The 288358-nt window shown below is 40.4% G+C and overlaps 1 protein-coding gene and 1 long non-coding RNA gene across 2 annotated transcripts; one reads left to right on the top strand and one right to left on the bottom strand.

The window, feature by feature from the left end:
• Positions 1–7806: 7806 nt before the first annotated feature.
• Positions 7807–12001, bottom strand: LOC130144614 (uncharacterized). The gene is made up of 3 exons (XR_008820196.1): positions 10101–12001; positions 9668–9748; positions 7807–8484 (listed from the first exon to the last, which is right to left on the bottom strand). It is a non-coding gene; the product is annotated as an uncharacterized LOC130144614 (long non-coding RNA).
• A 62-nt stretch (positions 12002–12063) lies between these two features.
• DDX10 (DEAD-box helicase 10) lies at positions 12064–204266 on the top strand. The gene is made up of 18 exons (XM_056328581.1): positions 12064–12313; positions 20270–20330; positions 20564–20694; positions 22326–22484; positions 22940–23060; positions 24179–24370; positions 26582–26706; positions 27961–28123; positions 29693–29777; positions 44646–44747; positions 52246–52333; positions 58997–59085; positions 67194–67644; positions 123098–123211; positions 125446–125607; positions 142698–142754; positions 189581–189714; positions 203568–204266. The coding sequence occupies exons 1-18, from the start codon at positions 12101–12103 to the stop codon at positions 203767–203769; spliced, it is 2649 nt and encodes an 882-aa protein (XP_056184556.1). The 5' UTR covers positions 12064–12100; the 3' UTR covers positions 203770–204266.
• The last annotated feature ends 84092 nt before the right edge of the window (positions 204267–288358 follow it).

Genomic DNA, 288358 nt, shown 5'->3' on the forward strand with positions numbered 1-288358 from the left:
TGGGTTTTGTTCCTCTCTTGTCATAATCTGTTCTCCCCCCCCCCCCCCCCTTTTTTTTTTTCTTAATATTATTTTATTGTTTCTGTATTTACATGCTGCAGAGGCAAAATGATGTGGTTAAGTGATCAGGGTAATAAACTGTGAGCTTATGTTCAGATAATGGTCTCCTACTGCTGAAGAAAATCATGAAGTAAATCCAAGCCATTTATTTTTAAGTAAATTTAAATCATTATTGGAGCAAAGTTTGCACCCTGTTAATGTTGATCCTAGACGAGAGAATGTGCAGTAAAATTAAGCTTCAAAGTTTCCAGGGAAGCTTCTCTCTTAGAAAGAGTAAAAAGTTAATCCAACACAGGAATGTCAACTGAGACCATTTGAGATATTTCAAAAGTAATACACTGTGAACGCTACTTGCACATTTAGGCTGCTGAAGACAACAGAAATGCTGATAAATTTACAATGGGGACTCTTAAAAATCTGCAGCTCATAGTAAACTTATCTGTTCACAAGAGTTTTAGTACTCTGAGTACAGCCTCTTCCTGGCAGCTGTAAGACCTGCAGAAAAGCCGCTGTGAATCCCTGCTCCCCACACTCCCCTACAGTGCCGCGCCAACCTGCTGAAGTCAGGGAAATGCACTGAATTTAAGCATCCCATCACTACAGTGGCAAGCAGGGTTGAGGCCAGGTACTGCAAGGAAACATTTGCCTGAACATTTTAGATAAAGGCTTTGTAAGTAGAGAGATGATTTGATCTTTCATAACATGGTTACCCTGTAATTCCTTTTAACAATCAACTGTGTCTATCACAACATTTACAAAGCCTTTTCTGTCTTTCTGGAAAGAGCATGTTTTTCAACAGCTTATTTTTCACTACATTTTTTTTGAAATTTGAATTGATGCTCATGTCTTTCATGAATTACAGTGTATCTCCAAAGCGTCTATTTGGCAAAGCATATTTTCCCAGTCCATGCTGGCCAAGAACTGACACAGAATCTGTTCACCTTGTACAAGGATTTTGGAGGGGCCTAAGAAAATGCAATTACTCATTCCAACCTGCAGCAGCTGAGAACTGTGAACAGCTTTCAAAAAACCTATCTATGACACCAGTCCCTCCTGTTGCATTTGTTGCCCATCAAACCCCTCCCTGGAGCCGCAGTAATTGGATTCATTGCAGAAAGTCATCCACGAACAGGAAGTTTCTCGTTAATGTTACTGCAAGGAATGGGGTGGAGTGATTAGAAAGAAGATGCAAAATAGCTGCTATCAAGAGTGAGGATCAAAGAGAAGGAGATGAATGAGTGGTTTGGGTTGTTATTGCTTTTGAAAGGTGACTGAAGGGAAAACAAAGCCAAACACACACAAAAAATGTTGTAGTAAGTTAAAGCTATTGGTCTGGATTTCCAGTCCACCACGTTCACTCATGCTGCACTGTTAAAAACAATTCCACATTAAGATAAAGAAATCTTTTTATTCTCTTCTGTGAGAACATAAATACCAACTCAAATGCCTCTTCCTTATTCCTAAATTTAAACTGAAAGCTCTCACTGTGTACCCTGGCTTTTTTCCCTTTATTCTTTAGATTCTTTTCAAGAATGTGGTTTTTTAAGCAAGACTTGTCTTTTTTGTTATCCCTGTGTCTCATTCAATAGCGTAATATGGCATTATCCTGATATGTAATATGCCAATTTTTATGGCAAAACAAACAGTAAGCACAGATTTACCATGAAACACAGTAACAATAATGAATGGTAGGAAGAACAGAAGCTTTTTGTCACTCCAAATTTAAATTCTTTTTTTTTTTTTTCTCTGAACCTGCCGATACTATCCCAAGCACAGAGGCAACCCTAGATGAAAGGACACATTCATGCCATGGTGTGTGTCTGTGAACACTCTGTGTGATGTGCCTCTTACAGTTTTATTCATCCCTAAAAGGAGCTACCTTCTTTACACGTCTGAAGTATTGCAATCAGAGTGAAGCCTAAGCCTCATGGACATCGACAGCAAAACTCCAGTGAGGACTGGATTTCAAGTTTTAACAGTATTCGAGCTGCTGTGTTTAAAAGGAAGCAAGTGTTCTGGGTCTTCTTCTAAGAGAAGCTAAGTTACTTGGATGTTCTCTGCTTTATTTACCCTTTCTGTGGTGAAGGTGCTATTTTTCCTGATGTCACAAGACTGTGGAGGGACAGGATGGTATGGAAAACCCAAACTGACCGATAGGTATTGATGTGAATGAATGAATGCATGCAGTTTTCTTCTGTGCTAGACGAGGAAAGCCAGAGCACAGCATATTCTCTTTGGACTTCATGGAATGACACAGCAGCATAAATTCTTCACAGACTGTTTACAGTCTGGGTGTAGAAAGCTGAGTACTGTTGCTATTAAAGCTCTACAGATAGCTGTCCAGCTGGACAACACACACATATACAACATAATGATATACAGCAATAGTACTGGGGCTTTTGTCACTTCTGCTTTCAGTTGCTCCTATTTGTGCCTCACAGATAATTTTTAGCAGACAGTGAATGCCTAAATAAGAATCTTATAACAGAAACAGTTTCTTCATAACACCCAGATTTTACAGGTTGTACAAATCAACTCAGAACCATCATTGGTACATATCAAGTTGGAATGCTTTTTCCCCAGGTACATTATTTCACCTTTATTTATGTTGAATTTCAACTGCCATTATACTACCTAGCCAGTTACCCTACAGTCTTAACAGAAAGTCTTTTGTCACACTAGATAACATACCGTCAGGAAGAGCAAGGCTGCTCTGCAAGGAAAGGTGAGCCAGGAGAGCAGGGTGACAGTGAGAGGCAGGCAGGGACAGTGTCCTCCTATTGACAAGGCACGATCCCACAGTGCCTGAGCAGGGTGAGCGGAGCAGGTCCTGTGGTGGTCATCTAGTTCAGCCACATGCCATTGATTGCCAGACACACAAGTCTGTGGTGATCCAAGGTCCAAGGTCAAGCTAGGGAGTCAACTCAGTGCATCAGAGTCCATGCCCAGATCAGCGAGGTGCATAGCCAGGCACAGGCAGACTCACAATATAGCTCCAAGACCAGTACTAAGGTGTTGCGACGGAGGGAAGACACAGTCACTCAATATGAGTGATCAGCAGACTTCGTTTATTGTACCTTACAGTCACCTTTTATGCCTTGTTATAATTAGCTCATACATATTACAAAAGTTAAGCTCATTATTGGTTAGTTGCCTAAATACCAAGCCCGCCCCTAGTTTCTCTTCTGTAGTTATCTGTTCCCACCTGCAACATTCTTTTCCCACCAAAATCTTCCTATTATTGTGTAACAAGAACAGCCAAAGAGCGATGTGCATTTTTGTCCAGCCAGCTGGACTATGTCTATGTGACCCTTTTCAGCTAGCCAGTTATCCCCACTAAGGCTTTGCCTCCTCATCCTAATTCCATTTTCAGATAATTTCTGAATATGTTGGAAGTCATGGGCCAGGGATTACTAGCAGTGCTTTCCCTTTACTCTTCAAAATATTTATTTGTGCAAGTATGCAAGAGGCATACATGTGAGCAAGATAGGAGACTGCCAAGCAACATCTGCATAGATGAGTGCTGACAGTTCCACAGTTATCCATGTCCCCCCCGGAAGCCATGAACCTGAGCTCTGTGGCAGGAAGTTTATGCTGCCAAACTCGACTGAGCGGCAGAGTCTGTTAGCTTAGACTGAGCGGCTGCAGCTGTCAGGCTCCTGAATTTGGCAGAAACCAATCTTCTGTAGAGCTGTCTAGAGCTCTTATGGGTTTTTTGTTTATTTGTTTGTTTTTATGAGCTGTTAAACCTGTATAATTTAAATCTGAAATAGAGATGCTAATTTCATTAAAGAACACTGAACATTTTGTGAACCAGATCCAAAAAATAGCCAGTGAAAGACTTGTTTAGGCTTTAACTTTGCCCGTGAATCAACCACATCTGCTGAAGTAACCTGTTTCCTGGTTGTGTTACTGTTGACACTAAAATGATTTAAAGGATTGCTAAATGAAGTGAAACTGGAACACTAATCTGCTGAGAGGCTCAGCAAAGCTTTTTAGGTCCATGTTTTCACATGCCTTTTATTGAGTCTTTACATTAGATGAACATTAAACTCTTTGGGGAGGAATGTGGGACAGTCATTCCAGCTTGTAGGAGCTTAAATGTCATGTCTACATGTCATACTGCCATTATAGTGAGTGGAGATCTAGTCAATACAGCTAATGGAGTCTAGAGGGGAATTCAGATGACTAAATGAGATGTCTCTTTCAAAATGAGCCAAATAGCTCTACAGTTTCCAGTGGGATTAAATATAAGCATCTAGTGCCCTAGGGTATAGAAGCATCTGCACAAGGCTGGCAGATATGACATGGGGCATATGGGACATCTGTGCCCTTCTGGAGAAGCAGCTGAAGCTTAGGCAGGATGCCTTACAGCATCTCAGATGGCAACAGAGCAACTGAACCAAGCCCCTTCGTTTAGATGCCGCTATGTATGTATCTACAATCTGGAGCTGAATTCCACCCCCGGGAATCTGATTGTCAAGAAATGTTAAATGGTTATGTTGGCTTGTCTAACAAAAGTATACAGAATCTCCCATAAAAACCCACTGTTTTCCTTAACAATGTTTCTGGTTTTGCTTTCTCCTGAGTTCTTACGATCAGCAGTAGTACAGAAATGTTACTGTTAGATTCAGAAATCCAGCTGTTCAGGCTCATGGCTGTACACCATCCATTGTGAACTGACCTTCAGTAGGAAACTGTAGACAAACCTGCACAACCTGAAAGAAAATCTCTTGCCGTTGCCTTGTATTTGCAAGTGGGCAGATCTGGGCATTTAGCGCAGCAGCTTTCCTGTCTCAATTTTTTAGAATGCTGCAATCACTCTGGTTTTCGGAGGTCACCTGTGGCTACTCATGCTGTCACGACAGCACTCTTTTCACCTGAGTCTTGACAACACCTTCTACTTGAAAAATGTAGTGCAACTGAAATAATAAAGCATGAAGATAAATATATTTTTGATGTGACTTTGCAGTTATATATGGGATTAATTTGGTTTGACAGCTTTACAGTTCATGCAGCTGTTACCCATATGGGCACACACTGCATTCCTATAGGGAATTGGCAGCAGGAATGGTTGAGTGGTATGGACATGGTCATGGTCATGGGTCTGGCCTCATCTGTCAGCATAAACTACCAAGGTTGTTTACCTTCAATTCCCTTTTGCCTTCCCACATTGCCTTTCTGTGACTGACTCCCAGCCCACGTCTCTTCTCTAAAATTGGTGTCATGACCCATTACTATCAAATATAGATCTAATGAGTATCAACATTTAAACCAAATGTGATTTCTACAACCAGAAGTATGCACATAGATAGGTCAGGCTGGGTGGATTACACTTCACAGCCATACAAAGAGGTGTTATTAAGTCATTGTAAACAGGAGAGAAATGTGCACCTCAGAATTGAGCAATACACCTAGTGAATAAACTACAGAATCAAAAATAACATACTATGACTCTTTCTCCAAATGCAAGAATAATCAAGCATATAAAACCAAGGATAATAAAGTATAAATGCCTGCCACATAAAAGTGCAGTGCCATTTTTTACATATCTGACAAACTAAATATATTGTACTATGCTAATAGGCTGTGAAAAATAATACATTAACTGCCTCCTGAAATGAATCTGAAGTACAAAGAGCCCAAGAACTGTGCTAAATACAAGTATTTTTTTCCATAAAGTTATTTTCTAATTAAAGGACAGCATTTCAGTACGTCATTTTTATACTAAGCCTCAGTAGCACTGCGGTGTATACCATTCTGTTTCAGAAATGGCATTCTTTCAAACGGTGTGCTCATCTGAAAAGTTAACTAATCTTTCGTAATTGGATTTATCAACTCCATCTGAGTTAGGAAATTAGCTCAGTTTGCGAAGGAACTGTAAAATTTGTTCAAAATCAAACACATATTTATGGAGTTCCCTGAGCTGGAATAACAGCCTGTGCCTTGGGACTGTACACAGATCCTGACCATCACAAAAAGAGCAGGCTTGATTATTTAATGGTTCTTTCCGTTGTGTATCTATTACGATCACAGTTTATTACTCATTTTTATTTCTACAGGTCTGTTACGGCCCCTAGTGGCTTATATACACCTAAACATCCTCATGGTCCCGTCACCGAAAGCTCAGAAATGCAGAAAGTGCTACAGGGCAAACTGTAGGAAGCAGTGAAGTGATAGGGCCTGCAGAGCCTGGGTGTGTTTGACAGTTCTGTGAGGGAAAACAAGTTTCAGCAAACCCCATCACATATTCTTGCAAGATTTGTCATGCTTATAATTTTCAATCCAAACACTTCTGTTGACTTAAAGGAAAAACGTTTTGATTTTGTATTTGCTTTAACCTTCCTCCCGCATCTTCATAACAAAAAAATCTACATATCATAACATTTTGAAGAGACGGATGGTATTATTTAAAGACTGAAAGAATGACACAGTACGTCATTCATTTTTTTAAATTACTTTCCATTTTATAGGCGGTCACCTTGTCTGACAACCTGAGTGAAAGCTTCTTCCTTGACTGTGGAAGTGTTTTCTTTGGTTAGGGCTTTCAGTACAACTTTCCCAATGGTCAGGTGGGCCTTCCCTAGCAAAAAGTTAATTTTGAGGGTCCTGCAGACCAAATCATGAATATTATAATCACCACCAGCAGTCCATAGAACACAAAAAGTCCTTTGTTATTCCAGAAGAAATGTGTTTATGCCATCTTATTAAAAAGTTCTTCAGCTCTTTTCCTAAAGCATTCTGTTGTATCACACAATATCATCCAACACTTCCTGACCAACAGTATCAAGATTTTTTGGCATTTCTAGAGACTTGACAAGCTGGTTTTGCTTCTGTATTTGAAGAAACTTGTTTAATTTTCCCCCTTTGCTGTTTTTCACACACATAAAGTGTTTTTGAGGCATCATGGCACAAAGTTTAATTTTATCGTGTAAACTTAAATCTGTACTGAGTGTGGTTTTCACTTAAACATTTAGTAAGTTGGTTGCTGTCATTCTGATCAATATAATTGGCATGGCATTTAGCCAAAATTCTGGTAATCAAGAGAACAGCAAAGCATAAGTCCTCTTTCCCCGCGCCCCCCCCCCCCCCCCCCCGACCTTTTCCTGGTCTGTTTCACCCCAGATTTTAAGAGGATAACGGACTTATAACCTGCATCTTCTGAAAGAATTCCAATTTGCAAACTTCTTGAAGGACAATTTTAACAACTGAGGCCTATTTCCATAGTGGTGGCTGTTAAATTGTCCATGGCCAAAGAAAATGAGTGAAGGACTGGAGGGCCATATTTCTCTCCATGAAGTCACTGTTTGTCATCTGGCAGGCTCAGGCTTGAAAAAGCAGCAGCTACTTTCTAAAATTATTTTATACATGACAGTTGGCTTTTTCAAACTATAAAACTATTTACCAATGTGGAAGGAAAAGACTTAATTCTAAAATTAACATTCAAATCCAGATACCTGTAAGATATCGTTCAGAATTAACTCTAGGTTGCTTATATATGTCTGTATTACTGAGGTTGCAACCACTAGTTTACTCCAAGAGTTTTTAAGCTGCACCATGCATTCATGTTTAGAGTAATAGTACGACTACTTTTTTTCCCAGAGCAGAATACATTTTGGAGTGTCTACTGAAAACCACATTCCTGCAATTTATATATTTGGTAAAAGTGTTTTCATTTTATTACTTCCACAAGAAGAGCACATAATGTCATCTACAAAATCATATTTATTTCATTTTGGGGAAACAGCAGCTCATTACTAAGAGGAAAGTACAAGGTCTCAATTATACCCCACAATATTCTTGGTCATAACTCACAATATTTATTCATCACAACTTACCCATTTGCTCAGGCCAGGAATTACTGAAACGGTGTTTCTACTGAGTTTTTGAAAATCTAGTTGAAGTTTTGCCTTTTAAAATTTAATTTCTTGGGTGATAGCCTTTTTACTATAGGGCTACCCAACATAGGAAAACCCATGGGCTTTCTTAATTTTTTTTTTCTGTACTCCTTTAGACAGATAAAAATTCATAATTACTTATGGGAACATTCTTTCTATTAAAAATAACATTCATAAATCTGACTGCCATTTGCATATTGTTTTTAAAAAAGCCTGAAGTTACATCATAGTACTGCAAATATTACACTGAAGATCCATCCTTTCACTGTGGGTTTTTTCAAGCTTGCATGTCTCATTCACAGACACTCAAGCACAATCCTCAGATGCAAAATGTTACATATCTCCTGAAGCATAGCAAGTTAAGCCTTGGAAGATAAGGAGAGGAGTGTTGAGAGACTCTTGGCCTCAGACAGCCTCTCAAGTAAATTCTCCTAGCACATGGCTGTTTCATTGAGAAGGGGTTTAGTGGTATTTCATTGATATCTTGTACTTCTGGGGTCCCTTCCTCTGGTTTGCTGATTACTTCCTTAGGTGATGAAGATTATGTGGAAAAAAGGAAAGAAAACAGGTCAGTACAAAACAATCAAAGATTTAATGGAAACACCAAAGTTTAACTTAAGTACACACAGTGTTATTATTTTTTTCTTAAATAAAATCAGCTTCTAGTTATCTTAAATTCCTGTAGAGATTTGTAAAGGGAATATTTAAGTGGGGTATGTGGTATGTGAATGAGAGTCTGAGCAGCAGCATGAGGTACCAGAAGAAATGGCACAGCAGGAGCGCAGGGAACGATGCACATGTAGCAAATGAAGAGATTAAGACCAACCATGAAATGCAAGAAAGAATATAGGTAAGAATGGGGAATTGGCAGGATGGGGGTGTAGGGCCAGCTGTACTACGGCCATGCCATGAAGAAAGCTCCACAACACAGATACAGAGCAACAGCTGTGCGATACAACTCAAATGAGGCTTTTGTCAAGAAAGAATATAAAGGATTTCAAAGATTGTGCACCATTGTCACCATTCAGGACGAACCCAGAAAAAGTGATTAGAGCTTGACTGTCAGGGCACAGCAAGGGCTTACTGCTTCCTAAGAGTCAGGGGCTAAGGCTGCTAGCACAGTGCAAGGGAGCAGGGTGTGCTCGTGGGTGGCAACCAGGGTCAGTCAAGAGTCCCGCTCATCAGACGAGTCTGTGGTGATGAGGCAGGTCCAAGGTCAAGCTGGGAAATCAACTCCCTGATCAGGGTCAGGATGAGGATCGGGTCTGGTGGCCACAGCCATTGACAACTGATAACCAGGCAGGTCCACACTGACAAAGCAGGTCCTAGGTCAAGCCAGGATAGTCAGTCTGCAGCTCAGAGGCCCAACGGGTGGGGTCTGCGGCCAAGAACAGGCATGGCTGTGGCTGAGCTGGGGACCAACATGACATAAGACAACTCCGGCAGGGCCTGAAGCTGCAGGGTGGAGCTGGGCCAGGGTGTAGGGGGAGGACTCAAGTGTGGCTGGTCAGGGCCATTAAGGTCTACAAGTGCCCTCAGGGCCCTGACCTTGATACTTGGTGCCCCTTGTCCTCCTTGTCACCATAAATAACCCTGCCCAAACACATGCATGTTTGTGCATTTGAGTAGGAAAGACTGAATCTGCGTGAGAGTGAAATTATGAAGAATGACTGTTACTGAAACAGGTTTTTTTAGAAATCAAATATTACCTTCTTCTTCTCTGTGGTCTTGTATAGAGAGCCTTGTTACATTTATTGTTATAGCATACTCCCTTCCTTCGCTTCTCCAAACTGCAAGTAAACAACCATGCTTGAATCATTTATTTGTTAACTTGTAAAAAATAATTTTTTCTTCCCTTTCTCTTTATTAAAGTGAAAACCAGAAGGATCTCTGGTTTTGCCACAGTTTTAGGGTAGTACTATTACAAGACAGCTGAAGTAGTCTTCCACATCATAAATAAACGGATTTTAATACAGTAGAATTTGTTCCTGTATAAAAGGGAAACTTTTACAAACCATTGACTGTTTCTCAGACAAGCCCCTCAGGGTGAGAGGACAGCAGAGAAAATAGAACGGTGGCTCCTTTTTTTTTGCAGGCTCCCAGACTTCCAATACAGGGCCGCGAGGCTCTTCAGCATCTTACCTTCTACTGCGGGAAACAGGACAGGCTGCTTTTGACTTTCTGGTTTTCCGTTCCTGGTATATGGATCCCTTGGCTAATGAGCAAACAAATCATTAAAAAGCATCGGAAACATATAAGCATAATTAACAGTGTTTTTCATGACAGCAGCAGAAAAAGTTGTTTTAGAAATAGGACAGCAAGATATTGTTTTTAATGTAACTTTTTTCATTGTGGATTTATGTCTGTGGTTACTCATGGACCACTGCTGCTGTTCTGCTATGAGTGAGATGAACCTGTAGGCAAAACATAGGCCAGGTGAGCAAAGACAGCATGTTCAAACTCAAACCTTTCACCTGTACATTTACTTACAAAAAGGTTAAACTTACTCCATCAGGGCAACAGCAGGAATTCTACACAGGAGGGTTTCTGGTTTTTCTTTTTCTATTACAGGCGGACAGAACCACTTAAAGTGGCAGCTGAGCCCTGCACCAGTCTGATCATGTCAGGTTGGGACCTTCTTTTGTATGTCAAGTTAATGTGCTGTAATCATGGGAAAGATGTTCCATCCCCCCTCCCCAAGCACATCCTTCGGGGTGGAACTGCACCTCCTGCAAACAGTTTTTAATCAGGTACTTCTGGAAAAAAACATTTCTGTTTCAAGAATAAAACCTTCAGTATCCTTCCTTATTCATCTTAACAGCAAATAAACACCTAGAGAAAACCACTGAATTCAAAGCTGTACCTAGGAGGAGAGAACCCACTGGGACATATTTAATGGAGATATTTCCAGCCTGTCCTGAAATTAGGAACTTAATGTATTTTAAAGAGGAAACAAACATTTCTATGATCACGGGTTTGCCTGATCTTTGGGAGGAGGGAAAACATCTTCAGTGACACACTCAACGTATGTACGGCAAAAGTGGAGCTAATTAAGACACTCCCTTTTCCCTCAGCTTTCTGGAATTCCAAACCCTCATCAGAGACAGTCATTATTTTGGGAGTCTTTCACTGTTCCCCTCATCAGCGTGTTTACTTCCTTCTTCTGACATTGCATAAATATGTTTGTCATTTTCTCTTCCTGATGTGGCACAATAACTCTGCAGCCTGGTTTTGGGTTTTAATTCTGCATGCCCATGTGGTACTAAAACTGACTCAGCGGATCGTTTCTGACCGAGCGACTGCAGAGCGATGCAGACCTTCCCCCCAGAGAGAGGTTAAGAATTGGCCCATGCAAAGATAGTGTAATACACATTTGCAGGTGTATTAAATCTGATTACTTGTAGAGATACGTACCTCTTATAGAGACCACCCCAGGTAAACATGTTGGCCCCCCTGTGAGGCCCAGCCAAGCCATGGCGCAGCGCAGGGCTCTCAGCCAAGGCCACCGGCTGCAGCTGTATTACCAAGGCTCAAACACACATCCAACTGCGCTTAAATCCAGCACCTTACACGCAAGGCCCACCGTATGTCTGACAAGTCCCTTCTGATTTTTTAAAAATGTGGCAGTTTTCCCCTGTAATAAATTAGCAAATAAAGCATTAACAGAGCTTTCATAGAACTCTGCCTCCTCATCCCTCGCCCCACTGCGCTGCAGAGGACTGAATTTATGTCAGTACTAAGCACATATTCCTTTTCTATTATGGCATCATTTCTTTACGGTTTTTCATTTCAATTTTGTCATCTCTGTCACAGAACATATTTTACAAGCTGCGCCAAGAGCCCATTTTTTGGGTTATACTAGACGAAGTGTGATTTCTCTTCAACTCTCGCGCAACCTCTCCACCTTTCCACAGGTGAGGGAAGGCCCAGAGCGCGGGCTCTCTCGGAGCGGAGCCGCGCCGAGCGCGTCCGAGCCCAGCCGAACCCGTCCCAGCCCGTCCGAAACGAGCCGAGCCGAGCCGAGCCGAGCCCGTCCGAAACGAGCCGAGCCGTCCGAGCCCAGCCGAGCCCTCCCCGGCGGCGCGCCCGGCTGACGCACTCCGCGCGCGCCCAGCCCCGCCCCCGGCGGCCGTGTGGGTCCCATGCGGGGCGGCGGGGGCAGCATGGGCCGGGCCGGCAGCGATGGCGGCGGCGGCGGGGCGGCGGCGATGGACCCCGTGCGCAGCTTCGAGCGCTGGAAGAAGAAGTACACTCGGCGGACGAGGAGGCTGCGGCTGCAGCGCAAGGAGAGGAAGCGGCCCGAGTGGCAGGTGGAGCGGGAGGTCATCGGCCGCCTGGTGCAGCGCTACCCCGAGGTACGCGTGGTGCTGCCGGGCCGGGGGGGAGCGGGGCGGGGGGACGCCCGGCGGGCGGGCATGGCGGGCGGGCAAGCGGCTCCTCTCCTCGTGCGGGGTGTGTGTGGGTAGGGCTGCGAGGGGGAAGCTGTGAGGGGGAGAGGTGTCCTGGTGCGCACCCCGCGTTGGCAGGGCTGTGCCTCTGGCTGTTGGCGGTGCCTGTAGGTAGCTGGTTTGTTGGGCGACGCTGGACGGTGGCAGGCAGAGGGGCTTTCACCCCCTTGAGGCAGGGATGCGCCTCCATTCCTTGCCTTTCGCCCCCCGGGCAGAGGAGGAGCGGGCGGTACCCGCAGTGCCCGCGGCTCTGGTGGCGTGGCCGGGCAGGCAGCGGCCCCCGAGGGGCGCGGGTGGGCGGGGGCGCGGTGAGGAGGCGGCTGTGGCCGATCGTCACCAGTGGCGCTTGGCCCTTCTGACCAGGCGGCCAGCGCGTCTCGGCTGCTGGAGGTGGGACACCAGGAGATGGGACACCTTTCTCTCCGTAGAAGCTGCCCTACAGGCAGACATCACCCTAGAAGAGCACGTTGTTTAACCTCAAGTCAGGACATAGGTATCTGAGTGTAGAGCCAGGGTTGGTGGCCTTGGTTTTGTCACCCAGATTGTCTTGCATCCCTCTGGGGGATGCTGGCTTTTGAGCCATGCTGCTTAGCAGGAGGTACCGAGATTGTGAATAATTCTGAATAACGGCTTAGGTGTGCTCTGCCTGTGCAGTTGCTCTGCATCCTGCCAACTTTTGCTGAAGTTGCAGCTACTCCTGGAGAGAAGCGTGGCAGTTGTACGTGGCTATGCTGCACTCAGCGTAGCTGGTAGTAGAGGCTTCTTGGTGGTTGTAATTTGATTGAGCAGAAAGTAATGACAGGTCTGGAAGAAACATGTCTGTCGCCATGAAGAGATCATATTAGCTGCTTTGGTTAAGATTTAGCAAGGTAATATTCTGATGCTTCACACAATCGTGGACTTTACTGGTTTGCAAGCAAACGATGTGCTTCTGAAGATGGTCAAATTATTGTTTTGAATCACATGTTATTTCTCAGGGGGAAAAATGGACTTACTCATAAATGATAAAAATTAAAGATGGTAGCTACATAATTAATTAATATATTTTGTTGTGGATAAATCTTGAGTTAGCTTGATTTGGCAATGTCTTTCTACTCATGGTAGAAATAGAGGATTTACATGCTGACTGAAAGCAGACTACTGGAATTGTTAGAAGCTTGCATTTTTCTGAGTGGGATAACACTGGTGGTATGTACCTTTCGTTGTGGAATGAAAAACTTACATTGCTACAGTACAGTTGGACTGCTTGTTATAACCTAGAATGAGATTGCTGCCTCTGCAGGCTCTCTGGAGGGGGCACATCTGAACAAGAGAGAGAAAATGAATTAAAGCAGCTTGGCAAAGGCGGCGTACGGAGTTTGTGAACTGTCTGCACAGAACCCAGGGTGGTGGGCTTATTGTTTGTATACCAAACTGCAGTGCATACACAATAGATTGCTTTGTATTTCCATGTATTTGAACACAGGGAGGTGTATAGTGAAACTAATTTTGCATGTTGTCAGGCCCTAATCGTTTCTACATTTCATTATAGCTTGCATTTACTGGATAATGCCATATGCAGATTAGGCTGCAGTGTTACCTTAGGGTACTATGGCAATATCTGGTTATTCTTTCTTCTCTATCTCTTGTTTTGGAGTCTCATCACTGGTCGCTTAGTAATCTGTGCAGTAGTGTCATAGATAAAGTGATTGAGTTCAGGGGGTAGCTTTTCTTCTAATGTAGTAGACACATGTGCAGAAGCTGAAGCAGTATGTTGCTCCTGTGTACTGAAATTATATGTGTGTGGCATGGATGTATTGAGAGGCAGGAGCAGGATTATGAGAATCATCAGCTGGAGGAGATACTGACTTTTTGGAGTACATACAGCCTCTGTGAGACTGAATGGCCAAACATGACCCCTATTCACGTGTCCTTTGCCCTTAGTTGGATTCATTTGAGGAAGATGATGACAATGAAAAAAAATCTAATTGGTTAAAAGGAGGCAGCAAGAATGCTTGAAGAAAAGGTGTATCTTGGGCATTTGGTCTCAGAGATGAAATGGCAGAAATATTTTGAAAAATGATCTGTGGGAAGCCAACATTCCCCCCATTTGATGCTGCATTTGCCTCTTTGTTCTCCCCCCACACAGTGTATATGTTCTCCATATACAGTTCTGCTGTATTTATGCTGTATGCATGTAATAAATGCCAACATACATACATTCCTTTATATTATTACATTAGTTCTTAGAGGGAAAAATTGCTATCTGTCATACCATTCCACTTTACAGGAATGCATCCATGATAGGTAGTGGGGTATGACTCTGTTGCTCACAGATGTTTGTAAGCAGGAGAGGGGTCTAAAAGGAACACACAAACAGTGAGTTAATGAAACTACATTCTTTAAGGGAATAATGTAACTCTTGCTTTTCTGTAGTGTGGTCAGTATTCCTTTCTTACTTTAATAGGGTGGTATATCTGGGTTGTGGTGGGTAGATGTACAGATCTCAGACATTTTAGTTTGAATAGTCCCCATTCTGATTTTCTGCAGCAGTCTGTTCCTCTACTCCTAGCCTGAAATGTTTTGTGTAGTATTTAAATGCAGTCACTTTTCCCTGAAACACATCCTATACATTTGATGCTTGCATTTAATTTCCACTCATTCTACATAGATTTCTGCTTTTACCGGCCTTATAGTCACCTCTGTCAATTACTTCCATAGATACTTGTGTTTATTTGTTGTGTATATGGCTATGTGAATATGTATATATGCTTCTGTGCCACCTATGTGCATTTCTGGGATACAGGTGATAATTCTGTGTCTCTGTGGAGCTTGGGGCAGCATAGGTAAGTGTTGGGTGTTGGGAGGTTGTGTCTGTGTGTATTTATAGAGGTTGAAGAGAGGCTGGTAGTGGTCATGCATGTATCCATCAGAATGAAGACAGGGTAAACATATGTTTGTCTTTGGATAGTTTTGAGGGCTCCTGGTCTCAACTCTTCTGGGGTTTTGCTGTCCTCTAGCTCCAGGAGTCTCCTGTCTGTGAACATACAGGTGGATGCCCACCTAGCTTTCTGTCTTCAGTCCTTCGTATCTCCTTCTCTGGTCCCTGACAAGGTTTTCCACTTGGTCTCCTGCATTTCTTCCCTATTACTCTGGACCTGGTTATAGTGGGGGTGAGGACTATGAGGAAGTGCCATGTACTTGGATCTTCAGGAGTCTCCAGTGGGTTCTGCACGAGGCAGATACCTTCTTAAAGATGAGGGAATCTGAAAGCTCTTCAGTAAGCACCTCTCTCTGAGGAGCACTGGCTGGGGTCTCTGACGTGAAGGCTGTGGGTGGGTTGGGTCTTCATGTGCTTTTGTCATCTTACATGTGGCATGGAATAGGGGTAGCACGGCTTCTGGATGCAAGAGGATCCACCTTGCACCCCCTCTTAAGAGTACATTGTTTATAATTTCCAGTGTGAGAATGACTGCAATGGATAAAGAGGACAAAATTAAACAAGAATGAAGAGATAACCAAGATACTTTGTTACTGGATTTTTTTTGTCCTTTGTTGACATGATTGTGAATGTGTGGCATCATAAACGGAAAATGTGAAATTTAGTTTCCATTTTCCAAATTTAGTGTGTCCAAATCTTGGGATTATTTTCTGTGTTATGTGTTCATAGCTGATCTGTTGTCTGTTGATCCAGTGACTTTGTTGCCTACCTGTGAGGCTGTTGATGGACATAGTCTTCTTCACAGAGTTGTGCTCATGAAAAGCATTAACAGCTTACCTGATGTGCTGGGAAGCTGTATGTGTAAACTCTTCCGTCAAGTTAGATCAGAATAGCATTTGAAGTATTGGAAACAAGGTGGCTGCTCTCTCCTAGAGCAGATTAGAGAGAGCTCACAAGTACAGATTTCCACTGGTTGGTGGTGTTTTGCACTGGTGTGTGTAGGTATGGAATAGATCTACAAGACCACCTACCTCTAACACCAGTTCTTCTCACTCCTGCCATTTAGACTTCATTTAAAAATAACCCAGTATCTTTGGACTTTTAAGGGTGCTGCAACAGAGAATTCTTGTGCTCCTCTAAGTTTGTAGGGCAGAGAGATAATACAGGAAGCTTTGTGACATGGCCTTTCCTAACATTCCTGTGCCTCACTCTTTTAATACTGTTTTCACTTTTTCCTTCTTGGACATCTCTAAAACCGCTAGGCTTATGCACGTAATGATTTTTTAAATTGATTTAGAGGAGTTAAAGGTAGAAGAGTGGAACAATATTTGTCTCCTTTGAGATTGATACATCTGTTCCTGCTGGGTCATCTAGATTTTTAAAAAAGCTGACCAGTGAAATACTTCAAGCAGCCTTAATTATTTAGACAGATTTCATATTGCTGCAATAGCCTGTTCCATGTGTCACAAACCTGTTAAAATCCATCCCTTTAGTTTCACATAATGAATTGTTTGAATTTTTGTTTTCCCTCTCATAGGCATACTGTTTTCCTGTGCAGACAGTCTCTTGGTTGAAATTAAAATGAACCTGTACATATCACTGACTTATCCTTTAACATGCAAAATAAGAACACTGGGAATTAGCCTAATATGCAGTATTGTTTGTGATAGATAATATCTTCGAAATTATCAATGGAATTCAGAAGTATTTGTCAGAAATTGCAATTTCTGAAAGTCAACCCCCCCACTTGTTTATAGTGATTTCTGATAGGAATTTCCCCCCCCCTCCCAGAAATGTAGGAGCTTAAAGTACATGCTTCTCAGCACAAGTAGGTTTTATAAAAATAACTCGCCTTTAAGATTTTTAAGTAACACTTGGCAGAAGTTTAATTGCTCTGCTAGGACACAGTGAAAGTTTGAAATTACTTTGCAAGAGCTTTGTCTTGAACTATGTCAAAACCTGGTTTTAATAAGGATGTTATTTTTTTTATATACCTTTTATTTAGAGATGAAATTCATGCACTAAATTACTTTTCTTGCTTTTACCAGAGAGAACTAGACTGAAAAGAGTAGTGCTGTGACCTAGGTGCTTTAAACAGGTATAAATCCTCAGTTTTTTCTAATAGGCAGAGCCTGTATGAGGTGTGGTACTTGAAGTAGATAGAAGTCTGATCTGACAGGTCAGTAGCTCTTCATTTGAGGCTGTCTCTGGAATTGTTACTGTGGCTTGTCAGGAACATCTCAGGACCATTTTGCTTGGTCCCTGTGTTGGGAGATTTCTGTTCAGCAATCTGTTAGAAATAAACGATACCTATTAGAAATGTACAAATCGTGTAAGCTCAGAGTTTGACAGTTGGAAATTTCAGTTTATGGATGCTAGTCAGTATACATGCAAAGCTGTTGTAGTCTCTCTTCCTCTTCATTTGCTCAGGCTTTATAGATACGGTAGTCGCCCTCCCCGCCTCGGGAGCAAATGGACAGTGTGGGTGGCAGGTGCTGTTCTTCTCTTGTCTATCAGATTCATGTCCATTAGTGAAATACGGACCCACACGTGGAAAATGGATCTCTCCATTTGCTGGCATTAGCTACTCCGTCTGTCCCAGAGCCGCCCCAGGCCCCGGTTTCCCCAGGTGCTGGCACCGGCACCTCCAGCCTCTGAGGGTCGTGGTCCCACTCCAGTTGCCGACACTCAGCGCTCGTGCTGCTGCCCACCAGCCTGGCTGGAGGGTTGGGTGGTGGGCGCCCACCCGGGCTCCGAATAGGGACTGTGCCCGCACAGAAAGTCGATGGAAAGGACAGAAGAGCTGTTTTTAATAGTAGCAGCAGTAATAAATATTCTTACAGAAGAATATTTATTTAGTAAGACTGTAGGGCAGGCTGTGGTGATGAGGTGCAGGGCTCGGTCAGACGAGCGTACGGACCAGCCAGCTGTTACCCCGACCAGCCCCTTTTATCCCCTTTTCCCGCTATTTTCTCACACCGGTTCCTCCCCAGTCCACCATGATCCCTCCCTTTCCCTGCCATTGATCGTCCCCTAAATGTCCCATAACAAGTCTTGCACATTCCCACAGACCCCTTACAACACCTCATATATTGTACAACATCCCCAAATGTTTTTCCTCCACAGCTCCCTGTGAGTCCCCACGCCCCTGCAGGCGCTACCCCCTGCCAGCCTTGGGGGATGGGGGGTGGCCCCGCTAACGCCTCGGTGGGGTTCACCCAGGGACCATGAGTGGAGTGCTCCCCTCTGGTGCTCTCGAGGAGCAGCTGAGTCAGGGTGGTTTAACTTGGTGTGCAGTGATGATGTTATTGGGGCTCCTTCCCTGGCGTTGTTCTGCTGGTTCTTGTGGGGGTCTTTGAGTTCAGTCATGAGTCTTCAATCACATAACCTAATGCTAAGTTTATGCAAAAAAAATCTTGAAGCTCGCACTGTAGAGTCAAAATGGAAAAGTGGTGCAGGGGAGAAATGTGTTTGTTATCTGGAGATATTTCCTGAAGCGTTTGTTTACCAGGCCTTTACCATGCGGAACTGTTTACCTACTTTTGTGATACCTGACCTTATACAGCAGCTGGAATGCACTTCATACTCATTGATTCCAGGGATATGAAAATATAGATGGGAGAAGGACAGCTAAGATCTAATAAGGTTGTAGGCTGTAAGGAGGCTGCCAGCAATGTTTGCATGTGGGAGCCGTAAGGGTTAAGTTGTTGTGGGTGCAGGTGAGCTGCTCTCTTTTTCAGGAAGGTAAGGGCTGTGTACTTTGCAGCATAGTAATGTTTTTTTCATAGGTTGGAATGGTTAAAAAAGAAACGAGGTAAGAGCTCCGAGTTGCGTCTTATGGGGTATGACAATCATTACTCCATTTGCAGTACCCTCTAAAAACAAACTGCTCCCCTGTGGATATTACCAGGAAAATGAATGTATGCTTAGTGTGTGTGGATCATAAACTTGGTGCTCGTTGCAGCCACACAGAAATATGAAATAATTGGCTAGTTACGTGTTTTGCTGTAGATACTTTATTATAATCTCTACTGGCAGTTAGTCTGACTGGGACACTTTTGGAGAAAAAGGCTACAGAATTTCTGTATTGCTTAGCATGAGGCTTAATTGCAAGTTACGTGTGAGGCTTGTGGCATGCTGCGTTGTAGAAAATTTAGACCTTGCTTGCATACTGCAGTATCTTTTTAAAATATGATTTGAGAAAAAAAACCCCACTTTTTTTTCCCTGAATAATACTACATCTAGTTTTGGACCCCTCGATAAGAAAAAGATGCCAATAAAATGGATCCAGTTCAGTGGAGGGCTGTTGAAATGGTGGGGGCTGGAGCACTTGTGCTGTGAGGAGAGACTGGGGGAGCTGGGCTTGTCAGTCTGTAGCAGAGATGGCTTTGCGGTTGAGATGGAGACTTCACAGGAGCCCTAAGAGTCCCTGGGGAAATTGTTAAGGAGATGGCACAGGGCATAAGAATGAGAGATGAGGTATAAGCTGGCAGGAGAGAGGCTTGGTCTGAATTGCTTTTTCCCTTTGACGAGGACAGTCAGGCGGAGTGAGGGACAGGTTGCCTGGAGAAGCTGTCCAGTCTTTATCCTTGAGCGTTTTCAAGGCTGGAGTGGCTGGAGCCCTGAGCAGCCTGACGTGACCTCAGAGCTCACTTGCTATGAGCAGGAGGTTAGACCAGGGGCCTCCTGAGCTCCCTTTCAGCCTGTTTGTTCTGTGATTTCATGATGATCTGAGCTTCAATGTGTATCTTACTACTTACTAAACAGTTTATGGTAGAAGGGTGGTTTGGCTTAGCTCAAACTAGTATAGGTTGCCTGACCAGCTAACTTGGCTCAGGTCATACTGAACTACTACATCTTTATGTTAACAGCAACTTAAAGAACACTGTTTAATTTCTGTTATGCTTGGATTGTAAGCACTGATTAAACTTACCTTGTTTCAGATAAATGCAAGTGAAATTCAGAGATTTTCAGATTTTCCGTTGTCAAAGAAAACCCTAAAAGGTAAGTATGAAAGTTTCCTTTGGAAAGTAACTTAAGTAAAAACTAATATATTATTTATCCACATCTGAACATTTCTTTGCTTTAAATTAAATTTTAGATAACTGTTGCCATGTACAGCATTTTCTAAATGGAGGAATATAGCTCTGGGAGAGACAAAAATAAAGATATTTTTTTCTCCCCCTACTTGTTCCTGTCCTACACTCTGTCTTCTCTTCCTATACTGCAAATACTAGGATTGCAGGAAGCTCAGTATCGTGTGGTAACAGAGATACAGAGGCAAACCATAGGTTTGGCTTTACAAGGTAAAGATGTACTTGGAGCTGCAAAGACTGGATCAGGCAAAACCTTGGCTTTTATTGTCCCGGTAAGTAATTTATATCCTTCCATTTGTACTCAAACTAAGTTATCTGTGAAGTATTGTATGTCGAAGAGCTTAGATTAATAGATCCTAGGAGAAAAGTTGTAATTCAGCTGATCTAAATGTTTCACGAAAGCCAAGATACTAATTTAATAAAGCTGCTTGAGGTTCTGAAAGAAGTATATTTTGGCCATAGGAATATTCTGACAGAAGTTCCATTTTGATGCTTACATTGGTAGACATGTGTGATTTAGGAAGCGCTTTGTTTTCCTCTCAGGAATCTGGTGCAACTCTAGCAGTCCAATTCTTTGAAAGCTAAGTGTATGAAATATAATGGTGAAATTTCTTCAGTTCCTTGGATGTTTTTAGATGAGTGGTTTTCACCCCTCTGAAATTTTAGGATTTGGACCTTACATAGCAAACTTAAGCTTAGTGATTGTGGACTTCCATTTCCTTACTGTCTTTTGTCAACACCTTAGAAATCACTTCAGGCGCAAGTGGGAAAAAGGGCTGAAAAACCCCTGTTGTGGGCAATACAGGTTGGACTTTTACTTAGAACATCATACTCTCCATTTAATTTCTTCAAGTTGAAGCTGTAATTGAGACATTTGCTTAAAGCGCACATATAAGTGGATACAAACCTCGTGTTTGTATTAATGTTTTGATTATGGAGGTTTTTTTGATTTAAACATTCCTTGCATTTTTGTGAGTGTGCAGTTCTTTGAAGCCTGTTCTGTCAGTAACTGTGGGAACAGTAGTAGATTGTTTTGAATACCCTCTCTAGTTGAGAGAGGATTTATGCTTTATGCTGGTTTTTTTAGTAAAGAATAAAAAAAAGGTGGCTTCAAAAAGTAGTCTTGTGAACTTGAGAAACAAAAATGAGATGACTCAGTTAATCTAGGAGTAGAAGTACCTTGTTTTACAAACTTTGTTTTAAAACAGTTTTAGGGGAGAAAAGTGATGAGAGGAGCTGGAGAGATGGAGTGAAATAAAAATTAATTGTATAAGGATACTTGACAGCCTTCAGTATTTCAGAATACCTCAGGTATTCATACATAGGAAATTTTTGTGTTAGGATTAGCTGACTAAAACAGTGTTTTTGCAGTGTGAATTTATAAGAGGAGGAGTAATCCTGGTCTGACGTGTATGGCAGCTTTAGTTGAAATGCTCTGTGTGTGGTGTGTGTGGATAGTAGTGCTTCAACTCTGTAACCAGAATTAAACCTGCAATAATGGACTTTCTTCTAGTTGCTCATTCTGTTTCTGGTTCCCACAAAACCTTATGAACATGGAAGTTTCTCATGATTTTCTACACTGATTCTCATGCAAACTATTAAGGCTCAATTTCCAAAATTAAGCACAGTAGGATTAATTATGCAGAAAAATGTTTACAATTCACCACCCATTACTGTCTGTCATAGATTGTTACTAGGGAACTTTGCTACATCAAGTATCATTACCATCAATTAGAACTGATATATAATCAAACTATGTGAAATGTATACTGATGTTTCTTCAAGTCATTATTTTAATTAGTATGGCTTTATCTTTTTTATGATGCTTTTTGTTACAAATTTGTTGTTGTTACATATTTTCCTTCTGAGATTTTTATAATGAGAATATGGTAATTTTTTTCAGGCTTTGGAACTCCTGTATCGCCATCAGTGGACTTCAGCTGATGGACTGGGAGTTTTAATAATATCGCCTACCCGGGAACTGGCATACCAAACCTTCAAGGTTCTGCGTAAAGTGGGAAAAAATCATGAGTTCTCAGCTGGCCTTATAATTGGAGGAAAGGTGTGTTCTCTTTTGAAGTTTGCTGTATAGAAGCATAAATGAGTGCTATATTAAGTGCAAGTTTAGGAAGGAAACCCTGGAAATAACAAGTTGGGGAACAGAGTAGTTAATGGCAACCTATTAGTGACATTAGGTTCCCATTACACTCGTTTTCCTGCCTGTGTGTTCTGTGTCTTTTGAAGCTTTTGCATATTTATGGTCTTCCCAGGTTACATGACTGGATGGACCTTTCTGCCAAGCCTTCCAGGACTATTCTCTTAATTTAGATTATTCTTAAATGCTTTTTGCTCAAGCCGCAAGTGTGAGCATGCTGAAGAAATTGTGATATCTCTGTAGAAGGAGGAAAGGCTGATCCTTGACTAAAAACTATCAATAGGTTAAGCTGACCTGACTGTCTCTGGTACTGGGCTTCTGGTGTGAACAGCTAGAGCTAAGCTGGTTTAACTCCTTTTCAGGATCTGAAAGAAGAGTCTGAAAGAATCCACCACATAAATATGCTAATTTGCACTCCAGGACGGCTTCTACAGCACATGGATGAAACTTCATATTTCTATGCATCTGATCTGCAAATGTTGAGTAAGTTTTTTTTGAAGTACTTGACAGTACTCAGAAATATTTTGTAACAGTTCATAACTGTGTGGAGTACTTTCCTGGGTAAAAAGTTTATCCTAATTACGGTAGGCAGGTGGAATGGCATTTAAGTTCACAGGTGTACAAATTAAAATAGAAAACAGCAAAACGCCTTTCTTGTGTGTACTGTCTTTGAAACAGTTGCTGAGCATGCCTTCCTTAGGATGCTAAGAACAAGTAGGTGAGTTAGTAAGGAACCCAAACCTGATTGTAGTATTCTGTATAATCCTTTAGATCTTGGCTATGGCTCTCCAATTTTCCCTGACATGATAATTAACCATAGAGAATATCCATTACAGTGTGTGTATTTTGGGCCAGGTCTAGAAAACACTTTGAATGTTAAGACAGATTGCTGCTCCTTTCATTGTTTTGTTAGCATTCTTAACATTGTTTCTTTTCATCCTTCCAACCTGAATAAAAATTTCAGTGTAATGAAAAGGTTTGCCTGCCACTAAGTAGTGCATAATCTTTAGCATAGCTTGAGGAACTCAGAAGCAATTAAGACGCTAATGAAGCTGATAAAATGTCAAATTATGCTTGCTACACTTAGTACAATTCATGGCAGTTAGACAGGGATTGTGTTAAACATAGGCCCTTTTCTTAAAGCTCTGTCTCTGTGCTATTCTGTTTATACCATGAGTTTTAATGGTAGATTCAGCTTAGGTACAGGAGAGTCTGTTTTGCTGTCATGAGTAGTACAGCACTGTTTTATATTCCTTGCTTTTGTTTCATTAGTAGGACAGGGAGTTTGTAATTTGCAGTCTGTGTGCAAATTGCCAAACTGTTCACTTGAAATGCTGATTTTTTATGCTTCATCATGTGAAACTGAGAGCTGTATTGCATAGATTATGGGAAATGCTAGGATTTCTGTTGCAGTTCTTTAAAAATACGTATTGTATGGAGTACATGAATATCTAAGGAGAATCCTGTCATAGACAGTAATTAAGTTAATCTCTGCAGTTTAAATAGGAATGACATTTTGTACTATATGGATTTAATGTATGATTTTTTTCCTTATAAATAAAGCTAAACCTGCTTTTTCTCAAATCTGTCTCTCAATTCAGTTCTTGATGAAGCCGATAGAATTCTAGACATGGGGTTTGCTGATACAATGAATGCAATCATAGAAAATCTACCTAAGAAACGCCAGACCTTGCTTTTTTCTGCCACACAAACAAAGTCAGTGAAGGATCTTGCACGGCTGAGTCTCAAAGATCCAGAATATGTTTGGGTTCATGAGAAAGCCAAATTCAGGTATGTTGGGATAATTTTTTTTTCCTGGGGTAGTTAAACAGACAGTGATCCCACTTAACTGCTTCTCTGACTGTCAGTTCCTTGAATCAGAAGTTATGTTGTGTATCCTCCTCCTTCCTGTAGTGTCTGATCCTGTTGTGTGCCTTCCTGAAAGCAAGGAATTTCCAGATAAGAGGGTACTAGTTTTGACTGAATCATTACAGGGAGGCTGAACTTGCACTTCTCTTGTGGCTCCTCAGGCAGCTTCTCAGACTGGAAGTTTTTCTCCTCAGGAGCAAGCCCCCAGAGTGGCTTATAGCCTGAATGGAGTAGTGTCCTGGCTCCAGCAGCACTCATTTCTGAATTGCTCCTTTTTTTGTTGTTTGGCTTCCTTGCCTCCTGCATATGCATGCTTAACTGTGCAGAACCACCAGATGTGTTGCACAAATACAGTTATTTTGTGTGCCCTTGATAAATCTGGCTTTCCAAGGAAATGCTACCCTATTGGGAAGGTGCAGAATGACAGTCTTGTTTGTGTGTTCACTGTTAGATGCCCAGAGGAAAGCATGTGGCATTAGGCCACATGCAGTTAAGTCTTGTGGCTTTCTGATGTGCTGAGTTTACTGTGTGCATTCAGGACTCCAGCCCTCTGCACATGAAATAAATTTGTCATGCCATAGGTTTGGATCAGAATAGGAGACCCTTGCTAGGAGTGAAGTATGTGGTCTGCCAAGCTCAAACAATTTAATGTGTCACTCATTGAAAAAATGTACATGTTGCTTTTAGGCACATTTTGTGGTTTTTTTTTGAAATTTAAATGAAGAATGTTATTTAATATTTTGCATTTCTGTGGGCTCAGTCATCTAAGTGTCAAATCGCTTATGAACATGTATGATTCTTCTTCTGCTCTTCTATGAAATATGCATATATTTCCATATGTAAGATGCAGCAGAAAGGTGAAGCATAGTGCTAAAAATAGCTTTCCCAAGAGCAAATGAGAAATCATCAGCAAAATGAAGAGCAGAACCAGGTTGAGTCTTGAGGTGGTTTTCACTATTTGATTTGATTATCTCTGCATTGTACTGCAAATACCTTTTTTAAAAATCAGTAATACTGTCAAATGCATCTTAATTAAGCATGGTGGCTAGAAAAAATTGTGTCGTTAATATCCTCTTAGCAGAAAAGGATGTACAAGCATAGTATGTAGCTTTCATTTTAAGGACTGACTGTACCTCGGTTTCACAGATCTTGCATTTTTTTGTGAAGTCTATTTTAAAGTACACTTAATTTTTTAAAATATTTGGGAGAGTGCAATTTGATAATAAACTGGATTAAAAAAAAGGGAAATATTAATTTGTTTTAGAATTTAACTACCTTAGTATGTAATAGGTTATTGCCTTATGAGAAGTTTCCTCTGAAAGACTCGGAAAGGAAAAGGTGTTGTGGCATAATTCAAATTGAATAGCAGAATAAAAATTGGAACAGTGTCTTGTGATTTCATCCTCCCAAGTGGCCACCTTTTAACAAAGTAATTTTGAAAACCCTTGGTGTGTTTAGGGTGAAGCAGAGAGACTGTAAGAGGTGGGTATTTAGATGTATTTCAAGGGTAAATATGCCAAAGAATTCTTAAAAATTTTATTTTATTTCTTAAAGAAAAGAAAGGTGAGTTAAGATGACAGTTCAGAGCTTTACAAAGTCACCCTGCCTGTCAGTATAATCAACAGAAGTACATCAGTGCTCTTTTTTTGGTGTATGATTAGACTGTGCTTTGATGTTGCTTTAAGCACAAATGATGCTTTAATAGGACTAATAGACAAAATTGCACTTGAAGTTAAGGCAATTTGAATGTCTTGGATTCTATGGATTCTTCATTGGCTGCTTAAACATAGAAACGGTTTGGCTTGCCAGTAGTAAATAAATTTAGAAGTAACGTTGAAAGTCATCCATCCCTCTCCATTGGCTTTTAGTAGGGAAATTGATTTGTCTTTCAAGAGAGCTTTCTAGTGGGGTTGCTAAGACTTGTTCCTCAAAGTAGGAGAACTTTCCATCCTGACTCTTTTCTTTTTCTGGGCATTTGTCAGACTCTCTTTACTTTGAAAGGTCAGGCAGCTCTGTAGATATTGCGTGCTTGTATATTCTCTCTCTTCTCTTTTCTTTCTCATTTTAATGTTATGGGAACTGATGGTATCTAAATGTACTTTTTAGATCATTTATTTAATTTTTTTTCTTAGTACCCCCGGCAACTTTGGATCAGAACTATGTTGTTTGTGAGCTTCAGCAAAAAGTAAACATGTTATACTCTTTCCTGAGAAGTCACTTGAAGAAGAAGAGTATTGTGTTTTTTGCAAGCTGTAAAGAGGTATGGCTGTTCCCCTCCTTCCCCTGTAGCATTTTAAAACTATTAAAATGAAGATATTGATGTAGATGTCAAGGCACCAGAGCACCAGAGGGGTGAGATTCTGGATTAATTTGCAATAGGAAATTGGCAGAGAAACCAAACATCACCTATTCCTGTAGGCATGTCATGCAGGGCCTCGCTGACAGAAAGCTCAGTGACCCAGGCTCGATGCAGGAAGGTCCTGGAAACCTCGGTGTACTCAGCCATTTTTGTGCTGTGCTGTTAAAGAAAGAAGGCTAAAAGTTTTGTCACTAAGGGCCAGTTATTTCAGTTTTGTCTCATGGCACGTTCCATAGTTGGGTTACAGAGTATTTTAATAGTTGTACCTACTTTCTTTACGAGCTTTTCAATCTGCCTATATAAGAAATCATAATTATGAAATAGTACAGGGAAAAAATTTTCTTATGGTTATATAGGCAGTAATCCTTCAAATATCTACTTGTATATATGTCCTGGGACTGTTCTGTTGAAGTTATTTGTATGTGTTTGTATGGCATCAGTATTCCTATAACATACAGTGTGTATCAAATATTTTACCATATACAATAGTTTAGTAAATATTCGTTGCAGTTCTTCCACTTGTGCAAGAGGTTACACTATTTTTTGTTGTTCTGCAGGTTGGCTGGTGAGTACAGCGAGGTGGTAGACTTAGTTGTACAGAAATTCTCTGAGCTGCAGCTTGTTCCTGCAGTATACGCAGTTTCTTTAGCTATTTCCTTAAACATTAGATAGCTGCCTGCTATAAAATAATGCTACATCATGGTATTGTATGTATGGGTAAACAGATAGCTTTTGTAAGAGAAGCTGTTGAAGCTTGAAATAGTAAACTAAGACCATGTAGACTGCTTTGAGTTGCAAGTTTATGCTTGCAAAATACACTGTATACTTCTAGTGTTGTCTAAAAGCAGTGCTTCTGATGGACTTCGGATATTTTGGTCCCTTGCATACACCTTACTAGTCATGTCCCAAGTCATTCTTGTTGTTACCTACTCCGGTTCCTTTTAGGAAACGTCATCAAAAGGCAGGTCAATATTTTTCCACAGTTTGTTTCTTCTTTAAGTACCTGGGTGTGTGACAAAGTCTCAAAATAGTGTCTCTTGTCTCTGATACGGAGAAAAGTGTACATTATTTGATGTGCTAAGGCAGTAGCTGGATATGAACTTGACGAGTTAACTTTGCATGGTATTTTTTTTTCCCCTCTGATTTGTTGGGTAGGTCCAGTATCTATTCAGAGTGTTCTGTAAGCTTCAGCCTGGTCTTCCTGTACTGGCACTCCATGGCAAGCAGCAACAGATGAAGAGAATGGAAGTTTACACTTGTTTTGTTCGGAAAAAGGCAGCAGTACTTTTTGCTACAGATATTGCAGCTCGTGGCCTGGGTATGTTCCCACAGAAGCAATAGTTATTCACAAAGTGATGATCTAACCCTGTTGAAACTTTTATCAGCCTTTATGCTCTGAAGACTGACCTGATTTGTAAGAAATGAGGTTGTAGTTAGCTTAAGAGCTCATTAGCGTATCTCAGATGGGATATGCTGCTTAGACTTCTGCTGAAGGCCCACTTCATTTGTGCTTATTTTTTCTTTTTGTCCCAGAAAGACCTGTGTTGCCACTAGTTTTGTAATGGTATTTGTTATCAGCAGAAGCTGCCATTTATTATTTATTTATTAAAGTCTGTGGACAATGTATTTTTCCAGCCATGTACTGTGACATATCTGGTACGAGAGAAAATGGAAATAGTGATGTATTTGCTTACCACATGCCGTAAGGCAAGATTTCAGCAGTTTTGAGTATTTCTGATGAACCTGTATCCTGTGGTTTATTCCAAAGCAAATGAAAAATCACTAACCTAGCAGTATGTGGAAATGAAAACCTGAAAAAATTGTAATGTCTGAACTATAATTAGTAATATGCACTTATACGTATAATACATTATATGACTGTATTCTTAAGGAGGCAGAAAAATAGATGAGGCAAAAGGCAAGAGTATTTATAGAACCTGTTGTCATTACCTGCTGAATTATGATTTATTTCTTTATATTTTCAGTGGATACTTTGGATTATTTTATTTTTTAAGTACTTGGAGGCATTTAGGTATGACACAAGACTTTTCAGGAGTCTACTTGTTCTTTCAGATAGCAAACTCTGTTGTCCAAAATGTAAGGTTTTGTCAGTATGCTACAAAAGGAAGGAAGGTGCTCTAAAAACTGAAGGTAGAAATGAAAACTGTTTACCATACCTTCTACACTGTCAAAATCTCACCAGTGAGGTTCTAATGTGGGTGTGATTGTTTGGGTTTAGAGTGTGAGTATGTTTGTGGAATACAGCATAGCTACAGACTTGGTCAGGAAGGAACAGGAACTTAGTCCAATGCAAAGCATGCTGCTGCTGGCTGACATGCAGCAGTTAGAAAATGTTTATTAATAATATCATTCACATTCAGTGTCGACTTCTTTGTCAGGCATGGTTATCCCTCCCATCTTTGAGAAGGACTATGATATTTTTGTATGTGGACAGCTGACGTAGTGCTGTCTCACCACAGCTAGCTTCGAACCCTGATGGTGCAGGATATTGATGCTGTATGTGAAAAGTGGGTCATATGTTGTTATTTAATTATTAAATGTAGTGGTGTTTTATCATCTGTGTGACACAAAGCATGTCTGTTCTTGTCAAGTGTGAAATTATGTTCCATTCAGCGCACTGCCATAATTTAGGAAATGAAGGCACCATTAATTTTAGCTTTCTTTGATGAAGAGAATGATTGTTTATAATATGATAATAAGTGCAATAAACTTTATTTTTATTTCAGAGGTTGCGCTCAATGTATGCAAATTGGTCTAAGTGATGGTTCTTACAGGAATTAATGCTCCAAAATAATATGTTGCTCTTGGATAGGAGGATTTTGAATACATTGAGCTTAAATTTTGACATATTTTTTTCTTTACACAGATTTTCCAGCAGTGAACTGGGTCATTCAGTTTGATTGTCCAGAAGATGCAAACACATACATCCACAGAGTGGGAAGAACAGCCAGGTTTGTTTTAAATTTTCATTAATATTTTAATGTTGTAAACTAGGTCATTATAGGAATAAATTGGCTAAAGACTCACTTGAAAAAGCTCAAGATAGAAATTGAAAAAAATCAAGATATTAATTGGAAAGAAAGAAGGGCTGTTACCACACAAAGACCCTTTTGATTACTGAAGAGTAATGGTTTGACTTAATCATTTCTTAGTGAGCTTCAGAGATTCCTTACAGCAGATGGGGAAAAAATATCCCCAGTTGTTTAATCTGATCAGGGAAGATTAATAGTGAGGAAGCAAAAATCTTCTTCTGCACTTGGCAGGATTACCTTAAAGGCTGAGTTGTTCGTGGGTGGAAAAGCTTGTTTTGCTACTGCCATTTGTACATGAATAAGGCTTTAGGTTGTGGATCCAATTTCTTTGTGTCATTGAAGACTCTTCAAAAGCATGGAAACATTTCTTCCTTATTTTATTTTGGGGAGGAAGGAATCAACTAATGTTAATTACAGGTTAAATTTTTAATTTTCAAAGTCTTTGTAAAATGACATTCTTAGGAATAGCTTTAGTTAAGGTATTTGTGGCTAAGCCTTTATGATGGGAGGGAGTTACCCAGATACACTGTTGAAAACCCAGTCCTTGATCTCTGAAGTAGATTTTTGAGAAAACAAGAGCTGTCATTGCATATAATTCTGTAGATCAAAACCTTTATGCAATTATGTGAAGGATGAAATGCAAGACCTGGCATTATATCTTGTACATAATTTAATTTGTTTGTAGTGGGATTTGTAATATAGGTGGTTGTCAAATGTAATGACAGAGCAGTTACTTAGAATAGGACTTCAGCACTCTACACTATAGGAATTTGAAATCTGCCTTCCTGGATCAGATGGCATTACATTTTGGTGACCGGAGTAGAAGTGTGTGCTTCCAGCCCTCTTTCGGAATGTGGAAGTTCTAGCCATGCTTTCATTGTAATTGGGAACATTTCTGCCCAGTTATGTTCTGTGTTCTGTGCTCTCCATTTTTCTATCTACCTGTTAGAACGGAATGGACTAATAAATTTTTAAGTGCTTTTTGGAAAAAAACCTGTCAATGAACAAAATCAGTGAATGTTATATATAATTAGGTAAAACATGTAGCTATTTGACTAAATTCAGATCTAGGTGTAATCTCATGCATACCAATTTAGAGAAAAACATGTAGTCAGAATTCTGGGGTTTCGTTTTTGGTGTGTTTCCCCCCTCCGCGCCCCCCCCCCCCCCCCCCTTTTTTTTTTTAATCCTTGTGTGTCTTCCACAGAAGGCTTGTAATTTTGTCTTTATGGCATAATGTCATAGTGAAAGGGAAAATAATATATTTGTTACTGTTTGATTGGCAGTTTCTAGGAGGCTTCTTGAGCTCTTCCTGAGCTGTGTCACCAACCTAAAGCACCTCCTAGGAGTTATAATTCTCAGGCCTTTGCCCGATTCTCATTCAGTGCTGAGAAGAGTGATTGTAAGTAGGCTTAGAGAGGGGAAGCAGCTACATGAGGACAAGTAGCGCCCCTTTTCCTTAATGCTTTTAATAAGACGTCACTCCGATGAGGACGTTAGCTTTGCAACCTTAAGGGTATATCTTCAGTGGCCTCTTAAATACAACCTTCTGTGATTGCTTGAGGGACAGATGTAGAAAATTGGGGTAGAGAGTCTGTTCCGTAGGCCATGGGCTGTGCTGGGTGCCTGCCCTTTGCCTCACTGGGCTGTTGTTTACATGTGTCATTACGTGAATTTTTCAGTAGCCAGACCTTACAGAAACTGGGACTACATTTGAGCAGGTTGTTTGAGCTGGCATGGTAGTGACTGATACTGAAAGCAAATTCCTTCTGTAGGAAATGTTTTATGGGTATGTTCTGTTTCTTAATCTGTTACAAAGATCAAGGAAGGCTTAGCTAGGCTGAGCTTTCATTTTGGAGAAACATATATGTGCTGTCTTCTCAGAATAAGGCAGTCCTGGAAATAAATTTGTTTAGTGACCTTAATGGCATGGAATAAATTTTTGAAAATAAAACAAGGGAGATGTCTAATAGTTTGAAGTGAATACTGTGCACTAAGTAAATATGCTAATGCAGTTTTAGATGTGGATAATTGAGAATGTACTTCTCAGTGAACTCTTAAGTGTTGAGTAGGAAACCACTTGTTTTCAATAGCTACAGTTATTGTGTTCTAGAAACTTGATAAAAATGAACTGTAGTTTAGTAGTCCTCATTAATGAGGTTAGAGATAATTACAAATTTTCATGGTTTATGAGTATATAATTGCATAGAATGGAAGCTAAATTAAATAGCTCAACTAATTAAGGGACTATGTTAAACTGTAATTAAAACTGGGATGCCAAATACTGTTTACTTCTGAAATCAAATTATTTTGTGATGCAAAAGTAAAGATGAAAGTTGAGAGAATTTATTTTGGGGATAAGGCTGAAAAACCTTTTACTAACAATCATGGATGTGTTCCCACATCTGTTTTACAGTTTTGCAAAGCCTTATCTAAGTTGGAAGATAACGATTGATTTTTAGGTAGATAAGACCACCGTGTTCCCTAAATAGCGTTTCACTTGCATTTTATCCTGCTGAAGAACATAAATTGCAACTCCTGCACTTCTGATTTATGGTAAAGTAAGATCAAGAAAATCTGGATGTTGCCCAGTAATGCTTTTACTTTATAGTAGAATTGGCATATCTTGAGTGTGTGAGGTAGTTTTTTGGTTTTTGTTTTTTTTTTTTGTCTTTTAAACTTGAAAGTTGTGCTGCGACTGGAGTAATTGGAAGCTATTTCTTCCAACTGCTTTTAAAGTATTTATTTAAAGTCTTAACTAGTTCAGTAACAGAATTTCTAAAATACTGACAGTAATGTGGCCAGGCCCATAAATATTTTTCGCTATATTTTTGTCACACAATCTCTGGGAAAAGTCTGTAATTTAAACTACTTAATCACAGTCTTTTCCTGGGGGCTTTAGTTTCAAAAATTCTAATTAAATAAGAGCTGCTTGTAGCAATTGTATGCAAAGCTAATTTCTTCAGGCTTTTAATTTATATTGATGCCTTCTATTCTGTAGCCTATGAAGCCTACAGTTGAAAATGTTCTTTGATTGATTTTGTGAAACAAGTTACAGTGCCACTAGGGGGCAGCAGAAGGTAATAGTTTCTGAAGCACGCTGGTACTGTTTCTTCCCTGTTTTTCCAAACATAATTTGTAAGTTGTATGGCATGAAAAAAACATATCTAGGAATGCTTTTATTTCAGTCTTGATTTCATTAATGAGTTGAAGACACTGAAAAGTCTATTAATCTTTCTATTCACATGTAAATATCTTGTATTTTGGATGTACCTGCATCCTGGCACATTTTTACAGTTAATTTCTTTCTTTCCTAACATTACATTTCTCCTTCTACTCTGTTTTTTTTTTTTTCTTTTTATTTTTTTTTCCTTTAGAGGAAACTTAGAAAAACTGTTAACTTGAGTGATTTTTCTGTTGGGACTCTCTTTTTTAAAGACACTGACAGTGGAATGTTACGCAGAATAAATCTTCTTTTGCTCTGGAGTTTTTATCTGTGGTATGTCCAGAACCTTAAGTAGGATTTAGGTCTGACTCCAGGCTCAGACTTCTGACGGCATTCAATCCAGGGTAGTTGGTTACGTTTCTTAGGTGCTTAAACTGATATAGGAAAATCAGCATAATTTTGTTGTCATTAAATATAGTGTGCATACAGGCATTGCATGCTCTGTCTAGCTCTACATTGAGAGGCTGTGGAGTCTCATTTCTGGAGACGTTCAAAACTCGGATGGGTGCGACTGTGCAGCCAGCTCTAGGTGACCCTGCTTTAGCAGGGGGCTGGACTAGATGATCTCCAGAGGTCCCTTCCAACCCTGACCATTCTGTGATTCTGTGATAGGCTTTTTGCCTTCTAGTGAATTAAATTCTGAAAACAAATGGAACAATAAAAGTCCATCTTTGCAAACCAGTACACTTTGTTGCCTACTATCTTTGTACTGGCTGGTATGATGATTAGAGCCAAGTATGAATAAGGACTTCAAAGATCTATAGGTTTTTTGATACCTTGTGAATACTGAAGAATATACACACATCAAATTGTGGAAGGGTGAAAGGACCAGATCATATAATGATCTTATTCTGTCATGAAGTAAAATGCTTTGAAGTATGCTCATTGGGCTCTCCTTAAGTAATTGCACATTATATGTGTGAAAGTGAGACTAATAATCCTTTAGAGTAATCCTTACAAATGGCAGTAAAACATGTGAAAATGTGAATGATTTAATGGAACTTTTTAAGGTTTGTTTTTTTTTTTTTTTCCTTGGGAAATATATCCCAGGCATTCATATTCTGAATAAACAGTACAGTCAAGGTGGCAGCTCTTTGAGTATTGTTTTTATATTTAAGAACCATTGAAGCACTTTTGCTGATGTTTCTTTAAAAAAAATAATGCATTATTTAGACCATTTCATCGTATATTGCAGTCAAGTCATGATCCTAACTCAAGGTAAGTAAAATAGCTGCTAGTGGAGGTTACAAGAAATTGTTGACATGACATACTTGCAATCATATTATTAAATTCTCTAAAATTAACCACTGTATCCTATGTTCCTGACAGTGGCCTGCGGTGCTGCAGTCATACTGACTGGCACTGTGTTATCCATTAGAATTCTTTTCATAATGGCGTGGTATGAATGTTCCAATACACTGAAATATTAAGTGGCTAAGGTTATTACCTGCTGACATGAAGCTATACTCTAAGCTGTAATAAAAATAAATAAGCACATGTATTTTAATGCAGTAGAGGGGACACAGATGCTGTGGAAAATTATTTGCTTACAGCCTAGGCTGGAGGACCCAATGACCTCCCAAGACCTTTTGAGTTCAGTTTATTCTGAGATAGCGTGGTAAGGCTGGTGAGGCACTGCCTATTCTTGTCCATTATTTTTTATGACTAGGTCTGTCTGGCAAACAAGGACCACCTATCCAGTATGACTGACTGAAGGGGATTAACGTTTTGTGGTATGAGTGAAACCTGGTTGGATGACCTTGGCAATAGATATAAATGGGCTACTGTCCAGACAGGAAAAGGACATGAAGTGATCGGAGGAAAACCAAACCAAAGAAACACTAAAATAAACCCCAAAGCAATCTCTGACTCTATAGCAATGTTTAGTGATAATTTTCTTGAGGTACTGAACTAAGGTCTATGCAATGGAGAAATAGGAGTGAACAAAGCACCAGAAGTGAGCTAAAGCAAAGCCAAAAAATTAAGCTAGTTCACTTTTTGTTGTTTAAATGCTCTGTGGGACGTTGGACGGTTCACAACCGTTCTTCTCCCTGGCTGAATTGAGGACCCAGCAGTCAACACACGATGTCTGAAGGGTTTGCCCAGCTGTGAATTAGCATGCATGCTTTCTGGTCTCTTGTAATTTTTGTTGGGCTGATTTCGTAGGACTTGCTGTAGATGGTACAGCGTGGTTTCAGTTAGCAGTGCACACAGATCTCTTGTTAAAGATGTGTTGTTTTAAAGAAAAGTATCTATTACAGAAAGAGACCATTGAACATGTAGATGGGATAGAAATTTAAAATTCATGCATTTGTTTTCTGTGCTTGTTTATCACTTAAAAAACCAGAATAACAAATTACTGCATTACAGAAGAAACTCAGCAGTGTACAAGATGTGATAAACAGTAGATAAAACTCTTCATGCTCCTGGGCTTGGAGAAATAATGTTTTCTTGATCTGAGGCTTAGATTTCACCAGTCCTCATCATGTCAGAAGACCCATAAGGTAGTATAATTGGAAACAAAGTTTGGCTGATTTGAGCCCAATCTGAAAGACCTAAAGCAGTTAGTTTGTTTAAGAATTATGTTTAAAATTGGAGCTTATATAATCAGATTTAATAGTTGATTTTTAAAACAAAACTATTAATTATTGAATTTCTGTGGAAAGCCTTAGGGGTAGATATGGATATTAGTTTCTCTTTGTTGAAGGATAGTGTGTGGGTGAACAGATTTATTTGTATGTGTATCAGATTGAAATGGGTCTTCTCAGAATAAACCTGTCCATTTTGATATGTTTGGAATATATTTTTATAGATTTCTTATGTTGTTACTTTACATAAAAAGAGTTGAACAGACAAACATCTGCATCGATGAAGTGCTTTTTCTTTCACTGCCATAGTTATTTTATGAAGGAATTGAAAAGAATTTTAAAATAAAATATGAACTGCATGATAGAAATAATAGAACTTGACTCGATCTAACTTTTTTCTAGTCTGTATTACATTAAGCATGATTGTTCGTTTTTTGCTAACCTGTAGAGTGGGAAACCGCTGTTTGTAACCTACCTTCCCAAAACTAGATGTGTATTTGCATACTCAGGTGGTGATTCTTTCTTTTTAGGTACTTAAAACTGATGAAGAACTGTACTGTGCTAGGTGGTTTTTTTTTTTGTTTTTTTTTTTTCCTCTTCATCCTTAAATCTCAATTGCAATAGTGTTTACATTAACATATACCTCTATACTTTCACTGGCATATTCTTTCAGTCTTTACAAGGCTAAATCTTTGCTCTAGAAGCAGGGGTCTATGCTGCTTTTTGAGTTCTGATTATCAGTGTTTCCATGGGATGAAATTGTCTTGTTCTGGATTCTTGATGGAAACTAAAATTGTATGCAAAGGTTTAAAGAATATTATTGTCGCAAACTCAAGTGCTCCAGAATATTTATGTTCTGCAAAGGGTGAATGTTGTTCACTGTGAATGGTGCACAGTGAATAAATAACCGCTTTAACATGGTGAATAATTTGGCTTCACAGGGGAAGTAACTAGAAAACAGTTTGTATTAAGTTTGGCAATCATGTGTGATGAGCAAAGCGGAAGAACAGTACAAATCCTTAATTAGAAGGTGTATTATAATGCACAAACATACAAAACCAGATGAATTTATGGACTTGGTTTTGATGCTGTTCCAAATGCTTAACTTACTGACCTTAATGTTTTAAGAAAAGCAGTCCTTTGCCTTACTTCTGATAAGTCTCAGATTTGATCTGGGTGAGAAAGGGACAGTTGAGAAGCTGGTTTGGCTTCCTTGATGCCTGATTTCCTTTCTCTGAAGGGATCTGCTGTGGAGAGTTTCTGCAGTTCAAATGTATCTGAAGATGGCTTGTTGGCTTGGAATGCAAACCTTTTTAGGAATGGGCTTTGATTTAAGCTCACAAGTTTTGCAGTGATACCTTACTTCCATCTGTGTCTTTTGACAGATGAGATGACAGCATATGTTGATGCTATCCATCCTGGCCCATTTCGACTGAAATTAGATCCTTAGTCAAGTCAACTTGGTAATGTCTGATTTAAGTTACAGATTAAAAAAACCCATGGGTGTTTTTTGAGTATGATGGTAGATGTGTGACTTCTAAAGCGTAAAAATCATATACTTATGGTTCCTTACATGTTCGTGTGTGGTAAATATCTTCAAAAACATTATCACCTCCTTTATATTGAGTTTTCTGTAATGAGAAATATTCCAGTTCAGGGAACTGTGGTGCAAGTATTTTTATATCTGCAATCCTCCTCCCCCAAATTTTATGATTATGTCATCAGTTCCATTTTGTCCTGTGCCAGTTTTGAAAATAGATTATTTTTTTCTTGCCAAACAAAGCAGAAATACTGCCTTTAACTGTCTTGAAATTTGGCATCAACTTATATCTTCTGAAATACAAATGTTAGGGAAACATGTTGCAATACATCTGTTCAAGGCAACCTGTGTAATATTTCTTTTAAGGTCTGCATATCCATGCAGAGTATCCTTACAGATCTCTTTCCATTGCTTTCCCATAATTTTTTTTTCCTGTTGGATGTTTGCCCTACAGCAGAACACTGGTGCCCGATGACCATCAATTAGATGGTTCCCATTCCTATTTTATTCTGGTATCACTGTGACTCATATGTCTTTGACAGTTAAAATACGGTGCATTTGACTGAACTATATGTTACGATGGTCGTGGCAGGGATGTAAAATTACTCTAAATGTAGTTAGAACAAACTCAACTCTAGCTGCGTGGAAAGGTGGAATTTATTAATAACCATGATATGTTTTCACCTGTTGCCTTTGTGATAATTGTACTATTCTTTCCTTTAACAGTGTTGGCTAGGGATATACGCAGCCTTTGACTGGGTCTGATCAAGGATACATTAAGATACGTTAAGATTAGCAAAAACTGAGTGTCTGTTTGGCCTGCGTGAAAAGCATTTTTTCTCATCCTGTCCTCGCTGAATCGTCGCCATGTTATTAGTTTCTTCATGCTTGATACCAGCTGTGAGCTCAGGATGATACTCGGCCAAAGTTTAATATAGATTCTGTCATGATGAATAAACCATCCTCTTGATTTTAGTGTTTTAGTTTGTTTATTTTTGGTACAAAATGGAACTATTTGGCAACTCTTTGTTTTTCATTGCTAAGGAAATGGTGTTCCTGACATTTTAAACCATTTTTCTACTTCTAATTAGTCAGTATCACATTGTCCTAAATAATTTATCCCAGTTCCTTCTTGTCCAGCCCTTGATGCTTGCCCTTGATTGCAGACATCCTTTTTCTCATCTGCAGTCAGTGTGAATATATCATGCCTACCCTTTGCTTTATAATGCTAATGATGATTTGTCACAGCTTGCTTGTAAGTCAAGATTGAGTTGCAGAGAATTTACTTGCCTTTTGATAAGAATTGAAGCCAATAGATGCTAGAAAAAAAGGCAGATATGAACTAGAAGTACATGAATTTTATTTTTTTTCCTCCAAAGGCTTTCTGTAGGTAAGATGCAATTTTCCATAGAATTGGAATGAATTGTCTGGTATCCTAAGAGACTTTTAAAACCACAGCGTAAAGATGAGTCCGTGCTCTGGTTTCTTGATAGCTTGAGGAGATGACAGGATAAGTAATATCACCAATTACTACACAGTCCAAGAAAGTTTGATTATGTTGAGGTTGTTAATTTACTTGTCTTCAGCATAGCAGAGGTGCTTTTAGGCCAGCTGTTTGGTTTTGGTGATGATGGAAAACTTGAAGGCTGCAGTCAGCAAGAATGGGGAGAACTTCTAATGTCTTCTCACCTGCAGAAGAAGTCATCCTTCTGCTAAAGAGTTTCAGCAGCTGAGGTTGACTCTGCTGCCTTAGTGTATATAAAGGTTTAAAGGTTTTATCTGTCTACTGAAAATAATTAGGGAAGTGTTCTTTTGTTGGCTGTAGTGGAGAACTTTACTCCCCTAGGATACTAAGAGATGTTCTTTTCTCCTGTTTTAGGCATTGTAATGGAAACACATTTTGAGGAGAACATCTAAGTGTTCTTTTCTTTTTTGTTCATGCTAGTTTTTACTAGCTTGTGCTTTCATAAGTATGCAATATAGAAGCTTTTAGTATAAAAGAAAATTTTTGAGAACTTAATTTTCCACTTCAGCCTATCTTTTTGAGGTTATCTTTCGGACCATAATTTTATTATTAGAATATTACCAAGTTGTTCTTTTTTGAGAAATAAGATAATATTTTACCCAAGTAAAACTCCTTTTTTATAGGCTTGCATTTTGCTTTCTTTAGCTAAACACCCACTGGGGACTCTGAACAGATACAAACCTTCCCAGATGGTACTTAAGATTGTTTGATTTTTGGCTTTCTCGATTCTGTAATGATTTCATTTTTGTGTTTAGCTCTGAAGAACAGCATTAATATTAAACAGTCTGTTTTAATTAATTATATCACACAATATAAAAATGGGCAAAACCTATTCCTCCTTAACTTCAAGTACATTTAAAATACTGGCATTTAAGAGTGAATATTTCCACAATAGCTAAAGAAAAAAAATTGCATCAGTAGTTACCAGATGTCTTTCTGTCCTTTTGAATTTCTGAAGACATCAGCTCTGAGAAATATTTGCAATGTTGCTTTTTTTTTTTTTTTTTTTTCCTTAGTTGTTGCCAAAAGGTGAGAAAGTGTAGGTGTTTGGAAACATCCGTCTTTTCTTTGTCTATTCTCATGTGATTGTTTCATTACTTAGCTATTTTCTCTATATAAAGGCTTTGCAAGACTTAGTGTAAACCTTGTGTCCATAGATGCCGGATTTAATGCTTGTTTTCTTCTCGAGGATCTATGGAATGTGCCTTTAGAATTAAAATCTCCTGAATTCGTACTTTCTGAAAAGATAACTGACCTAACATATAACATGTTTAGCACTAGGAGCACCTTTCAGGGGTCAGATTGAAGGTTTATCTGGTCCTGCATCCTGGTTTGAGAGTGATCTTCTGGATGCTGAGCAAAATCTATAAAAGCAGAACTAATGTAGAATGATACTTCCTGTACTGTATCATTCCAGTTTGGGTTTGTGGCTTGCAGGGTGGCTATCGGCACTCTCTGACCCTTGATGGGTATTTCTTCCATGATTTGTATGGCACTGTCCTTACATAGCGTGTTGCACGCTGAATAAAATAAATAAAGCAACAATTCAAGAATGCCAAGTCAGGCACTCCAGCATAAATGCCAGAAACAACAGAACTACACAAATTGCTTCATGCCTTTGACTAAATTTAAGGAATCTACAGAAATCCTAGAATCATAGAATGATTTAAGTTGGAAGGGAACTTCAATATCATCTAGTCCCAACCCCCTGCCACGGGCAGGGACACCTCCCACCAGACCAGGCTGCTCACAGCCCCATCCAGCCTGGCCTTGAGCACTGCCAGGGATGGGGCAGCCACAGCTGCTCTGGGCAACCTGTGCCAGGGCCTCACCGCCCTCACAGGAAATAATTTATTCCTTGTATTTAATCTAAATCTACCCTGTCTCAGTTTAAAGCCATTCCCCCTTGTCCTATCACTGCATGTCCTTGTAAAAAGTCCCCCTCCAGCTTTCCTGTAGGCCCCTTTAGGCACTGGCAGGCTGCTCTAAGGTCTCCCTGGAGCCTTCTTTGTTCCAGGCTGAACCACCCCAACTCTCTCAGCCTGTCTTCACAGGAGAGGTGCTCCAGCCCTCTGAGCATCTTTGTGGCCTTCCTCTGGAGCCACTCCAACAGGTCCATGTCCTTCTTGTGCTGGGGTCCCCAGAGCTGAACATGGTATTCCAGGTGGGGTCTCAGGAGAGCAGAGTAGAGGGGGAGAATCACATTCTGTTCATGCTTCTTTTGATGCAGCCCAGGATACAGTTGGCTTCCTGGACTGCAGGAGTACATTGCTGGGTCACATTGAGATTCTTGTCCACCAGTGCTCCCAAATCTTTTTCCTTAGGGCTGCGCTCAATGCATTCTCTGCCCAGACTGTATTTGTGCTTGGGATTGCCCTGACCCACATGCAGGACCTTTAACCTGGTCTTTTTGAACTTAATGAGGTTCACACAGGCCCATCTCTCAAGCCTGTCAGGGTCCCTCTGGATGGCATCCCTTCGCCCCAGTGTGTTGACCCCACCACAGAGCTTGGTGTCATCAGCAAACTTGCTGAGGGTGTACTCTATCCCAAGTGTCTGTGTCACCGACAAAGATGTTCAACAGTGCTGGTCCTGGTATGGACCCCCGAGGAATGCTACTCGTCACTGGTCTGCACCTGGACATTGAGCCATTGACCACTGCTCTTTGAGTGTGGCCATACAGCCAATTCCTTACCCACCAAGTGGTCCATCCATCAAATCATGATTCGTAGGTGTTTATATAGTGTGATCAAGACTTTTTTGCCTTACTGACAAATGAGGGAGTTCTTGCTAAGAGACTAAACAGACATTCTTCCCAGATATTGAATCATTCACATAGCTCTTCTCAGAATCCTTTCCTTTCATAGCATCTGTTTTGAGGAGAAGAGCAGAACAGTGTGTAATTCTGTACTCTAAATCGGTGAGAGACTGGTATTGGCAGTGATATGATGTCTGTTTTCCTGTCTGATACAAGCCTTGGGTAGAAAAGAGAATATTTTCATCCTTCTTTCCAACAGTGCTCTGAGAGCTTAGGTTCTTTTGATGAATAATTAGCTGCCTTGGAACTGTGATCATCAGTTTTTGCCATAAAATGCAAAGTCCTCTAAGGTTTAGTGGCTTTCCAGGATTTCATTGCTTGTTCAAGCAGTGGCGGTGTCTGACATGCACCCACTTTCTGGAGATATTATCTGGAATTTGGCTGGGTTAAAATACATAGAGCTTTCTTAGAAGGTGCACTTGGTCTATGTACGAAGTAATTCCCAACCCTAATTATTATATAAAGGGTGCGAATATTCATGAGGTGTTTGGTTAGCAGTGGGTTAGGTCCTCCCATGCTGCTGGTAAAGATGATAAATTGCCTTAAACCAAGCATATGGGTTGCTTTAGAACTTTGTTTTAGAAAGGTTATACAAGCTCATGTTTCTGCATTAAGAATGTTTTAGGTCTACTGATTAAATGGATTAAAATCAAGTTAGTATAGTTTTTGTACAGTATGTCTTCCTCACCCACAAGCTTAAAGCAGTATTTTTTAGGACAAAGTCCAAATGTCTTACCATTTCTTTTGGTACTTTTACCAAACTATATATAACCAGTAAATTTACAGTGCTGGTATGTGGCAAAGACTGTCCTCTTACATCAATTTGACTTCCATGTAAAATTTCAAAACCTAGAATGTAAGAGTTAAAATCTCATGATAAAAAACATTTATTGAACGTTTTAAAATTACCTGTAAAAGTCAGTCCCCAAACCCATCATGTATAGCATTGGGGAAAAAAAAAACAACCCCAAACCAAAAAACCTACATCTGAGAGTGTTTTGTTGTGCTCTTTCAGATTCACCAAATGAAAGCAGAGAGCTGTAATAAAAGCTGTCAGAATGTTTTAACTGCAGATTTTGTTGCTACTTGCATTGCTTACTATGCTGTGACAGATAGTGTTTGTAGTTTTCAAACAGTTCTGCAGTACTGTTTTTGGCAAGTGATGACTGTTTATACTTGGAGAAATGTGGGCTCCCTGTAGTCTATCTGAAATGATTTTTATCCGTTAATGGTATGATTCTTATTTGGTGTGCCTGAGAACATCAGTCTGCGCTCTCTGGCCTCCAACTTAAAAGCTCTTTTCTTAAGGCAAGGAGCGTTGACTGAATACTTCCTTAAACAGCACTTGTCTCCCCTTTTCTGTGCAGGAGGACTGAACTGGCATTTTCTTCTGTCATTGATGAGCTTTTATTGGAAAGATGTGTGACTTACTCTGGCATTGTCTGTAGTCTCTGACCCAAGGACAAACTAATAACATCTCTCAGCCTTCTGCTGACAGTTTATACCTTTTGTAGAATATCCTTTCGTTGATGGTTCTCTTGATGGAGATGAGTGAATGCAGTTAAAGACCCAACTGGAGAACGTGTGCTGGAGTAACAGAAGCTGAAGATTTGTGGAATTGCAGCAGACTGACTGAAATAAAGACAGAGGAAACAGTTAACGTTCCTTATAGAAAACAGAAAGGACAAACCAGATATGCTTAAGATAGAGAAACATTTTACTAGTGTAAGACAGATGAGAGTGGAGTAGAAACAAAGCCAAAGGCCTGTTAATGTAGTAAATAATTTGATATAAAACGGCACTTTAAAGATAACACAGTGAGTATTTTCTGTTTCAGATAAATGGAATACTGGTAGTCATAGCAGTTTATGTATAGGCTTATAATCTGCTGCTGACTAGGGGCCTTCCTGTGAGTAGCTCTTGTCAGTTTAGAGCTGCTCTACATAGTAACTTACTACTCTCTTATTTTGCTTTGTCCCATGCATTGCTCTGATCAGTTAGTTGTCATTTGGATTCTGTCCAATTTTGGCATATTTCTGAAATCTAGTTGGATTGCTGTTTTTTATATAATGGAAGACTCATTGCAATATTTTCCTATCAATCTGTACTCTTAAGAACTATTTGTGAATGTAAATGAAGAAACAAGATATGTGTTAGGATAGATAAGAACTTAGATAATGTGCTAACTCCTTACTACTTCTTCAGTAGGACTTAAACCCATTGTTTTGTTTGTTTACTAGTGCTCTTGGGTGTTTCTTTCTCCATGAACATCGTCAAGTTACTACATTCACCAAAAGTAGGAACTTTTTCTTACACAACATAGAAAGTCAACAGAAGGTGCTTTAAGAATAAAATAGAAGAATTTTTATGTCTGTGCCAACCACCTATCTTGAGAAATTACTAACTCAGCTATATTTGATACAGCTGTTAAGTGTGCTGAAGAGTGAACACTAGGTATGTTCTTAGGGGATCAGTCTGAGGTAGTTTTTCTTCTGCACCTAAAAACTGCTTCTATAAATGGAAGAACTCCCTGATTTTATGCTTTTCTTTCAGATGTCTCTGTCACCTGTTAGAAGAATAGCCTTTATTGGATGTGCCAGTAGCTGTTGTTGTTGTTAGGGATCAAAGCACTTACCCTTTTCTAGCCTTTGCCTTCTTTCACTTGCAGGATATGCAAAGGAGAATCAGTTGTAACCAAGTGTTAAGACTTGCCTATTGGTAAAGGATGAATTCAAGCACCTAGACCTTCTAATATTGTAAGGTTTGATCAAGTGCCACTTGATTATCACTAATGTTTCTAATCCAGGGAAGAAAAGATCCGCTGATCTCAATCCATGTCTTAGCTCTTGACGTTTAGGGCTCTAGATACAGTTTTGAAATCAGCTCAGGTGGAAATATTAGCAAGTCACTTAACTGGTTTGCCTCTTCTTTTCCCTTTGTAAAGTGAGGATTTTTGTCTGCTCTTTGGGCTGCTTACAAGGAAGCAAATGTAAATTCTTGTCAATTATTGAAAACATCAACAAAATCTGTGTTTTTTGCGTGTTTGCTTGAGGTCTCTCTTTTGGTTTGTTTTGTTTTTTCCCCAAACAGATACAAAGAAGGTGGTGAAGCTTTGTTAGTATTGCTTCCCTCAGAAGAAAAAGGCATGGTGGAACAGCTGGCACAAAGGAAAGTACCAGTCAGTGAAATCAAGTAAGTGACTAATGGCCTGTCCATTTTTCAGCCTTCTTTCGACAGAAATAATGTGTGATGAGCTATGACAGTCCATTAAAGTGCTTGAATTGCCTAGAGCTGACAAACAAGGGAGATCATTTTGTTTCGATAGTGTTGTAGAAGGTAAAGACCTTGAGAGGTTACCTATTGCATCCCCTTTTCCAAAGGTAGGATCAGCTGAACAAATCATTCCTATCAGATACTTGTCCAACTTGCCAATTAATATCTTTACAATTTCCAAAATGATCTTGTCTATACTCAGCAGTTCCTATCATTAACGTTTTTTCTTCAAATACCTGATAAGCCTTCTAAGTAGTTTTAAGTGAGAGATTTCTGTTGTTCTGTGCCAAGAATGTATGGAAAATTATGTATGCTCTTACTCTTTGCAACTACTTTTTATGTAATTGAACATTATCATGCTATCTCTTTTATCTTCTTTTCTTCTGCAGATTAAACAACTACAGTTTCTTTAATCTGTCCTTGTAATTTTTTTTTATACCTGTCATTCTTGTTTCTCTTACCTGTCTTTTCTTTAGTTCTAGACTGTATTTCTCTAATTTTGTTGAATCAACTGAAGAACAGGAAATAAAAGATGTGACTAAATGGTCATTTTACATACTAGGAAGAGTGTAATGGTGAAAATCCATACAGATCTATGCTATCTGCACAAAAGAGAACTGACTTTCTGAGAAAGTTGCAGAAGCAGATAATGATACCATGTAAAAATAAAAAAAACCACTTATCTTTCCAATTTCTATTAAATGCAGAGTAATGGACATGTAGGAAAGACAAAAACACTAACTGAAAAAATAATAAAAAACCCCTGCCACTAAAAAGATTCGGTGGTAACTCCTTAATTAGCAGCTATAGGTAGGAAGGAGCTAATTGTGCTTTAAGCCTGTCAGCCAAATACTAGATCAGAAGAGGAAGTAGAATGTGAAGGAAATATGGAAGAAGAATTGAAAGCAAGCCAGAAAATGTGCTATGAGCCTGACTCCATTTTGAATACTTACTTAGTTCAGGTTACACCATGCCAAAAATCATAGAGTGGACCTAGAAGAAATCAGAGAAGGATAACAAGGTACAAAATTAAGTTTCTGTACCAGTGGGTATGAGCAAGGCTAGAACTGTTTTACTTTGAAAAGCTGTAGTTTCAAAGGGAGGACATGAATATGTGAGCAAAGAAGATAATTAACTGTATGCAGAAAGTGTTTGTGGAGCAACTGTTTTTGAGAAGAAATCAAAATAGGGTGAAACATTAAGTGGCTATTATTACCTCGTCGCTTAAACCTTCAGGTCTGCTCAAAATTAACTGGTTGTCATTTCTGTAGAGAATAGGAATACGCATGTAGCACTTTCCAGTCTTAAGGTTTAATTTTATTTTTTTAAAGTATTTTTGATGTATAGGACGTGCCATTTTGAAGGCACTTGTAAGCTGCACTTGTGAATGCTGTTTCTATATAAAAAACTGAGTACACAGCAGCCAGTGAAGTAAATACACTTTTTCTGGTCAAACATGTGTATTGATTCTGTGTAGCATGTGCATTAACTTCAAACATAAGACGACCTTTGCTAAACCAGTGAAAATAAGGACTAGAATGGAGTCAAACGCTACTAAAAGTCTAATTGTGCTTGAAGCTTTCTTTTGACATGGCTGTTAAAAAATAAAAAAAGAAAAAAAAACAAAGAAAAAAACCCCTAACACACAGCAACAACAGAAGAACGAAATAAAACCACTCAACTGAGTATGGATAATGTCAGTAAAGAAACTGAGTTAGTCTAATACTTTCTTTTTAAGAATCGTAGTGCTTTAAAAGGATCTGTTGTATAACTACCACAGCCTAAGCAAATTGTCTCATTTTCGAAACTATCTTTTTCATAGCTATTCAGCTAATTTATCTTATTTTGATATTCACTAAATGTCTGATCTCATGCACATTATAAATATTTCACCTTTCTTTGACAGCTAAGCTTTTAACTTTTTGAGCAATGCATTTAATTATTTGAACAGCTTATGATAGAAAATAGTAAAAAGGCTCTTTAGCCTATATTTAGCCTTGTAAATACAAATTGGTATTTTTGTACCAGAATAACAATTAAATTTTAATAAGGCAAATATATAATATCCCCCCTACCCCCCCCCAATGCATTTTCTATATATAAATCCAAGTTAGATATGTCTCTGGAGAGACATCCATGCCTGCATATTTTTGACATTCATGCTAATCTGATGTTGCATCAATTGAAAACTCTGCTTTTGCTTATTAATTTTTTTTTAAAACTTCATCCTAAAAAATCATTCTTTTTCCAAGACACTAGGGCATATGTATAATTAATGCATTTAAGTAACATTCTTAACTGGAATCATTATAAGCACAGTCAGGGCTTTTGATTGATAATGCATTTTAACAGCCTGCCCCAAAATCCAGTTTTGCAATCTACAAAACCTGCCTTATTAGTATTTGTAACATAATGAAGGGGAATAGTTTTACTTAGAATTGTCTGTCTAGTGTGGTTAAGGCTTAAATGGTTTAGCCTTGTGCTTGTAAGAGGCTACAAGAAATTTTTTTTTAAGGACTTTAGTTAATTGCTTGTAGGTTGCAAACTAGTTTCATCCCACACGTTTTTAAGTACAAATTTTCCTACGTTGTTTACTTCTAGCCAGTTTCCCAATTAATGTAACCCTGGTGTGTTTTGTCAGTTGATAAATTGTTGAAGAAGTTGCATCAACCCATGGATCATGGCCCAGGTCTTCTGCTGAAGAATTCTGGTGGTGTTTGTGCATACTCACTCAATTACAGATTTTCAAGAACTGAGAGTTAGGAAGTAATGACCATTGCTCACTGCCAATAGAGTTTAGCTCTTTGAACTTCTGAAATTAATTCTGAAAGTTTTTTGTTTCTAAAACATCACTGTCAAAGTGTTTGTTTTGCTGATCTTGTTAACCTGTTGTTTTGCGTAGGGACCACAAGAACCCGTTTTCTGTTACAAAACAAAAAATTCCTTGTTTTGTATTTTCTGACTTGCAAACAGCTCTCAACATTTCTTTATTTCATTTAGCCAGAGCTTTTAAAATAATTCCACAACTTGAAAGGAGAGGGGGGAAGCACTTTTTTTGTTTCTTGAATACCTATTCAAAATGCTAGGGTTGGGCTGTTTTCTTAATTTCTAATTTTAAATCTAAACTCCTGGTAGATGCTGTTGGTATAGCATTCCTTTCTAATAAGCACAAGCTGCCAATTTACAGGTAGTGCTTTTAAAAATACTCTATTTTTTGTCATTTAAACAGAGCAAGAGAAAATGCTAATTATGTAATAATAAAGACCATATTTTTGAGCATTCAAATATGGCAAAAAGATATTCTGAAGTATTAAGTATTATGTACACATTTATAAGGAGTTTATGATTTCAAGTTTAAGATGCGCATTATAAACTGAAATTATTTTTGATAATACATTGAGACTACTTCATCGCATCCAATTTTGTTGGGTAACAAGATAAGAGCTGCTTCCTAAGGGGGTATCATAACAAATTTTGTGTCTAAAAATTTTTAACAAAGGAAGTGCAAAGATGTAGATACCCATAATGTAATACTATGACAAAAATGTGGTTCTTGAAGAAAACAACAATAACGACAAAACACCTTCTTTTTTTCTGACAGTGGAGAATACTTGGATATGTATTCCACATGACAGTAATAGTAATATTGAGGAATTGTTTGACTGTTAAAAATTTGCTGCCTCCCAGTTACCATGATTACTGTAGGACAATCCATTGATGTCACTAACCAGTGTGATTATGCACCTGTATGTGACCTGCTGGTGTGAGGCTGGCAACTCTGAGCAGCCCTCCACAGATCCCAGCTCTTTGTCCTCTCTCCAGTGATCCAGGTTGCCCAGTGTCATCATAGGGAGCCACGTTCCAGGCCAAAAGCACAGAGCAAAGCTTGCTGCTGGGTGGAATATGGAAACTGTTTTGGTACAGCATGGCGATACGGCCTTTTTGGTGTTTGTTGAGCTTTTTTTGTTTAAGTTTTGCTTTGGAGGGCGTGGGGAAGAGAGAGTATCTAGTTAAAGCAGTGCTTGTATGCTGGTGTTAAAAATGGGGGAAGTGAGAGGGAAGCAAGAGTGCATATTGACTAGGAGATAGAGTGCTGTCTGATCGGTTCGTAAGACCAAGCAAGCTGAGTTCATATTTACATCATGACACAATCAAGTGTGGCCGTTAACGCAACTGCTAGGCAAAACAACAGTTCCAAAAGTTTATACTACTCTTTAAAGGGAAGGCTTGTGCCCACAGAGTAAGAAAAGAAAAACAGCATAGTTAAAATGACAATGTCATAAAATCCCCTTCTAGTCTTTGCATAGTTGGTTCTTGCTCACTGGTTCTTAGCTGTTTAGTCAAACTTATAAATTATGATAATTCATTTAAGTGTTTAGATTTTAGGTTTGTCTCTCCGAATAGTCACGTGTATATAATTATTATTAAAAATGTATTTGTTCAGAAGGAAATAACATGGAAACTCATTAACAATAACCAGCTTTCTTATTTTTGGAGTCCCGGCATGAGGCGGCATCTCGCCAGTGAGTGGCTGTCATGGTACAGTATTGGAGGGGAGAGAATCCAGTATAATGAACCTTTTTTTTTTTTTTTCCCCTTTAATATTCAGTGTTGCAAACTTAATCGTTAACAATTGCATAACCTCAAAGTGTGCTTAGGGCACCATATTCTTGGTTGACATTGCTTAAATTTGTACCACATTATCTTGCCATGCTTTTAACTGTAAAGTATCTTGTATTTTCTGTCTTTCAAACACTTTTCTTGCAAATTTCTAAATTACTAAAATTTATGTGCAATCAACAAAACCGTCTAAGATTATTTTCCATTATGCTTGGAGCCCCAATGACATATTGTCTCCTGTAAATAATGAATCTTATTCCTACAATAATCAAGTCATAGAAAATAAAGACTAAGAGTGGGCCCAGGTGAGAATTGGAACTCAGTATGCATTTTGAGTTTGACAGTGACAACAGTGAGTAGTTGACAGTCCCAGCTACCCTTTGAGTACAGCTCCAAGGACAATTTTGCTTTTATTTAAAGATTTCATGGAGACCATGTTTTCCTAGCCTGTGAGAATGTGCAATGGCCAGATGCTTTGCTGACACCGAATATGACACCTGCTATTTCTTTCCTGTTCTTAAAGCCTGCTATGCTGCTATGGAGGATAACCAAGCTGATTAGTCATGTTTTGCTTCTGACTAAACTATGTTGGCCATTGTGTGTTTTCTTATTTTCTTTACACACTTACAAGTTGTTTTTTGGTGTCAAGAAAAAAAGTTACATTATTAACTTCTTTTTTTGTCTCTTTTGAAGATGAGCACTATGTTTACCTGCCCTGTCTCATAGATTTTTATCTTTCTCTGATGAGTTATCAAGAATAGATACAACTATGTCTCATTGTGCTTTGACTTTTTCTGTAGTTGCTATGCAGCAAATTTCTTTTGACCTAGCTGATTTATCAAGGTACCTGTTGTCCTGCAATTCTGATGTGAGCTTGGACTGTGATGTGGCTGCTATTAGCTGTTTGATTGCAGCTACCACATTGAGTGAAGACAAGGGGGAAAAAGACACTGGCTAATTTAAGTGTCTTGAGGTCATCTCTTAGTAGCTTTCCCATAACTTAACAGCAATCTAACACTTCTGTGGGCTGTCTCACTACTGGTGTTCATGCTTTTTTATTATTTGTTTGCTTTTATTTTGTTATTCATGCTATCCCTTCTTTACTCTTTTTATCTCATTGTGTGCTTGCAATTCTTATTTTATCTCAGTGTGTTTGTATTGTTTTTATACTTGTCCTCAGTTCTACTTCAAGCTTTTTTTTTCAGGTCATTGTAAACATGTTGACTTCATCTATCCAGTTTTTTTACTCTTCCTCCTGTCTTTCCTCTGTAGTGAGGTAGCATGCTTTGTGTTTGTACTTTCTACAATTTTGTATTAAGCTAGCCATTGCTTTTATTTTGCTATTCTACCATTTTTCCTTTATTAGGATCATAAATATTATTATTGTTACCTTCTCAATCTTGCTTTATAGAATAAAATCTAGAAGAGCCTTCTGTTTATTTACTTTTTCTGTCTTTGGTGTCTTGTGTGCATTCCATCCTGCATTGCATTTCAAAGACTTGTTGGTCAGTTTGGCCCCCACATGAATTTTTCATTCCTCTTCTTTTATTTCTTATGTCTTTACACTTTCAGAGCAAATTGTGTGCTGGCTTGAAACTGGAACTCAGCTTTTTGATCTTTCACTAAAACTGTAGCTAAATAGCTCTTGTGTGCAAACTGGAGTTTTCTACTGGCTGTATCTGACAGCAATAAGAAATTGAAATGATGAGGGAATAAAGCTTGATGTCTGTAAATGAAAGTATTCTTTGGTAATACTCTCCAAACCCTTGCTTAATTGCTGCTTTCATATTTAGTAAGAATAATAGAAGATCATAATGGCTTATGTTACAAAAAATGACTGTAAAATGTTTCTTGCCTAGTATTTTAATCAGAGCTGTTTTTTACACAAACTTACTGCAATGTTAAAGAAGCATGACTGTGGTTCGTTTTTTTTTTTTTTTCTTGACTCTAGCAAAGGCTGTGTTTTGTTGTACAGTGTGGGATGACATGGCACACAGCAGCAAGAAACAGACTAAGAAATCTGCTAGTTGTGCATCTCTTTTGACCTCTGCTTGTGGTGTAACCTCCTACCATGTTTGGTAGGTTGTATGATACACTTAAGTGGTATTAGCAGATCAAACCCAGAAGTAGGTAAGAAAAGATCTGGGCAAATAAACCTGGAATAGTATGGGGGTCACTGGAATAAGTGTAAAAATCCAGAGTCTGGGATAGAAGTTACTAGGATTCTTACTAGGTTTAATGGTATTTTCTCTAATACAGTCATGGTTCTTTATTCACCTGATCAATATCTTGAGGAGCTCTTAAATCTTTTTGATCTCAGTGTCCTGTGTTTTTGCTCATCTGGCTGTAAGAAAGAAGTACTTAAACGTCAGTATTCCCAGGGCAATGGATCTTATTTAAACTTTCAAAAATGCTGAGAATTTCCTTATGAAGACTGCTATCTCAGTGAGTACTAGGATACATTATGCTTCCGGGTTTTTTTTTAGCATTTTTATAAATTCAGGAAGTTTTTCACTGCCAATTTTTGGCTTTTCTTTGGAAGAAGTTTCACCACCTTCACTGAAAACTCTTCTCTAGATAAAAAGTCGGAGCTCCCATTTGTCTTTTCTGTATTGTTTGAGGAGTGTAGAATTCATCCTTAATATGGTTCCATTCTAAGTTGTTTCACAGTGGTAATAACTTTATGCATATTAAAGCAAGGCAAAAGACATTAAGATACTCTTGAGAACTTTTTAGGTGCTTATTTTTGTATGTTCTAATAATTAAAACTAACTTCTTTTTTTTTTTTTTTAATTAGAATTAATCCTGAAAAACTTACAGACATCCAAAAGAGGATGCAAGCTTTCTTAGCTCAAGATCAGGAGTTAAAAGACAAAGCGCAAAGGGTAAGTCATCTGCTGCAGTATAGTCCTTTGAGGCATGCTAGTTGAATAGAACTGCTACTGGAATAACTGACCTGCTCGTGTATGCCCTAGCAGCAGTGTTTGGAACTGCTAAATTATTCTGAGTTTTAAGCTTTAAAACACAGCATCAGTAGAAACAATAGTTATGTATTAGCAGTTGGTGGTAAGTATGCCTGTTATAACCTGTGTGAGTTCATATAGGCTCAGCACTGGCTCTGATGAGCACATGACGCTGGTAGCTGAAGAGCCACCTGTCTGGCTGTGGCTGTGCTGCCAAAGTTAAGACATAGGTGAGCGTGTATTTTCTTCAGAGTCTTGGGTATGAAAGTAATTTTTGCTTTAGTAGTTACTGCTTCTCAGCTGTTTGAGGGTTTTTACTGTTTTGTTTGAGTCTTTCCCAGCTGTTTGAGATCTGAACCTGGGGAGGAGGAGCTCCATACACCAGTACAGGCTGGGATCAAATGGCTGGAAAGCAACTTTGATTGCCCCAAGTCCTTTTCTGCAATTGGCATAGTGAACGTGACTGAACATGAGCCAATGACATGTCTTTGCAGCAAAGAAGGCCAATGTGTTCTGAGTGTCATCAGGTAGAGTGTTGCTGGCAGGTCAAGGGAGGTGGTCCTTCCCTTCCCCTCTGCTCAGCCCTGGTGAGACACTTCTGGAGCACAAAGCTTGATTCTGGGCTTCCAGTACAAGAAAGACATGGACATACAGGAGGCAAGACCAATGAAGAACCACAGAGATGATTGAGCACTTATAATATCTTGTCTATTAGGAGAGAAGTATGTGTTAGACTGAGTTAGAGTCTTCTGAGTGGTGCCCTGTGACAGGAGAGGAGGCGATGGGCAAAAACTTATATACAAAAAACCTCCATTTAAACCCAAGAAAAAAATAATAAATTGTGAGCATGATTGAATACTGGAACAGGCTGCACAATCTCCATCGTTGGTTATTAAAAACTGGGTGTGTTCCTGAGCAGCATGCTCTAGCTGACCTTGCTTCGAGCAGGGGTTTAGACTGCACGATCTCTGGAGGTTCCTTTCAACTTCAACTATTCTGTGATTCTGTAAAGCATAAAGCTGTTAAATTAGTACAAATACATCTTTGTTTTTGTCATGTATCCTTGGTTCATGATGAAGAATAGGACTACGTACCCTTTTCAGTTCAGTAACCCTTTTGGCTGGAGGGGATAGGTAAGTTGGTAGTTCTTCCTGAGGGGACTTTTCCTGGGGAGCTGGTACAGAACATTTTGAAATAATGATAATGATGATAATAATAAGTTACTGAAAAGTAGCAGATCTCATTCCATGGCTTAAGAAGTTAAAAACAGGAAACCGTGAAGGCCTCGCGTATCCACTTTCTTTATCAATTTTTATTGTTGTATCTCCTGAATATATACAACAGTTTGTACTTTCTCAGTGGTAAAATCCAATGCATGGAATAAAGTGTTTTAACTTTCACGTGGATTTAAATGAGAGGCAAAATAGCTTAGAATAGCTCTTCCAGGTAAGATGGAAATGTGTGTATGGGACTATGAATGGGATTTCTTTGCTGTGCTGATCAGTGTTGGGAGACTCCATGAACTATATGTGAATTTCACCAAGATTTTTAGCAGGTTTGGGGAAGGTAGGAAAACTTAAAATAGCTGAGAAGGTTCCTGGACTAGAATGAGCTGGTTGTAAAAGACAGTTTGTATGCAAGATGGCCTGTGAAACATTTCTGGGCATTGCATTGCCTCTTAACACCACTAGATACGTTTTCTGACCTTTCCCTGGTTTTACAATATTTTTAGGCCATGAACTCTTTGAGATAGAGCTGACTACTTGTGTTATTGAAGTGCTGCGATGTGTTGGTTTTCTGAGGTTGGTTGGTTGGTTTGTTTTTGAACCGTGTGAATAATCATGAGCCTGTGAATTCTGTAGTTGTACCAAGTGTCTTTCAAACTATGCAAGATCAGGAGTTCAAATTGAGATGAAAGTAAACAAGATGATTGGAAGAATAATAAGATGTTTAGATTATTTTTTGTTATACGTATAGGTCAGATCTAAAGAGCACTTCCAAAGGCCAAATAGTCAGAAATCCAGAAATACCAAAGCCTGAGAAATACAAGATTGCAGAAGTTCTGGATTAGTGTAAATACCTTTCTATTTGTCTGAGCTGTTTTGGGGATTGGTGGTGCCTGGAGATATTCTGGTAAACTTGCATGGTAGGTTAAAATGAAAAGGAGATCATGAATGCTTAAAGAGACTAAGAGTTGTAGCCTTTCTGTTGAACTGGGATCTAAAATGAGGCAAGTTGCAATATTTAAAACTCTTTGAGATTCATCTCACCTAACTTCAGATGTCCTATGTGCACTAGTCTTCCCGAGCTTTTATTTATAGCTGAGAGAGAGGAACGAGCACTTGTAGGAGGCATCCTGATATAGACACCTTAAACTGCCGTTCATCCATCCCAAAGGGTTTTTATTTGCACTGCAAAGGTAGCCTGTGAGGTGATCTAGCTTGGATACCTGCAGTAGAGACACTTTACTGCGTCAGAGGAATGTCATTCTTAATTTCCTAACAGGGAGTCTTAAATCAAAGTGCCTGAGGAAGTCAGTGGGAGCTTTGTGAATAAAATGTCTTAAGGCAATGTTCGAGGAACTACTTTTTGAAACTATTCCTTGCGTTTAGGTATCCCAGGTTTTTGTAGAGCACAAAGTATTACTTGTAGTGCATGGAATGGCAGCGTAAGCTTCATCCTGACACTGCACAGGCCAGATGTACTGGTGCCATATTCATACTGGTGACATGATCATCTGCAACTGCCACAGGAAGTTGCAGTTACACCAGTTTGTACCAGAAGTGACAGAGCAGCTGGTTGCGGGAAGATGAGAGTAGGAGGAAGCTGGCATCATCTTACTTAAAATGAAAATACTAATAAACCTCTGTGTTTCTGGCTTTGATTTTTTTAAGATCTCTTAAAAGTCAGAGAAAGATCATTCTGAATTGGGCAAAAGAAAATAATGATAAAGTTTCAAAATAGCACAAGAATAAAATCAAACATAGTCTGGCTGTCGGTGTTACAGATGAAAAATGAAATTAATTTGGAAGATTTAATTGCCATTTAATTACCCTTACAGGCCATTTTTTTTGCAATTTTTCCTTTATGGGTAGCAGTGCAGTGTTGTCTTGCAGACAGTCTGTGTGTGTGTGTGTGTATATATATATGTATGTTGTGCTTTAAAATCTTGAGGTATGGGCAAGTGGTTTATCATAGAAGTTCTCAGTCTTAATAAGATTTAAGTATGGGTGTTCAGATATGCTATGCAAATGTGCCCCAGTAGTCTTACATATCGATGTGAATAAAATGACAAAAGCAATGCAGATGAAATCCTGACCTTGGATATTATCTGAAATGCTGGGTTTCTCAAAGGCACGAGTGTTGTGCTGTCTAGTCTGTCTGTTGCGAGCTGCCAAATTCTTGACATTTGTAAGAAATAAATTCCCTACCTGAATGGTTCAGATAGCAGTGAAACAGCACAGCTATGCACAGTTCAGCTGGGATGCAGTTTACTGTGTTGAAGGCATAAGGTTTAAGTGATTGTGTCCTCTAGGCTTGTTGATTTACTTCAAGATGCTTTTACTTTTTTTAACAAAAAGAAAATTCTTGATTATTAATTGCTTCAAGAAACGCCATGGTTCATTTGATAGGACATGGTTCCTCTGCTGTTGCTTGGCAAGAGAGGGTGAATCAGATTGGGGCTCCTTTGAAACCTCTGCAGTTCTTCTCAGGGACTGATGCTGCCTTTTGGCATTTCTTGTAATTTTAATATTTAATACGTGTTCATCCAGTTCTGAAAAACAGTTTAAGAAAGAATGTGGTTTTCTCGCTAATTTGAATGTTACTGTGTAGGGGGTGCTGGGACACTGAAGTGGTGCCTGTCCATTAAATTCTTTGTTGCACCCAGAGGGACGTGCAGTGTGTTACAGCCTGGGATTCTAGTCATGCCCTGCTACTCTGAATTCTGTCAAAACAGCATGTAAATTGAATTTGGTGTGTTTTAACTTTTAAAACCATTATCCAAGAAATACATCAGTAAATCAAAATTTAAATGTAGCAAATTAGTAGAGCATAGTACTTCTTGCCTTGCATATTTCTAGTACTTGTACAATAATCTCAGGTGGTTTTGGGGGCCTTTAGCTACTATTGTAATTGAGCTGTAATATATTTCTGATGCCCAACCATAACATTTTTCCATTATAAGTTAATTCATATAGTATTTTTGTAATGTTCAGTTATTAAAAAAACCCCAACATTGCAAGTGATATCAAAACAGCAAAAGTAGCAGTAGACAACAGCAATTCATAAAAAAGTAGGAAAAAAGTTCAGACTGAATTTGCTCTCCCTCAGCTGTCCAGTGTGTGTGCACAGAATGAACAAGTCTTAGGAGAATTAAGTAAAATCCAAGAGAGATGACAGTATTTTAGCATGAGGTTGTAGTGGAGGTAGTGAAACCAAATCAAAATCAAAGTAGTACTTTGCTGTTTCTGTACTTCATTTCTCTTCTTGTAAAGTATCTATGCTGTAAGCCAGTTTACCTCGTGTAAGCTCTTGGAGCAGGGAATATCTTTTGCTGGAAGTGTTCACAATGCCTGAAATAACAGAGAGTGAGATCAGCTGAAGAGTTTAATCATCAAAATATTACTATTGAAAGATCTTTGGAGCCTCTTACCTTAATTAGATGTCCATTTCTTTGAACACAGAGCAATACCATTCTGCATACAGTCCATGACAAACTTGAAAATTTTTTTTGAGTCTCAGTGGCCTGAACCCTGTTGACAGCTGATAGGTGTGAGTTAGAACATCTGGCATTTGTCTGGTGGTTCATTCTTAGTTATTGTAGAGCTTGATGCATGTGCAAAAGGTGTGTTCTGTCTGCCCCTTATCTATCACTTACTAATTTCTAGACCATATGTACAAAAGATATACTAGTAAAGTAAATGGATGACTGTAGATTATCCAGCAGGTTGTTGGCATGCAGTGACTCATACAGATCTTCATATCTGCAGCTCTCATTCACAGAAAAAAAAAGATATTTCTTGTGCTAACTTGCTTTTTTTGATCTGTCACAACAGACAAGAGGTTCTGTTATTTATTTTCATCACTGCTTGCTAGACAGCAATAGATTAATGAGATCTGTCAAATTTGAAGTCTTTTCCTAAAGGGGACTAGTTATCTTCGTTAAAGTATTAATAATTTAATGTGAGCAAGCAAGGGTTTTATTCCACATGTCATTCTTTGTAGCAGCTGAATAGATTGTGCTAGCACCTTCCCCTGCTGAAATTAATTGAAGACATAATCTGGACAGGAAACTTTACTGAAAAATTTAACATTTGGAAAAATGAGGAAGTGAAAATTTACCTCTGTAACGCAGCGTTGGGCAGCTTGGGAAATGTAACTCCCAGCTCAACATATCTTACAATTAATAGTTTTTATTTCAGTTTGCCAAGGGGCAAAGTCTGACTATGACATTGAAAAGAAATATGAGACAGTATATTAAGCACCTTTGGAAATTTTTTTTTCTTATAAGCATTTACAGAATCCCCATGAGATTGATGCTTCTAACTGTTGGGTCTTTTCCTCCCCTGTCTCAGGTTAACAAGAAGTAGATTTATTATTATTTTTTTTAATTCCAGATGAATTATTAATAAAATAATTTTCTCTGACAGGTGCCTGTATATAGCGGAACAAGGGTGTGATTATAGTATGCTTAAATATAACCCTGTGAGCCTGATTTGCTGTTGTTTCTTGTGTTTGCTGATTTAAGCCTTGTAGATAGGAGTTTTGGCATATGTTAGAAATTAGGTTACAAGCAACAGAAATCCGAGCATCTTTTCTGATACTTAGACTATTCCAGTACTTATGCTGCTGCTGATAGGCAAAAGTAAACTATGTAAGAGAAACATGAGGAAAATAAGACTATTTCCTTTTGGGAAGAATGGATTGAAAATGCAACACAAGATAAAGCTATTCTGTTACTCAGTGCTTCCAGTTTTCTTGATGAAAGTCTAGGATTAATTGAAACTTCGACCTTGAACTGGTCTTAATAAATGCTGTATAGTGAATTTATGTTGGTCACCTGAGTTGCATTCATTGACTCATAGTTGTGTACGTGATAAGCTGGTGGCAGGTGCAAGGTAATATGAATTATTTTGGGCCACGGTGAAAGGCAACTACATTGAGTTGAATCACTTTCTGTTAGTAGCTAAGGTTAAGTCAAGACATCTCAGACTGATAGCAACAGTCTGTCCACCCGATTCAGGTATCAGAATAGCATAACAACACTGAGAAGAGCTGGGAGAAATAAAACATTAAATCTGTGATGTTTCCTTCTCACAAATTTGAACATGGCACTGTTGAGAAATTCAGCCAATTAATGTGCATTTAATGAAATATTTCAATACTTAAAGTTGCATCACTTCTGTAGTACTGATAAATTTTGGCTGGTGGGTATTGTGTAAAAGAATTTCAGTCTGAAATCGGTGTTAGACCACTTAATAGTGAAATTTTGTTTTGTATTTAGAGCAAAAGTATAATGTTAGTTTCATATGTTGGTAATTGCATGGTTTCTTTTTTAGTTAAACACTTTTATTTTTCTTTCAGTGTTTTGTATCCTACTTGCGCTCAGTTTACTTAATGAAGAATAAGGAAGTATTTGATGTTTTCAAATTGCCTCTAGCAGAATATGCCCTGTAAGTATGATCAACTTGGAAAGTGAAAATTATGATAGCTTTAAATAGCCATTTTGATGACGTTAACACACAAAATTGGACTATATTGTAATGTATTTAGACTTTCATATTTATGCTGTGCTTTTTGCATACTTTCCAGGACTTTCTAACTAGAATTTAAGTGTAAAACCAATACATGTCTACAGAGAGAAATAACTTTTACAGCAGAAGGTACATTTGCTATATATGGTGGAAGACAAAACTTGTGAAATAAAAGGATAGAGAACAATAGGTATGGTTTCTTTCCGTGTCGTCCCTGCACACCCCCCCCCCCCCCCCCCCCGATTCACCCTTCAGACTCATAGCTAAATGTCAGCCTCTTAAACTGTAATATTTAAAAATAAATTGGGGTATCTAAAGACGATATATTGCAGTCTCATTTTGAGTGTGATTGGGACATTGCTCCTTGGAGGTAAATTACTTTTCAGAAGGTTCAGTGTGGTTGGTACAGATCTGCACTGAACTGAATAGCATCTATTTTACTATGTCTTTTTTGTACATATGTGAACCATTCCACATTTTGTATGGGAGGGAAATTAATTTTGACAGGTTGACTTTATAGATGACAACCACCTGAGATTGTTTTAAGATGTGAAGTTTTCAAATAGTCTCATGGGACAATAGGGTAGTCAGAAGGGAGCAGAAAGGTGCTCAGAGGTGCATGGTAAATTAATTTTATGTCTCTGGGATTTCATACAGAGAATACTTAATTCTTCAAACTTGTCAGCACATGGCATAATGAACTGAAATGTGACAAATTGCTAGACTGTGGAACACCTGGTCTTCCTGTGCTGTGCTGCAATTAACACAATTGTTTTTTAAGGTACATCAGCCTATTATAAAAGATGCCTTCTTACTTTATGGACTGAGAAATTTTTAAAAAGGAGAACTAGCAGAAACTTGAAAAAAATTCACTACATGCATTGCCTGACCCTTCACCTGTGTGATTTGTCAACATCATTAAATCCTTATTATAGGCCTTACTATGATAATTTTAAGTGGCAGAAGATTAGGGCTAAGAGGGATGACCACACAAATGTAACCAGTGTTTAAGAAAGCAACTGAAAGATGGTGGTAATGCTGAATTTTCAGAATCCCAGTGCCTCTTTTTGGATTTCAGCATGGTGTATCATCTAGTATCTGATACTGATGTGGACAGAGTAGTCTACAGTTCTGTTCTTCTCAGGCCTCTGTGCCAGGATTTGGTCCTTCATCAAAATAAATTCTAATCACAGCATTGCAAAGTTACCAATAAGTCATTGCTGTATTAAAATGGAAGAAACCAGACAGTTGTTTGGAGAGAGTAGGAGGGTTTAGTCAAGACTCTGAAATATATGGAAGCGTAATCAAAGAGTCAGAAGATAATAAATCTGGGAGGTAATTTGGAGATTCTGCTCTAAATGAACAGTTTGTTGGCACTCTTCTTCCCTGCTCTCCAGACTGATAGTCTACATAAATACACCTCACAGTCCTCTGGCTTTCAATTCAGTGCACATCCACTGATACAGTGGATCAGTCAGCTAAATTTATCTGAAAGGACCTCAGAGTCTGTTATGTTTGAATTCTGCATTCAGAAGCAACCTTGGTTTAGGTTCTGTGCACAAAGCTCATAGCAAAACCTAGAATGAGAATCCTTTCTTCCCTTCAGTGTCTGCATGTATGCTCTGAAAAGTATTTCAGCCTTTCTGTGGAGATTTACTGCTAGCTTGATAGATGTTACTCCGCTAAAAATCCTGCAGAGAAAATAGGCTGCTTGATGCCCCTGTCAGGTTTGCATTTCAGTCTGTCAGGCTGTTTGCCCACTTTCTCTGTTGCTCTCTCTTCTGGTACATCTGTGCACTGAGATTCTCTTAAGCTCTGTTTGATTGCGTCTGCAGAAAAACAGTAGTCTTTCAGATTTTTCTATATTATATAAAATTATTCTTACATTATATAAAAGTCTTAGATCTAGAAAACTATATATAAAACAAAGTATGTGTGCGTTTATACACACATGTATTCTAGAGATTGGTCACCTTTCAGCTATGGTACATTACTATTCTCTCCAGTATCCTGTCATTACAAATTGCTATCAAGAATAATTTGCTGGGGGAGGACTTGCACAGGCCTTGTGTTAACATAGGCAGCATTTAAGTTTGGTGAGGGAGAACCTTGATGTTTGCATAAAAGAGAAATTTGTCTTTTCATTGCAAAGGACAGCTTTGAAAGCATAAGAGAATGTAAACAAACAACAGGGTGGAAAGGAATAACTAATTAGTCTGGCCTTCTGAATAGGAGACAAGGTGAAGAGGAGGCAGGGATTTAAAGTGCCTGAGAAGTAAGATATTTCATTTTGTTAGATCTGAAAATATATATATATATATCAGTCTCCAGGAGCAGATCTTAACAGGTGAGTGTGCTGAATGGACAGGTTAGTCACAGCTTGAAGGGACTGCCAAGGAAGGCAATTTCCTTTGTGAATTTTGTCATGTCTTCCAGGAGGAACGCAGCATAGTTTTCTCTGTCTATTCATGTATTGGTACATAGAAGAATAAATAAAGCAGGCTGAAGCCAAGTTCTGAGAAGTACCTGATAGACACAATATAGTATCTAGCTAATTTTGCAAGTATGGCTTACAGATCAGTGTTACAAAGCAACAGTCTGAAATGGGTGATACCAGGATACATGATTTATCTGTCTTCTCACTGACCAGAGAAAGCACTCAATGCACTCACCCGGGTCCCCCTGGCTATGGTTGTTGGCGTGACCCTTACTGCATGGTCAGGGCAGAGGTTATCTTGTTCTTGCTGCCATGAGTAAGTACAGGGCTGCCCATCATGTCCCCCAGGCAGCGCCCATCACAGGGTTTGCACATCTCATCATTCATTTGCAAGTTCTTGGCTCTCCTTCTTGCTGCCCTTGCACTTCTACACCCTAGTTTCCTTCCAACTAAAAAACCTGCCCCAGTTGCTTTTTCTCAGTTGTTTCCTGTCGCAGACTCTCCAAACTATCAAGCTGCAACAAGGTCTTTTACCATCTCATACCAGCATACTCTTCATGCCAGTCCCTCTGCTGCCTTCTCCTCGTTTCACCTCATCCAGGGCCCACTCTCTCATCTCTTGCTTCTTCCTGGGCTGCTCTCCCTTCATTGGCTCTCAACCCCTTAACAGAACCAGCCACAGCTGCACCTTATCTACATCAGCCAACCCGCCGCCCCTGAAGCCAGCCCACAGCTGTATATTATCAATGATAATTAACCCAGCTTCATTTTTCTACGGTTTCCAGTCTTCTAACAGAAAGTATTTCTCATGCTGTTACCTGGTTAATCTCAGTCTCACACAGACCTCAATATTCCCTCCAGCGACGTGTAGAGTTCAGGCATTTCTCATGCAACTCCCTCTCATCCACTTGGAGATCCAGCCATCCCTTTCCAAGTTTTCTGTAACTATTTCTGTGAGCTCCTGAGCTTTCTTATCCTGCTATACAGATCTCTGAATAAGCTGCAGTCTCCTCTCTCAAGGTCCAGGGTCATTATGCTTTTAGTCATCATCCTAGTTTCTTCTAGGATCTTGAACTACCTTTTCTCATTTTGCAGCCAAGCCTGCTATTGACCTTCACTCACCTTAGACGTAAATGTACTTGCATATGCATGAGTAGCAGTTCCAATAGAGTGCCTCTTGGAGTTGATGTTCCAGCTAACTTGGAGAAACGGTCTTTAATGCACTCTGGAAATCTCTGTTGTTTGTGCTCTGCTGTGTTGCCCTTTGAGCAGGTGTCGGGGTGGCTCAGGTACCAAGAGCACCACCAGGGTCTGTAACTGCAACGTGGGGGCTTCCGTTATTTTTGTAAAGGTGGCTACACCTTGGTCTTCTAAGTGATTGGATTCCAAAACCATGACATTCTCTTTGTTGGGCTTCTCTTTGATCCTGACCCATAAACCCTTGATTAGCTTGTCCCTCCTTATTATTAGTAGAGTACCGTGCATTTGAGCTCTTTACCGTGGAAGGGATAAAACTGGCTAGTAAAGTAAACAACACAGCAAAAGCAAATTCTCTGTTCATTTTTGGTTATTAATCAGACCATTTGGAAAGCCTGTTGATTCAGATTTGTGTCACTTCAGTTGATTTGCTCTCTGCTGTTTTCAAATGGTTGCTCATCCTGTCTTCTGCAAACATTTTAAATGTTAAATGTAGATGTAGCATATATTGCAAGGCAAGTAATACCACATTTCTTCTCTTGATACAGCTTCTGGGATTATTTAACCTTTTTCAGGCTATTTTAAATCTTTGTCTGTACCTGTTCTATAGTAAAAGAAATCACTGTGCTTTTTATATGTTCAAATCATTCTGGAGAAGTTCACTAATGGAATATGTCTAATCTATTTAGTAAATGTAGTAGCTTTAGTATTAGAGTGAAGCACTAACTTGTACAAAATTGTTGTACAGCAGTTCTGCAGAAGTGACCTTCACATTCTTTAGAATGGGCTTATATTTCAAAAAGGACTGGAAATCTTGTAGGTGCATATTAGGAACTTCTGTGACACTTAAAAATTAAAAGATTATACTGGTCTTAAATTTTCTGTTACTTGTTTTGTGCAAGGACAGATTTTGCACTGAGTGTCTAAGATTCTGTCTTTTTAAAGAGTTGAGAGATGCCCAGCTTTTTACCCAAACCAAATAGAGGCATAGTGAGGTTACTGTATTAATGTAAACATACTCAAGATATTTGTATAAGCATAATTAACAAACCTCAGAAAAGGCAGTGTTTTAAGTCTGTTACACCATTCATTTGAATGAATTTTAAAAAACATTTGCTAAGTTTGATTTTCCTTATTAAATAGCAAACAAAAGTGGTATTGTTTTTGAAGCCATACAATGTTCTTTCTTTGGAGTTTTACTCTTTTACCTTATTTCCTGAAAATCTTTGTCAACTTGCTTTGAATTGAAGGGGAGGTATCTGAGCATTGTAGGGGTTTTGTTCAGTTACTTCTATGAATTCCCTGACCGTTGTTAGGGAATGATGATATATGGCCATCTTAGTTTCTGTTGATGAATAGAACAGTCGGCTGTACTTCCATTTATAGCAGCAAAAGAATCCTTTGGTTTTAGTATTGCTTTTAGAAGCTGATTTAAAATGTCTTTCTGTAAGAGCTTTCTTCCAAGAAATCATTGTATTTCACACCAAAATATGAAACAGGATTGTTTCTTGGTTTGTCAGCTGAGGACTGCAGTGTGCTGTTAGCATGTTTTTACTGTTCTGCCTTAGAATTTATGAAATCTCACTAAATAGCTTACCTGCTTTTTTTTGTCTGTCTTTATGAGAAAACCTTGCATACTTTTATTCCAGAAGAGTGTATGAAATGCCAGGACTAAAATCAAAGAATAGCTGTAACTCAGTTGGAATAGGATTGTGATCTGAGTAGCATCTAATGGAATCAATGAAAACAAGTCTTGTCCTTTCTAGTTGATGGAAAGAAAAGCTGGTTCGTGTATTCTGTTTTGTTTTGTGGTTTTTTTTTTTTAGTATGACTGAACTTTAGATCTGGCAAATGGTTAAGAAATGAATTCTAAAGAAACTGTCAAATCTTACAATATGAAGAAATTTTAGCAGTAGTGGAATGTGTTTGTCCCAGATTTTTCGCTGGTTGGAATATACTCTGGAAAAGAGGCAGAATGCTGACATTTCTTTGAGAAGATAGGTAATCAAGAGTATTTGGGGTTGGTTTGTACGCAGCTTCCTTTAAGCTTATCTACTATTACTTTCTCGGCAAATTTGATCTTAACATCTTCCCTCCCCAAGTCTGCAGGTGGTATTCTTCTGGTTCATATGTCATTTGAATTCTGATAGCACTGGTCTTGGTAGGTTTGCTAAGGCAGTGTAGAAAAATTGGCCAACACTTAACTGGTAATTAATTTTACGCTGTTATTAAAATAAGATGACAGTGCAGAACAGCAGTCTGGCAGGTGGGATTTTGTATTTGCAACCCTGTGTACATTGTGTCTGTCTGCATGAGAAAGAGAAGTGAGCACAGATTGTGTAGTTGCCATACAGTACTACTGCTGCTTGCAGTACTTTGTCAACAGCTGTCAGCAATACTTTGTGTAGAATAATGTTGTGAAATCTCGAAAAGCAATAAAGTGTTTCTCTTGCAAAGTATTTTTTCTGCTACTTCGATCGCCTTGCTGAAGAGATTGCACATTCATTGACATCACAGCAATCTCTTTATATGTGTTTTACTGTGTCTGGTGCTAAGGCCCAATTCCAGGTTTGAATCTCCTCCAGCTGCTGCAGTGAAGCATGACATCTGCTTTGTTTGACTGTTTTTGTTCCAGTTAGTCAATAGGCCAAACTTTAACGCTTAGTTTCATTGCAAAGGTAATTACTGTTAGTTGTTGAACACTGAAACAAGTTTAAGATTGCTGGTTGCTCTAATTCCAGTTCCCAAATGCATTGTGTTATCCTCTCAATAGTGCGCTGTCAGTAACTGTGCAAAATACACTGGATAAAACCTTCCTTTGATATAAAAATCTATTTGCTTTATTATTGCTGTTAATTGCTTGTCAGAAATACTTGAACAAATTAACTTTACGTTAAAATTAAGACTTTAGTAATTGAAAAACTTGTTCCTCATCCTAACAGTGTGGGCTGCTTTTTGGTGCATGTCCACTTTTCAGTGTTTTAACCTGTGGCCAGTACCAAAACTGCCCTGTTTAATCACAGGTGTGGTTGCCTTTGAGTTGTTTGTTTGTTTGTTATTTAAGCAGGGTGCCTTTCCTGCTGATTGCTCAGTTCCACTGGCTACCATTAACAGTTCAAGGCTTTCTGGGGCCTAGAGTCCACTTTTGCTGCTCTGCCATACTGTTTGGATGCTTGATGGATTGTTTCTAATGACATTTCCACCAGGAAGCATAGATTTTATTTTTCCTCTGTGACATAACTCACGTTTCTTTATTCAGAGCAGTGTTGTAAAGGTAAGACATAATGCTGTCTATATGAGCAGCATTGAGAGGAGAGGTGGTGTATAACTGTGCATAATCTGCATCGAAAGAGACTAGTCTTTTCTACGTGTGTGAGCATGTGTGTATATGTAGCCATTTTAGTTGGTTAAATACTCCTTTGTTAAGTATATGTACAGCCTTTGAGTATTACAAACACCATCAGTTCTGTATTGTGTATTTTTAAATATAGCTGTGGTCTCTGTGTGTTCCTTGCACAGTACCTGTGTCCCCCCACATTTTTTATTCACCTAATGAGAAGGCTCATGAACTCTGAAAGAGACTTAAGTGTTGCTTTTTTAAATTTGGATTTGGTCAGGTGTAATAATAGTGGGCAATTACAACGTTTACTGAAACCAAATGATCTGTTGGAGACAGAGTATCTGCATCCAGTATTGTTGCTATACATTTTTGCTTTTTGGCTAATTTTTGGCCCTTCATGTATAAAGTATTAATATAACTGAATTGTCATGAATAAATGGGTGAAATAATAGTGTTGTTCGCGCTGCTAGTTCCATATGCCATGAAGGTAAAGCCTTGCTGTAGAGGGATGTAGACAGGTGAGATTTCCTTTAAGGGAGAAACATCTTTTCCTTAGCTTTTTCTGCATTTAGTCACTCCATCACTGTGAGATGGTGAGGGTCATGTTCTGGGTGCACTTCTAGCAGTGAAGGGCTCTCTGAAAGAGATGAGTGCTCTCTCGGTCCTTGACATGACACCTGTGTATCTGCAATACCAAATTACATTGGTGTTTCTTCCACCATATATTACTGTGTATCATAGATAATTTGCTCTTCTCGAGAGCTTTTTCAGGTTCTTTGTTTGCTTTCTTTCCTGGGAGAATTTGTAACTCTTCTTGAGAGTTCTCAGTTATTTCATCTTCCTTCCTCTCCCAGTGTTTGCTTGTATTTTTCAAGCTAGATTGTCCTGTTTTAGCCCAAATACTGTTTTGTAAATATGTTGGTCAAAATGTATCAATATGAATTACCATAATTAAAATTGAATCACTTGAGCCATCAATGAGGGCTTCTAATGTAGTCAAATTTTGTGTATCTACCTTTCAGATTAATTAATTTGTTTAATTCCATGCTTTAGATCACTGGGTCTTGCAATGGCACCTCGTGTGAGATTTCTTCAAAAAGTTCAGAAACAGCTATGTGCAAGTGAGGCAGCTGATGGGACAGATCACTTGAAGGAGACAGAGCAAAATAAAAATGCCCTCTCGATAAATGAGGAAGGAGTGGAGAAATGCAGAACTAATTTCAGTGGAAGGTTGTCTGTTAACAGAACAAAGGAAAAGGAGAGAAGGAAAGAAACTGAAGAATGTTCTGCTGCCAGTGAAGGTGCTGAAGAGAGTGAGTCTGAGGATGAATCAAAAGAAGTATCTAAGGAGGAAGAAAAAGAAGTTCCTGTACCAAGTAGGGTACTAAACCCAGCCTCTGTGCAGTCCTTTGAAGATGATGACGATGACGCTGAAGATATTGATTTGCTGACAGTGAAACAACGGAATGTTTTTGGTGTGGAAGCTAAAGATAATCCAGAACAGGTAAGTGCACTTTACAGTAAGGCTTGTGAATCTTAATGATTTTGTATTGGACATGCTCCAAGTAAGGAGGAGGAGAAAAGAGAACATTCTGCTCCTAGCAGAATACTCGCTTGAAGTCAGATGTGTTGTCCATATGTATCAGAGGTCAGAATTGCTCCCAAAAGATAAGTGGTGTGACTTAGGCTTTTATCATTTTGTATTTGCATAAAAAATATCCTTGTAGTCACTTTAGTTTTTCAATAACATGATTTGGATACCTGGGAAATGTTGATGGTTTTAATTCTTATCACTTACTAATTTGCTTGTATCTCTTTAAATAGCTGCCATGTTCAGTCATAATTTTGATGCTGTGCCACAGTTCATAGCACAGTTCATGGGAACCAAACTGCAATATATGATGAGCCACTTCCCGATACAAATCATTAAATGATCTTTACAATAATGTAACCTTCAAACCGTGATTTTTACTGTCAACAGGATCTTTACTATTAGGAATTGAGCCAGTATCAAAGAGAGCCAGCATGCACTTCTTGTAAGCATGGTTCTAAAGGCTTATTAAAAGTATTTATGTAGATCTTTCATTTCCTTGGCGAGTAGCTTTATAATTCAAGTTTTCTATGTCCTTGGTGTTCTGAGAAATATTGCTTTCATTTAATCTTTAAATACAGTGTTACAGTAAGGATGGTTTTGGGTTTGTTTTCTTTTTCTTTTTTTTTTGCGTTGTTATTTCTATAAAACAGATTTGGTAATGTGCATATTGTGAATTTTTTGTGTATCCTTTACTATCTAGCATTACATATCATGTATTTCTGTAGTAAAGGGATCCAAGTGAAATAGCCATCTGGTTCAGCAAGATGTTTTTCTGATCTTATATGCATGCAAGGGGAGCCTCCTGTTAAGCAAAATATTTATTTTTCCAACTGGTATTTTAAATCTTTTTTTTTCTGTGCTGTTATTTAACAGCACAGGGCACTTGTCATGAACTTGGGCTATTCAGCCCACTAACTGCATTTATAAGCAGCATCTTTCCTTGAGTATTTAGTGAAGCATATAAACTAGCTTTATCAGGTAACTTTGTCGAAGATGTGCAGTTGAAGAGTAACTGTCTGCACTCTTTCCTCTACTATGAGGAGGCTGCCACAAGTGCCATCTTGTCTGAGAACAGGGAGGAGGATGCTCCTGGAATTACCTTTCTGTTCCTGTTATTCTAAGCCTGAGCTGCCCTGCCCTGGCACAGCCACTGCCTGGCTGCGGCTTATACTTGTTAATAAATTTCAATTTCATGTAGAAAAGAAATTGCTCCTTTGAAAGCAAAGTGGAGCGAAAGATTTCTGCCTTAGTTAAAAGAATGGTGTTCTCACAGCTGTCATATTGCTCCCACAATTTTTCATTCTGAAATAGACAGGCAATTTCATGTTGCTTTTGTTTGTTGGAAAGTGAACTGGGAAGTTTTGTTCAGGAAATGGTAAAAGGAGAAACTTGATGTAAAAGAATGAACAAAAGAAATTTTATTGAAAGTACTAGTGATTTAGAAAATAATTTGGAACCTTGCTGGGTAACCTTTTAACATTTTTCCAGCATTAAACGTTTATAAGTTAGTGTATGCTCAGGCAAGTCAGACATTATTTTTTGTGTTTCAGTGTTAATAAAACTGCAGTGAGGGTTAGTGGTTTGTACTAGTGGTTTGTACTTGGCGTGCAAGTGTGGAAGGCCTTGCATCACCTGAAACCTCTTGTACATGGGGGCATAATAATGGAATAGCTATTTTTCTAAGTAGCTGTGAACAAAAAATCAAAAGTTTCAAGATACGTATTATGATGTACTTAAAATATAATCTAAATAATCTCCTTCAGAAATGCCTATGAGCATACTCTGCCTAACTGCGGGAACTATTCTTGGTTGATGCATATGATAGTGTGGTGTTTATTATTCTATGCCGCTTCTATATGAAAATTCAACAATTTTCACAGTAAAATAAGGCAATAGAGGAATGTTTCAAATGTAATGATTTTTTTCTTTGTTTTAGTAGGAATAAGAGAATAAAGGTTCCTATCACTAATCATATATTGTCTTTTAATGTTTCGGTATGCAAATTCACATAATAGAAATTACATAGAAAGGTGCAGGCATTGTGCATCCTTTTTTATGTGTATGCCTCAGCACCACATTTTGTGGGTGTTAAAACCAAATTGGTAACTTCCAACAGTTCCTATGTGTTTTCACGTGTGTTTATTTTCTGGATAAAGGTTTTGAAGTGGTTATTCAGTTTCTATCTGTTCTGCATCAGTTCATATCTAAAGAATTATAAAGAACTGATTCCTCTGGTATGTGAGAAGCACTGTGCAGTGTGAGTGCAGTTTTCCTGTTGCTGTGTGTTGCAGTGTCCTTCTAGGGAGGTCTTGGGAACCAGTTTAACTATAGCGTACTGAATTGTTGCTGCATTTCTAGGATGACACAGGCATTGATAGTATCAAATGCTGCAGAGTCTGGAAGTATGAACATAGAGTGTATACTTGACTAGATCAGTTAGGAGGTTTTTTAATATCTATTCTGTGTGTTAAATAAGATGTGTTTCCACAGGACTCCTTAGTATGTGATCATCTAATTGGGAAATTATGAGCGTACCCACAAAGGTTGAACTGAGTTTGCATTTATGCTTTTAATGTGTGTGATTGATTTTGCAATTTCACTGTTCTTAGATTATGCTTCTTGTTGACAGCAAAACAGTCCCACTGCAATTGTTGAGCTTCAGGATGTTTTTGTAAATGGAAACATTACATCCAGTTTCAATGTTTTAATAGCTGGTTTTGGAGACAGCATAGCTTCCTCATCCTTGTGTCTTCCCTAGCTCCAGTGGAAGAAAGGAGCAAGAGGAGGTGTTAGGCTGGCTCCGAGTATCCTGTGTGGTGGTGTAGTGCCCAGACTTTTGATTCCAGGTGGTGTGGGCTCATCCATCTTTGTAACAAGGGGAAGGAACTAGGCAAAAGGAGCAGGCGTTATTTAAACTGATGATGGAGTAGAAGGGGATTTGTGTGACTGACTTAGAATATTTTGGTTTTGTTGACTGTCCACGGTACCCAACCTAACGGTGAAAGGTAGGTCATGGTGTAAAGTGAGACATCCAATGTTAGTTCTTCTAATAGCATGACTTGTGGCTCGATTCCTCTCTTTTCTCTTTCCCTTTCTTAATGAGGCCCTTGGCTGCGTGCATACTTTGTCTCCATCATTTTGTGACAACAGAGAGAAAGAAAAATCTATTCTCTGCCGTGCTGTGTAAAAGAAGCCTTGGATAAGATGAAAGCTATTGGCAGATATTACAATTTTGTTATGAGCTTCTGAGCTCATTTTTTAAGTTACTCACTAGTCGCCCTATTTATGGATTTTACTTAAATATGTTGGGATTTTTTGCTGGTGATATAACTCATGGGACTTATGCATAAGAACATTGTACTTCTAAATAAAAAGGTCAGCTATATGCATAGAGGCATTAGCACATATGCAATATTTAGCTGTTGTGTTAACATTATGGAAATCATTAGTTTAAAGTGCATTTAATGGTATTAGCAGTATTTATGTAAAGACTGTAAGTACTCCCTGGTTACAAACTTTGTTTTTAATGCTATTTTTATGAAACTTGTTTTTGCATTTTGAAATGCAAATGCTATACTTCTTAAGCTTCAAGCATTATTTTGAGAACTAAGATTAAGCCTATAGTAGTTTCTTCTTGGATTTGTTCATACTTTGACAGCATGTGATGTCTCACAAGATGACTTAGACTTATCTTCTGCTATTGAATTTTCTGGTGTTGGGTGCAGAATATTGAACTCCTGAGTTCTTAAGATTGCTGTGACTCCCTCCCTGCTTCCCCATCTCTTGTTTTATGGACCCCTAAGACTTCTCAAGTGGGGTATTTACTGGCTGCTTGGAACACTCTAGTAAGCAGAAGAATACAGAGGGCTGCCTTAAATCTAATTGCAGATTCCTTGGAGTTAGTCTGAACTCTTGAAGAGCCCACTGTTTGAATGCTGTAACTATGAATTTTATATGCTACAATTCTGTCTCAGCTAGCTGGCTTGCCTTGTAATCCAGTAACATTACGTATTGTGGAATTTTCTTACACTTCTCAGACACATAAACACTGTAAACTGACATATTATGACCTGGGTATGTATGTGTTTATAAAACCAGGAAAGAACAGACAAGGGTAAATCTCCCTAACTAGAGGTCATGGGTGAGTCTAAACCAAGAAACAGAGTGATAGCTAGTTGTACTGTGGACTTTGCACAGAAAAGGATCAAGAAAACATCATTTAACGTGCACCAAAGTGAGGACATAGTCCTCTAGAATTTTCTTCTGTGATGTTGAGAAGAAAGCCTGTTACACTCCACAGAAATCAAAATTAATTTTCAGAGATGTGACTCATCTTGATTGCTTCTTTTACATTGGCTTTTCCTTATCAATGGGATTTATCCTGTTCCATGTTATGAGATTTTCACCAATCTTGTGTTTATATACTGCTTTTTCTGTGTGAAGCATCATCTCATTCCTTTTACCAGCTCTTACTAGCTCTTATTCTTACGCTTTTGTATTAATTAATTTTAAATTTGTGACTTTGTCTCCTTGATGCTTTTCAGGGGTTGGCAAGATAGAAACTATCCAAAGGAGAGAAGAAGCAAGGGAGCAAGCTGGCTGACTCTTGTAGTGGCATTTTTTCCCTTAGGGATAGCCTTCTTTGCTCCTGCAGTAGCAGTGTGTTGTGTCCGAGAGAAGAAAGCTGCTTCGGGCATCCTGCTAGCTATAAAAAAGAACAATTCCTTGGAGACAGGTTGCAAAGCTAGCATTCTGGCAGAGAAAAATATAGAAGTTATTTATTTGTAAGTTAAATAAAAGTCAATACTGTGATACATTATGTACCATAAATTCTCCTTCCTAGAGAATGCAAGTGCCTTAGGTTCTCAGCCTAGTAACAGTGTGCTTGTGTCTTTCTAGTTGAATTACAGCAAGTAATGATTTATACGAAGTACAAAATATTTGCATACAAGTGAAGCAGGCTTATCTTTGGATATTAGCCCAAGTGATTAAAGGATCCAGTGTTATGAAAAAATACCTTTTATCAGCCTTGAGTGGGAATGAAACCTGCTGACGGTACCTCAAGCATCTTTATGCACAGCAGCCAACACAGAATGCATTCCACAAAGTAGATGGAAAATTTTAAAGAAATCACATTTTCTTTCCATGCAATTTCAGTAACTTAAATACAACCAAAACTTGTTTTTTTAAGAGTGTCTATGATGTGCAGTTATATATTCTATCTAATTTTTAAAAGCCTAGTAATTTAGGAGTGCTTCTGTAAGCTACACAAAGGACAGAGCAAGAACATTTTGTGTTCTTGGACTTCTCCTCCTCAGATTTGCAGGGATATTCATTCCCCTGGCTTTATTATTTTAAATTAGAACATTCATGACTTGCTAGATTAAACTGCGTAACAGAGGCTTTTCAGACAGTCCTTTGTAAAAAACCACAATCCACGTTAAACTCCAGATCCATAGATCACTTATTGTTTTAATCTTTTTTCATTGCTCTTTCAGGTTACCTGCTTTAGCACCCTTCTGTCTGCTCCACGTCCATCTTCCAATTTCTCTAGTGATTTCTATTTCAGATAATTTTCTAGCAACTTACTAAGAACTTCCATAGTTTATGAAAAATTCACTTCAAATATTTAGATTTCTTGCATCTTTAAGGCAGCATTCCAGATATTTGTGCCAATCCCTGTGATGTGTAGGAAAATTTTAAAATATATAAGATTTGAAGTGTCTGAGTTACTGGTAAGCTATATATTTCACATAAATATCTGCTATATATCTCTTAAAGTATGTGTGCAGCACAAAATTGTCATTTTAAGTATTTTTAATCATGTTTAAAATCTGGGTAGAAAGTATAATTTATGAATTGTATTTGAATGTCTGTCCTTATTACAGATGTTAGCTTTCTATACCATAATCTATGGAGTACATAATTCTGATGTGCTGGGCTTTGCTTCTGTGGTAAATTTTACATTTCAAGGTACTTTTGAACCATTGTGAACTGTGGTATTTTTGAAGCCCACAGTCCATGTTGTGGACCTTTGTTGTTTTTGTAAATAAGCATCTGATGCAAAAAGATGCTAGATGTGTAAGGGACTTGCTTTGAATATTTTTGTTAAAGCTTTTTGAAAAGTACCTTATCCTTTGAGCCAGGAAAGGCTTCCCCAGATCTGATAGGAGTTGTTCACAGGTCAGTGGCTTTTGCAGCTGGCTGCAACATGCAGCTTGTCTTCTAGAACAAGGGATGTTCACAAGTTAGTAGCAACTCTAGCACACTTCTGCACTAAGCAATGCCACCTTTTTATTTTAGTTAGTGAAGCTGTGGGTTAAAAAAAAAATCCTTAATTCCATATGCCATCTGAATCAGCCTCACAAGTTGTCTTCACTGTGCTGAAGTATCAGATCGTTTGCTGTCCTAATGAATGGAAGCTATTTTGCAAAGTGTTTCTGTGACTAACTTCACTGAAGGACTTTGAGCTCATGTTGAACAGTGTAAGTTTTGTACCTGTTCTTTAGTGAAGATCTTTCTGCAGGATTGATGGTTTGTCCAGTGCAGAGTGATGTGAGCAGGCTAGACTATTACGTGCTCAGGTTTCAGCATCTGGTGCAAATTCAGCTTGCAATGAGGTATGCTTTGTCTTGTGATTGAATAGACCCAAAATGACTGTGAGATGCATGATCTTGTATCTCAAGAAGTATTAGGGTACTGTATGATTTAAAATGGTTCACTAAAATTTCATTTGTTAAATACTTCTAGTAGGTTACTCAGGCCTGCAGTAATAACCTCAGTTTTAATTATGCTTAATCACTGATGTATAGCCATGTTTAATATATCGCAGCAGTTTCATAGATGGGGGTGAGCCAGATACTCTGCATTAAAACTGCCTAGTTTTAATCAATATTCTCCAGAACCATAGGATTTTTAAAATCTAAATTGCCACGGTTTCCTTTAAAATCATTAGTGCCTGAATGGTTGCTGAGTGATGGCATTGGAAGTATTTGTAAGTGACACAGTTTTTGGATAAGTGATTTTCTGTAAGTTGAATGCTAAAATTGGGAAATGCTACTAGAAATCATATACAGCACTAATTTTTAAAGGCAATGCTGCTTCCTGAAATAGTAATAAAGCAGACTGGCTAACAAATAGATCTGGCTACTGTCAGCAAGATGTGTAGTTAAAATTATGAGAATTATTCTTTCCTGTATATGTGAGTATCTTCTCCAATACAGACATCTGCTACTGCAAGCACTGCTTATTAAACTGCCCATACTAATTTTAAACTATTTTGGGGCAGATTTCTGAATTTGTGTCTGAGCTGTGTAATTTTTGGCTGGAATAATTTGATAATTATCGAAAAAAATGATCGTGGTTTTGGTGGTGATTCATCAGCTGTTAGCCAAAATGAGTCCCTGGGTAATTCATGACAGTATCACTAACATGCACATTGTAATTTTATGACTATTTTAAAAAGGAGAAAGTCTGTGCAGTACACTTTTTCCAAACAGTGACCTCCTGACTGGCCAGGAGCTAGGTCAGTGATCACAGAAAATCCGTTTGGTCATGTGGAGCTGATGCTCCTTGTTTCCATAAGACTTTTGATTTGTCCCACCTCTGAAAAATTGTAGTGTTGGCAGGAGCAGCTGGGAGAGAGTGTCTTACCTTCTGAAGGATGGGCTCTCTGCTCTCTGTTTTGGGTGTAAGGAAACAGCTACTGCCTCTGGGGATAAAAAAATCTCTTAAGGGAGCTTTACTTTGAATGAGTGAAAGGAAATTAAAACAATTAAGGCCACAGCCACTGGCTTTATTTCAGTCAAAAATAAATGAAATGTAAATCTCTTTGGGCCAGCCTGGTGGTGAAGTCTTAGCGATCTTTCCATCCTTCATTACCTACACCATGCTGTTCCTGTGGTAGCTTTCAGCTTATTTCAGTGCAGGGTTTTTCCTCTCCTTTGCCCAAGCTGCGCCTGTGTGTGTTCCTCCTGTGGGAAATCTTGATCTAGCTGATGCTCACTGGATCAAGATAGACTGCTTTGTCTGCTCCTTATGGCCCTGTATGCTCTGTATGGACCCCTGTGAAGTAATAGGGTTGTGCCTGAGAAGTGAGATGTCTGGCAAACATGCCCGAGGAAGATGTGGCTGTGTTAGTAAATCCCTCAGAAAAAGCACACAGACAGGAGGTAGTGTTGATGTCCTCGAGCAAGGGAAACCCACTGGAAAACAAAATGGCAAATGTAACTTTTTGATAAGCTAAATGGCAGTATAATTTCTCTCAGATCCGTCACCTGCATGGCCAAGATCACAAAGCATTATTTAAAACTGTGTTTAATAATATTTTCCTGTGTTAATGTTGACTATGCTTCTTGCAAAGAGACTGTGCAGGTAGGCACCTGGAAAAGAAAAGCCAGCATTGCTAGTATTGAGATTTTAAGATCAGCTTTTCCTGTTCATTTTAAACTGGATCTGCTGACAGTGCTATCCTTGTTTCCATAATCTCTGCATTGAGCAAAACTAGTGTTAGTTGATGTTTTATTTCCATTGATGCTTTCTGAATCAGAGTGCTAGATAGAGGCCTCAAAACACCAGCTCTGCAGTGGCAGTTTTCTATCAGGTTCTGAACAGAAGGACTGGGTCTTGCAGAGCATAAAATGACAGCATGTATTTCTGTGTCTGTAGGTCTCTTGCTGCCTTGGTGGAGAAATAATGCGTATACCTCATAATTTTTGGGAAACAGTATTTTTGGAGTCATCACTTCCCCCTGTAAATACAGTACTAGTCTTGAGTCTGACTGGTCTGTACTTTTGGGTGGTGGTCTTGCATTTGGCTTCCTTATATCTCATTAGTGCAGGGCAGGGGCTTCTGGTGAGGTGGCAGATCCCAGTGTCACTCCCAAACTTTTTTTTTTTTAAAAAAAAAACCAAAAAAACAAGCCACAAAGGGCAATAAAGAACAAGCTGATAATACCAAAATGCATATTAACAGCTGCATTAAGCCTTTCTGTCTGAGGCTTGTTTACATTAAGATACACTGAAAGCCAAAATGTACTTCAGCCATAGCTGTTCACAGACTTGGGCTGCAGCAGGCACATGTTCTGCAGGATGCTGTTATATTCCAGCCAAAGGAAGTCATGGGTTTGGGCTTGCAGAAATGGGTAATTCCTCAGTTTGCTCATGTATTTTGGGAATTGCATGCTGATCTAGTATTACATTCTCTCTGCTAAAGAATAAATCTCTGTGAACTGTTGTTACTTCCTGTGATGTCTAGCTGTTGTGAGATTGAGCATGGGAAGAGAGCAACTTTTAAGGACTTCTGTGAAAGTTTACACGTCCCAGCCCATGGATGAGTTCTGTATTTGCAAGACAGGTCTTCACTGTGTTTTCTAATGGCCTGTTTCTTGATGTTTTCACTTCAGGTTGAAATTTGACTCACTTGAATTGGAAATGGAAGTATATTTGCAGAATGAAGTTAAAATTTTGAATTGTTGTTTTCATGGTGTTTTCATTGCTATTTGTGGAGCAATTTTAGGGTCTCAGATAAAATGCTAGTTGTTTTATTTATCTTTTTTTGTTTAACAGCTGTGGGTTATTGTAATTTGTTGCTTTCTCTAGCTTTTGTGCTAATAGCTTCCCAACAGTGTTGTCTGAAAAGTATAAATAAGTTCTTATCTATCAATTTTTATGGTGGTCACAAAAAGCTGGAGCTTTATAAGAATAAGTATGCCATCTGAAATATATGTATGTGTGTGTGTGTGTGTATATGTTTATGTTTGTATGTTACATGTCAGAATGATGTGGTAATAAGAAAATAATGACCAGTAGAGGAAATCAGGAGGTGCTGTCAGTGAGAGACTGGTAGGTCTGTGGGTGTTGATGCAAAGTGTATTTTGAGCAGTAGATTGAATAGAAATATTCTTCTGATTTCCAGCTTTAGGACACAGATTTTGAATAGGAGTTTCTAGTGTGTGGCTCTTAGACCAATTTAGAAGCAGTGTTGGGAGAAGTAGGTGCATTGTAAAAGAAAGCTTTTTAAGTAGCTGTGACAGAAGCAATTGGGACTGATGCCAAGAGGGGATTGAAGGGAGAAGGGAAGGTAAGGTGAGAGACCAGAGCTGAAAGGCAATAGTTTTGTGTGGGAATGACAAATATATAACCCATCTTTCCAACCTGATCCTTGGGGATCCTCAGGGGTACTGTCTGCAGATTCCCGTCCTCTTAACATTGTGTTTCATGAAAAGTTGTACCACCTTTTTTGTGTTGATTTTTGAATATGTGTGTGTTGTTCAGTTACCACAGTTTTGAACACTGAGTGCTCAATTAGTGTGTGATGTCTTTTCCTACAGCTCTTTATTGCTACAGTAGTTGCATTTTATAGATGCAAAGGGAAGTGGTCATCTGGTCTGACTTCCCTGGATATTATAACCATGTTATTTTACACTGTCATTCCTGTATTGAATGCAGAAATGGAAATTTGCATAAGTGCATCTTTCAAAAGGCATCCTGTCTGGATCTAGAGACATGAAGATTAAAAATCTGCCACTACTAGTAACTTTTTCCAGTGATTTAACTCATTTGTTCAGGTTGTGTTGAAGAGGTAGATACAGGATTGAAGAACAAAGACAGCAGAGGACATGATAAGAGGACAGCAGCCAAGAGTAAAGATATTCCAATAAATATTCCTTTGGCCTGCAAGAGAGGCTTTATTTTAGCACATAGAAGAATGTGAGAAGAAAATGTGATACCGTTATGGAGGAGGTGAATGATAGGATATAAATTGAAAATGCCATGTGCAAATGCAAATTAAGGCAGCATTTAGCTTAGGGACACTTTGTTACTGAATGTTATCAAATGTTGCAAGTAATTTGGAAGTCATACCGTAGTTCCTTAGGTATGAAAAAGATGATGTGGGAGTTGAAGGTTGAATATTTTGACTGACCGAGCTTGAGTGAAATTTCTGCTCCTTGCTGGTTCAAGTATTATAATTAGCTTAACAAGGCAAGCCTTAAAAGAAAGAGAACTGTTTTATGTACCGTGTCTGCAGGTAGTTTTTTCTCTTTGGTTTCAAGATCAGCATTTACTCTAAGCCAAGGAGATGTTACGTTTTCATTAGTCAGTTTTGTTCTTGTGGCTCTACTTTCACAATCCTTTTTTAATGTGGGAAACTTAAAGCATAAATTACTTTGACTTCTCTCCATTTTCAAGAAGTATTTTATTTGGTTTTAGTGCAGCTGAATTTTTCAGTGAGTCATTGAAGCTAATCAATCTTGATATTTCTCTGTTACTGCTAATCTTTTATGCTTGGAAAAATAACATCTTTATATTTTATTTTATCTTTGGTCACTTTTTAAGCACTTATGAGCAATAATAGTCTTCTGAAACATTTCATGATGTAATGTAGAGCAGCTGCTAATGATTAAAACTAAGACAGCTATAATGGAATATTTACTGCGTAAAATGAGAAGATACTAATAAGTAAATAGTGGTATGAGAAATGTTAAATTCTTCTAGTGGAAAAACACTGGAAAATCGAAATGTAAGTTTAGGTTAAGTCCTTCTATCAAGTGTGAGCATCTCATTGAAACACAAGTGTTGGCATGTTGTTTTCAGTTTTTGCCTTTAGTTACTGGAATAATAGTTAAAAGGAATTTCAAATGATGCTGCTGTTAATGTACTCACATTAATGTAATGTAAGTGCTGTGGTCTCTGAAATGGGTGGAGCTGTCTTGGCATCCACCCTGTGCTAGTGTTGGGGTAGGTGGTAGCTGATGTGGTTGAAAACTGATTTCGCTTATTGTCCTTTTTCTGTGGGTCTTCAGCCTGAAGAATTTATTGCCTGTGTGGCTGTACAGGCATCTCTGATTTCCTTCGCATGGTAACATATTCTCGTGTTGGAACTTCTTGACCCTATCTACAGAGCCAGGCAATTCCTCAGATATTTTCTTGAAAAAAAGATGTAAAGTAAATCATAGCAGATCATTATTTTACATTAAGATTTTGTGCCTGTCTGAATCTTAGGAGGGAATCTAGAAAAGGGCATGCTCTCTGCTGTTGCAAGATGTTGGCTACCAAGCTGATACAGCAACTATGATATATCGGTTAGGTAAGAAAAATCTTACTATCCCCATAGGGTGAATGAGAAGGGAGTTCAGGAGGAGGCTTTCCTGAGTGCTGGCATTTTGCTGGAGTGAGGCAGGTGACAGACTGGAAATATTTTTTTTTTTCCAGTTGCTCATCTTTGCCTGGATGGGGTGGTGGCTGTGTCCCCATGGGAGGCTGGGAGCAGGACAGGCTGTGGGGAGCTGTGCTATTACAGCTGCAGGTTGCTGCTGCTGTGAGAGGCACCCACGGGCAGGGCTGAGGGTTTGTCAAGCAAGTCACAGCTGCTTCCTGAGGGCCCAAGGTGGAAGTGCTGAAACTGGCACTTGGCTTCTGCTGCGAAACAACTTGAGCTGCCCTGGCAGTAGATGTCTGTGCTTCCTTGTGTCTCACCTGTTTACTGCTTTAGTTTCTTTCAGGAACAGAGTGCTGCACCGTTCCCCCTCTCCTGGAGGAGTGACTTTGCTGCATGGTTCCTGGTGGGTTGTATGATAACTCTGAAGATACTCACTGAGTTAGATAAAGGGGGAATTAATGGCAAGGAGTTTAGCATTTAAACTGGAGGAACAGGTAGCTGTACTGTTGCTTCTAGCTCTCCAGTCTGAATGTGAGGAGGAAGCTAGGTCAAATCCACAAAAATGAGCAAAAGCAATTTTTATGCATGTGTAACTGTGTATAAGTAAAGCTTTTACAGCTAAAGAATTATTAGCTCTTCTCAGTTAGTCATCTGAGAAATGCAGTGTGTCTAAAAGACATATTCCCAACTAAATTAGTTCTCATTTTCGGAGCAGGAAGGCTCAAATCTACATTAAAGTATTTTTATAAAAAACAGATTAAATATAAATTCAGACAGAAGTTCTGTAGAGTTACATATTCAGCAAGTTAATGTTTATATTAAATATTCAAACTTTTAAGTCTGGACTATTGATCAAAGCGTTCTTTTCCTTCTACGTATTTCAGATAGTCTTCAGTGATCCTTGTGTAGGGTTTCAGAGGACTTGGGTTGTGTTGGGATGTAGCTTAGAGCTCAGTACCTGGATAGAAAGACCATAGGTAGCTGTGTGTGAAAAAGTGTCTCAGGTTGGCTTTCAAGCGATGGAGTGTGTGCGTGCGCAGAGAAAGGGGAGGAGAGTAACGTTTCAGTTTGGAATGGTAAGGGGGGAAAAAAAGATTTTAAGTTAGGCTAATAACGTTGCCACAGAATCAGTGAGTATTTAATTTCCAAATGCCTCATCTACTAAATTTGTTTCAAGTGTTAATCTGAAGTTTCGTACTCTTAATTCTCTTTGGCGCTTTTGATGAATTCCTTTAGAATTTCATCCTCCTTGAAATGTGGTGGGCGTTTTGTGATTCACAGAAAAAATGCCATGTGTTGCTGGAAGCCGTGAATATATTTGCAAAAGAGGTGCAAAGCTCTCAAGGCTCAAAAGTATCTTTACAAATGTCAGTGACTATGGTTTACCTTGGCAATGTTTGATGAGGTGGCTCAGCATAACATCAAACCAGTTCTTTAGATATGGGTAACGTGAGGTTTTCCACAAGTATAGCTGTGTATTTAAGCATAATGACGTTAATGTAGTGACAGATGTTCTTCAGTCATCAGAGATTATATAGCAGTTAAGGAAATCTGAGGTGCTGGGAGAAACCCAGGTTATTTTCAATGGTGAATTCATAAGTGGTTTGTTTTCCTGTATTTGGTTTGTTTACTCTGAGCAAATGCTATGAGCTCATTTTCTATGCTATGTAAAAACAATCGTCTTTTGTTACACATAGGTTGCTTAAAATTCACTGGGCAGCAGTTCTGTGTACATTAATGCCTGGTGTTTGTGGACTGGGTGTCTGTAGTCTGTTGCTTGCATTTGCAAAATGATGGAAAACTGTTGAAGGTCAAAAGTTTGTCTCATGATAACCTGTAATGTGAGTATGAATAGTGCATTTGGGCTTTTAAAACTTACCCATTCCTTTTTTATTTATTCTTTATTTATATCTTAACATGGAAGAGGTCTAGCTTTTATCTTTGGAGCGCTCTGAACATGGGATTTCCTATCCTGCCTAGATCAATGAATTATAACTTCCAGTTACTACTGACAGTTTCACTGTCTTGAGACAGACTTTTGCCATTCCCCTACCTTCAGTGGAGGGGCTGAAATTTACCAGTGAGAGCAGTTTAGGGCTATCTGTCACCTGCCTTTTCAAACTGTCCTTCCTGAGATCCTGCTGGAGTGTATAGCTACTGCGCTGCCGTGTTCGCAGCCTAAAAGGACTTGTACAAAATAGAAATTCAGTGCTTGTGCTGTGAGACCTGGAGCATCTGAATGTCAAACTCTATCTGATGAAATTGCATTCTTCTCCTACTTTAATAGGATTGCAAGGATAATGTAGTTTAAATTTATAGTTGTCATAAGGATAAGGTCAGCAAGTAGATCAAAGATGAATTGGAATTGACCCTGTTTTCTTTTCACTTGAGTTAATTTACTGACTTACTAGGCTACCAGCTGCTTAGGATTCAGTGCATGACTAAGTTGTGTGGTAGGTTTTGGTTGTCTTAAACTTTTTTTAAGGAATGTATAGCTTACATACACAAAATATTTAATCCTTATATTTCATATATACAAAATGTGTAGGTACATAATGTATAAAGGTAAAATGTATTATATAATTCTTCATTTATATGTATTTTCATATATGTGAACCTCGTGTGTGTATCTATTTATCTGAAAAAGATGCTGACCAAATATTTCAGCCTCCAGTGTCTTTCCTAACAAACCTTATTGCTGAGTCCCTGAAGTCAGCATATTTTATATGGGGTTACTTTTGCTAATGTAGTGGCAAAAGTGTGTGATAATTAACACTGTAATTTTTGTGGTATATCTTACAGTCTCAGCTAGGAGTACTAGCTCTTAACAGGAATTTTCACATGTTTTCTTTTGTGATTGTCTGGAAGATGCCCCGTTTTGGAAGTCAAAGGCTGCACAGAAGCAGAGTATATCCCCCTCTCAGGCAATTATGGTTTTTCATATGGTGGTTATTGAATAAACTTACTTTTGTAACAGAAGCTGTGCCTCACTTCATGTTTTTTCCTCTCTTACTTTCTCTATGTTGTTTTTCTTTCGTTAGTGGTGATTCTGTCACAAATGCAGGAGTTAGCTGACTCGAGAGAGAGAATTTATTGCCAATCAGTTTTCTTTGTGCAGAAAGATAAATCTGCCAACTTTCTCAGGCTTGTATGTAGTCCAAAATACTGGTCATCAGATTTTCAGGAAAGAGAATGAGTTGATATTGTCTTGAGCTCATTTTTGTATGTAATCAAGGCTGGATTCAAAGTTTTCCTGTTCATCCCAGGAAATGGTGCTAGGAGTTCCTGAAACACTTCAGGACTAGTTGTAACATACTCAGTCCTGTTTACCTTCAGGTGTAGGTTGAGTTGCTGGAGGATAGGGTTTATGTTATGGCTGTGTATGGTAATGAGTAGCTAGACTTGAGGAAAATCAAGTAATTCCTCCTGGGTTATTCAACCTACAAGATTTCCGTCAGTGTATGTGGTTATGGTTAGTGGCTTGAACTTTGGATGGTCCCTGTGCACCAGAAGCGACAGAAGTCACCTAACTGTTGCTTAGCATTAGCTCCAATTACTTGTAAGGGAGGGAAAAGATTTGGGGTCTTTGGGTTTGTTTTGTTCTAGGCAAATTTCAGAGAAGGTCTTGCTCAACCAAAAGGCATATACACTAATAATGTAAGTAAAAATGTATGAGGAATCGTAGACTCTTAGGAAAGAAAGCAGAAACACACTGATACGTGAACAGAAATGGGAGTTTACTAGTGGCAATTACAATTTTTTAGTTCTTCTGGGGCAGGAGTTAATTTAAAATGGATGAATTGTTAATATTTCACTTTTTTATTGTATTATTTTTGCATTGGATATGCTAATGGCAGTTAAGACAGTGAAAACTATTTCTGTTTTATCAGAAGGCTGCTGCAGTTTGTCAAACATTATTTTGTGAACATCTGTCGCTTTCAACATTGGGTTGGCAACCCCCCAGTTTTTTGATGGGGGTTTTTTGATGATCCTAACATCTGAACAGGCTGTGCTTGTATTGGAAAGCTTTGGTGGCTCGCTGCATATACAACAGGCAACGCTTCTAAATACTGGGTCTAGACTAATTAGGTTATTCTAATATATGAGTTGTTGATGGAAGCACTTCAAACTTGAGTTGAAAGACTCTTAAAACAACCACCAAAAACCTACCCAAGAACTCTCTCTTGGGATTCAAATTGAGAAGTATCACTAATCCCAGCTGTGTAGCCAGAGTAACGTGCCAGCTGTCCCAGACCTGGGTTTGACAGCTTACTGCTGTGGGCAGAGTGATGAGTGGTAGACAGAAGGGAGATGTTTTTTCATGCTGTTGGGGGTGGGGGAGGGAAGCACTTTTTTTTTTTTTTTTTTTTTTTAAATGGTGGGTTTCCACAGAATGAGGAAAAAACTGAGGCATCATCATCATCGTTACTTATGCAGTCATTGCCAAACTGAGTGCAATGGCATTGAATAAATGTGTTTTTTTGGTAGATGAACTATTCAGTTCTTGAAGCTGTCAAATAGGATGTTTTTCAGTGTTTTAAAGGTATTGAGATACATGGGTTAAGGTGGATGCAATTTTCTGGGTAGATTCAGGACCTGAGAAAATGTAACTACCAACTTCAGAAGGAGAGGAAGTTTCCGTTAGGAAGTGTTACAGACCTTTCTGCATGGCCTGGGACAGGTCACTGAATCTTTGGCCGTTTTGTAAAACATTTAACTGTGTGTGCTTAAGCTTAAGTTGTTATTCCTGTAAATGCATTTACAGATTTATGGGTGCACATGTCTAAATTGTCTTGACTCACCTGTGAGAGGATAAATCATAGCTATTTTTGGAGTGCTCAGATGATTACGTTGATGGAAACCATGTAAGTTCTGGCATAAATCCCCCATGTTTTACCAGGTAGGATATCTGCTGGCTGCATCCTATTCTGTGACCAGTGGTGGCAACCACCACATCTTTCAGAGCTGAGTGACTTCAATGGACATGGTAAAAACTAATATTTCTAGTTGTTGCGAAAATTTCAGCATACTTGTATACCTTATTGTGTTAAAAAAAGAACCCACCAAAATACAGCATCTGATGATATTCTTAAATTGGAGACTTCTTCCCTCTACTCCTCTGTGATACGAAGTAAGTATCTCAAAATTTGACTTCAAGAAAAAGGGTTTGATAAAAAAAATCCCTCTTTCATTCTACAAGAGTTCCAGAGCATTCATTTCTATCTATATTAGTTAGAAATAAGCCTGAAAAGAAAGAGATTGAAAAAAAGACTTTTCAGGTTTTTGGTTTTTTTTCCCGTTGGGAGATATTGTTATATCCCAATACCCTGTAGTTCTATAAAGTGTAATGCATTTTTGATCAAACAAAATTCTTGATATCCATTACTACCTGTGCATGAGCTTCAAAATCTAATTACATATTATATGAAAAAATTTCCTGCCTTCCAGTTCAATTGTGACTTTTAAATTTCATGTCTTTTTCTTGCGTTATGAAACAGAAGTGCATCTCTGCACTTATTACATACATTCTTAAATTTTTAATATATTTTTTCTTTTTACAGGCAAAGATTCTTAATGTGTTTATTTTCTTTACATATAAAAATTATTTTAAATGTTCTTCACGCTTTCTCTTCTGTGATTTTTCTTTAATTATTTCTCAATAGAGGAAAAAAAAAGTCATCAAGAAATCAAAATAACGTTGTTACAAAGTAGTAGCTTTAAAGGATGGCTTCCTGGGAAGTTTGTAGCATGGTGAGAGGATTATATTACTTTCAACAGTGTAGTAATTTATTCTGGTAGTATTACGCAGCTTTCATTTTGATAAGGTCACTGAGGGTTGTACAGCATAATCCATAAAGCTGTTTGCCTTAGCAGTGTCCTAGTGCTGAAACTGAATGGTTAGAGGTGTACAAGCAAAGAAGAGTGGGGTAAAAACCTCATGCTTGAATTTCAGAATCAGAGTATTGTTAGAAATTAAGTACTAGAAGTCTGGAAGGAAATACATAAAATGGGTAATAGTACAGAAGGCTGGTAGCATCCTGGCCTGTGTCAGAAACAGTGTGGCCAGCAGGGCCAGGGCAGTGACCGCCCCCTGTACTGGGCACTGGTGAGGCCGCACCTCGAACCCTGGGTTCAGTGTCAGGCCCCTCGCTGCAGGAGGGACGTCGAAGGGCTGGAGCGTGTCCAGGGAAGGGCAGCGGGGCTGGGGAAGGGGCTGGGGCACAAGTCCTGTGAGGAGCAGCTGAGGGAGCTGGGGGTGTTCAGCCTGGAGAGATGTCGCTCTCTACAACTACCTGAAAGGGGGGTGTAGGCAGGTGGGTTCGGTCTCTTCTCCCACATAACAAGGGACAGGACAGGAGGAAATGGTCTTAAGTTGCACCAGGGGAGGTTTAGATTGGATATTAGGAAAAATTTCTCCACTGAAAGTGTTGTCAAGCATTGGAACAGGCTGCCCAGGGAGGTGGCTGAGTCACCATCCCTGGAGGCATTTAAAAGTCATGTAGATGTGGTGCTTAGGGAGGTGGTTTAGTGGTGGATTTGGCAGTGCTTGGTTAGTGGCTGGACTCAATGATCTTAAAATTCTTTTCCAATCTAAATGATTCTATAATTTTACACTCTGAAATCTCAAGTAATGCTATTTCTGTGCGAGAGGACTATCCTCTAGCATCACAAATCAGTGGATATTCTTACAAGGTATAGAGAGGTATAGAAGATCTGTGAACATTCTGTGTGTGACCTTAGCTTGGTTGCATGACTGTAGTTAGTACAGCCTGGCAAGATCACTTGATTTTTATACTGCTTCCTCTTTAAAAAGAAAATATTGCATATACCCAGACAGTATAATAGGAATGTTTTTGTTGAGTGTTCTACCCCCTCTGTCTTGTCTGCTAAGGTAACTACTTAACACCCTACAGGAATACAGATGATATGTAAGCCAGTACCCCTAATAATGCAGAAAACCTCAAGCTAACAAAGGATGCTGATTCCAAATTTAGATGTTTTCCAGAAAAAAAATGCTTCCTTTTTAAAAGGAGAAAGGTGCTCAAAATGAAGTAGGGAATAAATGCTGAACATTTGGGGTTGGAGAACAGCTATAGCTCTAGCTAGCTAACTACAGAGCTGCATAGGAAAGATGCTTCTGTTCTCCATCAAAGAGAAAAAATAAACAAAACTTCCCCATTCTCCCTTGCTTGTGGCTGACTGGCATCAAAAAAATTCACAATTATTTCTAGGGCATTTACTGCAAATTAACTTTGTTGGGTGACCAGTCACTGATGCAGTGGAACTTTTAATATTTATACTTTTGTTCTAATAAAACCTGGTCTTGCTTCACGGCTTTTTAATTCAAATAAACCACTTTCAAATTCTATTATTTATTCCCCTAAATTAAGACATGAAGGTGAAAATTGTATCTTAAGGTTGTTTTAGGAAATCTAAACAACCAGTCAACAATGAATTGTTAACTAAAATAAACTTAGAGCAGTTTCTTAAAAGAAGGCTCATGTGTGCCTTTTTTCCCCAAGGACAAATTCAGACTATAGTCCTTCCAGTATCAGATGGAAATACATGTAGGTTTATTCACTAAAACAGTCCAGATTTTAAGGTCATCTCTACTTGGAGCCAAATTTTTCAAGGTGTTTAACACCTAAAACTCACAAGAGAAGTTCTTGAGTGTAATTTGTTTGATTCCAGTATACTAATTTCACAGAATCATAGAATAGTTGGGGTTGGAAGGGCAGCTCTGGAAATCTAGTCCAACCCCTGCTAAAGCAGGGTCACCTAGAGCTGGTTGCAGAGAGTCATGTCCAGATGAGTTTTGAGTGTCTGCAAGGAGGAGACTGCACAGCCTCTCTGGGCAGTCTGTGCCAGGGTTCTGTCACCCGCCAGGTAAAGCAGCTCTTCCTCATATTCAGGTGGAACTGCCTGTGTTGCAGTTTGTGCCTGTTGCCCCTTGTCCTGTGTCCTGGTAGCACTGAGAAGAGCCTGGCCCCGTCCTCTTGACACCCACTTAGAAGTTATTTGTAGACATGGGTAAGATCCCCTCTCGGTTTTTTCTTCCCCAGGCTAACCAGGCCCAGTTCTCTCAGACTTTCCCCATAAGGGAGATGCTCCAGTCCCCTCATCAGCTTTGCAGCCCTCTGCTGGGCCCTCTCCAGTAGTTCCCTGTCTCTCTTGAACTGGGGAGCCCAGCGCTGGGCACAGCACTCCAGATGGGGCCTCACCAGGGCAGAGCAGAGGGGAGGATCACCTCCCTCCACCTGCTGGCCACGCTTCTCCTGATGCACCCCAGGATCCCACTGGCCACCTTGGCCACCAGGGCACACTGCTGGCTCATGGGCATCTTGCTGTCCAGTTCTGCTGAAGATGGTTAATATAGCCCCTTGAAATGCTGCTTTAAAACAAACATTTTGAGTTTTCCTCACTGCTTCTGAAAGCAAACTTTGTAATTCAGTAGATAATAGATGCAGACTCACAGTTGTCCTTAAGAGCTGTAGTGTATGGTAGAGGTGACTTGGTACGCTACTGCTTGTAACTTTTCCTGGCAAAGTTATTACTGAAATAATCTCTGACATTAAACCCTGAATAACTTCCCAGCTGTGAGAAAAGTTACCTGATACACACAGAGTGAGGAGCTGGAGTTTAAAATATAAATGGATTATTTACTTTGACAGTAGCTATATGTACGCAAATCTTTGGAATCTTTTCCTTCCCTACATAAAAGCAAAACCTGGTCACTTCATAGGAATAGCTTATTTATGGGGAGTTTTGTAAAGATGGTGCATTCTGTTAAGCATTAATCAGCTCTGTGACACAGGTGGCAGTACTGCAACTTATTTGGCAAATGAAAATAATATCTTGACCTTGGCAACTGGAATATTAATAAAATGGGAAACTAATCTGATAGTTTATATATATATACACACACACACACAAATGCTGAGGCTGACACACTGCTGCATGCGCGTTTACTTTTGCTAGCATTTCCAGTACTCAAGCAAGGTATGCTCAGGTGTAGGTACTTTGAAATTTGAAAGCTCCTCTCTAAACAGTGTCAAAACCCCCAAAAAGACAGCTCAGGTCTCTAGACATTCTCAGAAAGTGTTTATTCTTGTTGCATGCACTTGCATCTTAACCTTTTTTAGCTCTTTAGACCTGTGCCCCATGCTTTTAAAGTAGTGGTGGTACTTAAAACAGGGAAGTTTAAAAATAATGTACAAAATACACTTGTGTAACCTAGTATGTGATGACTCTTACCTCAGAAATGCTTCTCAATAGCTGTGGCAGCAGCCAGCTTGCAGAAGCTATTGTGTTGCCTTCACTTGAGTGTGAAGATGCACTTCAAATAACCCAAAAGTTTGAAAGCACTTTGCTTGTGCAGGTTTTATTAAATAATTGAATTTGTAATTTTGTAGTTTGCTAAGACTTCATGAGTATACTTGTCCTGGCGATTTGTCCCAAGGGAGTCTTTTATTATTTCTTGAATGACAGTCTTAAGTGCTGCACTCAACCACCCTGATGAGTGGGGCTGAGCATGTGATTGGGGAAAGGAGCTGTTACTGACAACATGTTCCCTTTTAGATTTGGTTAGGGCAGTAAATAAAAGGTACATAATTTGCATAAGCCTATTAAGTGGTATTCTCAAGGGGAACTGTAATAATTTCCAATGCTGTTTTCAGTGCTGACAGCTGATCCATTTGCAAATTAGATATTGAAAAGGGTTCCAGTGAAAGGATAAGGTGGGGTGACTTGTGGCTGTTTACGCAACAGTGACAGAAAAAATGCCGAAAGTGTAGGTCCTCCCGTGAAAAGTGAGTGCCTGGTCTCATAAATTGTCCAGAGTGAATGGAAAAGCAAGCTATATCAGTATTTGAAGAGTAAGGTGATTTCAGAGACTTAAATACAGGTGTAAAGAGATTAGCGAGCACAGTGTAAATTACATGTGGATATCTATTTTAACCTGAGAGTATAGAGACGTTTGTTTTTCTGTGTAAAAGAAGCCAAAATAAATCACAATGAAGTTGGGCATACCTTATTTGCACTGGTTTGTTTAAATCTGTTTCACAACAAACATTTATTTGAACCACTCAGATTTGTGTGGAGAAAAAAAGGGTTTTGTCCTTTATGGTGTTTCTTGGAGTGGCAGATTGAGAAAGTTCAATACATCATCCTTCTTAAATAAGAAAGCTTCTATTTAAATTTAAAAAGGGACTTGTAGAGTAACTTGACTTGATGAAAGACTATGAAAAGGCAAAAGTAAACTTTCCTTTACATCTTTTTACCATTTCCAGTTTCTCATTTAGATGTCTTCTATAGGAGACCTACCATTGTGTTACTTTACCATTCGAGAGGGTGACACAATGGTAAGGTTGGCTAAAGTTTGCATGTGACTTGTGTCTCCCCAGAATAAAATGATTTGTTGATAAGCACAGTTAGGAAATAATTGTATCAGAAATGTCCCTCTTTATTCAGAGATGGAAAGTTAGTCCAGCCTGAATTGTTCGGATGCCATTCTGTGCTCAAAATAGAGCTTTAACATTTGTCTAGGACATACGAGAAGCAAATGTTTCCTTTTTGTTACCTTTTAACACAAATGTACCGAAGTGTTTGGTACAAGTAGTTTTTAATAATGTTGACTGGTGTAGAAAAATGAACTGTAGAGGCAAAAAGGGAAAAGATTTGCACTGTTTTAAACACCTTCATTATTTTAAAGCAATATTTGTTGTAGCTTAAAAATCAGATTTTAATTTGCAGAGTAGCCAAAATGTTTTTCAAAGTCAACATTGGATTGTGTTCCTAGAGTTTGAAATTACGATTTTATTAATACTGTGTAATTAAAATGACAAGTGGAAAATCAGGACTTGGCATTTGGGAATAGTTTTATTGATGTATTCCATGATATATTTTGTGTGCTTATCCAGCCTGCAAGTGTACTTAACTACTTAGACTTTTGGCCATTTATTGAAACTTAAATTAATGAAAGCCTTTTCAAAAGGTGTTATGGAATAGTTGGTAGCAGACACTGACTGTGATAATGAGTGAAACTATAATTATCTCTGGTCTCTTCACACACTGTGGAATATTTGCATAGGTGTCACAGAAATGTTTTAACAAATATAATTTATATTTGTTGAATGTTTTCTGATTTGAAAATATGGTGCCTTCATGCTCAGGATTAACATGTCAAATTATTGTTGCAGCAGTTTTCAGTACTGTGCCACTAAAATAGGCAGCTTTGATTAACTGTTGCAGCGCAGTCAACAGGATTATAGTTTGTCAAGCTGAGACTGCCTTGGTTTCAGCACGGAAATGCTTGCAGCAGGAGGAGCTTCAGCCTCTGCCCATTTGCCTGTGTAGCTAAGATTTGCCTGCTGTTCTGTGTCATAAATGGCAGGATCTCTAGGATAAAGGCTGTAACTCTTTCAAGCACTTGCTTGATCTCTACTGGAATTCTCAGAGCTGCACAGTATCAAGAAAAAATATTTTAAGAATAAGTATTTTGAGAACAATCGATTTGGAGAACAATCAGTCACTGGAACAACCTTCCTAGGGACATGATGGAGCCCCCACTGCTGGAATTTTTCAAATGTGGCTAGACAGAGTGCTACATAATCTCATCTAGGCTCCCTTTCCCATGAAAGGTTTGGACCAGATGATCTTTTGAGGTCCTTCTGTGGTTCTGTTTTAATGTGGTTAAGTCACAGGCTGGTAATATACCTGGTGAAAGCTATGTAAACTGAGGAGTATCAGGAGCATCCCAAAGTATAGTCAGAGCCCAAGGCATCAGCTGTTCAGTGCAATGACCTTAACCTGCAGCAGAGCCAGCGCTGCTGGATGCCTGACACCATCAGCAATTGGCTCCTAAACATGCCTTTTTTGCTACAGCTCTACAGGGTGAAGTAATACGCTTTGATAAGCCAAAAGCCTCATGGTTATACTCTGAAAAAATTCCAGAGCTGATGGTTGAAGAACTTTATCCGTTAACATAGTGACACAGACATGCCAGGCAGCACAAGCCAACATTAAATTGTCCTAAGCTGAGCCACCACTGTCCCCAGTCATTAAGGATCTGATAAGACATGAGCAAGCCTGACACCCCAGCTTGCTATAGAGTTGCTCAGTCCTTCATTTCCTTTGTTGCAGTGAGGTAGGCAGAAAGCAAATATTACTGCTGATTTCCGAAGAGTTCTTGGATGGGTTCTAGGGTTACTGTGTTGCTCCTCTTCTTGACTTGGTGTCCAGTTTCAAGTGGAAGTTGAAACTGGTGCGGAGAACTGTGCGTAGTGGTTTAGGTGCAAGTGCAAATGCTGGAACTGAGCTTGTAGATTTAAAAGTTGGACCAGAGTTTTGCTTCTTCAGGCTGGCATTCCTCCTAATATGGCTTGATACTGTGCTACCTTTGGGAGATTTGGAGGGGGCAGGAGGCAAGTTTGTTTACAAAAAAACCAACAAAACAACCTCTGGCAGAACACTTCAGAATTACTGGTCTACTCCTAAAACAGTAGAAGATGTATTATTTTAGTGCTTTTCATTAGGAAAGCACTAACAGAACTGATTTCTGCTCTTTCAAAGGTGTTAAGGAACGATAGGAATAGTTAAATTTTAAAATTGTTCTGAAGCTGGTTAAGTAAAAGGATCTTTAAGGTAACATCATCTTTAAAAGAGAGTCTTCATCCCTGTATGTACTTTATTTTTCTTGAATATGTTGCTTTGAATTATATGGGTGCAAATAAGTTTAAAAAAAGAAGGGATCTTATTCCAATTTCCTGAGATTTTATGTAATTCAGTACCAAGCCAGGATAATTTGCTTATTATGAGCAGCATGTGCACTTGCTAGTATCACACATGGCTCTGTGGCAGGGTGATTGGGAAAACCTGAAGTATTCATGATCAAGTCTGTGAAGTTAATTTTGGTGACTCACATACATAGAGGAACGGTTTATCATTAAAATATGTGACTGAAGGCATTTTTCATTCTACCTGTGGTGAATCTCCCCTTTGTTGGTCTTAAAGAGCATAACATACTCTGCCTCACTTTCCTTTATTCCATATAACAATTAGAACAAAGTACCTGGCTAGCCAGGTGTTGATTTCCAGGTCAATGATGTGCTGATTCAGCAGAATTGGCAGGCTTCAGCTTGCCTTTGACTTACCAGGCTCTGTGTTGAGTCAGCAAACCAAGAACCAAGTCGAGAGCCTTATACTGTGCTTAACTTGGTAGGCAAATTTTCCTTTATAAGTGCTGCTCAACTTGTTCTGAGGGTTTTTTCAAGTGGTACTTTAGTGTTTTAGAGGGATACTTAGAGCTACTACATAGGATTGCACAGGTTTCATCGTATTTTCAAAGCACCTAGTGCAATCTGTTTCTTTCTAATAGTGCCTTTATTTTCATAGAATTTAAATGATGGAACTAGAGGGGGTCCTTAGAGAAATCCCCTGACCCCCAAGTTCATTGCAGGACAAGAACTGCCATGATAAAATGCTAATCTGTTTTTTAAACCTTTTCCTCTCCTCAGTAATTAACCTTGAGAAATGGGTGACACGGTTTATTTAAATTGCCTTTGGTTGTTTGTTTATTTAAGAAGTAGCTGAATAACCTGTTGTATAAATTAAAGCAAATACTTGTTTGCATTCCCTGTGCCAGTGCCATTGTAAGAAAGTTGCTGCCTGAGTAGTATAATAGGTTTTTATCTGGGGCCTTTTCCACTCATAAATATTGATAATTTAGGTGATACTAAATGAAATTGTTGGAAGTTTAACTATACAAAACTAAACTGGAAACGAGTTATGTTTTCTTAATTTGATGAAAATGTGATGACTTAATAAAAATTGTTTTGACTAGGAGTTACTGATATTTCAGAGGATTTTAAGTTTGAAGTAAAGCTGTTTAGTTTTCCTTCTTTGGCCTGGAGCTTTTAATGTGTTTAAAACAGGTTCTTAATCTTTTTCTTGCTGTTCGTTTTTGTCAAGAGGAAAGGATTTGTACTGGTACAGACACGTGCATTATAAAAATGAAGGAATCTTTCTGTCGGTCAAGACCTGATGCATTAGCGCAAGTGTTTTACTCAATTTGCAGATTGGCTACATACTTTGTGTTTTGCATTTTTAGAAACAACAGCAGAAAACCTGCCATTCTTATTCTGAATCCTTACACCGATCACTTGGTGATCATCCCCTCAGCTTAAAAAGGGGAGTGAACGTTGGCTTCAGTATTGAAATGTCAAGGTTGATCAAAGTCTTGCATGTGGAATGAGGCTTACCTGGCTGATTTCCACCTCATATTGCTCTGCACCTAAATTTGCATGCCTTCTGCAGGGGTGCACTGTGCACTTTGTAAGTCACCCCATCACTGTGTGCAAGCCAAGTGCCTTGGGATGGTGGGGGGCGGTGGAGAGACTGTGGTGTCACCCCACAGCTCTGTGAGAGCTGGTGGCAAGGCAGCTCTGGCCTCTTGTGTGACCCTTGTGCAAGAGCCATCAGCTGCTGTGTATTTTTTTGGGCTCATTCACTAGGAAAGAAGACGGCTGAAAGGTCTGAGCTCATGCCTTCTGTTTCAAATGGTGCCAGTCATTTCACTGATAGGGACACATATTTCAGTCTCTGCAAGGTTATAAAGTTCTGTCATGCGTTTCCTAAATTTTAACAGAAGTATGTTTAATGTATACGATAGTGAGTCATTGATTGTACAGGGAGATTCTAGAGGCCAGTACTTACCTGGCTCTTTCCCATTACAGGATGCTTATGTGTAATCAGATTAATCTTCAAAATATTTAATATGAATTATTTTTTCTGACTATGTGATATGTTTTATATAGACAAGATATATATGGAAGAGTAGGACCCTGACAAAGGTCCACTGCACCCATAGAAAACACACCAGGAGTTTTAATAACGTGAAATGCTCATCACTCTTTGCATGAGGAAAAATGACACCTTTTAAGCATCCAGTCCCTAGAAAATTCTGGAGCATTCATGCTCATTCTTTGCCTATTCCAGGAGTGCTTTATTTTCTTGGTAATTATGTACCATGTCAGGAACCTGCTTGATTGAGAACTAATAAGAGCATGTCCTAATGTAGTTCATTTAATTCTAGATATATCATTATAAACCTTTCCGGCAGGGTACCCCAGTAACACATATGTGTCTTGTTAATGTGTGGATAAATTCCATCTCTAGAATATTGCCTTTGTGTTTCCAAAATCCTCTGATCCTATTTTATTTAGCATCCACTGTTAGTGAGTTCAGCAGGCCTAACACTTGTACATAGGGTGAGTTTTGTGATGAGCCAAGTGATTATGGACTAGTTTCATGGGAACTAATGTTGGAGTTGGAATAAGAATTTTTGTCAGCATGTTGTAAGGCTTTTTTTGGTGTGCACACGAATTTAGATAGCAAATACTGCGTGATGCTCTCACTGGTCTCTAGCCCTTAAATGTTGTTTCTACTAAAATATAGATCAGTATGTTAACACTTTCTCCTGTATGTGACAGCACTTAGGCAGACTGTGTTCTGTAAAAGACTGTATACCAAGCTGGCACTGTGAGGAGAGAAATGGGGATGCATGAACTGGCAAGACACTTCAAATCTGTGAGATCTCTTGGCTTCTGTTCTTTCTTTTTGATAGATTGGAGGTATGGAATTATCTGTGGCTGTGGCTGCTTAGTCAAGTAGCATAATGCAGTAAGAGTGAATTTGCAGAGCAAACCCCGTGTCTACACTACAAACATGGAGTTATAAGTTGATCTTGTCTATTCTTGCAGACCAACTGTCCATAAGCTGTCAGAACATGTGAGGTGCATTTCTGGGGTGCATCTGCAAATCTTTTTTTCACCATGAAGGAACCCATTTCATGTGCTCTAAGACTGCTGTAGTGTCCCCACCAGAACATGGCAGGTATGAGTAATGAGAAGAATAACTTCAAAAGCATCCTTTCATGCAAACGGAAACATCACTGAAGACACACCTGGTAATGCTGATGCTATATTTTGTAGCTTAGTTTAAATGATGCTTTTTAGTACATACTTTTTTGTTGAGTAGCTTTCCTCTCTACCTATTACTGATTATCGCTGATGTTTATTCAGCACAAAATGCATGTGATCTACCATATCAATTTACTTTCATTTCTAGCAGAGTATAAATTAGATGAATGTGTGTATGTATACTCACGAATGGGCGTGCACATACTTCTGTCAGTAAGTGTTAGTGTCTGCTTACTCTGACCCAACATAGTTCTGGTAGTGATTAAGGAAGGCATTCAGGATGGAGAGGTGTCCCAGTATTGTTTTAATGAGGAACAGCATAGACTTGGTCATGTCTTACTTTCACTGAAACTAGCTGTAAGCGTTACCCTCTCCAGCTCGGTGTTATAACTCCATTCCCTAGGACTGGGTTGTCTTCTTTCCCTGCAAATGGAGAGCGCGCTGTGCTTGGACACACTTTTAGAGGACCTTTTCATGACTCACTACACTCATTAGTCCGTGCCTTATGAAATTAGTTCAAACAGTGGGACATACTGACTTCTAAACATACTGTTCTGTCTTACAAGGTCAGTGTTTTTTTCATTGCATGTTTATGCAGTTCATAATGCAGTTCTCATTTTTGATATTGAGATGTTACTGTAATGTGAGTTCTAATTTAAAGGAGACAAGAAGTTATAACTGTTTGCTCTAATTTGCTTATGAAAGCTGCAAATGTAAAATTTGAATACCCAAAGCTCCTATTAGATATTCAGTTGAAATTTTCTGCTTCCACTGGGGACGTACAAAATGGTGAGCTCTTAAAAAAAATACTAAGACAGGGATCATGAACGAAAAATGATTTCACAGCATACCCAGCCTCAGTCAGTGCATCCAGAAGTGAGACTTACAGTGTACACTTACACTGCTGCAGATTGTTAGCGGTTATCTCATGGAATTTAAACCTCCACACCAATATGAAACACTGTGACTTCTCCAGATGTGTGTGTAGCTTTCCAAGTGCGGAGCTGACACTGCCTGGTGGTATCAGCCAAATGGGGATTATCTGCAAGGTTGGCCAGTAATGGGATTATGGGAGCTAAGCAGCTGGTTTTCAGTATTTTACTTGAGGGTTTGCTGGGATCAAGTAAAGCTATCAAGTTGGGTCAAGTGTTTGACTTTTACTCAGGGCTGTTTGTCATCCCTGGTGTTAGGGACAAAACAGGGAAAATTTCTGCAGTTACTGCCTCCAGACTTCACAGCAATTGCAGTATTAAGAATTTTGAGAGCTCTTTGGTCTTCTCTAACACTAAAATCTGCCACAGCTTTTACAGGGAGGGTAATGCAGATGATGTCACTTCTCTATTCCTTCTTGAAGTACAGATATGTCACTGAAGGGAAGGGGGAAATTAAATCTGGTTCTGGACAGTGACACAAAATTTTTGATGCCATTAGCTATCCGATGCAGTTTATAAAATAGCACAGTTTGAATTTAATAGTTCTACAGATGAAATCTACTGTACAAAAAAAGTGTATTTCTAGAATACAGCTAGAAGGCAAGAAGATTCTAGTATCAGATCTATGTCAAAACAATATTGGGTTTGTCAAGTCTTTGTATTCTTATCTCTGTTCCTGAACGCAACTATTATTTCTGCTTTGCAAGGTCACATTAAATCTTGTATGCCACCAGGATATTCCTCACTATTCAGTCCTAAATTTTTTCTTTCATCTCAATTTTTCTTTTAACTCCTTCCTTGTATTTTATTTGGTTAAAATTCATGGATTCACAGCATTTTCTTTATGAACTGTTGAAATGAGTTTATAATTTTGGATATTTTTTTTTTAAGGAACACAAAGTCTGGGAATGGACTCTTGGGTTTAGGATTCAGGTTCCTACGATTGCATGTAGAAACACCACCATCTCTTCCTGCCCCCCCCCCCTTTTTTTTTTCTCCGATTTATCTTTTTCTCTCAGATCCATCTTAGGACAGGCTTAGGTTTCTTTCCTGAATTATTGCTTGGGAAGCTGTAATTTTACTTCTCTGATGATTAAAAAATGTCTTCTGGTTTACACGTTAATTTTTTGTTAAGATTTAATTTTACCTTCCTTGTTCTGTGCAGGCTTTATTTTTAAAACTAAATAATTTCAATATTGTATTCATTCTCAATATTTTAGGGGCATATCATTTGATTCTATGTTGTTTGAAGGGGAGTTTTTTATATACTATATAAGTATATAAAATATATGTAAGGAGGGTTTATTATATTGCACAACCTCATCCCTGTGACCTGTTTTAACATGTAGGATTTGCATGTGGTTGCTCTGAACAGAGGCTACTCCATACCTCTGATTATCTGCGTTGCTTTGTTCTGTATCTCTTGCAAGGGATTTAGATCTATGAGGCAAGACGATCAGAGCAGATGTAGCTATCAGAATGCAGAGTGTATCATGAATATATAATGTTTAGTTTTCTGTTTTGCTCTTGATTTATTTGCCTTTTTGATTGCACTTAAGTGATTAGCTCATGTTTGAAAGCTATGTATGCACAGTGATTTTGAGACCTTTAAGGGGGTGGTACAGCTAATGTAGAACTCTGAAGCGTGTGGATAGTGCTGTGCAGTCATTTTTCTGCGTTATTTTGTGTTTTCTGTAATTCAGTACAACATTTTATTACCAGGTTGCTCGGTATCACTGTGATCCTTCTCAGTAATTTGTTGTCTCTGGATTTTTCTAACCTAGTTATTCACTCTTCCTTCAGAATTTCTTGGGAGTGTGTGGAGCAGTGAAAATCCTAGCTGAAACCCTTGGAAGATCCTGTTAACAGCCTTCCGACATTGTGAAAAATGTCCTTCACTCTTTTCTATAAATCTACTCTTTATCAAAAATAAGGGTGTTTGCCCTTTCATCCTGCAGTATTTAATCCTTTATGCTCTTTCCTGGCCTTTCCAAGCTGTGGCTGCCTCCCTGTTCTTTTTCCTCAGAAAATATCATTAATGTAGTCTTTGTGCATAAGTAATTAATTAAAGTCTGAAAATAGCAATGCCCAGACTGTTATTTCTGTTGCTAGAGTGATAAATGTGGGCAGTGGGCAGCTGAGCAGCGAGCAAGCGGGATGCAGGCGCTGACGCCTCTTGGTGAAGCAGCTGCAGGAGAGGTGCTCGGCTGTGCCCTGTGGAGCCTGTTGGCAGGAGCTCACTGAGCTGGGCTGGAGGCAGGTAATCCAGAGCTGGAGGCAGATAATCCCAAGAGCTGCTGGTGGCCTGGAGATGGCTGGTGACAAGTCAGGCAGATTCAGCTCCTTTAGGTACATTTACAGTTCCTTTGCTCTTGTCACCTTTTACACTTTTCCACTTTTCTGTTCTTTCCTACCTACTACAAACAAGCTGATAGGCCTTCGTATTATGTCAGCGGTTCCTTCCTCCCTCCAGCTATTCATATGTCCTTACCTTTCCATGCACCGTTTGTGGCTTTTTCTTTTCTCTCTTCCATGATGCTTGGGAAGTTCCAGATCACATAGTGGCAGCTGCTGTTGTTGTTCTGGGAGGTTCATTCATGGGCTGTCAGTTGGTTGTGCAGCCTACAGGCCTTTTTGGCTGTGCTTAAGGGACGGGTAACCTCCTCTGCAGTCCTGCTCTTAAATTTATGGTAACACCTTCATGCGAACTTCAGTATAGCTAGATGGCTCACAGCTGAGTTACACCAGTGTCTTGTTTTTGACTTAAGTAGCAATTTTCCATGTGGCACTGTATCAAAAGCTTTATTGAAAAACAGATTTTTCTGCATTTCTGGTCTTAAAAGCATGTCTTTGATAATTGAAGAATATTGGTCAACCCCTGCTGAATCTTGCCCTGTTTTATATTTTTGTGTTCTGTTACTGTTTCCACCACATCTTGTTCCAGATGAATCACCTGATGATAGTTGCTCTATTTTCCTTAGGCTCCCTTTTGTTACTGCACTGTATCATTCTGAAAGCACGTTCAGATAATCTGTAATCCTTTATTCTTCCTGCATAACAGCTCCAGTAGTATTGTTCTTACTCTGTCTTTATGTATAGTCCTAGGAATCAGTTTGACTTCAGTCCTGTTAGCTGACCTGTTCGATTTCTTTTCTCACGTGGATCCCTATTTCTGCTGCTTGTAAGTTTCCCAGTAAGTTGTCTTGTAATGGTTATTTATTCAGGAAACTCTATAATCCTACAGGTTTGGCTTTGCTTAGATAAATACATTCTTAAGAACTTCATGCTTGTTAGCAAAACGTCTTTCCTTATGAAGCTGATCAGTCCTCCGGCTGGTCTAGCTGCTTACTTTCTCAGCCAGCCCTTTCAGGGCTTTAATTTTTCAGAGTGTCCAAGACAGTAGGTGTTGGAGCTTGTGACACTGATAGTCCACATCTGGGAAGCATAGATCCAGAGGGACCGTTTCCTTGGAGAGAACGGTATGCTATTTTCAGGGACCTCAGGCCAGATTTCACTCTGTGGGTTGTATTTGCAGTTCCCCAAACATTGTTTTTCTAAAATGCAAACTGGTAGGTTTTAACTCTGTTGTTACTTGGGTTACTTTCTGTAGTGCCTGGGGGAAAGGAATGTGATTTCTTAATGTCCGTTTCATATCAGCCTTTATTGACCATTAATGGCCAAGGATGGTGATAAACCCCCCAAAATCTGAGAAAAGAACATTCAATAGGAAAGTTAGAATCTGTTAGTTCTCATGATAAATAGATCTTTATTTCACATAGCCATCAAACAGCATAATATACTTCAACCCAAACTGTAGGAAGTGTGGGCTGTTTTTGTTTATTATGTATTTATTGAAAACTTTGTTTGATGTTATACCCCTGACTTCTGTCCTTAAATTTTATTTTGCCCTCCTGGAAATACTTCCTTTTAGTAGATTAAGAATGGCAAGGTATATTTTGTTAAAAATTATACTAATTAACACCCCTTTTTTTACCTGAGTGTTCCTTTTGTTCTTTTTTTTTAAATTACTTCTGAATGACTATGATCGTTATATTGAAATGGTCCAAAATTGGAAACTTTTCTCGGCTATCCAAATACAACCACGTAAGTGATGATTGTAGTTGCTATAAACAAGCAAGCATTTTTGTCATTGCCTGTACACATTGAGACAAATATTCAAATCTGCTTTTAACAGATCATAGAATGGTTTGGGTTGGAAGGCACCTTAAAGATCATCTTCCACTAGAAGAGGGACACCTCCCACCAGACCAGGCTGCTCCCAGCCCCATCCAGCCTGGCCTTGAGCACTGCCAGGGATGGGGCAGCCACAGCTGCTCTGGGCAGCCTGTTTCAGAGAGATCATGAATCTTTGTGTTACTAATTAATGTAGAAATTTTTAACTTTCTGTTTATCTCCACTGATGTGTCACTTTATGCTCAGTGTATTCATGTTCCAACTGATAGGCCTTTAACTTTTTGTGTATCTGTGAAGAACTTGTTTGTTTACCTTTAGCCTAGCATTTCTTTTATAACCTTCTTGTATATGAAGCTGGAAGGTCTTTCAGTAAGAATTGCTTTACAATTTAGCTTTGCACTCCTGTGTTGCTTTTTAAAAGCAATGGATTTTTTTGGTGTGTTTTTTTTCTTCTTCCCAGTTTTGTTGCCTATGGAAGTTGATTTGGTCTCTAATGAGCTAATGCTGTGATTCAAAACATAGCTCTACTGCTCTGTGGTGATGCATGTTAACTTTGTTCCCTTTCTGATTGGACCTTATTGTTAAATGTTTTTTGTTTTCCTTTTGGTTTTTCATCTCTCACTTCATATCTTTTCCCAGTTTCACTGGGATAAACTCTTCTTTTTAAAAAAAGTCATGCATTAGAAGAAACTATAGCACTATAAATAGTGTACGTACAAGTAGTAACCAAGCAAATGCATGAAATATTTTGGGGTAGACTGCTCTTTAGAGAATGAAAATGAATTTTAGAAGATGCCAATGCCTGTTTGAATGAATTAATACTCTTCCCCCATGTGCCCCCCCCCCCCCGCTTTATTATCAGAGCTTGCTATTTGTCTTCTGTGCTTTTTATTTACTGTGTTATGTAACCTCCATTTGCTGAAATTTGCATTTCTGCCTTCATGAATACATTATTTTTCAGAAGCATTCTGGGTTGATGTAAAGCTTCATTGAAATATCTATTTATTTAGGAAATACATCTCTGGAGGCTCCAAAAGAAACAATATCCTACAGTGTTTAAGCTTTGGTATTTCTGAAGTATTTATTGCTTTAAGAAGAATTGATAAAGGAGGATAGTAGGATATTACATTCACAATCAGGATAAAAATTGCTTTATGGGTATAAATTGAAAGAAATCTAAGGTATTAGAGTAAAATAGCCCCCCTATCACTACCTTCATTAAATGGTGCACAGGCAAAGACAGTAATGGATTTTTAAGCATAAAAGCTTGCCTCAGTTAGAGGTTAACAGTTTGCATTTTGGAAGAGACCAGTATAAAGCTTAACACATGCAAATTCCTTTTTAACTGCTTATTAAAACAACTGATCAAATGCTTTCTATCAGATTTATTGCTTGCTTTCATGTTGTCTTAGCCATGTATTTCACTAATGTAGAGTGATACGGTAATGGCTCAGCAATAAGGCAGCATCTGATCTGGGCATAAAGGTTCTGCATTGGGTGTTATGTTTTCTTATGTAGTACAGCATCCAGGTCACAACTAACGAGGACTTGTGAACTGTAAAGGAGAAGGTTGGGACACAAAGGAGATGTGCTGCTTCACAGTGATTCTCACTCACTGGCACAGTAAATGAGAATTTCCTTTGCAGACTGCAGCCACTGACAAATAACGCTGGAGAAACTGTAGGCGAGGAGCACTTACTGTAATTACAACATTGACAACGGGGAAGCAGCAGGATAAAAGTAAACACCTCGTATTTCACTCTGCTTTCCGTTACTTGTAGCAATGGAGATTTCTATATGTCTTATGAGCAATGGGAGTCTTCTGTCTGTGGACACTTTGGGCTGAGTCCAGTAGAATCTAGTGAGGCATTTCAGCTCCAAAATGCATCTAAGTTGCTGGTTTCTGAGTTTGGAACTGTGGACCAACACTAATCCTTGAGGTTTATGGAATGAGGCGAGCTGAACATTTAAGTAGCAGTGGAGGAAGTGGAGAGGCAAGACAATAAAAAGGAGTGTCTATCCTGAATTAATGTAGATTAGCAGTTCCTTTTCCGTAGTGTAATGTAAAGATCTTGCATTTGAAGGCAAGAAGGGAACACTAAAAATCTATTTCCTTTACTAACAAAATAAAAACCCCACCACATCATCTGTGGATGTTAATAATGTACATTTTAAGTAATCTGTGCACAGTCTTGACTAAATGCAGTTTATATTTTGTTCAGCATAGACTAGAAAATCTGCAAGTAAAGACTGGGATTTCGTTGCACGAGGCAACATACTGCATATATGCGGTGGCAGAGTTGCCAGTTTGAGGCAAGAAAACAGGTGGACACAAAAGACAGATGGGGAAGCACAAGGTAATGGAGACAATTATGAGTGTTGTAATAAGCTGTAGTTGCAGTGTACCATCTGCCCAGCTACGGAGGAAAATCTGGTAATACTGTTTTTTTCATTGTAGTGCACTATTTTCTCATTCTGCCTTAAGTATGTAGCAATGCATGTGCGTATATAATTATATGCCTGAGTAGTGTCAGCTGGTAAAGTTTTTTTTTATGGTGGCAGGGAGTTGTTCCTCAGCTCTCAGCAGCGTTGAACATCCAGATTTGTGGACGCCTGGGAACCGCTTACTGGTATTACAGCGGGTAAGGGGATATCAGTGAATGGTTGATCTTTAATAATAATCCAATAATATTTGTTCCAGGCTTGCAATGAAGTATTTTCTTCTATTGCTGCATTACTGTTTCAACTAGATATGACTGAGGTTTTTAAGATTTTCACTCCTGACTGCTCAGCTAAGAATAGTTATCTTTCATACAGGGCAGAAGTACTAGGGGAATAAATGAGAGCTCTATGTCTTACATGTGGCGTTTCCAGGTTTTGACTGAATTGGAGTATTCATACGAATTTTTTTAAATCTATCCAGTGTTTGGCTTCTGTTGCCCAAATCATCCTTTAAGCTCTGATAAACTAATTCAGCTCAATTTTCACCTAAGTAGTATGTGGTTACACCCCCCACACCCCCCCCAACTCCCCCTCCATTCTGCTGAGTGTCCAGGAAAGTTAAATGGTAGGACTGTTAGATTGTTGTTGCCTCAAAAACCTCTTTCCATGAGTTTTGGGAACCTGCTGACCACTTTGGTACTAGGTTTAGGGTCAAGCAGAGTGTGGTGAATAATGTAGCTGGATGTATAGCTGGATGCTGAAAATACATTTTAAAAAGACAAATGGGTGGAGAAACTACAGTTAACTAACTGTTAACATGTGATTTGGGAAGTCTGGTGAAGTTTTTTTTTTTGCATCGGGAAAATGTGAAGAGGGATTGTAGGTGTTTCAATAAAAAAAAATTGACACAGCTGTTACCTTGTGATTTCCTTGGCTTTTTTGCCATTGTAATAGTAGGATGCATGTCTGAGAGGCTTAGCAGAGCTTAATGAAAAGAAAGTTTTACCGCATCTGGAACACTTTCAGAACTTCTGGCAGTGTCCTGTCCTGGATAATCTGGTGGTGGCAGGGCAGGGTCCACATCAGGTACAGAATTCATAACATTAGATGTATAGATGTATCTGATCTCTGCCAGCATATCTGTGTCATCTGCTGCTTTTATGCAGAAAGTCAGATAAGGTAGATAATACTGGTATTGGTTTCTTGCAGCTTGGTCTGAATTATTGTGTTCTAAGCATTCCTAAGTCAGAATGTTGGTATGAATGTTTTATGCAGGGAACTCGAACCTGAAATAAAATTTCTTAACATGAATTGAATGGAAGTTCATTGATGAGGTATGTCTGCTTATGAGGGCAAGCTTAATATAGTGTGGGGAGAATCTGAGAGGTGGTTCTGGAAAGAGCAAAAGTAGCAAGGAATCAAGATACATGTGTGGAAAGACTGATACTGGTAAGTTGTGCCATTTGAAATACAACTGGTGATGTGGTCCAGTACCATACCACCTTTTTGTGGCGGTGACACAGTAGCAGGGGGCATGTAAAGAGCACAAAGGTTTCTACGGAAGAGAACGTTCAGCACAGAGCTGGTGCATTTTGGGGACGTCCAAGTGAAAATTGCTAGAGCACATCTTGAAGGGTGGGTAGGGGTGACCATAAGAATAATCACAAATTTCTCATGAGTAGGCCAGTCATCCATGATTACTCCTGTAGTAGAGGGGTAGTGCTTCCCCAGGAGTTGATTGAAACCCCCTAATGTTCACCCTCCTGCTCAAAATCACCCCACTTTGTGTGCAGAGGTAGCCAAGAGAGAATAGTTTTCCTTGGCGCACTTGTGTGCTTCTCTGCTTTTCCCGTTTGCTTTGTACCCACTTTGTTTGAGAGTCTGTCATGTTCTGCACTTTAGGTAAGAAAGGCACCAAGTCTGTAAAGCACAGTCCTGTTCTCTGCAGGATGCCTGCTACTTGCTCTGGAGAATATTTGGAAGGAAGAAATCTATATAATAGTTTACCTTGTACACAGTTGATATTTGTACTGCATTACACATTGTGCCTGTATCTTCTAAGTAAAAATGGCTCCTTTACGGCTGAAAAATAACGTATCAAACAGCGACTGCTGGCTTAGAGTGGATGGGATAATGTACTAATGAAGCAGTTCGCAGCACAGTTGTTAAAACACTGCTACAGAAAATCTTTACCCTAAACAGTTGGTGAGTCATTGTCCCTTTAGATGTGAAAGTGACATAACTGCACTTTTTACAGGATCTGATCTGAAATCTCATGGTAATGCTTTGGAGTAAAATGACTTTATAATATCCAGATGGCAGAACTCATAACTGTCATGTAGGTACCTGCTGGTCAGTAAACTTCTCATCACTATGGTTTTGTCATGGGTTATGTCAGTAGGAATCACTTATGGCCAGAGGTGCAGTGTGTCGTGAAGCTAGAATGTAGTAATGATGAAAATTGTTTTGTGTTGGCATTTTAAAATTGTAGGTAGGTATTTGGGGATTTTTCCACCCAGTTGACCTTTGGAAGAAAAATATCATTCCTAGATTAATTTCTTTTAATTTCTTATCTTTCTAGAATTGTAGTTATTTTCCAGATAAGATTTTCAGAAGGTTCAAAAGGAGTCTCATGTCCAATTCCCTTTGAAATTAAGTTTGCTTCTCAAACCACCCAAGCAATTGAGAAGCATGTTAACTGTCGAGAGTTTTGATGTCCTTATGCTGATTCTGAAAATCTTTTACCACAAAACAAACTCCTGGTGGCTTCTTTGAAAAATTCAAGTGTTATAATTTTGCATGTGAAGGATTTAATAGCCTCAAATCTTAAAAAAATAAATCGATACTGTCTCAACCACAGTCCTTGAAAATTAGCAATCCATGAAACTATGAACAAGTAAAACCTGATTGAGCAAAAGTTCATGGAAAAGGAATTTATTTCTGCTGTGGGAAGTGTGCTCGCATTTTCAGCTTGAATATTCAAAGTCAAGATTTTTTAAATGGGAATACCTGCTGCCAATTTCAGCAATTTTTTTCCACTAAAGGTGGAGAAATATTTCTCTCCTTTTTGTTTGGTTGGGGTGTGGGTTTTTTGTTTGTTTTGGCTGGTTGTTGTTGTTTTTTTGTTTTTTTTTTTTTTTTTTTTTTAATTTGGTTACTGGGTGAATTTATTTTTTTAAGTAAAAGTACGATTTTTTTTTTTCCTGTACATTTTATTTTAAGCAATGAGTGGGACTTCCCAGAACAAATTTTATTAAAGCAGTGTAAATAAGTGAGCAAATGGATTCTAAAGTTAATAATCTCTTTTACATAAGCTTGTATTAAAGGTAGGTATGAAATATATTAAGAAGAAATATTTACTGGTGTATGGGCTCTGTGTAATATGTAGTTTTGAATACTGAACATTCCACATTTTCCCTAGCTAAAATATCGATCTCTTAGCACTGATGGCCTGTAGCTGCCTCATTATTTTTCCCGTAGCTCTACTAAATACTGAAACCTTCTGATGTTCTAAACAGCAAAGTAGATAAATAAGGTAATAAATTATGGCAGTTATCTTCTGGGAACTGCTAAATGGATAGAAAATGTATTATGGTTATGTCCTTGAAAGCAGCTTGCTTGTGCAACGTAGTGTGAACTTTTTATCATGCTTCTTGTCATATCCTGATTATTGAACACTGAATACCCTGAACTGCTTTTTCCATTTAAAAACAAATCAGTCAAATGTCCTTACTTTCTTTGTAAAGTTTCATGTTAGACAAAGCATAAGAGAGAGTTGCTTGCTAGACTGAAATGAAAGATTACCTTTTATCCATAATGATCTCTCAAACTCTGCTTGTCTATGTTAGCCTAAACTTGAGTATGCTTTTTTATGTTTTTCCTCAGAGCAGTTGAAAACGATAGATAAAAAGAATCTTACCCACATTTCTGTAAATGGCTACAGGAATAAAATCTGTTGAATGTATGATAAAAAGTTATGGCACTGTGAAAAGCTGTATTGTTCAAGCATGGAAGCACTGTAAAAAGTGCTTGTAAAAGCATTTCAGATTTTTTTTTTTTTTCCCTACTGGAGTAGGCATAAGTCATAGTATTGTCTCCCTTATGAAACAACTCAAAATAATATCTATGCAGCAATACAGTGGGATAACCTCCGTTTCTATAGATGCAGTAGGAAAACGTACTTCCTTGAGTTTTCTTCCTGTTACATATGATCTTTGACTTGGAAAAAAATATATGTATGAAATGCTGTAAGCGTTATCTGAAAGTAATATACATTGTTGTGCAGAAGGTCACATTGGCTGTTCTTACAAACTGGTCTGTTTGCGGCAGCAGTATCTGACTGCATTATCACAGTTACAGAAAATACTTTAGAGACGAAGGAATTAAATTACTCCTTGCTTTCAAGTGGTTCCATTTTGGATTACTGTTTTGAATGGAAAAAGTTCACTAGCAATGTGGAGAGTGCAGGTGTCTTCGTGCCCAGCAGTGTTTCTTATGTGTGAGGTCTTCTCAGGAAAGAATCTGAATGCTGAAAAATTTTAGGAGAATGTTTTTGTTTAATCTAGAATAAGATATTTCAATGTGAATGCATATGTTTAAAATCCATTTTCCTCATTGGGAGTTGATCTGCCATTGTTCTTGTTTTCTTGCTTTTCCCAGTTTTTTCTCTGCTGTTAAATCTCTCTCCAGCTGCTTTTACATTCTGGAGTTGTGCACTTTCTGGATAAGTGGTATTTGGGATTCTTCCAGCTGTGATCAATGAGTGGCTCCTGGCAGAATGTGAAAACACTTGCAATCGAAATGGGAAACATTTCTCACCATCCTAGAAATCTTGACTTTCAGACTGATTATTCTTAACTGAACAACTGTCATCTGTTGTACATGACCCATGCATTCGCTGAAACTGCTTCAGGAACTGTTTTTGTAAGAGATTAGTATTTCCCTTATCTCTTATGCTACCTACCTAGATTATTTTTTTTTTTTTTTAATGGAGACATCTAGTGAGATGTCCATAGGACCAACATGTTAACCCATAGACTACCTGTAAGATAGATCTGTCAGCAAAACTATTTTTTAAGTAGTAATAATAGATTCCTAGGCCTAAACCTGCTTTTTTTGTCATCTGTTTCAGATTACTTTTTCAAACTCCTGATTCTTCATTGCACCAATTTTCTTGAATTAAAATGTGCAAAGTTGCTGCAGCTGAGCTAAATGGGCTTTTCCATCTCAGTGGATTGAGAATGAGCAGGGGGCAGACCTGGGCAGGGGTTATGCTTGCATTGTGTTGGCCCAGTTGCACTAACACAAGCTGTCCCCGCGGTATTACAGGCTTTGGTATGCCTGACGGCTCCACTTTGCGTCTTCACTTAAGGCAATATAGCAGTTTGTGTGTGTGCCCAGGAGCTTAGCTAAGGCTCTAATGGGATAATTCTTCGGTGGTAGTGCAGGGAAGTCCAGCCAAGAGATGTCTGTCAGCAGAGAACTTCTTAATTTAGGGAGATTTCTCAGGAGACCACATTCTGTGAATTACAAGGATGGGAATTAAGCCTGAGAACAGACAATTTACAGTTTTTTTGGCAGTACTCATAAACATGCTTCAGGAAGGGAATGTATTATATAGGTTGTATTGCTTAAATTGGTATGGTCTGGCAATTGACCTATGTACCCAAGGTATCCTGCAACAGACTTCCCAACAGTTCACTGCACTGCCACTGGGAAGACTGGAGACATTTCTTTGGATGGCAGAAGTATCTTCCATTACCAAATGTTGAACCTTTTCTTGCAAATGGTCTGGCACTTACAGCTCAAATGGTAATGTCACTCCTGTCTCCTTGCTTGTGCCTTCAAGGGACTTGGCCTGGGCATGAGGATGGGGAAGAGATTATTACCTAATTACACCTAATTGCCCTATTTTTAAAGCAAAAGAAAGAAAATGACATTAAACTGAGCAAGCTTCTTGAAATCTGCCATTGTGTGAAGTGATGAAGGTATTTCTACCTTTGCTACTGCTTCAGAAGCAACAGAGAAAAAATCTTAGCATACTTCTTCAGCATATCTGCCTACTACATTTTGGTCACTGTATCCTGGCAGCTGGAAGTATTTTTAAATGAGTGTTTTGGCTTTTTATCGGTCTGTCATTTTCATCAGTCTAAGAATTGTAAAACTGAAAACTTCTGACAAACCACCACAGAATCCTAGAGGAGTAAGGAGGACTGAGAAAATAGTAATAACCGTTCTAAGTGAAACATCACCTTGATGAGCACTCTATTCTAGCAACATGCATTTATAAGGCAGTCAAGACTGGCCTTGAACTGAATTGCAGGCATAACCCCGAGGAGGGCTGTTTGGGACCAGCTGTCTGTGGCCAGAGTGTGTCCTTCACTTGTAAATTTGGTCTGAGCCCTCCCATTTTGTTTTTAACAGATTTTTAACTCTGTCTCATGATTAAGCGCTGGGAGTTAGGCAGTGTTTAGTCTATCTGAATACATATTGCTGAAACAATTACAAACTTTTAATTGCTTCTGCTGGAGAAAGAGATGTGTATGATTTTAATTAATCTTTTAAAAAGCAGGTTGAAAATATTAATTATGTAAACTGCTATACAAATTTGACCTTTTGTTAATACTTGACTCCTGCAAAGAAAGGAGGTGTGGAGGCTTTCAGCTCAAAGGCAAGATGTTTCACAACTTACAGGAAGGTAGACAATTTTGGAGCCCTAAGACAAGTGATTGCCTAGTGCTCTGAGATTTAGTAGCTGTTTCTATAGGTAGCTATGCTTACAGTTATCAAACTTTTTTGTACAGCTTGAAGTGGGCATACTTTTAGGCAGGGATTTTGCCCAGGGCATTTCTGTAGTGGAACAAAAGCAAAACCCTAGCAGTCTGATTCAGTCCTGTTGGCTGTGCCGATTCAAACAGATGTTGGACCTCCCAGTACTTTTCTCATCATGATTTACTAGATTTGGAGAGCAGTGTTGCTCTGTGTGCTTTGCATACTTGTGATGGCAGTGGCACCAGGCACATGTGCATGTTTTTCCTATACAGGAATCCAGAGAGTACATGTACTTTTCCGGATGTGTATTGATATGTGAGATTCTCATTGTGTACCTTAAAATCATAGAATCATAGAATGGTTTGGGTTGGAAGGGACCTTAATGATCATGACCATGGGCAGGGACACCTCCCACTAGACCAGGTTGCTCCAAGCCCCATCCAGCCTGGCCTTGAGCACTGCCAGGGATGGGGCAGCCACAGCTTCTCTGGGCAACCCATTCCAGTGCCTCACCGCCCTCATGGTAGGGAATTTCTTCCTAATATCCAATCTAAATCTACCCTCTTTCAGTTTAAAGCCATTCCCCCATGTCGTATTGCTACAAGCCCTACTAAAAAGTCTGTCCCCGTCTGTCTTCTAAGTCCCCTTTTAAGTATTGAAAGGCTGTTGCAAGGTCTCCCCGGAGCCTTCTCTTCTGCAGGCCAAGTGACCCCAACTCTGAGCCTGTCTTCACAGGAGAGGTGCTCCAGCCCTTGGATCATCTTCATGACCCTTCTCTGGACTCACTCCGACAGGTCCAAGTCCTTCTTGTGCTGGGGACCCCCAAGCTGGATGAGTACTCCAGGTGGAGTCTCACTAGAGCAGAGTAGAGGGGCACAATCCCCTCCCTTGACCTGCTGGTCATGCTTCTTTTGATGCAGCCCAAGATACAGTTGGATTTCTGGGCTGCAAGTGTACATTGCCTGGTCATGTTGAGCTTGTTGTCAACCAGCACCCCCAAATCTTCAGGGCTGCTCTCAATTCTGATTTAAGAGTAAATTTTGCTGCTTTTCTTGCTTAGATTCTCAAGTCTATTTAAGCTGCATTTCCGTCTTGCAGCATGGCTGAGATGCTGGCTGGCTGTTACTGAAGGGCTGCGTATCCCTGCATCGCTGGCTCTGCTCCCTTCCACAAGCTTGCAGGAGTGCTTGTCTGACTCTGGGAGCAAAGACAGCAGAATACGATTTGCAGCTGTCTTTAATGGTAGCTTTCTGCCAATTTTAAATCCTTGAAGCAGCTTTTCTCAGGATTAGGAAAGGACCTGTGCTAGTAAAGGGCAGCGATGAGAGGGGCTGAAAGAGAAGCAGCACGCAGGAACTGCAATACCACTTCTGGCAGTGTTTGTAGTCTGTACTGAATGCATGGAGAAAGGAGTCAAAATATTCAACCTTTTTTTAGAGAAGGAAAATAATAGGTATAAAATATATAATTTTTTTATGTTTGTTGTTATTATTGTGGCTTCTCCATCAGCCTTTAGTTGTTAGGAAATTATATCTTTCCAGATTATCCATGACTGATATTTGGTAGGAAGAAACTGGCTGCGTTCTTCTTGGGTCTCTTGCTGGATGTGAACAACTCATTCATTTTATCCCCCATTTTTTTCCCCTCCTTCAGTATTTACCTCGTGTTTGCTGTGCTGCTGCCTTCGCTGCAGTTCATCTTCCATGCCAAGCTGTTCATTTGCTCTGTGACATTGTGGGGGGCCCTGATATGGTTCTGAGGTGGGCTGTGCACTCCCCATTTGGGAGCTAAATTCAAATAAGCCTCATCTTGAAGCTAAACCCTCACAGACTGCCAGCTGTTATTACCTCTTCTCTCTTCAGTGGCCTCAGTAGTTCCATGCCCAGATTAATGCTTTTACTTTTGTCAGCTCTTGTGCATTGAGAGAAATGCATTTAGAGGCCTCTAAAGGAGGAGTATGTGCCATCTATGTCAATCTACAGATGAAATAAAACTCTTTAAAAAGTAATGATGGTTATTGCAGTAATTTACTGTTGAAAAACTTATACTGCCTAAATGAATAAAAACCAGTTCTGGGTATTTAAAAAAATACATGCAGTCTTTACTATTTGTGATCATAACCTGTGAAGGATATCATCCTGGTGTGGTAATTAAATGGGCATAATTTTTGGCTTTAGTATGTGCAAAACGGAGAAGAGAGAGAGCTGAGGTAAATATATATATCTTTGCAAAGGAACTTTGGCAGATAAGGGTGATGTAGTGAACAAGATGTTTTAAGAAGCTTCAGCTGTGCTATGTACCTGGGGCCACGTGTGGTAGCTTTTGAGGGAGAAAGGGAATGTCCCTCTGCTTGCAGATGGTAAAATATATTCACCCTTAAAGAAAAACATTATGAATATGTGGTTGTCTTACCTCACCTTTTGACCTAAGATTCCCCTGCAGAATATTTTGAAGCTATAATTTTAATGATGTTATGGCATTTATGTAAGGCTTGGGTGCCTCAATGATTATGCAGAAAAGTTTTTTGTGTTTTTTTTTGTGTATGGGTGTGTTTGGTTTGTTTTTGTTTTTTTTAGGGTAACTGTGTTTTAACTACTAGAACATACAGTCACATTAAAAAAAAGGATCTTTATTCCTCAACTAAAAAGGCCCCAAATTTTCAGTTCATTAAATGTCAGCTCAAGCATTGCCTTCTTGCTGTATCATTCAATAATTACATTTCTCAGAATATCTCAATTTAACTGTCTCGTACTAAGATATTAAGTGCAATCTGGGAGAGAAGGGGCAATTCTGGTTCTTCTGGAGACTGAAAAATTACAAGTTCCAGAATGTAGTATGTTCTCAGCGCACCTGAGAGGCTTAAGGGTTCTTTTCATCCAAAAGAAGGCAGACTTCCCTTCCTCTTCCCTTCCTACCTGTCTCCCCTCAACCCCGTTTTTGAGTGTGGGCCTTGGTTCATGTCAACTATTAGTGGAGGATGGATAGGCAGGATCTTTCACCTGCTAGAAAGTGAGAAAAGAACTCGACTTTGTCATTGTTGGAGATCTGTAATAGAACAAGAGGTACAACTCGGGTGCAGGTTTTCTAGCTCCTAGACTCCACATTAATGTGTTAGAGGTTTGGGTTGGTTTTGTTGGTTGATTGTCTTGTTGTGTTTGTTTCAATCCATTTTTTTTTTTCCCAGTTGACAGACAAATGATGGCTACATTTGAAGTAATTTGGTTCAATATCAAAGACATGTCCATGCTCTTACTTATAATTAGCCATGTTTTGCTGGAAATAAAATCTTCGTGATGGCCTTTTGCTCACAAAAATGGAAGCTCTGGAATGAGAAGGATGAGATAGCAGTCAACAAAATCACGTTTATTGCTTGTTAATTGACATTGTATGAGGAACACTCATTCATATACTAAGAAGTAATCCTCAGCTTAGGATGACTGCAAGCAGTTCATGTCCTTCTTCTGGCTGTAGAAGTGCTGGAGAATTTGGTGGTTGCTGTGTTTTTCTGTTGGATTTTCCCAGAGGAAGGTTGTGTTGTAATGATGCATTACCTTGGAATGACAGGGAGGGGTGAAATGAAAACATGTTATGTCTTGATCCGGCACTGCAGTTGCTAGTGTTATTAGTCATTATTGTATACTTGTATATTTTGAGTCTGAGGCAGTCTTTGGGTTATTAGGATATCTTGGCTTGTACATGTTCCTTTGAAATCTATTTTTCTGCTAATCTGAACCCCAAGAATAAACAAAAGCTATGTTAATATGTTTGGCTTTGAATTACAGCCTTCTGGAATGTCTTTATCTTCATTTAGTCAGGCATACTCAATTATAACTTAATTTACATTTTTGCCTAGAAATATGTGAAGTAGTTTACTATTCTGTGTTACACCTTTCTTTTAAATAAACTGCATGAGAAGGTCATGGTCTTCTGTCACTAAAGGCCTAATGCTTTAGAAAGGGCTGTCGTTGCTGCTTGTGCTCACAGGTAGTGGATATTTTTCAGTGTAATGCAATAGCTGTACTGAAAAGTTCTGTGGTCCAGTGCATTAAGTAGAGACATCTTTCAGAGTGAGATACTGTCTGATTACTGTAACTCACAAGTATCTTAAACAAAGTGGTTTTGTTGATATTAGATCTTACAATGATACACTAGTTTTTTTTCCCCTTACTACTTAAATAATAATCTTAAAGATTTGAAAATGAGGTGCAGTGATTTTTGCAGGTCAGCTACAAAACCTGATGGTTGTCATATGCAGATACTGGAGTTGTGTGTAAATTACAGAATTTATAGTGCTCAAATCAAATGTTTGTTTTGTGGGCTGGGAAGCTTCCCTAGTGCATTCTTTAAAATCTTCCTGTTCTGTGGAGGAGTCAGAGATATATATAGAAGACAAGAAAGAAAGAAAGAAAAAAGAAAAAAAAAAAAAACCAAAAAACAAACCACCAAAACCGTAAGCAAGCAGAGGGAGAGGAAAAGATAAGGAGGAAAAAACCATGACAAACTGATTGTGCAGTGCTGCTCATTCATGGTTCCTTCTGGTATCATGGGTTTTTATATCAGGATAAAATATAAACCTTCTTTCTTTTCGATATATAAAATGAAAGCAGTGAAAATTTTTGTCAGGGATGGAAGGATATAAATGTAATTTTTAAAAATTTTCAGGATTGGATTTAGATTTGTAGATGATAAATGCTGCTGTGAGGATATGGGAATTGTATTTCAGGAGCAGGCGTTGGTACCCAGACATTTCTAAATTACCTGTAAAGAAACAAAAGGAAACAGTTAAAGCAGCAGTAAACCTTTTAACATGAATGGGGGGTAGAGAAATGTGTGAAATAAAAAAAATCTTCTCTCATCTAGATTCATAGCTGGAAGTGCAGCTCTACTGATGTAAGGAACCCCTGCAAAGAGAGTTTGTGTTGAAAATGCTGGTGTCTTTGCTATTGTTTAGATGGTTATGGTTTTTAGGTTGTAATTCACAGAATAAGTACAGTAATTTAATCTAAATTTTGCTATATAATCTTTTTTTTATCTTTGCTTTTTTTACTGACTTGCTAGGAAGAGAATGTTCAGCCTCTGTCTCTGTTTACCCTTTGCCAAAACTCCAAATTTTAAGTCTTGATAGCAGCTTCTGGAAAGAACAGTCAGGTATCACATGGAGTATACATTCATTCATAGAAAACATAATAATTCAGTAGAAAATTATTTTAGTTGTTTACAGTGTTTTAGAAATATTCTAGAGAAATACTGCTATGTGGTTTCAAAAATGGGGGTTAGATTTATCACTTGAACCATTTAATAAAGATTTCTGTCTTTAAGCTTGTTTTTTGTCTATGGCTGGGGAGAAATACTGGGCATTGAGCCATTTACCGGTGACTCTTTCTCCTTTTTTCTGCTATCGTAGTCTATATACAGATAAAAATGATCTTCTAAATCAATGCCTTTCTCTAAATAAAAGGAATTTTAGCAAATACCTGTCTAAACATAGAACCAAGCTCATCATGTAAATATATTGCAGAAGAATCCAGTTGTTTTCACAAGTTGTAAGTTGGTAGTTTTTTTAATCCTCACTCTTGCATTTTGTGTTAAATTCTGAGATTTTAATTTTTAGTTCTTTTCAATTTTTGTGGCTTAATTGGTTTTCTAGAAGATAAATGTTTACTGAGACATCCTCTCTAACCAAACACTTGCACCCAAACACAAAACTCTAATGAAATTCAGATTCAGATGTGATCTTCTGTCCTAATGGTAATCAAAACCAAAGGCAAACATCATCTAAGTGCGTGGTTGCCATAGTACAGTTCTGTCTTTGCTATGGTTTCTTCTATTTGTTGCTGTTTCTTTGAATTGAAGGGCAATTTAAACGGGAATGATAGCGTGGTGAGCTGCTGGTCTTGTGGTCTTGGTCCATAATGTGGTTAACAATATTGAACAGTGGTTATTAGAAGCTTTTCTTATTTCCTCTAGTTTTTGTTTTTCCTCTCCTGTTGCTGTGATTTGTGAAAGGATTCTTATCTATGCTATTCTGCATGCTGAGTGCTGTTTTTCTTTTGAATACCAACCTGGATTTATCCTTATCTTCACAACTGCTACTGTAAAAGCCATGTTCAGTTCCCTCTGTAGGTTGTTCTACCCTAGAAAATGCTCTCTCTCAAAGTCAACGTTCTTTCAGTATGTTTAAAAAGTAAATAATGCATAGATGTAGCAAGTGATTCAGCTGTCCAGAATTTCCCTGGCTAAACTGTAATACTGTGTAAGGAGTTGCGAGCCACCAGTTTTGACTTTGTTCTTTCTCAGTATCTTCATTGAAACCTTGCATGACACTAGTTAAAAAAAAGCAAAATAACACAAACACCCACACACTGAAGAAAAAACGCCACAAAACAAGAACCCCATCAATCTACCCTTTTAATTTAAGCCATCACTTCAAAAATTCAAGATCATGTTGATCTTGATACTTAACTGATGTGTTTTAAAAGTTCATAGAGAAGCAAATAGAACAACATGTAGGGAATGCTGGTTTTGTCTTTTGAGTACCAACCTGCCTGTTTCCATATCTTCATAATTGTTATGGTAAAAGCTGTACTCAGTGATGTATATAGGTACTGTGCAAGTTGGTTGGATAGCGTTGGTGAATTTAAGCTTCCTAGTTTTTAACACTTAATCAAAAAAGAAAAAGAATACTTAAACAAAACAAAATCAGCTTCACTTGTATTACATTAAAAATACATTAAATACCCCAACACACAACACGCCCAACAAAAGAAGCTTGTTTTCCTAGGAGAGGTTGTGGGAGTTGTGTTGTGGAAATGGAGGGATGGTTTGAAGAACTTTGCACTGCTGTTTCTCAGTTGCTTTGGCTTGTGCTGGTGTTCCTGATCGCACAAAGGGGCCTTGGTTGTGAGCAGACAGCAGAAATCAGGAAGGACTGAAATAGCTGTCATTACAGAGGTGGGCTGGAAATGAAAAGAGACCACCTAGCTACCACAGATCATGAGGGAAAGCAGCATCCATACATCTCCTTGTGGTTATGCCGCTTCCTAGGATTTCTTCTTCTCCTCCGGTCTTTCATACTCAATGGTAAGACAGATGGCTGGTTGAGTCTAATTGTATTACCAAGGGGAAGCTGTTGGTGTTTAGAATTTTGTAGGTGCTTGAAGTAATATGCACTGGACTTTTAAACTAAGTATCGTTATTTTGCTTCTCTTGATGTTTTCCTTCTTAGGTTTTATAGTTCTGTACGGGATGCAAAGTTTGTATCTCACTGCTGCTTCTGTGGGTAGGTGTTTGTCAGGAGGAGTGAAAGTTTCTCTCTCCTCTAACCTTATCTCTGTTGTAGGTAATCAAAGCCTCATAGGCTGAATTTGGGAGGTTTATGGAGTTGGGAGCTAATGCTGTATGGTTAAGCTGCTTTAGACTTGTGGTTGGAGGGTACTCAATCTTCTGAAAGTTTCTTAGTGCCTGCCAGATGCAAACCATGTTTGTGGGTTCTCCACAGCGTGGGGATAAAGGTGGCCTTTTTCTTTGTCTTTGAAGTTTGGTAGCTTCAATCTGGCCTGTGTCTTATTTTGTGGGGAATGACTTCTGAGTCTACGCTCAGTAGCTTGCCAGGGGGTTTGACATACATGGTGATAATACAAAAATAATTTCATCATACATGGTGAAAATACAAAAAATAATACTTGCTCCTGTTGTGGGCACTTTCTTGAAGAAATACAAAATCAGTGTGTGAAGTTGAGTACTGCATCGGTTCTTTTTTCTCAGAGGTGGTTACTGTTCAGTTCTGGGTAAGTAATGTAATGATGTTGGGAGAGACTGAAAAATATTTCCAGGTACAGCACCATTCTTCCTAAGAATTGTAAAGGATAAGCAGGGGGGAGGAAAAAAGCCCACTAAAGCCCTAGAAAAGCAGTAATGCCTGTAATAGCTACCAGGACTGGAAAATGGTTTATAACATGTTTTTCTACTAATGTTTTACTCAGCCACAATAAGGTACTCCTGTCTTCAGGCGCCTTCTCTAGTCAATATTCTGTGCTTGCTTTCACAGGTTTGTTGAGTTGAAATTAACAAGGAAATTATAGCTAGAAACAAAGAAACTTTACATTTGATGATTTGTAACAGTCCAAAGGTCAAAGCAAGTGTGTTTGGGTAACAGATGCTAAGTGCTTTGATCCTGAGTTACAGAGGATTACATACTCAGTCTAAACTATTGACTTCAAAAATTGTATTAATAATAAAAATATTCCATGTTAGAATAGCAAAATTTACTGACATTTGTTTCTGATGCCCTGTCTTTTATGAAAAAAAAATATTGAAAAATAGTAAATCTTATGTCTTAAACTTGTCTTAATTTAGAAAGTATCTTAAGATACTTTAATTAAGATACTTAATTTAGTATCTTAATTTAGAAAGGCTTTGTCATAGATCCAGCAAAGAATATCAGAGCTTTTAAGCCAGAAAACAAAACCCTCTCCTTTTTGAGAAAAACAGAAAAAAACTTGCAGATTAGCTGTATCGTTTCTGATCCTGTATCAAAATGTTTGAATTTTCTGTGCTTTTAAGAGCTAGTCTTTATTCTAACTCATTAAACAACCCAGCAAGCCATCTGGCATGTGCAAAAGGAATAAGAAATTTAGGCTTTTGATTAGTAACAATAGAACGTCCCCCAACCCTGCAGCTGAGCCCAAGTCTTATGAAATGTTTATAAACTAATGTGACTTAACTTCTAATGCTTGACTGGTATATACCATTTTAAAGAGGTTGATTATCACTCTGATCTTGTTTGATCAGTTTAACTATTGCCATATCTTTGTCGGCCGATTTTATAGGGCACAGAGCAAAATGTATGTGCTGGTGGGTAGCAGGCAGCCCCTCCTCACTGTCATGGAAGCGTATGAGCACCAGCTGATGCTTTAACTTGTGTTACCAACTTGAGTTCAACTGCAGAATCCCTTCGGTATCTAACAGCAACATGGAAACCTGAGCCCAGATCATGCATGCCCACTTCGGTTCAGTCAATGGCTTATTTGATGGTATAATTCAGCTGTAGAAATGGATCTACTGAGGTAGGTGTTAGTTGAACAGGTTTTGATACACAACGTTTTCTGAGTGAGCCAGTTGGTGTGGGGAGCTGCTACGCCCCCTCAGCTCACTGTAAAGTGCCCAGGCTGGTGGCTTGCTCTGGCACCAGGGCAAGGACAGGTGTGTCAGCAGAAACCCTCCATCCTCTCTTGTCTGCTGGTGTGACAGTGCTTCTGCCTGCAAAGCCTGTGACCCCAGATTTCAGCTGTTAGCTGAGCAGTGTTAAGAGAGGAGTTGGTGCTCCTGCCACAGCTGCATTTGCAGCAGTTGAGGTTAACAGATGGAGATGATCTTCTGGCAGCCTCCAGCAGCTGGTGGTGTCTGCTGATATGGTGAACTCATTGTGAAGAACAGATGAAGCTACAAGAATGTGGGTTAAATGCCGACCTGCTGCTTGTAAATTGTTAGGTATCTTCTAGTACAAAAGGTGAAAATGGGGAATGAGAAAGCATAATGGCTTGAAAGTGCAGGGAACTGAGAGGTTGGCACTGAAGATTAGGAAAGCCTGAGGTCTGCTATGCATTGGTATTATGCTTCTTACAATGGATGAATCAGACTCCTGCTTGGTGAGGACTTGATGCTTCAATGTAGCCATTCAGATGTGGGGTGGAAGCAAAGACAGGTGGTGGCATTAGGTATTTGGGTGAGGGGGTCACAGGGATAGCGTGGATGGGGGAGGATGCCAGGAGCTGTGGTGGACGTAAACGACCCATCCTGCACCAAGACTGCAGCCAGTTGGAGGAACACTCAGCTCAGATATGTTCAAGGTAGAGTGGCAGCTGCTGGGACAGGGAATATGGGGAGAGGCTTTGAGACTTGGGGGGCAGATGTTCTGAAAGATGATACTGGAGTCATATGGAGGGAGAGGCTTAGGTGGCAGAAGAGAGACTTTAGGACTACATAAGGACTCCAGAACAGTGTGAGAGGAGGTCCCTGGGAGAGGACCAAAGTTGCATTTATGGGACCCCAGAAATACATACATCCCATGGCTGACCTGCCTGACTCTTCTCCTGGACCATGTAGCCTCTCCCTTGGGACAGGGAGGTGTCAGAAACCACTGTACTAGCTAATCCAACTTCCTTCCTGGGCTACTTCTGCTGAAAAGTGAAGTCATGTAGTTTGTAAAATTGTGCCTACATCTGTGATGAAAATGTTTTGCTATCTGAGCCTGTTTGGTCTTGAACTGTTGACGGTCGGTCAGGAGACGGTGTCTGAAACTGAGGGAGCCTTGACAGCCATCCTCATTGAAGCATTTTCAATTTAGAAAGCAATGAGTGTCCTAATAAAAAAACCAGTTTAATTATCTATGGGGTGTTTAGAGTTTTATGCTAATACTCTCTCCTGTATGTTTTTTAAAATTCTGATCTCTTACCTTTTCTTAATGCTGCATATTGTAAATCTGCCAAATTCACACACTGATTTTATCCTGTGCTTTTTAGGTATATAGTGGGGGAATTTAGCTTACCATTTGTTTCTTCCTCCTCTTGTTCCTGCTCTTTGTTTGGAAATTTTGTCCTATCCCATCTTTTTCCGTGATACTTTGCAGCATCAAAATATTTCTCAAAATCACACAGAGGAGGGCGGGGGGAAAAAGGTACAACTGGAAGTGTTGACTGTGTATGCATGCAAAGACAGCCCATTGGATATTTGTGCTCTTTCTTAAAACACAAAACCTTTTTTAAACCAAGAAATGTAAACAGCTGAGGTTCACATTTAAATATAATTTTACAAAATATTGTACCAATTCGAAACTTTGTCACCTTTTTTTTTAATTAGCATATTATACTAGTACCAATAATACTGGCAGAAATAAAAGATTATTTAAGAAGAAAACAAACAAACAAAAAAATCCCAACCAAAAAACCCAAAAGCAACTGGTGGAAGAAAACGCTGTGGTAGTGAGAAGTAGCATCGTACCACCTCGAAGTACTTCTCTTTAAATTGTTCATCTAGACAATTCCTGTTCTTTTCCAAGTAGTCCATATTTAAAGGTAAGGATTTTATGCTTACGCAGGCTCTCAATTTATGCTCGTAAGATAAGCGGCAGGAGTTAAGGAATAGTGCAGCTTTCTGAACTGTTGAAGGTGTGCCTTGGTAGTAGTAACTGCACAGTGCAACAAAAATCGTATGACAAGACTGAGGATGTAAGTGCTGCTACAGTTACTTTTTCTATAATAGATATGGTCATTACTTCATAAAACTGTGCTGTAGCTGTCATAAACCATTTTTCCTGTTAGGAAGACTGTAATTTTTCTCTTTTATAGTTCATATTTCTGTGCATTAGTGTGCTGACCATAATGACAGTGACTTTCTGAGTTAATTTCTTTTGCTTCCTTTTATAGTGGATTTGGTAGAGAACATGAAACTGATTAAAAATGACCAAAATAAAAAAGTGAGAAAAGAAATTTAAGGTTTTATTTTTCTCTCCAGTTGCTTTGACCACTTCCTGGTATTTATCAGAAGTTTAGACAGTTCAGTGATTGTTTTTCAGGCACTTTTTCCTGAGTAGTGGAGGTTTGCAGTCTTTACCGGATGATAAATGAGTTGTGGGTCTTCTCCTGTGGAGTCTTCAGATCGTCCTACAGAATATCTGGTGCTATAAAATACCTTCTGCAATGACAGTTTCTGCTTGAAATGTCCTCTGTGTGGGTTGTGTCTTGTTAGATGCCTGAAACACATAGGGCCTTTGTTCCTGAAAGGAGGGCTCTCAGAAGAAGAGCTGGAGGTTGGGATCCTCCATGCTCTTTGGTTCCATGATGTTGCCACCAGATGGGTGGCTCTGTGAAACTTACATCTGTGTATCACATCTGTGGATGTGACAATTTATTGTCCATTGCATTTTACAGAAGTGATTGAAATGGTCCTCCCAGAGTTGCAAACTACCTCCAATTTGTGAAAAGACTCTGGATAAATGTTCCAATTGCTGTCAAAAATAGAAGTGACCTCTTCACCTCTTGTTCTAACAGCAAGATTGCAGCACAAAAAAATAAATGTAACTTCAGTATCAGTGTGGTTTTTGTATAGGGATACTGTTTTGCTGGTATTTGCTTTTTCTGGTCGCTGTTGCTTTCTCAGTGATAGCCAGGAAAGAACAACCTCAACCTGTTGAAAGTGTTGTTAATGTCTAGGTTTCAGAATCTCTACTGACTCATTTGTTGGTTTCCCTTGTGTCTTTACCACTTTGTTTCACTGCAACATTCTTCCTGTGATGCTAATAACTTTTGTGATTCTGAATGTTACTTAATGCTAAGTTTGCTTAACATCTCCTAGCACTGATGTTCCGCACCCTGCTGGTACTGCAAGGGACAAGAGCTATGAAATAGGAAGGTTCTTGCATGGCCACTTGTGGCCTTCATTGACACAAAAATAACTCAAGCTGGTGTGCTGCAGTGCCTGGGGACGGTGTGATGACAAGTGAGATGAAAATGGTATCTGATCAGTTGTAGCTAATGGCTTTGGTCAGTTGTACTGGATTTCTTGTCTGATGAGGCTTGCTAAGAGTGTAAACTGGTGAATCTAGTGCCCTTACCCCAGAAAGGTTAGTGAGATTTGAATGAGTCGGGTGTCCTGCTGCCGACAGGATTTAAGTTATGCATAATTTTTATCAGAGTAAATGAGTTCCTTGTGATAAGGCCAGCTTAAAACACTTTTATGAAAAGGTCTGTTAGCTCATTTTTACTGAAAATTACTCTTACTCATGTGTTTTAGGAATTACATTTTAATACATCTAATTGCTTTCAAGAAAGTTTAAAGCATATACTCTGTGACTGGAAAAAATAATAAGAAATCTCATTTTATTTTATACAGAATACATCAAAATCAAAGATGAAGAAAAAAACAACTAAAACCCAAGAAGCCAAAAAAATCTTGAAGAAGAAATTTAGAGTCAATACAAAAGTAGTTTTTACTGAAGATGGAGAGGTAAGATCAATTCAAAATAACTGTATTTTGGCGGGAACTGAATTTGTAGTTTATATAAAGACAAAAATACTTCTACTTTATATCCATATAAAAAGGTAATGCTTCTCAAAAGTGTGTGGTTTTTGTTATGGGTTTAAGTTTTGCAGAACTGCTCAGCTTCCATTTAGAATTCAGTTCCATTGGGAAAAAGAGGAATGCTGGGCACTCGCCTCTGTTCACCTTTGTATGTGTAAGATACAAAGGAGCTGTTAGTGGATGTACAGAACCGCACCTCTTTTCTGCCTGTTATCTTCAATTTCAGGTTGAATCAACAGCCTATTTTTTCCTTGCAGAAATGTAAAACAATTTTCCTGTAGCTATTTGCCAAAGCTGCCCCAAGTCTTGAGTTAATGTATGGGAGTTAAGTTCTTGGTTTTCTTCCCAGCATTCACTATTTCTAGATTAAAAGTTTTGTTAGGAAAGCTAAGGAAGTACCAATTTTTTGCTTACTGGTGGTGATGTAACAGTGCATTGAAATTTTCCAGTAATTTAATTGGATCTTTTAATAGCACCTGGAAAAATGGATTGATTTTGTATCAAAGGGAACTATTGTGGGTGCCAGTCACTCTAGGGTTTCATTGTGGCAATAACCTTACTAGCAAGTCTCCACACTGCATAAACCTTTGTGAAATTTGATTTCAAAGCTTCAGATGCAGTGTATGTTCTTCCATTTCCAGCATTAAGAAAAAAGCAGGTGGTTGTTTTTGTTTTTTTTGGTTTTTTTTTTACTTTAGATTCAGTTCAGCAAGACATATACTGAAAGAGAGGTCACCTTTACAAGTATATAATTTACTTTTGTGACCAAATAAAGCATTTTATATTGCAGATGAAGGGACTATAGGTGTATAATTACTGACATGAGACAAAATTTAAAAGGTTTTAGAGGTTATATCTTCTTTATAAATGATCTTTAAATATTTTATATTTAAATATATTTAAATATTTTAAAGATATTTTAAAGCAGTTGTCTCATCTTAAAATACATGCACAAATGTTTTATGAATCTACACAATGAAGCAAAAAGGAGTGAGAATGGAGAGAAAAAAAAGAAGCACAAAGATTGTAGTTAGAAAAGCAGCACAATAGAGAAGGGGTACCTTATTTAAGGAAACATAACATTTGCATTGATGTATGTTGTTCCTACCTTTTTTCTGAGCTGTGTAAAAGTGTGCTTCACAGTTTACTGTTCTGCTCCATGTGCTTCTCTTTGATAAAGTAAAACTCCTTTAAGAAATGTATCTTTCTAGGAAATACAAGTACGCAAACTCCATTTTACGAAAGGAAGTGGGAACAGTAGGTTGGGTTTATCAGTATTAAGGTGAAAAACACCCTGTGTGCATTAGGGAGTCCTAAACATGTTTGGTTTTGCATTATCTCAAAGACATGCTGTCATTTCTTTTTTTAAATTACTACTCGACCAATCCATAAGCAAGAACGATTTTGCAAAGGCTGTCCCCAGGTGATGACATACCACAAGTTTAAGCTATTAAGATAGGTGGGGATTTTTTTTGGTGAGTATGTAGTCTTTGTCTTTCCTTTAGAGTTTCAGATATTTAAGGGAAGCTGGATGTGTTCAGCATGTCATCCACAAGTCAGACTCGAATCATCAAACATTTCCAATCCTGGTTTTATACAATAACAAATAAAACCCTCCACTGCTGTTCTCCTTGCTTCTCCCAAAACATGAACCTGCAGTTACGTTTTTTCCGTGCACTGTGTGATGAAAGCTTATCTCGGTTTTCTCTCAATTAATATGGTGGAATATTGAATGTTTACAAGAAAACGTACTGTTTAGATTTACTAGTGTTTTGTTCTCTTGTGTTGCATATATTCAGGAGAGTCATTTCTTGAAAGCAAATATGATTTTTCTCCCAAAATGATCAGCAGGATTATAAATTATTTGTTCTATTAGGCAAAGGGAGAAAAACAGGGGAAGATGCTCAAGTGAATCCATTAAACAGTAATATGGTGTAATGCAGATGTTATTTTCAAATATTCATTTTTGACTGAATGTGATGTTAAATAAACTTATCAGGGTTTGTATTGTGCAAAAGTTTTATTTGTTTGTCACCTTTGCGAATGGCCTCTTCTGTTTAGTCTAGAAAAATGATGTATTGGAGTATTTAACACCTCAAAACTTTGATGTGGAATAAGTGATCCTAACCATTACTTTTCTTGTTGACTGTATAATTCAGTTAGTGCAGCAGTGGCCACCTGTGCAAAAATCCAGTTTGGCGAAAGCAGATGAGGAAGATGATTCCAGTGGCATCAACTTAGATAAAGTGAAAGAGATTCTGCGGGAAGAAGACAAATTTGACAAAGAAGAATACAGGAAGAAAGTAAAGGAAAAACATAGGGTAAGTTAATTTCAACCTCAGTTACTGAAGTGCAGAAATGGATACTGTGATACGAATTTCTCGGTGAGAAGTACTTAAGTATAGTACAAGTTCATTTAAATTTGTTGATTTTTTTCAAGACTATATTGCACACAGGGGGACTGTTCAGATGTAAATAGCTGGATAACACAAGCATTATGCAATACCAGTTGTTGGTGACAGTGATTTATTTACAACTTTAAACTCTGGTGGGCACTGTTTGTTTTTTTTCTTTTTAAGCAGTGTTCAGTGGAAGGGTTTGTTTCACAAAAAGAAAGTGCTTGACATATTTGCTCTAACAAATAATGAAGATGGTTAGGGGGAAGGGGAAGAGAAAGAATGTCTCTAAAATATCTTCAGACTACCACTTGCCTAACATTCAATGTTACATTTCAGGTAGGCAAAATTCATGTAATGAATTGTTGAGATAGTGTCATATAATTACATGGCTGTAATTTGAAAACGTCAGTATCTGCGGTCTGGCTTCTCTCTGGCATTTAAAAACTTTTAAGTTGCAGACTGTAAGTTTGCAAACTGCTTCTGTGTTACTTGTCATGGACCAAAGTAGAGTTTTCTGACCTTGTCACGTACCAGTCATATGGAATACAGCTGGCTGTCTTTGAGTTCAGGGATTGTTCTGTTAATTGTTGTGAGAAGGGTTTGGATTTCTCCAGAAAATGGATAAATGTTAAATCCCAGGACTTTGTGTTATTAAAGGCCTGCTTTATACTCAAAGCTTCTAATTTCCAAAGCATTAAAAAGTGTTGTTTTTTTGACCTGCTCTGCAAATGCTGACTTTATCCAGTTTGACTTTATCCACTGATGGCTAACGATTAGTGCTATGTATTCCAGCATCTGTTAAGGTTTGTATTTAAACAAAATAATTTGGTGGGAATTTCTGAAAGCTTCAAGTTATGTTTAGGCATTGAAGTATTCCAGCTAAAGTCAGTGTACTTCACATGCCTAATTTGAAAGTCTGCTCCTGTAGTCCTGTTACGGTCATTTGACATCTACAAAAAAATCTCACCTCTTCTTTAGTGAAGTGTTGCATTTGAAAGCAGCTGCAAACAAATTGTTTCCTGCGCTATAGGTGAAATCATAGTCAATTTTACAGAAAGCAATGCTATCAAATTTCAAGGATGCAGCTTAATAGGGAAGGAGAGACCGACTTTCCAATCCATCTGCTATTCACTAGCAGATTCATATACTTTGACTAACGCTTTTATATGTTTGACATCAGACTTCAGTGATTAAATACTTCATCAGCTGGTCTGTTAAGACAGCTTTATCATTACAATGCCAAGGAGAACAAATGACACTGATCTGGTATTTACCTGCATTAAAAAAAATTTCAACTGTGGAGATACTATGAAAAGAGAATGTGTCTTTTCAAAAGTGAGGCAGGCAAAATGAACAGGACTGACCACATCATCAATATCATGGGCATTTTTTGCAATTACGAAAAATGACAAGTTTCTTATAACCTAATTACTTCATGAGTGTTTTTCACGTTACACCTAATTATTATCCTTTATGAAATGAAATTAAAAAAAGAATGGTAGTATGTCAAAAAGAAGGAAATACATTTTTTAAAAAAAGTCTTCTGATTCAGGTACTGTGATATATGGGTCTAGTTTTTAGGGCTACCTTAGTGCATTCAGTTATTGCATGCACATTCAGATTCTGTATTTGTGGTTTAATAATTTGAGGTGAAAAATATTTCATATGGTAAATTCTCTGTACACAATGAAGTATTCAGTTTCCTGATCGTCATTTAAGTATTGAAATGGTCTTAGCAACAGTTTAGTACCCTAATATCCAAATCTAAAGGAGATGTAACTTAAAAGGGAAGAAGGGACAGGAAGGTGATAGGTGGGAGTTCAGGATTTACTTTGGTAGAACCTTGTTTGCCTCCCTGTTGTCTCGCTAACCTTGTGGTTAATGGTGATCCTCCATCCTCACTTCAGAAGGCATTCGAGTTTGAGATACCAGTTCATTTTACCTATTAATTAATACAAGCTACATAAGATAAGGCTGCCACGTGGATTGAATGGATTTCTGTTACTCTACCTTATTACTAAGTCACCTTTTATGTCTGTGATTCTTGACAGTCAGATGTTGCTGCTTAGGAAAAAGCTGTAATAGTAATAGTTAGGCAAGTATGTCAAGTCCTGCTCTTTTGTCACATCCAAGCAGAGACAAGAACCACCTCCTTTCTCTTGGGTCATGTGAAGCTCGTCTAGTGATCAGAAGATCTACTTATCCAGTGACCCATGAAGAAGCTACATTGTTAGTATTGTGTGGCAATATGATTCAGGCTTTTTTTTTAGCAGAAAATGTGTAATTAGTTAAATTCACACTACATGGAGAAGTTCTATGGCATAATTTAGGTAAGTGTTATAGATAAATATTATTTTAGCCATTTCAGCCATTGGTTTCTCACTAATATTTTTTGGGGAATTTATCGCAATGTCAGTGGTGCAAGTCATCGGTCCTTTGTTCATGAAAGAATGCTAGGGAAAAATTTGAACTGCTTCACAGTAAAAAGGAATCATGTGGTTACTTTCACAGTGGTTATTTAATAATTCTCCCACTTCATAAATTTTCCCTTCCCAAAAGATAATGTAATTGCTTAGTAGCAGATACTTAGTTGAGATTTAATATTTGGCTGGCATCTCAGTGATGTGAAGGAAGAACAACTACTCAAGTGTATGTATCGTGACTGTACTGCAGAAGCCTCATCAGGTCCCTGATCCTTACCTGAATTTGCTATTAAAAGTTTGATTGTGTATGTGAGCCTGATGGACTAATGGTGTAAGTTATTTCCTAGCCTCTCTTGGAGGGAGAGGATGAAACCTGAAAGAGATTCAAGTGTGTTAACAACAAAGGATATGAAAGCAACAAAAAGTCTAGGAGACTTTCTTTTATTATTTTTGTGACTTCAGATTTTGTGTAAGTACAGCTGTCTTAGTGCTACTTCATGTCAGTTAGAGAGGAGCTTTTGAAAGGCACATACTTTCATCCCACCTTACACGTCTCCTCACTGGCATTCAGCAGTTCCTTCTATACGAAGTCTGAAATCCATCACTTGTGAATGTCATTGTATTTTGGCTGCTAGTGAAGTATGGAGGATTTTAAAAAAAAGCATCATGCCGTAGCATGAACTCTGTCATCTGACCTTACCTTTCTGCAGTAATGCTAATGATTTCATTCCCATCTTTAATTTCCTTCCCGCAAGCGGGCTACTGTAGATCTTTGTCCATTTGACACCTTTTCTAACAGCAGATGTGACATCTGTTTTTTCATTTTCCATCTTGATTACTGAACTCTCCTGCAGCTCTCTCCATGCTAGCTTTTTGAAAAGGCCATGGCTAATTTTTTCCTATCTGCTTTTGCTTCAGATTTGTTCAAGATCTTTGCTTAACTTTTTCATCGATTTAACTTTCATCTGTTCCTTGACTTCCAGCAAGTTTCAAATGTCTGTATCTTGATTCATATTTCCTCCTCTTAATTCTTTTTTTTACTGCTGCAGCTGATGCTTGGTGTAGTTTCTTGGTTTGTATGTTTGCCAGTTTTATTTTTTCTTTAAATCAATTTTTGAAACATGCTAAATTTATTGAAGTTTCTATATAGGTAGATTAGAAGACCACTGGAGACAGATGTGTTTTCGTTCTGTATAAACCAAATGTAGCAGCCAGCTACTTGGTTATGAACATCAGCAATCAAAAAGTCCTCTGAAGCTGAATGTATGCTAACACCCGGAGCCTCTATATTGGCTTTAAAGTGGTGACTTAGAATAACAAAATAATTTACAGGGTGCTATGGAAGCATGTGTTGTTTCATCCGGTTTTCTGTATCTTGCACGTGGGTTCAGATTTCAATTTAGATTTTTAGTGGATGTAGAAAAAGCAGTGTTTTCATAAAGTTGTCATTTTATAGGTCATCTTCATTGAGAATCCCTCTTTTATGGTTTCTTCAATATAATATTGAACATTAAAGATCTTGGGGGGAAAAAACCAACTTCTTAAAATCAAAATTTGCACAAAATAGCTTTTTTTTTCAGGTGAATATGGACTGTAAACTTAATCTGAACTTTCCTTGCAAAACCATTTCTGATGGAAAGCAAAAGTATTCAGAAGGTATCCACAGGCTATTACTTTTAAATCCATTTGTGACTGTCATTTATGTGAGCACAGTTTTCAGTATGATCAGAAAAATGTTTTGCTGCATTCACAAAATGCTTGGATTAGATGAGATGTGTGTTGCAGTGCCTTAAGGCTTGTCGAAACTTGCAAAGCATCTACACCCTAATTAGGTTTCCTTCATGAGCCTCATATTTTGTTATCCTCTCCTTCTTCTGCAAATGGTGAAAAACTGAAAATCCGATAGATAAAAATAAACCTGAGGTATAATTGTGATGTAATTAATGCTTATTGAAGTTTTGGAAGCAAAGTAAATTTTAGCAGTTAAGCACAAGGGAAAGGGCAGTAACACTGATCAAGATGATGTGAAAAGAATTCTGCATTAATGATACTTAATGACAGCTCAGCGAGAGCTATAGATTTGAGCTCTTTTGAAATGTGTAAAATGTTATAAACAACAGTAAAGGGAGAAGTGAATAAAGTATTCAGAACATGTTTTCACACTCCATTTTTCAAGTTTTCAACTGAAAATGCACTGTTGTTAGGAGGAAAATAGTGCAGAGAGGGATTCATCTTGCTTCTTAATAACCTCTCTTTCTGTGCACTAACCCAAGCTCAGAAAAATGCCCATAGGTGCTGAAGGAAAAATGAATAGGAGCCTTATTTCTTACCTCGCTTTCCAACAAGTAAGTTATACTGTGAACTTTGGATGATCAGTGTGAGAAGATGGTTAGAATTCTTTTATTTTCCAAAAAATTCTATTTTATTTTATTTGGAAAGTATTAGTAGCAAACAAGCTGAGGCTGTCTTCAGGGGCCTGATACTGCAAGATGCAGTTCTGTACCTCCCTGGAAGACGTGAAACAACTGTGGTCATAGAGGTATGACAGCAGTTAGACTTCAGGTCACAGGGGAGGAATCTTTCAGAAGATGTTGCACTGTAAGCATTGTATCATGTCTTGTGTTTTAAATATAATATATGTTTTGGTTTTTTGAGACTCCTTGCGGAATCTTCTAGTGATGCTGCTGTTGCTGGGAGGAAACTGGAGATATTTTGTGGCCCTTGTGCTGCTGAAATGGTGCTGATTTGTACCACTTGAAGGTCAGAGTTATGTGGTGTCTTGGTTTTGCTCATGCTGTTCTTAAGTCATTAGAAAATACAGAACTATTTTAGAAACTATATTGAAACGAGTACCTCTGGTTTGTCTCCTGTTCCTAAACATGTTTGTTAATGGGACAGTGGGTAGTTTTAATGAGAAGGATACACCCTGATACTTTACCCTTTGCATATTTGCTCTCCCAAATATTATTACTTTAATTAACTCTTTCCAAGGCTAAAAGAAGAAATTCTTCATACCAAACTTTATGGAAAGACTTTTATAAAATAAATAGCTTGCAATTTCAGGAAGAGTATTCTTACCCCAGTGTAATAACTTTCTGATTAAAATTCATTCTTGAAAATGGAAGACTGCAGAGTGGTAAAAGAAGCCAAATCCCATGGATTTCAGCTCAGGAGGTTTCTTCTGCAGGTCTGTTAAGATGGAGGCTGCTGCTATTCCAGGTTACAGCCCCAGCCCTAGCAAGGCTGTGCATGTATTGCACAGATGTGCACACGCAATACACACATGGGTAGCCACAGAGACAAGAGCGGCAGAAAAGATAAACGCAGGCAGCACTCACATAAACATGAACAGCACAGGCAGCACAAGCTTATTCCTTCTTCTTGGCTGATCAGGGTTGACATTTGCTAGCAGAACTGTGAACACCCTCACTCCCTTGATTCACAAGCACGCTCACATTGCTGATACTTCAGGCTCATGCTATTATTTAAGGTATCTCCAGTGTCCATACCCACACCACAGGGCCCTTACACAGTCACTGGCCTTGACCTTGGGTTTTTCCAGGTGCTGGTCTTTCCACACAGTCTCTCAGTGCCTTTCAAATATTCTGTAATAAGTTTGTTCTTTCCCATAAGACTGATAAACATATTGTTTCTCTTGTTCTTACCAGCTATGAAGGTCTGTGTGAACCTTCTCAAGGTTGTGCTTGTGTGATTCCTTTAATGTTCATCTATCAGTGACTCAGGGCTTCAGGTCTCTTGCTACTGTCTGCCTTACTGCTCATTAGGGTTAGTGTATTTGGTGTTCTGTCTACCACTTCTCCTTGTTTTATCTTTGTCTCAGTGTTAAGGTATCCTTACAAACCACATTATTACGTTCAAGGTATCCCTAGAGAGACCATCCAGGTAGATTTAAACACGGAGTTCATAGGAGTATTTTCTAGTATTTTTTGCATTAGTATTTATGCAATTAGATATTGGGGAGAGTAAGAGAGAGACTGTAACTAATTAACATACAGTTCTTTAGAATCTGGAAAGGATGCTTCCTCTAAGGAAGAAAACCAGAGTTGTAATACAAGGGATGATATAACAGCCTCAGTACTGAGTGTAGAGCTGCTGTTTAAATGGCATGAATACTTCAGAGGGCATTTAGTAAAGAAGAAGTACTATACAGCTATACAGGATATCTAGCATGCTTGGAAAGAGTACTTGGAGAACTGCGGTCACCTTATGATGACTTGAAATCTGTATGAATTGAATTGATCCAATGAAAGATATAAGCTTTCATTGTTCATAAGCCTTATATCAAGTGCGTATATCTTATACGCACTTGATATACGCACTTGATATAAGGACTTTGGAAAAAAAGAGATGTAAGTTTACTTATTGAGGAAGAATTCCTTTGCAGCCTGCAGTTGGCCAAGAGTTAGAAAGAAACTGTGAGTTTATTTTTAAAAGCAGCAATGCTGGTAACTTTTAACTAGTAGGAGAAGCGTGACCAAATCAGTTAAGGTGGTGGCTGATATTTAAAGTGGATTATTTTTCCTTTATATGTGTCATGCCACACTGCATTCCTTTGCGTTGACTTCCTGCTGTAATGCCTTTGTCTCTCCCTTACCTCTGGTCCCTGCCACACTCCTCACCCCGTGCCTTGGCTGAGCAGCCCCGTGGTGGGCACAGCCATGCCCAAACGGGACAGCTCTCGGGGGGATGCCCTGTGTCTTACCCCTGCTGTTGGCAGCCCTGCTCCAGCTGCAGCTCTAGGCTCTGCCTAGCTCCCAGTCCTGCAGTTGCAAATGGTTTCTGTTGATGAGACAGAGTATGATTTAAACATGTTTTGTTTATGGCTTTCTAAAGTAATATTAGAAGTACTTGTAGCATATTGTAATACATCGTTGAATGCTGTGTACAACAGTTCCAAGATACAGGAAAGACCCCCCAGGGATTTACTTTATTTTGTCAAATTTTTACTAATGATTTAAAAAAATAAAATCCAATTAATGAAAAATAGATGCTGTACAGTACAAACCATTCAGTATGCTGGAAGATAAACGCACTCGTGAAAAATAGTATTAGTAGTTTGAAATCAGTGAATACATTAATTCTGAAGAGAGATTGCATCGTATTTCAAAGGAAATAATCTGAAGGGAAAAAAAATCTCAGTGTGGTATTATTCTCTTCATTAAGTAAAGCACTTGAATAGTCCTTCACTTTGAGGTGAAATTTGTCTGATTTTGATGTAATTGTACAGTTGGTTTAAAGTGGTGCTTGGTGAGGATGATAAAATTCTCTCCTGTAAAGAGCGTGCTAGTGTAGGAGCTTGATATAAAGAGAAGGTTGCTGCTGAGAGGAGCGTTTAGCTGAATGGCCAAGAAGAAAAGTATTAGAGATGGAGAGATGTGTAAAGTCAGTCAAGAGACTATTTGTTAAAATGCCTGTCTGAGCCCTTTCATAGCTGTAGTGTGCAGCCAATGCCACTGTTGAGTTCCAAGTGCAGAGCTATTAAGAGAAGGGGAAGGGACACTGACAGGTGGGTTGACGGGCATCCCTTTTCAGTCTTAGCAGCAGCACGTCTGGCCTCACTGTGCTGCTGGCAGAGGCAAGGGCTTGCTCGTTGTTCACTTTTCTTTCACTTCAGCAGCTGGATGGGCTTGAAGCTTGAAGTGCCCTTCAGTGCCCTTGGAGTGTTTTCTAAGAGTTTTCCAGCAAAACTGGAGTTCTTGGCCTTGTCTTTTTGATGTAAAAAATAAGAAAATGAAGTAACTGTGAGTAGGTTGTTTTTGTAGACCCTTGTCAGATGAATGCCAGGAAAATGCAGCTGTGTGTGGAGGCTGAAGCAGTGCAGGCTTAGCTTCAGCTAAGATGGAGCTTCCATGCCAGGCTGCTTGTCCTGCCAGAGGATGTAATGGCACAACTGCCCAGAGTGCTAACCTTTGCTTGTCACGGGTCTTTGAGGCATCCTGGCAGGTTCTGACTGGAGCTGCACCCTTCGCTTACTGAGGCAGGTGCAGATAGCTGCGGGGGTTTTCTGCCTTCACTCAGATCTGGTGTATGAGAGCTGGCTGTTTCCGTAAGAGTGGCTGCACAGACAGCTCAGGAGTCTGTGACCTGTCCAGATTATGAATTTCCATTCTTAAATGGTATCATTCCTTCAAAACTAAAAGCGGCCAGAATCAAAATCAGATCAAGTACATCTTCATCTGCCTTTTTCCTCTACTTTTCTCTAGAAAAATACTAATGTGTTTTGCGGCGTAACTCCCATTGACTTGGTCGTTAAGGTTTTAGGTCACAGCTGTGTTAGTTTTAAACACCATTAACTAACTTATTTCCTGATGTAATTCTCTTGTGTTTTCAGTTGAATTAGGGTTACCTTTACCTCTCTTTCTGTGTGTGTTTGTGTATGTGCATACAGGGTGGAATAGAAGGGTCTGTGAATTCATTTGAAAGAACCCCTTTGATTTCTGTAGGTTCAGAGTCTGGCTTAGATGCCATTTGCACACAAAAAAAGATGGTTACTGTACTGCCTCTCTATTTTAATTACTGTGATTTAATATCTCATTCTTACTGGGAGGCTATTTGTCAGAAACAAACTGCGTATACATGTCCTATCTTGTGTCCCTTTCCTCCTCAGTTGATAACATCCCAAATTGCTTTTGTGACAATATATGTATGTTAAACATACATATGTTTAAACCAGATGGCCTACTTACCAACTTTAAAAAAAAAAAAAAAATTCTATCCTTAAAATGTGTTCAGATGTTAAATGAGAATTTTCAGTTTTTTCCACTGGTTTTCTGCATTGGTTTCCTTCTAACAATGTCCTTCTAAGGGTCAGTTTCTGCTAGCTCGTTTTCCTCTTTTAAATGAGAATGCCTTTTTTTCCAGCTGCCTCTTAAGACTTTTTCCAGTGCTTGTTTAATGTTTAAGGTTGTCACTGTGCTGTTTTTTACGTGCCTTTGATGCCACACTTTTCCTGTGTTGTCTTAAATAGGTCATACAAGACCTATGTGTTTCAGTTTCCCTACTTATAAAGTAAACATTAGCTCTAATATCAGCTCTACATATGAGGTTTACATCATTATGTTTATGCAGTTTGGTGCTTGAAGAGATTATTCAGTAGATTTTTAAAACCAAATGTTAAAGAGATTTAAAAAAACCTAAATAATAAAACAAACATAAAATAATCAGAAAGCTTTTGCTTTTTACCCTGAAGGTATTAAGATTTGTTTATTTAATAGTAAACAATTTTGTACTTAATTTCCTGTTGTAGTTTAACTGCAGCTGGCAACCAAGTACCACGCAGCTACTCGCTCGCTCTGACACCCCACCCCTCACCCCCCAAGTGGGGTGGGGAGGAGGGATGGGAAAAAGGTAAAACTTGTGGTTGAGATAAGAACAATTTAATAATTTTAATAAAATATTACAATAATAATTGTAATGAAAAGGGAAGAAAAAGAGAATAAAACCCAAGGGAAAAAAACACAATACAATGGCTCACCACCTACTGCTCAATGCCCAGTCAGTCCCCAAGCAGTGATCCGTGGCTCCTGGCCAGCTTCCCCCGGTTTATATACGGAGCTTGACATTCTGTGTATGGAATATTTCTTTGGCTAGTTTGGGTCACCTGCCCTGGCTGTGCTGCCTCCCAGCTTCTTGTGCACCTGCTCACTGGCAGAGCACGGGGAACTTGAAAAATTCTTGATTCAGAGTGAGTGCTGCTTAGCAGCAGCTAAAGCATCAGTGTGTTACCAACATTATTCTCATACTAATTCCAAAACACAGCACTATGCCAGCTACTAAGAAGAAAATTAACTTTATCCCATCTGAAACCAGTTGTTGTCTTTTTAAATAATACTCAAAGAAACACCAATAAGTTGATTCAATTTTATCTTTTCAGTAGGGAATGTTGGTTTGTTTCGGTGGTTGGAGCATTGCTTGCATGTAGATGACTTGCTAATCTCTGTAACAAGACAAATATTAAACTACATAGCAATATAAAATGTATGTAAAATAAATAGTTCTCACTTTTCTTCCTTCCACCTGTGCAGAGCACAACTGCTATGGAAGAGGTCACAGTTTCATTCTGTGTTGGCTCATGTGTGCTGGCTGTGTAGCTAGATAGTATGCTTTATGGGCTGGTGCCTTATTTATTAGAGCTGGATTTTCAGATACCAAGTTGCTTGCAAGCAGAGCAGATAATAATAATAATGAAAAAATATTTTTCATGTAAGCAGGACAGACTTGGCCTGAAATCTGAGAGAAGACAAATGTGGGATGCTGCAGTCACTTTACAGAGCATATATGTACTTCAAAATTTGGGAGGAAATCAGCTCTTGAATATGGCGATGCCAGTATGTGAGAAATGCTATGAACTTTTGAACAGCTGTGTGTATTTTCTGCAACACGTCTGGCTATCCTTAGCTATGTCCTGTCCCTCTAAAATGACAGGAGATAATAAAATACCACAAAATTATATCAGGTACTGGTTCCAGCTAAGATGTGTCTGCAAATGACAGTTTTCCAGGCAACAGGGTGATTTGTTCCAAACCTTGGCCACCTCTAAGATCTATTGTGTGGTAGACCATCACCTCAGGTGTTAAATAGAGTAGGTTGGTACCTCCAAGTTATGGCATCAGTATGTAAAGGATCATTTATTAAAAATACGGTGTTAAAATCTTTGATCAAAATCTGCAGGAGTTCTTGAGCATTTAAATAAAAAGACTTCAGATGACTCAGATAAACGTGACATTTTTACAGGAAATAGGTTTGCCATAGGCTTTTAAAATTCTCTCAGGGCTAAATGTGCCATAGGATGCATTAGTTGTATTGAGTGAAACTATTTCTTGCCTTTTGGTAAACAAATAGGTCAGTGAAATTTCAGGCTGGTAAAAGAGCAGTATATCACCAAATAAAGGAATTTATTTAATGTAAATCTGAGCAGTTACAACCCATGTACAAATCCTTAAAGAGAAGGAAAGGAGACTTTTATTATACAAAAATGTTTACAAATTAAAAAGCTAAAAAAAAAATACTATAAGAAACAAAGCTGTTAATTATACATGGCAATAAACACTGTATTTTTTCCATATCACATTTAACCCTCTGGACAAAGTAAAATGTAATCAACTGTAGAAAGAAGTGAGTCAAAGAGGGGATTTCCTGGGGTGGGGGCAGGGAAGAACCTTCAGCTTTCAAAATTGCTGGGTTTTCTCTTTTTATAACTAAAACTTGGCTTTTAAACTGTTTATGTACTCATCTTTCACATATGCCTAACCTCAGCAATGACAGAGAGCTGCCATGCTACTATTAATATTTTTTTTTTGCCAACTTGAGAACGTAGAATGTAAATGTTAGAATATTTTCTTTTTAGTAAGCATATTGGAGCCTTGAGGAGAAATGAAAGGGTTACGAGTTTTTGGTCTAAAGCTCAACAGTGAAAGAAAGAGGAAACGGAGTGTGAAAAGCCAGTGGCAGACTTCGTAGCTTCAGAGTTAAGAACAGTGAGTGGCTTTTCCACATATTAGAAGCTGCTTTATCCGTGGCTTTGGCACTGTGTTGGGCAGAGCTGGTTCTGTTGTTGGTTCTAGTGCAGGAAAGGTAGAAGATTTCAGTAACCATAAATTTTTCTGTTTGGTTAAAAGCCAAATGATTTAGCCATATTACATGATGATGACTGAAAACTTTCATCCCTGTGATTATTGAGGTTATTAGACATCCTTGTTAACTAGATGTGTAACTGGGGAGGGGAAAAAAGGGTAATTTACAGGAAATTTAAAAAAGCTGATCAAGAAGGTCTCTGAGCTGTGCAATACCATTAATGAAGAACTAAATGAAAGGAATATAATGCTAACCAGTGTGGCTTTGTGGAAAGTAGATGTGTAATGAACTATGTGTGTTATATTTTTATTAGAGCAGAATCTGGTTTGTAAATACATTTGTGGAATACACTGAAATTTCTGCAAGGCTTTTTACTGAAGTATTTTGATTAATAAATAAACATGGCACAAATTAAATGAACCAAAGCCTCAGTCACTGGAACATCCCAAACCAGCTTCTGATTAAGCGCGTTTCTAGCTAACCCATGGGATTTTTTTTATGGGAAGTGTGTTATTTCAAGATACTTTTTTTTTAGTGACATGGAAAAAGCTTTCTTGCCAAGTTGGGCTCAAACAAAGAAAACAGTGTTTTAAGATAGGCAGAAATACAAATTTCTAGGAAGAAGAAATTTAAAATAGAATTTTAGGACTGATAGCTCTTCCCTTACAGATACAGACCTTGACAAAGATTTGGGTGACGTGGTTGTTGATCAAGTCAATGTGAACTATTGCTGTGGGATTTTTCTGACAGGATCAAAAGGGCTGATAGAATTATAAATGTACAAACAGAAGTGACAGGTAGGACTGGGGAGGTGGCGAGATCTCAGTTATGTCTGTTCCTGAAGTATTTAGGAAAGTAGACCTATATGCTGAGAGACACCTAGAGTTAATTTTCTTCACCTTGCAAAAGACAGTTAAGAGGAAGCATAATAAGCGCGTATCTACATAAGGAGCTAAACTTTGATAATGAAGATTCCTTCAAGCTGGTTGGGAGACTATTTGAACATGGTCTAAAAGTCAAAGATAAGTAGGCTCAGACTATTAACAGCAGCTAGTTTTGAAAGCTTGTGGTGCACTGTCCTGCAGTGAAATGTTGTAAAATCTAGATAGAATATTATTCTGAACCAGGATATAACCACTGCAGTAGAGTGATTCAGTGATTGTGTTGTGCTAGTCAGGCACATTGATCCCATCACCCCTCCTGTTTCCTAAGTCCATGAACCTGTGGTTCTTGACCTATCCAAACTTTTCCTTAAATGATGTCTAAATAATCTGCATTTAGCCACTGTTCAAAACCTGCATACACAGTGTTGCTGACCTGTGATAATAAATGAATGTTCTGGCTACTGCCTTGAAGGTGAGGTTGCTTGGTTGTGGTCTAAAGGGGCTAGAAGCACTTTCTCAGGAGTTTAAGCTACAATAAATTATTGCATTGATTTTTGGTTAGAGTTCTTTCTCATCATCAGCATTGATAGCCTGGAAAGGACATCTTGCAGCTGTGAAGATGCTGCTGTATGGAGAGCTGTTCGGTATAAATGCAGAGGAAAGTATGGATGCTTGACTTCGCTATTGTAGATAGGAGTATTTAATCAGATTGTGATGTTTCAGAGCTTTATCTGACAGCCTTATGGTGCTGTGTTATGAAGTTACACTATAACAGAGTGTCAGCCAGTAACATATATGATTAAGTATTCATACCTCGAAACATGATCTTATGTTTTCCTGCCCTAGTAAATTGAAATAGATGAAAAAATTTCCTCTCTAAATTATGTGCCATTTTTACAAGTAATGATTTATAGCTTGATAGAACAGTGATTAACCTGGCATTCTTACTGTGTTACTTTAGATATTCCAAGAAAATCTAGACTTTTCTGTTACTTTTTCCCATGTATGAAAACTAATGTTGGACAGCTTAGTAAGTACAGGTAGTTACAGACTTATCCTTAGATGAACAGAATCTATTCACATGAAATAAATCAATATTGAATTGTTTGATTCAAATTTGCCTCGATTGATTACTTCTTACAGCTATCTCAAAGTACATTGTCCATGTGTGTCCGTGTGCCCATATTTCTTGCTAGCAGTAGCAATATAAGAATGAATGACATCACAGTTAAAATACTCATCTGAGTCTTTGGAGATCTGTGTTTCTGGCTGTGCTGTAGCATTTCTTTGTAACCTAAGGCAAGGTAGTTAATTTCTGTGTTTTGTGCAGCCATATAAAAGTGTATATATTTTTTATGTGGGGCTATTACCTTGGCATGGTAGAAAATACATTTGTCCTCTAGGTAGCAGGAAATAAGGTCCTGGCTGGGGAAAAGCATTTAAGCATTTGCTTAGCACACTGTGTGTACTTACACATGTACTTGAAGCTGTGTATAATTGTTTTCCAGAACTGAAGCCTAAGTTAGAGCCTGATGGCTGTTCCTGCATTAGCAAGTGAAATAGCCCAGTAAGAGGAAGATTACAGAATAAGGTAGTTGGTGCAGAGAACCAGATTGCATGCAGGGTGACAGTGGTGCGGTTTACACTGTATCAGCTCTTACCTGATGCTTTTAACTGAATCACTTTGAGGGAGGTCATTCCTCTACTCAGTATTCACTGCATCCTACACACCACCGCTGTCCCCCCATACAGGAGGTCATTGACAAACTGCAGCTGAGGTCACTGAAATGGTGGTCCTGTGTGGAAAGGCTGGGGGAGCTGGCTGTGTTCAGCCTGGAGCAGAGACAGCTTTGGGGGGACCTGACAGTAACCCCCAATGCTTACCGAGAGGTCACGGAGAAGACAGAGGTGGAGCACATCTCTTCACAGCAGTGCAGTTCAAGAGGGCAAGAGATGGTGTCCATAAGTTAAAACTTATTCAGTGTGACTGTAGTTAAGACACCGTCTTTTCATATAGCATAGAATTTTTCTATCTAAAATTTTTGTGGACTACTCAGTTTAAAAGCTGCTTTATCCTGCTTTGTAGTATCTGGCATATTACTCTGTAGCTCTGTTCTTTTTCACTTTTTCAGTGGCAAAGTTTGAAAATGGTCACAGTTTTAGCAGAAAAACAAGATAACCCCAGTGGTGACCCCAAAGAGTGAAGAATGCACAACTAAACCATTTTAAAACAGTGGGTGAAAGTGGAAAGCTTAAGTAAAATCATTAGAAAAGCGTAAGTAAAAATGATCAGAAATGAGTACAAATTTGACTTGGAAGAGAAGGAATCATAACATGGATGACCCCATTATGACTCTGAGGTCGTGATGCTTAGGTCTAGTGTTTTAGAGAGCACACTGTGTCCGTACCAGACAGTACTTGGTCCTGGTGGCTTCTTTTGCTCCATGTGCTGCCCTTGCAGCCTTAAATGAAATTATTATTTTTTACTGCTTTTTTAACTTTAACAAACCTTAACTAATAAGGCAGCTGTGTTGTATTTGCCTACAGCAGTGGCGTTTTTGTTGTGTTTCTTATCATGCACTGGAGGCCCTGACATGTATCTCTGAGTGTGTTGAGGTGTTTGAACCAGACAGCTTTGCACACAGCATTGGAGAACTGTATAAAGCAGTGAGACATAAACCTCATGTGGTTTTGTCCCTGTCTTTTGGTAGGGGCAGGGGCGATGAAATCTATTCGTTAAGTTTTGATTTGGGGAGGAGAGGTTGACTTAGAGATTAACACTTCTGTACTTAGGGCAGTTGGGAGAGAAAATGGGACATACCAGACAAATGGGTCACAAGAAACTGCATTTAGACACCAATTTTGAAAATCCTGGTGGCTCTGTTCTCCTTTTCCCAAGTCTGCACTCAAACACACTGTTTTTTCTAAACAACTTTGTGTGATACCTACCAATATGCTTTGGTACCATCGTTGTGGTGATATGGCACCAGGACTGCTGCAGCTATAGCTTTCTTGTTACTCCCACAAGTGAGCTGGAATGTGACTGGTCTTCAGCCTTCTCTGTGCTGAAGTGTTGCCCCTGGACTGGTGTTAATGTCCCCTTTTATGTAGACCTGGTTCTAAATGTGCTGATACTAGGAACAGCCTGCATTGCTCAAATAAACAGAGAGAGTTGTACTCCAGAAACATCTTTGTGCTAGCAAAATGTTTCAACGTTAATGTCATCAGCATCATTAAGACAAAAGAAAAAGAGGGAGTGGTGTGCTTTTCTAAGGGATATGTGCCCTCACCTGAATTTCTCTCCTTACCCCATGAAACAGATAATTTAAAGGCTGTTCAATTGCAGGGACCTGACATAGTCTATATTAGAGATGATCCTTCGGTTGGTTTAAAAATAAACCAATCCCAATAAGAACAACAACAAAAAAAGCAGCAATAAATGTCAATATCTTGGCCACTTTTGTATGCTCAGAAATCTGGCAGGCAGCTTTGAATGAATTTTATCAATGCCTTTGCTCGTTTTCCCATAGCAGAATCCCTTTGGTAGAGAGAACTTAATGCTGTAGTTTCTGAACTGATGCAATTACTAAGCAAATGCTATGCTAGAGCATTTGGTAATAACGGGGATGTGAAGGCTGGAGAGAGCTTGGTTTAGCTTTCACTCCCCAGTTGTCACTCCCCAGTTGTTTTACCAATTCTGAAGTTAGGAAGTTTGTTAAATGGATTGGTTTTCGTATTAAGCCGTTGAGAAATAAGAAAAGTTGGATCTCTCGATGCCATTTTAGCAACCTTGTTTTAGAGACAAATACTAACTTGCCAAAATACTTAGCAACATCATTCCTTTAAGAGTAACAAGCCTTGGTGAAGATTAAATGTGAGTTTGAATCATTCTTGTAGTTTTATTTACTTTAACAGCAAGAAGGATGAGTAATACCTCAATCAGATCTTTTTATTTATCCTTTTTCATCAGTAACATGTAGGGTGAATACGAGCAGTATACCATATGTGCATCAAAAATATCTAGGTGGCTCAACTTTAATCTTAAAATATTAAAAGAAAAAAACAAACAACCAGGAGTTTGCTTTAAAACTGTGCATCTTGTTTGTTTTAGGAGAAAAGGCTAAAAGAAAAAGCAGCAAGGAGAGAAGCCAGGAATAAGAATGCACAGGTAAGTATTTTTGTTATTTTGATCCATCTACTGATTGTGGGTTTGAAACCCTGTTTTTTAACTATTTAAATCCTTTCTTTAATAAGCAATGTTGTGATTAATGACTCTTTAAAGGCATTTTCTGTTTGTTTGCTTTTTCTTACTCCCTTGCTCTGATGTGGTTATAATGAGTTGCTGTTTAAGGATACTGAGAATGTATGACTGCATGTGTATGTATGTATGTATAAATACATAAAAGGTATGGAAGCCTTTTGGAATTGCAACCTCTTTATTCTGTATATCAATTGAGTTGCAATTTCAGCTGCAATGCTGATGCCATTTTTTTTTTCCTCTGAATACTCGGTCATGTTTATAACTTGCAGGCAGTAAGATTATTTTTTTTTTTTTTAGTCAAATCTCATTTAAACCTGTTTCTGCTGAACCTTATATTTAAAGCGAGTGTTTACATTGAAGTTTATTCATTCACCTAGTTAGACCCAGAAATGAAACCTTTGCTATCCTTTTTTTTATATGCATACTCCTAATTTCCTAGAGGCTGTCCTAGTTTTTCATATTGCTTGGTTTGTGATAAACTGAGATTTCATTCAGCTGCAATGATTTTCCAGAATATGGACGGAGTAATGCGTGTCATTTCTCACACTGCATCTCCTTATGCTACACATGAATAGTTATAGTTCTTGGCAGTTAGCAAATATCTTACTCCCTTAAGAAAATCGATAATGTTCTTTGTTCAATTTTTGCAAGCTGGCTGTGTGCTGGGAGGCTTAAGTATAGGAAGATGCTTCATTCTGTAGTTCTGAAGTGGAAAGTAATTACAGTTTAAGATGAAAAGCCTAGTTATACTAAGTATTAAGTATGATTCTGTCTTCAGAGATGGCAAGCTATGAAAGCTGTTGGCATCGTGACTCCCCAATCAAGCAATAGAAGTTTTCTGCATGTAATTGAATATATAGAGTTGCCTACTTTTTAATGTATCGAGCAAGCATTTTTAGGAAAATTATGGAATGAATGATTAACAAACATCTTAATATAGGGAGATACAGGGAGAAAACATTGATCAGGCTTTATCACATTCATAAATGCTGCTTGTTAGTTCTGGCTCTTTTTAAGGAATTAAAAAAACCACCCAATGTCTTGTTATTCAGCAGCTGGAGAAATAAACCCATTCCTTTCAAAAGGATCTGCTTGCTGTTGTACTTCTATCCTATTCTTTGCCAAGCAAATGTATATCTTTTCCTGTTGGAAAATGAATGAAGTTGATCTCTATTGAGGAATGATATACCCATGTGTGGGGTGTGGCCCCCATGGGTACAGTACAAGTTAAACGCAGAGCCTCATCCCCAAAACCACGTAAGATAAAACTGCAATCTGATGTACCTCCGCCTCTCTTCTGTGCAGTGCTTGCACTTAGAAAGCTGACTTACTGGCCCTGGTCTAGTGTGAAATTGGCATATGCTTTCTGAGAGTACCAACTGTGCAAACTGCTATTACTTTGACTTAATTTTATTCCTGAAGTGCTTAGCTCACTCTCTGCAAGAAGGTGCAAGCCTCAGGAGCTGACATGTCTCCTTGATGAAAACTGTTGGGCTTTTTGTCTTGTTCAGAGGCTATTTTTGCCAGTACCACATGCAGCTGAGTCCTGTCATTTTCAGTGGGGCTCATTTCAGGGAAGATGCTTCCATTGGGAAAGTCTGCCAGCTTGGAGCTGGGCCGTTCACGCCTGGAAGTGGTAGGGAGCTGTAGACGGCAGATAAAGGTGGCAGTTTCCGTCTGCTAGGTGTCTGAGGAATTAATTAAGAACACTCCCTGCTTCACAGAATGTTAGAGATGAAGCCACAGTAGCTGAAGTTCTCCATAGTGTGTGTGGGGTATGACTCAAGCAGCTCCTAGGAGACACCTGGGAAAAAGGAGGAAACAGTAAACACAGAAACTATTGAAACGGAAACTAGTTTAGAAAATACATGCTGCCTAAATCAGGAGTTCAAAAACATTTGCATTTTCACTGTTGGCTTCAGAATGTGGCTTGTGACTCACTTACTCAGCCATAAACAACTCCTTCGGCAATTAATAGCGCTTTCTTAAGAGAGAAGGCAATAAGGAGAACCAAAAAAGCAGGAAAGGTATTTTTAGCTGTATTAATGCAGTCTAACAGCTGGAGAAAAGGGCTCGATCAACAATTATGAGCTGCCAGTCACTTCAAAGCAGCTGTGGTCATAATTTGGTGTTCCACATCTACCCATTTGATTCCCCTTTTTTGTTTTACTAACTGGATCTCTCTCACATTGTTAACTCCTTGGGTTACAGAGTATTACTTATTATCTTTCACTAGTATGTACCCCACTGGGTCTGACATGACCAAAATGGCGATTTACTTTCCCATTCTAAATATTAAATAATAATTCATCAATTATGACATTTACATCTCTGCTTCAGTATAATTTCCATTGTCCTGTTGTTGTTTGTGCCCTGTTACTGACTGGATGGGCCTGGCATGTTATTCTTAACGTATGCTGTTTACTTCCAAAATGAAAAGGGAATTTATTTGGAACTAAAACTTTGATTTACATTTTATTTATTTTTGCCCTTTAAACCATACACTTGTGGGTTTTAATCTTAGCCTTAATTTAATCTTAGATTCTTGGATTGTGATATTCTTTAGTTTTAGGATTTTTCTGTCCTGTACACGTTCATCCCTTTCCTGTGCCAGGAATCTTGACTTCTTGATGTTTTTCATTTACTCTACCTAATTTTTTTTTACTTGTAGCCTATTGTTTTGTGGAGGAGGGGGAGTATCTCTGTTTTAACTTGATTTTTTTTCCCCCCTTCTTTCATTTCAAAGTCTTAATGCTTTGCATGAGCCCAGTTTTTTGTCTGTGTGCCAACAAAAAGGAAAGATCACAGGAGAGATGGGCCTCCTGCTTTTTCTCCTGCCACAGGAGCAATTGCAGGGAAGGTTTCGCTCAGCCTTCACTGCGCTGGTGTGGGGCAGGCTCGCTGCAACTGGAATTGAACAACCAAATTGTGGCAGGCTCTGCTGAATGTGCTTGAGCAGGGGATTGGATGAGTAGGTAGCTGCAGTGTTATTGACTCCATCTTGGATAAAGTCCCATGCAGTAAATAACTGGGTAAGAAGTGAAGGCTCTTAACGGATGCTTTGGAGAAAGTATTTCTTGGAATTTATGACCATTAATTAAATTTGAGTGCAAAAGGCTGTGAAAACAGATAAAAGTCTTTTTTTCTCTTCCTATTGAAGAAAATCTGGAAACTTAGGAAGGATTTTTTTTTTTATCATCAGATAATTAATTGTCTCCCAGTTTAGGAGAAGTTGATGAGATACAAATGCAGTGTTGTAAGGTGAAGAAATTTTGTCCTCACTTACCTCATCTTACTCTGCTGTGCCTGGAAACGTTTTGATAACAGCAGTGGTAATGCACCTGGGCTGATAAAATGGCAGACCTTAAGTTCTCAAACAGATGATACTGTTCACTTGAAGATGTTGTAGAAAAAATTAGACAATTGCATTGTCTTTTGACCAGGAAATAAAGTGCAGAAGCAGCAGCAACATGGAAAGCTGCTCAGGGGCAGTAGCTGGGTGTTACTTCGTGAAGCCAGCCACTGGCCTCAAGCAGGACATCCCTGTGCCGTGCAGTGCTCTGCTCCTGACTTTGCTCTTTTACTTCTAGTAATCTATCACTTACTGATTTCTTAGTATACATCAAGAACTTCTATTTTAGGTTTCAACCAGTATTTAAAGGTCCTTGCTCTGCAAGCAACTGTTAGCTGCAATGAAGCTAAACAGGACTGTATTTCTCCTTTAGTGAGTTTAGTGTTTTGCTATCCTGATGCCTTCGAGCAGTTTTGATGTGTTAAGATTATGAAGCGAGGAAAGTTTTTTGTAGAAAAGGCATTTTCCTGGAGAAGCTGGACAGGTCTGTGTGTCAGGGTAGGGGAGCAGAGCAGGAGTCGGGAGAAGGTGCTGTTTCCTTCCTCAACACTGATGTGCTTTGTGATCCTCAGCTATCAGCTCTCAACATCATGCAAGAAATGGTAACTAGCCCCTAAAAGAAGGCATCAGTATCTGCTAGAAGTAGTTCAGACAACATCTGTAAGCAGTGCCAGGAGGTAAAACTTGCTCAGCCATGACAGTTGGATGCATCAATCCAGCCATGGGCAATCCTATAGCAGTGACACCATGCTGGTGTCCAAGGCAGAACAGAAAAAACAGGTCTGACTAGCAGACCAGAGGCTGCTTACCCAAGATCCCTAAGAAAAATGTAGCCTGGTGAAAACCTAGGGAAATCCAACTTGAACACGTAGTCCTTAGTGAGAGGGGGTTTCTGTTTTAGAAAGGAATGACGAGGGCAAATTGATGGAATAAAGTTGAGGATAGAGATTGTTATCAGGCTGTAAAACTGATCTCTTCTGAGAGAGAGCCAAGCACTCAGTTGTCAGAAGTGCTTTTTCATAGGAGTGAATTCTTGCTAAGTAATTGTAGAGCATTAAAAGATCAACAGCAACGGCAGGATAATATGCATGCTTTGGCTTTTCTCATGTCCTCTTTTTCTCCCCTGCTCTTTCTCTCCAACATATTTTGCTATTCCAGAGGAATTAGTACTTGTGTATAAGATTTTACATATTTTACAAAATACATACTTGATACACTTTATAAACATAATTTAAGATTTTCATGGAATCACAATGAAGTAAGGAATCTTTCTACACTGTTATGAAGGGATTTCTGTGAGCATGTATCTACAAAATACACCAGGGTGAGCAGGAAGCACATACTTAAAGATATGGCAGATTCAGGCATTGATACCTGATATCCTGTCACTGCAGGTATAATCCTCAGTATAGCATTCTGTTTTTGCACCTTGTTGCATGCTCTGTTGAGTTTTAACCAGAAAAATACTTAAAACGAAAACGATCATTTTCTTTTAATCTCCAGTACCCGCCAGGGCATTGGAGATACACTTGTTGAATGTAGCTCAAGAAATCTTTGCACCATGTGGCAAAATTTAAACAAGAAAGGGACAGGCTCTTATCTCTTGGGTAGCTGTTGCTAATAATCCGCTGGGAGAAATAGAATCTTTAAAATATTGTGAAAATTCTGCATCCACTGTGTATCATTTCTGTGATTACCGGAACTGACTTCTGTTACCTGACAGCTCTGTTTCTGCCTTGAATTTCCTTTTCCTTGAGATCTAGGCCACAGCCTGGTGATTAGGCTGGAGGGTCTAGATTTGGTGTAGGTGTGAACAGTAATTTCAGTGTGGAAAGACGTTTACAGGAGTGGAGGAGGAATTTGGTCTGTGCTCCTGTGAATACAGGTTTCCAAATCCCTTTGATCAGTTTGTCACTAAGTGTTTTTGGGAAAGTCTCAGGGGATACCATGCATACCGATGGTTAATGGTGAAGGTGCTTTGGTTCTGGATCTCATCTCATGACCCTCCCATGGATGGTTTTGAAGAGCCATTGCTTTAGCTTCCTGCAGTTTCTGGAGCTGGAGCACAGTTTCAGGGCTAGATCCTTCTGGTGGTCTGGCGGATGTAGAGATTGTAGAGTTTATTTTGTTCATAGAAGACCTAAGGAGAGGGTTATGTTGTCCTGATGCAGTCTCAGGGTAGGCTACAACTTGTCACTGCTATTTGATAGTTGTAAAGGAATTGAAGTTTTCATTGTCAGTAATTATTCTTGAATCTGCAAACCACAAACAACAAAAAAAAAAAATGAAGCAATGATACTTCTGTTCAGCTACAAAATCTTCCGGTATCTTTTGTGTGTGGAGCTTATAACTGAAATTATCATGTGAATTAGATCCCTTTTATTAAGTCAAACTTCTTACTTAAAACAATGTAATTAACCTTAGTTTAGAAGTAACTCTGGTCTGTTAGCTCTTGTGTTCTGTACGTATACCAAAAAAGTGTAAGTAGCTTTATTTATTTATTACAAGTTTGTGTTTGTATTGTTTTGAATTTCCTTGAGAAGCTCTCTGGGTAACCAAAGCAATTTGGAATATCAACATTTTAACCTACTAATTAGCAATTTCAAACAGATTTGTAAAGGCAGAATCACTATTTCAAGTTCAGGTTGTTAAATGGATGGCGTGGTTTAACCCCAGCCAGTAACCAAGCCCCGCACAGCTGCTTGCTTACTCCCCAGCACAGCAGAATGGGGGAGAGAATCAGAAGAAAACTCATTGAGATAAAGGTTGAGATAAAGACAGTTTAACAGGTAAAGCAAAAGCCACACATGCAAGCAAAGTAAGACAGTTAATTCACTCACCACTTCCCATCAGCAGGCCGGTGCTCAGCCATCCCCAGGAAAGCAGGGCTCCGTCACACATTAATGGTTACTTGGGAAGACCCATGCCATCACTACAAACATCCCCTCCTTCCTTCTCATTCCCCCAGCTTTATACGCTGAGCATGACATCATATGGTATGGAACATCCCTGTGGTCGGTTGGGGTCAGCTGTCCCAGCTGTGTCACCTCCCAGCTCCCTGTGCCCCCCGAGCCCACTGGTGGGGTGCGGTGAGAGGCAGAGAAAGGCCTTGGCTCTGTGCAAGCGCTGCTCAGCAGTAACAAAGACATCCCTGTATTATCAAGACTATTCTCATACTAAATCCAAAACACATATTATACCAGCTGCTGTGAAGAAGATTAACTCTATCCCAGCCAAAACTAGGACAATGGAAAATAAATTGCTGAATCTGAAATACTTGTATTCTAAAATATTTTTAAAATCAATGGTCTAAAATACATAAGTTAATATTTGAAAATGGCCTGTATGGAAATGCTACCTGTATTTTGCTGTTTAAGAATAACATGTTGATGCTTCCAGTTAATATAAAACTTAAATTGCTTAAAGTACAGCTCTGATAAGTCCTTCCGTTCTTGTAATTAAGAATACGTTTGATTAAACGAATATTTCTGTCATAACCCTGAACATGTAACGTGGAAGGATTCTGATGGATTGATTTGCCCATTATGCACGCTTCTGTGAACCTTTTCATTGCAGCCACCAGCTCACTGAGGATTTGAAACACATTTATCAGATTGACAATTTAAACTAATTGGCCATAGCCATAGCAATTGAATTTTGTGCGTATAATATTCACAACTGTTATTTTTAATCATATGTAGTATGTAATGGCAGTCTGCTTCTCTACATGAAATCACTGAGGTGATTTCTTCATAGTCCTGACAGAAGCATAGATTAGGGGGGCTGTGGACCTTGCACATGCCCTCTTATCCTCTGAATGTCTGCTGGGATGAAGTGGATGCACAGTAGGTCAACACAAATGCATCTTCGTTACGGTGTCTGGCATACCTATACCCTATGATTTGTTTTGTCATTGCTTTCAAATTTATGATAGAGAGGAAGCTTCTTTTTTCTTTAAACTTTTGTTGTTTTTCTTATTTTGGGGGGGGTCAGTTCCAAGGGAGCTGCAAGAAACCAGACAAGAACTCTTATGTTTGCACTTTGCAATGCACAAATATTCGAGGGCAAAGAGATTCCCACCTAAGCTGCAGATTTCCATTTCAGCATTGATTGACTATTTTCATGTGAAGGGTATAGCACCATGTTCTGTAAACTTAGATGGGGAAGAAGAGAGCACTGGGACTTTGCTTTGTAATTGCTGTCCGTCAATAAGTAAAATTTTGTTTTGGAAACAATTTAAAGATAACTAGCCACTTTAATGTGGTTTGGAATTTATATGTAAACTAGTAGCATCTTTTTCTTCTTGTCTTCCAAGATTTCTTGTTCAGTTTCGTCACTGATTTGATGCCCTCCTCAGTAGAACGCAAATGATCGCTTAGGCCCTGCCTGACTCTGGCCAAGGAATAAATGGTGATGGACAGTGCTGGAGCAGCACATCCACCAAAAGAAAAAGAGAAGGGGGTAAAAAAAAAAAAAAAGCTGTTCTACAGTACTATAAACTACCCTTTAGGCATTTTCATCTTGGTAAACAGACCACTATATGAGTTAGTTATAATGATACTTCACTTGTTAATCTGCTCTATGCTACTAGTTAGTAGTGTCTAGTAACCAATATTTGAAATTTCTCTTCCTCTAAACCACAAAATTTAAAGCTGTTACACCAAGTTCATTTGCTGTGTTCCATGTATGTTTTGAGCAGCAGATCAAGTTGTTTATTAGTGTGGCATACTTGTTCTCCTTTCCTTGTCACAGCCCTTTGGTGCCTTAACCAACACAGTACAGTAGAATTGCCTGGCACTGAACTTTTGGAGATCTTAACTCTCTTTCCTATCTCTACCCTTAATCCTGAAGATGTGAGAAACCCCAGAGAATCCAGAAGTAATGATCTGAGGCTTGCAGCAGCTTTCACACAAAGTTTTTATTTAAGAAGTGAAAATTCTTTCTGGATCGGTAGGTCTTTCTCTGTTCTGTTGTGAAAAGCATGTGTATTCATGTGCCTGAATTCTGTCTGTATAAATATTATGCAGGTGGTTGCATTTCACAAGTAAGCTGTATCCTTACTTCCTTATGTGTTTGAAACTTTCTTAGATTGTAGACTTCAGATGCAGGGACTCTCATATCTCAGGTATGAGCTTCTTAAGAATGAGTTAATTGGCTGATGAGAAGGGGTAGTCTTTCAGACGTGTTGTGATGATGCTGACATCCTGATGCAGTAAGGAATCATAGTTTTAAATCAAGCAGCTTTGTTTTCTCAGCATCCCCCCTGTTTATATTCTTGGAATGTGTTGCTTGCAGTATTGTACATAGTCTGCTATAACTAATTTCAGCAGTCGTAATTGCTACTAGTGATGAAAATTAATTTGTGCAATCAGAAAAGCATTATCTGCATTCTGACTGATAATGCTGCATCCCCAATGTTTAAAAATTCTTCTGACAGCTGGTTTTTTTTTTCAGAATATGCTGGGGTCATGCAGTCACCAAGATTCCAGCTGCTTTATGCTGAATCTTACATGAGCGTTAAAAGAAAAGGAAAAAGCTCTTAATGGCTCTCTCAGTATATATTTTTTTCCAGACAGTTTTTAAAGATTTAGTGTTTTGTCAGAGTCCTGCTTTGCCAGGTGTACTAGATCAGCAGTGTAGTATCCCATGTTTTACCACTGTGCAGTGTTTGTAACAGGTTTTCTGTTCTTTAACACTGTCAGCTGCATTGATAAACCAAACAGTTTGTTATTAGGAAATGCCAAACTAGTAACTAACACGTATGGTTATTTAAAAGACTGCATGGGTAGTCTGGTAGGCCTCATAGTTCCCCCAGATGGAGCACTACCTTCTGTCTGGAGGAGTCTGTTAGGACCTGTGTCTTCCTGTGTTGGCTCCAGGCCTCCCTCAAGTTTTCTTTTCCTTAAGGCAATGCACAATATTGGTTTTCTATTTTCCCTCCATTTAATGTTTCCTTTCCTTCTTGGTTCCCCTCTCCCCTCTGGTCTTCTGTGACATTTTTTGAGGATTTCTGGGTTTCTTATTTCTTGCTGTTTCCTCATCCCCTTTTCTGTCTCTTCTGAAGGAGCTAAAGTCAAGCTTCTACTGCATCTATTTGGTTACTTTCTGCCTTGTAGAAAGTAAGAGCAGAAGCAATGGGGAGCAGCAGGAAGAAAGGCAATAGCATCATCTGGGAGCAAAGCCTTAGGAAATCTGCTTAGTGTTGTTAGAGAGAAGTTCTGTGTGTGTTTATTTTGTTTTGTTCTTTCTGTACTGTCTCATATTTTCCTGACATTCCTTCAGATAAATACATACTGGTTATATTTTGCTGGGCAGGGCAATTCCAGTACTGCTGGATAAATGTTGATTTTTTTATTTTTTTTTTTCTTTTTAATCTTCTTTGGAGTCCCACCATTCCTTCATTGCAGAAAAACCTGGAAGAGGTTCAGTCTCTATTACTCCTTGCACACATTTATCTTCCAACAAGAAACCTTTTACTAAAAGAGCAGCAGTAAGGGTTCAAAGCTAATTACTTGTAAGCTAAGTAACGCCGGAATTAAAGTTGGCAGTGCTTGTCCCTTGCTGTATAAATATATGCAGATCAGGAGAGATGACTGTTTCTCCCTGTCTCCTCGCTTGCACTTCCAGCTGAGCCAGATCCTCAACTTGGAGTTTGCTTAGTGTGTAGTAAGGGGGTGGAGGAGACTGTACATTTTCCAGCTATTCAGTGTTTTGATTTCCTTAGGGTGTAAGTGCCATCTGTTAGAGAAATGGATTAAAAATCCTTTGACAAACAACACGTACACCTGAACTGTGAGCTGGGACTGTTGCTAACAACCTTATAATATTTCTAGCATTTACTGATTTTTTGATTATTTTTTTCCCAAAAAACTTTTGTGTCTTTTGACTGTATTTCCCAGACTACTCAGGTTTCATTCTTTGCTAACATGTATTTTGCAAAACAGAGTAGGATCCAGGAAATCAGAGTTCTTTTCTGGACTAGAAATTATAAGTAAATTGTCTTTTAAGCTATGCTAGAAACTACCATGGACTCACATGATGCCTGGTTTCTTTGTTGTTTTTTTAATTTTTTTTTTGTTGTTTTGCTTTGTTTGTTTTTTAGTTTTTGCTGGGAGGTGTAAATCCAGGGAGACTCTGTGTAGTTGTGGAACTACATGCTGATCTGGTCCCCCTCAGCTTAGAAAGGATGTAGTAGAAAGCAGTCTAGAAGACATGAGGAAAAAAATCAAAAACCTCTTACGTTAATAGAGAAAGAAGACAAGTGAAGGGAGATACTTCAGTCAGTTAGGAAATATCTTGGTAAGAAAGTACAGCTCTTTATTCTTCATGGGGAAAAGTCCCCTAAGTACAATTCCTTCTGAAATTGTCATGCTGTGCAGCATAAACTTACACTGTGGATTTCGCCCAATGAAAGAATTGAGCTCAGTTTCCTCCCTACCCCACCACCTCCTCCTGTGCAGATGCAATTAAAAACTGGCAGAATGTGTGTGTGAAGGGGGACACAGAGAACATGGAGCAGTAGCGTGTTGTTCCTAAAGCTTATGCTTAAATGTAAGAGCTGCTAGTTGAAACCCGTGAAGGGTTGGTTTACAAATGCTTTGTTTGTGAAACGTTAGAGGTTGGGCGGCTTAACTTGGTTCTTTATCATTAGGCAGTGCAGTTAACTGTATTGTAACAGCTGAGAACTGTGACTTGTATATGAGTTAATGTGCAGTTAGAATGACTGTGCACATGCGGAACTCTACACACAGGTCTTGCAAAAGTATTTTGTGGCATTCCTACCCGTTTTCTTCATGGTGCCTGAAGAAGAAAAGCTATCCAAGTAGTGCATAAAGACCATCCTTTACTCATCCACTAAAAAACTTACTGATCCTAGATCATTGATCATTTGTTATACTTTGGATATTTTTCTCTTTTTTTGTTGTTGTGAAGTGCTTGATTTATGTCTTTCTGCTATGAAAAGCAATTCCTTATAAAATGATCCAGAAAACTATCAGGAGAAAGTGTGCATTTTCAAATAGAAAATCTTTGCTCTATTCCTTCTTTATTTAGCTTAACTGTTTAGATCCCCCAGACTGTGCTCAAATCATCTTCATCTGGGTCAGTTGGCTTAATAACAGTAGTTTGTTACACAGTACCCAATTTTAAATAATCTTCTTCATAGTGTGTGGTGCACCCAGAGATCTAGGAATAGGTTTGCTTTGTGGTAACTCCAGATGCCTAGTTGTTATTGGTGATTTCCATTTCATAGGTAACAGCTTGCCTTGTTCTTTGCGTGGTATTTGCCTGTAGTCTCATTTCATAGAATCATAGAATGGTTTGGGTTGGAAGAGACCTTAAAGATCACCTAGTCCCACCCCCCTGCCATGGGCAGGGACACCTCCCACTAGACCAGGTTGCTCACAGCCCCATCCAGCCTGGCCTTGAGCACTGCCAGGGATGGGGCAGCCACAGCTGCTCTGGGCAACCTGTGCCAGTGCCTCACCACCCTCACGGTAAAGAATTTCTGCCTTGTATCTCATCTAAATCTACCCTTTTTTTCAGTTTAAAGCCATTGCCCCTTGTCCTATCGCTACAGGCTATACTAAAAAGTCTGTCCCCGTCTGTCTTATATAAGCCCCCTTTTAAGTATTGAAAGGCTCCTCTAAGGTCCTCCGGGAGCTTTCTCCAGGCTGAACAACCCCAACTCTCTCAGCCTGTCTTCACATGAGAGGTGCTCCATCCCCCTGATCATGGTCCTCTGGACTCACTCTGACAGGCCCATGTCCTTCTTGTGCTGGAGGCCCCAGAGCTGGATGCAGCACTCCAGGAGGGGTCTCAGGAAAGTGGAGCAGAGGGGCAGAATCACCTCCCGTGACCTGCTGGTTACGCTTCTTTTGATGCAGCCCAGGCTCTCTGGGCTGCAAGCTCACAATGTTGGACTATGTTGAGGTTTTTGTTCACTAACACCCCCAACTCCTCCCCCTCAGGGCTGCTCTTAATCCATTCTCTGCCCAGCCTGTGTTGATGCTGGGGGTTGCCCCAACCCAGGTGCAGGACCTTGCACTTGACCTTGTTGAACTTTATGAAGTTTGCACAGGCCCACCTCTCAAGCCTGTCAAGGTCCCTCTGGATGGCATCCCTTCCCTCCAGCATGTCAGCTGCACCATACAGCCTGGTGTCATCAGCAAACTTGCTGAGGGTGCACTTGATCCCAGCGTCCATGTCGCCGACAAAGATGTTAAACAGCACTGGTCACAATACAGATCTGTGAGGAACCGCACCCATCACCAGTCTCCACTTGAACATTGAGCCATTGACCACAGCTCTTTGAGTGTGACCATCCAGCCAGTTCTTTGTCCACAAATTGGTCCATCCATCAAATCCATGTCTCCAGTTTAGAGACAAGGTTGTCGTGCAGGACAGTGTCAAAAGTTTTTCACAAGTCCAGGTAGATCACATCAGTTGCTCTTTCCTCATCCGTCAACACTGTAACCCCATCATAGAAGGATGCCAAATTTGTCAGGCTCAGTTTTTGCCCTCAGTGAATCCATGTTGACCATCACCAGTCACCTCCCTATTTTCCATGTGCCTTAGCATAGTTTCCAGGAGGATCTGATCCGGATCTGTGCACCAGGTGAGACTGACTGGCCAGTAGTTCCCCAGGTTTTCTTTTTCTCTGTTTTTAAAAATGGGGGTTATAGTTCGCCTTTTCTGTTCAGTGGGAACTTCACCAGACTGCCAAGACTTCTCAAATGTGATGGATAGTGGCTTAGCCGCCTCATCCATCAGTTTCCTCAGGACCCGTGGATGCATTTCATCAGATGCCATGGACTTGTGCACCTTCAGGTTCCCTGGATGGTCTTGAACCTGATCTCTTATAGTGAGCAATTTTTCATTCTCCCAGCCCTGCCTTTGCCTTCTGCAAAGACAACTTCCTCTCTTGTGTTTATGCAGTTTCTTCCTTTTTTGGCACTTGATTTTCCCCTTGTCCATTTTAGTGAGGAAGGGAGAAATTCTTGTCTTCCCATGTGAGATTTTCTAAATTACTGCTACAGAATTGAACTGCATCTACAATAATCTCAGCGATTTCTGTTCTCACATTGTTTCACATTTAGAGGAACAACTGGGAAGGGGACCTTGTAGTTACAGGGGTTTGTATTTGTTGAGGGCTTCTCTTGTGCAGAACTTTCCAACCATTGCCTGTGTGATGATAGATATCAAATATAGTCAACTGACCGTTTAGACTAATGAGAAGTCGCCAAGTACCCTTCTGTTTGTGACACGGGAGAAGAAACGGTCCTGTATTGTCAAAAATGGGTTACTGCACTTTGACAGTTCATTGCCACTAATCTTCCTCTTGCTTTGTGGAGAATACTTGTAAGTAGGTGGCATTGCCTTGTAAGCCATTGTGTAAAACAGTTACTACTGATAGAAAGGTAGGTTAACGCGTTTGTCAGAGAGGAGAAAAATCTTGATGAAAAGCTGAAAGAGCATTTCTAATCCTATTTGCCACTTCCTTTTTCCATGTGTAGTTGTATGGATAGCAACGTAGCAGTTCTGTGAAGTACTCCATTAATGTATGATCTTTAGGTTACTGTTGATGTGGTACAGTATTTCAGTATGTTATATAAAAAATTATATTTTCAAATGGTTGTTCATAAGGATGAATTGATTTTAAAAATCAGTCAGCTGCATGTAATAGGATTAGACTTGGTTTATGCAAGTGTGTTGCTCTCCTCTCTTCGTTCTTGTTGGATGATCTGCCAAGCTTTGAAATTTTCAGCAAGAGAAGTGGGTGGACAATGGAAAGTGAATGATGTATTACAATCACAGTCAGCTTATGTTTACATGATTTACCTAAGTGACTATTTGAGCTGAAAGCTGATGAAGATCATCAGGTTGCATTTTAAATGGCAATCTCAGTCCATTTTGTTTGATAATTCATGTGTTGTTAAAAATGTCAAAAGGTATTAGCATTTTTTATTTTCCATCACCTAATATTCTAGTAGGTCACATATCTACAGAAATAGTACTAAGGGTAATTATCAGTGTTCAAGGTATTTACTAACTTAGGCGGTGCATAGGGTTTATGAAAGTCACCCTTCCTAAGCACTTGTGCATCAAAAATCCGTGAATAATAGAAAGGTAACCCACTTCTTTGGTTAATGTTGATTATTCTGATTTAATTTTTAAAATAGTTTATGTGTTCTTGTCATATCTAGTTTAGAAGAAATCTCAAGTTCACTGGTGTTATTTTTCTGGTAAGTGGTTAAGACTTGCCACCATTTCTGTGATGCTACTGGCAAGTTTAGCTGGAAAGAAGTCTAGTTTACCTTGATGAGAAGTTCAAATGCAGTAATTATCCCTGAGCTGATTTGGCCAGTGAGGTGTTAGGCAGGGGTCACGGTCTAAGCACACAGTGACTGAGTGCTGGGAAGCAGGTTTTTCTCAAAGCAGAGGCTGTAGGTGAATCCATCTTTCCTAGGGTGCAATTTGTCAGACTTTGGTCAGAAGATATTTTATACTGCTAGAGCTTAGTTTTTAGCGTCCTGTGCAACAGCAGCAAAAACTGAACAGGTAGATTGATTACATGAATAACACAGATCTGTAGATACTGGTTAGTCTTAGCTGTACCTTATTCTGAGAGCTATTGCCTGCTTCTGTACAGCACCAGAAAACTTGTGCTCAGGGCTTGGAATAGCTATTCTTGTGCTCTGTTACAGCTACAGTGAAAATAGTGTGCACAAAGGCAAAACTATTCCAAGAATTAATTTTTGCTCAGTGCTTTTAAAGAAGAGGTACTAGTGTTAAGTGCCTAGTGCTACTGAAGTGGCTGATTTAGCTTTACTTTCAATTATTCTTTTCTGACTGAAGGGGATGTCCTTTTAGGTGTAAACACATAAGTTTGGGGTTCTTCCCACATGAATTCTGTCCCGTTTGGGGTTTGAACATTTTATTAAATCACTTTGTTTTGGAGTTTCAGTTAGGCTGTCAATCATGTATTCATATCTATTTTGGAAAAATATACAATACTAGGTTGCCAGCTCAAATCTGTTCTTATTCTTTATGGTAAAATATAAGCATGTTACCAATCCATTTGCAGTATCTGAAAATGTTTCCCAGCGTGCTATCTTAAAAGGTTATTTTGTGTATTTTTGCTGTAAGGAACAGTTTTATTTACATATCAGGTTTTCAGTAACATCAAATGCTTCTGTTGTTACTTCTGACCATATTACTGAACAGTTGCCAAATATAAACTTTATGCAAAGGCTCTAGCCATATCTTGGACCCACAAAAAATGTTAGGATGTTGCTGGTCACAATTATGCAGATATTTCACTTCAGTACCTGTTTGCAACATTCCTTCCTGAGCCGTGCTGCTTTGTATGGTGGCAAAATTACTGTGATATTATCAGTATACCCAGAAGTAAAGAGCAGCATAAAGAAGGATGCTATGGCATTAAAGAGGAGAAACAAGTATTGGAAACTGGCTTCACTGAATTGGGAAACTGAAAAAGAGTCTTGTTGAACATTTCAGCACTCGTGTATCCTCCCTTGACTTCTATCAGGGCTTCATTAAAACCTCTATCTTGTGGGTATGACGTTGAAGGGCTCTATAAGAGCACCTTGCTGCCATGATAACTAGCATCATAAAAACAAAACCTAAAGTTTACTTATGTATAAGTAAAATAATATGTTATAGGTGTATTGCAAGGCGTCAACATAAAAGGGGAAAAAAGTCAATTTTTCTTCTGCTGTCTCCCTCCCTGCAAGCCATTGCCAGTTTTGTAGACCTTGGAGAGACTCTAAATGTTATGCCTGTTTCAGCACAACTATCCACAAAGGAATTAGGAAAGCACAACAGCAAAAGTATCAGCAAGTCTAACCAAAATTCAGAGGCTTCACATAGTGGAGGAACTTAAGACTTTACAGTTTGAGACTAGTTTTCTTTACTGTGAGCCTCTGCTTCTGGAAACCCTCACCTGCTGCTCACTGAAGCTGGAAAGATGTAATGGGGAAGTACCCTTCTGAATGTCCTCTCTTGCATGATTTGTCTCTAAATTTCTGGTGTGGTTGCTATCACAGGGCCGTTGGCTTGGCTTAGGATGACTCTTTCCATGCAGTCATTTTGTGCAGAAGTAAATCCTTACACTGCCTTTCTCTTCTCACTCCTCTATCACTGATACCCAGAAATCCTCTTTGTAGGTTGACTGTGTCAATTGGTTTGAGCTGAACAACCCCCCACCCAGTTAGGCTGCATTTGCTGTCGCTGTGCGGGATTCGCATAAATATTTGCATAGAGTTTATGCTTTGTTTATTATATCTTTTACTACTTTTCTCCTCTCCTTTTTCTCCATGGATGTTACTTTTATCTGCTAGGCTTCTGAAATTATCTTTTGTCCTGTTTCACTTTCTTCTGCAGATTCTTGAATTTTTTGGTGGCTGTTCCTGTCTTGTTCACTGGTCCCGTCAGGTTCACTTGGTCACTGTTTTGCATCTTAATGGACATTGTTAGTTAATTCCTGAGAAGTATCCAGGGCATACTTTTAAGTGTTGGTCACATGTGATGCACACATCAGACTGGATCTGTTTATTTTCATGTGTGCTTCTCCCTTTGCTCTGTCAGATTTATTAGATGTCTTCATATTTACTAGTGAAGCGTTTTCTTGTTGCTGGTGCTGATTTTCCTTTCATCAGAGCTCTGTGTATTAATTCTCACAGTTTGGGGAACAAGTGTTGCAGATCCCAGCAGAGTCAGAGGGCTGTGGTGTGACTGGAGTCACGGAGCCCTGGCCAGACAGTGTGTGGAGGGTGGCAGGCAGAAGAGGATGAGTAGCACTCTATGGTTAGGAGCTTCTTGACAGCACATGCTCACAAACATCACGCCAGACACAAACATCGTAACAAGCAAGGAGCTTCTCAGTGTCTAACAAGGGAGTATATATGAAGTGGAAAGGGGCACAGGTATTGCTTCAGTTCTTGGAGGTGTAGGGGCAAAGAGAGGACAAAAGCCCGCCTGGAGCTGATGTAGTTGACATAGAGGAGGATGTAAAAGTTAAAAGGCTGTAGGTGTGCTAGTAGCAAAAGGAAGCTCAAGGAAAATATGACTGATAGAGAGACTGGCCTAGTGATGGACAATATGGAGACTCAGCTCCTCTTTTTATGGTGTGTTGGAGCAAAAGTATTCTCCCAGACCTCTGGGTGTACAAGTATGATTTGGGAGGAAGAACGAGAGAGCCAGTGATGGGAGTAAAACAGACTGGAGAGTGCTTGGAGAAGTGTAACATTCATGAGAGGTCATGGATGACTGGGAAGAGGCTAGTGTTACACTCCTCCCTAACAAATACAGGAAGAGGATTTGGGGATCTGTTGGCTGAATATATTCATCTAGTCCCTTGAAGATCATGAAGCTTGTCCATTTCCAAACATGTGAAGGACCAGAAGGTAATCAAGAACAGTCAGTATGAATTTACAACAGGCAAACCATGCCTGACAACTTGTTTGCCTTCTGTAATGAATTGACTGTAAAGTGCTCCATGTGGAGAGTAGTCCATGCAATTTACTTTGACTTTAGTAAGACTTTTGGCCCTGTTTCCTGTAGATTTCTCATTTGGAAGCCGTGGAGGTATGGAATGAAAGACCAGTCTGTCTGTGAAGCCCATAAAGTCCAGCAGGAGAAGTGCTTGTGCTGGCTGAGGATTGACTGGCAGTCCTGCTGAAAAGGTGCCAGGTGTTATGGTGAATGCTAAGCTGAATATGAGCCAAGTGTGAATAAGGCAAAATGGGTTACATTGGAAGATGCATGGTTAGCAGAATGAATAAAGTTACTGTCTTGCTTTTCTGCCTCTGGAGCTGTATCCAGAATACTCTGTCCAGTTCTGGGTTCTCCAGGGTGGATGTGGAAAAAGTGGTTAGGGTCCAGTGAAGTCTTCCAAGATGGTCTGGAGTGTAGAGCACATGACCTATAAGGAAAGGGTAAAGGAGCCAGACCCGTTCGGTGTGCTGAAGAGGAGGCTAAGGGACGATCTCATAGCGTGTTTGAAGGGCAGTTACAGAGATGGTGGAGCCAAGCTTTTTTTGCTAGTGGCAAATGATATAAATATGCCAAAAAACTGACTCGAAAGTTTCAGGGTGGATGCTGCAGAAAAACTTGTTTACAGGGAGTGTCATGCTGATGTGAAGTAGATTACTCAGAGAGACTGAATCTCCCTACATGGAGATTTTTCAGACTTAGATGGACAAAGAAAGCCTCAGCAGACCTGATCTAGTGTTTGTGATAGACTACTTTGTGTGGGAAATTGGCCTAGGGATTTCCAAATAGCTCTTTCCACCTACCTTTCCATCTCTTCCCTAAACAGCATACTCAGTTTTGGTTCCTTCCTTCAATCTTTATGCTTCTAGAGTTAGAGCTTGGAGTTTTCAGTCAGTGGGAGGTGAGCAGATAGCAGGCAGTAGCTAAATCTGGCACTGAAAAAATGACTGTGCCACCTGCTTGTTCCTCCAGAACTTGTCTTGGCACTACACTGCTACATGTGATACTGTCTTTTTTTAAATAGTTGCATTTTTCCCAGTGTAATTATACAAAACTTACATAAAGGTCTGTGGTGGGTTGATGTGGGCTGGATGCCCGGTGCCCACCAAAGTCACTCCATCGCTGCCCTGCCCAGCTGGGCTGGGGAAGGGAGAATAAAACAGAGGGCCCCTGGGTTGGGATAAGGGGGGAGAGATGGCTCAGCAGTTGGTGTCAGCGGCAAAACAGGCTCCGCTTGGGGGAAAATGAATTCAGTTCGTTGCCAGTCAGGTCAGACTAGGGTAATGAGAAATAAACGCAAACCTTAAAAACGCCTTCCCCGCACCCCTCCCTCCCTCCCGGGCTCGGCTTCGCTCCCCATTTTCCCTCCCCCCCCCGCCGGCCCTGCCCGCAGCCCGGCCCCGGCCCGGGCTCCTCCCCGCGGGGCCACGGGCCCTGCCCGGAGCCGGCCCCGGCGCGGCCCCCGCGGGTCCCGGCCCCCTGCGGGCACCCCCTGCCCGGGCTGCGGGGGGGAGCTGCTCCCCCGCGGGCTCCGTGGGCTGGGGGCACAGCCTGCCCCGCCGGGGCTGCCCCGCGGGCTGGGGGAGCCGCTGCTGCGGCGCCCGGAGCCCCCCGGCCCCCCTGCACCGCCCGGGGCTGCGGGGCTGCTGCGCTCGCACGGTCCCGCTCCCCTCTCGCCGCGGCGGCTCTTGCGCTGCAGCTTCTCCCCCTTCTTCAGCACACGAGCCGGGGGGCTCCCGCCGTCGCTGGGGGCTCGGCCTCGGCCAGCGGTGGGTCTGTCCTGGAGCCGGCTGGCACCGGCCCCATCGGGCATGGGGGAGCTTCCAGCAGCTTCTCACCAAAGCCGCCCCGTGCCCACCCCGCTACCAACACCTTGCCAGGCAAACGCAATACAGGGTCCCAGTTGATAGATACAAAGCAAAGAAACAGCTAAAATTAGAAGAGGTAAAAAGAAAGGTTGGGAAGCCATCTGAATGATCTTGTAAGCAACAAATTTATGCCGAGTTCTGCCAGTTAGGTCTGCTCCATTTATTAGGTCAGACTGTAGTTCAGACAGAGTTCATAGAGAAAAGGATGATGTCATGCTGAAAAACTTGCATTTAACATTTTATTGAGTATCAAAGTTGGTATGTCTTTAAAATTGATTGATATAGCCAGGATGTTTGGATTTGGCCCTTGGCAGAAGGGCCGGGTCCACTGTTTGAGCCTGAAGAGAGGAAGAGGGATTATTTATGAACTTTGAAGATAATTTATTTAGAAAGTTATCGGCAACATGCAGCTGTACGATGCGCTGAATAATTGGTGAAAGGCCTTTTGACTTCATAGTGCTGCATCACAAAAGGGAATTTTCTATTACGTGTATTTGTGGGGGAATTCCATACAGTTCCCTCTGTTGCTGGTGATGCAGAAAATACAGATCCCTGTATTTAATTTCTCTTCTATGAAGTTGCTGGATGGACACAGGTCAGAAACAAGCTCGATGTTGTACGTTGCATGCTGACTTCTCTGTGCAAACATGTTTGTTGGCAGAAAGACTGGATAGCCCTTGCTCTTCTAAGAGTGCTCTGCTTGGATTGCCATGGGATGGAAACACTTTATGGGTAGATGGTGAGGGAGTCCATGCGAGTTCATGCTCTGGTTTAGTCTGTAAGGTTTTTTTTAATGTCTCCATTGCTGTAGTTGGTAACACCAGTGATACTGAAAAAAGTCAGGAAACACCTAAATGTAGACAAAGACTGAGAGATATGTGTGGGTAATAGTCACTTCTGATCCAACTAAAACACCAATTCTGTTCATTAGCTCTGCTTAAAAAACAGTTTGCTTACTTATAATTCATTATTACAAATCCTTGAGAATAATTTTCCAGGTGCTAAAGAAAATCTGCTGTATTGTTTTTTTTCTGACAGGCATTTGAAAGAATTCCCTGTATAATTCATTAAGCACTGCATTTAAAGCATAGTCTTTGGTTGAAATTATTTTCAGATTCTTACAGATTCGTATTTTTACAGATTGCTAATTGCATTTGACTGTCAGACAGTCAGTGAATTAAACTCCCTGAAGGCTTCTTGGTAGGAACATGAAAGAGTATTAAAAAGATTAATATAGCCTGCTTATGTAAAAGGGGTTGTGTTTGTTTGGTTTTTTTTTTTCTGTTTGGTTGGTTGGTTGATTTGTTTTGTTTTCGCTATGTCAATGAGAGCATTCACAGTAGCATCAAAATATTTCAAACTTTTGGAAGGATATCGCTTTCTATGACTGCCTAGAAGATAAGTAACAAAATGTCGCGGCACCTGTTAAAAGATGGTTACAAGAATATTAGTGTATATAAATTATTGTGTAATCCAAGGCTCTGTTCTGTCTCAATAAGCAGGTACCGACTTGGTGCAAGGATCAGTTTGTAACAGTCTGAGACCTATATTCTTCTAGAGTCTTTCTCTGTGTTAAAATCTGTGAATATAAGGATGGATTTCTGAGTTAAAGGATGTGGTTTCTGCTTCCTGTTTTTAACGGTGGTGGTTAGCAGTAGGATTAATTGTGTCTAATTCTAATATTCTAATAATAGAATAATTGTGTTCAGATCTGGTTTCTGATAGCCAGAGCAAGGGTAGTGGCTGTCTCAGTAGCCCGATGTTCACTTATGAATAATGCCCAGTGAAGTCTTTTCCAGATCGTGAGCGATATGCCAGTTTTGAAGCAGGTCTGTAAATGCCTTTCTGGGGAAATGAGGTAGGGTAAAGTGACTTTGCAAGGAGGCAGGGAGAGCTCCTGGCTGGGATAGAACAGCAGCAGTGTTTGTCTGAACAGGATTGTCTGTGGGCATGTTGGAGCACTACTAATTAACAGGTAGAATCTAGGACAGTGATGCGCCTGGTTCTTGTTGCTGTTCTCTGGTATTAGCTTCTGCTTAGTAACTTCCAGAGAAAGGCAAAGTACAGTGTAAACTTTCTAGACAGCTTGGGTTTTAGTTCCTTCTCTAATACGGTACAGTGACCTCCTGCAGGTCATGCTGTTTTTTACTATCCCCTTTTTTTTAAGCCTGAAGTTACAAATTTTAGTAATAATAAATGACCAGTTCTCATAAACATTGTATTTTCACTGTGTGTGAGTAATACTTCTGTAGTCTTTTGCTTTCACCTATTCTGTGTGCCTTCTGGCTACAGCCTGAGCAGCAGGGTCCGGGGAGGAAGAGGGTGCTGTGTCCTGAATCGGTAGTGGCAGCAAGATTTTTCCTGGTTGATTAAGTCTGGAAGTATTCCAAAGAAGGAGAGTATTTTTTAATTATGTATGGTGTTGAACGAAGATGACTTAGCCACGGTGAAAGTTTTATGTTGTAAATAGAACTGACCTGCAGTTTTATAATTTTTTTAATGTTTATCAGCTAGGCCTCAAAACAAACTGCAGATCTTTTCAGCGTGGAAAGTGTTTTATTTTGTATCCAGAATATGCACAGGAGAATAATTTCAAACACACAGCAAGAAATAGCAGTTTTCAAGTTTGGCTTTGGGTTTTTTGTTTGATCTGCTGTCTTTGTGGTGATTTTGAGTAGGACTTGTACCTTGTCTCTCTCCATACTGATCTCTAAAATTACCTTTGGTAGAAAGGTGCCTAGCATCTTTGAAGTTGTCTTTATATATAACCATCCTTAGAAAGGCACTTTTAGCTCATGTGCTTTTCAGACTTTTGAATCACAAGCTCTATACTAGACTAAAGTAGTGTTATAAACAATATTAAGGAAAATTAACTACTTGCCCTAATTTGTGTTTCATTATCAAACAAAATCATACAGCATCTTTTCAGAACTTTTACTTTCTTCTTGGCTCTTAATTATTGGCAGCTTGAAACATCAAATAGATCTATAGCTGCTTGAGTTACTCATCTGTAACCCTCACCATTCAATGGAAATGTTTTCTCTTGGTTTTTACATGCCACTGCTTTTAGACAGCTGCATAATGCTGAAGAAGTAAGCTCAGAAGTCTCTTTGCCCATCACCCTTTACAGCTACAATGTTTCTGTTTTTATAATATATGCGTTTTAAGGACTGTATTTGTAAGCAAAGATATTGAGTTGCCTGTTGGAAAATTATGACAAAGGCTGGTGATAAAGTACTGTCTGTATTGCAATACCAACAATTTGGTATCTAACTTACTGAAGGAGCAGGAGATGTCCTCTGTAATTCCAGTCATATTCAACAAACTGGCCTTAGAACAGCTTTCCCACTGTAAGGAGCTGCTAAATGAAGTGAGTCTGCTTTAGTCTAATTGAAGGTATTTCTAGAACACTCATTGCTGGGAATGTAAGCCTCATTTAAAATAGGAGTATGTAAGTCTTCATGGACTGAATTTTTAAACTATCACTTAGCTCTGAATTCTGAAATGCAATTCCTATGCATCATACTTAGATAGGTTAGTAAATTGTTATCTGGTATTTTACCCTGTCTAGATTTTGCAGACCTTGTGACTGTAGTTCTGAGTGCCTTGTAATCTTTTAATGTGTTTTTCCTCACAGCAGCCTGTTATCAAGATTTACTTCTGTTCACATGTACAAACAAAGAGCAGAGGGAGATGCTGAGTGGAATCCTTAGACTTTCTTTCTGACTTTGGGCCAGAGCAGGGTATTGAGTCAGTTTTCCCAAATGTCAGACTAGTTGCTTGCTTGACAGGCCTTCCTCTCTCTTATCTGAAATGCTTTTAAAAAGAGGGAAAATGTAAAGATAGAATTAAAAAAAATTACAATGCGTACATGATGTGATGATGGTACAAGTATTTCTTTCAACTGATAAGTTAACTGTAGGCTAGGCCAAGTAGCCAGTACTCTCTGGATCCGCTGCTGCTAACATCATCTTCCTTCTGAGAGGCATTTCCAAAGGTGTCTTCCAGGCAATGCTGTTATGCAGTGGTTATCAGAATTTCAACAGCTTTGTCAATTACTTGGCAACAAACCATACTGACTTTCAAATGTGCCTAGATTACCATTGAAAATGAAGATAGGGATCATGTTGGCTTCTTGAAAACAACAAATGTTTTTGTAAATGTATTAAATCGTTTCCAGGTATAATATTGTATAGCCTTCTTAACTTTTCATGAATTGATTGCCAATATGTTTATGGTACTGTTCCCCGAGTTTCGGCAGTAAAGTTTGCACATCACGGTGTCAGTCCAACAAAACAGTAAACCCCACAGTACTCAACCTCCATAACAGAGTCTCATTTGGAGAGGTAAATTGCGAAGATGTAGAAAATGCTGCTGCAAGGCTTGAAGCAAATAGTCTGGGGGCTCTGGATATGGAGGGGCAGCTTCCATAATATGGCTGAAGAGGAGGATAGACGACGGTGGGCCATAATTTCTCCTTGACTGCTTTGCCTGAAATGTTCTGGACCCTTCCTTTGGAAGGTGGTTCTTTGAAGTTCTTCAGAGAAGTCATAGCATTTGAAATTGTGGTACTTCCTTGTTGTTTGTGAAGCATCCTCATGAGACAGCTTTTCTAGGAATGCTTTTTAAAAGGCAGTGGGACAGATTACTTGAGAATATTCTTCATAATGGTCAGGCAATAACCGGTAGTTTGAGGAACAACTGATTAATTTTTTTCTTCTTTTTCACCATTGCATATGATTTTGTAAGTTCGTTCATCTCTTGGTTACCTCCCTTCTTGTATCTTTGAAAGTTACTTAAAATGAAAAATTCTGTCATCTGCCATTAGAGCTAAGGCCCTGCCTTTATGGAAGCAAGGTATTTAAATGCATTTTTAGAAAGAAAACCTGAATGTAATTTTCCATTTTTTGTATATCTGATGATAGAATTTATTTTTACAGAAATCAAGAGTAAGTATTAGTTTGGACAGTAGCAGGCTACTGGGTTTTCTTATTCTTACTGTTATTATACATTCTTGTACAAAAAATATTTGAGAGTAGCTTGATCCTAATAATACAGCTGTCACGGAACAAAAATGTTGATTTATAAAGGTGGAAATGGTCTTTAAAAGTAATTAAAGTAATTCATGCTAAGGACATCTGTTTCTGTGGTCAAGTGGTTGGAGAGGCTGTCAAAAACTATCAGTAAATTGCATGTAAAGGATTCATGATGAGATACATTGGTGTGGCTTCTATGATCAGGTCATTAAGTTACACTAAAATTAAGAGCAAGTTGTTTGTCTTTCACATGAATATATTTTAATACAATAATGATACATTTTAATTTTTATTTTTTTTTTACTTGTTTCTGCTTTTTCTGGAAGCTGCAGTTAGCACATATTGCTGAGGATAGTTTTAAAGTCTGTTAGATACCTCATGGGTGCATTTTACTCTCTGGCTCAGTTTTTAACCAGTCACCAGACTTTTTTTATTTATTTGGGTTTTTTTCTGAATCATTAGGGTTTCGAGTTTCTTTTTGTTTTGCTCTGTAATTAAGAGGTACAGCATCCTCTGAAAATGTCACTCTGCAGATTCTCAGCTTTCACAGGAACTAGGAAAAACCTTCTTCCTGAGGCATTTTATAGCTGAGATTTTTGGTGATCATACTGGATCTGAGGTTTCTCTTGCAAACTTTTGGGAAATGTTGTAGTATGTCAGGAAAGTTGTTACGGAGTGGTTGCCTGCCTTCCTCTGTTACTTGAATTTTTTGTGCTATCTTAGATTTTGTTTTCAAGCAGTTGAATTGTTGGTTCTAAATAGTAAGTGGTAAACATGTCCAAACGTTGCGGTGTTTTATTTTTCTCTGCTATTTCCAGAAGTTGTTACTGTCTTAGGGGAAATTCCTACTGTCTGAACTTACCTAAGGGCGGTTGTTTTGGGAAAAGGTTCAGTGAACCAGATGACACTGAAGATGGCAAATGAAAAGGAAACTTACACATGACAATATATAAAATATTGTCATATTGTCTGTGTTGAAATACCTTGCAAATATGTGTTGATATAGTGGCACTTCTGGCACATACTGCTTGTGAGTATTCTTGCTCTGGATGTGATACTCGCTTTTTCGGTGGCATCACAGTTTAGATAAAAATTATAACCAGTTGTCTCAAATTTTCTGTACTGTCTAATCTCAATTACTTGAAACCATACTCAGAGCAGGAGTTTTGGTCTCTCTCTTTCCTCGTTACATATATTATTAGTTAAGAAAAAACCTGAAATGGTTAATCCCTGGATTATTTTTGCATGTTGGTAGGCGATTTCTTGTTGATGTTGAAAACCTGAGCACTCTGAAAAGATATGTTTCTTCAATTGTTGTGACTTCACCTTTTTGAATTCGGCTCCAGTTGAAAAGAATGTGGAATCATTAGGTTTACAGAGTAGCACTTTGTGGAAATAAAGAGAAAACATAATTGTAAAGCAAGCAGCTTTGGTGCAAATGGGTTTAGTTGGAGGTGTTGCTGTAGCCTCCAGTCATCCAAATGTTGTCCTGAATAGTTTTTGAATAAATTACACTTCTTTTTGTGTATGTCCTTATGGCAGCTACATTAATCATAACTACGCTAAAAGAGTTGCATGCCAGCAACAATTCTGAATTTGTTTTTCTTAAATGGGAAGATCATAAAAAAAATACTCTATGGCCTATTTCTTAGAATATTGCAACATCATAAATGAAATAATACATCAACTGATTCTTGTAGCTACCTCTTCAGTGAGACACAGTGGACTTTCTAGCAGAGAAGATTGTACCTAACACCATCTGAGCAGTGAATTGATTAGGTCACATGGTGCTGACTGAGAATTAAGATTTTTTAAGATGAAGTAGAATGCCTTTCTATTTTTTTAAAAAAATACTATTTTTTTCGAGTCTTAAATCACAGGCTGTTTAATAGGGATGACCTAGAGTGCAGCCACAAAAGCTTGAACGACAAAAGGGGACGGGTCTCATGTACATTGTACTTTCAAAGAAAAAATGGTTGGAAGCACAGCCTATCTCAGATATTCCAGATAAGTTTAGTAATTTCAATTTGTAGTTTTCTCATCTCTCAGTAAGGAGACTGAAATGAAGAAAGTGACCTTGTGATTTTTTTTGTAATTTCAACACATTTGCAAGTAGCCCATCATTTGTCAGATTGTACATTGATTTCCAGGACTATAGCCAATTGTTTTCTTTAAACAAGTCAGTGTAAATACTGTTTGCATTAAAGGAGCACCTTTATTTTATGGAACTGGCCGATGTGGTTATAAAAAAAGTGCTAAACTTAAACAGCTTGGGACAAAGCCATAAGAAATTTGTTTGATCTTAAAGATGCCTGCTAGTATTTTTTAGTAACTGAGTAACTGCATACTATACTAATTAACATTTATAATTAAGATTTATTTTAAAAGCTTATACTTATTCAGGTAATTAGCTAAGAATAATTGAGCCTAGTCTTTTTTTTTTTTTTTTTTTCTTTTGAGCATCATCTAAGCTAGGATTAAAGGTAGGGCACTGTGGATAACAATTTTCAAAAATTTTACAGGTAAAATAACACTTCTTGAATAGGCACAGAGCAAATGGAGTTAAATTCTAGACTTTGCTGTGAGCTGTGACCCCAGTCTGTGAGACATGCTAAAATAGAAGTGCTTTGCCTTGACTAGATTAAAAAAGTTGTTTAGATTGGAAATTTGATCAGCTATATGTAATACCTGATTTTTAGTATGCCAGTTTTAACATTTAAAGACATATTTGAGATCCTGAAATGCTGCAAGAAGCTACTGTTGTAACGAGCTATAAGAGCATGTGGTTGTATGCAGTTAGGATTAGCTTCATCTAGGAGAACATGGGCACATGGCCGTCCTGTTTTGGAATACATGACTGCATTTTAAGCTTTCGCTTAGAGCAGATTAAAGCAAATACACCTGTTTCCCCGGAGACAGTCCTAGCTGGAAATTTGTGGGAGAGGAGGACAGAGAATGTCTGAAGAGAGATGTGTGAGAGGAGTACTGAGAATGTCTGACCATTACTGATGAGGGATAAGAGAGAGTAGGATAGAAAATGTCTGAAGAGAGATATATGAGAGGAAGATGGAGAATGTCTGACCTGGCAGAAGATGAGAGAACAGCAGCTCGGTGTTGCGAAGGAGAGTAAGAAAGATAAACATGCTTATCTAGTAGCAAAAAGGTGTCTGCATGCTTGTAGTGATACATAGCTATGTAACTGCATGAATGGTTTCTACCCTGAGCCTGGTGGTACGTACAGCTGGAATTTGTATCCGGGCTCAGAGATATAAATATGAGCTTCTCTGTACAGTAAGGTGTCTCTGGTTGAACCACAACTGGAGTCCGTGCCCTCATACGCCACAGAAATTGGCTGCTTTCTGCTCATAACTTACTTTGTGCATGTTGCTTACTGATGGAGAGTTGTCAGTTCATTTAATTAAGAGTGAGTTGGTAGATATTGAGCGAATCTTCTGATGTAAAATTGCTGCATCTCTATAGGAGTGCTAGACTGTAGTAGTGTGAAGAAAGCTCACCTACTGACTGAAAGTAACTGAAGTGGTTGCATATTCTTCTGCATTGGACCACAGGGGATCCCATCTTAAAGTGGCTCTGGGCAGCTTCAAATAGTCTAAAGTGTTCTGTGAAAAGATAATTTGTTTGTTGAAAATTACATTTACTTCTGGTTGGAAGTACTCCTGCAGAAATAAGCACATCTGATGTAAATTAGAGTGCATAATAAACTGAAATTTGTTTCTTGTGTGTGAATTCATTGACATAGTCTTTCAGCCCTTCCAGTGTAGCCTACTGGATTTTCTTTTGTCTACTTGCATTAAATATTATAAATTCCTGACTATAGGAAAACATCTAATTGGTGTAGCTATGCAAGTGTTCTCTAAATACCTGATGTATGGCAGAGTAAATCGCTGCTTTTATTAACAGACAAAAGGTATTAGTTGAAAAGAGTAATAGAACAGGTAATTAAAAGCAATAAAAAATACCTTGAAAACATCATATACCAACATGCATTACTTCTGTTACATGGACAAGCAAATTAGTAATGATAGTTTTGGAGAGGCTAGCAAAAAACTACAAAAGCATGAAAAGGCTCAGTATATGTGCAGCTCACTTTTTGTTAGCCAGTTATTTTTCTTTGACACCTAGAAAATTCTTCTTGTCAGGGTGCAGAGAAGGGTATGTCAGGCTTCCGTATGGCATCTGTGAGTGACTAGTATGCTGTTCATAGGCCATGATTTTGGAAACGGTGTGGACCTCCCTTGACCCTCTCTCTCCAGTGCTTGATGATATTCTTAGCAGTCCCAGCCTCTGCGTGTGTACCTGCATTGAGCAATTCCTGTTTAATGCGTTGTTTGTAAAAGTGAGAAAAAATAATGAGTGTCAAGTTTCTCTCAAAAATGTGTATGACCTGCTGAAAAATGCATGTGTAAGATTATTCTTTATGAATTGTAAATACTATTTTTTAAAAAATCAAAAAGGTACAGGGAATTGATCATTCACACAGGATAACACAGTTGCTGCAGTCAAATCACCATTCAGTTAAAAAAAAAGAGGCAACATCCTCTCATTGTGGGAAAGGTTCCAACTTTAATTGCTCTCAATTACATTTTGTACAACTGTGCTATGATGACTTATTTTTTCCTTTAAAATGCTAGTTTTATCTGTCTGTAGAATTACTGTTTAGGCCACTAATTTAACTCTTTGACACCTTTTGAAGAAATCAAGAATATAAGACTGATCAGCTGAAACATCTTCAGACTTACTACAGCATATGCAATACATTGGTTCTTGCCATTCTACCTATATTGGAAAGAAAATAAAGTTCATAAATAAGGTACCTGCAAGTGGAGCACTTGGAAAATTTCCATTTCGGTTTTGTCTTTGTTCTGCCTCAGCTTAATGAACCACATTTGTTCAAATTCAGAGATGTCAGTGGAGCAGCAGCAAGAACATTTTGGTGCAGTAGTTGTATGTCTTGCAGTCAGTGGCTCTATTTAGCATGCAGGAAGTTTATTGTGGTTCACTTCTCATTCTTTCCAAACAGTATAGAATATAAATTGGTGCATCTTCATTTCCAAATAAGTGTTCCTTAACAAAATGGTAGTGACTGCAGCACCCATTATACAAGCCATATCAAAAGCACTGAATAGATTGAAAAGGTGAGGAGGAATAGGAAGATAAGAAGAAATTTGACAAACTGCTTGTCCATAATTCTCTCCAGGAAAATTCTAGATTGAAATTCTAAGTAATTCACATTTGCAAAATGAAATTAACTCATCTTGAAAGTGCAGTACACTGCATGTCTGTGATAAAATGAATTTATCATTTTAGCAATGAAGCACAAACAACAAAGCTAGAACCAACCAAAATAGCTTTCCAATATTTGAATTTCTTCATGTGTTATTTGATGGTAGTTTTCAATTTATGAGCACAGATCTTTAAAACATATTAACCTCCTATTATTTGTGCTGTTTATGTATATGTAGCATTTCATCAGCATATGCACACAATCTGTTGGCTATAGGAATGATGTAGTCAAGAAATATTATTAAAAGACTGATCTTTCAGGTTTTCTGCACAAAATCTTGACTTCTTGAAAACTTGTTACAAGCACTGTATATTTTGTTTCCCTGTGATTGCCATCTGTGCAAGATGCTTGTTTGCACAACTCTATACACAAAAAGTGTTGGAAATTCTTTGTGCCAGGACAGGGCCATGCACAACCTCTGGCTGTTTACTGATCTGTAAAGCAAGAGGAAATACGCATGTAAAATCAGAATTTTATGGTAGTATAGATTACTTCAGAGATTTTGAAAAGGCAGGTTTTAAGTACAGTCTGTGCTGAATTAGTACTGAAACTTTAACTGGTGGAGCATTCTAGCTGTCCAGATTTCAGGAAACGGAGCGAAGTTGCTCAGATAAATCAGAAATTGTTAGTTTCTTCTCTTGGATATTAAGTAGGTTTCTCTCCAGCAGGAGAATAGCTTTCTGGCTTTATTATAAGACTATTTTTCTAAGACAAGAGTTACTCTCAGCTTCTGCTTAATACTGATTAGCCAGTAAATCTATGTTTGTGCATTTGGTTGGTATCAAAGAGGAAGCAATGTAGAGTTTGTAAATGTAATGTGTTGATTCCAAGGAATTTGGGTTTGGACTGTTCCAAAAAGTTATTTGTCCAGATCAAATAGTGAATGCTACAGTACTAGGCTAATAAGAATGTTTCTTGGCAAATGTAGAAAGAGTAACATTTGAAGAAAAGCACTGTAATGGTAAAAAAACCCTGAGACCAACCACAAAACCACCCCTCTTTCGTATGGTAGTATCAGTATCTTGTTCTCATAGGTTTCCTGAAGCTCAAAATACTGATTCCTTTAAGCTGGGCTTCCCTTGTTTGAGAAGTACTGTTTGGTTTTGGTAATTTGGTGTGCTAGTTAGTCTAGTTCCATTTCTTGCTTGAGAGCCATTCAAAGCTGTTTATTTTGCAAGCGTAATATTTAGAGGGACAATACCTGATAAATTTGCTGCTGTTTTTTGTTGGATGAGTGGTTCTTTGTGCTCACAAGGCTGAGATCCTGGATTTAACAGGCATTGCCAGCTTCTCCTGTCTAGCAAAGATACAGGCACTTCTAACATGACTGTGTGCAGGCTGGCACAGTGTCTAATGCTCGTTCAGAGCTGCATGGTATTTGTGCGTGGGGTATTCTGTTCATTAAGTGATGGGACTCCAGAGCTGCAAGGTGAATTGCTTGTCAGGGAAGATGCAGTGGGGAAGACCTGCGGCCACAGGTGGGATTAGCCTGCTGAAAGGGTTTCTCCCACTTGCAACTGAAGGGGACCCACCTTTCTCTTGGGCAGTTTCTGCCTTCACAGTAGAGGTGGCTGAGATGAACCTGAACCAGCTATGGATTATACCAAAACCCATGGCACAATCCAGAATCAAGGTTGTGTGGCTTTCATACGCAGGACAGCAAATTGATAGCTTTACAGGGCTGCTGCTGTGCACTTCTGCTGTCTGTTCTGGGAGAAGCAGATTCTGAGAGAAAGGAGACACTTAGGGCAGTTAGGACGTCAGCCTTCTGAGCTTCACTAGATGCATCTTTGTGTTTCTTGTTTGTTATAGTTGGGGGTTATGAAGATTCCTTAAATGTGATGTATCACATGGAAAAATACAGAGACACACCTCATCTGCTTAGTGGCGAGAGATCCTCAGAACCAAAGGACAGGAACTGTGGGAATCCAAGAGCTAGTCTGAAGCATCAGAGATGTCCCAAGAATATTTTGGGGTTTATTTTTTGATAATTTACTTCCTGACAAAAAAAGTAATCCATACCTGGTATCATTCAGTGACCTAATTTATCAGCCTGTTCTATACTTGGGATGCTGAAACGGATTGCCAGCGAGGTAGCTGAAGCCCTCAAAGAGAACTGTTCAGCAGTGGTGCCTCTTCATCACGACTCTGAAGAGAAGTTACAGAACAGTGACTTGAATTATGAAGTCCCTTTAAGAAAAGGCATTTACAAACAACTTTTTTATCTCTTTTAGTTTCGCATAATGTATAAAACATGATTCTGTGCCCATTTAATGAAAATAGACAATACAAAAAGCAAGTTTAATTAAAACTCGTAACTGGAGATGTCAGAATGCTGATCACAGGTCTGAGTGTACTTCTTTCTAAATTTAGTTACGTATTCTGAATTTCATGACGGATATTATGTACTCAGTGCTTTGGGAAGTCATGCATAATGTAACAAGGATTTTCACTTAACAGTACCTCTAGCAAATATTCTCTGTGCTAATATTGTATGCCAAGTAGAATGTGATATAACAAATTATTTATTTATTTTCAATAGGTCATTAAATTTTATTCTGAAAATTTTGTGAAACTGCAAGAACTTAAAAAGGAAGCGTAGCCCATTTAACTTACACGCGTGAGGAGATAGGTTTGTGGATGCAATCAAATCACAACTGGATTTTATAATCAGGTGCCTCTACTGAGGCAGAAATAATTTTAGTGACTCTGTAAAGCTGAAATCCTAAATTTCTCAGCTGCAAAGAGTAGTAGTCCTGAAGAAAGCAAAAATTTTATTTTAAAGATAAAATGTTCACCTTGAAAAGAAACGTGACTTACGTAAAGAGGACCAAGCACTTAAGGCCTACCATTTCTCAGATGGAGAAATACTGCTACCTCTCTGAAATTATAATAATTTTTAACATTGTTTCAAAGTCACAGTTCTTTTGCTTCTTTGTCTTTAATGTAACAGATGAAAAAGATTTCTAAGCCAAAAAAAAAAAAAAAAAAAAAGGAAAAAAGATTGGTTTTCATATAGCATTTTAAGTATTAGGTCAAGAGTTGAAGAATTATGTAAACCTAAATCATTGTATGACAGGTAGTGCAGAAAGTAGCAATTGATCATAATTTTTATATATGGGGTATGTTATGGTTGCTGCCTTTGGATTTTTGTCAAGATTGAAATGGTAAACACAGGTGACTGCTAATTGATCCTTTATGTGCCTTTGTAGGTTCTCAGACCCAAATAAATCTTGAGGATGTGTCTCTAGGAGGTGCTAATGGGAAATCCTGTGTGTCGGTTTAGGAAAGATTTTTAAAGATTTATTTCTGCCAGTGGTAAAACACTTACATCAATCTGAGATGACTTGGGATTTTTTTTTTTATTTCTTAAGAAGTAATGATTTGCCTCGGAACCAAAAAATATGGGTTGAAGTGTCATCCTGCAATCTGATGCGTTGTGTAGATTATTGCTGGAATCCCATAGGGACCTTGGAGATGCAGTAAATGGTATGTGTGCCTCAGCAGCTTGCTGGAGGTGCATAGCTTAGCACACCAAGGCATGTGCCTGTGAGTTTGGTGTTCCAGCATTGGGGTGGTTCCAAGACCAGCAGAACATCACGGTATTCTGGGTCCCAGGTCTGCTCGCTGTTTGAACAGTATGTCGTCGTATACATACAGTCGAGTGTATGGCACAGAAACCAAACCTGCTGTGGAGGTTTTGTTAAAGATGTAACTGTACGATTTGAATTTTTTCAATACGAAAACAATGTGGACCTTCCTGCATTTTGATTTTTACCTGTTTTATGCTGTGTGAAGGCTTTCAGTGCTCCACAAAGACTGGAGGGGGTGGACGGTGCTGCCTGGAGCAGGTGAGACCAGCTGAAGCGGGTGGCTGACATGGACCTCTGTGAGGTCACTGCTTGGTGGCAGTTCTCCTCTCCCACATCCTGCTCATACACTTTGCTTTTCCAGTTGCTATGTTTCACCTCATATATGAGAACATGAGCATTTCTTGTTGGACTGATCAGTCAGTCTGCCTGCTGGCTGGGTGCCAGACCATCTGGCAGATTTGTTTGTGTTTTTTTTTTTAAACTTGTGATCTATTCAGAAAGTAGACTTATGGAGTCTTTTTGTCCTTGAGCAGGACAAGCATTAGCTCTGCTTCTCAGTTTTCAGCAGACTGGACGAGCATTCTTCAAACCTATCCAGGCTGGTGAGCTGTATGATAGTTGGTAAGATCTAAAGGAGAGAAAGTGAGGAAATAGATCAAATACTTAGTGAGTAAATGAGCAATCTGTTTTCAGGCTGGCCTAACAAGTAACAGGTTTGTAACAAGGAAGTTCAGTGTAGACTCTAGAAATACATTCCAACAGTGAGATTAGCTAGTAAGTTTGTGATGAGACTGTAGGAGCCTCGTTACTGAGGGCTTCAAAACCAAAGGCAGGAATGATGAAATTATACCTTCTTCACTGGGGAGCGGGATGGAGTCAGTGGCCACCAGCCCTGTTTTTCTGGAAGTCTTTGTTTTCTGTTGAAACAGTTGCCCTGTAGCATGTATCGAAGAGGCTTCTGTGTCAGGATAGATGTCCCAACTAGGAAGGTGAGAGGCAGTTTCTGGACTTTTGGAACACGGCCATTCACTGGGCTCTTCCTCTGTCAGAGGGCACGTAACAGTATTTGTCTGTGGGTACTGAAGTTATCAGGGTAGTGAGATTAAGCAGTCATCCAGTTGCTGACAATCTCAAGAAGTTATTGCTGCAGCAGTTCAGCTAGTCTTTGAACTCCTTACAGCAAATCTGAAATGCAGAATAAATTAATTTTACTAATTTAAACAATTTAAAACAAGCAAAGGTTCTGGAGGATGATAATATAATGCAGTTAGAGCCTAAACTTTACAGAATAACTCATGAATATTATACAGCGTCAGGCTTATGTTTTATTTGATGGATTTATTTTTATTGGTAGTGAAGATAGTGCTTTTCATCAGTGTGGCCTATAAAGAAAGCGTGGCATGGAGCTGTACTAAATTCTGTTGCTGGTGGAGGTCTATTAGGGTAATAAAAGCTTACGCCTTTGAAAGTGTTGTGGGAGTGAATTAATGAGTACTGGCAATATGTCTACACTCAAGCTAGTAGATCCTGTTTTCAGTTTGCTATTTCTGTTTCCGGTATTTACTAATGTATGGCAAGTCATAATTGCAAGCAGATTGTGTAATGCCAAAAAGTCAGTAGAGCAAATGAGCTGTTTGCACTGGAGTTCATAATGAGCAGTAAAGTTAGGCTAAAATTACTTTTCCTGACAGCTTTTTAAGCGTGCTACAATCTATTTTTAAATCAATAAGATTAACATTTATCCTTCTTATTCTCCCTTTCCTTGATATTTTGTATGTATGTTGCAAGTAATTGGGGAATGTGGGGGGGGCGACCATCTTCTAATTATTGGTAACATGATGGATAAAACTCAACAGCTCAGTAAAAAGACCAAAACAGTATTTAAATACCTACTTTAATTTGTTAGATACATTCTTTTCTTTTTGAGAACTTAAAAATGGTGGGTAAAATGAAGGTATTAAGGAGAGATGTATGAAAAAAACCCCCTAGAATAGTCTAAAAATAAACAGTTCAAGAAATAAAGTTGCTGATAAAGTTTCAGATAGTGATATGATTCGGAGAACAGTCATTAACTGGGAAAGTTAACTGTGTTTTCCTAAGAAGTTGTATCCTTTCCTGGTTCTGAAAGAGTATTTTCTTATTTAGATATATTTGCTAAGTTCAATTCAATGCACAGTTAAAAGCTGAAAAACTTACTAGGATTTGAGGAACTGCTTACTTTTGTTTATTCTTGCAATCCTTTTTCAGTCTGTGAATATAAATTAGGTTTGAGGCTCTTAGCCTTACCAAAATCTCCTAAGATAGGAAGCTCAGAAGTAGTAAATTTTGTTAGCAGCAGAGAATGTATACCTTCATAAATGTTAAATTTGCAATATAGCACCTGCTTGGATGAACTTAACTTTTCTTCCATGTATCTGCTGTATTTAAGATGCTTCTACTTAAACTATTAATTAGTAACTTTCAAATAATATATGATATGCATTTTAGAAAAATAAGTAAAATCTGGTTGAAATCTGTTTCAATTTTAGATGGAGTAAGAGTCAACTTGACACTAACCGTGATTAAAAAATGAATAGTAATCACTTGGCAGATAAGTGGTGGCTCTTTTATAATTTGCTAAAATCATTATGGAACTCATCATCAAAGGAAAAAATGGGACTTAAAGTAGCATAAAAAAGCACCAAATTTTGTGTAAAGTCCAGTGTAAAACAACTGTGCCTTAGAATACTGAAATAAAAGCAAAAGTAGCAGTGTTTACTTGTGTAAAACACTGTGAATTAAGAGTATGTTGATTCTAATCAGGTTTATAATTAATGATTCAATTCACTGATGTAAATTGATCCACTCTGACTTTGCTATCTCTGATTCCTCGAGAAACAAATGTAAAATAGCATTGTTTTGGTACAGTATGAAAAGTTCGATTTGTACCTGCCTGTGCAATGTTAATAACATTATGTCTAGCCATACCTAAGCTTGATCATTCAGACAGTTTTACCAAAATGTAATTTTCAGGGAGTCTGATAGAGCCATGTTTCACAAAAGCTATTCCCACAAGAGCTAAATGCCAAGGTAATCAATCATATAGTGTACTGTATGCTGTTGTTATGGATATAATACATTATTTATGCAGTATAAAGATTTTTCAGGTGTTGTTGAAATGAATAGGCAAGCGAATGAACAACTGCAAGGTATAATATGCCCTTAGCTGAAAATTGCTGTTTCCTAGATTAAAATTTGTAAAGATGCCTTCAATGCTTACGGCATATTTGAGATTGATTTGCTGCAAGTATGAACTTTCAAGGGGTAGCAGGAAGTCAGTTAGAAAGCTATAATACACTAATTACACTTACAGATGAGTGCCTGTTCTTCTACTCTTAATATTTGCATACCACTTGTATTTTGGTTACTAAAGCCAGAAGTTGTTACTCAGTCACTGGAAATAGGGTAGAACATTTTGGCAGCAGTACAAAACCCAAAGACTGAGGTAGAACAGTGTGGGTTCCTCAGTGAGCCATTGCATGTGATCACCACTGATACATTTAATGAATATAATTAGGCACCAGCTTAGGCTTTTGATGGAAAGTTGTCTAAACCTGCAATTTTCCCCTCATTGCATTGTTTGAAACATTTTGGTTTTGTGCTGAGAATGAGATGATAGTTGTCTTCACCAGATTCATTTAATAAACTGCAATGTTTGTGCAAGAAGCCCTACAAGACTGATAGAAAAAAGTACAGCGGTGGGGAAAAAATGGCTTCCATAAATGACTACATGTTGAAATGACCTTCTTTCCTTCTGCCTGTCAGATCTGGCAGTACTTTCTAGTTGGTTTGCAGGAAAATCTGCAGTCATACCTGCAGAGTAATTTTCAAACTGTGATCCTGTTACACTACCTGGCCGAGGAGCTCGGTAGCTCAGGGCCTTTGAGGGGCAAAGGCAGAGCGCTGCTATACTTGCTGTCCTTGACAGATTTTTATTAGTTACCTACATACCTTTTGAGCCCATGTAAACTCTTAACATCTTCTGTATTCTTTGGCAAAACATTATTGGCTTTGCCACTTGCCATGTGAAGAGGTGCCCTTGGGTGTTCAGCCACATGTTCCCTAGTTCTGCTTGCTGTTGATTTAATTGCTCTATATCTGCTGCTAGCTGTTTGCTGGTTTTCTACCTCCTTCTCAGTCAGCTTCAGTGCTGTTCTCATGCCTTCTTACTCTTCCTCTTTCCTACTCTCTCCTGTTTTTTAAAAAACTTCAGTCAGCTTTTCTCACCGTCATGGTTCCATTTGTCAGCACTCTGTCATCTCCATCGGATCTCTCAACAGTCTTCCTCTTTGTCCCTTTCACCTTTGCCTTATGGTTCTTCCCTGTTCATCTTTGATTCCCATTCCCACGCTGGCCTTTCTTACCTGTCAAGCTGCCACATTTCTTCATGCCCTTCTTTTCATCGGCAATGTAGCAGGCATGTTTCAGTTCTACTCAATAGACATCATCCATCCTATTCTTTAGCAACTGCTCTGTGATTTCCCTCTTAACACAGCTCCTCTTCTCTGAGAGCCCTGACAATCAGCCTCTTCTCACCTGTTGCTTGTTCACTTGGTTTTTCCACATCTGCTCCAATTTTTAGGGGCTTTGCAGATGTGACCACCCTCTGTTTTGATGTCTGTCTTCTCTAGTAGTTCATAGTTTGTAATTTCAGGAATCTCGTAGTCTTCAGTCTCTTTAACAGCGTTTTGAACAGCTCTGCCTTTTGCTTTTTTCCTCCTCTTAGTGGAGAAATCCTGTCTATGAATACAAATTGTACTAATGAGTCTTATCTCAGGCTCTCTACGCCAGCTCTACCTTTCTGTCCGAATTAGAATCTTAGCTGATGTTTCGTGGCTTGGCCGATTCTCAAGAAAGCAGTTACTATGGATATCACTGCTATCTCTCACTTTAGCCTATGCCTTAGTATTGCTGTGGTCACTTTGTGGTGCTTATCTAAATCTTTCTTAATGCTTCTTTTGTTCTTTCATTTTCCACAGATGACAAATTACATGCGCTTTCTTTCCTGAAGAGAACCCTTCTGTAGCTTCTCCCTGTACTGACATTCCTCAGCACTATTGCACACGTGATGCTACATTTTATCTCAGTTCCCTGAGTAACACTAACTCTCAGCAAGTCATCTTTTTTTTTTTTCTTTGAAGTTGCTTTACATTATTTTAGACCTGAAAAAATATTTTTCTTTCAATTAGTTGGTCTAGAAGATCTTGCCTCATATAAATCTTTATTGTTTCTCCTACTTGACATTTTAAGATATGTCTTTCCTCTTCATTCATATATATAAAATTTCTGTCAAGGGATATTATGATTTTCTGTCTGCTGGTGGATGGCTGCTAGTCTGCCTCAGAAGCTTTTTTAGTATCTTTATCCAGGATCCCCTTTGCAGCCATGCCTGTGGAAATAGGAGAGGGCAGGTCTCCTGTTGTGTCATGCCCATTGCTCTTAATCTTCCCCAGGCAGTTTGCTTCCTTGTCCTTCTTCATCTGTTCCTTTTTGTCTTCTACTTGACCCTTAGGCTCTTTGGTCAGGAGTTGTCTTTTTGCAGAATTCTGTAGAAAGGGATTCATGGCTTGGGAAGGTGGATTTGACAACAACAAAAAAATAGTAAATGACCCTGCAAGTATGCAGCATCAGTCAGGTGCTTTCTGATTTACTCGTTACTTGTTTGCATATTTGAACAAATGTGAATCTATTGCTGCTGCTAAATAGGTTCTGAATGAAGGCAGACAAGGTCTTGTTCACACAGCAAGCAGTTGAGTCGGTGCCATGAGCAGCAATGCTACTTCTGAGTTTCTTTTCCTCAATTCTGTATTTAGGAGCACCAGTAGCAGTTCAAATAACTTTCACTGTGAGGAATTAATTTGATTCATATTTTTCTCCTTGTAAATGTGCTATTTTACATATGTATTTTGTAGAATCATTTTGACTACGTGAGTTAAGCAGTACAGTGAAAACATGAAGGTCTTGTAGGACAAGTGCTTAATGTCAGTGTTGCATACTGAATACCAATCAGTTCTTTCAAGAAAAAGAGCAGAACTAACCAGCTTAGAGAAATCATGTGACTTCTGAGGTTTCCCTTCTGATTATTTCACGTCAGTGTTGCTGTTGATCTGTTCATTCTTGAAAAATACATGGCACTAAGCAAAGGGTGCTTTCTGCTCCCAGTTTCTGCTGTGAGGAGTGGTGATGGTGGGACACCTCTGCTGCATCACAGCAGAGGATGCAGTTCCTTCAGGCTTGTTCAGAAAGCAATACGGAGAAAATTCTCTTGTGTAGGCACTGTCTCTGTGGACGTATGCTGAGGTTCCCTAGAGAAGACTGATGTGTTGAAATGTTTGAACACAGAGACTACTTTGGAGAATTGCTTTCTGTGTTTGAGCTGACAGCCATGACTGCTGTGAACCTAAAAGTGGAGAGAAAGAGAGAGTGTGAAGAGACAGTCCAAGGATTACGTGAGGAGAATATAAGTTTAAAAACAGTGTTCTGCGTTATAATTTTCTGGGTTTGTTGTTTGGGGTTTTTTGGGGGGTTTTTTTGGTTTTTTGGGTTTTTTTTGAGAGGGCCTTAGCCTTGTGGACATGTGTGTTGGCATGTTTAATTCTCCCAGACTTTTGTACTCATTTCTTTTTATAAGGCACAGCAAATAAGACCCTTTTTTTTTCCTGTACTACTTGCTTACTTGCAAGCAAAATGATACCTGACAACCTAGCATTAGAAAGATTTCAAAATAAAAATTGTTTAGACTTTTCTGGTTTGAAGCCTTTGCATTATTAAATGCTTTACATCAATTTTGTTTCAGACAGGGATTTAGTGTGCATGGTAGTAGCACCTCTGTATAGCTGCTGCCATGACAGGTGCAGGAAACTTTATACTTTGCCAGAGATGAAGCTACTACTGTGTTAACTCAAATGCCAGAGACTTTGTTTATGGTACTAAAAATCCTGGATTTGATCTGTTACAGCAAATAAATCAACTGTGTGCTCATGCCCATATATTATTACACTGGAACTATTAGCTTGCACTCCTGTGAAATCAAGCAATCTCTAGAATCAAGAGTATATGCAGAAGGTTAAGTCCTTCTGCTTATCAAAATTTCATATATTTTAGTGGGTGCTACCCATCTAGAAGCTTAGTTTCTTTTAAGTTGTATTTTCATGTCTGTAACATGAATTATATTCAAGTTAACAGAATAGTTGTTTTATTCTGACCTTTTCCACTAGAATTTTATTAGCTTACCCTTTTGTTAAAATACCATCAATAATTGTGGCTAGTAACAACCTGAAGAGTCTTGCTTTACAAGAAGTATTCTACATGGGTCTTCTAAGAGCAAATAAAAAACTGAAGAGGATAAGGTCTAGTTGTGAGACATACCCATTGTAATTCAAGTGCAGATAAGAACAAATACATTAAAAAAAAAAAAAGTCTTTGAGTAGATTTAGAAGTCCTCAGCCTTTCATTGTGATGTAGATGAGTTTGTAATTGTAAATTTACCAGATTATATTGTCTTTCTATATATACATTCATTATGTTGCTGTTAATTCTGGTATGAACTATGAGTACTTTGTAGAGATCAAGTCTATGGATAAAACGTATACTACTATTAAAATGACAGAAGCTTTACTAATATAAAAAAACCCAGAAGTACATGTGTGGAAATTTCTACGTTTTTGTGTTTTCAATGGTTCTGAACTGTTCGTGTGGCAGGAGCCATTTCCAGCACAAATTGCTTTACTGTAGTTATACAGCAAAGATTTCAATGTCAGTATATATGCACCAGTGTATGCTAGTTTGGAACGCAGACTTGCCCGTTCACTGACCACAAAATGTGGGGCATTTAGGAATGCCAAGAAAGAAAATCAAGTATTTTCACGTACGTTATTTGAGACCACTGGTAAAAGCAAGTTTCTGCTGTCTAAACTAGGCTAATTGTATTATTCAAGATACCAGGTTGCTTAAAAAGGAACAAAGAACGGGTGGATGAAATTGAGTCTTGGTGTGACTGCCAGTGATTGGGAAGGGTGAATGGTTTGGAGATGAAGCTTAGAGTTATCTGTCCCTTCTACTGAAAACCAAGAATAATATTCTGTAAAGTGGTGTGAAAACCAGGAGCTATGGCTAACTCCTCCCAGAGCCTGAAGATCAGTTAGATCATCTTGGTGCAAAGGCTACGTCTGTCTGTCCAACTGGCCACCTTGGTTTCTTCAGTCTTTGGTTTCCAGTCTTTCTGGCCAGACCCATGGAACTTGGCCAACCTTTCTGAAACAGCTGACCCTGTTCAAATCCACATCACCTCCTTTTTGTGGTGTGCCTTGAATGCACCTGTGTACTTCAGACCCAAGAGGACAGAAAGTCCTACAACAACCTGATCTCTGTTCTTGCCACCCTTCTGTATACCCAATCCTACTTAGATCCATAAGAAGAAGCGAGCCTAGGAGGAGTGGCAAAACTAATTGTGGAATGGACCCGTCACCAATTGTAATTAATGTTCAGTGTTGATGCAGGTAACAGAGCGTAGATGATGAGAGGAAGAAAGCTCGCATGACTTGGTCACAGCTCATGAAGGCTAACCTTACATACCACTGCACACATCTTAGAAACGTGGACAAAAGGTGGCTTTTCCCCTCTTAGCTTGCAAGATCCTTCCCTTGGTGGAAGTGATGCTTTCTCTCTGGATTTGAAGGCTATTGGTAAGTGTTAGGTGGTATGGAGCATAGCTGCCCAGTTTCAGCATGGTTTAGGCAGCTCTTTGTAGGTTTGATCAGCACTTGGTTTGCTCCACTGGCTCCCAGTGAGTTTTCAGTATCTTGATCTTCAAAGCAACTGTTGGATCAAACACCCCAGCTACATCAAAGGCTGTATTTCTATTTGTGAACTGCCAAAATAGCTGTATTCCTTTGGGGCAATGTAGATGATGAAATATCAGAGCAACCATGTATCAGCTGGGGACACAGTATTGTGGGTTGGGGTACAAGCTATTTAAAAAAAAACCCCACAAACACAAACTGCGAGGCAATCAGGTGAATCCAGGGTAAGACGTTTTAAAGGGAATGCTACAAAACCTCTCTGGTGAATATGTTCCTTCATAAACATGATGCAGCATGAGCTCCCATTTTTACCTGAAAAATAACTGTCAAAAAGAAGAAAATTAATAAAATTCAGAATGCTGTCAGATCATGAAAGGCATTATATTTTGAAGTATCTTTTTATACAAACTGTAATGTGCTGAATTTTTAACAGTGGTGTATGTGTGTAGGGTAACCTCCTAGCAGTATTTAATGCTTCCAGTTTCTTAGCACTAAAATCACAAACAGCACTTACTGGGAGAGGCCATATTATTAGCAAAAGCTAAAGGGTGGCATCATTCGAAAGGAACTGAATGTTGTTCAAGCATGGCTGTTGATGGATTCAAATCAAGTCTGATCAACTTCTAAACAAACCTTAAAGGTGTTGGTTTTAGCTGGTCAGAAATAATTGCCCCACTGTCCTTTATAAAGTACTATGAACAGAACTGATGGTGCCTAAACAATTATTTCTCCCCCCTCCACCTGGATGCTAGGAGCTGATAAATTGCTTAAAGGGTTGAACTTAAAAATTGCAACTCCAGACAATTTAATTGTATAAAAAACCCTTAGTAAATTAGATATAAATACCATAACAAATACGTATTCTATAAATTAAATCCTGGAAAACACAACACTTTCTGTACCTGTGCAGGTTTTCATGGTATGTTTTTTTCAGTTCTCCCTTTTTATCTGATGGTAATAGATTATTTACACCTAAGTGCTTAATGCCTGGTAGAAAGGAAACATCATTCTGCTAGTTTGAACATTTGAGTTCCTTGAGTCTCTGTTTTCTTAAAAAGGTACATCAGTTTCTTCATTTTAAGTTTCTCTTAAGCCTGCCTGACACATTTACCTGAGCTCCACCAGCCATCCAGCCTTTACAAAGAGAGTACATTGTCGTTATGCCTTGTTACAAAGACAACTAGAAGTTGAATTGAAGGTATTCTGTTGAGAAGCAGGGCAAAAGCTCTAGAGGAACCTGTCCTGTTTGCCTCATCTGGTGCGTGTTTCCAAAATGACTACAGTAAGGTAGAGTGTGATCATTGCCGACTTGGTACAGCGTGGAAGGTTGAAGGCAATGAGGTTTCCAAAACCTTCAGCACAGAAATTTTGCTGAATTTTTCTAAAATGTTGAGTTTGCATAAGAAGAATTTTTTCATGCTGCAGAGGGAGACTATGCAAATGCCGAAATATTTTCATCTCAGTGCCATGTTCAAACTGAAAGTCTTTGTGCAAAGTTTCTGTGGAACTAGACTGCAAAATACAGGGGGCAACCTGGTATAAAACAAGAGGTGGCTTGTCACCCCAGAGCTGAATTAAAATAGCAAGGTGATTTCCACTGATTTCTGTTCTCCTGACCGGCCTGATTTGATGTCTGAATGGGTTTCCTTCCACAGTTGAACTTTGTAATAAATACACATTCCAAAGCACATTGTCACTGACTTTAGGCATAAAGTACAGGTGGTCAAAATGTGTTCTTCAGTTAATCTCTTCTGTGATAGCAGTTGCCTTAGGAAGGATTGAATCCTGAGTCTGTACATTGCATCCTCTTTGTTTCTGGAGAACTTTTCCAGGAACTATGACTTCACTTTTTTTCTCCAGCTCTTGTGGTGAGTAATGTAAAGTTAAGTCACAAGATTTCATCTTCCTGACTCGCTGATAGACATTTGAAGCAAGAGGGGGGAAAAATAATGAGATTCTGTTGTTCAGCTGTGGATGATAAATGTTCATGTTCAAGTTCTTAACAGTTTCAGGGTCATACAAATATTTTAATGACTATGTAACTGGTGATACAAGAAATATGTCCTCATGATTCCTGAGGAATTAGAGAGGCGTTGCTACCAATTATTTCTTTTGTTATAGTAAGCATTACCTTGAACACAACTCTGCAGATTTTCTGCTGGAAAAAATGATTATGAATGTGTAATGAAAACAAAGGTTTGATCTCTGTGTAATTGTCTTGTATGTGCATATATAAATGACAAAACTTAGGAAACAATGAAGTCTCAACATTTTACTGACGTAACTGAGAATATGAATGAACAGCCCAAGTCTGAAAAGATAACTGCCATTAAATGTTAGTATTAAGAACTCTGTTGCATAGTGCCACACATACATATTAAAAAATACTTTGTTCCATAAACAGCTTTGAATAAGAATTCTCTCTTTTAAATATATGATGGATATGCACTGGTTCTCCCTCCCATTGCACCTATTCTTTCAATACAAGTAAAGAGCAAATATTTAATGTTTAAAGAAATTTAAATGTACTATAATTTAATGAAGAATGCTTCTCATATGTGGAAATTCATTAACAAAAAGGTGACCTTTTTCTGTTTTCTGTTGAATCAGTAATGCTAATATTGTACTAAAAGATGAGCTAGAATATATTTTTTGTAAGCAAAAAATTCTTTAAAAACCCCACAAAAACGAAATAACCATTACTGTGAAATAGCATTGGAAGTTCCTGGTAACCAACATGCTTTTCAGTTAGTGGTTATGTTACCTTGGGCACTTTACAGTGCTGCTGCGTCTGATGATGCTTCCAGTGATTGCATACACCCAGCTATAGAATTACCTTTACTGGTATTTCAAATCAGTTAAGAACAAAATGTGTGTTTAATATGTTTTTCTTCTGCCTTCTGATTGCAGATCTGGCTCTTAGCCTGTTCTTTTGCTTGCTTTCAGTGTGCTGCAGAAGTGTCTCTGGACAAGCAATAAGAGACTCTTGCAGTGCTGACTAATGTTACCCTTCGCCAGCTCATTTCCTTTCACTCACTCTATATGCAGATACAAAAGGGAGCTTTGGTGCAGTTTTTGTTTTAATTAGGTTTTTTTTATGGTGAGGTTTGTGCACATAAAGACAGTGTTCTTTTAAAACATGGTGATGGATGGAAATGGTGAAAAATCAGAACAAAATTGAGCTTTAAATATTTAATGATAAGAAATTATTTGTAGAATGAATGATCATTTAAATTAGTACTGTTTTGGAAACTCAGCTGTGTGCATGCTGATTAGATATATAAACAAAAGGTAGTGATATCTTTAATTGAAGTTTCTTTGCATTTGTTTTTGCTTTTCAGCATAAATAGGTATGGACCTGGGTTCATGTTGCTTAGAAATGCCTGTAAGCTTTTTGTTTGCATTTTTGTGTACATATACAATTGCATAGGCATCCCCTAGTCCAACTTCATGCCTGTTAGCAAAAATTTACAAAAGTGGTGCCATCAGTTCGGGACTGCATGGAGCAGAACCCGTATCTGCAAAAGCAGTCAGCTTTATTATATTATCCAAGACTTCTATGTAGCAGCATCTTCTATCCCATGTTTGTTAAGGATTTAGTGAGGCATTCCCACACCCTGGGGAGACTCCCTAATGTCATCCCAAGACATGCTGCAGGGACAGAGGGAAGCTGAGCCCCAGAGAGGAGGGATGAGGAGGGTCTGGGAGGAAGTCTGAAGAACGTGCATCACTTGTGGTAGATGGCTGAGACTCCCTTAGAGCAGTTAATTCAGCTTAAGCAGCATTTCACTTTTGAACTGCAAGGACACCCAGATGAGTTTTAAATCAGAGTATTTCATGAAATACAACTTACAGCAGTGATTAATGTGTCCACAAGCTCGTATCTCTTTGCCAGTGTGTTTCTGTGAGACAGTAAAGCTTTATGTTACTTAAACACTTACTCTCAGATGACTGTTCATTAGTTGCTGCCCAAATCTCTCAGATTTGAGATGATGATATTGGGAAGGTGGACTTTCAATGTAAATTCTTCAACCTTTAACAAACAGCCTTGGAGGAGGGCATTAATAATGAAAGAAATGATTCTGTTTTGCTGGCTACAATAGCGGTGGCCTTTGACTGCAGTTGAGGGTGGTGGTTTTTGTTGTGGCCTCCCTATTAAGAGGTTTGTGGCGAGTCACATGGACTTGTTTGTTTATCTTGTAACTCTCCATTTGTCACTTGACAGGCTGAAGAGGAGACAGTTGCCTTTCTTGCTCACAGTGGAAGTGAAGAAGAGTTTGATCCAAGTACTCTTCCTGATCCAGATAAATACAGAGATTCTGATGAAGAGCAGGATTCAGAAAGCGAGGACAGCTATAGGTATGTACACATCTTCCACGTTCATTTGGAAATGTTAATGGTTTCTAGAAAATGCTTTGTTTAGATGTTAGGAACTCATTTTACACTCATCCTCTTGCTGCCAAGACTTGGTGTACATTTGTTTGTTAGGTAGGTGCTGAACAGAAATCTTTGCTAAAGGCTATTATTTTCTCTTCTGAAGCTGTATGAGAAAGATTTTTGAGTCATTGTTGAAGGCATCTCAGTGAGACTGTTTCACGTGCAAAAACATTGACCCTGGAGTTTTCACATGTTTCTGTGGTGGGTTGATGCAGGCTGGATGCCATGTACCCGCCAAAGTTGCCCTGTCATTCCCCCTCCTAAGCTGGACAGGAGAGAAAATAAAACAGAGGGCCCCTGGGTTGGGATAAGGGCAGGGAGAGATGGCTCACTGATTAATGTCATAGGCAAAACAGGCTCAACTTGGGGGAAAATTAATTAATTACCAATCAAATCAGAATAGGATAATGAGAAATAAAACCAAATCTTAAAACACCTTCTCCCCACCCCTCCACCCCTCCTGGGCTTGGCTTTGCTCCCCATTTTCCGTCCTGCCCCTCAGGGGAGGGTCCTCACCCCCCCTGCCCAGCCCCGGTGCGGGGTCTCCCCCACGGGGCCACAGGCCCTGCCAGGAGCCGGCTGGCAGTGGCTCCATTGGACATGGGGGAAGCTTCTAGCAGCTTCTCATGGAAGCCACCCCTGTAGCTCCCTTGCTACCAAAAATTTGCCGCACATACCAAATACAGTTTCAGAAATGCATTTCTCTACTGTCACATTACAGGTTCTGTCTGAAAGGAGAAATGTTGAAGTCATCTGAGGGTTTGAATGAGCCCTCCATACCTGTGCTATGTTATATTTGTGCATGGTGAAGCTTGTTAAGTTTTATGATTCAGTGTTACTCAGGCTCTTCAACACTACAAACGGAGTGGAATCTGAGTTAGAAGTAAATATATAATAAAATTAACAGTGTTAAACTTTTCTTAATTTAAAACAGTGTTTTTAATTATATAAACCAGAAGATTTTGTTTCCTGTAGATTAACAGAAAAGCACGGGGTGGGGATGAGGATCTGTAATTGATGGCAACATACTGCAATTCTTCAGCACATAGTGCAGGATGACAGAGGGATATCATACGACATCCTGTGTGGTTTTTGTCATTTGCTTCACTGCAACAAGAATTCCATTGGTGTGTTTCTGATAAACAGCCTGTCATGTAACAGATTCAGAAACATGACCTTGACACTTAAATGGGAGTATAGATCTTTATTTTTCTTTCTTCTGGATGTCTAGGTTCATAAATCTCTTGCATTTCATATCAGAAACAGCTAAATCCTGGTGGTTAGATTATCCCTAGCTCCATGTCACTGCACATTGTAGGGGCAGTATGTAGGACTGGGTGTTGGGACATGGATTTAAGGACTGGATAGCCCTAAGTTAGCAGATTGGTAACCATGTTCCATGTAGCCTATTCACCAGTGTGTTGGTCAATAGAACTGACAAGGATAGGGGAAATGCATTGCTTTTTCTGAGCAGCAGTAAATTGTCCCTTCTTTGTGCAAGGGGGAGAAAGAAGGTAACTAAGTCAATTATAGTTTCTTCTGGTTTTTCACTTCCCCAAGCTGACTGAGTATCTCCACTCCATGTAAAATGAATTAAAAAGCTGTGTAAAATGTAAATACAGCTTCCTAAAACCAAGCAGAAAATGAGACCCATCATTCATAAACAAGATTCATCCAGTTCCTTTTGTACATATGACTACTTGACTCTACCCATCAGCTTTTGATGAGGGAAGCAGTAGAATTTGTTAAAGAAGTTCTCTTTTAATGAAGTTTAAGACTTGGTATTTGTTGGGGAGGGCTATGTAAGAGGATTTGTAGGTTGTTTTTCACATGTTGGTAATGTTGAAATATTTCTGTCCATATTTGATAAATGCATCCTCTAGTGGTATTCGTGTATTGCTTGTAGTGGAACCAGGTTAATACAATGAAACTATTCTCAGTTTCTCCCGGGTAACATCAATAACATGGTTAATATTGTCTTTCTAATATATGAGATTCTAATGAGTAAAACCTGGACCTAAGACAGTGATTTGAGCTGGAGGATCATGTAAAATCCCATCTTGTTGGAAAGGGCCATCTCTGTTTGGTCTAATGCTATGAGACAAGGACCAGAAGAAAAGTGTGTTTAGCAATTCTGCATTTGCATAGGACATTAATGGAGGTGCCAAGAGAAGTATTTCAGGATACTCACGCTTCTCCATCTGGGACCATAGCAGTGCATGTTCTGTCATTTTGCCTTTGAGGGCAACTTCTGAGTTGACTTCTGTAGTAACGTGTTGCTGCAGGTAACAAAGTAGAGAGTGAATCTTGATGGTTATGGGTAGTTTGTTTCTTGGAAGGGGGAAACCCAAGAGTTTATTGAGAAAGTCTGAAGTAAAGCTTTGGTATGCGGTTGGACATTGAGTAACACTTGCCTTGTTCATTGGTGTGTATGTTGCTACTGAAGGACAGATTCCTGGAATCCGTTAAGCTGGTGGACAGCTGAACTGGTGGGAGAATGTTACCAGCAACTGAGTGTAAGAAAACCTAGTGTCACAGTACTACCTATTAAATATTTGATTACCTTAGGCATTTTCTCATTATTGCTAAATCGTTGCATACTTCCTGTAGCAAAAAGGTAGTATTTTAGTGTCACATTTCTTAAACAAGATTTTGCTTTATTTCAACTTGTAGCCTTAGCTAGGCTTAGTTATCTTGACAATACAATGTTTTGTAGCATAAGTACTTAATAATGATACTTTCAGTATCATTAAGTAACCATTTATCTAGGGGATGTCACTTCTGTCTTTTTTTATGTATTCATTCATCACTTTTTGTATTGATCCTTTTTCCAAAGATGTCAGCTAGACTCCAGATTAGCTAAGCTTTAAGAATAAAAGTTGACAGAGATGGACAGATCCTTTTGGCAGTGGTAATCAGTGCAGAATTTTTTGGAATCGATGGCTGATCTGACCCCCTGGAGTCAGAGTGTCTGCTCTCAAGGAGAGCTAAGATTCAAAGAAGGTCTAGGGTCTTGGTCATTTCCCCTTCCTGCAAAGTAGGTTGGAAAAGAAAGAACATTCAAAAAGGGAAACAGGACCATAGTAATAATTTCTGACGAAGTATTTTCCTCGGCAAAACTCAAAAACACTTAAAAAAAGAAGTCAGTATGATTTTTGTAGGCAGGAATGTTGAGTCACATAGTAACTTGCCCTAAGGTCGTGGCAGTGACACGTGCCTGGGAATAAAATTCAGTCACCCAGAGGGTCCATTGGGTGGTCTGTCTTTGCCTTTGAAACTACAACTAATCACATGTGGTAACTGATTTTTAAAAATATTTTTCGTGTTTTCAGTATGCCAGGTTTAGACATGTAAATTTGATAACCACATAGACACAGTTTAATCCTTTTTGGTTTTCCAGTTTATTGGACTTGTTCTTACTTGAGTTACTTTTTCAGGGAGTGTCGTCTTGGAACTTTGTTTTCTACAGTATTTCAGTTATCCTAAGGAGATTAGTCTTGAATTTAATCTGTACTGAAGAGAGTAACTTTGGGCACAAAAAAATACACTATATATGTACCTGATTCAACTGGAGCTGAGATACGAATTGTTTTTTCTGCCATGTATTAAGGCTTGCAGGTTTTGATTTACCAAGTGTACTTTCAGTGTGCTGTTTGGATAATGTTTGGAGGTGCGTTTAGAACAAAGTGCAACATTAGAACCTTTTCCATCGTACTCTATCTACATTGTATCTGTGTAATTCAAATACAGCTTAAAATCGAGGAAGTTTTACCAATTATTTTTTTTTAAAAAGTGATTTTTGCCTTGAGCCTGGCTAAGGATCATGTATTTGGAAGGTTGGATTTCATTTGGTCTTTGGGACTTAGCCGTGTGTGGAAGCTAATTTGTTTAAAAACTCTATTTCGGATTTTGACTAGGAGACGCTAAGGCTCATGAAATAAAGGACATTTTATATTATAATTTCTTTAAGTTAATATAGAGATTTCAGATGTTCTGTATACTTGAAAATATAATGGATGGCCATTTAATATCTCAGCATTATTCAGTTCTTTAAAAGGTGGTCTGGCAAAGGAACAATTCCAATGTAAATTTTGTTACTGTTTTCACATGTAATTTTGGCACATTCTTGCCATGCAAACCCGGATGACTTACACAGTTACATTTTTTGGCATTCATTTTATGACTACAAAGTTGCAATTTGTTTTTGCTTCCTTAAGTAAAAGGTTTGTGCAAATCTGTCCTGTCCATTTAGTGCTCTAGGGGTTATAATCTGTCTGGGTCACTTTTTTGGTCTCGGTTTGGGGGATTAAGCTTTCCCTGGCTAGGAGCAAGACATTCTTGGGGTAACAAATGTCTCAAGAACTGCCATAGCTTGAAGCTTCGTAACCAGCTTCTGTCAGCTTCAGGACACAGTACTGGTCTCAGTTGTTTGCCCTGACTTTTGGTTCACTTTTTAATAATAGAAAAGGTCCTTATCTTCCTCCAAGGAGGTTTAAAAATGTTTTTGTAAAATTTTCCATCTTTACACAAATTAACTGAATACTTTCCTGCATTTCTGTCTTGTTTGTGTTTGCTGGAGGACTGGGGTAAGGAATAGTAGATGTTTTCAGCCTTTCTTAAGAAGGCAAGAGGACTGAAATTTGGAAAGTGAGTCAAATTGCTTCAAGTTCTTCTCCAGCATTTAAGCTGAACAGGAGTTAACAAGGACCCAAAGAGCAGTTTCAAACAGCCTAGCTAGTCCTGACATTCAGAGCTTTCTAGAAGAGGCTACATAAGTTTAGGCACTGCTCTGAAGTACTACAGATAAACCTGCAACATCAAAGACCACAATTTTGAGTTTATAATCGGCAGTGATTTCCAGAAGCAGATAGCAGAGACACCGGTATTGTATTATATTATAGCCAGGCACAGGCTGGGAGTGGATTTGTCAGTCATTGCTAAGAATAGTAATTTAATTGATGTGAGTGGTGAGAGCAGCTAGGACAGGTAGCAGAAGGAAGAGGAGAGTGAAAAACTCTGGGATGCTCACAAGGGCAAGAGCAGTGGGCAACAGCATGCCTATACATAGATTTGGAAGATGACAGCGTTCAGGACAAAATGACATTTCTAGGAGTGCCTGAAGGGAGTGTGTCAGAATTAAGAGCCATTGATGGCTCCAGTGTGCAGCGCAGCATGTGGCAGTTAATCCCATGCTGGCTTGGGCCAGCCTAGGGAACATCAGTCATGTCTTTACAGGCTAAATGGATTTGGCCAGGGTGCAGGCTTAAGTACTGGACATGGTGGTTTGTATTGTCCACAACTGCTGTGACTTTGGATGGTGCCAACGAGAGCTCTTCTGGGCAATGTCCCAGTGTATTTGGTGCAGTAGGAGAGGCCAAGGACAGTTTCTAGTGGGGAGTGTTGCTGAAGCCGCATTTCTTTTAGGTGTGTGTGAATGAAAAGTGTAGTGGTCTGTTCTCTGGCTCTGAAGTTAGCTTTGAGGCTCAATATAGGTATGTCTGGAGACTTGTGAGGTGCTCTGAGCACCCTGTAGGAGGTTTTTGTGAAGTAGAGGCACAACTGAAAAAGAAAGATGCGGTGAAGGATATTAATTTAGGGCTGGAAAAAGAGGAAATCAAGAAAAGCAAGAGAAATTGAATGACCAGTAAGCCTATGGGTAATGGGACATGGTAGCAGAAGAGGCTCGTGGTGAGCATATGGCCATGGAGAAGTGGTTTTGACCTTGCATGAGGAAGGAAAGAGGTGCAGGGGATGTATGCATGAAAAGGAGGAGGGAGGATGATGGGGACCTGGTGGATCAAGAAGAGTAAATATGAGAACAATCTTGCTGGCAGTGGGAAGGAGGGGTTTCTGTTAAATCAATGCTGATGCCTTCTGCAACTCTCATAGAGCTGTGCCTAACTGTGTGATGACTTGTTCTTGGGGCTGGGAAGTACTGACCTAATGATTTCAACAAAAACAAGTAGTAACACACAGTGAAATTAGGCTTTGAGATCAGAAAATAGAACTCTGTTCTGTTTTATATTTCCAAAATTCAGAGTTTTTGCTCAAAGTGTTGGATTAAAATAGAAATATGTTGGGCTACAGTAGCTGCTACTTGCTTTAAGGGGGAAAAAGTGCTTCTAAAAGGGATAATTCAAAGCAAGTATCTGAGACCTAGGGTATCTTCTTTCAACAGTCTTTAAAAATAGACCATCTGTCCATGTTTAAGAAGTAAAAAACATTGCTAATCTTTTCTCCCTATCTGTGCCCCCACCCTCCCCATTTTAAATTTTGGGAGCTCTACAATTCATGAGTTAAATTTGCCTATGAATAAAATTCCCTTCCAGCCATACCTCTACAAGCAGGGTAATTAATGACTGCAAGCATGTAATACGAGATTAATTTTTGTATATCTAGCAACATTCATCATATTTGGTTTAAGGCTATCAATGTAAATTGTTAATGAGGTGAAAAATTTAAGTGTATCAAATAGGGTAGAAGAAAAGCAGCTAGATTTCTTAAATATTCCTTTTGCAGTCAAACTGAGTTTCTGATCTTTTTCTAATCCCTCAGCGTCCTTAAATAAAAATGTTGAGGAGGAACAAAGTTACGATTGACCTCATTGTTACCTTCTTTAAAGCTTTAATAGGTGCGACTGATCACATTAACTCTTAGATCAGCATGGAAAAGGTCTTGGACATGAGGGGAAAGGAGAAATGTCTTAATTTTGGTACTGTTTTTTTGTGATTTTATGGCCAGTCACCAGCTGACAGGGGGCAAATTGCAGTTTCTTATACCTTCTTCTTATACCAGGGTGCTGATGCTGACCTACTAAGTTTTATGTGATCCTTGATGTTGTTGACATCACATTGTCTTTTGAGATGATTAATGTGCAAATCATGGTGCTCCCTCTAATGTGTTTTATTCAGGTTATATGAGTGACTTTGTGAAGGCCAGAACTTAATATTGTAAAAGGTCTCAGTTTAAGGGCTTGATCATGGTGTTTAGCTTCAAAATTGGACGTTGAGATATGGGATTGGTGTTGATAGAGATATGATGATATTCCTATGCTGTGGAAGTCTTTATAAGAGTTAAACTCTAGCTCACTATATGAAATGTACCTGATGGTAGAATTTTCTAGTGAAATTTGGTAACCTATGCTCTGCAGGTCAGACTAGATCCCCTGTGGTTTCCATAAACTTGTCAGCTACAGAAATTACCTTTTCAAAAAAACCCCAACATGTAGTAAGCCATCAGCAAGTGTTTGCATGAATGGAGGAGGCATGGGTTGAGTATTAACTGAAAACTCAATTCATAAATTAACTGTCAACAATTGGAGAATGATAGTGGTCATAGAAAAGAAAAGGAGAACAATGGATCTGAAGAATGTCAGTGTCAGATGAAGCTGAGGAGGCATGACTATATATGCAACAGTTAGGTAGGTGGTTAGCAGCATCTCCAAAGGCAGCAGCACATTTCAGAGGAGGTTAAGCCTTTGACAGAGGGACGTACAGCAAATTAAAATGGTTTTATTGAAGCCACGGTGACCTCTAGCTAGAGCAGTTCCAACCCAGAGCAGTGATATGAGAACCAACTCCTGAATGATCTGAGTTTTCAGACTGGTATATAAAGATAAGATGAAATTGCTTAGGGCAGATACACTGAACGGAAACTCTGGTGGTTCAGGGCTGAGTCAGATGCTGCTGCTTTATGGTCAGCAATGTCTGTGATGGGAACAGGGAAGAAAAGTTCTGTTACAGCTTCAGACATCTGATTTGAGTCCACTGCCACTTGTCTGCTAGAGCCTTTAGAAAGTAAAGGTGACTTCAGAGCGGAACAGAGATGTTGATGGTTGGCTGGAGTACTTTTTTCTGTCATATCTTCTCTATTCTTCCCATGCAATAATAAGAAGTATTAAGCATGCCGTCTTGCTGTAGCAGAATGAAGCTGGGTTAATTATCATTGATAATATACAGCTGTGGGCTGGCTTCAGGGGCGGTGGGTTGGCCGATGTAGATAAGGTGCAGCTGTGGCTGGTTCTGTTAAGGGGTTGAGAGCCAATGAAGGGAGAGCAGCCCAGGAAGAAGCAAGAGATGAGAGAGTGGGCCCTGGATGAGGTGAAACGAGGAGAAGGCAGCAGAGGGACTGGCATGAAGAGTATGCTGGTATGAGATGGTAAAAGACCTTGCTGCAGCTTGATAGTTTGGAGAGTGCTGCGACATCTTGCTGGTCTGGTTTTCATTTAAATATTTTTTTTTTCTTCTTCTTCCATGTTATGGTACTTCAGCTTTAATAAATGATAAAAAGATGGACTTGTCTTTTGCTTTTAGTACTATTACACTGGTATTTCATTACAAGTAGATTATTCATCCCTTTTCCTGCAATTGTTTTTTATAAATCTAGTTTTAGAGCTGATTTACATCAGTGGAATGGCCAGTAAGGGAATCATAGAATCATTTAGATTGGAAAAGACCGCTAAGATCATCAGGTCCAATTGTTAACCCAGCACTGCCAAGTCCACCACTAAACCACCTCCCTAAGCACCACATCTACGACTTTTAAATGCCTCCAGGGATGGTGACTCAACCACCTCCCTGGGCAGCCTGTTGCAATGCTTGGCAACCTTTTGGTGGAGATTTTTCCTAATATCCAATCTAAACCTCCCCTAGTGCAACTTCAGGCCATTTCCTCTTGTCCTGTCCCTTGTTACTTGGGAGAAGAGGTCAACTCCCAGCTGCCTACACCCCCCTTTCAGGCAGCTATAGAGAGCGATAAGGTCTCCCCTCAGCCTCCTCCTCTCCAGGCTGAACACCCCCAGCTCCCCCAGCTGCTCCTCACAGGACTTGTGCCCCAGCCCCTTCCCCAGCCCCGCTGCCCTTCCCTGGACACGCTCCAGCCCCTCGACATCCCTCCCGCAGCGAGGGGCCCGACACTGAACCCAGGGTTCGAGGTGCGGCCTCGCCAGTGCCCGGTACAGGGGGCGGTCACTGCCCTGGCCCTGCTGGCCACACTGTTTCTGACACCAGCCAGGACGCTGCTGGCCCCTTGGCCACCTGGGCACACTGGGGGCTCATGCCCAGCCGGCTGTCAGCCAGCACCCCCAGGCCCTTTCCCACCGGGCAGTTCCCAGCCCCCTGCCCCAGCCTGTAGCGCTGCCTGGGGCTGGTGTGACCCACGGGCAGGGCCCGGCACTGAGCCTGGTTGAACCTCACACCACTGGCCTCGGCCCATCGGCCCAGCCTGTTCAAATCCAGGAAATAACACAACACAATATATTTTCATTACCATTTCTATATGCTGTAGCATTCTGACAGCAAGTAAGAAAGAAGCTGCACTGGGCTTTATGGAAGGCACTGCAGTAATTAATCTTCATTAGGATTGCTGCCATGGCCTTGTGAATTAAAATTTATTACATGGAAAAAGGTTTGTGGCACAGCATGTTTGATTAGCAAAATGCCAATATTTATGGTATAAATTGTTCCTAACTTTTCTGAACTGTATTTTATTAACAGATTCATTCATTATTCCTGTACGTTTCTTTGGGAAAGAGCTTGTGTGTGCTATATTGCAGCCTGGAAACTTGACTCATGGCCTGCAATTCAGTGGCAAGGGCAGTTTGTTTCCAGAGCAGTGATGGTAAACCTAGGCTCCAAAGCAAGCTCTGATAAATGTTAACTGAAGCAGAGCCTGTCTAGAGATGTCATGGTAGTACCACGCTTTTTGAACAACAGCAGCTTGGCTGTGTGGCTGCACATTTCAAATGACTGACTCTCAAGCACTTAACAAGCTGTATTTAGGTTTTAAGACATACTGTGAAGCCCAGAAACAAGTTAAATAATAGCAATTAAAAGTTTTCTGTCTTCTCAGTATTGCCTCAAAACATACTTGTGAAATTATTTTTGAGTAGTTAGAGTTTTGTGTTGTGTAGCTATCAGGGTCATAGTTAGATCCCCTGTTTCCCAGATGCCATTCATATATGCTGGCATTTATTTAAGGGACAGGATTCATAAACCATGCTTTAGTGTTTGAGTAATAAACAGTACGTATCAAACAGTAGTATCTTCCTTCGCTGTTACAGCTGTGCAAACAGTGACCACAGAAATTACTGAGCCTGTTGATAAGTTGGCTGTTAGTACCTTCTCGCCTGTGTAAACACAGCCCAGTCCCAGTAAATCCTTCCATCAGGCAGCTTCAGACTGCACAGGTCACTCAGGCAGCTGAAAAGCTAGATTGCACCAGATGGTAAAAGGAAGGAATTATAGTCCAGCTGCATATGCTGCTTTCTAGGTGTTATAAATAGAAGACAAAAAAACCACGCTGGCTTTGGTTTGCATCTGAATTGTGGAGTTGCTTTCTAACTGTGTTGTTCTGTCAGAAAACACTTCACCTTAGAACAACTTTATTTTGTTTTGGCTATTTGTGGATGCAGCTGGTAGTGTATCAGTTTGGGAGGAATAAGGGGCTATTTATGCCCATGGAAAGTGACCAATGATAAGATGGGCTCTGCAGGGTGGACTGACAGGCCTTTGGTCAAAAGAGACCGATTCATTTGATGGTTAAGTGCAGAAGTCATCCCCATATAGCTGCTTTCACAGTCAGTCCTTTTACATGCATACCTGAGAATTATACATATTATATCTCCTCCAAAGAGCCTTCTGTCCAAACAGCTAAGGAGAAGCACCCAGATGGAGTACAGGATGCCCCTTGGCATCACGATGCCAGATATTTCTCCTGGTTATTTTTCAGCTTCCTTTTAAAATTGACTCTTTCATCCTTCCTAAAAGCTATGTGTCTGACTGCTCTTGCAGAGCAGTACAGCCCTTCTCTACGCCACCCAAGCCGTTGCTGGTAAAAATCCATCCTGCAGGGCCAGGGTTGGGTGTGGGACTAGCTGATCTTTAAAGGTCCCTACCAACCCAAACCATTCTATGGACAGGCACTGTCTGTCTTCTCTCTGCATCTCAAAATTACGAACATCTTAGATGCTCCACATCACTGTCTGCTTTCCTTCCTAATTGCCTTTGTCAAATACTGTTTTACTTCTACTTTTTGTGCATCACGAGAACACAAACCTTTAGTTCTCTTCATTGCTCGATGGCTTTGCTCCTGCTTCCTGCGTTATATGTTCCTCCTTATTCACTCTCCAGCTTACAGCCCAGTAGGGGTGAAATTAGTGTGAAAATATACCTGCTAACATGTAGATACATCTTTAGTACTTAATCAAGCACCATGATCCCTCAGTAATAATAAGAAACAGCTTGACTCAGCATAATCTTCCCACAAAGCTTATGATGAAAGTTAATCATAATTGTGTTGATGTGCTTTTTGTTTGTGGAAAAAATTAGAAATCTCACAGTCTCTTCTAAATGCATTTTGTATTTAAATGCTATACCTTACAGACATGTAGGCCTATGGGCCCCTGAAACGCCAAAAATTAATATAATTTTTGGTATTTAAGGTCTGCTATTTCCTAACTTGTGAGATTTCTGCATTGTTTTATTTGCAAAATCTTTTGAACTAATGTCCTAGATGAAGCGTTAGTCAATTATGAATGCAAACAGGGCTTCAGAATCCCTTTGAATGCTGGAAATAATTGGCCCTTTTGCAAACAAGCTAAAATGTTTTTACTTAAGGAGGTTTAGTTTTACTTTTTAAAGTGAACCCCTATACTCTGTCCTGATCAAAGTGAACACCATGGAACTCCAGCCCAGACCCACACTGGCCACTTGGAACAGTGAGAAGTCTTAGTCCTTTAGCATGTTTTCATATACCATCAGTATAGCTTCAGCATTTATGGACTATCTTAAGCGCTACAGAGATAACTAGATCTTTCCCCAGGAAAGGAATAGAATAAGCATTGGTAAGAAATGAAAATGCCACCCCCATGCAAATGACAGCTGAAAGCAGTCAAAGTTGCTGTATCCTTTGAAACATCCCATTTTAGGAAAAGTATTTGCTGCACAGTCATCAGCTCTTCATAGAATCATAGAATGGTTTGGGTTGGAAGGGACCTTTAAAGATCTAGTCCAACTCTCCTGCCATGGGCAGGGACATCTCTCGTTAGATCTGGTTGCTTTACAGTGTTTCTTTAGGATAGGTGGAGAAGGACAATATAAAGGCAGGGTGTTAGATTTGTTTCAGTTGTGGGAATGCAAGGTGTTTCTCATAGGATTTCCCTCCTCTCTCTGTGCTGTAGTAAGCAGGCGGGAGTTGGCATTGTTGTTCTGTGAAAGGTGGGATGGATGAGAGAGGGAAGCAGGTCACACGTTTGCAGTCCAGGGCAAGGCCATCAGATCTTACGCTATTCCTTCGTCTCGATGGAGAGGCAGCCAGAAAGCACCATGTGTAAGCCAGGAAGAGGAGGAAGCATTGCGCTGCCGATCCCTCTCAGCCAGCATTCAGGAACTTCTTTGTAAACTGCTACATTTGGGGGTTAATGTTTGGGTTAGGCTGGTTTCCAATGAGTGGTGAAACCAGTGTTTCACAGGCTGGTAAATAGTCCTATTAATGGAAAAGCAAGGTGGGCAGCTGGTGGTGGTTTGAAGTGGGCATTGCATCCCTGTGCTGTCTTCAAAGGACAGTAGTGCCCCGTTTGAGCTGTTTGTTATAACTGCTGTTTCTAACTGTTAAGTCTCTAAACAGTATTTCTGAATGAAACATTTCGCAAACATTATGTTTACATTCAAGCAATTATAACAATTCAAGCATTTTGTTTTTGTTGTTGTTGATACGTCTATTTTTTTAAAGTTAATCAAATTTTCTGGGTAGAAATTTGCCAGATTTTAACTGAAAATCTGAATTTAGCAACCTGTTTTAGAAAAAACATTTTCCGTTTTTGTCATATTCCTTAAAATACAAATGTGAAAAACTGAGAATGCCATTTTGTTTCAGTTAACTTCTTTGGAGGGAGTGGTTTGGGGTGAGAGGGGTTGCATTTTACTCATTTTGGTATGAATTCTACCCTACAGCTTAGGACAACCAGCTCCCTATAACCTGGTACATGGATATTATATCAGATTTTGTTAATTAGATTATTTTAATCTTAGATAAGGTGATTTATAGCAAATTTTCTGTTAATGGACAAAAAACACATGAAGATATGTGAAAACCTTGGGCTTTCCTCCTGTTGCTGTCATGTGGCCATGTGACAGAAGTCGAAGTATTGAAACAGATACGCAGCTGTTTCATCCAGATTGAAGGCTGCAAAACGCTATTCATCCAAATCAGCAGAAGAAATAGGAATTCACCAGGGAAAATAACCGGCTTGGGTTTTTCCTCTTTCTCTCATGGCAAAGAGGTGGTTAATATCTCCCAAGGAAAGCTTCTGAAAGAAGGGGAAAGAGTGGCTTGAATTACATAGACTGAGATCAAAACTGTATTAAATGTAGGATTCGCCAATGAAATGACAGTTCTGGTGTTTTTATTTTTGTCCAATATTTATTTTAGACAGGATCTTGAATGCATGTAAAGGTCCACCGACACATCACTAAATCAGTTTTGTCAAGTTGTCAGTCAGTCTATAAGGCAGCAAATAATTAGATAAGACTGATAGCAATATCTTGATATACTGTAATCAATTAAGACAGCAGAACATCCACCATCACCTCGGCCTAAAAGCAGTTCTAATTTAGACATTCAGAGTTCATCGGCTTCTATTGCTTTGCCCTTCTGAATTGTAATTTTGTTTACACTTATCTTGACATAAATTTGCCTTGTTTAAAATGAATTGTTTGATTACATGATTATATTGATTACCACAGTTGTTAAAAAGACTAATTGATTTGTTTCTGCAGTGAAGTTGAGGAGAGGAGTGGAAAAAAGAAAAGAAGCTATAACAATAGTACTGCAGCAGAAGAAATGCCGCGGAAAAGAAAGAAGACGAAATTCAGCCAAGAGGAGGAGGAGGAGGAGGACCCCTGTTTGCCATTAGATACTGGGCTTTCTCTGGCAGAGGATGAGGAGCTTGTACTACGTCTGCTCAGCAGTCACAGCTAATTATTTTTCTGCACGTTTTCTTTTCTGGGACATCTCCACAATTTTGTCAGGAGTCTACACAAAATTAATTTGGCATCTGGGCAGCTGGGTACCAGTGGACGTAGATAAATGAGTTCCATGTGCAATGGGATTGCCTTAGATTGCCTCATAGATTATAGACAATATTTAGGTTGATTTATAAGGCTTTCTAAATGAACTTTCCAACCTAAATCCCCAGATGTCATTTTGCAGTTACTCGTTCATAAATTAAAATCTCCCAAGTTTTGAAGCAATTATCTTTTTTTATTTTAATCTTGCTTTAGATAAAAACAGAATGCTCCTGTCTTGACTCTGTCAGGTTTGTTATTTTAAAGGTGTGTGTACTAAAATTATGAAAGAAGAAATACTGTTGGCAGTTCAAATCATATTACTTAAAAATAAACTGCATTTCTTCTTCTGTGTATCATGCACATATTTTAAAAATATTTTAATAAAAATTACTGAAGCCTTGGTGTAAACTTTTGGTGTCTCTTTCAGCTTTGTTAGAAAAGCATTTATTTATCCTCCAGTTATCATTCCTATTCTGTCACTGGTGTTGGGCAATTCAGAAAACCCCTTTAAGAAGCTAAAACTGAATCTTGCATTTGAATCCCATGTGAATTAGAACACAGTGATGGCACAGAAAGGTAGAGCAATACGCTGCCTGTTAAAATTGGTCACAAGGTAGGTTTTGTTGCAGACTTAGAGCTGGAAGTGAGCGCCTTTTTTTTTGTTATGATGAGGAATTCTGTTATTATGAAGATTTTTGTTACAATGAGGAAAAATAATTTATTGTTGAGCATATTTACAAGTTTCATCCCATCAAACCGTGGTTATTTGTTGCAGGTTTTGTGCATACTCACTGATAACCACTGTGCCTTGATGAACAGCAATAAGACATAGGCTATGTGAGTCGTTTCTTGGGGAAGGGAAGAAGCGGGTATTCTCTCCGAAGCAAAATGAAATATTAATACAATACCAAATTCTTTGTTGTATAAGTAGATTTTCTTCTCTTGCTTGCACCCAAATGCCAGCTATAAGCCAAACTCACCATTGTCTTGCTTGCATTCTTGACTACCCCCTCAAGAGTATTGGCACGTTGTTCAGGAAGAAGCATGGTAAACTCTTGCAGGCAATATGGAAAATTAGGAAAACTGCTGAGCATTTTAGACATCTCCAAAACAACCTAGGCAGTGGGAAGGCTGCTGTGTGAGAAAACAAAGGGGAGCAGGAAAATCCAGTGTTTTGTTTGCTGGCACAAGTTTTTTGACAGCAAACAGGCATGTAAGTGATGACTGTCTCAGCAGACCTGTAAAATTTACGTGACAAAATAGAGAGTAAACCACTGAGTAGGTACAAATGCCTGAGGGCTTTCCCCTGTTGCTTCCCTTCAGCAAATCATAAAGTACACATTGTCTCAAAAAGTTTGGTCTTCCCATCACCTATATGAAGGACATATTAAAGTAAATACTCCCTTTTTTTCAGTATCACTTTCCCCATTCTTTTTTGTTACAGGAATCCATCAGCACCAATTCAGTAAGCCTTTCTTCCTCTCCCTGTACCCCATGCTATCTTTTAGCTCAGTTACCCAAAACTGAAAATACACTGCAAATTCTTGTCTCCAAATGTTGCTTCTGCTGTTCTGCCAGCAGACAGGGCATCATAGAAACAGTGTTATAGGCAGAGCACATCCACCATGCGCTCCTTCCTGACAATGTGGAATGAGAAGAAATGACCGGGTTTCACAAACAGCTAAACGTGAAAGATGGGACCTGCCTGGCAGCTGAAGCACAGGGTTGTTTAGTCTGTGGTGCCATGGTGGGCAAAATACTGCGATCTGGAAATAGTATCGCTGATGAATCTGTTAACGAAGAAGGATCTGCTGTGATGCTGTTGTGACTGTGCTTGGGCTCCGTCGTGTGAATGGCTGTAGTGAATGTGATGAGCGGTGTCGGCACGTGTGCCCCTGCGCTGGGATAACAGAGGTCCTGCTCCTGCAGTCATGGAGGAAGGTGGTAAACTTCAGTGCAAGGAGCACCAACAGCAGAAAGCTATTGAGAGATGAGTGGGATGTAGGTGATACTACATACGCTGTTGTATGCATCTTATTCAGAGGTATTCATAGTGTACTTTGGTGATCCTTTGTCTTGTACGTCACCTGATGTAGAAGGTTGGACACAGTTTGTTGAGGCAAGTGAGTAAAAAACCAAAAGATTTCCTGTTTCTTACTGGAATATTGTATTTGTGTGCTGGGATGTGAGGGAAGTATTCTTACCCAGTGAGTAAGACTAAAAAAATATGTATATTGGAAGAGTGTGCTGCATTTCTATTCTTGTGATGTTTTCATTGAAGTAATGAAGTATGAAGTAATTTTTCAAGTGCTCTTTTGTATTTTGGGATAATGGAGTTTCTAATGTACTTGTGTTGTCTGTCACAGAGCCATTGTTTCTCGAATCCTTACAGAGTTTGCCCATCTACTTCAGATGTGGCTGTCCTTGAGGGGATGGTGTGTATCTAGAGCGTGACTCCCACAAGAATGGAGCCTTGTGAAAAAGGAGAGGGAAGGGACTTAAGGCAGATGCTCCATGTGATGAGTGTATCTAAGAACTGTGAACTACTGTGTGTGCTAGAAAGAACAAGGGGGGAAAAAAAAAAAAAGCCAGCATTCAGCATTTTTGTAGATCGGGTTTAAGGGGCTCCTCACCAGCCCTGTTTTTAGCTGTGCTTCTGGAGTAAGAAAAAAAGTGCAAAGCACACAAAATGTGTATTAATCTTAGAAATGTGAGGATTGACTTAACTGAAGGGTGTTTTCCAGGGAGCTCGTTTGCATTTCACACTCGTGGAGCTCTCAACCTGCTGCCAGAAGACCTGGCGTGTGTGTGTGCAGGGCTGATGGGCAGGTGGAGTGGGGCCAGCTGGGGGTGCCACCCATCATCATCCTTTATTCTGGTCCCAGATACAGCATGTGCTGCTGCAGCATCAGAAGAAATCCCAAGCTTTTGCAAGTTTTTACCTCGCATGCATTATAATCCTGGCTTGACGCAGGAGAAACGGAAGTGTGGAAATCCTTTGGCTTGCCTGTAATCAAAGACTTCATTGATGACTTTACATAGTTGAATCCACAAATCCTAAATCACTTCTGATGTAGCAAGAGCAGCTTCCCATTGGCATCTGAACTGCCTTCTGTGCAGGACCCTAACCTTCATGTGTTGTGGTGCCTGGTGCTGTGAGCGCCCTGGGGTGGATTTTGGGCTTCTCGCCCCCATAGGCTGCGGCCCTCCACAAGCAGGGGAGCAAGAGTCCTCTCTGGGGACTCCATTAGTAGCAGTAGCAAGATCTGAGTATGGTGGTGAGTATTTTCAAAGGCCATTGGTGAGGAGAAATCCTGAAATTGCCGAGCAGGAAATCTTGTTTGAAATAATGAATTTTCATATTACTTTGAATTTGTACTTTATATTAACAGTGATTGATTTCCTCTTGCTGCTAGAACGGTTCCAGTGTGTTGATTTATAGCTGGGTATAGTGCTAAAACTAAATCTAGTACATTTAGCTAATTCTGAAGCTATACATCAGGCACTTATATAATGGTATACTTTAGTGGGCTTATATTTAGAGTCAAATTTTCTCTTTGTTGCATACGAAATAATAGAGACATATGTTTACTGGATAGTTTATTACCACCATTTGTTTGAAGCCTCTTTTGGGTGGAAACTGGGAGTCAGGTAAAAGTCATGAGAGCATTGTAGGGTTTGGGTTTTTTAGATTAAGTAGACTGACACAAAATGTGCTAGCTACCAAAGGTGTCCAGCTTGCATATTTTCATGAGGCTTATAAAATGTGTCATTGCAAAGATACTGTTCTGTCTCAGCATCATAGAAATTTCTGTTAAGTGTTCACTTTGCCTTACTGATGCAGCATATTAAATCATGTGAATAGTATAAGAAATCTAGGCTCTAACAGAAGTGGTTGCAAATTAATATTTAACATTTAAAATTGTTATTTTTTAAGATATTATATGAATAGAAATGAAAAATAATTTTTATTCCTCCTGTAACTGACTGAGTCCAGCTAGAGCATGCAGTCGTGCGTCCTGCTGTCTGGCCAAACTCGTAGAGAGAGAGAAATGCCTGAAGCAAAACATTAAAAACCAGAGAGCTGTGGTACAGAACATACAATTCAGACTATAAAAAATAGTACAAGATCTGAAGATACTTAAGTGACCCTGTGGGTTTCTATAATCCTGGATGCATGTGATTAAACTGATAGAAAACAAAAGAAGAAAATGTCTCTTAGTAAAGGTTGCAAACGGGTATTTTTCCTTATCGTACTGCTCTCTAGTTTGACCTGATTAATGCTTATTTATTGTGAGAGACTGACTGTGCTGTGCCTTGTAGCAGGGTTGGTAAGCTGCGGGAGGCTGCTGCTGCAGAAATGGCCACTGTGGTTTAGGATGCTGCTGCTGCTGCTTTTATGCTGGAGGTCGCTGCCCTACGCCGTAGCTGTCCTCTGACTAATAACCTGAGGTTTAAATGAAGCTGGTTGGTTCTTTCCTGATACAGATGAATCCTTACACCATCCATTTCGCTAACTGGGCAGAGGGCTGGTAACAGGCAGCTGAAGGACAGTAACACTTTCTTGTGCAGCAGCTGCTTTTGCTGTTAATCTGATGGGGACCTCGAGCAGGGCGTAGCCAATTCTTGCACCCAGCGTGCTTCAAGCTAGACAATTCAGAACACATCTTAACTGCAAGTGAAATACAATTTCCAATCAATAGTTTTAGTAAGAAAAGACTATTACCTTCACTTTTGGACCATATTTCATTAGATTTCTTTGTTTTATTGCTCTCTTCTCTAGTGTTTGCAGCTCCTCTGAATTTAGTCTCATCCTTTCAGATTAATGTTTTATTCTCAGAAGGTTCTGCAAGTTTTTATCTTTAAAAGGTAGAACTAGATGCCAGAAAATTGCATTGCTGTCGTCTTTGTAAATCATAAAAATTGCTATCAAGGCTTTAGTCTGTACCATGACAACACTTCTATAATGAAGTACTCCCCAAACTTCAAAGGCAAATGAGTCAATCAAAAACATCAACGCATTAGAAAGCTAACGCAGGAGAAGATTCTTTTCAGACCTGTTAGGAGGTATTGCTGTGATTAAATGCATAGAGAGAAGTTGATCTGTTCCAAGAATGCCTTGTGCTTTTCCTATTTTTGTCCATGTCTGGTCAGGAGCCATTTTTCACAAAGAAAAACATTCATCAGATTCAGTCATGTAAAAATGATTGCTTAAATTACACTGGGCTATCAGCTAGTGGATTTACCTAGGAGTGGAATCTCTTGGGTAGATGCTATCTGTAAGTTTTGCATATCATCTGAGATGTGTTTTGACTATAAAATATGGATAAGTTTAATTAAACTAAATTAGTTTTGTCATGCAGTCTTTTAAATCCTTTTTGAGTTGAGAAGTAGCCATACTGAGATTTCAGGTGCATCAAGAGGAAACTAATGAGCATTGTTCTCCTGATCACATGCGTGATCCTGGAGGAAGGTAGTATTGCTGGTTGTGGCCTCTCCAGGGCTACTGAAGTCCTCTCTGTCACGCACAGCGTGTCCCTCTGATGCTAAACCAAAGCTGTCACAAAAGAGCATGTGTAAGTACAGGCTGTAAATTGAACTTGCAGTTACCAGTGTTGATGTGCTTGAGCTTATCACAGTTATGGTGAAATGGAATCTGGGTCAATTTTTTGCAAGTCCATCATACAGACATTGTGCTGCACTCCATATGGAAGTGAAACAGTTCCTCTGATCTCTATGTTTAATGGCCGTACTGGTGTGATCCTTCCCACCAACTGCATTTGATTACACTGAAATGCAGCTTGTTTTTATTCCATGAGCTCAGTGAAAGCTAATGAAGATAGCTTAGGAACTGAATTTAAGTTTGCTGGTCACAACAAATCTCTTAACAAATTGCATTTCAGCAGGTTACAGGTTTTTTATGTCACTGTCCTGAGCACAGTTTTTATTTATTTGGGGATGTTCCCAGGCCTTTGTGGAAAACACTGGAATTTGTTTTGTGTAAGAGGACCTTCTGTTACCCTTCCCAATAATTTAGGTCTTTACCTTTTAACAAACACTCAGTGTCTGTACAACACTAACCTGATTGGTTTTGGCTGAAATGGCCATTAGTGAGTGCAGGGAAATGCTGTGACTTCAGTAAATGATTTGGTGTCATCCCATACGAAATCGCACGCTCAAATGACTGCATTCATGTTGCAGATGGATCCTGTTCCTGGAAGGGAAACCAGATGTGCTGCTTGCAATTCCCAGGTCATGATAAATGGCACAATTCCTACATGGATGCTGCTAAACCTGCCCTCAGTGGTCCTGACCCGCAGGGATGGTTATGTGATGGGGACCTGGGACACAGTTAACAAACAATGGTACACAACCAGTGAGGTTACGGTGAGCACCAAATATCCCATTTTGCTCTTACACTGTCTGAAACACACAGAGCAGCGCACGAGCCCTGTTCTTTCCCCAAGCAACCAAGAATGATATTTTTCTTTATCTGACAAATTTTAGTCTTCCTCTGTAAATCTCTCCATCCTACATCAGGAAAATAAGAACGTCCGGTAGCCCTGCGGGAGCTATCAAGTTTGTCTTTGGCACCATCTTGCCAAAACCTTCCCTCCCCTGTCACAGGGCAGAAACAGTCCCTAGCAGAAGCACAGGGCTCTGGCTGACTTGCCTTGGCAAACCTGTGTGCTGCAACGTAAGGCAGTGACAAGGTGACATGAGGATGTCAGCTGTCAGGGGCTGGACCAGGAGCTTTCTTTCAAGCCTAAATCCTCACTGACAACTTTTTTTTTCTCTTTTTTTTAACTCCATAAATTTGTTTTCTTAATCTTACACCTAGCAGAAAGCCAGTGGAGTGGATTGCAAGGGATCGGCGTGCAGGGGAAGCTGAGTGTGCAGGGGAAAGCCTCCACTGCTGCCTTCCCTCAGGCTGTGCTCTCGTCCAGCATCTGCTCTGTGGCTGTGGCTGCTGGGGTAGATGGTCTGTGACCCACGCAGCTGTTCAGTCATCTTTATAAAGATGAGTTCTCCAGCATAAGGAAACAAGTGCGCTGGGTAGGATGAAGAGCTTGCATTTCTTAAATATATCTAAGAATGCGCTAATCTAGTTCCTTGTCTAGTGACTAATTAAGCCCATTTACTCTTTCTGCCTCTTCTTGTAGATGCTGATACACTTTCTGCAAAATGATTTGCTTCTTCAGCGCTTAATTTCAGCATAAACAATACCAAGCTGTTAGTGATGCAGAATTGCCTGGCTAAAAGAGCAGCTCTCCTCCAGAAACGTGCCAAATAAAAGCAAGGGAGGGTAAAATTCTGCATTAAGCTCTCTTATTCTCCCCCACCGACTTTATCCTGTTAAGCATCTGAAGTTCTTGGTTCTATCCTCTAGTTCATGTGGTGGAAGCGAAGGACGGAAATGCAGGACTTGGCCACCTTCAGACTGCTGCAAACCCCCTCTGCCCAGGGCTGAGCAGCTGCCACAATCCCCCCCAGGGTGGGACCTGGATAGCAGCATCGCTCCGCTAAGGGACGATGTCTAAGCCCCTAACATTGGGGTCTGCAGCGGTGTGGGGTCTGCATGGAGACACATGGCACAGAAATATAGCAAGTGCTGGGAGACCCTTGGCAGGACAAGGAGTAAAAACCACCATGGACAGCAAAGACAAAAGGGGTGAGACACTGGGGTGGGAGGTGGCCAGTGTCTCCTGCCTACTGTAGTCTGGCTGGGCCCCTCAGAGGTGGCTTGGGGAGGTTTGGCCTTGGGGAAATGTTCTCTCCTGGCCATCAGCGGCTGTCTGCTCTGGATGTTCCTGTCCTGCAGGTGCAGCCATGGGGAACAGGCATATGCAATTGTCCCCCAGGGCTGCCACGGTGGCCAGTGTCAATGCAGTCACTTCATTTTTTCCTGAAATTTGGTCAGCTCCTCTCTGGTTATTTGACAAGTGTGATTAGCCAACTATGCCATTTTGCAAGACTGTATGCTTAATATAAGCTCTTTCATTGCATTAGCTACTCATAATTATTTTGAATGTTAAAAATATGACTCTCTCTGCGATAACGTAAGGTCTTAGACATTTAACAACAATTCACACTCACATTTCTGGTGGGTAATATTCAATATCTCACCTAAATGTTCTCCTCTGTATTGTAAATATTCGTAATTTTTCCCATCCACTCCTGACTGCCTGCACAGACACTGAAATTTTCTTTCTGTCACTCAAGTCATAAAGCATTAAGTGGGGCAGTTTTTCTCAACTAAGTGAAAATATGAGCTTGTCTATTTAGCTCTGCAGAGATGTTAGCATCCATTCTGCGTTCAGTTAATGTATGTGACTGCAGCAGCCACAGATTCTGCAGGAACAAGTAACACCACAAAATCATGTGCTGAATGTTTTATTAGGGAAATACAAAGCTCAGTGTCTGATCCCCTATGATAAATCATCTAAAATACCCTCCCTCCTCTGCTTTCAGCCCCTACCTCCCCCTTTCCTAGTCTGCTGTGTCTTACTGTGCATTGCCACCTATTTGACAGGCAGTACCTGCTGTGGAGCAGCCCAGCAAAACATCTGCGGTCCCCCCACAGTGAGGGGCCAGCAGCGGTCTGAGGGCTGGCAGGGAGCTGGTGTTGGCCTGTCTGCCACCGTGGTGGCAGCTGTGCCCTGCCTGTCGCAGCGGTCTCTGTAACGCCTGTTGTGTTCCTGCGAGTTGTCTCATCTCCTGCTACAGCATCCCAGCACCAACACCTCCACTGGCTAGCTGGGCAGCCAGGGCTAGCTGGGCAGCCAGGCCCAGCAGGCAGACTGTTCACCCACTGCAGCACCTATTTACAGCCGCCCTGACCTCTCTTGGCTGTCTGGTTTTGATCCCAGAGCAACTGCCGTGCCCACTCCAAGCACAGCCCTCAAAGCCGGGCTGAGAGGTCTCCCTGAGGATGACCGGAGCCATGCAGGGCAAAGGATGGTGCTGCAAAGCTCCGGCAGTGCTCCCATATATGTGTGTCTGGGTGAGGTTGATCTTTCCTGAAATGTGAGGTTGCTGACTCCTAGGTCAGAGTCAGGGTACTCTCACCAGAGGCAGGGCTTCCCCCACATTAGTCCTTGTGTACTTCAAGGTCAGAGTCTGTGTCCAGGAAGCTCTCATGGACCATCTGCACAGTGTTAATTGGCTATCTGTGGACAGTGTCTTCGGTTATCTGTGCATTTATTTTATAACTACTTTGCAGATTTGTCATGGTTCACATGTGCTTGAAGTGAGGAACATGTCACCTCTGCACTGCCAGCTCTCACTGCTGCCCATTACATGTGACCTCTGAAAAGTGTGTAACGTTCAGCGAAGCAGAGGGTAACGAGTGAAGGAGCAGGTATGCTCCCTAACACTCAGCATCCCCTCCAGTGGGACCACTGTCCTCGGGTGGTCTCTGATCCACTGTGATAACTGTTCAGAAAACATCCTGATTTTATTTCGCAGGTCTGGAGTGCATCCCTAGTGCAACAGGTGCCGTCTGGACAAGTGATGCCCCACATGGATGCTGAGCCTTCTGGTCAAGCGTTGAGAAAATGATACAAGTTCTTAAAAGGCTGATGTTATGCACAGTGTAAGAAAGATTACAGTGAATGGAAATGAACAACGACCGACTTGGAGAAAGAGGAGAAATTTTTCACTTTACTGAAAATGCTGCATCAAGTTGCCACATCATTAAGAAAGCCACGATCATGATCAGATTAGTGGATGATTACCCTATAAAGAGCAACTTTAGTGTTATGTATGAACAGTAATGAAAATCTGTCTAGCATGGCTCATTTCAATTAAAAATAGGTGTTTCAGCTGCCGTTTGCTGGTCTGGGATTCAGCTGCAGCTAATGAAAGTGCACGGTCTCTGCTGAGGGTTTTAAGGATCCTGTTTTGCAGCATGTTACACTTGTTTTCTGAGTAGGTTGATGATTTTGATGACCCCAGGTGAATGCTGAGCCAGCAGCAGAGCTAGGAAGAGAACGTGGGTCTTTGATGCAATGGTCTTTCCCCACAGGTGCCTCTGGCTCTTGTTCCAAAAGGAGACACCAAGTCTGTTGTGTGCCTTAGGAGAGCCTGCTGTTAATCTTCTCTCGTGCACATCAGTGCCTGAAGAACGCCTGGCATCAACCCACTACCCTCATTTGAAAATGGCAGAATGAACGAGGACCTCTCTGTGTATTTATTATAGTGCTTTAAGTACCGCTTGAAGCATCTAAAAGTCACTGGGTCAACTCTTCGAAATGTTTGGCACTTTCTGTGCCTCAAGGTCAGCAATAAACGCTCTGCTGATTTGTTAAGAGCAGAGGTAGCCTCAGGGCTGATGCTTCTGAAAAAAGCTCCATTTTCGACCCCAGCTCCAGGGAAATGATCCCCCAGCTTTTGACCTGTCACCTGTGCTCATGCAGAGCAGCACTTACTGGTTGGAACTGCGTTCAAGGACCTATATTTAGCCAAAACTTGTGAAAAGAGCCAGTGAGACTGTCTCGGGGACAGCTCTGGAGAACTGCTGTTGCTTTCCAGGCAGTGGTTCAGTTGTATCAGCAATGGTGGGGAGGCCCAGATGGAGGGGAGAGCAGGATTTCAGCTACTGATGTCACCTTAAGTGTGGCTATTGGGTTTCTTAAAAAGCCCAAGTAGGTAATCCCTGCATGGGAGGCGGGAGGGAGGAGAGGTTGGTAACAAGGCTTTGGGAGAGCCTTTTTCTTGCTCAGTTTTCTTGCAAAGACACAGTCAGGAGAGTGAACCCAGCCAAGAAAAAGGGGCTGACCATGACCCTGCAGAGCTTAACTGTGTCTGGGGCTGGAAGGGGGAGGGCTGGATGCCCAGGTCTTGGAGGGAGGAAGGGTGAAACAGATGCACGTTTCACTGGTGGCCTGGTGAGGGAGGAGTCCTGACCATGTTCTGCTGCTGTGGTGAGCTGGGACGAGGGATGAGGTCCGCTCCAGTCTAGTGCTATAATGCACATTGTCCTTCAAAATCCCAGTTTCTCCTAGCTTTACTGGTCTGTCAATGGACTCTTGCTCATTTCTACCTTCCCCTGAGGCCTTTCCCATCCTGAAAGGAGGAAGCTGCCAGGGCTTTTCAGCAACACCAGTGCTGAAGCACAATTACACCACCACCCTTGCATGTGGACAGGGAGTTGGGGTTGTCTCCTTGCTCCTTGGCTTTCTCCAGGCAGCTGACGTTTTTGGAGAACATGACTGCAGATGCACCAGCACATAAGCATGGCAGGATCAGGAGCATTTAAAGCTGTTACAGTCATGGTGGCGGTTTTTCCCCTTCCAGTACAGGGTGCCCATCTACGGGCAGTAACCTCAGAGCTAAGAGCCATGGGAAACCACCGGTGGAGTTCTGCAAGAGTGTGTCAGGGCTGCTCTGCTCTCGTTGCTGGAGGTGTGCGGCACTGCTGCATTGTGGAGACCTGCCCTGTCTCACCAGCGATGGTGGGGCTCGCTCTGTCTGTCTGCCTGCCTATCTATCATCTGTCTTCAAAAAGATGATGCGGGATGTGGAAGCCGGGCTGATGGTGATGTGGCTAGCTGGGACACTTGGGGAAATGTGTTATTTGCTTGTACAACAAATCCTCTGTCTTTTTGGCTTTCAAAAGCATCAGCTGATGAGGGATGGGGTTTGTGGGGCTGCTTTCAGCATAGCTGAGCCCAGTCCGGAGGGGACATGTGGCCATTTCAGTGAGACAAAGCATGCACAAGTGACACACTGGGCAAGATTGTGCTACAGCCTTTTACTGCCCTCTGGGAGGCTACCTGTGCTGTCCCAGAAAATGCCGTGGTTGATCTATAAGAAAAAGCATTTTTGTTGACATTAGACCACTTGAAATTTTTTCTCTATGGCTTATCAAGAAAAATATACTACCCAAACCAAATTCTGCTTTAAGACTTCTCTGTTTAATCTGGTGTCCTGAGCAGCCGCATCAGCCAGGTGGCGGTGGGCTGTGCGAGGGCTATCGGGCAGAAAATGGTGCTCTGTGTCAGCTGTTGCGCTGGGAGGTAAGCGTGCTCAGGTCAGGCTGTGTGCTGATATGCTTTTGAGTTTCTTACAGCTTTGCAAGAATTAGGCAATAATCAGCCGCTGACAAAAATAAATCTGTAAATTAGCAAGGACAACACTAATTGCTTTCTCGTCACTTGATTGGTGGCCTTGCTAAAGGGTTTTCTGAATTTGGTGGAGAAATGATTTTTAAAGGAGGGAAAAGTACTTGGCTGTTTTCTGGCACGCTTTGACTGTAACTGTACATGTGGAAATGAAACTGCAAAGGTGACTGGTTAATTTTACCAGCCTGTACTTTTTGTTTAGGAACAGTTTCTGTATCTGTTATTCTTTCAGGATTTTGCACTTGATACATATGCAATTCAACTGCAGAAGTAATTACACAGAACCACCAAGGGGTTATAATTCATTGTAATGTTAAAAATGAGAAGCTATTCAAAGGTGCCCTATATTCAGGAGAGAAAACAGAAAGTTCCTTTGTCTATAAAGCAGATTTGATCATGGTCTGAAAATATTCAAGGCAGGACCTTGCTCTGGAGCTATTGTAGGCAATGGCAATATGCATTAGCATTGAACGTAGCCTCTGAGCTCACTCCAAGTTCATTTTGCTTTCTCTCCTGAAGCAAACAAGAGGTTTGTCATTGAAGTTGGTGGCTGGCAAGACGAGGATGCAGAAACTCTTGGAATAAGACGAGGGATTGATTTTTGCATCTGCAAAACCTGAGCTCAGATGTGAAAAACCCATCCTGATCCCTGCTCTGGCACTGGTCTTAATTATTGTTTATTAAACCTAAGAGAGGCTCTGCCAAAAAGAAGACATGGATGCAGGCAGGCTGTTTCTGAGCCCGTCCTCCACCTAGGAGAAATGTGCAGAGCAGGTGGCACCAGTGGCTGTGTCCCCAGAGGAGTATTTCCAGCCTCTGAGGAGCAGCCTGGGAGGAAGGTCCATTTAGAAAGACAAAGGGACAAACCCTGCTTGCCTGAACCAAGAGACTTCTGTGTTGTCCCTTCCCTGTCCAGAAATGTAGCTGGTGGCTACCAGCATTGCCCCAATGGAGCTGTGTCAGTTTAGAGCAGCTGCGGGCTTGTCTGCTCAGTACGTGAATGCAAAACATGAGCAAAAACCTGGAGTCTTCAGTGCAGGAGATGCAGGGACTGGAAACCAAAACAGATGGGTATTGCCTGGGAGCGGGGGCAGGTGGGGAAGGGGATGCCCTGTAGTGGATGATGGGCTTTGAGTACTGTGAATCCCTCTGGTTCGTGGTGATCTGTGGTGTTATTGCCCTGCCTGCGAGCTTGCTGCTGCTTCTCAGTGTATATTCAAACACTTCATACTAATGATCATTTATTGCGAGCAGTAATGCAAATGTGTTCTCACCAGTGATATGAGAAATCTGCCTTTGTCTCAGCTTTTCTTCTGGTTTGACAAGTGCTTTATAGCAGGCGATAACAGACCCTGACACAGCTTGAGACGCTCTTGTAGCATTTTGTACCTCTGTCAGTTTAGCTGAGCTGATTCACAATCCATTTTAGGGCTGATGAGAGATTTTCCCAGGATTTTCCTTTCGTGTGTAGCAGTATTTCTGTGAGATGTTTTCATGGGGCAGCAACCTCTTATTTGATTCCCAGTCGTGTGTCCTGGGCAGTGTTGTTCTGAAAGCAAGGCTCTCCTATGCTGGAGCTCACATCTGCTTTCCAGGGGCACAGGCATCCCCCGGCATCACGCAGCAAAACTTGGGTTGTTCCTTATTATGGAAAAGACTCAAACTGAGTCTCATTTTGAGGCATAAGAGCAGAAAACCTGCTTCAAGGAGTTTCAGCTGCTGCTCAGATGGCCATGAAATGCATGGGGCTTCTAAAGAAGTGAACATTAATAGCTACTCTCATCAGAAATACGATATAGTGGAGGGATTGAGGGCAAATGCAAATTTTTGTTATTTTGGGTGGGTTTTTTTCTAGTATTGCATACAGATTTCCTTGGCACCAAGGTAACACTAGGAGATAACTCCTCAGAAGTGTAAGGATGGCTTTGCCATGTAATGCATAACTTGAAGCTCAGGACTGGGATTAGCTACGTTAGTGGTATTGCTGCTGTTATACAAGCGTCATTTCTCTGCAATGAGAAGAACCAGAAAGAAGCTTGCAGCTGTTGAAAAATGTTGATTGAACATATACACCTGGCTTTGTTTGGGTTTGGGTCTTCTTCAGAGTTGATAATATTTATTTTATGGTCCCATTAAAATTGCCATATTGTTCATTTGCCAGGAAAATAAATTGGTGGATATTTCATATTATCCAGTTGTATTGATCTTCTAGAAGCTGATGGGATGACGACTTTTATCATTGGACAGCAGATTAACACTTTAATTGATATATTCTGAAAGCTAATAGAGGCCAGCTGGATTCCTTGTGGGAATAATATTTATTTTTGATGTTGACAAAGTGCTCCACAGCACAAGTCATATGGTGTGATTTAACAGTGATTAAAACTTGGCTGCAGACATAGACAACTTGAGGAAACCGCCAAGCAGCCGAGACTGGAAAGAGTGAAGACCTAGACGTGTATAATTACTTTGTGCTCTGTCACATACACACGTCTCTGTCTGTCAGTGAAATATCTAGAGAACGACTGCAACACTTCAATTTTTCACTGTCAATCACCCTCTAACCAGCACAGACGTGTGCGTGTGTGTGCCATGTGCAACCTTGTTTAGAAACGCTCTGGAGAAGAGGTTATCGAGATCGCACAGATAAGTACAGGTGAGTCAGGAAACCTCACATCTTCCACCTGTGGTATCTTATGGTGCAGCTTCTCTGATGTAATCATGCTTCTTGCCTTATATATAACAACCATTTTTTCCCATAACTCATGTTTCCCATTTCCCATGCGCATGCTTCCCACTGTTCACAGGGGAGAGGAAGAGGGAATGACATGGGGACCCTGTCTCCATGAAAACCCTCTGGTGAGCGCACAGGGACAGTTAGTTCAGGTATAGCCATCTCATCAGAGGGATCCCACCACTAATTTTTTGCTGTCTGATCTTTTATAGATCTGTCTCCCAATTTGCCATAAAGAATTATCTTTCCAAACTTCCTCCAGTGCTTTGAATGACTCTGGCAAAGATTTCCCTGTGTTTTCAGTTTATACATTTGATTTTTTGTTGTATTTCTCTAGGAGGGAAATGTTCATGATGACAAGGTTAAAGGATTTCATTGAAAATTGCAGGTGAGCTTTACCCACAGCACATCTGTTCTGCAAAGAGCGAAGTGGAGCAGCCCTGCCTTCTCCTTGTGTGCTTCTGCAGGGTCTGCTCTCAGCCTCTCATCCACAGACTGAACCATTTTCTTTTTATTACTACTGAAGGCTGTGACTGTTTTTCAATTTTCTTTCATTTGTGGCAGGTACAAGCTCTATCTGTTTTTCTGTAATTGATTCCTGTTCTCATTTCTCTCTCCAGCCTTCAAATGAGCTCTGCACTCTGCAGAGCCCTGTCAGCGTCTGCAGCGGCTGGAGCTCTGCCTTTGCAGCAGCTTTCTCGCACCCGCCTGTGGCATCCCATCCGCTGCCGGTGCTTCCTCTCCTCCCGTGGGACCCACTCGTGCCGTGAACCGCACCGGTGCTTGGTGGGATTTCTGAATTTGTTTTTAGAACACTGTGCCCTGCTTCTTGTTGCTTCGTGTTTGAGAGTGGGCAAACAGTGGGTGTGTGCTCAGGGCAGGCTGAAGAGTTTCCAGGTGTCTCTGACACGGGATGGGTTTCTTAGTTTCCAATCTGCTTACCTGCAGCAGGTAACTCCCATTCCTGAGCATGGTCTTCTGCATCTCTTACTGCTCTAGTAAGGTCACTCACAGGAGCTAAGAAGCTGAGCAGGCACCAAAGAAAGTGCTCGCTAGCTCCTGCAATCTTCGTTACCTTCCTATGAGCTGAACTTATCTTTGTTTCTGTGTTGCTTTGCTGTAGCCCTCTTAGTTTTGTCAAATCCCAGCTGTGCCTCCAGGAGCTCATGTCAGAGGGGGAGTGAAAGAGCAGAGTTGTCCCACAGGGAACATCTCTGGCCACTGGCGTCGGTCCCCCGCTCTGGCAGGTGGCTGCAGCATCCTCTCCAGACAATTAGCATTCTGCTAATACTTGACCTCTTCTCGCTCTCAGATGTAATCTTATCTCCCTTGATGCTTGGAGCAGCTGCAAGAGAAGAGAGAATCCCCTCAACATTTACAGAAAGGTTTCTGTTTCTGCCCAAATGCAAAAAATCATCAAGAAAAGATTTTGTTTCTGTTAGTCTGGGTGAGGAATTTGTTTATGAAACTGAACTCATGTTTTCCCTTGGCAATGCTCTCTTTTGGTAAATCTTTATGAAGCTGATATTATCATCCCTTTCCCAGTAGCTTCCTATTTTATCGTGAGCACAGTCTTGTGGCAATTGACCTTTAATGTTGACTAGGTCTTGGTATGGGTAACCTGCAGGCCTTCTCCTTTGTCAGCCTGGAGGTGATGGGGCTTCTCAGCCTCAGGGATGATGGCTCTCAGCACCTTTTTCCAAAGGCCTTTGAGACCTGGGGCTCCTCTCAGCACCAGTATTTCCTGAGCTGGAGTACATTACCTGTGGCTCCCCCAAGGGGCTCCATCCTGCCTGGCTGATGGGACTCAGGGGAAGCCTCTGCTGGAGGTGAGCAGGGTCCCCCCGGCAGCCCTGGCAAGGCAGAGTGGGTGCCATGGGGGTCTGTCGCTGGCGGGGGCAGCCGTGGATGAATCATGCCCCTGTCTCCCTTGCTGGAAATGGCAGGGAATGGCTTGAGGGATTTCTGGCGCTCCAGAGACTCTTGGCATCAAATGGTGCCATGCCTTGAAGGCTGAAAGCCTGCTCGCTGGAATGTAAAGCTTAATGGATCAGATGCCTATGGCTAGAAATGAGCTATACACAGAGTCTGGGGTAAAGAAAATGTGTTTGTGGAAGTCTGCTTGCAATGAACGATGGGGCAGGCAGGCGATGCCTGAATAAAACCTTTGCTTTTGGTGAGAGGTAGGAGCTGAAAACCTTCCTGCATCTGGGCCAATGTCCTTAGGAGCATGAATGGAAACGTTTCTCATATCTGATAAAGGCCTGGGGTGCGCTGTCTTAATCAAAGTGATAGGATATCACCCTCAGTAACTCCAGTTATTACCTGTGCTCGTGACATGGGAATTATGGACAGAATCACAGGCTTTCCAGTTTGGTCTCTAGGAGCTGGTGGGAGGTGAAGGCTTTGGGGGAGCAGTTGCAGGTACACGCTTCATTGGGAAATGATTTTTTTTTCCCTTTGGAATGGCATAGTAAGCCCATACCTATCTTCTGTTAAGAGAGAGAGGGAAGTGGTTTTACTCATTCCTTTCTCTCCTCTTTGAAGCTTTCCAGGAGAAATGGCACTGGGGCAGTATAACAGGTAAAACTGCCCACACACTTAGCGGTGTCTTGGTCCTGGGGAAAGAAAACAAAGCAAACCCAAACTTGTGCCAGACAAGCACTGTCCGGATAGGATGGAAAGCTGAGGTCCCAAGGTCCTGTGGCATCTGATGAGGGGCTGTGTGACTGGTTCCTGCCAGGCTCCCCACCTACCCCGGTGAGCTGCCTTCTCCTGGGTTTGCAAGGTTATGGCTGGGGTTTCTGCAGTGCGTGTGCCCATGCTGTGTGCAGGGCACGCTCAGGGAGGTGCTGCACCTGCAGCACATCGGACCCACCGCATGCCCCACAGCTCTGTGTGCGTGTTGCAGATGCACCAGCTCTGCTGCACAAATCTGGAAACTCAGCTCAGCTTGCCTTGGAGACAGCTGGAAAGCATCTGCCTGCTGTAGAGCGTTAACTCACCGATTTAGTAGGTGACATTGTGACATCTTCCCCCTCCAGACCACAGAAAGTCTCAGCGCCATCCTGGGGACACAGCAGCCAGCTGCACTGGTTCTCTGGTGGAAACTGAAAATATTTCGACCACGGAGAAATTAGCTTTTTTGTAGTTTCTTTCACATCACTTTGGGATGACTTAAGGCTCTGGAGAAGGAACACAAGATGTCTAAAAATTGAAAGAACTGGTGCTCCTGAGAGGGATTTGCCAAGTGTTTGGAAGTAGTTACGTGGTTCTGTAATGCTATGTGCTGTATAAAACAGTCTTGAAACTGTCATAGTTGTTTTGTTTTCTTCATCTTAGTGATTATTTTCACATATATGTCACAGAGTTTGAAAGTAACATTTTGTTGTGTTTACTGCTGTGGAAGGACCCAGGGTCAGTGACCGTGACGTCAGTGGTGTTTACCAGTTGTTAGTGCTCCTTAAGCAACAGGTACTGTGGCTACTTTGGCATATTCTCAATGAACAGCAGTGGATTAATTAGAACATTTTAAACCCTGTAATATCTTGGATGTGGTCTTGTTCAGAGGAAGAGAAAACCTGGCAATGAACAGTTAAGGCAATTCAATTCCAATTTGTATTTAAAAATACTTTGCACATTCTTAATGCTGTGTTTGAATAAGAGCAATAAATATGTATTCCTGTGAAAATCCATTTTCTTGCCCAGGGTATAAATGTCCAATATGAAATCTCAGAGTGAGGAATATGGTCTCCCTTGGACAGAGTGTTTCAGTCTAAGTGTTGTATAACTCATACTCTGCTCCTGGTGTGGTGGCATAGAAACTGTTCTTTGTATATAGCTTTATATAACTGCTGTATATAACCTGGTATACCTTAACTGCAGCAATTTAAAAAGCAATGACAATTTATTCCCAAGTGTGGTCCCTGATCAAAGTTGGAGTCTCCATTTTAGGTGTTAAATATTTATTCAAAGTGCAGATCATACATTTCTGGTTCTGTGCAGGGAATTTATGATAAAGCACCGTTCCATGTTGAACACCAAAATGTCTTCTACTCCTGCCTTTTTCTTTTCTTTTTTTTTTTTTTTTAAGTAGGTGATCATAAAATAGAATTAGACTAGTCCTTTTACTTGCAAAACTTTAATGAGCTTTTCCACTTTTATTGCTTAAGTGTGCAGGTGCAGCAGCTGTGGGATGCTGGGTGTGTGCCTCCTCCCTACGCTGGGTCTCTTGGTGCCTTGCTTGGGGGTATGTGCTGTCACTTGACAGTTTGTTCATTGCTCCTGGCCATGCCAGTGCTGTCTGTCTGCTTTGTCCAATGATGGCACCTTGGTGTCCCAGCCGAGGACAGGTGCTCCTTTGTGTGCCAGACAGGAACTTGACAAGAAACAACTGGTACACAGGACTGTGATCTTAGTGGGCAAAGTGAGCAGATACCTTCCCTACCCAGTGTAAAGACAAGGAGGGATGAAGGGTGAGAGACAGGCACCCCCAAATGGGAAACTTAACCCAATCTGAGATACCCGTCCAAAGTAAGAGGGATGAATCTGGAGGTGTTTCGCTATTTGCTACAGGTAGAGCCTGGACAAGCAGGTGACTAAATTTAGATAGCTGATGTTAGCTGAGCTGAGTCAGTCTAAGGGAGTGCCAAGGATGCACAGGGCGTCTGTGTGAAGGTGGAAAGAATAAGCCAGGGCTTTTAGCATTAGATCATTCGTAGCACAACATTCACCTGGAGTAAGATTGCCATTTACTGATCGACCCATGGTACTTTCCACAGTGCTGACCCAATGTTCTGGCTGAGGTGAAGTTTTGCCTGCTGGAAAGACTGGGAACAGTGTCTACTGATGTAGGTAAAGTGTCTAGCGAAATTATTGGTTTTGGCAGATGGACTCCATTTCCATAGTCCTTCATAATTTTCTTCTTCTGAGAGCCTTCTTATTTATGATTTCAACCCAATAATGCTAAAATGTATTGTTTGCTTCATATACTATTCAGTAACTTTTTCCTGAAAAGCTGTTTGATTTACATTCTTGTTTTTACAGCCGTGATGTTGAGTCAGGGAAAGAGAACTACCTGACTCTGTGGTCAATAAGTGACCAGTTAGCTAGGTCATGACAAATCAAAGAAACTGATAACTCTTGTTGCATATGCTTGTGAACAAATCACAGAATAATTTCGGTTAGAAAAGGCCTCTGAAAGTCATCCAGTCCCACCCCCTTCTTGAAGTGGTTCCAGTTAGGGTAGGTTGCTTAGTCCAGTTGAGTTTCAAACATCTCCAAGGACGGAGATTGCACAGCCTCACTGGGCAAACTGTTCCAGGAATGACAGGAGGCAAAAACATATATACACAGAGGTGGGAAACAACCCATAATGCGACTGGACCAGCAATGCGGTGGGCACTGACCTCAGCTCTCCAGTTTAGCTACTTAATGACGCTCACCAGAAATATTTTGCATATCTTGTTCCTAGTGACACAAAACACTCCATTTAATCCAGAAGCATTTCTATATGCTATTGAATTAACAGGAAGACATGGCAATTTCTAAGACTTGTTTAAAAGTGAACTTCAACTATTTAACTACTGCATAGTCTCTTGTTAAATAGAGGTCTCCTGTTCGCAAAACTAAGGGTGAGGGTCATGCCTTATATCTGATGAAATTAATGCCAGCTCTGACTCTGAGGATTGAACCCTGAATGAGTCTATAGGAGCAATTAATCATCACAGGAGTGAAGCATCACCTTCTTTCTTACACACCACAAGTTAGGACAGGAACTCATTGACCTTCTCTAGGAGAACTGGGGCAAATAGAGATTCTGATCACTGTCATGTTGGAAACTGAGAGAAAATCCCCTGAAATGACATTGGAGCAGAGCAGCAATAAACAACCTGAGAATGAAGCCCATAATCTCTTTGTCCCTCTGCTATACATGTTTTCTCTGTAGCCTAATTTAAGAACAAACCTTAATTTGTTTGAGAAATCCAAAAGCAGCCTCTGTAGTTCATTTATTTGGGGACACACATGCTGATGAGCCGGAGGAGGATGTTATCTCTGTCCTTTTACAAGGAGACAGATGTTATCTAACACCGTGATGTATGCAAGAGCCAAACAGTGGCACATAGGTTAGGAATGAGATGGCTCTTTTGATTCCTGCAAAGCACAGTGGAGGGCAGCTCTCTGAGGATGACTGAGACGTGGGGAGCAATGGGAACTGAAGGTTACACGTACTTTCATCTGCACATTCCCACTTCATCCGCTTGCAATATTAACCATTGCTCTGCACCTTCAGAGCAGAGCTGCCAGGACCTAACACCCATCCTGGTTATCTGCAATGCTCTTATTTCTGTGCTCAGAACCACCACCACTCATCCCCTCAGCCCTCTCTTTAGTAAATCTCCATTGTGCATTTGCAGCTGTGGTTTAATTTTAATTAATTCAAATCTCTACACTTAGGACACTGAGTTTAATGGATACTGAGATGGCACTGAGTCATATACATGCTCTCGCTGGACTTGGTCTTGGTTGTCCTTCGATAGGATGGCCTCAGTTCACTTACCCATTTCATCCTGTAGCTGACTTTATGCACAAGGACTTAACTGACGACTTTCCCCACTTTTTGGACATTGTGGTGCCCAAGTTTTTATAGAATTACTGCAACAGTGGAAATGTGAGCTGCTCTGGTAAGCCAGGCTGCCTGGATAATGGCACAAAGGGGGTGGGTGAGGCACAGTTTACCTGAAAGTTTCTCTTACAGAAGCAGGGAAGAAGTGTCCACAGATATTCCGCTTGTGTCTTGTCAGCCTCTGCTTGCCCTGTCAGGGTCTTTTTGTTTTGTGTTGGTGCTCTGCCCTCATGTCTTTGGGGCATTAAAAGAGAAGAATTGTGCAAAGTGATAAGTATATTGCTCTAAAAAACCACATTAGGCGATGCGATGAGTGCTGCTGGGACTTAATATAGCTCTTTACTGTGGGGGTGGTTAAACAGAAATGATCAGGTGTTTAGGAAAAATAGCGTCAAAGGCTATTTCAGAAGAAATACTGTCAGAGCAGTATTACCCCCAGGTGGTAAGAGCCTCATGTTGAGAAGAGCCTGGCTCCAGTAAGCCAAGGGAAAATCGGCAAGTACCTGAGTTGGCTGAGCATTGCGTCTGGTTTTGCTTTAGACCTCTACACCCCACGTTACCACCACCCCTTGTGGGCCCATGTTGGGTTTGGATGCCCTCCTCTGTGGTTAGTGGCATCTGAGAGTGGACTTCTCTGGTGGTACTTGTGGATTTGTGCCCCTAAGCCTAGGCGAAATCTCTCAGAGCTGCCCTCGTGTGACAAATGGGTATTATTCGCTGGGCATGTGTGTGTCTGTAAATAATGCAGACAAGATTTGACCTTTACTGTCTGTCTGTTCTTTTAAGTCTCTACAGACATATGAATGTATTTCCTATCACATGCAATAGGTGGTTTCTGAGGCTGCACAAATACCATGGACTCGTGCCACACGCTTGGGGCCTGGGTGATCTCAGCTCACCATTACCTTAGTCCTTTGCATGAGTTTCAGTGGCAGCCTTCTCTGGATGCTGCACGTGGGAGGGCTGCTGATGTCCATGTGGCTCCTCATCCTGGCCTGCTTTCTGCTCTGAGCAAAGCCTGAGGGCTAGTGCTAGGGTGAAATGGGGGAAGGCTGCAATGCCGGTGTTGCACCTCTTGTTGGGTTAATTAAATATCTGGGTAAAAATGTCTGAAGTGCCTCAGACAGCTATCGAGCAAATAGATGTCTGCTACAGGTATCTCAAAAATTACCTTTGTAAATGGGACTCAGCTAAAGGGACGTGTTTGAAAATGTTATTCCTTATGTTTAACGAACAAGAAATCAATGCAACAGGACCAATCATACTGTTGGAAGGAAGCATGACCCAAATAAGGAGTTGAAAGGATCATCTTCTATCTCACCATCACACTGGGCAATGCTGTTCCCTTTCTGGTCTGTCCTTTGTTCCCTGTCCAGGCTGTGCCTAAGCTGTGGATGCTTAAAGACTGAGGTTAGGCTTTATTTATTTGTTTGATGAGGACCTCATGCAGTGGGGCATGCGCTTTGGCTGAGGTTTTCAGGTGCTACAGTAGTAAGGATGGATCCCTCTTCATCCTTCAGTTACCAACACACACTCTAATTCTATATAAGCACTAAAAGAGATGGTAGTGATTACTCTTATTCTCCAGCTCACAGGGGAAGGAAACCTGTCGCCTGGTCATCTAGCTGGATTTACAGTATCCCAAAGACTGTGCACATGGAAGAGATGACAGTTGTTCGATAAAAGGCCCAGCAATTAAACCCCCGACACTGCACCCTCTGCTTCAGATAAAATGACATTAGCCTGCCAGGAAGCATAAAACAGAAAACTGTATAATTACACCGTTAATTGTAGCTAATGACCAGAGAAATGGATAACCCTTGGTAGTACAGAATCAGTCACTGGCTTCCTCGATTATTTGGTTCCTGATGAAAAAAGGAAAAGTAGGAAAAATGTTGTCCTTTAACCTGTGGTCCAGTATTTGCTCTTAGTCCATTGGATAGCATATTGCATCATATCAAAAGGGCATTAGATTGTGGCTGGACATGCCATACTCCCAGTTTCAACAGAAAACAGTACTGCAAAGCCCCCTTTGCTCTTGCCTTGTTAGCAATCAGGAGAAGAGAAATTCTCACAAAATGCCTTTTCTCCCCCTTCTCAATTATTGTAAAACACCTCAACTCTAAGCCAAATCACAGCTCACATAGTCTAAATGGAGCACATGGGATCCAGAAAAGGAATTATCCCAGAAGATATCATCCTTATGATCAAAAATCCAGCAGAGGAGGGCAGGAAATTTTCCATGTATTAAAAAGAGCTTGAAAAGCAGAGCTGCAGAAACGTTTAAAGTCTTTTGTACTGCAATGTCTCCTTATCTATTAGATGCAGCTTGAATGTAGCTTGTCTGCTTTAGCTCTGCAGTGAATCTTTTTTGTCATTCTAAAATCTGTAAATAATGAAGGCTATCTATTAGGACAGTACCAAAGGTCTTTTTTAACCCACTTCATAAAGAAGTCCTGCAGGCTACCATTTGGAAAGAGCCTGGGCCGCTGTATCTCATTTGAGCCCTAATGTGATAAAATGAGGAGCGATGAGATGTGAATCTTAAGTTCAATCCCGATGTTGGCACAAATCAGACAATGAAAGTATCTGCCTGATTAGGCAGTTAAACAAGAAGAGATGAATCAAAATATCCTTTCCATTTCAATAACTCCTGTGAGATTAGGGACCTTCTGAAGACCCTGTCAAACTCCCTTTCACTTTAATACACCTCCCTTTAATTGAAATGCTGAGAAAAAGGATGAAGGCAATTGTAACCTGAGGAGTCTTGGGTGTGTTCCAGTGTTGCAGAGAGACTTTAAAAGGGTTGAGGGACTAGGAGTGACAGGCTAGTCCCCTGAGCAATTGTTTTTTATGTATACATATATATATAAATATATATAAATATATATATATATATATACACCCCCCATCTTTCTGCTTTCCAAGTCCCACTGGGTTTCTGCTGTCTGGTGCGATGTGTTTTGTGGGTTGACAGATCCTCTGAGCAATTCAGAAGCGCTGCTCAGCCATAACAGCAAAGTCAAGTGCGGGGTCAGAGGTGCTGAGCAGGGTGTGAAAGGTGAACTCGTCTCCAGTTGCTCCTGCTCCACCCATTTAGTGCAATCAGAGGTGCTACTGCGAATGCCTTTATCAGAGCCCTCCGCCGGCACGCAGCGGGTACCAGCGTGCCTTCCTCTGCCTCTCTGCAGACTGTGGTCTTGGTTCCTGCTGTGGCTGCAGGACCGTGGACTCTGCTCAGAAGTCCCCCGTGCCTCTGGTGCTGCGGGGAAGCTGCCTGGTACCTCCAGTGCACGCACAAAGGGAGACCATCCCCAGCTCTCTGTTAGTGACAGTGCTAAACGCAGTGAGCACACACTCAGCACCACTCCGACTGGCAATACAAATCTGGCAGCTCCCTCGGGAAGGGTGACGTGCTGGTAGCAGGCAAAGTAAATGCAGAAAGTGCTTTGCAAAGGAGACATTTGCTTAAAAATGTCTCTTCCTTTATTCCTCTATGTTACGCTGAGTTATTTGTCCTGTTTTGGATATGGAATAAACTGCTCTTGTTCTCCTGCCTTACATTGCATCCTGAACATCTTGTTCTAACTGCTTTGGGCTTCCTATAGTTTCTGGCAGGCTGAACAAATAAAGCCGGTAAAAAAAAGCCATAAAATCCCAAACAGATTTTTCAACCAGTTCCATTATGTTGTTTGTGCTTGGCTGGGATATATTACTGTGCTGGATTATATTATTGTGTGAGTGTATTGTGCTCCTTGGACAGAGTTGAGTCAGTGCCGCTCCACAGCCGAGCTTTGTGTGGGATCGGTGGAGGCTGGTGTGCCTGCGCACGGTCAATTCTTTTGTCGTTTGAGTCCTGCTTTACTTGATTTTCTGGCACTGCAGACAGTGTATTCCAGGAAGTTCTATAGAAAATCTGCAGCTCTCAAGTGAGGCCTGCAGGACACCCAGCTGTAGACACTCAACTGCAGCTGAGGTGAACAGACTGGGTCAGGTAGGATGAAGAGAAACCAGAGATCACCTCTGAATGCAAGTGAATGAACAGAGCATGAAACCTCTCGGAGATAGAGGCCCTCAGTGGATGGGCAGAAAAATAAACTTAAAGAGGTTGGGAGATTCAAAGCCAATGTAAGAGTGCTTTCTGTCCCAGTTAGATCCTAAATAAACACTCCAATGTTGGAATGATGTTACATGAACTAAATTTTAAATCTGTCTAATGAGTTTTGTATTCAGTGAAGTCCTTTCTTTAAACCACAAGGCTCTAATAGGACATTATCTGCTGGTTTGGAATTCCCCCTTCAGACCTTTAGGAATCCCCATGAGGTACAAAAATATATTCATTCAATTTTCATACTGAATATTGATCATTATTTTGTTTCTATAAATGCAAACATTCATGGTTTCAGTATATATTATAGCAACTACCGTGCCTTTTCAGTGAGAGCAATTCTGCTTGTACTGCCTTAGAAATAACCAGTTGGCATGTTTTTAAGGTGTTTAATTATTGCAGAGTATTCAGAGATAGGAGAGAAGAATGTGCTAAAGTAATCTACAGAAAAAAAATAATTAAGGATTTGTTACCACATATTTACTAGATCCCATGAAATAAACTGAATGAATAAAATTGAATTAATACCTCCACAAACTCAGCTTAAAATCCAGGTTACTGTGTGATTTTTAATCAAACCAGTATTTTCACTACTTATTTTGTTCCAGATGCTGTTACGCTCACTCAGCACAGTGTCTACGTAAAGTTATCTGGAATTCTATCAGAGTTAGGATACATGAGGTCATTGCCTGTTCATTGCCTGTTACTTATTTATAAAGAAACAAAAATGCGTGGGTCCCCTCATAGCGCAAATAAATAAAAAAGTAAACAATATCAACGTACCCCCTGTCCTAGAAAGCATATATTCTAATCTTGACATGTGAAGAGGGGTGAGAGCATTACACACCATGGAAAGAAGACAGAAGAAGGTAAGTCTTATAATGAGAAGTAGGTATAGCTCTGAGGTTCTGTTACATATATACATTTTTATAGGCTTCAGTTCCTGGGGTGACGAAGGCGGCAGTGGGTTTTGAGAAGGCATCTGGTTGAGGAGAGATTATTAAGGCCTTTCCTCTTTTGATTCTTCCAGTGTCACTTCTTGTACGTTCATCTGTTTGTAGAAGACACTTTGGCTGAACAATCAGCCTTCTGATTATCAATGTTGGCCAGAAGGTCCTATGCTGTGCATTTCCTATTTGTCTGGTGGGTCTTTCAGTCTCTAAGCATCAACGCACTAGATCCATCCGTGGCTTCATCCTGCCTTGGGGCACCTCCCGGGCAGGTGAGACCTGTCTGCCTCTGCCCAGCCAGCATGGACACAATTAATCCTGTGTGAGCTGGATAACAAAGGTAACATTTCATTTTCCCAAAAGTCTGATGGGAGACAGAAGGTGCTGAAAACCATGTTGGCACCTACTGGCCTGCCTTGGGCTATGTGACTAGCAAAGCCATTGGTGGCTATGCTGATTAACATGGGGAAAAAATAATTGTTAAGACGGGGCGGGGGGGTGAGGTGGGGTGGAGGGAAGGAGGGGAGAGAGGGGGTGAGCATACACAGTGTGTAAAACTGTGTAGAAGCTGAAGCCCAAGGGGAAGAACAACAAAGTGTAGGATCTGAGCTGTCATCCACAGACCCACATATTGACTGGTCAGAGAGATGCCCTGTGCCCCAGGTCCTTGGTGCTGGACTGGTCTACGTAAGGCTGACAGGGCATGCAGTGTGTGATCTGTGAAACAGGAATGGCTGTCCAAAAAAGCACTTGTGCACCAGTGTGTGGAGTGTTTTGTGGGTTTAGTTGCTCTGCCTTGGCAGTAGACTCCAGAGCCCCAGGTAAGAGGTCTGTCTCTCTGCAAGGTGTAGGGGAAGACTGAAGCACGGATGGAGGGTAGCAGCAGGAGGCAGCATGCTGAACAGGTGGTAGCTATGACAAAGGTCACTTCAGATGGGGATGTGTTTTAAATTGTTCCTTCTCTGAGACTCAAATATTTTCTCAAAGCTAAGGAAACGACCTTCATCAGTCTGGTTTACAGTTGAAAGCTTTTCCTGAAGACTAGTACTGCCAAAAAGGGAGCAGGGATCAAGCCTTTATTTTACAGTACAGCAGTTAGGATGAGAGGGATGCTCTTCTGTCATACAGAAGACCAAGGCCAAACTTCTCCTTGCCTGAAGAAATTCAGTCCACTTCTCTTCATCAAATAAGGATTTTTGCCCTATGCATGAAAAAAAAAAAAAAAGGGATTAGAGAGCACACAACCGAATGCCTATGACACTTGTGTTCCCACTTGAAAGATTTGGTTTCCAGTCTCAGCTATATGAACAATTTATACATTAATGCAATGACTGCTTGACGTAAAACACCCTGAATATGCCCCTTTCAGCAAGCCTGGCAGCTGGGCCCTTGTAGATAAGGCTCTTCCACTGGGAGATAGAGAATAGATTTGCATTAGGTTTAATTAAATTTTACTTTCTATTGTTTGGAACAGCTTCACAGATTGAGAAAGGATAGTGATGTTTTCTATTTAAAAAATCCTTACACAATTTAAAATTATGGGCAAAGTTTCATGCTTCTGTATTATGGCACTTACCTAGTGTATCATTAAAACACATGCATTCATGCACGGCAGCAAAGACGGTATTTGGGGGACAGCCCACAGGAACATAGCAGTGAATGTTATAGCAGCTGTTGAACAGGCAGCTGGCATGGATTTTTATTGTTTTATTTTTCAAATGTAACACATTTTTTTCATTACATTTCTAATACAAGTAGATTCACTGGTTCTGTGTTCTCTTTAACAGAAGGTACAATTTTGATCCATTTTGTTTTACAACCACCCATATAGATGGCTGAATTCCTTCTTCCTAGTTTTGAGTGTAACAGTTACACCATTTTTATTTTTATTTTTGTTTAATTACCATGAGAAAATGACAAAATGTCTTTTAAGACCTTTGAAAACACCTCTGGTTATTTTTTAAAGAACAAATATTTCTGCTTTTAAGAAGATTTTTACAATGCATCAAACACAATTAAAGTGTTTGAGTTTCAAGAGAAGCTATTTCATGACCTCTTTAAAAGTAAGTTGAGAACTCAGTTTACCAGTCTTTCTTTTATTTTGACAGCCTTGTTTATGTTGATTAGCACTGTACTCTACTCCATACATGCTGCCAGCAAAATTAATTTGAAGAGGATCATGTATGTGGCTCAGTCCAGAAGATGACACTCTTTCACCCCGCTGAGGATTGGGAACATGTTCTCTCACCGAGCAGCATCACGACCAGAGAAGGAGCAGTGAAGAAGTGACCAAGCATGGTACCAGCCCAAACACTCTGGAGATGATATCTCACCCCTCCCTTTTTAAAGTTTTGGTGTAGAAATAGTCCTCTGTCTAAGGGAAGCCTTTTCTCTCTCTTCTGTCTACCAGTTCAGCAACTCTGTGGATGTCTGTGACTCAACAGGTTGCAAACCAGTGTCCTGCACTGACGGTCACTCCTTTGTATGGCCACCACTCCCCAGCCTCATCCACTGGGCATCTCTGCAGGCAGTGGTACCTCTTGGCTCTGATGCTATGCTGGGGCTAATTCTGAAGCTTACCTTTTGCTGAAGCTTCTTGCACCTGTCCTGGTCTGAAAAATCCCCAGGAGATTCCCAAGGCTCAGCTCTCCTCATGGCTCAGTGCGTAGCTTTGCTTCCTAGACATTTCCCCTTCTATTTTAAGATGGAAGAAGTCCAGATGAGCTCTCATTTTCCCTCCCACCAGTAGGCTTATGCCAGCTTTAGTTTGAAGCAAATGAGGCAGTTTTGTTCCTAAATACCCGTAAACACACTTCTGCGCGTTTGACTGTCTTTGACAGCCTTCTCTGCTCTGCCACTTGAAACTCTGTGGCAGGGGGACACACTTGTTCAACAAATTACTGTCTTTTCTGATTATAACATCTGGGGCTATTATTTGCAGGCTATTACGTGAGCCAAAACAGTTGTGTATGAGGCACTTGCCAGGGCTTGATTTCACCTTATGGAAATGATGGACTGTGAACCTAAATAAACACAAATATTTCACCCCATGGTTTTGATCCTGAATCCACTTACTAATGATTGGTGGCTTAACTTCCTTGTCATTTTGCAAAGTCCCACTTTTGCATGTTATTCACTGTCTACTATTAACTTATTTCCTTTCAGAGTAAACGACACTTGCTCTCTCCTTTCTTCTGCTCCTTTGGCTGTAGGAAGGTATTTCCAGAGAAATGGGGGTCGAAGCTGAATCCTTTCTTTTTCCATCTGGCAATGCTACTGGTGCTGCTGGTGGTGATCCTTGGCTAGGAGTGGGGATACAGGTTTGGCATTCCTAATTCCTGGACTGCATATGCACTTTTCCCACTGCACAGTGATTAGATGCTGGGCTAAACCCATTTTTTCACCTGTTTTCCTTTCATCCTGGAGACTCTTCCACCTTCCCAGTCCCATAGTGGCTGTCAGTGTTGTCTCTTGAATGTTGAAACAAAAATTTGGTCCAACTGATGTAATTGGGTCTCTAAGACATTTACTGAACCTGACCCTCACTGCTTTTAAGCTCTTGCTTGTCCACAGCAGACGTGCTTTCCCCCACCTCTTTGCCTTCCTCTGAGGTTGATGGTGTTGCACAGTAAGGTTGGCTTTGACACACTGTGCTTCTGTTGAAGTTTAGAAAAGCTGCAAAGGTCCCAGCTCCTGGGTTTTGAGGCTACAGCAAATGCCTAAAGGGACATCTTTTACTGGCACAGACACTGAGGAGAAGTATTTTATGCTTATCTGTACTTATGTTATACATAAGGAGAGAGTACTGCAGTCCTTCACTATATTGCCAGCAGTACAAGTTTCTGTGCTAAGCTCCGTGATTTTCCCATAAACTAACCCTCACATATTTTCATCCTCATCATTTTCTTAAAGGGATTGTGAAGTTGCCCTCAGACAGACTCTTACAATGTCGCAGGTTGGGATCCTTCTGCTTTATTGTGTTGCTTCATAACATATGGGAAGAAATGGTGCTTACCAAACAGGAGGTGAGATGAAGCAGAGGCTTTGCCATCCTGTCATATGTTGCAGAACCTACTGAACACCCCTTAACACTGTTTTAGTGCAGGGAAAACTTCCCAGATGTTTTGAGTGGTTTGATTTTAGTTTGAGCAGCAAGATGAATTCGGAGCTGTGATGAAGCCCACCGGGTGCCAGGCATCCCATGTCCTGGGGATGTCCCTGCCAGGGGCCAGGCAGCCACTCCCACCGCCTGAACCCTGTGGTTCCTGTGGACACCATTGCCAATGTATATTTCATGTGAAGGCGGGGGAGGGGGGGGGGGGGCGGGGCGGGGAGGAAGAAAGAACATTGTGAACTTGAAGATCAAAGCCGTTATTTAACGGTTTCGTACATTTTGCCTCAAGGGCCTGTGATCTGGGTCCTTGTAGCAGTAATGTGCTTGAGATGCATCGAGGTAGTCTGATGTTCATGTGAAATTAATTTGACAAGTCTAGAGAGACATGGGTGAGGAAAGTTAATGAAACAAAATCTCCTTCAATAAAATTAAGAAGCTTATTAACTCAGCAGCTTTGGGGAAATACTTCCAATCTAGATGGATACCTGACAAAAGCCCCATCAAATTTTCATAGATGCAATTGATTTCTTCCATTTAGAAACACTTAGTTAGAAGCTTCCAACTAGGTTGCAACCTGTATTGTTGAAGTGTTATTAACCCTCCAAACCACTGCTACTGACATGAAAGATATGATTAGGAATGAATGAACAGCCTGATCTGAAATGAAAGCCGCTGACCTAAGGCACATCTTTTTGCCAGATGCCAACGTGAACACTTTCCTTTCTAATGTAGGTGATGGATATGGTGGCACATTGAAGTGCTTTGCCCTGTTAGCAGGACCAGCCTGGGATGAGCCTGCCTGTGGGCTGGGGCTGCTGAGACTTTTTGGGGCTCCACTAGCCACTGGCTGGTGGGAAGCCTCTGCCAGGGTTGGAGTGGGCTTCCCTGCACAGAGGTGCATCCTGCAGCACAGCTGTACCCTTCCTGCCTCTCCAGCGCCATCCTTCCCAAGCCTCTCATCTTTTTAGAAGCCTCGGTTACTTCCTATGATCCCTCTTTTCAAAATACAAATGTGAATCCTCTGATTTTTATACCAGTCCTGTGGGCAGAGGTTTTCCTCACTGTTGGTCTGCCCTTCAGCTGGTAAACACATGGCATATTACATATTCAGAGTACTCACGATAATTGTTATTTAATGAATTTCTGTTCTTTTCCTTGCATATAAGCTGTGCAGAATCAAAGGCCTCATCCCAAAGACTAGCTAACAGGTGTGTCTTCTGGAAGCTGGTGGAAGTGATGGTCTTCTCCACTAAGGTAGAGAAAGTGTGTGTTTAGGGAACTGAAAATGCAGTATTATCAGATGTGGTAAATGCTTATTATTAACTGGCTGTGTGAGTATGGGGGAAGAGGGGAGTGGGCGAGAGTCCAGGTAAGTGGTGGATTGAACCTCATTGGGATGTATTCTGCTGTTTCACATCTAGGAAGCACTAACCATGTCTGAAATGCTGCTTATTGACCTGTGTAGGTCTTGTTGACCTACACAGAAAGCACTAGGATCACATGAAGCCTCTGGTGCAGCCAGAGTTTGACCACACCAATGTACCCAAGCTGAGTTTTGGAAACCTGGATTGCTTGCCTGCCCCTGCAAGATCCATCCTGGTGCCAATAGGATGGCTTTGCTGAACTAGGAGACAACTCCATGCTTGAAACGTGGTGTCATTAGTTGCTCAGAAATTGATGGAAGTTCTGCAGTTTACGCCAGTGCTGGAATTTGGTCCTCTGAATATCAAAACTTACACTGAAACTTTGGAGATGTTGCTGAATATACTTTCTAATAGCTCTTCCAGGGTAACAGATCAAGTGTTTTAATGAATTTTGTTTCCATACACCTCGCGGTAGCGTTCTCTATTCTGGATTAATGGCCTATGAAATCCTGAGTTTAAATACAGAGGTCATTTGTAATTTACAGGAGGGCAGAAAAGTGTCAACTCTCCCTTAATGATTCTGCTGGTTTTTTTCATTCCTTCGACCTCAAACAGCCAAAAGGATTTTTCTTTGAAAAACCTTTTGCTTCCAACGATGAGACTCTGGGTGTTGAGCTTCAGCTGTGATTGAATTTATATTACAGCCAAGTTATAAACCCTTGAAAATAGGATTTATAATGGAAATTCCAAGTGCAATCTTAACTGTAACAGCCAGCTTGATACCACAATAGTACTATTAACATTCTTCAAATCTGATGAGTCATACCGATCTAATTCTTTACATAACCCTTTTCCTTTCTGTGGCACAGGCCTTGTCTTGTAATTTCTAGTCATGTGCTGGTGGCTATGCTCCTTTAATTTTGGGGGAGACAGGGCACAGCTGATATCAGTGCTACGGAAATAAACTCTTCCCAGCAATATAGCAGGGCCATGCCTTGTATACTTATTTATTCAGTTAAAGGTCAAGTTTGGGGCAACTTTCACTAGTGTGAATTATCAACTTGATATCGTATTTGTTATTTGTATAATGTCTGTGTAACCTTCTCGTTCTTATATAATCATGCAACATTTAAAAACACAACAATAAATAATAATAAGTTTCAGGAAGCTATGAGAGTGAAGACCAGAGAATTGTAACTCTTTCTGTTTTCTACCTGTTTTTTGTAAAGGAGAGATGAGCAATAATTGGCATGACATCCTGCCCCAGTGATGAATACCGCATGCACTGTCCTCAGCATGCGGTGTTGCTATAAATGCATAAGGTGATCCTAAAAAGGGAAGGCAAGTATCAGGGATGAGAACAGTGAAGTCACTTTGCTTGTCTTGGTCCCTGCAGCAGAAGATCTGGATGACCTTGTCTGGCCAGAAAGCAAAAAATCAGATTTGTGAGAATTATGAAGGTTTTGGAAGTTGTGTAAATTTCACAATTGAACAAATCTTCAATTTTGTCTAAAAAGGGAGAAAAGCAGCATCTGAAACAGCTACTAGTTTGGGAGGAGAAGGTCCAAACTGACTAGAGTGGAGCAGGTCAGTCAAAGAAGAGCTTGAGTCTCCAAATTCCCCAGTGGCAGGACCTTGCCCCTCCCTTGCCTCTGCTGCCTTGTGTCAGGGAAAAGAATACAATATTTGACTGCATATATGAAGTAGAACTAATTGCTCAAGTGAGATTAAAAGACTGTCTGGGGCTGTTGGCTCTGGTCTCCTTGCCCCATCCATCAGCAGAGGGTAAAGAGAAAGAGGAGGTGCCAATGGTGGACCAAGCTCTCAGCAGCAGAGCAAAAAGTACCAGGGATCTAGTCTTCCCTCTGCAAAGAAACATTGATTTGTGGGGACCTGCTGCTGCAAACATAAATGGATGAGGGTCTAGAGGAAATACGGCAGTGTGGGCCTACACTTCTGTGGGCTATAGCATAGTCAGGTCTCCCCATTACATTTTACTGCATTTATCCTTCTCTCAGGTAGCAAAGTCTTCTAGCCCACGCCTCCTTATCCTGCCATTAAGCGATTCGTGTGGGTGAAGCCTTCTGCTATTTACACCTGCTGGTGAGCACAGCCAAGCTTTTCATTCTGTCCATGGGCTTGCCAGGACCTGCGCTTGCGTGTGCCTTGCAAATTGAAATACAAGTCACACTTTGGGCATGCTGAAAGCTGACAGCAAGCTGCCTCCATATCGATTAAATGTATAGGCAGCGTCTCTCCTCAGCAGGGTTTGACTGCTGCTCTTCAGGCCCTTAATTTCCACAGACTATTTCTGACAGGTCAGTAAAAGTAACGAAGTAAAGCAAGCCTCTAGTGAGCAGGCTTCTGTTTTCTTTAATGGGATCCTGTGCTGTAAAATTTTAGGGGTCTGAAAATTGGAGAAGCTTGCAAGCCACTAGATTGCTTCTGTAAATAGCCAGAGAATTAAAGGCTCATATTCTCTCCGCCTCTTCAAAACTGAGGCATAGCTGGTGTTTCAGCTCCATTTGGAGCTGAATTTATTTTGACATAATCAATTGGGAGATCGTAGTTTTTTTCTTTAATAGGTCATATTATCATAATTTAATGTTCTCCCACAGTTTAAATACATTTCCAGATTTATCCCTGTGATCTTTTCAGCAACTTTTCTAAATCTAAGTGTCAAACCTTCTGGGAAGAAGAGGGTCAGTAGTACTAAAACTTGATTGATGCAGTAAGATTACCACTTGAATTTCTATTATATTCAGGTTTTATGTGGTCCTCAGCACACACTATTAGCTGTTCTTTTGTTTGGTTAAGCTGGGACTCTGTGACTGTATATACTCTTGCTTTTGAAATGACGAGCATGAGAAAAACTTTACCTTTTACTTAAAAAAAATAACCTTTCAGACTGTTGGAATGGCTTGTGATGTTAAGTTATGACTTGGCAGAGAAACAGTCACCACTGAGAAAAAGTACTTTTACATATTTTTGGAAAATCTTTGAAAAGTATATGATTAATAAAGATTTGAAGGTCATATTTTAAGTTTCTTGGGTACTTTAGGAAAGGCTTAACCCCTCCCAGACAAGTCTTGCCCATTTCCTAGGGTGAAAAAATTTCTGCAGCTGTCTGACCCACCTATCTGCTTGCCTCATCCCACATCTATGATAGATTTTGAACCTTTTGGTTGCTCTTAGACAAACTTAGGAGACAGAGAGGCAGCTCATGGGCCTCTGAGAAGCTCTGTGGAGATGGGGGAGTTGTAAGCCAGGGCATCCCAGGTGAGGGTAGGCCAGGGGCAGCTGTCACCACCCCACGGAGTGGCGGGTGGCATATGGGCTCCGTGCAGGAGGAGAAATGTGGCGGTTGTATGTGGGGAAAGGACCTTGTGGACCAAAGCAAAGCACACTGGGACTGGGATTGGTCTAACACAGGTGATTAGGGGGACCCAGAAGTCTCTGTCATAGGTCATGTCAGATCAGTCTCTGGCAGGAACCACTGACTCCTGCTTGTTCACGTCTGTTGAAGTCTACTGACTGCACTCGACCAATGAGGGATAAAACAAACCTGCCTTTAGGAGCCCTTGCCTGGCTGGATGTAGTTTTTGAATGGACAGGATGTTTTGGCTGTGTCAAGATTATGCAATGCATTTTTATTACAAGGAAAACAAGTACAAATTTTAATTATCAGTTTCTGAGGATTAGAAGAAAATGCATGAACACTAAAATTGCCTAAGTTAAGCCTTCAACAAGAAAGCAACCAGTAGAATTCAGTGAACAGAAGGACCACCTGTACCCACTCCCCATGGGTGCTTTGTGAGATTCATTGCCCATCATATCCATAAGAGATTCCAGGATGAAGAGGCAGATGTCATATCCTACAAGGAGCTGGGAGAAGTCTCATAATTGCTAGCTGTATTCTCGTGGGGGACCTCAACTTACTGGATGTCCACTGGAAACACAACACAGCAGAAACTGTTGAGGAGGTTCCTGGAGCATGCGGAAGATAACTTCCTGGCACAGATGGTCAGTGAGCCAGCCAGAGAAGATGCCCCACTGTATCTGCTGTTTACAAACAGGGAAGGACTGGTGGGTGATGTGCTGCTCAGAGGACATCTTGGGCATATCGATCATGGGATGAGAGTTTTCTATTATCACAGAAGTAAGGAGGGAGGTCAGCAGAATACATACCTTAGACTTTCAGAGGGCCAGCTTTGGCCTGCTTAGGAGACTGGTCAACAGAGTCCCCTGGGAGGCAATCCTGAAGGGCAAAGCAGTCCAGGAGGGCTGGATGTTCTTCCAGAAGGAAACCTTAAAGAGACAGGAGCAGGCTTGTCCCCATGTGCTGAAAGATGAACTGGCAGGGAAGAAAACTGGCCGGGCTGAACAGACAGCTTTGACTGGAACTCAGGGAAAAAGGGAGAGTTTATGGCCTTGGGAAGGAGGGGCAGGCAGCTCAGGAGGACTGCCTGGATGTCATGAGGTTATGCAGGGAGAAGATTAGAAAGGCAAAAGCCCAGCTAGAACTCAGCTGGCCACTGCTGTAAAAGACAACATGAAATGTTTGTACAAATACATCAGTAACAAAAGGAGGGCCAAGGACATTCTCCATCCTTTCTTGGATGCGGTGGGGGGGGGGAACGTTGCCACAAAGGCTGAGGAAAAGGCTGAGGTATTTGACGCTTTCTTTGCCTCAGTCTTTAACAGCAAGACCAGTTTCCCCCTGGGTACTCAGTCCCCTGAGCAGGAAGACAGGGAAGAGGAGAAGCAGAATGGAGTCCCCACAGTCCAGGAGGAAACCCGGACTTAACCAGGTCAGTGACCTGCTGCTCCACTTAGACATGCACAAGTCTATGAGCCGCATGGGATCCACCCAAGGGCACTGAGAGAGATGGTGGAAGAGCTCACCAGGCTGCTCTCCATCATTTATCAACAGTCATGGCTAACCAGGGAGATACAGGAAGACTGGAGGTTAGCTAATGTGATGTCCATCTGCAAGAAAGGCAGGAAGGAGAATCTGGGAAACTATAGACCTGTCAGGCTGACAATGAAGCTGGTGAAGGTTCTAGAGAACAAGTCTGATGAGGAGCAGCTGAGGGAACTGGGGGTGTTTAGCCTGGAGAAAAGGAGGTTGAGGGGACACCTTATCACTCTCTACAGCTACCTGAAAGGGGGGTGTAGGCAGGTGGGGGTCAGTCTCTTCTCCCAAATAATCAGCAATAGGACAAGAGGAAATGGCCTCAAGTTGTACCAGGAGAGGTTTAAATTGCATATTAGGAAAAATTTCTTCATTGAAAAGGTGGTGAAGTGTTGGAACAGGCTGTCCAAGGAGGTGATGGAATTACCATCCCTGGAGGTGTTTAAAAAATGTGTAGATGCTGTGGTTAGGGATATGGTTTATTGGTGGACCTAGCAGTGCTGGGTTAATGGTTGGACCTGATGATCTTAGCGGTGTTTTCCAACCTAATTTATTCTATGATTCTATGACTTATTTTGGCTTACTGCTCTGGTGCAGCCATAGAAGATGTCATATATTTGGGAAGAAAAGGTACTTTTCTGTATTTGCGATGAAGTCCGTATGACTGGACATGGTGCTTAGGTCCAGAGGAGGCATGTTTCACCGTGGGTGTTTGTTGTTTGACAGATGTCCTAGTGATTTGGAGGTAGTATTAGATTTTTGGATAACCACACTGCATGAATGGATGTTTTGTCCTTTTTCAGCAGAAGCCATCTTTCTGAGCCAAGCTTCATGCTGGCAAGATGCCCTCTTGGTATCAGTCCCCTGGAGCCCACCACAGTGCTGGGGGTCACTGTGCAGGGGTGTGGAGGAGGAGTGATGGGGATTTCTCCATCTTTTCCTGCAGCTGTCACAGTGATGGCAACAGTTACTGCTGCTTATGCTCTCTCGTATATTCTCCTTCAAGATTCTTGATTATAGGTACTTAAATATAACTGCTGTGGATTTTATAGCACTCTGGGACAAGATAAAGGAGAATGAAAACCAGTGAGGCAAATGGCCCTTTCTCTGCTGTTCAGGGAAGACTTTAAGGTATTTTTTTTCAGGATAATTTATGAAAACCCTGATCAGATTATGCAGTTGTTCCCTGCTATCTCAATATCATCCTCATGAGAGCACTACCAATAGGGCTTGCCAGTATATTTCTGAAGATCTCTTAATAATATTAGTCTTTCTGCACCTGGGGAAATGTTTTATGAAGTAAATTTATATTTGTCCTAATGAAAATTCTATTATTATTTTTAGGCTTTTTCTCCAATTTATCAAAATCATAACATACTCTTACACTTCCAGCCTTCTATCACCACTTCTTTGTGGTTTCCACCTTTAACGAACCCAACTGGAAGTCACCTGACTGAACTGCCATTTGCTTACTATATTGAAAATTTTACCACCTAAGATTTACAATGGATTTTTATATAACTGAGAAAAGAAAAAGAGAAAAGAAATCACAGATCCCATCAGCAGAGTCCTGGCAGTTTGCCTGGAAGAGGGAAGGTGCTGAGGGGTCCAGCTGCAGCTGCTGTAGCTGTATGAGGACGCTGTGTCTCATTCAACACCGGCTGAGATGAAAGGGAAACTTCCACTCACCTTAACATGGGCTGAATCGGGTGCCTTTGGCAGGTAACCTTTTTTCCATATGGGAAACACAAGAGAGAGAGAGACAGAGAGGAAATCTCAGCTTTACTGTGATCTTAAAGCTCTTAATTAAGATGCTTGTGGTGTGTTCCCTGGGAAATATTTATAATTTATAAAAAGAAAATTTGATTAATTTTTTCCTGATTATCAGTCTCATCAAATAATTTGCTGTGCAGTTGTCACTGAATACTACCAGGTCATTTAGAAACTCAACTTATTGCTTTATTGATTTTAATGGGAAACACTATTAATAATTTTTAAAAAAAATGTTTCATCTCTGATAGAAGTCTTTTAGTGGGAGTTTAAGAAAATTATTCACAAATTAAACGATGATTTTATTCCAGTGGGAAGGTGAGAGTTTGCATTATTCATTATTATTTCCATGATGCCATAGTATTGCGCAGCACTTTATGCACAAAAGTGAAACTGTCAAGTTGCAAAGAACAAATGATCTGAAGAGGCAACATACATGTGGAGATGAGCAGAAAACTGCTGTGGTGGGCCTCAGGTCTTGTACATATCCCCTTCTTCCTTTTCTTCTTTCTTCTTCCTCTTTCTCTCTCTGTCCCTCCCTGGTTTCAAGCCTACAGCATTTTTGAATGGATGATTTAGATTAATAAATGATCTAGAAGAAAGGGCTTTGGAAAAGACTTGAAGGAACAGAGGGATGCAGATGTAAAAGTGAAGCTGAACCTCAGGATATAGGGGTAGTGGTAGAGGCTAAGATTAGAGGGACCTGGGAAGGAGTGAAGGCAACATGAATCACACAGGCAGAAACAGCATGAGGGCTAGGTGGGCAGGTAACTGAAAGTCCTGCTCATCACCACTATTTTTGTTGGGTTTGATGCATAATGAGGCTCTGCTGCACGGACTCTTCATGTCAATGACACAGAGCAAAGGATAAGAGGAGAGGCAGAGGGACTAGCAAGCAAGAGGCATGCTACACCTCATAGATAAGAATAATTCCAAATCCTTTCCCAGATTTGTGCCCTTGGGCTTGTACTCAGTATCTGTCAAGTGGCACATTCCCGTGAAGGAAAGATAGAAGACAGGCAAATCCCGACTAGCATACCTCCAATTTGCTTCTTGTGGAGGAGAGCAGAGCGATGGTCCCAGCTCTTCTTCATCTAGGGGAGCTCTGGCAGGGCAAAGGGCAAGGGTGGTAGTAACCAGACGGTGACAGCAAATACTATTTCAACATAAGAGAAAGGATTTTCCTGTTTTTACTCTGGTTCCAACTAGGATAACTTCATAGATTTTTTGTATCAAGCCATCTTCCTGGACTTGTTTTGTAACCTTCAGGACAAGTACAATATTGCACACAGATGTTAAAACTTTTCCTCTCTAAAGGAACAGGCTGAGTTTATGATGAAGTAACATTAAAGGACGAAAGCCAGGGTCATGGTGGATGTTTTATCTTGTTCTCTGAATGTTCACTTACTGCACTGGCCTCCTACATCACCTGGAAATACAGCAGCAGCATATGGTGAGGCCTGATTAATCTCTGGTGGATGAAGTCTGCTCTGTCTCTCATCCAGTTTGCAGTGTATAAACTAAGGATTTGGGGAATGAGGGAGAAACTGGTTTGTCTTATTGTACATCCTGCTGTATGATAGAAAAGGCAAGTTTCTTGCCTTTTTGTTTGGAAGGTGCCAAGGTGTGTGACGGCCCCTGAATCCCATGGGAGTTCATCTGCAGCCTCAGGTCTGCCTGACCAATGCTCCGTCTCCTGCACAGAGATTCACTTTTTTTCACTGAGGGCCACACGAGGGACTCTCTATCCTGGAAGATTCTCTGGGGATCAACACAACCCTAAGCAGATGTTCAGGCACTCAGGGCAGCTGGCTGGGCATGTGTGTATTATTTATTTATTGACTTGTCTATGGTGATGTGCCTGTGAAGAAAGGCATCTGGGCAGCTCAGAAATATGGCATGGCCTGAGGAGGCAGGAAAGCGTTCTCACAGCTTACCCAATAAGGAATAAAAAAGGGTAATCTATCAAAGGCATTCCCTGGCAGTTTGTTTTATTTGGTTTTTTTGGGAGTATTTTTTAGGTTGTTTTTGTTGTTGGTTGTTCTTGTGGAGGCTGTTTTTCTCCCCCAAATTTGAGTCTGGTCCCACCTGTTCTGCTTGGTTATTTGTGGCATTACCTCCCCAGTAAAATAAGAAATAATGCCCATGTCAGAGCTTGCCAGGAATGCAAGAAAATATTATTCAAACCTCTCTGCAGTTTGTATAAGTCAGCCCTACATTGTTCATGATAAGATGTGGCATGAAAAGTCGTATTGGAGCAATGCAGAGGACACTGAAAGAAATCAGTACTGGGCCCACATCTGGCTAGTATCTCTGTGCAAAGTGGAACATCAAGGAAAGGAAGAGTTTGCAGCAGGGACATGGTCTTTCCAAAACAGCTGAGGTACCACACTTGATATCCTGTAGTGTTAACTTGTAGTGTTAAGCCAGCTCTGTTTTCAGAGTTTTCTGACTAACAAACCTGCTGTGAAGGTAGACAAACTTCTGATAAACGAATCCTTCATCCTGCATGCTGCAGATGCACTCTTCGATTGGTGGGGGTTTTCCCCCTCCCATGTTTACATATAAGATAAATCTGCTGTAGTTAGTGGAGGTTCCTGTGGAGAGAAGCTTGTGGATACAAAGGAATAAACTTTATCAGGCACATTCTACAATTTTTCTTTTAGCACAGAAGTTGAAGAAAGCTTGATGGCTTTTTTCCCACTGCTAAGTCTGTAATTTGAATTTCTGAGCAACATGCAAGTCAGTAGACTGTGTGTTGCTATAGGCCTCTGCAGGGCAACCTGGGATGCACAGACCTGCAAGAGGCAACAGTGCACGGGCACCGAGAGCCTGGAGGCAGCAGAAGCTTGTGTGCATCAACCTGCCACCATTCTTCTGGAAGATGCGATTATGCAGGAACAAATTACCTTCCAAGAAAACAATCAACCCCAGGAATTTTTAAGCTGATTTTGTTTGAAAACTTGGCTACACACATGCATACGCTCACTGAAAACAAAAGGATTTCTACATTATTTCTGTCCCTACAGGCCAGGGTTTTTCAGGGAAAATAGTGCCTAAAAATAAGCACACACCACGTTACTCCTAGATCTTGTTTTTTGAGGAGATTAAACTGTTTCTGATGTGCATCCAGTAATAAGCTATGGAAGCAGCCAAGAGACTCCAGGTAGCCAGCTGATCCTCTGGGCTGAGCAAGTCATGACAAATAAGAAGTGACTTTGCCTAGAGAGAAACTGCTGTTCTGAAAAAGGAGTTACTGACATTACGGGGTTGACCTAATCTCCATATGCCTGTCTCCAGACTCTGTACTGGCCGTTGTCCTCTTTGTCACCATTGACTGGTGATGACCCCTATTAACCTTCTTGAAACAAAAGTGCCAGTACACTGGAGGACACCATCAGGGTGGAAAAGCTCTGGTTATGACACTGATGAAGGACAGCGGTGTCTGCACAAGTGAAAGTCTGGGTTGGCTGTGCTTCCCATGAGGAAATGAAGGAACGGTCATAGCAGCCCATCAGCATCCTTGGGGCAAGGATTAGTTAAGAACACTTCTTACAGGCTGCTACAGTGGCTTGAAAACTCATCATCTTATGGGAAAAGCAAACAGAATTACCTTGCTCATGTTCAGCTGAACTAAAAGTAAGAACAATGAGAAGGAAAACCAGGAAAGATAAGGCTGCAGTGGCTGGCATGGGGGCTAAGGTAAGTGACCTTTGCTTTGATGTTATGAGATATGACGGGGACCAGGGGAAAAAAAAGATATTCCTACTTGTAACCCACACCCTAGGTACAGGGCTGGTGTATCAAAACACATAATGCTACTTGAGCTGTTTTGGATGTCCAGGCCCAAGGAGGCTGCTGCTTAACATGTGTTTGTCAGGAGCGTGCCCCGAGCACAAAGGCAGCATATGGAGCACAGTCCAGTTGCACCAAAAGCCCCTCATATCCCAGAGGGGAAAACTGGCATCACAGCAGAGGCTGAGTGTCTCTTCTGTAGGGTCTCACTGGAGCACCTTGCAGACCACCGAGGCAGGCCAACTCTGACACAGTCCTTGCTGGGTGAGAATCCTATGTACCCCTCCCATGGATGAGGAGAAAGAGTGTGTGTGTGATTGATCAGCAATGTTAAATGCTGACAAAAGAGCCATAGGAACTAAAGGGAAAGCTAACTCTCCTGCTTTTAATACATTATTTAGGAACCTTGAGATGTGCTGTCTCAGCCTGTGATGACTACTGAGTGTTGCTGATATTTTCCATGGAACAGAATTAAATGAAGTTGAATTTGCAGTGATAGTACAGCTTATTCCTTCACTGGCATGTCAACACTACATGACTGTTTATTAAAGGGCTCAGAGGATATTTCTGGTACACCGGTGCAGCGCTGCCATGACAGCACTGCTGTTGGCATGTCATGGTTAACAGGAGAGGCACAGAAAGCAACGCTGTCTGCCTTGTGTGCCGTGTGCCCCCAGAACAGCTGTGGGGCTTGGAGCATTGGCCTTGCAGGGCTTCTTTGCAGGAAAAGCACATTCTTCCCTAAGAGACCAATTCACCTGGTAGGATTGAAATACTAGTTTAAGGAAGTTTATATTCAATGGAGGGCTGTCTCATATAATAGTCCGTCGTTAGGCTTGTGCCACAATTGTAGAGACTTTCAGTCCAATGTGCAGGTGAAAATACAACTGAGGAGATGTAAGAATTAATACTCACAATGACATTTTTCAGGAGTAAACAGACTGAAAATTTCCTGTGGAACTGGTCAACTCCAAAGACATCACCTAAGTTGTTGCCTAGGGGTATATACAGCTCTGTTTTGTCAGTCAAGGGCAGAAGGATCGTATTTGCCTTTCTAGTTAATAGCGTTCTTGTTCTTGTCTTCTGATGTAGAGTGTATATTGAAGTTTCTGTCTGTCCTGGACCAAACAGTGTTGCTGTGTTGCACATCATTAGTGCCAGATCAGCTTTCTGTCACAGTGAAACCCTGCCTATAGCCCTGCGGCCCTCTTGAGGCTATGGGATCCTGGCAGTAATGCTAATGAAGCCACTGTCTGTGTCCTGGAGGGAATGTGGCGGGTTCCTTGCCTGCTTCCTTATGAGGCTGCTTCTCATTCAGTACAGCAGGGGAAAGATCATGTAGATGGAGCCAAGCATTTTTTTATTAGGTAACTGATTATTTTAGAGATGTGCCCCTGGACTTTGTTCAGTGCAGACCTATAGCAGAACTGGTTTATTCATGTTAGGAAAATGGAGGTTAATGAGCAGGTGAACAAGTCTTCCTTTGTGTCTCAGTCCTCCCACACCTCTGATCATGCTTTTGCAAAAGCGTTGGTGTGTTTTCTTTGTTATTTCACATCTGTGCTTTGCTCTGTAGTGCTCTGCTTATGAGCTGCCTTTGGATGTGGATGTGGTCACAAGCCTCCTGTATTCTGTCTAGAGTGATGACCTGGCTTCCTCATCCGAGAATCTGCATTGCTTCCCTAACATGAATTTATAACAGTTGGGTTAATCCCCTTGGATTTGATAAGCACATCGATCAGCCATTTTGTGCAAGCTGACACCATCTATTGTTTCCGGATGCATTCCTGTGGAAAGTTACCTTTCTTAGAGCAAAGGGGAAAAGAAAGAGTGTTAGGAGAAAGAGGAATATCTTTGATTTTCCCCGGTCCTGTCTGATCTGCTGGGCATGGGCCAGGTCAGGCAAAAGCTCTGTTCAGATTGACACCTATCTCTGACTGTGGCTAGCAAAGGCAAGAGCATAAGAAGAGGGCAAATATGTAGTAACACTTAGCCTAATTCCACAGCTTTGGCAATCTGTAGCTGAAAGACTGTGTGAACCAATGATGGCCTGTTTTATATTAAAAAGCCTTAATGCATTTTTCTTCTGCACTTATTCAGTCACTTTTGAACCTTTCTATATTTCTAGTTTCCACAATTTTCTGGTGGCAACGAATGGTTAAATTGGACTGCAAGAACAGTTTTCTCCATTATAAAAAGTAGGGTGACTTCTCTTATCCTGTTGTCTTTCCTCTAACCTGTAGATGTTTAGTGGCGTTTTTACTGTGATCTATGTAATTTCCAGTTAAAATCTCTTCTTATTCCCACTTTTACCTCTTCAGTGTGCTGCTTTTAGGCTCAGAAATCTGCTCTGTTGTCATTTTTTTTGCTTTTTCTCCCCCAGTTTTCTTACTCTCTGATTCCTCAGGCTGTGGAGGTAGGATCACTGTGAATGCCACGTTCAAGCATAGCAAGAGGGAGAATAAAGACAGCAGTTAAAGAGAGCATTTTCCCCTCCATTTAGTCTGTGTGCTTTCATGAAGCACAACCTGAAAGATCTTCCTCTTCCACCCTCACTCCCTGCCTCACATCCATGCATGGCAGAACCTTCTTTTTTTTTTGCTTTGCTTGCACATGTGGCTTTTGCTTTACCTGTTAAACTGTCTTTATCTCAACCCATGAGTTTCTCACTTTTACCCTTCTAATTCTTTCCCCCATCCCACTAGTGGGCAGTGGGCAAGTGGCTGTGTGGGGCTTAGTTGCTGGCTGGGGTTAAACTAAGCAGAGCTCTGCTGTTAGGGTGTGAGAAGGGGAGTGTTTTATGTGGAGAAGATGGAAGTGTGGCAAAAGGGAAAATAATGCTCCTCTGATGTTCTGACTAATAACATCAAATGTAATTGTCAGGGTCTGTCTTCCGTGTGTATAAGCATTGTATTTCTGGTGGGCTGCTGTCTCCCCAGCTCTGCAGATACTGGGCTCATAAACTCCCTCAGCCCGCCCATCTCCCTCCAACTCAACCCTCCTGTGAATTACCTGTGAGTCCTCCTTTTCTAACACATTTTCAGTCAGATCCCTGAAATGAGTCATCCCACTGCTCCACAGCCTTTCCTCTCCTACCTGAAACAAATCACAGTGCTCAGGGCCACCTGCATCTACTCTTTCTGGAGTCTGGAGAAGGGAGAGGCTGAAGAATCACTTTGGAAAAGACCTGGCAGAGTCCCTTGGAAACTGTTTTTTGTCCATCACTGACAGGACCTGGTAAACTGCAGAGCTGATGTCTGACAGCTGCAGTGAGCATGCACAAAAGCAACGTGATTTGCCCCATTGCAGAAACTGCCTGTTCCCCTGGCACTTCCCGCTCGGTGCCTCTTCCTGCACCATGTCCATCCCGTAGCTGAGCTGGGCAGTGAGATTCGATGCCCTTCCCTCCCATGGGGTGCAGCGCTGCATGGGGCAGTGCATCTCTTGCAAGCTGCTGGTTGTCCTCATCCCTCACTGATTCCTGTCACAGAGAAGGAAACCACCAAAAACCTCAAAGATATAAAATAAAAGATATTTGCCACCTTTAAATATAAACTGATCAACTTGCTTATTAAGATGAAAAGCAGGTAACGTCGGGTCATTACATGTACATAAAAAAGCAGAGTGTTTGGATCACTTCGTATTTATGTTGGTGTAGTGGAGGAGCAGACCCTGCCCTCTCATGACAAGGCGGGTGAGGAGATGTCGGCAGTGGCTGCCACCCAGCTGTGAGACCTGCGGGTCCTTCTTAGCTCTAAATAGTCTGTGCACATGTGGCGGCATCTGTGTGGCCAGCTCACTGAAACTGCCTACCTCTACATGAACGTCAGAGCCTCTCTGCTTTTCAGGTGACTAATGGTTCCCTAACGTGTATGACTGAAAGCAACCTCATGCAGGAGCCTGCAGATACAAGAAAATAAGAAGTGCGGGAGGCCAGGCTACCGGTGCTGGCAGCAACAGACGGTGCTGACGTATGGTCCTGCTGCCCACCTCATGCATTTAGTGAATTATCGTGTGAATGACGGTGGCTGTCCTTGAAGTCAGCAGATTTTACAGGGCGCTTTAGTGCTTGCAAGCTCACAGGCTTCCTCCCTCATCACAGTTTACGGTGGTGAGCAAGAAGGGATGTGGGCAGGGGTTGTGTTACCAGTGTCAACACAGTGCATCCCCCTGGGGATCACGTGGCCGCATCTGGGGAGCACTCCAGGTGGGTAACAGGGGGAATCATGTGTGTTCAGGTACTAGCCTAAAGTGAGAGGCTGTATGACATTTGGGCTTTTCTCCTCCCTGCGTATTTACAACCGACCACTGCTGTGTAAAGGCATGTTTCGACTGGGAAGTGAAGAAGTCTCCCAGCTCTGACTGAGCTGAGTGCACAAAAAAAGTGACATATGGGTGCTACAGCAATGCCCAAGAGATGACAGCCTGGCTCATTGCTTTGCAGAGGAGGACCCAAGCAAGAGCCTGCAGTGCTTTGTGTGGGTGTTCAGGTATGGTAGAGGGATTCCTGCACTAAGATCATTACCAGTGCGAAGCAATCTTTCTGTCTTTTTGTTTCTCTGCCAGTAAATGCAGAATTACTTTTGTTTTATTAAACCAAAACTTGGGAATTTAGAGGGTTTTTTTCTACAGGTATGTGGAAGAGCTGTTCTTTGTACATGATTACTGGGAAATGTGCTGTGCATACCTGACAGGCAATCTGATATGGTGCAAATGCACATCTTTATTGTGAAGGCAGGCAACAAATCAGCTTTTTTTGATCAGTTATGAGATCAACTCCTACTTGATGCTTGTGATGTTGAGGTGTTGTGATAACTTGAGCTGATTCCTGTAAGTCAGTTTTCAAGCTCTTTTCCCTACTTGATGATCAAGGATAGCAGAGTGCATAATTCATGGCCTTTCATATTCATGTTTATATTTTCGGTTTACGGTAGGCGAACACATTTGCCATTTTAATGAAATATATGCCCACCCACTACTTGGTTACTGGAGTGAGGATTAACCTGATAAATATATGTACTTATCACAATTCAACTTCAGGAAGAAGGTTTCTGAGACAGTCTCCCTGCTGGCAGTTCAGCAAGGTTTTTGGTTTCAGCATATTTGGACCATTGGATATCTCTTCGTCTGGTACAATTCTCCTTCCCCTACTGCTGATGCAGTTGTATCTATAGGTGAAAAAGCATGAGTACATTTTGAAACAACACTGCATGAAGCAGCTTTTAAAAGCTTGCATGAGAGCTTTCCTCTGCTCTGGGATGACTTGTAGGTCTTTTTAAGAATTTCATTTGTTTCTTCTTCTTTTTTCCTTTGAATAATAATCTTTGTGCCATAATCTTTGTGATAGCTGGTTTGGCTCTGATAGTCTTCAGTACTTCACTACTCTGATAGTACTTCAGTGATGACATGATAAAGCTGAACATGAGCCAGCAATGTGCACTCACAGCCCAGAAAACCAACTGTATCCTGGGCTGCATCAAAAAAAGTGTGACCAGCAGGTCAAGGGAGGGAATTCTGCCCCTCTACTCTGCTCTCGTGAGATCCCACCTGGAGTGCTGCATCCAGCTCTGGGGCCTCCAGCATAACAGGGACATGGACCTGTTGGAGCAGCTCCAAAGAAGGGCCACAAAGATGATCAGAGGGCTGGAGCAGCTCTCCTGTGAAGACAGGCTGAGACAGCTGGGGTTGTTCAGCCTGGAGGACAGAAGGCTCCAAGGAGACCTTAATCTGTTATTTCAACACTTGAAGGGGGCTTATAAGACAGATGAGGACAGACTTTTTAGTAGGGCCCGTTGTAATAGGACAAGGAGTAATGGTTTTAAACTAAAGGAGGGTAGATTCAGACTAGATGAAGACGTTTTTACAATGAGGGTAGCAAACCACTGGAACAGGTTGCCCGGAGAGGTGGTAGATGCCCTGTCCTGGGAAACATTCAACTTCAGGATGGATGGGGCTCTGAGCAGCCTGATCTAGTTGAAGATGTCCCTGCCCATGGCAGGGGGTTGGACTAGATGACCTTTAAAAGTCCCTTCCAACCCAAACAATTCTATGATTTGCTCATGATGTACAAATTCACTGCAAATGAATGGGGTTTGTAGTCAAAATGTACATAGGGATAATGTACACTTTGGGGTGCTTTGAGAGATTGCCTTTTCCCATAGTTCACTTTTATTTTCTTTGTCTTGTCTGCTCTTTATTCACACATTTACAGTAACACCAATTCTGATCTTGCTGTTGTACTTTGCCCCCTAAATTACCTGTATCACCTTCTGTGCCTCTGGTGGAGTGACCAGGGCTCTGTCCACTTGGTGCCTACACCTTGTCTCATGCTCCTACCACAGCACCGATGAGGTTACCCTGGTAATTAGGTAGTTGCATGAACTAGCCCTTTTGTGCAATACAGTGGTAGGTTACTGGAGTGGAAAGACCCTTCTCCCAGAGGGATGTCATGAGAAGGGAACAAAAATGCTCTTGAAGCATGTTTTGAGGTTCTCTGCCTGTTTTGGCCTGCTGCTCCCACGTTCAGGTGCTGCTGGGGCGTGGGGCTGCCTTTCTCCATTGCAGGGTGGAGAAAGACTGCTCTTACCTTTTTTCCATCTTCATGCAGCCCAATAGTAATTTTGCAGTGTCTCCTGTGATCTAAGAGATATCCTTCTGACATGTACATCCCTCTTCATGACCCTTTTCTCAGGTACTGGGAGACTGTGCACTGCTAGGATTATAATTTTAATTTTTTATTTGTTTTACACCAATATTTTAGGCCCCTGGTGACATCATTATGGCTTAGCTGGAACAGAATGGTAAAAACTATGCAGGTGTTAGAATAGCACAGAATAGAAGGGAATGGAATAGAATAGAATAGATCCAGTTGGAAGGGATCTATGATGATCATCTAGTCCAATTAGTTATCAAGGATTCAGAAACTCACTCTTTCCTCCTTGTAGCCCACACAAGTACATAAGAGAAAAAAGGAGATAGAAAAAGTAGTATATTTTGTCCCTTTCTATGCCAGTTTTAAGGGGAGAAGGTACCAATCTTGTAAATTTACCCATGGACACAATTCCTCTTCCTTGCAAATAACGGGGGTTGGGACGTAAAGTTAATACTGTTTCTGCACCAGCTCCTAAAATAGATCATGGTCTTTCTAATGACTGTGTTTACAGTGCTCCTCACTCTGACGTTTAGAATCCTGCTAGCATTGCATACTCTTATGCCTGTTTCAGCATCACCAGTGGCATTTTTGTCCCTGTCAGCAGCTGCAGAAGAAAAGCCCTTGTTCCCTGGGATGTGTCCCACGTAACTGTCCATCTGCTGGACAGTCCCAGCCCTGCTCAGGATTACTTCTCCTCTTTCATTTGCAGCTGAAACTCTCCACCAGCTTTGCAGTGTATTATCCTAGAAAAAAGATCCTGAAGTGGCTTCTACTGTTGCCGTAAGAACTGGGCGTTCGTTACAAGAAAAAAACTGCTTGCTCTGCTTGCACACCCCACCTGGTGCTGAATAAGCAGGGTAGAAAATTACTGACTTCTGGTGCTTCTTGTACTAAAGAAAATAGAAAAACCACTGACAATTGCTAGTACTTCCCTTGTGCTAGGCAATTGTCAGGAACACTTACGTGGGCCTTAATAGGCTCATACACTGAGCTGTGGGAAAGACCTATCAAGGGGTGATCAGTCCTTGCATGGTTGCTCATCTGGTAAGTGGAGTTTTCTGTCTGTGCTGGCTGTCATGCCCACTTGTTTTGCCTCCGTGTTGGCCTTTATATATCCAGATTTCAAGAGAAAACACTCCTGATCTGCCAGTCCAAATCAACTTCACCTAGAATAAGCTTTGCAGATACAGCAGAGTCCATGAGACCATATAATATAGCAACTAAAATATTACTCTGCAAGGTAGTTTTAACTTTGCATCATCATTTGCAACCTGTGCAATTATCATTGCAGGCTGTTTTTAACTGATCTGCCCAGTTACTGAAACACAGCAGAAGGTGCTTTCTGTGATTAAGATGTGTCTGGTCAGTGGGGAGGTGAGGGTGCATGGCATTGTCAGCATATGAGCGTGGCTGGGGGAATCTCCAAGCTCACATCGGCCAGCAGCTCTGTAAAAGTGGAATTTGGGGGTTTATTTAACGCTTAAGTGTTTCTGAATGGTCATCCCTGGTCCTTGGACAACCGGAAGGGGCTGTAGCCACTATAGGCTTGAGCTCAGCTGGTACCACTGAAGACATCCATGGTTCAAAAACCCCTTTGATGGGCACATATGAAGAATCTGAAGCCTGTGGCTGGCACTTTTGGAACCCTTGTTCTTGGCTTTTTACATCTGATTTTGGTTAGTCATACATACATTTGATATAGATTGCAACTTCTGTATGAAGCATAATCGTCTGCAGTCTTGGAAGTGTCCTGCGTATTGTACTGTGTTCGAAACAAGCTCATCAGAGATTTGGCAAATATTATCTTATGTCATTCACTACTGTGTTGGATAATGTGAAGCTTAGCTGAATTACTTGGAAAAAATGACAGTAATAATCAACTATCATCACACAGAGCTTTCCTGTGTTCAAATAAATCAGCTGCCAATTTCTGCCAGACTCTGCAAGGAGTGTCACAAATTATCAGCAGCTCCTTGCAGTTCTGTCTCGGGCATTTTGAACAAACACAAGAATTTCTAAACACGTTCTGTTTTCTGAATTCATATAGGGCCAGATGACTATGTGTCTTCCTGGTTTTGGTGTGGGAGGGGGTGGTGTTTTTTTCTATTTTTGCATAGAAATCCCCTTATGAATCCTTCCTGTCTATTGCTTGCTTTGGAATTAAAATTTTCTCAATTGCACTCAATAAATCAATTTTAGCCATGCTTATTATCCACAGGGAACTGCTTTTCCATCCCAAAATTCATAAACATTGCAGGGAGCTTGTTGTTCTTGTGCAAGCTGGCCTGATGACACCTATTTTCTTAGAAGCTTCACTTGTATCATAATTTCCTCCTTCTCACATGACTTTTGCTGGCTTTCTTATTTGCAGACACTAACAACTGTTATGATATCATGCATCACTGTTCTCAAGTCTCCCTCCTCTTTAGCATTACATGAGAAAGAATCTGTTACAAGACACTTTTTTGGCCTTTTTACAGGTGTTTTGTAATTATAAGATTATGTACTGAAGAGGTACATGAGCATGACGTATTGGTGGTAGAGAAGCCAGATTTCTCCCAAGTACATTCACAAGAGATGTGATACCTGTTGCAACAATTATTACTATGGTGTCATGCACATGGTAACCAAACTTCTGGCTTCCAGGGTCAAAGAAAAATAATTCTTCTTTGGCCTGAGCACGATATGCTCTGTTGTGTTCAGATTTGTTCCCCTCTGGAGTGCTTTCCTGCAGCAATCCTCCTCCAGCCGCTCCTTGTAAAGCAGGTCACTGAAGTGCTGTTTTGATGGTAAAGTAGATTTGCTGTGAGGGTGACTGCCTCTTCTGTGTTTGACACTGCTGTTCTGGTAATGTCCTTTTTCAGTTCTTTTGAGGAGTTGGTATTTTTAACAATTGTTACTTTCACTTGAATTGGATCTAGCCCGATTCCTTCAAGTGACCAAAATTGCTTTGCTACATACTGAACGGTGATCTGTTGCAGCCTGCCTCTAGCTCACGCTGTAGTTTGGGAGGAGCATTTCTAGCCTTTATTGTGCTTCTTTCTGGTACTGCCAGCTGCTAGAACATCACCAGGTGACCTTACCTCTTGTCAAGCTTGTCAGGGTTTCAGGACTTCTTGTAGTGTGGTCTTGTTGAATAACTCATGTGTGGAGGATACACCAAAGGGCATTCACCATTAGCTCTGTCTTCCTAACAGATAGCTGGAAGTGGTTAACATGATGAGCTTTCTGCCCAGCCTGTCAGTTCTGATCTTCCAGGGGTATTTCTGCATAGTTGCATATAGGTCATGGCTGTCATACTCTGCTTTTTCTGGGGTGGCCAGAGGGATGGCCTTTAGTTGAATGTACTGTATGTGCTGCACTTTCAGGTCCTTCAGGACTTCCTCCTCTACCGCTGGGCATGCTGCCGTGTTTCATGGCACACACCGACCTGCTGTGAATGTCCTGTGTTCCTGCACTGCTTGCTTCTCATTCAGTGCTGCAGGTGGCTATGGCCCAGCTGTCTTTTTTGTGGGTTTTGTGATGTGTTGTGTTGTGATGGATGCAAATGAGCCCCCCTCTCCTGCATTTCAGATGTGTCACAGCTTCTTTCTACAAGATTTTTTTTTTAGTATTATATTTTCTCATTATTTTTGCTTATATTCTTCTGAGTTTGATGTCTTTAATATCTATCCTTCAACAAGTGAAAGAGCATCTTTTATTAACAGCAATAGCTGAGTTAATGACTCATCATGTACCCCTGGTCCTGCAAAAGATGTTTCTTTACACCAAGGCAGATTTTGAGGAAAGACATAGATTGTCTGAGTTTTCCTTACCTCTCGGTGAGCTTGCCACTAGAAACCTTGCACTGTAAATGTCCTTGTGTTCTTGCCCATTAAAAGGTAAATAGTCTGGTCTTCAGACCCATTAGTTTCCTCAACTCTTATGAAAACCAGTTCAGCAGGAATAAACTTGATGTTGACCTGCAGAGGAGTTGGACTAGTGATCCAAATTAGCAGGGGGTTTGGACTAGATGGTCTCCAGAGCTCAGCCACCCGGCCATTCTGTCAGGTTTCTTAATTTTAACTTAAATGTAACTTACTCTGTGGGTATGTAGGATCCACCTAATTTTTATATTTTGTTCAGGCTTCAAAACTGGAAGAAAAGTGACAGTGTAACACTCAGGATTTATTGGCCTCATTCAACTCTCCCTAAAATAATGTTCCCTAAATTGTTAGCTTTTACCTTATCCCCAGGTATACTGTGTTGCCACCTATTGGGAAGCTGTTTATCAAAACATAACAGGTGTAGTGTTGTAAAGATCCGCAGCATTTCCCCTGCATCTGCAATTTCTCTAACTCCTACGGATTGCCCTGTGTATTACGGGTGTCCTGCTCACTTTGGTCACTGTAGGCAGCTCGTGCTGCATGGGGGTAGCAGCCTCACAGCACCAGGGCAGGGACAGGGCAGCTGGCAGGGCACACCGCTCCTGCAGCTAGTGCAAGAGCTGATGCTCATGCTGGGTCCCCCACCCAGACCTCCCAGGACCTTCCTGCCTCCCAGGGCTGCGAACAGCAATCATGCAGCCTAGCAAAGGTGTCAGGGTGCTGCAGGCAAGCTTCTGCCATGGAGGAAAACCTGTCCAGGAGGGGTTTCCAGCACAGAAAACTCAGGCGGCAGTTTCCTGATTGCTGCATAGTCAAAGGTATGTGTGTTACCCCAAATAATCTGAAGTGATACTCTGCACATGTAGCAGGACATATGATGAGAATATCTCTGATGAGAAGGTGTAATTAATGTAACATGTGAATTTATTTCAGATGAATTATCATTAGACCATGATGTCTCTTTGAAGCCACATGATCATTTGTAATTATCTGTAAGGGCTCTTTCTGAAATCTGTGCAGGCTTTTCCTGCTTGCTCCTGAGCCCTGGATGTGGAGATAAAGAAAAGCCTTTGTTCATTGTCTGGGTGCCAGGCTGCAGAATGATTATGCCTTAAAATGTAGTGAGAAAGCAACTAGCACTGAATCTGGCTCTGGGAGCTCACCTGCAAGTCAATTCTGTGCACACCTGTCTGCAACGAGGGGCTGCCCAAAGCCTCCCACAGCTTAAATCCTGATCTGGGAAGAAGAGACCTCTCAGATGAGTATGGAGGAAGTAACCAGCTTGGTGGAGTGTGAACTGGCTGCAAAGGTGCTTTGCTGCATGTAGGCACGTTCCAGGGCAGAACATGGGTGGATAAGTGACTGTATATAATCAGCACTTATGTATGTAATAAAGGATCTCATTTGCGGTCTGTACCTTCATATGCCACAATCATTGCTCTAAGCCATAATGTTTTGAGACATGAAACCTGGGCTTTGCTAACCCTAAAGGTCAGACTAGTAGGCTAGTCACATGAAAAGAGTTCCTGGAGGATGTATTTCTTCAATATCAATATAAGGAATATGTGTTCTGGTGCATATGTCGGGAAATTTCAAGGCCCACCCATGAAAAGTAAGTGATAGTAACCAGCTGTAGCCTGCAACCACCTGCCTGACCTGTGCCTTGGGTGGGTAGCACGGGACCTTTGTGGCTGTCGATGTTTGGAGCAGTGCAAAAGAATTAAGTATTGCCATCTAAGAACTATTTCTCACATTTCTGGGGAATGTTGGTCTTCAGAAAAGTTATGTCTTTTCTCTAGAGCAGAAAATTTATGTTCACCACATAAGCACCCTTGCTAGAGGAAAGAGTGAATATACTCATGAACGTACTAGTTTACATATGTGAAAACTTGTGAACTGAAAATTAATGCTGAGGGTTCTTTTGTTCTTTCTTTTTGCAGCTCTCCGCATCGCTGACCCACTGGCTAAGATGTTAATTCAAAGGTTCCCAAACTGCTTTGTGAAATCCTTGATGATGCTCTGCAGAGAGCAGACAGCTTGTTTGGTAACAACTTCCTCCTCTTTGGCTCAGGCAAGTAGCTGTAATTTAAAGAGGACATCTGAAATTTTATTCCTGCTGTGCCTTTCCCTGTAAGCAGTTTGTTTAGCTGCTATAGGGAAGCTGTACAGCCAGGAAGACTTTTCTCTACAAGCCAATCATTTAGGCAGTAACATGTGCACCAAGAAAAAAAAACCTGAAAAACTGAATCACTCATATTATTTGTGATCTTGTATTTGTGTGTGTCAGCTGCTGGATGGTAGCAGCCCATAGGCACATTCTTATCTTGTGACACGTGAAGGTAAATGCCAGACCACTTTCTCTTTAGTGGCAGCAACCAACCTCTGATACCTCCCTGATTTGCTGAGGAGTGAGAGTGGACACAAAAGCATGTTGTCTAGATCAGATGGTGTGTGCTAACTTTATTCTTTTAGTCATACTTTTCCATGTGTCTATGTGGGCAAAGTCTGAGAGGTGTCTGGTACATTATGTCTGTTCACAGCTCAGCTTGAAGTGACCTTGTGCCAGCGTTCCCACTTTTACCTCCTAACACCAGCAGATAGCTGCCAGCCAGCTCTTCCTTCAGGCTCCTGAGCTTCTACTCCCTTCCCCCCTCAACAAATAAACACAATTTAAGCCAGCAGTGGTAAGGATGGGACTGTCTGCAATGTTTCTGGTGCTAGGGCAGTGCAGCTGTGAGTGTTGACAGAGGTAGCCAGAAAATTGCAAGTTCATTTATTTGGGTTTCTTTTGGTTTGGTTTGGTTTTGCTCCCTCCCTCCCAGGTAGCCTTCCCAAAGGCTTTCCAGGGAGGTCTTCCCTCAGTTCATGAGGGTCTCTGACCTGAGGGTTTCCTTCCTTCTTTCACCTCAATTGGTTTCATCTTCTTGCTTCAGTCTCTTCACCTCCAGGTTTTACCCCCTGTGGCACCTTCTTCCCATTGCCCTGGGCCGCGCTGGCAGGCAGGGCATCTTCTCTCCCCCCTCCCCAGGGAAGCTGCATCCTGCTGCCTGGCTATGCTGAGCCTGCCACCACAAGAGCAACTTTAACTGCTCCTTGTTTCACCAGATCTTGCATATTTAATCACTTCTGCTAGTGTAGAATTAAAGGAGGGTCCCTGGTGGCCAGTCCCTGTGTACTGTGCGAGTGTATGTGAGCCGAGACAACTGTCAGCCAGCCTTTTGCCTCAGCCCCTCAGTGACCCAGTAACTGCTGATAGTGTTTAATGCTCATGGGCTGCTTGATTGGCATGGGACTGGGTGGGTTTCCTTCTGCAATAATTAACAGGGTCACACTTTTTTCTGCTTTCATTCCTTGAGTACTCAAAAAATTAGAAACATGCCCTAAAAGGTGAAGTATGAACTGTTTTTGTGCAGGGGAAACAGAGCTGCTGTTGTCAGCATGGACACTCTGTGAGGTTCCCAGATGTTCTGAAAGTATGTCTGTCTTCAGGTTTCATAGAACTAAGCAAAAGTTTCCTTTCATGCCTCCCCAAAAGGCTGCCAAGACTAATGCTTTCTATTTTAATTTAGAAGTCTTGATTTACTTCTTGGTTTTTCATAACAGTTAGGAATCCAAATATGTTTTCTGTTGTTGATACTCCGATGTGTTTTTGAGTTAAAGGCTTTTCAATTTTTCAAACAAAGCCTGAAGATGTTAAAGGAAATTTGGAGAAATAAACGCATCTATCAACTGCTCCATGAAAGACCACTTCCCAGCTGTTGACCATGGAGCTGCAAATAACTTCAAGCAGAGAAAACTGTACTGCAATCCCTTAAGCCTCACATGCAAACAACGTAGAGCAAGGCTTTCATCTGAATTACTAAAAATGTATAGCTATTAACAACCCTGCCTGCATTTGGCCCTGCGCCCAAAGAACATATATGATGTTTATCATATTATCTGAAGTCTCATGATGCTACTGCCCAAGGCCAGGGTCTTAATTATAAATAATTAATTTTTTAAAGGTTTTGAATTGTCTTGGAATTTGGTAAATAGTCTAGCTGCAGAGCTTTATTAAGAATGTTCTGGGGTTTTTTGTTCTTGTCCTGTACTTGTCCTACATTCTGATGTCTGAATCAATTAAAGAGGTTCCCAAAGGAAGAAAAAGAACAGCAGCTGCAATTCCATAAGCAAGAATATATCCATTGCAGATAACATTTCCAGTTCTGTATATAGAGTTTTTAGGCTCTGTTTTATTTGTAAGACCTTAGGAAGAAACTCAGTCATCATTTGGAGCTCATTGAAGATCTCTGGCTAATGCAACATGTGGCTTAAATACTACATCTTACGTTGACAGAACCAGGCCAGCATTTCAGATACAAGGAGCAGCTACCTGCCCTAGTTTGAACTCTTAAGTACACCATAAGCGTGAGACTGATTCTTAAGTGGCTTTAACAGCCCAGATTGAAAGGAGTTTTGTTTGATCTGGGTTGGTAGTTTGGAAGTACCTGTGCTACCTACCGAGGTTACTCCAGCTGCAGGGTACATACAGCTTTGTGCTTAGCTAATAGAAGATTAATGGGTGGTGCCAAGCATTCCTCTTTGTATCAAAGGAAGATGGAGGGCTTTGCCATGGTGCATGACTGCAGATAAGATGAAGGACAAAGCAGAAATAATAAAAGTTGAGAAAAGGGCAGCAAAATGAATAAGGAATGTAATACTTCAGAGGCTTTCCAACTAGAGAGACTTTTAAAAGATAATGAGAACTTCCAAAGAGAAAGGTTATGTATTGGACAAACGTAAAATATTCATACCATCTTCAGAAAGAACTGGGTGACCTTGAGGACTGCAGTAATCGAATGGGACTGAAATTTAACAGTACAAAATGAAAGGTCAGGTACTTGCAAACTAATAACAAAACCTTTATTACAAATTGGGACCCTATCAGCTGTAAATGACAGAGGAGGAAAAGCTTCTGGAGGCACTGGTATATAAAAGAGCAGCTGTAAGTATCCAAAATTATGTGTCTGTGAAAAGACTGTTCAACTAGGCTAGCTGTCTGCAGTAGTGGTAGGAAAATATCGATGCCATTGCATGTGGAATGCTAGAAAAATACCGATCCCAGCACTAGCATCCCAGGCTGCATTAGGCAAAGTATTGCCAGCAGGTCAAGGGAGGTTGTCTTTTCCCCCTGCTCAGCCTTGATGAGGCACACCTGGAGTGCTGTGTCCAGCTCTGGGCTCCCCAGTACAAAAGAGACCTAGACATATTGGAGTGAGTCCAACAAAGGGCCACGAAGACGATGAAGGGCTTGGAGTGTTTGACATATGAGAAGAGGCTGAGAGAGCTGGGACTGTTCAGCCTGAAGATGAGAAGGCTCAGGGGGATCTCATCGATGCACGTAATCCCTGATGGGGGGAGTAAAGAAGATGGACCCAGGCTTTTCTCAAGTGTCTAGTGATGGGACAAGAGGCAATGGGCGCAAACTGATACACAGGAAATTCCATTGGTGACTAAGCACTGAAACAGGTTGCCTAGAGAGGTTGTGGAGTCTCCATCCTTGGAGATATTCAAAACCCACCCAGGCATGGCTCTGAGCAGCCTGCTGTAGGTGACGCTGCTTTGAGCAGGGGGTTGGACTAGATGATCTCTAGAAGGGCTTTCCCATCTCAGTTGGCCTGTGCTTGTGTGGCTCACAGGAGATAGATTCAGGCAGTAAAGAGAGCAGGGAGCGGTCACTGGGATGAGAAGGGACCTGGAATGTCAGCCCTGCTTGGAGGGCTGAAACTTCTGTCTAAAAAACATATGCAGTGTAGGAAGTGGGGATGTAAGTACCACAGAGAGAGAGGAACTATTTATTGCAAAAGGCCATGGTCACACAATAACAGCCGAGTTGATGCTTGCCATAAATAACTGGAAAGTTGAAGTCAAAAAGGGTTATTTAGCCATCACAGTAATCACATTTGCTAACAACCTTCCAGACAGCAAGGACGGGGGGGGGGGGGGGGGGGGGGGGGAATAAAGCTAGCAAAATCTAACTTCTTTTAGACAGCTTCTGGAAATGGTTAGAAACAAAATGCTATGATACAATGTCTTCATGAAGTGTGGGGATCCTACTCCAGTTTCTGTCTCCTCATGGAACAAGTGAATGCTAAAAAGTAAAGTTCTTGATCTCTGCAACTCACATTTTTTTAAGATACTACTAAAAAAGGATTGTCAGGACTTGGAGAGAATAAGAAATCCAAACGCTTAAGACACCATCTGTAGTTAAAAAGGCTGTAATTTAGAGCCATGAAAGAGACTTCAGCAAAATCAGTCATGGAAATAGTAACGTCACTGTCAAGATGGGACTTAACAGGGTTAGAGGCCTGGGGACATTGCTTTGAAAATACCAAACAATATGATTAATTTTGCTTTAAACTGATTCTTTCTTATCTTTCTTTTAAGTGCCATTTAACACATCAGAACAGATTAATGGTTTAGGTTCTTTCTTCAAATGCCTTGTTGAAAGCATCTAACCAGTTCCAGAAAGGTGTATTGGAAAGTGCTCTTTCACTGCTTAGGATGAAAATTCCAGCTAAAATTCTTCTTGTCCTGTCACTTTTGTTAAAGATGGAAATTGGCTATAGTATTTTTGGGCTCTGTTGAATGTCTGCTTTGATAACGATGTTATGAAGACAAGCTACAGGTTTTGTTCCTCTATACTGTTGCCTGGCTCTAGAAAGGATTTTCTAGCACCACTTCTTTCAATTTCCTCCAGACAAGTCACTTCTGCCCCAAAGCTTTAAGCCAAATGGACTAAACTGCATCTGGATAACTTCTCCTTTGAGGGTAGTCTGTACATCCACACTTCCACAATGTGCAGATCATTCAAGCTATGTGGGCGATTGCACATGACAGAAATCTCATGAAAATGATAACAATTACATTTCACACAATTGTTAATGGCAATTAATTTCTTCACAATGGATAATTACTATAATTTATATTGAAACATCTGTGGGCAAATAGAAGGCAAAGCGAATCAATGTAGAGAAATTTTGTAGAGCTGTAAAATAAGTAAGTAGATAAATAGCTCCAGTCCCAAATGCTTGAGTAAGCAATGCACAGAGAGTCTGCAGCATCGAGAACTTCTCCTTCATGGATTCTGGGTAGTGCATGTGTTATTATAGCCCTTGCTGCCTGGTTCTCAGCGACAAATTTGATGACTAGGATTGCTCTGTTTGATTCAAGCGCATGGTTTTGGCTCCTGTACTGTTGTGGCTTGTGCACTTTTCTTTTTATGTCAAGAAAATATCTTAATGTGTCCGTGCTATCTATTGTACAGCCTTTTGGGTACCTGATGGTGAAACACCCTCTCTCACCTGAGACCAGCTTGGCATTGCTGCAGCACCTGGGAAGCAGAGAGCCGCCGGAGGGCTGCAGAGATTGGCTTGCTGTGCTCCTTCTGAGAGCTGCTCTTCTCACTCTCCCACAGGCACAGCTACATCCCAGGCATTTTTCAGCCTGGCTGTTAATGCCAGGTCCCCCATCTGAGTATTCTTGGGTCACACCAGGCCTTTCTTCCTGCCCTTTTGATGCATTCAGAGTCATCTCTCGGCTAAAACCAGGAATAGCAACAGTGGCTTTCACCTCTTCTCAAATAGTCTGTGAAGGGCCTTGCACATCTGCAATGTCTGCAGCTGTTTTCTACAGCACATGTGCAAAGGCTGTTTGCAGGCAGCACTGTGAATTTAGTGGGATGTCTAACATCAAGCCTCATCTTCCAGTTCATTCACCCTGTTGGACCGCTCAGGTGTGGTGGTGCTCCTGCCCAGATAACACTCGATTCCCACTGCAGCTAAGCTTCAGTCTTCCCCATTTCCTTGATGGTTCAAACTTCTGCCAGCAAGTTGAGCTAAGTTCTCCATCACATTGCAAAAAGGTGGGATGTGTGCAGTATTAAAAAGTTTTTGTCAGCTTATAGGCAAATGCTGAGGAGTAGCTGTGGATGTGCAGTGAGTCACATCAGCTGGGAAGCTGATGTCTCCTAGTTGTATTTGCAGGCCCACATACTGTCCAGACATCGGTGCTTTATCACAGCTTTGTTCTCTACTGTCAGAAGCATTACACTGCAAATCTTCCAGCTTACCTAGCATGCATGACTGTAAATCTTCACCTCTGTGGCTGCAAATTCAGTCACTATCTCCAAAATTGCTCAGTAGCTCATGCTGGGAGATGATGCACAAAACATCAGCAGGTCTGAGTGTGAATCGAACCTAGGGCTGAAGAGACAGGGACTCAGAAAAATTTGGCAATGCGGATTTTGCTGCAGGTAGATAACGTGGGCTTGATATCCAGCAGCTGAATACATTTGCCATCGATTTTAGCTAATGAACCATCTAGAACATCTGTTTGGACATTCAGGCTGAAGAAATGCCCTCCCAAGGGATAGTACCACTGAGAAATGGATCAGAGATTCTGCTAGTTCAAACAGCCCAGGAAAGCTGTGGTGGCCTCCCTTGCACTCACTAGCTTGTTTCCTCATGGAAACACAACAACCTCCTCATCCTCCCAGGAATTGCTGTCTGTCTCTCTTCTGATAATGCAGACATTGCCTGAGACTTGTGCTTAAATGGATTGAAAACCAAATAAAACAATTATCTTTGCTTGAAAATTATGGTTATAAAGCAATATATAAACATATTGCTAAATATAATATATAAAAAGGAGAATTAAAATTGGATATGACTTGCTAGACCTTTTCAGTGCTCAAAAGTTTGCATGAAATCACTTTCATGTGTAAAATACTCTCTTCTGATGACAAGGGGAATGCAGAACAAGTGCAGATGGACAATCATTCAGCTGGGGGTGTTCAAACCATGGCTTGTTGCCTTTACCTGGACTCTGCGATGGAAAGCTCTGATTTAAAAAGAAAAGTGGCAATAGTTTTGTCATGTGCAGCAGTGTTCACACTGAAATTATCTGCAGTTTTTTTAAACTACTCAAAGGGATGCTGAATACTTGCAAATTCCCTAACGAATCTGCAAGTTGATCTGGCCCTGTGTCCACGCTGAAGGGGTGGAAGAGTCTCAGCCTCTCCGCTTGGTGCCAGGTCACCGTATCAGGTATCTCAACAATGAAACAACTACCCTTCTTTTGCCTTTGTCTCTGAGGAATATTGGAATACTGCAGACCTAGCAGAAAGGATTTAGAACAGAGTGGTTTAAATCAGAGATTCCCATTTCTGAGGAGAAGAGTACGGGGTTAAGGTGCAGGCCATGTTAATTCCTCCTACAGGAATGGTTTTGCTCCATGTCCTGCCTGAGTCCTTTCAACAGGCAGCACTGCAAGAAGCTGAAGCCACCTGAGCCAGCTGTTCTGTGAGCTGAAGACTGGGCTTCTTTTCCAGGGGAAACTCTTTGGTGTATTGACTGATCCAAACATGATGCTAGCAGCACTGCAAGTATGTAAAAGAGAGTATCTCCATATTTCCAGTGGAGAGATGGTAGAATTAATTGCAAGGACTTCTCCTGACTGTGTCTGGAATCATGTGCAGCTCTGTCTTCAGACTGGAAAATGTCTGCAGAAGAATTACTGTGGGTAACAGGAGAAGGAAGAGCCTGTCATACCCGAAAACATTTAGCTTAGCTGAATGGAAGCTGAAGGGGATACAACTGCTGTCTGTGAAAATGCTGGTGGGAAGAATGGGGATGTACTGGAAATAGGGAAAGTGGTACAGGAACTGAAGGTATGTAAATGGGCCAGGAGCAAAACCAGGCTAAAAATGGAAAGGTGTCTCCCCATCATTACAGTGGTGAAGCCTTGGAAGCATCTTCTAGCCAAGATACAGTGATTACTTCCAAAATGGAGCTTGATGTGGCTATGAAATGGCTTTATAAGGTGTAGTGGCAGACCTCTGTCACTAGGAAGTCTATTCCTCCTGTATTATCTGTTTGTTGAAATTGCTTTTAAGTGCCAGTATTTTCCTCTCCAAAGAAAGGCAGCCACCAGAAAGAAAAAATGGCACGCACACAGAGCATACATCAGGAAAGTGGCAAGGGGTCCATTAGCCCTTTTGTAACAGTGCTCAGCAGCTCACTGAAGTCTCTGCTGAGCTGGCCACTTAATTGTAATATGTGCATCTATTACAGGCAAAATTAAAATTGCACAGGGAAACAAAAACAAGTTAGGAAGCAACCAACAAAAAATCAATGCATTAAAATCTAGTCCTTGATGCCTCCACCATCTCCAGGGTTGTGGGTTGTGATTCCTCTTGGGAAGTGCAATAGCAAAGCAGCATCCTGTGAATCATGTCATACTGTGAAATATTGCTTTAAATTTCACAGAATAGAGATCTGCTGCAAAAGTCTTGTTTGTTCAAGGTTTGGTCTTTGTTTCTTCCATTGTCTAGAGGAACTCAGATATGGGAATATTAATATTTTATGCCTGTTCACAGACAGGTCTTTTTTCACTCAGGTCCCTGCAAGCAGATGTTCCTTATCTGTTACCATTTAGAGGACTGCTATTACCCTCCAGCTGTCCCTGTTTCCCTATGATTAGGGATCCAGTAGCAGTTACCTAAATAAAGAGAATTTTCTTTCACATGTTGTTGCATTTTTTTAAAGAATTTAATTGTCACTCAGACCTCAAGGATTTTCCACAGGGTACATTTGGCTAGACTTGTGGGTGATGGTCAGCTAATGAAGGTGACCTTTCTTGATCCCACCACCTTTAACATAATTTTATTCCCCATTATTCCTTATTTTCTCAAGCTACAAAGGAGGCCTGTCTTTCTGAGATGATTTTCAGAATTCCTGCTCTGGTTATTAAACTAGTAAGGCATCTTCAGTGTTGTTTTAACTGTTGTAGCTTATTTATGCTGATGGTACCATGGGTGAAAAGGAACTTTCTGTTCCTTTTGAGTTAATGTTGGAACAATGAAGGAAGACTGTTCATGCTTATTTTCTTCTTTTTGTTTGTTTGTTTCTGAGCATCTTGGACTTAAAGGTGCCAACAACCTTCAGAAATTCTGCTCTTTTGCACTGGTAAATGCACTTGAAAAATTATTTATATGTAAATATAAAATTCCATATGAAAACTCCAAAACTCAAAGCTCAAAGAGCCCTGCACAGTACTTTTTCAGTTCTCTTTTCAAGGCTTTTTCTGTAGCACTTCTTCTCCCCAGTGGATCCATATTCTTCGAGTAAGACAAGAACATTACCTTATGCCTGAGGCCTGACTGAAGTCAATGAAAGGTTGTAAATTGACTGCAGTGGGTACTGGATCTAGGTGCCTCTCTCAGTTCTCAGGCAGGTTAAGCAAGCTTAGTTAACTAGAAAGTATTTTTCTCAGTGGTGCATTTCAGTCTGATTAATATTTTATTATATGCCTTTTGGGTTAAAAGGGCACTGGAAAATGGTCTGGAGGTAGGAGAACAGGTGAAGGCAGCTGATTTGTCTAGGGTGAATGTATACATGGTCTGTCCTCTTTCAGTATCCTATTAAAATGAATTTGGCGTGCTTTGTTAGTAAGAAGTCAATGAAATAGTTTGTGCATCACAGGAGGTTAAGTGCATGTAATTCCAGCAAACCAAACCAGGGCCAGCAGTGTTAACATACAATAACTGGGCCCATTCTGTAAAAATGATAATTCCTCATTGTGGCTGTTCTATTTCTGATCCCTTCTTTGAGGCTTTTTCTTTATATACCCTGCTGTGATTGTCAAAATTAGGCATAATAAATTATGATGTTCTATACTTACATGGGTAATCATCTTTAATTTTTCAGTGGACATTGGTCTGTATCAAACATACTTCTGTGACAAGGCACACTTCATTTCTCAATTTTTTGTCCTGTCATAATCAACCATGTGAATGGTGTCCTTTAACCAAAGCAAGGGACCTCTCTGGCAGCCACAGTGTCTGTTTGCCCCTTCTCCTATTGCTGGGGTAAGCTGGGTGCAGAAAGACCCTCTCACATGCACGAGGCTGGTGGTCTGGAGTGTCCTGCAGACAGGACACAAGCAAGCCAAGACAGCAGGCTGTTGAGCAAACTGCCCTTGTAGAGGATTAAGAGTCAGTAGGGTGAAATCAAAGCGCACTTTCTTTGTGAAGCACCTTCCAACTGTTCAATCTCACTGACCAAACTCAAGTTCTGTACGCTTCCACAGCCCCATTTAGTTACTCTTTGGAGCAAGAAAGTAGATTGAGTTTGTAGCAGCGCTAGCAGTGTTTAGTCTCTCAACACAGAGCCAGTTTCATCTTGTGAGCGGGAATGTTCAGATAGCCCCAATAAAAGGAAGACCAGATCTAAACTGCTTCTTGGCTGCACCTCTTGACTGTTTTTCCTGTTGCTAGGCAAAGAATCTGGCATCTGGATGCCTCTCAAATAGTCAGGGAGAGAAGAGGTTGCTTTCTTTATGGGACAGTTCATGCAATAATGTTTGGATGACACTCAGCTATCCTTAGTGCTCCCTGTGGCTCATCTCAGTCCTTCTTTGTACCAGGCTCTTTCACTGTGACAGTGGCCAATCTCAGAGGTTATCATAGCAATGGCCATACTGCCTCAGGACAGAGTCCATCTTGCCCAGGACACTGTCTCCACCAAAACCCAACAGTGCATGCTTGGATAAAGACAGTAAGAGTGATCATCACCCTGGAGTAATATCTATGATCCCAGAACTCAATGGTTCAGGGACTTTCTGGATAAGGGGTCCCATCCATACTACTGTACTTAAAGGCCACAAATGGCTGATCTTCCTGGAATTTGTCTAAGCTCTCCTCAAACCTGCTTTAACCCCTCTGCCTCCACCATGTCCTGTGGCAGTGAGTTCCCCAGTGCCATCATGAATATTGCAGAAAAAGGGTTTGATTTTGCTTGTTAAGCTAGTGAGGTGAGGCGGGTTATGACTTGTAGCTTATTCTTCTGCATGATGAGGAGGTCATGGCTACAGCGTGCTGGTGTGATGCAGAGTTGCTGGATAGCTAAGCCCTCCGACCACGACAGCACAGTGCTGAGGTCCTACTAGCACCGTGCCCAGCTGTGCTGGAGGAGCCAGCCTGAAGCAGTCTCTTTTCATGCCTCTCCAGTACCCACAGTCTCTCATTGTAGCAACTCGCCCAGCATAAGCACCGCTGTCCACCAAGCTGGGTGCAGACGTACCCCTTCTTTCTTCCTTGAGAAAGGAATAGAGCAGCAAGCCAGGCTTCCCTGTGGGAAAAGAGCAATCAGGATGACACTCAGCCTGGATGAGGTGACAGTAAAATGGCTTGTGGGCAAAAATAGAAAAGAAATTATGTAAGCGAGGGAGCAACTGTGAGTGGGTTTCTCTTTTGAAGCCAAATTCACTAAATGGGAGGCAAGTCCTTGGCTACATCTTGATGTAGAACAGAACTGGCCCCATCCATTTTTCTACCTGTCCTTAGCTAGAAAATCATGACCTTTTTTTTAGATGCAAACATTGCTGCAGTGATCCAGGCTGTTCGCTGTGAGACTCAACCTCTGCAATGTGCTCTGCCTGGGGAAGGATGCAGCTGCTTCCCCGCTTTAGCCGTGCTTTCCGCAAGGGACTTGGTAACATTTATGCTCTTGAGTCTTCCTGGCTTTTGGTCTGGTTCTGAATGCAGTTCAAGGTATTGATTTTAAATGTAAAATACTTTGCATCCTAGTAGTAATATTGCTTCTCGCTGTCTGATACTGTAGCAGCTATGGTAAATGCCTTTAGGAATAGATGGAAAAGGGCTGGTATGTCTGGTGAGAAGCTCTCAACCAAAATTTTCAGTCTTTTTTTGTCTTACCCTGAATGGCTTCTATTATGTTTACTTTTGAGTCTCATGTTTTTCTGTGACTTTTTGGGGAGACCCTGGGTCTTTGTCGGTGTTAGGAAATGAAACGTGCCTGAGGCTGCTCTCAACAGACGGTGGTCCGTGTCTGTGACATTAAATTCTCATTCCTCCAGCACAGAGTGGCCAGTTGCCAGCTGTACTTCTTAGCCTTGCTATCTCCTGTGCTTTGCTGGAGAATGGTTGGGAGGCTCCCAGAAGGCCTGTGGCAGGAACCACAGTCACAATTTAAGAGTCCAAATGATTCAGTTCCAGTGATCAGGAACGTTTCCTGGCACTGCTTAATTTATTAATAGAAATTTAATAGGGATGACTGATTGCCAATGATTAGGGTAAGATTTGCAGAAGAACTAACTATTGATTTTGAGATCTTGGTAAGGTTTTACTGAAAAAGTTGGTATTTCTAATTATTGACTCGGAAACATTTTGGGAGATCTTTTGCACAAATAAACAGCTTTGGGTATAGACAGTGTGACTCACCAGAGCAAGAACAGTGGTTCTTGGGTATTTGCTCTGGGTGATGACAGAAGAGGTATGAGAGGATTATTTCAGGATGCTGATGTGTCTGTGTTACCCCACAGGTCACTTGGCCACAGTACATGCGGTCCGGTGAGGAATGCTGGAGCACCATGAGCAATGGCTAGTTCAGAAGGGCTTGGGAGTCCCTGAAGCAAGAAGGGGCCAGCTGGCTCTGTGAAGTGGTCCAGGTGACCTGGAGCAACTATTTCTGAAAAGGCAGTGAGGTAGAACAAATCTGTGTCTCTGTGGCATATGGCTAGTCCTATTTCTGAAAGATTCAAGTCAGTTAATCTAACACCTAGGCTGACTGATCAGGACTGGATTGAACTCTCTAGGATCAAAAGTTCAGGAACAACATGACATACATAAAAATTAGAGGTCAGGATAGATGTTGTTTCAGTTTATTTCAGGCATCCATCAGGAGTTATTGTTGTTGTTGTTGTTAATCTTTCATAAAGTTTACCTGGGATACGTCCCCGGTTAGGGAATATTTCCAGCTCCATTCAGATTTAGAAAGGCAAGGCTGAGGGAACTCTGGCTGCTGAGGGAATGGGGGAAGATGATATAAAAGTGGTTGTTTGGATGTGCAGGTGTTCGGCAAAAGAGAGCTTTAAAGATTAAATTCTACTGGGAAATAAATAAGCAGCCAGCACAACTCAGTGCCTTGTGCTCCTGACAGTGATCTCTGCCTCCAACAACAGATTCCCAGTAGCTGCACATGCAGCAAGTTGTTATATAGTAATAATTTCAAAGTTTCTTTAAAAAGGAAACTTTTCTGATGCCTTAAGGGCAAGGTCTGACTAGCCTTGTGGGTTTCATTAGTAGCTATTTTGCGTCTTCTGTAACATAAAGTTAATCCTGGAAATTTAGGTTAAAGCCTGACTTTTATTAAGTCAGACATTACAAAAAATATCGATAACTGAATGCCTTTCTCTTCCCTAGCCTTGGGGCAGACTGGGGTATGTTCTGTGTTTTAGGAAAGCCAGGATGTCTCTCAAGTTTTCATTAATTTGAGGTTTGCTTCATAAAAAATTATAACAGTATCTTGGGATCTTGAACACTGTCATACAGATCTTTCCTGAACATCATTGCACCATGCATTTCAAGTGCACATCTGGGTTACATTTCTAAAAACCACTACAGATTATTAAATTGGGAAAAACAAAGTTATGCTCAGCATGATCTTACATTTTCTGGCTATAGGTCAGAAGAAAAACATTATTAGGAAGAGCAGAAAAGCATCATTCATCTTCCATATATTGCAGCAGCTCAAGATTGTAGCAGGGTAAAAAACACTTGAAAATCTCTGGACACAGCTTTAGGAGTTCCAGAGCATATTGGCAATTGAGATAATAACAATGATATCTTGTGATTGATGGCAGATTAGGGAAAATCTTGACTGAGAATTGATAGGCCCCTATTAGTTTCTGTTCTTCATCGTGCTGCATCTGCACCAGCCTCTGGGATTCGATTTGGCAGCTGGTCTGTAAGCCAGAAGAGTCAGATGCAACCTTAGATTTTTAGCTTTCTGGAGCTGACATCAGGTTGAGTGTGATCTGATTTTATTTTATTTCATTTTATTTTTTGCTAGTAGAGGTTATAGATTTGTTGATTGTAGTGTCCTGACAATGTCTGGGAAATTATATTCTCATCCCTTTTCTTTTTCCTCTCTTTGGTCAGAGAGGGTTCGCTCACCTGGTAAGAAATTCTAAAGAGGATCATCTAAGGCCTGAGTAAACAGAAATTCCTTATATTCAGGTGTGTTCAAGTTCTAAACCTGGGAATGTTCCTCATCCACATACGTATTTATTGTAGGCTGTATGGATCACGCATGGCTTGATGTTACAGATTTACAAATCATGTGTTGTATGTATGCTTGTAACATGATTTTTTTTTTTCTCCAGAAGGTGCCCAAGCGTTTTTCAAAGATACTGAGACAGCAGTGACACAGAGCCAATTCTTGAATTAGGAACTGGGGTTGTACAGAGAGCTCCAAAGGGAAAACTTTATTAAGTAGATTTCACATACTCCTTTCAGAGTCCAAGCAGTGGAATTACCACAGAGTTATACAGCATCTTTAAGAAAGAGAAGAGTTTGGTTAGAACTTCAGTTTTAGCTCTTTTTATGGAAAGAGGTACAGCTCATCTCACAAGGTGAAAACTGCTGTTACTTTTAAAAGAAGCTGTGTTTTAATTGCAGGTGTCAACTTGAATACACCCAGTGCTACTTAGCTTATGACATACGGCAAGAATACAGCCTGTGGGAGTAGATCAGCAGGATTTGCATTGGTTTCAAAGCTTCTCTGCATTAGAGTTAAAATCTTTGTAGGACACTTTGGGTGGTTGCCTGTCAAAATTCATGTTTAAACATTTCTTCTTCCAGCAGCACAAATAGAAGTCAAGGGGTGAGGGGGTTGTAATAGATCGCTTTGTGTTAGGTTCTTGTCTGCTTGGTCTTTTATAAGCTTTTTTTGTTCAGAACATTTTATAAAGGAACGAGAAATTAGATAAACGTCACACGCATTTCAGATCTGCATGTGGAAATTTGTATTCAAACTGTAGAAGCGTTAGGTTAGAGACTGCTGTTTACAGCAGTGCTTGATTAGAGGGAAAGACATTTTTTCAGAAATTATCCAACAAAATGGAGCTCTGTGGTACTGTCTTCCCTTGAAGTGGGTACCCAGCCCTAATCCTTTCAGACCAAACTGACAGCAATTTACAAAACACAGCTTTGTTAGCATGGTGCTTGCAAAGTTTTCTTCCTTTCATCTGTTCAGTAAGCTTCAGATTTTCATTTTTTCTGTAATTGGCATTTGATTCTGGGGTTTTAGCTTACATCAGATGCAGCCTTTCAAGCACTGTGTCTTTAGTCCCCTGTTGATGACTTGTAGTGAAGGCCAACAGCATCCTGGTTTGTATCAGAAACAGTGTGGCCAGCAGGACCAGGAAAATAAGGCTGCACCTCAAATACTGGGTTCCGTTTGGGGCCCCTCACTTTGAGAGGGGTGTAGAGGTGCTGGAGCGTGTCCAGGGAAGGGCAACGGAGCTGGTGAAGGGTCTGGAGCACAAGTCCTGTGAGGAGTGGCTGAGGGAACTGGGGTTGCTTAACCTGGAGAAAAGGAGGCTGAGGGGAGACCTTATCGCTCTCTACAGCTGCCTGAAAGGGGGGTGTAGGCAGGTGGGAGTTGGTCTCTTCTCCCAAGTAACAAGTGATAGAACTAGAGGAAATGGCCTCAAGTTGCACCAGGAGAGGTTTAGATTGGATATGAGGAAAAATTACTCCACCAAAAGGCTTATCAAGCATTGGAACAGGCTGCCCAGGGAAGTGGTTGAGTCACCATCCCTGGAGGTATTTAAAAGACATGGAGACTTGCTGCTTAGGGACAGGGTTTAGCAGTGGACCTGGCAGTGCTGGGTCAATGGTTGGACTCAACAATCTTAAAGGTCGTTTCCATCCTAAACGATTCTATGATTCTGTGATCACTGGCAAATATGACAGGAGCCAGTTCCTTTTGTCAGCTAGATGAGATAAATGAAGCAGTGTTAATTAGCTATGGTCCATACACTGCAGCACTTTCCTCATATGCACAGAGGTGGCAGAATACAGCCCTGCCTTGAGGGCAGTTTTTGAAGCCTGGTGTAGAGAGATAACCACACAGTTACATTCAAGCTAGTGACATTTGTGCCCCTAAGCTTTCAAACCCTTCTTATTGCTCTGAAAAAAATCTAGAAACATCTGACCCTGAAGTGAATAACAGCAGAAATGTTCGGCACTTCTGAAGCAGTTAACATCTGCTCATATATTAGTTAATTAACAGAGCAATATTAATCTTTGGAGAAGCCTTGTCTTTCATCAGATATAAAAATTAAAAGGAGATAGCACTGCTGACACAAGGATTGCCCAGGCTGCACACTGATCTTGTCATTTTAAATTAAAAATTTGTCCAGAAAGGAAAAACTGCATTTTGAAGCCTCCCATTGACTTCGTTCTAGCTTGACTAAGGGCCCAAGTGTGACTTGTCCACATTAGTCACACCCTTTCTGGTTTTATGTAAGATTTAGTGTCTCTTGACCCCTTCTAAATGACATCATGGAAGAAGAATTACAACCTGTTCCACATCACGTGAATACATGTATTTGTTGGCTTCGCATGTATATGTATTTGACAAGTTGTCCCCCCAGATTGTTTCGAATTAGTTAGAAATGATGGGGCTTCACCAGCTATTAGTCATTGCAAGGTGAATGTCATGAACTGCATTAGCAGTAGTATCTATACAACATTTCCAGTACTAAGCATTTTTCTCTCACCACACTCCTGTCAGAAAGGGACAGTGTATTGCCATCTTCTTACTGACATAGAGCTGAGATACATGAGGTGAATTTCAGCTCAAAATTCAAACACATACATTTAGATGTTGGCACGTCTGCAAGGTAACTTGGCTCCTGTTACAGTTGATGGAGATCTAGTCCATAGGGCCTGGAGAAGGGTTGTCTTCACCTTAGTGGCTCCTCATGAAATCACAGAATGGTTGAGGTTGAATGGACCTCTAAGGGGCATCTGGTCCACCCCCCTGCTCAAACAGGGCCACCTAGAGCCAGTTACCCAGGACCATGTCAGGTGGCTTTTGAATATCTTCAAGGATGCAGACTCTACAACCTCCCTGGGCAAGCTGTGCTGGTGCTTGGTCACCCTCACAGTAAAAATGTGTTTCCTTAGTTGTGAATAAGGACCTGCATGAATCTGGGTCTGACTCAGAGAAAGTGTGACAAGTCACACACGACACTTCAAGCCAGCACCTTCAGCAAGTAGAGCACATTGTTGTTCTGGGCAAGCTCTGGAAGTTTGCTTTAAGAATTAGTTTGATCAAGAACCAGTGAATCAAGGACCTTTGCAGGACCCTGTTGGGCAGGGCAGATAAAACCACAGAATGCTTTTGGGCAAAGCCAGGAACTGAACTCACTTCTCCAAAAGGCCACTTTTCTTACTGCTTTAGTCAGTGCACCGTTCCTCCCCTTTATTCAACTAGACATGAAATGCAAAAAGTATAACAAAAATATCACTGTACGTGTTCATTCTGTAATCTAAAGGTTATGTCACTTGGTGGGAGACAGAGAATAAAACATTCATGAGGCACAGAGACCTGACTCGTGCAGTTGGTATCAAATTGTTCAGTAAAACACACGCACATAGAGCAGACTGCAAATATCACTGTATTGACATAACATGCCCACTGGGCCCAGCAATTGAAATGGCAACCAAACTGTGGAGAGTACACTGGCCTGGAATTTAGAGACAGAAACGAAAAGAGTCAACCATGAGCAGCTAGTACTCAATAAAGACAAGTATTAGAGAGGCTATTTAGGTAAGAGAAAAGGGAAAAGTGTCTCCTTTCCTGAGAGAGAGATGTCTTTATTACATTAGTTCTGGCAGGGCACTTTATGATCATTAAGGAGTCTCTTTTCATATAAGAGAAGAAAAATAGAAATAAGCAATAGATCTCTGAATCTTCCTGCCAAAATAACCAGAGGTGTTACAGAGATTAAGGTAGTTTTAAACAAAAAAGAATCCCACCATACCAGCGTTCTGAAATCAGACTGGACCTAGAAACAGATGAGAAAAATACACCAATGTGTATCTTCCTTGATTGTTTTCATTTTTGTGTCTAGGCACAAGCAGGATTTGATGTGCTAGAATACAGAGGGAAAATGTACAGTCAAGTTGTTACTGTCTTGGCTGGACTGAAGCGATGCTGAAAACCCAGATGGCAATCCTTTTCTCCATTTTGTATCCTCTTGTTAAGACAGTGCAGAAAAGCACCTGGGTATTTAACTAAATAATAAAAAAGAAGGTTTAACATTTTTCCTGCTGTTGTATAATACACTCGCTGTGCTTGAACTTAGATTGTGTTGCTACCTTAAACCACCTAAGAAGCTGGATTTCTGTGCTAGGTTCCCATTATAAGCAAATCACTTTCTGTGAGCCTGCTTCTGTGCAGTGTGTTGAAGGCTTCACGGACAGATTTTTTTTCTTTTTTTGCTGTTTTAGGGCAACATGAGTGAGTAAGCTCAGCAGAACAATGCTCAGTTATTTTTACACTTACTCTGTGATATTTCTGTGGAGCAGCAATTTATAGGTGTAGCGAGCTGAGGCTCTTGCACTAGTGTTTTGGCTGTTTGTTTGCTGATGATATTGTTTAGCTAATTTTTTTTTTCTCTGCAGTACTGGACCCTATAACTGCAACGATACAGAAGGTGATTCGTATACAGCCTATGGTTCTTCTTCTGGGTTATGGTGCTTTACAGTGAAAATACAGTAGTGAAAATGCTATGTGAGAGAGCTTCTACTGATATGGAGCCATCTCTGGTTTTTCTATACAGCTGGGCTGCTGAAGTTAATGCTAAGGTAAGTGACTACAGATGCTTTAGGCCATCACAATGTCCCTTTGGTTTGATTTACTGGGAAGCCAAGTGAACTTTTGGCCCATAACAGTAATATCTGTCTAGCAAGAGGCAGATGCACGACGTCGTACTGCATGTGCTGGTCGTTGCATGGCACACCTATTCCAGCTCTCTCCTTTTGTGCTGTGGAACAAGGCAATTCTCCCCCAGCTCATCCTGGAGTTGCATTCTCACGTGTATCAACCTGTGATTACCTCAGCAGGTCAAACCTCCATTCAAATGTGCAATTCTTTTCCATCAAGGGCAACAATAGTAGCAATGTGACCAAACACCACCCTTAAAGCCTTGTATTTGTTGTTTAGGACCAGTGTACTTCCAGAAGAGAGTATCTTCAGGACAACAAAGCATGCTGAATGCATATCTAATCCCTCCCTGATGCCTCTTGTTCCTTACAGTGAGGGAATTCCATTTTGCTCACTGCTGGATGTCTGTCTGACTCCCCAAGACAGCTGCTAGCTTTTGAACTTCTATCTTTTGATGTCCAGTTTCTGTCTGGGCCAGAACGAAGGATGATCTACGGGGAAGGACAGAAAAGTCTAGTCTAGCCAAGTCTCACAGCCATTCAAAGTGACTTTGCTATTTTAAAGCAAAGATATTAAACTATATTTATACAGTATATTAACAGAATATATTAATGTATTAACTGAACGTATTAACTACAAGATAAAATGTTACTCCTGTGACACCAAAGAGCAGGGCCACAGAATCTCTTCCAGTGTGCTCCCTCCCTTCTTTCTCCCCAGCCAGGCTCTCAGCCCCTGAGCGTGAGCTGCCCCTGCCACTGCCTCCACTTCTCCTACCCCAGCAGGGCTGGGGAGATGTTGCTGGAAGGGGTAATTTGCCTGCCCTCTCGGTGGAGCAGCAGGGAAGTGTCACATACAGCAGAGGAAACGGGGAGCCTTTGGTGCTGACACAACTTGGGCTGAGAAGACCTTTAACTGACTCTTGTGAAGTGCAACAGAGAACATCTCTGAGTGACGGACACTTACAGAGCACATCATGATGCCCAAATGCTTCCAGTTTTGCCTGAAAAAAGGGTTTCTAACAGATGTTCCATAATGCTACATTGGTTCTTGATTAAGTTTGTTTGCCATTAGGTTTCCCATTGGTTTTTTTTCCGCCCCTTTTTCTTTTGTCATTTGCAACATGTGCTTGTTTTTTTACGACCCATTGCACATGTGCTTGTGCAGAGACTTTTTCTGTAATTGCTTATTCTGTGATTCTTCTTTACAGAGCTGCAAGCTCACATTAACGTCAAGGTGTATCCTCACATATTTGTGTTTTGTGATTTAGACATGAACAAACAGATCCTTTTACTGATGTGCTCAGAGACAGTGGCGAGGGGAGCGGTATACCAGCTTGGATGATCCAGATTTGTTATGACAATCCCTCTTAAATTATTGAATCCGTCTTGCTCTATGCTAATTACATCTCTCTGGTGATAAAACCAGACCTGGCAGAAAATGGGAACTTAACTTTCATGAAACATTTAGACAATAACAGACCTATGGACAATTACTAACCTGGATTTACAAGGCACAAGTCTTATAATCTCATATATTTTTAAACAGTTGTAAAAATTAGTGAATAAGCAAGCAATAGATGCAATATATTTAGATTTACATAATTTCATGCAGTATGTTCTGGATTTTTGCAGTTAAAAAGTAGTTTGGATTATCTTTATTATGAAGATTATGGCACAATATAAAAACTAAAATGTGTGCCCTAATAAATCAAAATGAATTAAGTTATTGAGAAGCTTGTATGGGATTTTATTTGATCCGATTTCATTGAGTATTTTCCTTAATGGACTTGAAGAAGGAGGAAGCTGCATGATAATGAAAGTAACATTGTTACTGAGACCAGGGAATAAATGCAGGTAAATGCTACAAAGGGATCTAGACTTACTGGAAATTTGAGCAGAGAATAACAAATTAAAATAAAACTTAAGAATTGCTAAATAGTAAATACAAAATCCAGGGATCTGCAGGAGAAGAAACTCTGTATAAATTGAAGACAACCCAGAAAAGAAGGAGAAAAAACACTCAATCAATTGCTCAAGGAAAGATTAAAAGGGCAGTTTACCTGTCCTGCTTTGTGATGAGAAGAGTCGGGGTCAAGGCTGTCATATATATTCTTATGAAATCTGTGTCAGAGTTCAGAAAGGAGCTTTACCAGGATAACGTGAGAGCTGTGCATCTTGCCAGCTGACACATTTCTGCAAAGTGGTTCTGCTTAAATGCTCTAGAGGTATCACACTTTGGTACAAGCCTTGCATACAAGGTGTCTTGGGAGGGAAAGCACACATTTGTCTGTGAAGGTTTGAAAAGAGTGAGCTGAAAGGAACAAACGCAACATCAGCAAGATCAGATTCCAGCCTGTCAGAATCAGCTCAGTTGTTTCAAAAGCAATGTAAGGAGCAAATGAAAAAGAGATCCCAACTGAAACCTCAAATCCAAATGTTCCACAGCTGTTTGGATTCAGGTATAGACTTTGTGCTCACTTTCATCATAAGGAAAGAAACTACACACTGGATGTGAACACCTCCCAGGTGATGGTGAGGATCTCTTCTTGACACCCCCCACCCCTCTGCCCTTACAGTCCCAGGATCTCTCTGACTTGGGTAGTGTTGGGTTTTATATTTTTTTTTCTGCACTGCCTTCACAAGCCCAGTTCTCTTCCACCCCTCCAGCCAGCCAAGGTCAGCTTGGCAGTAAGACAGACTTGCTCTCCAGAGGAATTTGGTTGAGCACACTGCTGATGTGGCACTGTGGTATATTAGGTCTGGGCCTGACCTGGACCACAAACGAGTGTTAGCAGGGGAGAAAACAGCAGCAAGCTTTTTCTACCCTGTATCAGCAGTGTCATTGCACTTTTTTTGACTTTGGTTTCAAAAGCAATGAAGTAGGGAGGTTTCTGTCATTACTGCAATCAAGATGTGGTGGACTGGTACTGTTTATTTGCATCTCCTTTTACCCATCACTCTGCAGACACGATACCATGTCTGCCCAGTTTCCATGTGCTGCTGCTCAGCTCCAAAAAGTACCAGGCAACTGCAGCTGGAGACAGCCTCAGGGCTGCTCCAGGTTCCCACCAGTGCAGTGAGGATGTCTGTTTGCTATGCACAAAAATGTTAAGTATTTGTATTCATGGTCTTCTTTAAAAACCTTTTTTTAAATAAAAGTAAAAAGAGAATTACAACATGATTCATGATAGCAGTCAGCCACCTCATCTTTGGGTGGTCAGGCAGAAAAGAGGAGGGAACAGGAGGAATAGGTGTCAGATTTTCAGTTCCTGACCCATTACTCAGGTGTGGCAGGTACTGTGTGACCCTGCGTGAGCCATTTCAGTGCCTGCCATGGGCCTGAAGTTCAAAACCAGAGACAAGTGCTTCAGCCTGCCTCCTAGGCAGGGCTGCCTTTGGTAGCTGCTGGCAGCCTGTGGTTGGAGCACAGGCAGTGAGCATCCCTGCTGTCCCAAGGCAGAACCAGGGCCTGGCCGTGCTGCCTGATGCACAGACGCAACTGCTCGTCACTCTTTTGAACCCAGATGCTAGCATCTATTTTAGGCTCTGTAATGCTTGGATCAAATGCAAGCCTTTATTTCTGTGCCTCTGACAATCAAGGCAATGTTCTTGCTTGTCCGTAGGCTGGGGGTCATTCTCTGCCTCTTCACCGAGTGACGCCCTGTAATCAGTAGGAACAGTATATGTAATAGTAATAAAAAGCTTAATACGAAAACTTGCAGCATGTCCTACATAAAAGACTTTTTTACAGTATTTTATTTCATCTTGGGAGAACTGTGTCTCCCAGAAAGTAGCTCAGGGATTGACTGTGCCCTCATGCCCTGCTGTCATTGCACATAAATCTAATTAAATTAAAGGTTCAGATTAACCAACACAAAGGTCTCCTCTCTAGGACTCCATCCCACGCTTTCTGTTGTATCTCATTCCATCAATTTATTCAGTGTCATGTCTCATTATTCTGCATCACACACTACACTCTGAACGAGACGCAAATTGTCCCTGCAGTGCCCTGGCACTACCACAGCAAACAGCACTTGAGGGCATCAGCAGCTCACTCCCAGGACTGTAATGGCACCACTGCAAAAAAATTCAGATCAGAATTGTTTGCTGGGACTACGTGAGAGAATTTGCTAATACACTTCCCTAGGAAGGCATTTACTGCAGGACAGAACTGGAAATGTGAGAGCATTGTCAAATGCTTTTTTCTCTACAATAAGCTGACTGAGCTAAGACTTTACTACCCTGGAAAATGCTCTTTGCATTCACTTTGTGTTTTACCTTGTCTGAAAATTGCTGTTTTGGGGAATGGACATTGAATATGTATACTTTTTAACTGAACATAATTACTGGTTATTTTCAAATAACTCTCGGGAACCCTCCAATTTTCTGTTGGTTTTGAGATGGACTGAGATGAGATGAACATTCCATCTCTTCCATCATTTATGAGATTGCACCATCATATTTTCTGTATTTTTTTGTTCCATTCTTTACTCACTAGTGTATTGTGGCGTCAGTTGCATGCCAGCCTCAATCTTCCATTCTTTAAGCAGACTTCCAGTTCTTTCAGTGAACAGTTTGTCAGTAGCTCTTGTGTGCAAGGTTTATGCATGCAGACCAACTCGATAACCTGAAGGTTTCAGTTCTTCTGATTGCCTGTACTTTAAGAGTTCCTCTAATGATGTCTGTTGAGATGTATCTGATAAGAAAGTCCTATAATGTCGCCTGTGTATGCTGAGAGAGGGAGGCTAGGTTTTTTAGGTGTATAGATACACATCTGGATTTCTATCCACAAACAGGTAAGAATGATCAGCTGCAAAAGCGAGCTGTGAAGAAAGCTGATAATCTGCATTCTTGCAATAGGTAAATAAATCTAACTGCATCTTACTTTAAATATGAGTTGAAAATACTGTGTCGTTGTCGACACTACAACACAATAGCACAAACCAAGCTATGACCTCCGAACAGAATGCCATAGGGCACATGAAGCAAAACTTTGCTCAGCATCATAGAGATGTCTGTTTCAGCATTGTGCCCTCTTTCACGTACCACTCCACAAGTTCAAGGCAGACCAGCTGGAAAGAAGGGACAAGTACAAAAATGTCTGAAGCCTAAAACCATAGACTTGGAGGGAAGGCTGAAAGAATTGGGTTGGATGTAAGGAATTAGAGAAGTTACTGAAGTGAGACACAATAATCTTCAAATATGTAAAACAGAACTGCACAGAAGCCAGTCAAATGTTCTCCTTATCCATTACAGAGATGAAGTAATTGGCTTAAACTCCAACAAGGGAGGTTTAACTTAAACATTAGGTGACATTTGCTACCAGTGTGCTAGGTGAGCTCCGGAGCAGACTGCTGTGGAGCCTGGGGTTTCTTCATCATTGGAGCCTTTTAAGAACAGACAAGCATATGCCAGGCTGGCACAGATAGAGCCGATCCTGCCTTGGGCATTATGATGAGCTAGGTGACCTCTAAACCTCTTCCAGCCTGGGTTTCTTCAGTCCCTAGGAAAACTCTGAAATTCTTCACTGCTGTCTAATGAGGACAGCAGTGAAAATCTATTCCTTGGCAGTGATTTGTTTGGGATGCTTTTACTGCAAAAGCTAGCAACTTTTATTTGTACTTTCAGGTTTGTACTTTTGTACTTTTAAGGATGAGGAAGAAAAAGAGCAAAGGTAGAGGATGGGCTATAGTTTGTTTAGTTGTGTAGTCTCTTAGTTACCCTGTCTAGCTGAACATGGTAAAAATATCAATACAGGTTCCAACTCTGTCATTTCTCTCAATCAGAAATTAAACTTTCTTCTGCCAGCTGGGTCCTTTCCTTTTGACTGATACAACAGCACTGAGCTGTTCATCATTTTTCTTTGCTGGTCAGCCCAGAGAAGCAGCTCATTGAGATTCTTTGGGGTGGTTATTTTGTGAGAAGTGCTATAGAATTGCAAATCATTGTTGCTGGTTAATGAAATGCCTTTCAGCAAGTAACAATATCTTTTGGCTACCTAATATCTCTCTTGTTGCTTCATTGTATTTCCATTGATTCTTGAAAAAAATGAGATTTTTACAGTTCTTTTCCCTTCTGATGACTTCTTAATACTGTCTTCTGTTGTTTGCCAGGTGCTGGAGCTGACTAAATTATTTATTTGGAATATATAATCTGATGAATGTGCCAGCTTCTGTTTGAAAATAGTTTTGAATCAGCAGGGATTTCTGCAAATGTGGCTGGTATTTATAAGTGGTTGCTAGATAGTTTGGAGGAACCTGCTGATGGCTGGTAAACCTCAACAATTCATTATTCAGAGGGTGTAACTAACTGAGCTGTTAAGACATAGTGTTTCTATTCCCTGACTAGACAATTGAAAATTTTCAAACAGGTAAATGGTGAATAACGAATGAAGAGTAATAGCCTTGTGTGCAGGAGAACCCTTCTCCATAAAGGGAAACACAACAGCTTTTATCCTATAAGTAAAATCCTATTTGTATGCACGTTTGCAGACATATGTATACATTTATGCCTATAAAAGCCGTTCGACATTCAGGTGCCAGCTGCCCTGTTTTTGAGCAAAAGGCAGTGGAGCAAAGCCAATCTCCCGCCTTCAGATTCCCTCCTGCTCCCTCTCGGCCTCTGAGGGGCTGATGAAGCTGCCATGAAGACAGCAGCACAGCAGCTCCTCTCTACCATGGGTAAATTGTCAGGGCTATCAAGGCTGCCTCAGAGCCTACAAAAAGTGTTCATGTTGGTTTAGGGAATGGCTGCCAAGCATTTAGAATCATGCTCCCCAGTGTGCTCAAAACATCTGCAAGGACTCCGCAGATGTGATGTGGGGCCTTGGGTAGGGCCACAGCCTTTGGGAGCAGCAGGTGGGCACCACTGGGACACCCTGCAGTCCCCACACTGATGGGAATTGCTAGTGACAGACTACTGGAGCCTGCTTTTTTTGGCTGGGGGACCGTAAGTGTTGCATCCTACAGTGTATCTTGGGAATACACAAGCTCAGAGTTTGCTTGAGTGACCCTTGCCAGCTCCTGCCAGAAAGCAGCCAGCAAAACTTAGATCAGCACTTGCTAGTCAAAATACATTTGCCCACAACTATGAACCAGTGATATCTCAGCTAAACTTTTAGAAAACTTCTTGTCCCATTGCTGACTCTGCATACTGGGTGCTGCACCACTCAGGAGGATGTACCAGGTGGTGGCACCTCTGCTTTCCCAGCATCTTCTAGTTTCCTAGTGCTTAGACTTTGTCTTTGGTTGATATAACCAGTGTTGATGTTTTTGATTTCTAACACAATCTGCATTTCTAACACTCGTATTTGTAATATTTCTATTGCAAGCAATCATTGTCCTTTCTGCCTAGGAGATGAAGGAATCTTTGTCTTTAGCACAGTGCAAAAACTCCATTTTCTTACTGTCTGCACCACTGATTTCCCACAATTTATATCCTCTAGTTGTTATGGCTTTCAGTACCTTTGCATATTTTGAGTGACCACAAGTTTTTCCAGACTTTCATGAAGGAAGACAGGGTTCCTGAGGAGATGAAGACACGGACTCCTGAATCTGACCGGAAGACCCTTTAATTAGTCCAAAACCCGTGCTTATATATCCTCATTCACTGTTCATGCGCAACATACTAAAATATCATTGGTTAATCAATACTGTTACGCTCTTCTTGGCTACATATAATTGGTTAATTACTAAGCTACAAACGTACTGAACTTCTTGCATTTTTTTTCCTCTTCTTTCTTATCTCTGTGAGTTTCATGTTCTCAGCCAGCCACCGAGACATGGCATCGCGCATCCGCCCTGGCCTCGTTTCATATCCCATTTTTCCTCCAGGCGTTCAGCCAACCTGATCTTACTTTCTCTCTTCTTTAGCCTTCAAGGTCCTTCACAGGCATCGTGGCCTCCAGCACTTGCCATAAAGCTCTCTACAGGTTCCCTCACCCTTTCTTCATTTCCCTGGGTCAGCTTCCTTGCTGAAAGAAATAGAATGTTTGTTTCTGAATTACTGAATGAAACTATAGCTTTTAACTTTTGTCTATTATATGTGTTCGCATCTTGGTTTTAATTAGTTATTTAGTTTGTTACATTTGGAAATAGCCCATATTTCTCAGTAACTTTTTGTATTCATTATACCATTGCACTCTTTGAACAAGCAATCAGAGCAAAGAAGACCCTGCCATCAGTGAACTGAAGGTCACTTAGGATGTTCTGCCACAGAAAATCAAATCCTCCCTTGGCAAGCTTTACAAGCTTATGAGACTACTGTGAGACGTTTTGGTCTTTTTTTGTGCTAGGATTGGTGAAATGAAGAGTTGGCCATGTGCTGGCTTGCCCTGCCCATCAAAAACTGCAAGCACCAGTAAGGCTGGTCCTAACTGTTAACCTCGGCTGTGTCAAAAATCCTGGATTTTAATTTTTGCAAGCCTTGATATTTTCCAGTGTGACCAGAGATGTACCAGGCATGGAACAGCAGCTCTTGAGCACTCTGGGTAACTTTCACGCCATTGTGCTCCACCAAGCTATCCCACAGCAGTGGCTGGAGCTGTCTCTGTGAGGGGAACTGAGGGTTTGAACCTCTTGGACCAAAGAGGACATGGCTTCTGGTCTCTTGCCCTAATCATTGAGCTGATTTCCCATAGGGAATGTCATGATCGCCTTGGTCTAGTTTGGGACTTTAGGTTCTGATACTTGATCTGTCATACATACATGACTCAGGGTGTAAGGGATTCATCTATGGAGAGAAGAGAAATACCATACCTTGTCCTCTGCAATATTTCCCTTTGGTGGATTTAGCCATCCTATATGTCAGGTGCTGGCTCATGGAAGTCCCTTGGAGTCTCCTTCATTGGTGCTTGGAAACTCAGGGTTGTCTTTGCCACTCCTGACTGCAGGTGCCTCATGTTTAGTTGTGGCAAAGAGGAATGTGGCAGTGCCAAAGCCCTTCTGTAGGTGTAGCCCTTAGTACTGATGTGAGTTTAGTTAATAAATCAGCTCTTCCCTGCCCCCCCCCCCCCCCGCCCCCCAGCACCTTAATTAAAATATTGTATAGCTTTTATTTTTGTGTCCATGTTAATCTGTGCATATTCAGCTTCTATTTCTCACAAACCCAGTCGGAAATGTAGGCAGCTTTCTCCCAGCCACACCGAATTTCAAGTTTTTCTACATCATCTGTCACTGCTTATCAGAACAATTCAGACTTTTTTAAAAATGTGGAATTGTAAAGGAATGAAGGCAGAGGGTTGATTAGCATTGATAACATGCAGCTGTGGCCTTGCCTCCAAGGCAGTGGGTTGATTGACATGGATGATGTGCAGCTGTAGCTCATTCCGCCAAGTGGTTAAATAGCACTGAGGATGGTGGGAGAGGGGTTGGATGGAGGAGGAACAGTGTGATCTGGCTTCTGGGGGAAGGAGATACAGCATGGACAGTAGAATCTGACCAACAGTAAAGCCTTGTTGAGTCTAGTAGTTTGATTGTGCTGCAATAATTGGTGCCCTGTGTGAGGCTGACTGAGTTGGACTCTGACTGCAACATGGAATTATGGGTTTTCTGCAAGTGGCCTAGATGAACTCGAATGGAAGGAAGCTCTTAAATCTTGTATTTGACTCTTGGGAAAAAAATTTGTAATTATCAAATCAGGAAAGAAATGGCCAATTCCTTAATTTACTATCAGTGATGACACTCTCAGCATAAAATAACCTGCTCTGAGGGAAGCTTTAGCCTTGTTGGAACATAGCTTCCCCTGATGAACTGGCCACCAGCACCAGAAACGCATAACTGACAAATGAAAGTAACAATGTTAGATGACTGTGGTTGCACACTTGGGTGCTGTCATATCATCTGACTTAGTCACAAAACAAATGGCCTTGAAATTAGATGCCCAAATCAAGGTTCAACACTCACCAACAGCAAACCTTGATTTCCATCCATAGGCTTTCAGTTTGAATACACCATTAGATTAAACCCATTTTTTTTTTTAGGAAACAGAGGAAAAAGTTCATGTTATGTCAAGATTTAAGTGAGAAGGGAAAGGTGACATGACATCTGCAGTGGGAATGCTGTGTTTTTTAACTGTCATTCTGTAATTTGTAAATTCAAAACTTGGGTTGCACTGACTAGACTGTACACTTTTTTCATTTTTGGCTAGAATATGTTGGAGAAAAAGGCAAGCAAACAGCTCAAATCATAGGAGCAGGCAGCTGAATTTGAATTTATTGGTTTCTGCGGATGAATTGATGGGCTCTAGTCAATACCTTCAGCTTGTCTCTCTTACCTTTGCTTTATAGACACAAGGCACAGTGCTGCCAGTCCAGGATGAAGGTAGGGAATTTGGTTTATTTTGATTTAATTTACTACTTCTGCCAATTAAGATTTTGACTTTCATGTGCTGGGCAATAGTGTCTTCATGTTATTTCTTAGAAATGATTCTCTGCTTTGGGTTGTAACATAATTCTTAACACTTAGGGGAATTGTAGCACTCTGTAAGCTATTAGACTTACATTTCCCCCTATAATGTGCTAAACAATAGCCAAGAAAACAGAATCACTGTTTTTTCTTCATGCTTTTAGTTTCCTAGCTATCCAGGCTTTGCCAAGCTCAGTGCACATAGCTGTATTTAATTTAAATACAATGCAAATGCAGATGCACATAAAAGATCAGCAGAATTAATTAGGTTCAGAG

Source organism: Falco biarmicus, chromosome 2 (genome assembly GCF_023638135.1).
Source record: "Falco biarmicus isolate bFalBia1 chromosome 2, bFalBia1.pri, whole genome shotgun sequence".
Classification (NCBI taxonomy): Eukaryota; Metazoa; Chordata; class Aves; order Falconiformes; family Falconidae; genus Falco; species Falco biarmicus.

Bases quoted from the DNA above. Each gene is read 5' to 3' on its own strand.
- DDX10 (XM_056328581.1), top strand. From the start codon at position 12,101: ATGCGGGGCGGCGGGGGCAGCATGGGCCGGGCCGGCAGCGATGGCGGC. The intron at 20,695-22,325 runs GTAAGTAATTTA...AATTTTTTTCAG, and splicing joins CCTTGGCTTTTATTGTCCCG to GCTTTGGAACTCCTGTATCG. The intron at 123,212-125,445 runs GTAAGATCAATT...TGTATAATTCAG, and splicing joins TTTTTACTGAAGATGGAGAG to TTAGTGCAGCAGTGGCCACC.